Consider the following 243,793-nt stretch of genomic DNA (forward strand, 5'->3'; position numbering starts at 1 on the left):
AGAATAAATATTGTAACTCTGAAGTGGCTTTCAGGGGTTGTGCAAGGTGGATTAGCACTAGTAGTTTGACGCGAAGTGTCAAAAAGATCTTTAGACATTTGTGATGCTGTTTGGAAAATATCGTTGAAAAAACCATCCGCTGTTTCTCTTATCTGGTGCAGAGTTCTTATTAATTCTTTGGCTCGGTTCATTGCTGATACAAAATCCATAGATTTTTCGTGGGAGTTGCACAGACAGTGGCAGCGTTAAGCTGAACAATTGCTCACAGACGAATAGACTAAGAAAAAATCGCTTTTCTCTACCACTGCTAAGAAGGCTGATGCTTTAGACGAAATGGACCATGTCTTACTCGAAATTTTTTCCAAACTTAGTACAATGAATTTGAAAAGCTCCACAAAGCTTATAATGCTTTCATGCCTTTCTATAAACCATGTTTCACAAAGGCGAACAAGTCGTCTTTTTTTGCTTTCTGTGCGTGCTTCTGTATAACGTCCCTGGAAAGTTGTGTTTGCATTTGAATGGTTTCTAAATAAATTTTCTATTTCATTGACAATACCAAGGCAGTTCCGTATTGAAGGTAATGACATAGTATTAGAAAGCGCAAGGTTCAATCGGTGACTAGCGCAATGAACACATCGTGCTTTTGGATACAGTTGTCTTATCCTGGTTTGCACTCCACTTAAATGCCCTGACATGTTTGCTGCTCCGTCATATCCCTGTCCAACCAACTTCGCCATATCAAGATGGAGATCTGTACGACGCTTAAGTATGACTTTCGATAAGTTTTCAGTCACCGTCTAGTGTAGTTGCGTACGACTGTTTATAGGTTTGAGCTGAGTTGTGTATAAGAGTTTCAAAAGATTCAGTCAGTGATAAATCTTTTTTATTTGCGATTTATTTAAAAAATTTCCTTATTTCGGGGACATAACGCGTGTGATTCGCCAGTTACGAATCGAAAATGATCGAACGAGTAATCGAAAATTGAACTCAACGGATGGACCGTCTGAGACGTTGCCGCGGCTAACAATTGAAAGAGATAATCCTCAAAAAATAAATGCCAAAGAATATTCTTTCAAATAATAATAAAATTTCGCCATTAAATTTCAAGTTTCTGTGTTATTTCTAAAAAAAAAGTCGGGAACCTCGAAATAGATCACCCCTTACAACTTTCGACCCTAAAAATTTTTTTTTAAATTTTCGGAGTAGCTCCACGGAACGTCTAATACTGACACCGGAAAACCCTAATCCAAGCAACCAAGGAAAGTGATTTATGTTTAACACAGTTTTCACATTTTCTAATCTTGGCCTTAGAACAGGATAATCCAAGAACAAAGTAACATAATAAAATTGAAAAGACTACATCGGGTCGAACGATACCAAGAAGAAATACTAGCTAACAAGAGTACACCTTGTAGTGCAGCAGAGTTCGTTGACAGATGTTCCTACGCATAAAATTTTAACTAAAGTTACTAGCCTCTTTTCATGTCATACAATATACTCAAAGCATTTGGGATCGAGTTCGATCTTTTAAAGAATTTTGCGAATATCTGCGTTTACAGTAGCTTTCTTTACCACTCGGCGGATGTGAGTTAAATATTTAGCATGAGTTCCATTATAACCGAAATATAACTGAAAAACTAATAGTGTTGTAATGCCATTATAAGAACAACCAAATAAAAATCATTTCGATAAGATTTTGAAAATCGCTTGGAACTCATTATAGGGACCTTGCAGATACAAATCAGTACTCCCTCACTTCCTTTCCCTCGTTTTCTTGGCACTTATAAAACACCCTCTTTAATTTCAATCCGTTCCCACGACAATCGGGTCTAAGTAACCGAACTAAATTCGGATTTTTTCCAACTTGTCAACCTGGGTAAACTGTCAACACCGCTCCATTCCAGGAAATTATTTCAGGCATTCAATTTTCTGCAGCTAGAACAACAGCATTGATTTCATTTCAGAACATTTCAGTGAACGCACAACAAAAACCAACGGTATGTAAAATTAACCGTTACAATAAAACTCCAACGTTGTCACACAGTGAAAAAACCAATAACAACAACAAATAATACGAGCATTTTGAATACAACGCCGACCAAAGTAAAAGCAAAATCGAAATCAAAATTCTACCAACCAAAGAGCGACAACCACTGTAAAGAAAATCTAAAAACCCAAAATTTCTATACTTTTTTCCAAAATAATAATGCCAATTGTTTTTATTTTTGTGCTTTTGTTTACTATCAACTTCAAAAAAGTCCAGTTTTATTTACATATTTCTTGCATTGTTTTTGCATTTTCACAAATCATTTTCATATTTTTGCTTTTTCTCCTACAAATTAAGTAAAATTTTGTACATACAACTAGAATTCAAATAGAAAAAAATATTAGATAAAAAGCGCTTTAATAGCTAACTACAAACAAGTACAAAAGAAATTAATTATATATTTAAAAAAATAATAATAATAATGTATGTATGTATGTAGATAGTTCGAACGTAGTAGATTTATAGCAATAGATAACTAATAATAATAATAATAGTAATAATAATAAAAAAACGTTTCACATGTCGTTTTTAGCAATAAAAAATATATATAGCATTATTTTGAAAATAAAATTAAAGTCCATCATTGTATATACCACAAACTGAGCGAGTTTTTTGAACACAAGTATTTGAATTTGTAGTTTGTAGGTCAGTCGCGCAACGCAATCACGAAAAAATGGCGACAAAATGCATAAAATTAAACAAATTTTCAAACAAAATTAATTGATTTTGTCGTGTTGATAAATTGCTGCTTAGCTGAATTTAGAGAGTTTGCGTATACGCGCCGCCGTAACCAAATTGTATAATGTATGCACTGTGAGAAATGAAAAAGTTACAATTTATTGTTATATATTTTTTTTTTTGTTTTTGTCTTTGCGTTTTGCAAACTAATAGTAAAAATATATATGCACAAGCATTTTATTGTCAAATTGTTTAGGTTTTATTGCATTTTCAATTTTACTGTACTTTTTTCAATATTTCATATATGGTTTATTTCATGTAGCGAAATTTCAGCAAAGTATACAACTAAAATGCCTAACAAACAGTGTTGTAATTGCAATGTACAGTTAATTTTTGAATTATTTGATTTTGTATATTTTTGCTTTTGCTTGACTATTACAAATTGTATATTTTCAACTTATGTCGTTTTCAAAATATTCACTAGCGCAAATTGCTTTATATGTTTTTTGTTGTTTTTCTGCATGTTTTTGCTTTTATTTTTATTTTTGAATTTTTGCTTTTATTTTCTTTATTTTTTTTTTAATTTTCTGTTTGCTTGTGTCAACAATTTCGTTTACTCTTTTTTTTTTGTTTTTTTTTTTCAGTTACTTTTATTATTTTTTACAGTGTATTTATATATTGTTTATTTGCTGTTTGTATTGTATATAGTTAAAAAAAAAAATAAAAACTAAACTTTTCAGGTGTGTAAAAAAATATGAAAAGTTTATGCGAGGATTTCAGATTTTGCTTGCTCTCCCTTCTGCCATTTATAACCGTAAATTAATGCAAATCATTACAAGTGTTTGATTTCACGTAAAATTTTGCTGATTTGTGTTTAGTTGCTTTTCGATTACTGTTATCTTAGTTACATACATATTTAGATTAGTTAATGGTTGGCTAACTACAAGTATGCGTATATCTCTAAGTATGCATGTAGGTGTGTGTGTTGGTGTGGGTATGAGCTGGCTTATTTCATTTGCCGTTATTTGCTTTGTAAATATTTCACAGTTTGCGTTTTTTTTTAATTTTTTTAATTTGAAATTAAATATATTTAAATTATAATATATTTAAAAATGTATATTGTAATTATAATTTAATAAAAAAAAAATAACAAAAAAAACGTAAAATAAAAAATATTTTTTTTATAATTTTTTTTTTATAAAAAATTGTAAATATGTCGGTATATATGCATGTACAAACTTCATTACGTTTCGTTACATTTGATTTTCATTAATTTTATTATTTTGCATTTTGCGAAAAAAAATTTGCTATTGTTCTTAGTTTAGTAGAAAAATACAATTTCGTTTTCAATTTGCTATGTGTATATATGTATGTGTGTGTTGGTGTGTGTAGTCTACATTTTTGCGTGTGTATGTGTTTATATTTTACTTTTTTTTAACTATTTCTATATCTATGTCTATTGGTTTGTATATAAAAAAGGGTATTTTGCTTGTTGTACCGGAAGTTACTGTTGTTTTTTTTTTCGTTTTTGCTTTGCTTTTCGTTCATTGTAAGAGATTTCTTGTTTTTATTTTATTTTTTGCTACTTTTACGCATTTGCGCTGCTTTCTTGTTCTAAATTGTGGCAAATGCATGCTTTGTTGTTGCATTTGCTGTGAGCATAAAAATAGTTACGCATTTATTTACTTCAAAATTTCATATATTTCATATTAGTGGATATTTACATGCCTTTTATTTGTTATTTTGCAATTATTTATTTGTTTATGTGTGTGTGTATATGTATATATTTAGAAAAACTTCATATTTTGTGGACTTTAAATTCACAATCCAAAAGCCTGCAGTGTGAAAGCAACAGTAGCGTGTGGCAACAACGTTTTAACAGTTAGTTGAAGAAATCAGTGAGGAAGAATATTAAGGAAAAAATATGGCAAAGTGAGAAAAAAATTAAAAAAAAAATACAAAAATAAAAAAGTGGTACATTAAAATAAAAAAAAAAATTAAAATAAAAAAAGTAAAAAAAAAATAATAAAAAAGAAAAAAAAAAAGTAAAAAAAAAATCAAAAAAACAATAAAAAAAATTAAAAATTTAGAAAAAATAAAAATTAAAAAAGTGAAAAAATATTAATTTAAAAAATATATTAAAAAAATAATTTTTCTGGGTATAGTTAATATTTTAAATCGAACAAATCAACTAAATTAAAAAAAAAATAAAAAAAAAATACAAAAGTGAAAAAATTTAAAAAATGTATTAAGTGCAATCAAAATAAAAAAATATATTTTTTTTGAGTTATTGTCAATAGTTAATATTTTAAATTAATCAAAACTACTAAATTAAAAAAAAAGAAACAAATGTAAAAAAGGAGAAAAAAACTAAGGATTCAAAAAATTCAAAATTAAAAAGAAAATACATAAGTAAACAAAATTGAAAATTAAAAAAAACGAAAAAGAATAAAAAAAATATAATTAAAAAAAATAAAAATACAGAAGTAAAAAAAAATTGTAAATATATAAAAGTGAGAAAAAAAAACAAAATTAAAAAAAAATAAAAAATGCGAAAGTGAAAAAAACAAATTAAGTGCAACAAAAAAAAAATTTTTTTTTGTTTGATTTGTCAATATTAATATATTTTGTTGTTGCTGTCAATAGTCAATATTTTTTTTTCCTCCAACAAAAGTATTTTATGCGCCATAACTTTCGTAAATATAAAAAACGCGATAGCTTTGCACACTTAACTATTTACCGTTGCCACACTGCCTGCGCTAACGTTTCTATGCTTTCCACCGCATGTATGTATGTATGTGTGTGTATAATTAGTAATTTTAATATCATATTCAAACAAGCTATACATATGGTAACGCGCTATATATAGATATTTCATAGTTATTATTATATAGTACATATGTATTTATGTATATACCATATATAAGTATTAATATATATATAGTTATATTTAAAATATATTTATATATGTATGCATTTATGTGCAGTAAATAAATCTTATTAGTAAAAATTAAATCGACAGTTAAACAGTTGAGAACAGGTAACTAACACCCAACCCAACCAATTAGCGGCGGCGCTGCTGAACAGCTGTTTAGTGACTGCACCGTAAACCCTACTCTCTACTCTCATACTTGAAACCCCACAACAAAAATGTATGTAAAATAAACAAAACGCCTGCGAACCGCCTGCCTCAACTTGTATTTGTAAATATGTATATATATTTATGTATATATATATTTTTTTATATATAGTTTCGTTATTCATATATATTTATATATATATATTGTATATATATGCATATTTATGTACATAAGTAGCATAGTAGCTTTTATTTTAAGGTTAAATGTATGTAGTTTTTTATTATATATGTATGTAGTAATAATAAAAAAAATATATTAATGCTGAAAAGCTTAAAACTTAGGCGTAATTAAGAAACAATTGCAATAAAATAAAGAAAAAAAATGTGAACTCACTTTTAGGCAAATAATTCATATAACCGCCAACTGCTTAAATTATAGCAACTACGTGACTACAAAAAAAAAGTATAAATATATATTTTGTTTTCTTGCAAACATATATATATATATTCTTGTATAATATATATATATTATATTTAATATAAGTGTCTGCATTAGTGCCTGTGTTGGTGGTGGGGATTTTGCGTAAAATCACCAAATCAAAGGAAAGATTTGTTTTCATCAATTGATTTAACATTAAAAAAGGTAGCTAATTAATGCGCTTTATTCATATTTAATTCTTTTGCTAACTTGCTAAGTGTATGTAGTAGTTTAACAATGTTCGTTCTAGTTTGTATGTGTAGGTATGTATGTATATTGAAAAAAAAAATTATTTATATATATATATATAGTTATTCATAAAAAGTATGCATGTAGTTTAGGAAATTTGTGTTTAGCATAAATTTCAACATTTTTTGTTTTTGTAATATTTAATTTTTGTTTTTGTAATTTTTAACATTATATACCTTTACAGCCAATTGAAGCCTAAATCAAATGAAATTAATGTAAACAAAAGACTAATTATTTTTACTTGCAACATCGGCGCATATGCATGCTACATATGCCGTTATGCTGCAGAGACACACACAGATGCATTTTTTTGCATTATTTTTGCCTGTTTATATGCATGCGTGCGTGTGTGTGTTTACAATTTACTTTAATAAGAAGTCAAATTGCATTGTTACCTTAGTTGTAACTGCAAATTTCATTGCTTCATTATTAAGTTAGTGAAATTGTTTTTGCGCGTGCGACTGGGCTAACAACCGCGCTGGAGTCGTTGCTCGCTAGCGCCGCTGCCCCATTTCTAGTGCCGCCGCTGTATTCGTTCTTTGCTAATTGTTAAATGTACGCTTTGTTTTTTGTTTTTGTTGTTGTTGTTGTTGCCGTTTTGTTACGCTCATCAAACGCTTATCGTGCTTCATTCAAATACATAGTTCTTCATTTTTGTTTTTGTTTTTTTTTTCTTCTTTTTTTTGCTTTCCAGTCGCATTCGTTGCAATTCTGGGTTTCTTAGTTATATAAGCATTTAGTTTTTATGTATGCTTCCTTGTATTCACGTGCTTTTGCGTGAATTTCGTTTTGTCCAGTTAATAATTTCTTTGCTTCATGCTCAAGAGTTCATCATGTCATTAGTTGGTTGTTTTTGTTTTTTTTTTCTACTAACTTTAAGTTTTGTTTGTTGTTGTTGTTGTTTTTGTTTTTCGTTTTGGTTAAGAAAAATGATATCACAAAAATTTAAAATGTATATAAATGTAAGTAAATATGTATGTGTGTATGTATATATATACATATTATATCATATATACATAGTAATTGTAATAAAGAGTAATTATGTAATTATCTTAAAAAAAAACACTATACACTAAGCATTGCAATGGAAGCAAACTTAATTATTAAAACTATATGCAACGCTTTAAGCCGCTTACAGAGCAGAGCATCGAGCGTTATTTCGAAAAGAGCACGGGCGCTTTCTGAATTTGATTTTTTTCTTTCGAATAAACTCAAAGCTTGAGCACAGAGATGCGCTTTTTTTCAATACAATCATCGCTCTCTCTCTCTCTCTCTCTTGCTCCTGCTAGATCCTTGCATTTTTTATCAAAGTAAACCGTAGTTTTTTATCAATTTTGTTTAGTTACGTATATATATAAGTATGTACATATAGTATATAAGAAAACAAATCAATTTAAGTTATTACAAGCTTTACAAGGGTTGTAGTTGTTGTTATTATTATATACAAGTAGCTAAGATGCTAAAAACCCTGCATTAGCAAATTGTTTTTGTTACTGAGTTCATCAATGTTTCAAATTTATTTCAACTTATCGTCTACGCTTCAACAAAAACCAAGTAGCAATCAATATTAATTAGTTATAATTAATTTTAATAATTATAATTTTTAGTAAATATTAATAGTAAAGGTCTGTGTGTATTATTATTACTAATCATCAAAAGTTTTATACATTTTAAAATAGAAAAAAAAAATAGTATTAACTATATCAACTTTCTAAAAAAAAAAACAGCGCGCTCATAACTCTCTCTGTATTGACCTGCGCGCGCAAACTATGCTGCCGCGGCGCGCTTGTCTACACACGCCTGCATGTCTGTATCATATAACTACCATATGCAAAACAGTTATTTTACAAAAAAAAAAAATATTTTTTTTACAATGTTTCACGCTTACTTATGCCAGCGCGCTGCACGCGCACATTTTAACATTTATAGTTTGCTTGATTATTTACATTTTTACAAATTTTTTTACCACTGCTCCTCCATACACTGTACGACAGACGACTTGCGCCTGACGCTGTGCGCTCCGTGGCGCTCTCGTTGCAGCTTTCGCACACATATTTCAACTACCGCGCCAACCACACCGCCAGCCGCGCTCGCAATATCTTGACCGTCGTCCTTCTTAGCTTTCACACCGCCACCGCACGCCGCTTGCGCCACGCGCGGCCGCACACGCCATAACGGCTATCAATCGCGCATCAAGTTGCGTAAGCGCGCCAAATGCTCTTGACGCTTATGCATTTGCTCCCTGAGCAATTCTTTCGTATCGCAGAGCTGCTGATTTTCGCGTGTCAGCGACTCGCACAACTTGGCCGCCTCACGCAATATATTCACCTTGGGTGCGCGCTCCTTATCCTTAATGCTGGGTATTTGTTTCTTCAGCTCTTCGAATAGATTCTTGAGACCGATGCGCCGTTGACGCTCCATATCGTTATGCAAATTACGCTTTTCAATTGTGTCGGCGCTCTCGTCGAGACTGAAGTGACGACGCAACGCGTCACTACCGCTAGCGTTATGCACTGCGCTGTGATGACCACCAGCATGCTTGGAGGACGACGACGACGACTTCTTGCCGCGATGCTTCTTACTGGGCGGCAATGTGTAATCCAGGTCGCGCGTCAATTCACTGCTGCCGTGCACAGTGAGGCGTTTACGCGATTTATCGCCAGCGATAATGCGGTTTTCACCGGAAATTATGTTACCTTGTTGTTGCAAATATTTATTGGCATAGGTAGCGGTGTGATAGGGTGTGCCCGATGGTGAGGGATAACGTGAGGTGGCGACGGACTTCACGGGACTACTGCTGGCCGGCGAGCAGGGTAGCGTGTAGGCGCCGTGACGACGTGGCGGTATGGTGCGTATGCCGTTGGGGTTCTTGACGATGCGCGCGGTGGAGAAACGAAAGCCGACTTTGTGTTCGATGGCGCGGCGATCACGATCTGAAGGATTTGTGGGCAACTTCTTATCGCTAACGGATACAACGTCGATTTCTTCATCTGCAATGAAAGAGAAGTAAAACAAATCGTTAGACAAATGTCTTTCAAAGAAAGTAGAGAAAGTTATAAATGAATATATGACACAAAGTGCTTATAAAAGCACCACTTTTGCTACCAACGCGGTTTAATTAATAGCTGCTGAAGTATATATCGTACATATAGCAATATATCGCTGCCAACGCGTTCACGCTACCAGCTTATGCGTATCAGCGGTAGAGTATTGTCTTGCCGCAATTTATCAAAATATACGATAGCATCATACAAATCATATAATAAATTGCTTTTAAAAGCGGGGTGATGCCACCCCGCGCTTGCGAAAACACCCTACACATTCAAGTGAGTTTAATTTGATGGCGAGAGAAAACAGCGCAAACTTAGAAAACACATATATCGAACAACACGTTCCCATAAATCAATAACAGACGTTTTACGCCACCCTTTGTACAGCGCCAAGCATAGCGCTTAGAATTTATGTGTAAATACACGTTGGCATTGTGAAAGGAAGACGTTGAAATTTATATGGAAACATGCTTACAAAACGATTGAATAACCACGACGAAATGGAGCAATATGTTAGAGGTTTAGAAAAACTGTGCGGAAGCACAAATCAGCATAGAGACAGCAGTCCAGTAGCCAACGCGCCAAACGGCCACCCACTCAACACACGCAAGCAATGTGAGTGCTCGCATAAAAACTATTTCAGCGTTAGAAGAATACTAATAGAAGATATACAACTAACATACAGACAACGTTGGGTTACACGCGTGTTGAGCATTAAATGTAAAATGTCAATGGCTTTAGGGGCCAACATGTCGCTTTACATATTGAACAGCAGCGTAGCGTTGGGTGCTGAGAGGCAGACGTCAAAGCATAAACCGTGGAGCCACCCGTACGACATTTACCGACGTCAACAAGCACAGTATGATGTCACTAAGCGCCAAATGCGCTAGCGCTAGCAAACACCCACCCACCTACCATTGAACGCCAAGGTGGCAGCCAAGTTAAGTCAAGCCGTCAGCTGTCAATGCATGCAGATAAAACAGATTGTACGCCTACTCCGCCCATACGACTTATTTCCAATGACTCGGCGAAAGAGGGTTACCCATATGCCTAAATACGTGCACATTACAGCATTTGTACGCATGTAAAGACGCTTTACTATAAGCTTTGAGTAGTGAGTAGAGAGTAGGTGAAAGGTATCAGAATTCAGGAAGCAAATGACACTGGCCAACGTCGTGGTTCGTATGCTGACGCAGGTGGGCGTGTGATTAGCATATGTAAAGCGCATGCTGCTGCCGTCAGTGAGCCCAACATCCCTCTAGATATCTAGAGAATCTAAAAATAATTGTGCGCTTAGCTATTTTCGGCGCTGTCACAATGTGTGAAATTTGAACTCGCGCGAACTTTGGCCGTTTCACTGGCCTTTTGCGACGAGATTAGCGGCGAAAAAAGCAAACGGCCCAGAAAAGCTTTTTATAGCGAAAAATTGTAGCAAAAGCGGCGAGGAGTTGAAGACAAAATTTATGTGATGAAAATGTTTGGCTGACGACATAATAGTGGCGCCACACTTAACGCTTGGCCTAGCAACAAAATTTGGTAGTAGCGCTGTTACGAAAATTGTATGTAGGAAAAAGTAGTGCTACAAAAACAAAGTTTGTTTTTACAGTTGCATTTATGAAGTTGTAGCGCGCGATTTTTGCTCGTGGAATAGTGTCATCAAAGCAGTTACAGTTGCAGTGCGGCGTGTGTGACCCCGCAAAATTGAGTAACGGAAAGTTACAACATCAAGTGCCTGCCTAGAGCTAATAAAAAGCCTTACTAAATTAGATTTGACATAGCATAAAGAAAAGTCAAAAATCAAAGCCGCAAAAGAGCAACGCAGCCAAAGTGTATGGGGGGCCTGAGGCCAAGTCGCGGCAAGTGGGTTAATGGATATGACATTTTCCCTTCGCTAAAATAGCAATTAGAGTATTTTAGGGCAAATAATTTTATTGCCTAACAGGCAGGTCAATAAACAGTTTCAATGTGATTTTTGAAAAAGAAAAAAATTTTATAAAAAGCAAGACAAAAAATATAAATAAATAATATGAAAAAAGAAAAAATAATAAAAAATTCATAAAAGGTAAATAATTAAATAATAAAAAAAAATAAAAGTAATATATTAATAAAAAATATAAAAAAATTAAAATTACAAAAGTTAAAAAGAAATAAAAAGTAAATAAAAAAATTAAAAAAAAAAATAAAGAAATAAAGAAAAAAATTAAAAAAAAAAAATAAAAAAAAATAAAAGTAAAATTAAAAAAAAACTATAAAAAAAATTATAAAAAATTTTAAAAAAAAAAATTTTTAAATAAAAAAAAAATTAAAAAAAAAATTAAAAAAAAAAACTTAAAAAAAATAAAAAAGAAATAAAGAAAAAAATGAAAAAAAAAACATGAAAAAACATTATAGTTAAAATAAACAACAAGAAATATTTATAAATTAATATAAATAAAAAACAAAAATAATTAAAAAATTATAATAAAGAAATAATCAATAAAAATACATATATATAAAAACTTAAAAATAATTTGTAAAAAAAAAGTAAAAATTTAAAATATTTTAGTCTCAAAAAATTTCCAAAATTTCTTTAAAAGCGCATGGACAACTGAGAGATATCTAAAATTATTGTAACCGCAAATGAATGCACCCACCACACAGTAGAAAGACCACAAATTACTAAACAAAATTTTAATTTAAAGAAAAAAATAATAAAAAATGATTTCCTAAAAATACAACAAAGCTACGGCAACACACACCCCGTTTTTCACAGACGCAATTGCCACATTGCGTGGGGTAACGTTAACCAAAACCAAAAAAAAAAATCACCAAAAACTGCGCCAACAGAAATACAACAACAATACACAAATACAACAACAACACCCATACACATATCGCCACCGCAGCTGATGCTCATGACAAAAACGCTCGGTGGAGCCAGGCGCTGCGTGTGTGGTGCAAAGCGTGGCGGGCGGGCGGTACGCAGCTGATATGGCAAGAGGCGGCGGCGACGATGCTATGCGAAGAGCGAGCGAGCGCCAGCGCGCACAAAGCAAATAGACGCACATTCGCACGCAAAACACAAACGCACACACACATTTGCGCGCGCACTGCCGAAATTTTTATTGGCAACAACAACCACAACAAGAACAACAGCAATAAGCATGATATTATTAATGTACCGTCGACAACGAGCGACACACTTAAGTCTTTTCCGCATAGCAACAGCAATTTTTCGCTTTTCCTTTTACGCTGTGTACGTACGCAAAAAGAAAAGAAATTCTTTTGTAGGCCTCCTCTTCCCATAGTATATGTACATTTGTATATGGTATGTAGCCAGCGCGACCGGGTAGGCACAGTTAGTCGCTGCTCTAAGTTCAATTTGACTCTGCTGCGGCTTTGGCAATTTGGCGAAATGGCATATAACGGCATAATGGGCTGACGCTAAGTGACTGCCAGCATTGGGGTTGGCGAAAAGTTGGCGATGGCGGTGGTGGGGTAGGCAGTGCGAGCACACAGACTAGCTTGTGGGTATGAGTAACCTGTGTGTAGAAATGTGAATTGTTAGTGAACAGGCTGTTGGCAAACGCGTGAGCAGCAAGTCATGTGCTGTAGCGAAATGTAATCAATGAGTGAAATGAATAAAGAAAAAATTGTGCAATAAAATTCTTGTACGTTGGCGTGTTATATGTGTGTTTTTAGGTAGTTGTACATTTAATGTTGGGTAAACTTTCAGTAATGTTTATTTTTCAAGTTTTATGTTTCAATTTCGACGCTTGTGCTTATTTTGCTTGCTTTCGACATATAACAGAAATAAACGATAGATTTTTATTTTTTTGCTTTGTTCATGTGTTCTTATTTTTTTTGGACTATCATAATTTTTTTCGCTGATTTCATTCTTTTTATTATCATAATTTTTTTTATTTCATGTATATTTGTGTAGTTTATGTGTAGTTTTTTGATAAATTTAATTTATTTTTTTTTGTTTTTTTTTTTTTTTTTAATTTTTTTATGATAAATAATTTTTTTTTCAACTAAATTAATAATTTTAATAAATATTTGTTGATTATTTTTAAATTTCTTCAAATTCTTCATTTCAAGAATATTAATATGTATTACTTTTACCAATTTGTTTTAATTTTTTTTGTGATAAATATTTTTTTTTATAATTCTTTCATAATAATATTTTTTTTTTAATTTTTTTATGATAAATATTATTTTTTTAAATCTTTTTGCGATAAATTATTTTTTTGTCATTTTTAAATATAAATATTTGTTGATTATTTTTAAATTTCTTCAAATTCTTCATTTCAAGAATATTATTATTTTTTTTTTTTTATAAATTTTCGATATTTTAATAAACAAAAAAAATTATTTTTTAAATAATCAAGAAATATTTAATATTAAAAATACAAAAAAAAAAATTTTTAAATATCAGAAAAAGTAATAAACATATTTTATTTTATTTTTTTTTTCAATTTTATTAAAATAAAATTTTTAATCACCAATGAAAATCAAATTTTATATATTTTATGATAACAAAAACCACAACTCACGCTCGTATGTATGTAAGTATGTAACTACAAAAATTTATTAATGGACATTATATTAACGCATAGAGCGCCGGCTGTTATCACTGTGCCTGCGTGCGCAAATGAAGCGCTAATCACATCGCTTGTTGGCGCTACGTGCTAATTTGCTTAATAAGAGATTATTGTATACATTCGGAACCAGGTCGTAATGACTTACGCACATATTACGCAAAAACGTCATGCAAACGAGCAAGCTGCTGTATGTTGTATACACAAAGCCTTCTAAACGCGCTGGCTGGCCGCTCACCGCTCGCCGCATAACGCAGTTGCGATAAGAATTTTCGAAATTATGTTGCGGCGTGTTGTCAAGCGCGTCGGAGATACACGCACATATGTACATATGTATGTACGTATGTGGTTATAGCGATAGCTGCGTGGCCGGCTGGCACCGCCACTGCAACACCTCCGCAAAGTCAACGCCTGATGATGAGTAAATCCACACAAAGTAATATGCTGCGCGAAATTATCTAACAGCAATGTGCAGAAAATAAATTTTATGGCCTGAATTTTTCGAAACACTCATCTTTTAGTTAAAACAAAAGCGCGCTGTGTTGTTGCTAGTTTGTCTTGCCAAAACGCTTATTAGCATTTGAGCATACAAATCTACATATTTGCTAATTTAATTACTGCAAAAAAATAGCATAAGCATTTAGTGAGCTTGTATGGCCGAGCAAACGTCGGGCGTATGAGTGACATCAGCATACAGTTAGCTACAAGAGTGCAGCTACACAAGCACATATCTATTTAAGCATATAAATATGAATAGTACATACTGTTAAAGGATGATAGGTCGCAGTTGTATTAAGAGTAATATAGATCAAAAATTACTAGTATTGTATTATTGCATATACAACCAGTTACAATATTAACTAAAAATAACTAGTAATGTAATACTGCAATATGGATCAAAAAATTTTTTTATTATGTAAATAAGTTTATAAACAACAATTTACCATATGGTCCAAAAGTAACTAGTTACAATTATGGACCAAAAATTACCAGTCTGCAATATGGATTCAAAATATTGTATATTATGAAAATATGCTTATAAACAACTTTTTAGAATATGGTCCTAAAATAATACACTAGTTCAAGCAGTTACAACATGAACCAAAATAAATTAATTTTAAACACAAACCGTTATGAAAAAATATCTCTAAACAATTTTCATAAAATTTTTAGTCTACATAAGTACAACCACTCGCAAACTAGTTGTGAACACACCACCTGGTACTAATTTACAATCAAAAATACTTTAATGATGTTTAAATACACGCATTTCAAAACAATTTATGTGCAACACAGTAATATTTTAAAATAAATTACAGAAAACATCAAAGTAACTACAAACACCCTGAGAACTGCTGCGCGACCTTCAAAGCGATTTGCAATGCCAAAAGTGTGTATAATGCATGTAAACACACAGGCATAAATCAGAACGCAGCTTCCATTAATAAACAGCATTGACGTCCCTACTCAAGTGCGCACACGCACTCTCATTAGGGAAAATTGACAATAACAAAAATCACGGCAAATTGCTGAGGTCCAAATCAATTGCAAACGACAGGAGGCACAAGAGAAAAATCGATTACAGTTCAAAGCATAAGGGGAACGAGGGCGATTATGACGCATGTACGCAACAAAAAAAACTAAAGCTACAAAAAAAAAAAATACAAACAAAGCATAAAATTCACAAACACACATATACATACATACATATGTACATATGTATATAGGGAAAAAGTAACTAAAGTAGGCGGCAGCGCGCAAACTGCTGCCAAACAATTACCCTCCTACCGACCCAGCTACCCGGCAATTAGACACACACACTGCCGCCACCGTCATGAAGCATGAAATGCAACAACAACAAACAACAGCAACGCATAGAAGATTAATTGAAATTTCGATCAATTATTGTATTTCGGCTACAGCAGCCAACACTACTCCCCTCCTGCAGTTTCACATTTTATATACATATGTATGTATGTAATACAACAACAACAATGGCAAGCGTAACAAACCGAAATTAGAGCAATAAAAAGCCAGCGGTGGTAGGTGGTGGTGGCCCAAGCAACGTCATGCCAACACTCAATAGTGCCGAGCTACATAGCCTAGCTGGCTAGCTACCTACCGAGCGTTTGATGCATGATTTTATTACGGAAAGTACAAAAATAACACATTTTTGCGGTCACATGATTAATAGCTAGTGTAATGCCACACAAACGGCGGACACGGATTTGTAATATGAAAGCATTTCTCTTTTTTACTAAGCCATTGGCGTTCGACGAAAATGTTATTGACCGTTAATGCTATTTGTACACATACAGACAAATTTGTAGCGATATGTTGTAGATAAATTGTAGTTGTTGTTGCATTGACATATGGAAAAGTATGTAACTGCTTTTTCGCGCACACTGTACTTAAGTAATTGTCTGACGACAAGCTTAAGTCCAACTGAATTGCTGTGAGCGGTAAAATTTTCACATTTTTTTCTACTCCCGCTTTTCGTGCCAAAACGCTTTACTTTGTCACATTTTCATATTTATTATTTTTTTTTTTTGAATTTCAAAGCCATTATATTTACACAGTTGTTACTGTACTGATTACTTTTTGCACTACTTATTAGTTTTTCTAGTAATCATAATCGCCAGGGGAATTCGCAAGCTGTCAACAGCCGCCAGCCTGCGCGATGAATGTGGGGAAAAACCACGACATACATATGTACACATTGTCGAATGTAAGGCCTACAAATATAATACATACATACATAAGTATGTTTAGTAAATACAAAAGCATAAAAGCTGTCGGCTAGGCTAGCCAGCTAGTTGCTAAATGACTTAATTCACTTAATGCATTATCGAATAAGCGTAAAAATATGCGTGCGTCGTAGTATCCGGCGTGAAATATACGCGCTTCTGGCGCTATTTTCACAGCAGGCATTGGAGACGTTGTTGTTGTTGTTGCACAAAGCCACTACAAATGCACATAATTATGTAAGTAGGTCTAATGTCGTGTAATTACATTAATTATGATGTGCAAATGGCTTAACATGCATTTGGCGATAATTACGGCGGATTTTCCAAGCCATAGCAGGCCAGCAGGAAAATTTTTAGACCTCAAAGTAGATCTTAAATATAAAATTTAGTGTAGAATATTTCATGAAATGGTTCAAAATAGCTTATAGACACGACAAAAATATAAGAATTTAATATTATGCTCACTAATATGAATTTTCCTGCAGGGTAGTATATTGTCACTTAAAGTTCAAAATAAAATAATAGTACTTTTCATAAGTTGACAGGCGAAGGAAAAACGAGTGATAATAGAAATAACTCTTATTCCAAAAAAAGTTTGAGTTTTGGTTATAAAATGGTTATATATTGGTTATCATTTAGTTATAAAATGGTTATATATGGGTTATCATTTAGTTATAAAATGGTTATATATGGGTTATCATTTAGTTATAAAATGGTTATATATTGGTTATCATTTAGTTATAAAATGGTTATATATTGGTTATCATTTAGTTATAAAATGGTTATATATTGGTTATCATTTAGTTATAAAATGGTTATATGTTGGTTATCATTTAGTTATAAAATGGTTATATGTTGATTATATTTGACAGTTGTTTTGCTAAAAGTTTATAACATACTAGAACAACTATTGCTAACAAATCTAACAACTAATTAAGCACACTTTAGCAATAGCGTCAATCGGTAGCACGAATGCGAATTGTATTTAAATGTCGATTACTGCGATTACCATAATACTTTGTGTAATTAAACAATTGTTATCGGAAAAAACGTGTTGAGCATAAATTAAGGGTCTCGAAACAACAAAAAAACAAACAGACTAAAGGGAAGCAGTTACAAAGTTCGTGCTGAGGGCTAAAGAGAGCTGACTTGTGAAATCAAAAGCTATAATTCTCAAGTCATTTAAATTAAGCACGACTACTCAACTGAAAATATAGAACTGGCGCCACTTTCAACAGCAGAGAAATCTAGAATTACTACTGTTACCAAGTCAGCGACGAGTTGCGGCTGTTACGCTAGCGAGCATGACGCTGTAAAGGGAAGCGTGTAAGTTATGAGTAGCGAGCGAACGAGCAAGCGAAAGAGGTGAAGAGGGAAAATTCATAACAGTTAATAAAAAATTTATAAATTTAAATAAAATGCGGCTTATAATTAAAATCAAAGACAGCTACAAAGCCGCATTTAATGGGTGAAACCTGCTGCGACTGGAAACGCTATGAGATACAAATTAATATGTAAATAAAATACATTTACTAAATGCGACGCTAAAGTGATTTCTCTGAAAACAACAACAACAATAACAATAAAAACTAAAAGCTAACTAAAATTTCAAACGAAATGACGAGAAAGTTTCAGCCAACACGGCGTGATAAAGCGGCGACGCAAACTCGCCCGCAATACCAATCAATTAAAAGGGTCTCTCTCTCGCGGTATTGTATAGCCAACAATTATAGAAAAGGAGAAGGCAAAAAAAAAACGGCAGATATGGCTGAACAAGGTAATCGAAAAGTCATTAACTCGTAATGAAAAGTATGCAACAAGCGTAAGCAACAGGCCACCTTTATGGGCAGCAGGTAAGACGCTGTGACAAGTGGAATGTCGGACTGAAGCAGGCATGGGCGCACAAAAACTCAAGAATGATTTAAGAAAAAAAAAAAAAAAAACTAGTAGAATGGAGTGTTGCCACGCTTGTAACGCAGGCAGGTTTGTCGACGTGGCAACAAAAGTCGCATGATACGTAGCACTGCGCGGATCGACGACAAAGGATGCTGTAAAAGGCGACGCCGCCGGCATAGCAACACGAGATGTCGTCATCATCGGCCGGAGATGGGTATCAACAGGAAAAGGTGAGATAAACGAGTCCCCCCCTGGACGCGCCGAGATTACTGCTGGGCTATCGAACTTTGCTATATATGACGACAACGGCGGTGATGCGGCTTGCTGCATGCTGACTGTTGGCGGCACAACACTGTCAAACTCATTAACATATGAGCGCCGCCGAGAGGTGAAGAAGGCAGTGTGTTGTGAAGTGGTGTACTAAACAGCTAAGAAGCAATAAACAAACAAAAAATATGCAGCCTAAAAAATAAGGGAATATTTATGGTTGTGTGGCATGTGCGCTTGCTAGGAAGCTGCCACAGCGGCCTTTTTATTTTGTTTTTTTTTTTTTTATTTTTGTTTTAGTGGAAAATAAACATCTTTAAGCAGTTGCTGTTAAGCGGATGATGCAGCAACTTTTGCAAACGGATACAGACGTGCAGGCAACGTTTGTATATGTGTGTGTGTGCCTGCAACGAAAAGCTGCTTAGCGGCATTCCAAGGAAATACGCGGCGGCTGGCTGTGCGGCATTGTCATTTTTTGCGCCACTTAACATTTCACATTATACATCATCAGCGCATACCACTTTAGCATGTTGCATGTACACCACACACATGCCACACACCACACACTACATGCATGTGCTTCTTTGTGGAATGTGTGCATGACAACACAAAAGTCAGCTTAGAAACTTCAAAGCCGCAGCAACGGCAAAGTGAATGTTGCTCAGCGCTCACTCACAGCCTGTCTGGCTGCTGCTGCTGTGTCTATCTGCGATATTACGCTGATTACTTGCCAGACAACTCAAACAAGCAGAAATGAATGGCACTTAGCAACCGTATAAAGCCAACAAAAAAAGACCCAACAACAACAAACAACAATAATAAAACCAACACACAAGCATAGACAATAGTCAGCGACGAAGCAGCGCTCTCAAACGCAACGGCATGCAACTTGCAACATGTCTACAAGTTCGAGCTGCAGCAGCAGCATGTAATCTAAAAATCTCAATTCGTTGACCCAAATTCCATGGGTCTGGGGTAAGTAAGCTGCGACAGCAATTCGCGCAAACGACCTCCAAAAATATGTTGCTTGGCCCACCCGACAGCCGACAACAGCGCGGGCGCCCCAACGCGCCGCGCACACCGCCGCCGCCAAACACGACACAAAGTGAGTGTAATGTAGCAAAGTTGTAGCGGTTAGTTGCAGCGACTAGACTCATGCCGTAGTGCTGGCGGCATTCACCAGTGCCAGTTACAAAAACAAAAACCAAAAAAATACAACAAAAACAAGCCATAGTTGCAATGCTGCAGTGCGCGCCTCAGTTTTCGCTTGCCTCCATCCACACTGGTTTAGCGACTCTCTATGCTATAGCTTGGCTTGTCAAGCATGTCGTTTTGGCAGCAGATAAAAGCTTGTTTCCAACGCTTACGTCTCTCGCCTGCCGCGCAACAATAGAACGTTGCGAGTGCAAAAAGCAGACAAGGTATCTGTTACGGAACTACTTTTATGCACAAAATACATACACAAGCGCACACAGACACACAATATAAGAACGGCAGTTGAGTTTGCTGGCGTGCGCATTTGTTGCTGGAAACAATGTTGCTGAGTTGGTGATGCTACACCGCAGGAATGCAACAAGAATGAGCTGACTGGTTGAAAAAAAAGTGCACGTCAGACACACACACATACATGTACAACGTTATGGCTTCTTGTTATAGAAATAAAATAGTTTAAGTGCAATGCAATTATAATTTGGACATTTTAGGGCGCTAATAAAAGGCCGCTTTCTTCTATTTGATTTTCTTTTTCTTTTGGTAATATTTTATTTAATTTTTTAGCGAGCGCGGCACATTTCACTGGCAACAACGCTGAAATACTGAAATATGCAATTAGCGATACGAGCTTCTGCCAAGCCAGTGCCAATTTCACTTAATTTATGGCTTGTGGCGCAGCAATGTATGAATGAACTAATGATTGTCTGAGTGATTTATGCTGAAAGTGGCTTGAAAGCGCTTTCAAATAACAATTTGCAATCTTTGCAATCAATGGAGTAACAGAAATGAACGGTAATGGGATTTTTAATGCAATGGAAAATACAGCTTCACAAATAATTAGTTGAATTTTTTTATGGAAATATGCATTTATGTATATTTTTTTGAAATTTAAAAAATTGGAAGAGGGCTCTTTTTAGAAATATGTATATTTCTAATTTTTTTTTTAAATATTTTTGATATATTTTATTTTTATTTTTTTTTGTATTTATTAATATTTTTTTTTTTTGTATTTATTAAATATTTTTTTTTTTTTTTAAATTTTTTTTTTTGTAAATTATTTAAAATATTTTGTTTTTAATATCAACATTTTTATATTTAAGTTATTAATTTTTTATTACTTTTAGTTGATTGTTTAATATTATTTTTTAATTTATTATTATTTTTTTTAATTTTTTTATTCAAAAATATTTAATTTCTAATATTTTTTAATTTAATTTTTTATTTTCATTTTTAATTGATTTAATTTCCTTTTTAAATTATTTTTAATGTTTTTTAATGCAAAAACATTTTTTAATTCAATTTTTTTTTAAATTATTTTAATTCAAAATTTTTTCTTTACAATACATTTTAGAAAGCCTTTGTAATTTCCACCACTTAAATTTTTATCACCTTGTTTGTTGCAATATTTTATAGTCAATTACCAAGAAAAAGGTGTGCACAAAAATCACCGCATTCGCAGAAGTTTCGTGAGTTAACTGTTTTTAAATGTGCAAGTTGGCAACGACGAAAGCATTCATTCATTTATTGCCAGCTGAATGCAAAAAGATTATATGCAAATCAAAATTCATTAGTATGCAAAGGAAATGTGCAAGATTTGTTGAGGCTTTTATTTGCTTTATACGCAAATATAATAAAAAAAAAAACAAAAATACAAGTAAAAAAATTAAAAAAAAAATCAAAAATTTAAAATTATTATTTATATAAATAAAAATATAAAAAAAAAGAATTGGAAAAAATAAAAGAAAAATAAAAATTATTAAAAAAAAATTAAAAAAATAAAAAAATATTAAAAAAATATCAAAAAAATAATCAAAAAATATGAAAAAATGAATTACAATCAAATGCAAATAAAAAAATTTTAAATAGCAAAAAAATTTCTTTGATAATGCGGTGAATGTATTGAGTAAGTGCCCAATAAATGTGGAGTCAGCGAAAAAAATTATAAAAAATTCAAATGCAAATTTAAATGATTAATAAGAAATATACACACAAACACAAACAAGCATGTATATGATTACTACAACACTTTTGTGCGCATTTGAAACGAATTAAGACAGTAAAATGAAACGCAAATACAAATAAAAAGCGCACAAGAAAATATTGCCAGCCTTCAAGCAAACAATAGGAACGAAGAGAAGTTAAATAAAAGTAATAATAAAAATAAAAAAAAAAAACACTGGAGTCTGCAAAACTAGTTTCTTCATTGATTTGCCATAAAGCAGCACATTTTTAAGCCGGTTGCTGAGCGCATGCAAGCGACTGGAGCGAGCGCGACTGATTTGCTCACGCTTTACTACACCTCTACTATGAGTACGGCGAGCTGTCGCGCTGTCTGGGCGTGTATTTCAATTTCCAACGGTTGTTGTGCACACAATAGCAACAATAGCAACAACAACAATCAACAAAAACAAAAAAAAAATATTTACGATTGTCGTTTTTGTTGCGAATACCAGCTTGCTTGTTGCTAAGCCGCGACAAAAGTTGAGCAAAAAATTAAGCCAAGATCAATAGCAATAAAACGGTCTGTATTGGGTGAATGAGTGTAGGTGTGTGTTGCGGTGTTTAGCAACAAGATTAAAGCTGTGCATACATTTTAATGCCGACAGACTCAGCTGTAGAGGTGAGAGGTGGCTTGCATTAGTTCATGCTTGCGCGTCGAAATTATTGCGCGCTGCAGCAGTCAATGAAAGCACGGGAAAAAAGGAACGGCAAGGCAATATGCTTGCTGGTAAATACATTCATATGTATCTAATATTATTTATGTATGTATATAAGTTTGCATGTTATATACAGGAGGCGGCGTGCTGACGTCGTTGAACCTGAACTACAACCTCCAGCACCTTACGAGTCACGCGCCGATTGCAGGTAACATTGTCAGACAACAGAATGCACTTGACAAAAGTTTTCACGACAAAATTTGGTGTTTAAACAGTAATAAACTGTATTGGTGAAGGCAGTAGATGATTTTAAATATTTTAATGAAATATTTTAAATTTTCATTAAAAATGAAGAAAAAGCAAAATAAAAAAAATTTCAAAGCAAGATAATGAAAGAAAATCATAAAATTTCGTTGCAACGATAAAAATGTAATAAAAACAAATGCAAATCGGCTGCGACGCTGAGTAAGTTTTTTAATTGAAATTAAAGTTTGGTGGCATAAAGGGGGCAAAGAAACTGATTGTGAGCAGTGATAAGCCCTTAGCACAAGCTAAATGACTGAAAATTAAAATCCATTGAAAGTAAACAAATAAAAAAAGACAAAAATCAAAAATAAATAAAACTCTAATAAAAAATTAAAAAAAGTTAAAATGAAAAAATATTAAAAATTAAAAAAAAAATATTAGAAATGAAAAAAAAATTATTAAAAATAATAAATAAAGATAAATAAAAAAACTAAAAATTAAAAAATTTTAATTTAAAAATTAAAAACAATAATATAAAATTAAAAATTAAACATAAACAAAATAAGAAAAATAATTAAATTTAAAATATATGTAAATAAAAATATGTATTTATAAAATTATTAAAAAAAACATCGAGAAATTAAAACAACGAGCAAACGCTAAAAGGTTTACAAAAAGAGCGTTTTTAAAATCAAAACTTGGTTTTTGGGTATTTTCGTTTTTTAGAAACCACTAACAGCGGTATATCCAGTTGCTGCTGATATATGTATGCCAGATTACGCACGCTAGTTGGCTTGTTTTCTTTACGACTTTAGAAAGGCCATAAAAACAGAAGCGCCTACTTTGTCAATATGTATGGATGTATGTTTGTATGTAAGCAAGCACAGCCACTTCGATTGTCGATAGTTTGCCGGCAGATCACTGCTGATCACCAAACAACGATAAGAACAAACACACAAATATACCTGCACACATGCAGCGCCGCAATTGTGTGGTGGGAAAGTATCAAATCAACTGAAAATGCTGAATAATGGATAAAAAGACCTTCACAACTATAAAATACATGCTTAAAATGTATGTCACAGCGGCGTCGTTCGATTTTTTTCCATTTTCAATTTATTTTAATTTCCATTTGATATGTATGGTATGCTGCTGGCTAGTGGTGCTGTTGTTGTTGCCAGCGCAAAAGAATACAATATTAGTAGGTGAGAAGTCAGCTGAATGTGCCGCACGACACACAAAGGTGAATGGCACACAGCGCAGCGGCGAGCAAACGACGGACAGACAAGCAATGCGAATGAAGACACAGAAAAAAAAGTTAAAATTAAAAATAAAGAAAAAAAATTAATAAAAATACAAAGCTAAGAATAAATAATAAGAGTAGAAATAGTAAAAAAAAATCGGTGCATGGCATGAATATGTGATTAAACAAAAGGTGAAATCTGATTGCTGTGGGCGAAAGAAATTCGAATGCCAATTCAATAAAACAGGAAATCAATACAAATAACTGAAGCAAAACAAAAAAAAGTAAGAAAAAAGTGAGCAGTTAAAGGAAATTATGAGGAAAAATATTTAACAAGGTGTGCACAATTGAGGGAAAAAAGTAAGAAATTTTAAGAAAACATTTGTTTGTGTAGCAAATAAAGGAAATCGAAAGTCAACCTGTTTGGCACTGGCAACTATTAGATTTATAAATAACAGGAAATAGCAGGAAATGAGCATACTAATAAGCATGACAGCTAAAAAAAATAAAAAAGAAATTATTGGGAATGCAGTGTGCATAGTTAATTTTAACTGACACTTGAAGTAATCGGAATAATTTTGTGGTAAGAGGGAAGTCGAGACAATTTTTTAGAGTAAATCGAAGGAGAGAAGGAACAAACGAATTTTTTTTGGGAAAAAGCTAAGAAAAAAGGCACAAAAACTTGGAAAAATTGTTTTAAAAATAAAAAAAAAAAAATATTTTCTAAAATTACTTTGAAATTAAAAAAAAAAGTTTTGAAAACTTATTTTCGAAAATATTTTTGAAATAAAAACAAAAATAGTTTTGAAAATTTATTTTCGAAAATTATTTTGAACTAAAAAAAGTTTTGAAAATTTATTATCGAAAATTACTTTGTAATTAAAAAAAAAAAAGTTTTGAAAACTCATTTTCGAAAATATTTTTGAAATAAAAACAAAAATAGTTTTGAAATTTTATTTGCGAAAATTATTTCGAAATAAAAAAGTTTTGAAAATTTATTTTCGAAATCAAAAAAGTTTTGAAATTTTATTTTCGAAAATTATTTTGAACGAAAAAAGTTTTAAATATTATTCTCGAAAATAAATGATTTGAGATGATTTCGAAAACAAAATTGAAAACTCGAAAAAAAAAAGATTTTGAAAATTTATTTTCGAAATTTGCTGTCTAATTTTACTTTAATGTATCAGCGTAGCAAGAAAATTGCAATAAATTTAAAGCAATACAGAAGGAAATTTATATTGGCATCAAATGCGCACAATTGGGTCAATAAACTAATTTGGTAGCGCACAAAAATAGCTCGAGAAATATTATCTCTGCTATTTGCAATACCGTTATTGCAGTTAAGACAGTTTTTCTCTCTCTCTCTCACTTTCAAACATGCACTTGCGATGACAGCAGCCAAGCATAACAAAAGAAAAGAAAAAACTAAAAATAAAAAAACAAAAATTTTAAACAAACTATGCCACATATTACCACAAAAATAGCAACTACAGTTGACACATGCATTGCAAATTAAAACGCAAAATTAGTGGACTGCTTGTGACCGTTTGGCATATGACAACATCAATGAGTCAGAGCGCGTTAGCTAGAAATGACGTCAAAATTTTTCTAGCGTTTTCGTGCAAGAAAACTTGAAAATGATGCAATTTTTCCAAAACGCAGCCAAAGTGAATATAAATTGATTATAAATAAAAGCGCTTGGGTGTGAGCAGAGTAAGCGTTTGGTATTACATAAGTAAATTTATGTGCAGTAGGGAGGTGCTGATGAGGCAGTGAGATACTTTTTGAGCAAAGAAATATATACTATATTAATTATTTCTTGTACAACAAATTTGAAAAATGAAAGTATTTAATACAAAAAAAATCTAAAAAAAATTTTAAATTAAAAAAAATTAATAAAATTTTACAAATTAAAAAAATAAAAGTTAAAAATAAAAATTAAAAAAAAAATAAAAATTAAAAAAATTAAAAAAAATTTTTTTAATTAAAAAATTTTTTTTTTAACAAAAAAAATGCAAATTTGCTTGTAAAAAAAAATAAAAAAAATTAATTAAAATACAAAATAAAACGCGACATTTGACACCATTTGATACAGCAACAAATACCGAAAAATGGCGCGCATTTTAAAAGAACAAAAATATTTTCGATTTCATATAATTTGCATTACAAGTAAAACCGATATTTAACGAAATGCAATAACAAATTGCATTGCTAAGCAATTCCACACATGTATACATTGCAACGCCAACTGCAGGCCGTTTTGCCTGCCAAAAGCCACTCAAACTGCTCATATTGCATCAATCATGCGACACTGGCGTCATTTTGCAGAAAAATTCGCTACACACCGACACCCCTGCGGCCCGCTGACTTCCTTGCACACACACGTTTTATGGCTGTCGACTTGTCGCACACACACTACTGTATATTTTCGGCTTATGCTGCATGTAAAGCTGCTGTCAGTCAGACAGTCAATCAAGTTTTTGTTATTGTTTTTGCTTTTTTTGCAAATGTGCAGTTCTTTGTTTTGAACATTTGCTTTGATTTTTTTGTTAGTGTTGTTGTTATTTTTTTTGCGAAATTTGCTCGCGCAACATGTTTATCCGGTGTCGGTTAACTTTTAAAGAAATACGCTGCACAAACGAAACGCGCGGCAATGTATGTGTCACATGTATGCATGCGTGTCACATGCATGTATGTGTGTGTGTAGATGTACGCGCTACACGCAAATGCCATTCAAATTGCGCGAAAGACAGTTGAGGCCGGACGCGCGGCGGCAGCAACGCACAGACACATGTTGCCAGCGAACCGGCTGAGCCGCTGCATTCGCGATTTTTCGCACGTTTTGCAGAAATTTCTTGCATAGACCGGCGCGGAAGAAAGGCAAACAACAATAAAAACAAAAATAACAATAATGTGAAATTAAAATAAAGTGAAAAAGAATATTAAAAAGAATCAGCGGAAAAGCGGCAGCGGATGCGCCACGAATGCAATTTGAATGCATTAAATGGCAAAGTGGGAATGCGGCGCGCCTTTGGCGGTTGCTTGAGTCTACGTGTGTGTGTGTGTCAATGACACTTGAAGAAAAGCGCGCACACAAGGCAGCTGCCGAAAACAATAAAACTGTTGCGCAAAACGACGTTGCCGCCATAAGCGCTGCTGCTGCAGAGACAAGGCAGAAAAAATTAATAAAAAAAAATAAATAAAAAATAAAATTTAAAAAATAAATCAGAAAAAATTATTCTGCTTTAATAAATGGCAGAATTGCGCATTTTTATGAAATCTCAGCAAACTCACAAGTAATTGCAATTAATTTTTGGAAATACAACTGACGCGCATTAGCCGTGCGACAGCGCGTTGCTGCCGGAGCCGAACTAATTCTAACACCAAAAGCAAGTCACGGTCTGCGCAATGGCGGGCGCACAAGCAGTGGAAGTACAAAAAAAATACAAAATTACAAAAACTGCAATAAAAACGCGAGAGCCAGCCAAGGCGCTGGTGGCAAAGTCTAGTCTATGCGGTGCAACAATTACAATTGCCTGTTGCGGAAGCGCTTAAATGAGTTGCAAAATTAATACTAAAAAACACAAAAAACAAAAAACAAAGAAAAACACACATTACAACAAGCGCAGCAAAAACAACAATAAAGTTGTAATTGCAGCAAAAAGGCAACAATAGCAATACAAGAATCCCAACGGAGACACGCGAATGCTATATAGCGGTGAAAAGTTGCAGCAACAGGCAGGCAGACAGGCAGTCAGGCAGTCATTGCACCAGCAAACCGCAGAAGCAGCAACAAGCAGCAAAAGCAACGAAAAAGTAAGAGTCGCAATGGTGCAAAGCGCGCCTGTGCGGCGGTGGCGGCGCGCTTGGTTGACTGCGCCAGCGCATTACCAACGACTGGACTCGCCTTGGCACTAACTAAAGCACTGGAGCAAGGCGCGACAATTACCAGATGCTGACGGCGAATGAGTTAGCTGGCGGCGGTGAGACAAACTGGCAGTTGATTATACACAGAGCTTGCCTGCTTGCACCGCTGTCTTGCGGTTCAATGTTGTGGCACTGTCGGTTTTTCGTTTTTTTTTGCTTTTCTTTTGCTGCTGCAGATCATTAACACTGCATTGCTTTGCGTTTGAATTAATTTCGCTGCTGCGCTTTGTCTTATTAGCAGCGCTGCTCTGCTTGTGTTGCTTTAGTTGCTACCATTTTTTTTTGTTATTATTTTTTCGCTTGACTTTGCGCGCTTCCTCAGTCGCCGCCTTAACCAACATAACACTTGCATTTTTCTTCATTCAAGCGCAAACGAATTTCATTCATTCAGAAAACCGCAACAGCGACGCGCAGACAGTGAGACAGACAATTGACTCATGCGAAAGGCGCTGCAAGGCGGTTTTGAGGGGGAGGGGCAGAGAGCGCGGCGATGCGCTTGTTGTACGTTGTAACCTCGGCACTTGCACTTTGGAACCGCTGGCAGGCAAATTGCCACTGTGGGAGCGCATGGAAGAGCGACACAGACAAGCGCACAGAGATTAAGCTGACGCGTTGTGCAGCTTTCTTGTTGTTTTTGTATACATAATTTATCTTATGTTCATAATTTTGCTGCACAAAGTGCCGTTGAAGCTGTGTGAAAAAGTGCGAATTCCATATAAATTAACAGGCATGTCAAATGTCAGCGTTGTTGTTGTTGTTTTTGTTGTAATTTTGCAGTTTCGCAAATCACACGCCCTAGTGAAGCAGAAATTTCCCCCACACACATGTTGACAGTAAGACGATGAGATGATGTCTGTCCAAAGAGGCGCCGCAGATTTTGTGCCTGTTGCTGCTGGAGCGCAAATAAGAACAAACAAACATACAAACGCGGCGACTTACATATGTGCGAGAGACAGACACAAGACGTCGTGGGAAAATTTGCGCAACTTTTTAAATTGTGCGAGTGTGTATGTTCGCCACCGCCCAAAGGGTGTAAAAGTTCGCAGGAAGTTTGCGGGCGCAACACATGCAAGCACAAGCAGAAGCAGCAAAGGTGACGAGAGGAAGAAAAGTATAAATAAAAATGAAGTAAGAAAATGCCAAAGCAGTAAAAAAAAGTGCGCGCTTAGACGCTGTGTAGACGTGCTGGGTGTGTCCGCCGCACACACACATACGCGCGCAAACGACAACTTAGTTAACTTCGAAAGAGGCGAGACCGCGCAACATTGGCGCTAATGAATTATGAAATTGAGTAAAAGCGCTACACACACTCATATCATACACAAGTACATAAAAATACAAAAAATACACGCAGACGCGCGGGGCGCGCAACAGCGCGCTAGTAAACAAAAGAAAATACACGTTAGCGTCAAAGTGTAAACAATAAACATAACGCGGCGACGGCGAATAGGCACACAGCGCGCGCACACAAAACAGCTGGCAAAATAAAGACAACACAACAGAATGCAATACAATCAAATGAAATAATAAAAAAAATAATAATAATAACAATTCAATCACTTGTAGGCTGACTCAAGCACGAAAGCATTACATCATCGCAAGCGGCGCGACAAGATCACTCAATGCGCGCCCAGACTGATTTACGGCAAATGATGCAGAAGACAGCAAGCAGTTTCATGAGTGTGTATGAGTAGCGTTGCATGTGTGTGGGCGGTGGAGCAAACGTGTCGCAAAACTGGTTACGGCGACAAGTGTATGCCGCCGCGTGTGGACAATGCCGTTTGAGGTGGGGTTAACGCGCGCGCGCGGTACAATGAAACGGAGGCGCACAGCGGCCGCGCGCTGCACAGTAACAAAAGGCAGATTAAACTGGTTTCTATTAAGATAAATGTTGAAATTAGAATTTATACAAATAAATGGAGCTTGGAATTTGAGCTGAACGCACACACACACATGCCAAGCGCGCAAATTTACAAAGTGACATTACTAAGCGTATGAGTAACATCAATTACAGACAAGACAGCGTAATTTATGCGCAAAAATCAGAATTGAGAGTGAAGAAGAAATTGCCGCGCACACATGTAAATGCATATGTATGTGTGCGCGCTGTTAAGGGCGCGCATTAAAAATCACAGTCGCGACGCATTTCGATGATTAATCGCGCTGCAGATAACTATTTGCAGGCATAATTTGTAAGCAAAAATGCGCTATGCGCCGTTATGCGCTATTAATTCATATGTAAAATGTGAAGAATAAGAGTTTTGGGGGCAACCGCCACAACCGCACAATTACATGCGCGTCAAATTTCATAAATTATGTATAATAATGGCGTGGCGCCTAAGTGTATGCTGCGAAAATTGAGTGCAGCGCAGAAAAAAAGGAAATTATAAAAGAATAATGACATGCAGCTACATGAAATTAGCTAGGATGTGGCAGGCTGCAAAAAAAAATTAAAAAAAAATAAAAAAAAAACAAAAAAAAAAATATATAAAAAAAAATATAAAAAAAAAAAAATACATTTGAAAAAATAACAAAAACAAATAAAAAAAATTTAAAAAATAACAAAAAAAAAATTAAAAAAATAGAAGTACCTCAAAAAAAAAACAATATTACAAAAAAAATACATTTGAGTGCTTGAAAAGTTTTCTCCCTTATTTTCGCTGCCCATAAGGATTTAATGTACCCCAAGGCACATGCATAGCAGACAATAACATAAGTACGACACAACGCAATAGTCTGGCAATATTTTACGAGGACAAATAAAATTGAGTGCGGCGAACCCGACACACAGACAACAAAATGCTCGCCGCGGTACACACAAAGGATGCTGGCTGCTGCTGGCGGCTGGAGATGTGCGCAAATACGCCACGATAGAATGACGCATGCAATAAAAATGATGTATTATGTTGCAGTAAAATGGCAGCAGTGTGGCCGTATGGCAAAAAAACGCCCATTTCGAGAAGTATGGAACACACAATTGCGCCTGCCGATGTAAAGTAACGGCAGTGGCGTGCCATAACGGCAACAATAACAATGCAAAGCACTCAAGAACCGCAGAGATGAGGAGGAAAATGTGCGTTGTCATAGAGTGGGATGTACAAATAAATTGAAAGAAAATAAAAAAAAAATACTTTCAAGTGCTTGAAAATTTCGGAAAATTATTTATTTAGGCAGTTAGGGGTAGGTTAAGTGATTTAAACTAGCTCTGAGCGCATTAGTATTAAAATTCCAAAAACAAAATCGCACAACACGCAATCACGCAACGCCAAATTAATTAGAAATATATTAGAAAATTTGTGTCAACACAAATGCTGCATGTTGCAACATCAACGCTTTAATTAAAACAACACAGAAAATTAATTAAATTTCCGGGAAGCTGGCGAGAGTGACTATGTGCTTGCTTGCTGTCTTCTTTGTATCAACAGTTTTACGCAAATTCACGACGCAAAATGTTGCAAGTACATATGTACAAATAGTGACCATATAATGAATGCAAATACGCCAACACTACAACAAATTAGAGCCAGCCGTTAGGGCATCATGCTGTTGCTAGTCATCAGTGATTACATGAGAAAAGCCACTGCAGACACCGCAGGAATGAGCGCCATTAGGGACTTATACTATATGTACAGAGTTGGCGTGGCTTAGGATACACACGCCAAGCAAGCAATGCGCAGTTAGCGTCCAAGGCACCGGAGACGCTGTCGGCTGTCGGTGTAAGGCACGAGGCAGACACACCATGCAACATGCGTTTAATGGCAGTAGTGGCAATGACAACAACAAAACCACGTTTGAAAGAAGTGGCAATGACAGCAACAAAGCCAAACCGCCAAACCAAAAGTCAATCACAAACAATGTGGCAGCATCAGCAGGATGTGGAGTGCGTCGGTAACTTTTAGCAGACATATAAAAATTTGCAGCAACAAATTGGAGGCGAAAACTGCGCGTTATGAGGCAAATGTTGTTGTTATGAATATAGTAATTGCGCTTGAAAATACAGTGTTGGTTTTTGTTGTTGCTGCCACAATATTTACTGTGGGTTTTGGGACAAAATGTTGTTGTTGTAAAAAAATTTTATTGTTGTTAAAAAAAAATGTTGTTGTAAAAAAATTTTATTGTTGTTAAAAAAAATGTTGTTGCAACAAATTTTTGTTGTTGTTGTTGTTGCAACACATTGTTATTGTTGTTGTTGTTACGAGCTCACTTGTTGTTGTTTTAGTGATTCTGGTGCCAATGACACCATTGAGCTGGCAATGAAGTGATAATAAAAATATAAGCACATACTAACAAATGTTGCAGCAACATGCTGCTTGCAAAGGATAACAACAAACACAACAAATAACATAGCGTCATTTATTGCAGCATGGCTTTACATATTTATGGCCACAAATGTATTGCTAAACTTGCAACATATACCGAAATGCCGGCAATGTTGCGAAAGAAAAGCGCGCGCCTGTATACATAGGCGCACAGGCGTGGCCGAATATGTTGCAACAAAAGACGAAAAAAGTAATATGCCTACATGTACATAGTTAAAATATATAATATCTAACTATATATGCACATAAACTACCACTTATATATGTATTTGGGTGTGTCAGCAACACTGGAGTCGCCAAATCCCACAGCGCCTAGTAGAAAGGTAATGCACAGCAACATTACGCGCTAGCACACAAAAAAGAAGCACTCGCTTAAAAAATTTCCACAATATGTCATATATCTTGAGTGTGTAAATATATATAGCAGTGCGCTTGATAAGCGCGCCAAGTCAAATATACGCCACGCCAGCAAAAACAAAAAACGCTGAATGGCTAGTAACAGACTGAAATTCATCGCACTAAACTACTACGCGGCACTACAAGTGCATTAACTAGTGCATAAATACTACGAGTTGTACGAGTATCAGGTTGTAAACTCGCTTAGTATATATAGTATATAAGAACACATACATACACACACACATAGAGCTTTCGTGTAAACTGAGAGCTTCGAACGAAATATGCCGACTAGGCGAGAGAACAGCATGCGAGCATGCGAAAAGGTGAGCGTGGCGAAGAAAATGCGTAGTATTTTAATACTACAGGCAGAAATATACAAAAAAAATATGAAAGTGAGAAAAGTAGGTAAGCGCTTGAAAGGCGCTGGCATTTTAATATAAAAAAGAGTGAGCTGTTATACGCAAAAAAGAGCTTTTGCGCGCCTGGGTCTATGCATACATATAGATGCCAAAATCTCTATACTTGGAAGGGAAGTAAGCGCACATACAGGTAAACGAAGCATACAGCTTGAGCGGCAGCGCGCGCGCGACGATGGTTGCTAGAAGCTGTTGGTGGCGTCGTGAGCGCCTGCTGTCGCCGATAAATTGTTGCTGACGCGACAACATACAGACATGCGTATACATACGACAAAGGCGCGCGGTAAAGACGCAAGATGAGGCGTTAGGTCTACACACAATGTCTTACAAGTACATATTTACCGCAATAAAAGCTTTTGCGCGCTGTATATTCGCAAGCGTTCTGTGAGAAATTCACAATGTCGACGTTCACGCCATCGCAAGCCAAAGCGCTATCAGCGTCGCTATGCGCAAAAATATATGAATATGCAGCGACTTATGTGTGTATATATAACTAGAAATGTTTAACGACCGACTATATACCAAAATTTATGTATGCGCGCTTAGTATCCAGACAGCGCTCATGTTGCTGGGCAGCTAGCTGACTGGCTGGCTAGCTAACAAAAGCTGTGACTATCGCATCGCGCGCCGGTTGCTAGCTAGATACTTGCTGTTGCTGCTGCTCCGCGCGTCACCAACAGCGTTCGGCGCTCGGTGTGCTGGCATTTTGCTTGCTGCTTGCTGTTGTGGCTAGCTATTATCGCACGACCTTGAAGTAGAAATTTATTGCTACACGTGTGCAAGTAAAATACGTTCGGTGGCGTCGTGTGAACGACGGAACGGAAATGTGTGTGGGGAGTGAGTCTACGTTGGGCGTTATGTGTGTATACACAATGTTATCTATATTTAAGTATGTATGTATGGTAGGTGGTGGGAAGCAAAAATGACTGGCGTAAAGTGCAAAATTTGGAAATTTTTAAACGAATTTGTAAATTTTAAATAAATTTGTAAATTAGGCGCATTTAATAAAACAACAACAATAATATTATTAATCAACATAGCATTTGCTGCCTGCAACAATGTTGCTAGGCGTAATTTCAGCCAGCAAGTGTAGCGTGGCGTGTTTTTCGGCATTGCTTATGTACGTGTGTGTGTATTAAATTTACTATAAATTTTTTTTATAGTGTAACAAGTTCATTAATGCTTTTCGTAGCATGCAACGGCTTGCGTGTGCACAAGTAAATGCTTGTTTTCATGTTTATGTTTGCTGCAAATAGTTTTTACGATTCACGTGGCGATGTCACTGCTAAGCGAGCAGCTATTTAAACAATCGAAATTTCCGCAGTAAAACGCTTTATGACCAAAAACATTTATGCTGACGCTTGGCTTTTGTTATTGTTGTTGTTGTTAACCTTACATTAAGCGCACGAAAATGCATATTTTTATGACATTCTTTTTACTTTATTATTATTTTTTTTGTTTAGAGTTTATGCTCATCATCGCACGCAATTGCGTGTGAGCACCCAAGAAAAGTCATAAAAAAATGCTTAGGAAATTAAAAAAAATATTTATGTTTATATATACGCAGATGTAGGTATATATTGTACATATAAAACTGGGTAGATGGAAGGGGAGATTAATACTTTTATTCATTCTTAGCGTGTCATTGTTTTTTTTTTTATTTTTTTAATTACATTTTGTTATTATTTTATTTTTATTATTTTTCCTCTGCTTTATTGTTATTTTAAATTTTATATTTTTTTTGTATATTTATTTTTTTACATTTTTAATATTTTTTTTTTATTTTATACTCGTATTTACAAATTTTTTTAGCTTTTATTTATTTTTATTTTTATATTTTTATTTCTTTTTATATTTAATTTTTTACTTTTTTAATGTTTAATCTTTTTATATTATATATTTTTAACTTTTATTTATTTTTATATTTTTTTGCTTTATTTTAAGAAATATTTTTTTAATTTTAATAATTTTTTTAATCTTTTATTTGTTTGGTTTTAAGTTTTTTACTTCATTTTTTGTTTTATTAAAATTTTTTTTATATTTTTTTATATTTAATTTTTTCCTATTTTTAATTTTTTATTTTTTTTTTATATTTATACATATATATTTCTAAGTTTTATTTATTTTTATATTTTTATTTATTATTGTTTTTTTTTATTTTTTGTTTTTATTTTCTTTTCTTTGCATTTATTTATTTTTTTTAATTTTTGTGTTCTTTATTTTGTTAGATTGTGCCTTCCAAAAACTTCACATCTACAAAAACAATACAATGCACTGCAAACGAGCGCTCATATTTTATACGTTTCTTTGCCTGTGCCTCCCTACACTTAAACGCGTATTTATTTTCACCTTCAACCAAGTTCGATTCCAATTTAAAAATGATTTAATACAAGTTCCTGGCATTCATAATTAATTGAAGCCATTTCCTTACATTGTTACATTATTATTATTGTTTGCTTTTGTTATCATATCTTTTTGCGTTCTAGCCGCATACTACGCAAGAGTAGCTCTCACCTAAGCCTAATACTGCTGTTAATAATATTTATTAGATTTTTTTGTTGTTGTTATCGCTGTTATTATGCGTGTGGTTAAACGTGAGCGTGCGTATGTTAATTGCCACGCCTTTTGCGTGCTGACCTTGAACGAGTTCATTCCCATCACAACGCACACGAAACCATCAGCGAAATGAATACAAACAATAAATAACTAATATATAGTATATGTGTGTATGTGTGTAATAACGAAATAGTTAGAATGGCAGTAGAAATGTAGAAATCTAGTTGGCGTAGCAAACAAAAATACATACATACACTTTTCCGGACTTTATTCACACAAAGTGAGGCACGAAAAGTAAAAGTCAGCGTTATTTGGCGGGCTTGTGCGCATTTGGGGCGGCTGGGACTTACAAGCACACACCATAAGAAAAAAAAAATAAAACAAAAAAAAAACTATTTAATACTCATATATTATTTAGCGAGTTTTTTCTGAAACAAAACAGGCGCTATTTATATATGGAGCAGAGATACACGTGCGGAAATGCGCACGCAACGCTTACGTTCAGCTTTTTACTGCGTTTTTTTATATTTTTGTTTTACTTTTTCTTTCACTTTTATGTAATTACTTTTTTTAAAGTAATTTTTTTAAACTTTTTTTATTTGTATATAATTATTTATTTATATTTATATAAATTAATAAGTTAATTGCCTTGCATTTAGTACAAAGTTCGTACAATTTTACGAGTCCACAAAAAATTCACGCAAATCGGCGCTAAAAAAGTGAAGTGCGCAACAGTAATTAGAAAAACATAATTAAAAGTGAAACAGAAGAAAAAAATGTATTTTATTATTTTCAAACTTTGGAATATACAATATTTATACTGACGCTTTTGTTAAGCCTGCCATCTAAGCTAGCTGAAGGCAGCCAGGGCACTTGAGTTCTCAAGAGGCTTTGCTTGATAAGCGCATGGCGCCGAGCATACAGATGGCTAACAAAAATTGTAAATCAAATGATAAGTGACACATGTGTGTGTACATATAAGCACTGAGATAACAATGTGAGTTACAAAAAAATTCCTAAAGATTTATATGAAGTTTTGTTTTTTTTTTTTCAAAAAATTTTCAAAATTTTTTTTGCAAATAAATTTTTAGTTTTCTTGTGTTTTGTTCAAAAAATTTGTTATAAAAAGAATTTTAATTTTTATACAAAATTTTTTTAATTCTTATACAAAAAATTTTTTTTTTTTTAATTTTTAAAAATTATATACAAAGAAATTTTTAATATTTTTGTTTTTTTTTTTCAAAAAATGTTATGTAAAAAAATTTTAATTTTTATACAAAATTTTTTTTAATTTTTAATTTTTTTCCAAAAAATTATATACGAAGAAATTTTTAATATTATTTTTTTTTGTGTTTTTTTCAAAAAACTTTATACAAATAAATGTTTAATTTTAATTTTTTTTCTACTTAAAAGTCACCTATCTACATTTTTTCTAACATTTCTTTGTTATTCTGTCACAAAACTGTTTCAATTATCTTGAATGTTGCAGGCATGTTGCTAAGCGCTTTGAAATTCAGCTGCCGTTATAAAAAGTCGCCATATACTGGCAAATGAATCATTAACGGCACTTAAAGCGTTCTAGGCACCTGATATGTGTTAATTACAAATGCCACGTACAAATGACTTTTCATGAAGTCACCTTTGCTATTTCTAAGAGTTTGAATCATACGATTATTCAGCAATGGCAGTAAAGTGTGATATTAAAAAGCTTTAAAAGCTGACAAAAAAGCTTTTTGAAAGAAAAAAATGTAAAATAAAAAAAATAATAATAAAAAAATAATAAAAAAAATAATAAAAAAATTAAGAAAAATTAAAAAAAAATTACATTTAAGAAAAATTAAAAAAAAAATTAAATTTAAGGAAATTCAAATTATTAAAATTAAAAAAAAATTAAAAAAATTAAAAAAAAATTAACAAAGATTAAAAAAAAAAATTAACAAAAATTAAAAAAAAAAATTTAATAAAAATTAAAAAAAAAAATAATTTGAGAAAAATTAAAAAAAATTAACAAAAATTAAAAAAAATTTTAAATTTTAGCGATGACAACGAAATTCATTATTAAACATAACATAACATATCACGGTATAACATACCACTGTTTAACAGCACAGTACAGTATTGCTTAACATTAATGTAAGACAAAATATTATTGCATGGCCTAACATGGTTGCTTAGCAGAGTAAGACATAACATAGCTTAGCTTAATATGAAATAACATAGAATAGCAAAATATGACATAGCATAGCATAAGATGACATAATTTCATATAATAAATTGTATACTAAAAATGAATTTTGACTTAAAACACGAAACTTGAAAGCATTTCGAATATCAATTTTTACTAAAATAAGCAAGCTTATTGAGACAAAATCGAAATCACGTCAAATTTAATACACATATCACATATTTTATGTTTAAGTAATTAAGTTGTATGCGAATTTCGCTATTTCCATTTATTACGAATTAGAATAAATAGAAACGCAAATATACCAGTTTCACTTTTGAAAAAGGAAAAAAAATCTTCTTTTCGTGATTATTGGCAAATATTAGGCAAAATATTAAAATTAAACAGCAGACGAGTTTGAAATCGGCAATACGTTGCACACATTAAATACACCCACAAAATTCTGTGGCGACACATACATACAAACACATACAAATGCAAACAGCATCCGCCAAAAGATTGAATTTCATATGAAAATCGTGCAGACTACAAGCGGACGACTTAGTGATTTACTTATTTACATAAACATATGTACGTATGTATAATTATACATACATACAAGCGCATGTCTGCCAAGCATATAGTCCACATAAACCCACACATCCCGCGTTCCTGCTCGATATGGCATTTTATCACTTTTTCGGCGAATTGGACTTGAAGAATCTCTGAGTCAGAAACAGACAACAGCAAAACCGCGCAGTTGAGCAATGAAAAATTCCCATAATTAACATTAATAAAAGAAGCGCGCACACACACGCACAAGAACGAACTGATACAAACACATGCCAATTTTGTTTATTTTTTTTATAGATTTTTTTCGAATCTCAGCCGTTGTGTGAATGGGCAAATGTGCAAATTGTACAAATTTACAAATGTTCTAAATGTTCGCTGTGCATGTGAGCGTGCGTTTGTACGCTGTTCAGTGCGATATGTGGGGCGTATACACGGCCGCGCTAATTAGCGCAGCATACAGCCGCCGTCAATTGAGTGCGCCACATACAAATTTGTTCATATATGTATATGTATGTATGTGCACGTTTTGCTTTATTTGGTTTATTTCCATCATTTTTTTGCGGAAATCGCCAACTTAATCAATGAGATCGTCATCAGCAGACGGCGCAGGCGGCGGCGCAATGCCAGGCTGTGCAGCGCGTTGGCAACATTTTGAATTTGGAAACTGCGGCAAGCGCGACGCCAACGCGCTGTCGTGACTACCATAAAAAAAATACATAAAAACATATGGATATATACTTTTTAATGATTTTTTCGGTTTTATGCTATGCGCTGTGTGTTCTTTATTGCTTGTATGTGCTGGTTTTTGCTTTGCTTTTTATTGCGCGTTGCGGTCAGCATAGAATGCGGCGCCTAGCAACACAGCGCCGAAGCGGTGCGAGCGCGCGTGCAACTATATAATATATATAAGCGCATTGCGCACAGAAAAATGCAACTAATTAAAAATAGAAATTAAATGAAAAATAAAAAACTTTAATTTACTTATGTTTCTATGCATGTATGCCACCTAGCGGCCACTCACGCAGTTGTTGCGCTCGTTTTTACTAGTAAAACACCCTATGCCATTCACAGACCAAAGCGCTACTGCATATACAAGCATAGCATACTCGTATATAACCCACAACAAACGCCTCGCCTGGCCTACAACAAACTATCTGCAATTACCCGTTTTGCATGCAGTCATATCAGACGCGCGCGCTTATCTGTATGCGTGGCACTATGCATCAGCGCATACTACTACTATGCGCCCACACAAACAACAACAAGCGCCATCATGCCGTGCCACAAACATTTCAAGTTTTACGTTCGCAAATTCTGTGAATGATTTTTCGCGCCAATTTCTGTACGTGCCCAGCGCGCTGCGAAACCCCACCAACGCCCTTACAGTGCGCGCCAACTATTGCACGCACACTACTAACTACTATACACAAAAAACATGCACATAGTGTGTGTGTTTGTGTGTTTACGTATGCAAAAAGTCTGCGCGCGCGAGCGAGTGAGCGGCAACAAAGCACACAAAGCCAGAAGTCACACAGCTTCCGCTGCAGTAGTAGGCGCCGCCACCGCGCCGCACCCCCAATGCGCGCTTCTACGCAAAACGCGACAGACTGCAATTTAATTTTCATGTTTTCTTCTTTTGCACCGTGTTTCCTTTATATTATTGGTCTGTCTGTCTGGTACGAACCGGTAGCGCTTGTGTGTTTGCTTTGCGTATATATGCGCGCGCGAGTACATAGCTCACACTACTGCACCGAATTGCAATCGTTTAGGCGAGTGCGCTTCGCGTGTGTGGGAGCGCGTTTGTGTTGTAGTTCGCGCGATGATGGTGAGGAGGTATTTTAGCAGCGTGCGTGCGGGAGCGCCGGCCGGTAGTGCGCATGTACCGACAGAAAACCACGAATGCAGATGTACATACAAAAAACGATGTTCGGTTTTCACATAGAGTTTTTTTTTTGTTTTGTTTCTGCATTATACTACTGACAAACTGACTGTTGCTCTGAGCACATTTTACAATGTAGGCGTAGTCGCTGCGGACGTTAACGCCAACGTGGGCGCCGCCGGCATGATGATAACGCGTGCAGACAGACAGCCACTCGTAGCTTGCACTGGATGTTTTACATGCATACATACGAGTATATATGTATATGGTTACACGCAGCTTAGTGCTTTTGTGATGCGCCTGTCCAAGCGCGCTCTCATGCCAGTTTGTCGGCATGTGCAGCGCTTGTGCTTTTTCTGAGTATCTGATAAGCGCTAAGTGCGCGCAATTTCAATTTTGCCGTTATTTGGGCGCGACAGCGGGCGGGTGTGAGTTACATACTTTAAAAAATATTGATGTAGGTTGATAAAAGTGATGTGTGTGTGTGTGAGCTGCCGGCTAGACGAAATACTATACACACTCTATGGAAGGTAAGTTTTTATAAGAAGTTTTTTTGTATAATCAGTTAAATAAAAAAAAAACAATTATTTCAAAAATGTATAAAAAAAAGTATATGAAAAAATTAAAAAAAAATTGAAAAAAAAATTGAAAAAAAAAATTAAAATTAATTAAAAAATTAAAAATAAATAAAAAAAATAAAAATTAAAAATAAGTGAAAAAAACAAATTTACAAATACTTAAAACAAAATTATAAAAAATAAAATAAAATAAGAAAATATAAAATGCTAAATAAGAAAAATACTTAACAAAAAATTAATTAAAGGAAATTTTTAAAATATTGAAAGCAATAAAATATAAAAATAAAACTGAAAAAAAGAAATAAAAAATTGTATAAAAAATTTTAAATATTATTATTTTTTAATTTATAATAAAAATGTTATTTTTGAAATCAATATTTACTTAAACTGAACTCAACAGTATTCTAGCATCACCATGAAATTACAATCTATATCTAAGACTCTATGAGCATATACCTTTTACAGAACTTCAACACTTCAAAATACTTAAAAAAATCATCATCAAATGTTGTTATTGTTGTAAAACTTAATTTTAATGTTACATAATTTTATGAATTGTATAATTTTCTAGTTAACCGAAACAAGCAGCGCATTATTTTGCCAGCCACAACTCGTGTTGCATGCAACATTTTGCACTTAAAAGCAGAGGAGGAGGAGTACATATGCCGCACAAACAGGTGCAGTCAACAGCACTGCGCATAAAAGCCAAACGACCCGCTTCAGCCAGGCAGCAGTCAGTCAGTCAGCAAGTGCAATGCACTTGGCACGTCTACCGCCAAGCACTTATACACACACGCACACACAGGCGCACACTTGCAACACACTAACCGCCACTATTTGCAACATTACCTACTTCCTACAGCTAAAGCCACTATATGGCGTTGATATTTGTATGGGCTGCTCCATATACTACTTGCCACATAGTGTAGACTTGCAACATAATGGAAGAGAATTTCAAGTGGGTACATTACGGATTTACTACGTACGCCCAGATAGCAAATAAATTGTGAAGTATTGCGAAAAAAGTTATACAGACAGATAGAATCACAGACAAGCGAAGGGGGGCGGGGTACTACACTAGCGACCACCATTATCAGGCAGTGTCAGTCGTCATGGTAAATGGTCAGCCCGTAGTGTACTTGCAACGCCTGAAGTGTTGTCGTTTAAGCCGGGCGCTGGTGGAGCTGGCTAAAGCTGGCGTGTCGCGTAAAAATGCACGCCAAATGCGCTTCAGCCAGCTGAGGTGCATACACGTGATTAGAGTTGAAGTGTTGAGGAGAGTAATTATGAAAAACTGGAAATTTATGATTAGAAGTTAGAGAAAAGTGAAAGAATGCTTTTTTATTTAATTTAATTAATTTTTTTTTTTTAATTTAATTTAATTTTTTAAATAAATTAATTTTTTTTTAATTAATTTAATTTTTTTTTAATTTAATTAATTTTTTTAATTTTAATTTAATTTTTTTTAAATTAAATATTTTTTGTAATTTAATTAAATAATTAATAGTTTTAATTCAGTTAAATTTTTTTAATTATAATAATTTAATTTAGTTAAACTTTTTTTATTTTATTAATTTTTTTTTTCAATTTAATTTAATTTATTTTTTCGATTCAACTTTTTTAATTAAGATTTAATTAAATTTTTACTCAATTTTTATTTAATTTTTTTTTATAGTTTTTTATTTATGTAAGTTGAATAATAGCAATCATAAGCATTTTAAATAAATACTAATTTTAAAGGCTTTAAAGTTGCTTTAAAAGTAGCGCCAGCAGTCAAAAAAGGGTGTAGCCACTATGAGTTATTTTTTGCTTGCAACACAAAATGTGGTGTTACTCATCACTGCCGCACAGAGCAAACGCCGAAATTTCTACAACCGAAAATATATGTATGTATGTATACAGAATACTATATATTTTTGCATAAATAAAATTAGTATGTACTTATTTGACGCGCATCAGCACTGCGCAAGCTCCATTTGCGCGCCAAGTGAACACACCCAGTAGAGAAGAGCGCTCATACGCGCATTGTAGGCAGGAGAGCAGCGGCCCACCATGTACATAGTACTTTGACATAGGGCCAAATAAGGAAAATTCTCGAAACAAAAGCATAACAAGCAAAAATAACAAAAACAAAACGGTGAAAATCGCACGCAATAATTCAAAGGATATGATAATGACGGCGAAGAGCGCGCGCTGATAGCCTTATATGGCAGGAAAAATATGTATATATGAGAAAAAAAAATCTTCCAAATGCTGCACAGCGGCGTAAAAGTGGGCGCGAAAAAGAAGCCTACAAAATGCGCAACAACAACAACTGACTTTTCAAATTTTTTTTTTGTGCCTAGAAACTATTTACGTGTTAGCAAGTACATACTGATATAACGTAAAAACTATTTACATGCAGCAAACTGTAGTTGTATGAGCGGCCTTGTGGCGCAAGCCATTGCCTCGGCTACACGCATACATACGAACATACACATGTGAGTGAGTGTGGGTGTTTTACGACAGTTGGCCAACATTTTAATAGTATTTTGGTATTGATTTTTCCAGTTACATGCACATATACATACATACATACATGTGTAAATATGTATGTGCATGCAACGTGCTGTGGCGCCAACTTTCTCAACTAGCGAGCAACTGCCAAGTGGCAATTGCTGCCGTCACTTGATAGTAAACTGGGCGGCACAAAGTGGGCGGCGGTAAGCTGATTGTTTCCAACTGATATTTTAGCACAGATACACACATACATCTATATAGAAATGTATATGTATATGCATGTGTATGTATGTGTGTGTAGACACACTTGAGCGCGGAAGTGCAAAACTTGAGTAGCGTGGAAATGAAATCGCAGTTAGCTGCAATTGCGGCAGCACAGTGTGAACTACTTTGGCGAGTTCAAAAAACTGTTAAATGACTGCGCGCAAAGTGCAAAAAAAATATATAAAAATAAAAAAAACATACACTATACTAAATATATGAAGTACTGGTACATGAAACAATATTATATAGGCTTTGAAGTATTCGATTACGAGCTACAACCTGTTTTATGGCGCTCGGGTTCAAACAAAGCGCCGAGTCACGTGGGCGCCAACTACAAACGTCATTTCACATTGTGGTGAAATTATGACAAAACACTGTGTTTACAATTAGATGGGTCAGCTGATAGCAAGCGCTTGCCAACTTTTCGCATTTTCATTACAAATTTACAAATAAACTCAGCTGCTTTACTAATACACACTAATTCGATAAAAATGATTGCTTTGCGCTGTGAACTTACCGGAATCGGAGGGTGTAAACGCTGAGCTTGATAGATCGTCCATGCCTTCTTTGCAGCGTGTGTAACTGTGATCGCTGTGACAGTGTGCTTGTGTGGCGTGCAGGTGGTTCATACTCGTTTGGCTGGAGGCTTGACTCGGTACCGGCGATGTGCGTCCGTATGACAGGTCACCGTCGAGCAATGACGACGCTGAACCATAACCGGAATTGGCGGTGCTCTCTTCATCCTCATCCGACTCACAATCGGAGGAGGTGGCCATTTTATTCGAGTACATAACGGATTTGTGTTCATCGCGCATGATAACATCGAGCACTTCGTGTATGTCGGGATGATCGGAGGTGAGACGTGTATTGATTTTATCCTTGCTCGTGTCCTGTAATTCTTTGCTAATGTTGTCGATAATGCCGGCATTCAGAGAGATATTATTGCTGCCCATCATGCAGGCGCGCAAATCAATGTTGGTCGGTTTGAATTCGGTGGCTTCGTCATCGAGGGATGGTGGAGTTTCTGGCAGCTCATAGGCCATGGTGTCGAAGGCTGTTACAACACCGCTGTTGTTGTTGTTGAGTGTGGTCGATTTGTTGTTGGTAGTTGTGGCGCTGCCCGACAAATGCAATGTGGAGAGTTTATGTTGCAATTGTTGATGTTTTTGCAATTTGCGCTGCTGTTGTTGCAGCTGTTGTTGCGACACATTGGATTTACGCAGCAGCGATGTGCCAGGCGGTATATGTTGCATACTTTGTGCCGACGACGTCTGCTGTTGTGACGTTGTTGTGGCATTGCGTACATTCGGTATGCTATGTTGTTGCAATTGATTCTCGTAATCATCGCTCGGCTCCATTTTGATTTCACGCTTTACCTCAACATATTGCTGTTGCTGTGCTGGCTTTTGTGCGGCCTGCATTTTATGTTTATTATTGTTGGCAACAACAACAGTTGGTGCTGGCTTGGCGGTGACGGCCGATAACGGTACAGCGCGTGTCACTTGCAAGTCGCTACCTGTCGAGGTAGCCGAGGTGCTCAACTCGGTCTGTGATTGGCCGGACCACATACAGTCGCCGTTGCGTATCTCATTCTTGATTGAACAGTAATCGGGTATGCCGCTGATGGGCAAATCATTACCGTTATCCATTTTCTGTATGTCACCCCAAATGCTATTGCCCCAAAGGGGTATTAGATCCTCGAATAATTCACTGGGATCGGGACGTATGATTGAGTAGTCCTCCGACTGTTCGCCCAGGTAAAGACCACCTAAAAGTGGTGAGGTGCCAAATGTGTTGCAAATTTTGGCCATTTTTGATTCGTTTTCAAACGGGTCAAAATCAAAAATGGTGTCGAAAATATCTGGTTCTTGTACTCGTTGCGGTAGAATTTTACTGCTTGTCGAATACACTTTGGAGGTAGAAAATGTTGACTTACGATTTGTAGAGCAAGTAAGCGAGCTGAAAAGAGAGAAGGAAAATATCAGTTTTCTGTGTTCAACAGTCCTACAAACATTTTTAATTAATAAATATAAAAATAATAACATTTTAATATAAGCAAAAGTGCTTATCATATTAGAAACTGCCATGAAAATTTCATTATGCGTTGAGCTTTCACTGGAAGCTTTCTCATATGTAAAGAATTATCTTTAACATACAATCTAGGCTGAGCTTTCACTATAAAATATGTTGAGCTTTCACTGGAAGCTTTTTCAAATGCAAAGAAATATATTTTACATACAATATAGGCTGAGTTTTCACTACAAAATATGTTGAGCTTTCACTGAAAGCTTTCGCATATACAAACAAATATCTTTAACATACAATCTAGGCTGATCTTTCGCTACTAAATATGAAGCTTTCACTGAAAGCTTACATATTTTTAAAGGAAAAACTTTTACAAACATTATTCGCTGAGCTTTTATTATTAGTCTTCACAATTATAAGGAAAATTCTCGATTGGAGCAGTTTTCTACAAGTTTACATTTCGAATTGTAACTCCCAGCTATCGATCACTATTTGTTTTCATATTTTCCTTATCTGAGCTATGTGAGAATATTGATACAGGTTATTAAACCAACATTAGATAGTGACAATTTAGTGTGAATCAGCTTTGAAATTCCACGAAATAAGCGAATATAAATAAAATCCCCTATTGGGTATATTACGTAAACAACGGCGTACATTTTATGCCAAATGAAGGTGTGTTGGAAAAGTGTGACTTGGTAATTATAGCAATCACGACTGTGTGCATGTGAGTGCGAGATAAAGCCAATGAATGTGGCACTAGTAAATAATGGTAAGCCTTAAAGCCGGTAGGCAAATACCCCGCAGGAAATAACAGTGCAGTAATTTGAACATTTTTTGAACAGAAAACATGAAATGAAACTGTTAGTTAAAAATATACAAGTAACACTTAACCCCACAACCACTTTTTAGGTGCTTAAAAACTTTAGATTTTATATTATTACCTGACGGGTTGTAACAACATTGTACAGTTTTTTTGCAACACTATCTCAACTTGGCAATAAGATTGGGAAAAAACCCAAACTATCTTGAAATACCTAACAAGTGATTAGTTTCAGTGGCGGGAAGTGTGTTCAACGTATCAGTCATACTTTTTCAAGTGGCGCCACACAAACCAGTTACTATGTGCCAAACTGCGAAACGGTAATCAAATCGTCATTTAATAAACGCCATCAATCAGCGAACAAGCAGCAAAGCGCCTCAAATTACATACAAACATACTATAAATCATACAATTATACGAACTTGTGAATATGTATTGCAAAATAAGTGGTGCACATTTCTTAAAATCAATGAGTGCGCAATTTATGGTCATTATAAATAGATAAAATGCCGTAAATAGTTGTAGTATATTAAACGCTTTTATTATTGTTTTTGCAATAGCCAAAAAAGTTTGCGACAACTGCGCGCCACTAAATGAGCGCCGCCGCCACCACAAGCACATCAACACTAATTGGTCAGCTAGCTAACTAACTGGTGATTAAATCAGATCGCAACGAGTGCCGGGTGGCGAACTGACACGGTTGCTTATACCAAAATCAAGAAGTGCAATTATTTCGACTAGTTTTCCTTTTCAGCATTCTTCAACACGTCTGTCTGTACACATAAGTCTATCTAGTACTCGTTTTATTTTCATTTTCATTGTGTGTTATTTATAACACTTGCTGCAACTGGCAAGCGCACCGCCATATTTTCTCTGCCGTTTGTTTTGATCGCACACAATTCAGAACAAAATCCTATTTGTGTCGTAAGCGACAAACGCGGCGGCGTGTGAGTATGATTTGGCGAAATGCGCGATAAATCGATAAGTGCAACAACAAAATGTTGTCTACAAGTATTGCATTAGCAAATACATACAACAATAAAGAATCAGGCAGATTAAATATTTTTTTGTTAATGTTTATGACTTGCAGGTGCTCGCTCCACTTTGTTTATTTGCAGCGCAAGAGAACAAGTGACAAATGCAATGTAAATTACAGCAACAAAAACTAGTCCAATGGGCTTATTATGATTGACGATTTTATGAATGAACCGTTCGTCGTTATCAACAACCAGGAAGTCGGTAAGGTTGAGTAATAAACAAAAAAATTATATAGAAAACTTTGTATAAGCATGCGTGCACAACGATTAGGCGCACAGAAATCAGCAGCCAGCAAATACACGATATAAAATGTAGGCAAGTGAGCACCGAAACTTGAAGGCAATTGATGCATGCGAAAAGTATGACATATTTTTTTCTTTTATTTTATTTCTTTTGCACATAAACACAACCGGCACTCGACGTTCACTGAAATGTTGATTTCATGTTTGGCGTAAAAAATGAGCGCTAATCAGCCGGGTTGCCGGTCGGTAGAGGTAGACTATTTTGACACTTGCGTGGCATGTGCAAAGTGCAAAAGCAAGCAGCGCCAGTGTTGCTTGGAATAATTATATGAAAATTGCTTATAAGGAAAGGTTGCCTTTATAGCTAAAATTATATATTTCAAAGAAATTCATACAGGTAATATTAAATGGTAATAATTAAGTAATAGAATTATTTAGAGAAAAATTATAATTAATTGAAGCCACAAATAATGTAAGTCAGATAAAAATCTAATTATTCAAAGGAAATGATAATGGACGAATAAAGTTGAAAATTGTGTTTTTTATATTTAAATATTTATATAAAACAAAAATAAGTTAAAAAGTATTACTTTTTATATTTAAATATTTATATAAAACAAAAATAAGTTAAAAATTATTACTTTTTATATTTAATTATTTTTATAAAAAAAATAAAATTAATAAATAAAATTTTATTCAATTGTTCTTCGACTTTTTTTTATTTTATATAAAAAAATTACTATCGTCTTATTTTTTACTATTTTTTTTTAATATTTGATTTTTTCATTTCATATTAAAATGCAAACTGTACCCTACAGTTACTACTTAATACAAAATATGTAAATACATAAAAAATCTAACAGAAATTGCATAACACGTTAATTGCATTCTATGCGCAAATCATAAATAACCATGAAAAATGAAAGTCTGGCACTACCCTGTAAGCTGATAACTGTGCAATTAAATTGTAAATAAATGCACAGCTGTAGTGAATGTTGCGGCGACTCGTAAAAAGTGCTAAATTATTTTTACAAATGCGCCATTTATGCGAAACATTCACCAAGACTGCGTTTTATATAATACATTATAATATACAAAAGTTTTTTTTTTTGCTTAAGAAATACAAATTTGCTAAAATCACCTCGCCTAATTGATATTCAAGCGCTAATAATGAAAGTTCTAATGCAAAATAGCCACACACAGAGATATTTGAAAATTGATGACAAATTGCGAAATTCCGAGAATATACCGCAGGAGTCTATGTATGTAAATATGTATGTAGAATAAGCTTGTAGACAAACAACATTTGTGTATGCGCTGCGCAAAAGAACAACATTTCGCTCGTACATACAAAACTTGAGATATCAACAATATTAGCAAACGCTATAAATTTATTGCGCAGCATTTTAAAAGTTTTTTAAATGATATTTTAACGTTATGCAGAAATAAATCCAGTTGTTAAATTACTCATTCATAGCTTATTTAAACTATGGCGATTTCCAAGAAAAAATAAAATTGCAACGCTGCGTCATCAAGATAAACAAATGCAAGCAAATCTATGCACCTAAGTCCACTTCCCGCTCTTGGAGCAAAAAAACTGATGCCACAGCTGTAACTGTAAGTTCACAGAAATTGTAATTGGAACGCAGCGGCACCCAGAGAGTAGCGTCTTATTGTGCAATTACGCCTACAACACTATAGCCACCCAAAGCGAAATTGCAAATTGACAGCCCACGTCATCGGCGATGTTTTCATTGTTATTGTTGCTTGCTGTTCATACAAATTTGCAAGTGGCTGTAAGCTGGCGGTTTAATGATAGGTTTTTATCATTATACATATTGTATTAAACGTAGTAGCAACAAATGAAAGGAATGCGCAAAATAACAGTAACATTCTATATGTATTTATCTGTGCATGTATATAGGTAAATAAATAATGAAAATTATTGCTGATGCCATACTACGTATAAAAAAAATTGGTTGTGAGTTTTAGATGACAGTTATATGACATTACTGTAAAAAAATTATAATTAATAAAAATAGAATTAATAATTAATAGAATTAATTACAAAAAATAATAATATTTAATTAAAAAAATCTATAATTATAAATAAATTTTCTACGCAATTAAAAAAATAATTATAGATTAATTAATTAAAATATTATAATTAATTAAACGATTTATAATTATATATACAATTTTTAATATTGATTTAATTTTTTTTATAATTATAAATAATTTTTTTGATTAACTATAATTTTTAATTAATCTAATCATAATTATTTTTTTAATTGCATAGGAAATTATTTATATCTTATATTCGAATAAAAATTTTATACTAAATTTACTTTTTTCTTTAAATTATATAAAATAATCAAATTTTGTAAAAATTTAACCAATTAAAATTTATTTAAATAAAAAAACCCACTTTTTGCTAGCAATTATTCAATGATTACATTTACAAAGGGACAAAGGAAAAAATAAACTTAAAATAGCACCGTTATTTATTACTAGTCATTTGACTTATCGAAGATGTCATACTTATATGGGCAAGGACAGGTGAGAAGGAGCAATAAAGCAAAAATTGTACCGGTAACTTTAACAGAACAATGGCCAGACAACGCATTTACTGGAGCAAGCAACAGAGATGTTAAAAATTGCTTCCAAAGACAACTTGAAAATAATAAAACCGCAACAAATTGACTAATTTTGTACAATTAATTTTTAATGAAGCAAAATTTCAATGAAATTTTAACACAAAAAATATTTCATTCAAATTTCAACACAAAAAATAATTTGCAAATTTTCATTGAAGTTTGACTCTAAAATTAATTTACAAAAATTGCGCTTAAACTATTTATAAATCTAAAATTTAAAAAAATTTGTATAGATTTTTAAAATTTTTTAATATTTCCAGTTTAAAAGAAAATCGAAAGATGGATTTTTTATAAATAAAAATTCACTTTACCTCTGCTCAATTGTTGTAAAAATCCTTTTTTTTTTGTAGTAAAAAAAAGTAATTAGTAGTGGAGGACAGGTAAGTTTTTTGCAACTTGGAACGTCCTTTCAACTGTTGTCCACCTTGTCAAAAGGTTATTAAATTTAATTGTACACTTTTCAAATTTATCAACCAAATAGGCGTAAGTTATTATATTTTTTTACTATTTAGTCAATACACTTATTTCGAAACGAAATGTTTTTCGCGCCTTTTGCACTCGTCAGGGATAACAATTAAAAAAATAGTACGCGCTGCTTGGACGACAGGAAGCGATTAAACACTCTATTCCCGTTTACTGTCACTTTGACCTTTGCTGGCGTAGTGTTGTCTGACCGAGCGTTTGCCTACCCCGCACAATCTTGGAAGGTAGTAGGTTCGCGTTGCTATTTTTCCTTCTAGAATTTGGCTTTTGCTTAGCCTCTGCCTTTTGTGCTTGTGTTGTTAGCTCACCACAAATGGCTCTACTGGAATTTGCGTTGAATTGTTTTGGATGAAGAGGAGGACGACTTCGGCTTAATTGTAGCGGTTCTTCCCTCTTTTTTTCCTCTATTCAACTATTTTTCGTAGTTTTATATTCCAAGCTATTTTGCTGTTAGTTAAATACCTTTCAAGGTCTCACTCTATGCGCAAAGCAGGTAAAACAACAATATTTAAGTCGATTTTCGTAAATAGACTTGTTGCCGTAAATATTCTTGTGAGTTGTTTTTTGGAATTAAAATTGTCGTACGCGTCGTTTATTGTTTTCAATATTTGTTTTTTATTCACATTTAGACTTTGCCCACAAAAACTGTTACACAAATTGTGTAATAAGAGTATATTTGCACTGAGTTTCTTCTTTTGTTTATTGTTTGCAAAGTTCCGAATTTTCGTGATTTTTAATGATTTCGTATTGTTTTCAACTCTATGCATGACAACAATTGCTCACAGCTTTTTGTATTTTTTGCTGTGACTTCGCCGGCTAAATTAGCTGGTGTTGTCGTTCAGAAATTATTATATAGGTAAATCACGTTTCAAATATATTTAGTTGTGCACGAAATTTAATTGCTTGCGTTGTAAAAGCTATTCACTGAATTTCTGCACTTTAAACAATTTCACGATATTTTTTAGTTGATGAGTTCTGGCAATTAGTCGAAAGTATTTTTATTTCGACTATTGCGCTTTTTCTTTTTTTTTTGGTATTTGCAGAGAAAAACAAATCTTGCACAATTTAATTAATCGAGTCCACTTCCAGTTCCAGTTGAGAAAGTACACAATATCGCTGAGGATATATTTTCATTATTTAATGATGTTTTCAGGAAAAGCACGAAATTATTGACTCCGCTTTAGTTGGCTGCTGCTATTGTTTGTTCGTTGTTGAACAAAACGATCCAAAAAAAAGTAAATTTCACGTTTATTTTCAAATTTCTTAACACACGCAATTTCTTGCTATTTTATTGTTCAAAAAAATTAGTAATTATTAACTGGCTTAGAAACGCAAAAAAGGACAAAAACTTTGTATTAATTATTTCACGATTTCCGATTTTGATTTGATTTGAGCGCAATATATTCTTTGCGTTGCAGGTTGTGTGGTGGAATGATGTTGACTGTGTATGCCAACGTTGGTTTTAAAATATTTCTGTTGTAGTTGTTGTTATATAATGGTGGTATATTAGCATAACCGCCTCAAAAAAATTCTCTTATGAATTTTTATAATTTTCACAAACACCACTCGGGTATATACTATATATCTGGCTATAGTTGTAGGTAGTTTGATTGACGAACGTTTCTTGGCAAATTTTGCTACAAGAATTTTTTGACCATCGTCTTTCGCTTTCAAAATGAAATTGAAGTCAGAACGACGTAAAACAAATACCCACGGGTAGAGCGATGATAGCGGTGACAGCTGTTACAGCAACGGCTAAACCACACGACGCATAAACGCGGCGAACAGGCTCAAAGCGTACGAACGAATGAAGAACGTTCATAGAGTGTTTTGTGTCTTTATTACCCCGCCTGAACACAGAAAATCGGGAAATGAGTAAATGAGAGAGTAGTGATACTTTTTGGTGAGCGCTTTTCGGCGCGAGTATGATATCTTGAACGAGCGCTGTAATGTACTCAAGTAAATACATTTATGTATGTATGTATAAGTATGCTGCAGACTTTTAGTGATTATTCGGTATGCTACTCTCGTTTAAAAATCACTCTTTAAACAAAAATTGAACAACTTAAAAAATTAGCTTTATTCAATATAAAATATTTTTTGTTTTATACTCAATGGCAGGGTGGCAATGCCATTAAGCTGCTGCTGTTGAAGAAATTGAAATATTATGTTCGTGTAATAGAAACTATCTGCTATAGAACTCATTAATGATGACTGCTGAGTGTTTAAATAATTAATTATATATTATTAACTAAAAAATATATTTTATATATGAGGCATGATAGTTTAAATACCTGTACAAAATTTTTATATGGATGCAGAAATACTCAAAAATATCACTGATAAGTTGAGCTGAATGAGTGAAAAGCAAGGTAGTAAGGTAAAATTGATAGAAAAAACAAGGCGGGCTTATTGTTGTTATCCCTGATCCCTTGAGTATTTGTTACATTAGTATGCTGAATATACATATATTTATGTAATAAAAAAAAAATATTGACGAATATAATTTTCTAACATTAGCGATTTTTCAAAATGTGGCGGCAAAAGTAGCAACTACCCTACACCTTTTAATATAAGTATATAAACAATAAGCCATAGTAAATAAAAACAAAAAAACTATATTAGCAAAATTTAGACAAGAAAATTACGTCTTTTAACAGAATATTCTCAATATGTAAGTATATCAGGTTTGAGCAAAATTTGATTATATATTATCAAAAAGAATGCTTTTTCTCCTGCCAGCCTTAGCAGTACTACTCCCATTCAAGTAAATCAAATTTATAAATTTGAGTACGAGTATAAAAAAAATAAACAAAGAGCGAATTTTCAGTATGCTCAACTAATTTTCACTCAATTTTCGCGCTCAAAAACTCTTCTACGCGCGGCCGTTTCAACTCATATCGCGCTCTTTAGGTAAATCGCTCAGCAAATGCCGTTTTTATCAGGGTTTCGAAGTGCTTGTTCTCGCTGCAGCTTTGCCGGCAAACACCAACAAGTTTGGCTTATTACCGTTTTGTTTTGATTTGCATTTTCCTCTACACAAAGAAACAAAACAAATTTAATTGTTTATCTGCAAATGCGCTTTTGAAGTCTGTAGTATTTTTTTTTTGCAATTTGTGTTTTGACTTGCACTATTATGAGTTTTATTTGTAAACAAACCTATTTCTCACGCTGCTTCGGCCGTAGTGAATGTGCATAGCCAAATGCATAATAGTCAGAGACAGAGCACTTGTGCACAATTTACAAAGCCCAGCAGGAAAATCCAACACTTGTGGGACGGACATTATTTCAATCCTAACTTTGTCAGTTTGTGATACATTTAAGGGATATAAACGTTTGTGCGTTGATTTTTAAGTATTTTGTCGTTAAAGCGCATGTATTGCCTCCGTTTTCTCAAAACGGTATTATGGTTACACGACTTAATGTACGAACCACCTTAAGTTATCTTAGCAAAACTTGGTTTTTATATTGCTTGTCACTTTGCTATGGTCTATAAATCTAAAAACATAGGTATGAAACATGCCCTATAACGGTATTGTTAATCTAGTAAAAGTGCGACTCCCGAGCGTATTATTTTTGAAAAGTTGAGGAGGTGAAGAGAACAATACGTACTAATTTTACAGATGGATCACCTAAAAATGGTTCTGATCCGTAGCCAACTTTTAAGTTAAATTTTTATGCCTAACGCAATTTGAAAATGCTGGAAATCAGATCAAAAAGACATCTACTATCGATTTTTAAACGGTGTTTTCATACAACAACATTTTTCGAATTTTCTGTAGTGATAGCTCGAAAACAAACGATCCGGTCATCACGAAAATTTTTTCTACCTGTTTTTTATACATATACACAATTCTACCTACAAAGACCCATCAGTTTTTTTGACCTGATTAAAAATCGTACTTGGCAGGCCAGAAGCAACAAACATTTTGGGTAAAATTCAATTTTTTTAAACGTTCATTTTGACAATGTTTGATTTTTTATCGTAGGTCATTGTTTGGAGAAAAATTTGGGTTACCTTCAGTTCCTTCAGCGAATTTTGTTTTAAGACTAAGTTCCTCCAAACAATGAAACAATGAAAAAATCGAAATTTTTTCATAAATTGCTACTGTATACTCGTAGAAATTGTATGGAATTAGTCCCGAAGGTCAGCGAGACCAAGAAGCAAGTATAAAAGAGTGAGGAGCGCTGCGGGAAATCCGGCCGTGTGCCTTTGGTTTAAACTGATTTTTCTCCGAACCACGTTTTTTCGCATGGATGACACTCTCATTTCAAAACTATTGCACTTATCGATATGAACCAAACGGCATTTTACTCTTTAGATGTCTGGCTATGGCCTCAAGCAGAACCAGAAATATTCATTATTATTTAAAAAAGTTATAAACAATTAAAAGTGAAAAAAGGGTTAAAAAAAATTCAAAAGTCCGCCATTTTTTTTTCATTGAAAATGTTTCATTCTGCTTGAAGCCATAGCTAATTCGATACAGAACATGAACCCGTTTTGTTTTTTGCTTTCAGATAATTATTTTCCAAGAAATGATGTCTACCATCTACGAATCGGATGAGTTTCAGCAGCCATTTTCAGGACCGACATTTTGAAAAAAAAAAATAAATAAATAAAAATAAAAATTTTTCAAGTAATTTCAATATACATATGTACTTTCATATGTAAAAAAAATTGATTACTCAACATGTTTAGTAATAAAAATAAAATGTATTGAAAAAAATTACGATTTTTAAAGAAACCTGGCCTTAACTCTTCTATCGACTGAAAATGGGTTCCACGGAGCGGCAATTTCAGTTTGGGAAACAAGAAAAAATTACACGCAGCCAAGTCTGGTAAATACGGTGTTTGACCGATTATATTCATTGCGTTATTGACTTTAAATTCGGTCACTATCGTGGCTTGATGTGATGGTGCATTGTCATCGTTGAAAATCCATGAATTGTTCTTCCACAATTGCGGCAACAAACAACGAATATCGAAACAAAACAATGAGCTTCATTTTTAACGGTTTTGGCGTGGGTTTTTTGGTTTCAGCTCGTCTTCCCCCCTTCAATCCTATGAATTTGACTTGTTTGCATGTCAATCTCATAAACGATGGATGTCTTATCGACAGTTATAATGCTCTCCATGAATGTGAGATCGGAATTCGCACGATCAAGTGTGTCCAAATTCAGCTTTAATTAAATTGGTTTAATTTTTTGAACTTTAGTTGGTATTTAGACTATTTTAATCCACCGGGGTGTCTAAGTAATCTAAGGTTTCGACTAAAATCTATAATCTAGGATGTCTTCGATTTGCAATTTCTCTGTTCGCTTTCACTCTCTTGTTAAAATATGTAAAATCATCGAGATGTATTAATGCAAGAGACTATGTGGATACCACATGAATGTGGTAGAACCATTATCTTCGGATCCACCAAGTTTTGTTAGGCAAAATTGAGATCAATTTTACTATTGTGAATTGCTCAAATGATAAAAGAAAAGAAAATTTCTATTCCGAATACCACTCTTAGAGAGTAAATACTTTCGAATCTGTAGGTGACGCTATTTTAAGGCTAACACCAACGGGCTTACCCTACATCAGAAGAAACGCGCACCGATTGTATTTGCAAAGAGCGTCATATTATTGTAATAATAAAAAAAAAATGTACTATAAATTTTTATGATTATTATACCAAAATTAGCTTTAACTCACCGAGTATGGAATAATGAAAAATTCACTTAAATTCACTTTCCTACTCACATTCGTTGGAAATACTACACAAATACAAATTTATATGATTTTTAATGATTGTTGACATGCTATATTAGTTTATCAGTTAACGTTAAACGTAGTATATTTATTTCGATGAAACCTTACAATCTATTATTTGTACGCTTGACAGAGAAAGTAAACAAAAACAGTTACTCATATTCATCTGCTGACATGTTACGTCTGCATTTGTGCGTGTTGTGTATATTCGAAATAATTGTTGTGCAATTTGTGGCGAAATACTCAGTGCAATACAAGACAAAGTGCATTTTATTCATTCATATTTATAATTCCAGAATACAAGTCTATATGTATTACATATGTATGTATGTATATGTTCTCAGTGATAATTTCACTTATTTACAAAGCTTTGCTATTGTGAAATCGCCACTTGCACCTCATCATGCAATAGCAATGACATATTGTGAGGAAATTGATGTTTGATAGGCGAATATGCAAAATTAAATTTTAAGCTTAAAGAAAGCCGTATTCGATCTAAAGAGCTTTGAGGCGTAGCGAATCAAAGCAATAACTGGTATAAATCAAGAGAAAAATTTAAATGAAATAGGGGTAGCGAATCGAACAAATAACTGGTATAAATAAAACATGTATAAAAAATATAGATAAAAAATGAGCAGTTAAGCAAATATAGAACTGGTATAAAAATAGCTGGTATAAAGCATACTGAAATTTTTATACTAGTTATATGTATATAAGATGTACAGGATATTTTATACCAGTTTTTATCTTTATTTTTCTATATTTTTTTATTTATACCAGTTTTATTAGAAAAACAACTGGTTTAATTCGAACAAATTATAGGAAATAAAAAATGTATAGAAAAATATAGATAAAATAGAAGCAGTGAATCAAATATAGAACTGGTATAAAAATATGCTGGTATAAAGCATACTGAAATTTTTATACTAGTTATATGTAAGATGTACAGGATATTTTATACCAGTTTTTATCTTTATTTTTCTATAATTTTTTTTATTTATACCAGTTTTAGTAGAAAAACAACTGGTACAATTCGAACAAATTATAGGAAAATAAAAATAAAATAAGAAAATTTCCGAACAAAAAACCTTTATAAATAAAAAAATATGTAGAAAATAGAGATAAAATATGAGAAGTAGCGAATCAAATAAAATAGAAGTAGAGAATTTTACAAATAAGTGGTATAAAAAATTTAGGAAAATAGAGGTAATATATACCGAATCGAACTGTTATAAATCACAACAAATTATTTAAGAAACAGAGATAGAATAGCAAGAGGTTATACCTAATAAGGCAGCCGCATAGTCCTTGGCATTGAATTGTATAGGATAAAACCAGAATAAAACAGTCTTTACTTACCATGCAAATTATACCACTTTAGTAAAAATCAATAACATTAAAAGCAGTTCTTGTCTTGAATAGCTTTAGGTAACATTTGGTCGAAGTGAAAGCTTTATAAGCCCCCAAGTTTTTTGCGTCATAGAATGCGAACGAATGTGTAAAATATCATGAAACTGTTTCATAATAATTGCGTATACGTACATGATATATGAAAATTACAAGCGAATCGGCAAATTAGCACTTCGCACTTTAAAATACATTGTAATTTTTTAAAAGCAATGCGGAACATAAATCGGTCGCAAGGCGCAAATGGTTTTCAAATGCATAAATATATGTGCCATGAGTATTTTGTACTTTGGCAAAGCGTGTGTATTGACATAATGCTATTTTTGTTGTTCGTGGAATTGAAAATTACTAATCAGAAAACGCGCTCAAAGGCTGACAGCCTGACAAAATTATCAACGGCAACTTTGTAGACAGAATATCTGTGAATGAACGTCAGGCGACAGGCGTTGCAATTTGCAAATATTATTCATTAAGTCAAAATATATTAACTGATAATCATTTACATAATAAGTACTTAGGGCAGCGGAACTCTTTTATAAATACACAACAATGGAAACCAACGGCACTATCGAAGTTAAGACACGCTACTTTTGGTTTCAATACTGAATTTCAACTTAACTTCATAATATACTTTTTTGGAAGAAAACTATACATACAAGTATGTATACCAATCATAAGTAAATAATATTCTTTGGCGGAATAAAAAAGGTGGAAGGTGAGAAATTTATTGGAATATTTGGATGTTACCCGGAAGAATTAATGTCTGGTTTAGCGATTCGCCTTAAAAAGTAACGAATAGAACACATTAAATCAACTGTTATAAGCAACTGGCGGCACTTTGAAAGAACTGTCAGCACTAAACTCTTCAACAGTTTAGAGAATAAAATAACGAAACTTGTCGTTATACGAGTATTGAATTACAACCAGAAAAGCTAATTTTTATAATAAATATTTTAAGATTTATATTATAGTGTAATAACAAATTTTCTGAAAATTGGTCTAAACATGCATACTAAACTGGTATAAATATTGTGCGGTAATGGCTTGATGATCTCAAAGCAGTTATTTCAATAAAATGAAAAAGCCAAAAAACTGGTCTAAACCTATATAGTAGAACTGGTATAAATACGTGCACATGTATGTATATGTTTAGAAAAATTTTGTAGTGATGACTTGACGATCACGACGCAATTATGTCAATAGACTGCAATAGCACAGAAAACTGGTCTAAATAATTATAGTAAAACTAGTCTCAATGTATATATGTACATACGTAAGTATGTGTAGCAAAATTTTATAGTGATGATTTGATGATCTCAAAGAAACTCTTTCAGAAACTGTAATAGCAAACAACTGGTCTAAACATGTACATATGTATATGCAAAGCAAAATTATGTAGTAGAGTGCATAAAAAACCCCAAAAAAATTTTTCAAGAGACTGCAATAGCCAAAAAACTGGTTTAAATACGTATTGTAAAACTGGTCTAAATATGTTTGTACATACATACATATGTATATGTTTATCTTGTAGTGATGACTTAATGATGCTTAAGTATTATGTCAAAAGACTCTGTAAGAAAACTGATCTGTATATAAATACGTACAACTGGTATAAACTAAATATGCTGGCATAAATTTAATTGTATGAATTGTAGGAGATTACTTCACATTAATGAGTTATCGTTATACTCTCTTTAATTAAACTCAATGAGTTAATGTGGGTGTTGCCTTCATATCTAACTTTAACGACAAGGGAGCAAAGCTCAACCACACAAAAAGGTGGCGAATCGAAGACGGCTCAAAAATAATTTTATGCGTATAAAATTCCAAGATAATTTCCAATATTTTTCAATGACAAAATAACGATTATTTAAACCAATTGCATTTATTTCAAATAGAAATAGCAAACTTCCGACTTTTCTATAAACACACATGAAAATGCAACGCTCAACCCAATCGACCACATGCCATCTTGAAAGCTTTTCTTTTAGCGCTTCCATCACAATTTGTATATCAACAAATGGTGAATTGTAAACAAAACTAAAGTTTAGCATGTTTACACAAGAGACTGAAGAAATGGAATAAGTAATATATAAGCAAGAAGGAAAATATTGCAATGGCCAATGCAAAAATAGTATAAATTCACGTGGCAATTGTACAACAACGAAAGCTTTCAATGCTACAACTGAAAAGTTTTCATTTGTGTTGGCACGTTGCGAATATAAAGTTATGAATAATAAATAAATTGCATTGCACAATAACAAAAACAATATGGTAGGTATGTGTTCTATTGATAATCAAACAAGAATAGCAAAATGTAAACAAACCGAGTATCAACGAGTGCATGGGCAAGGATACATACATACATACACACATACATTCGTACATAAATAGTATAATCATTTTGAAAAGCGCAATGCCATTTGTGTGTACTTTTAATGAACATACTTATAAACGAACATACATCCATATGTATGTATGTATGTATGTATACTACTAATATGTAGAGTGACACTGATAATAGCGCCATTACTTAGTAGTGCATAAATATGGCAGAGAAGTGAGAGTAATGTAAATAGAGACAAATAATGTTTGACCAATATCTTCGAATTACAAAAATTAAGTCATATGCAGGTAGCTTATATTTTTATACTCTTGCAACAACGGAAGAATGAGCAAATCCAAAGTGAAAACGATGCTCATTGTTTTTTTACATCAAAGGCATCGTAAACCATGAATTTGTTCGTCCTGGACAAACCGTCAACGCCAAGTTTTACGTGGAAGTTATCAAGATACTCAAACGAAGGGTCAATCGGGTCCGACAAGACATCGTAGCCGCGCAGCCGATTGGAAGTTGCACCACGACAACGCACCGGCTCACACCACCTTTCTTGTGAACAGCTATCTAACCAAGACCGGCATCCCAACGCTTCCGTAATCGCTCTACAGCTCAGATACACTACCCTACAAGTCACTCATTATCCCTGTCCTGCTATATGGAGTAGAGGCATAGACACTCTGCAGAATATTATTTTGACTTGCCTATTACGATAGGAGAAATCGAACAACAAGAAGGCCTACTTCTGATAAACTAAAATATTTTTTTGTTCCTAATCAATCTTTCAGTTTATAGAATGTAAATCAAGAACTAATAAAGTTATGGTAATAAACCAAATAGGAATACGTGCGGGATGGGATAGATATCGAGCGCTGATGAGGGACGCGAGATGCAGACCAAAAAAGAGAAAGGCGAAAATGCGTAAGTATATACAAAGAGCTTAATCAGCTGGCCCACAGGGGTAACTCTCGAAAATTCTACGAAAAGCTGCGACGACTAACAGAAGGTTTTAAGACCGCAGCACACTCTTGTAGAACTCGCAGAGGTGATCTAGTGACCGATGCCAAGAACATGCTAAAATTATGGAGTGATGGAGCAGACATTCCGTTGTCCGACCATGAAGAAGTTCGAATAGGAATTACCCGTTTGAAGAACAACAAATCGGCGGGGACCGATGGATTGGCAGCCGAGTTATTGAAATACTGCGGCGAAGAACTGATAAGGAGCATGCAACAGCTTCTTTGTGGAATATGCTCGGACGAAAGCATGCCCGATGATTGGAATTTAAGTGTGGCTTTAGACCTGGAAAATCTAAAATCGATCAAATTTTCACCATGCGCCAAGTCTTGGAAAAAAATCCGTGAAAGGAAGATCGACACATCTCTCCTCTTAGTCGATTTTAAAGCCGCCTGCAACAGCACGAAAAGGAACTGCCTCTATGCCGCTATGTCTGAACTTGGTATCCTCGTAGAGTTAATACGATTGTGTAAGCTGTGAAGCAACAACATAAGCTCCGTCAGGAACGAGCCGTTCGATACAAATCGAGGCTTCAGACAAGGGTACTCCCTATCGAGTGTGTGTGTGTGTATTTATTCGGAGAATAATTTCATAACTTAATGAAAATGGCGTCTCTGGTCACTTGGTTAAGATCCTTGTCTGACCAAGCCTGAGTTCTGAGACTCTGGGTAAAGTAGAATTCAATTTCAGTGAGTGTAGTTTTGATTATAATCATTTTCAAAATACTTGAGTGATATGTGGAACCGGAATTTATAAAGTGCCCAAGGATCCTGATCAAGGACCGCACTGATTAATTGTTATCATAATGACAAACGGCTTTTAAGCTTTCTTCAACGTTATCTTATGGGGAAACGAAAAAATGGCAAATGCAGTTAGTTCAAGTAAAGCACATTTAAGCCGCATACTTATATACAATACATTTCTATATACATACAAATATACTATGTAGAAAGGTGATAAAAATGTAAACAAACATTGACTGCGACACTTCAAGTGTGAATGCACACAAACTTAAGTGCTCATATACACACATACTTACATACAAGTACATATGTAATACTCGCACACACTCGAACAGCTAAATTGAGTTGTTGTACAAGTAAGTATAATAAAAAATGCATTCTTACGGGCATGACAATTAAAATTTGCAATGGTTTCACTGTAGGTTAGGTTTGCTGTCATTAGTGAATGCGTAAAGCGCTGACAAGGAGGGAGTGGCGCGCATAAATATATGTATATACATATATAGTAGATATATAACGTAGGTGGTCGCTAATTGCGGAAGCACACCGTCAATGGCGGACTGAAATTCCGGAAGACCTTTGCCGGGGCATGATTAAGCGTAAGTAAGTTGGAGTCATAAATATAATAAGTTCGGTAAACAAGGAGTTTGTATATCAATTATCGATTTGTGCAAAGTAAATATATTTAATTTTTTAACGACCACTTACCTTTGGCTTTGGTGGACATGATTTCGAATAGCTGCAGTTGGTGCACTCGGAGAATGATGGAATACTGACTTTAACACTTATGGAATATGATTGCTTTGTACTATAGATTTGAACACACATTTCGTTGGACCTGAGATTCTTAGCCGCAGAACGGCTTTCGAAATTAATTTCAACTTAAAAATTAATTCATTTAGACTTTTTTAAATGATTATAAACTAGGAGAATTCGAATTCTCTACTATCACTAAAGCACATTGAAGATATGACTGACATGTAAGGTATGAGATCTGAAATGAAGAAAAAAATGAAAATAATTAACTAAATAAAAAATTATAATTAATAATATAAAAAATAATAATAATAATAAAAATACGTTAATACTGGTTGCACTGTTATAATACACTTCACAGTTGCAATCCTAATACATAGCATAAAAAGGCATAAAAACTTCTTAATTTTGATTCAAATCGGCCAGTTTGTATGGCAGCTATTTGATCTAGTAATCCGATCTCTACTATTTGTTCGGAGATCATAGCGCTGGCTTGGATAATAATCTATGTAAAATTTTGTGAAGATATCTTGTTAAATAAAAAGGTTTTTCATACAAGGACTTCACTTTTATCAGTTAGTTCGTATGACAGTTATACGCTATAATGATCCGATCGGAATAATATGTTCGGAGCTTGTAGCATTGCCATACTAAATTTCATGAAAATATCTTGCAAACAAAAAAAATGCACACAAAGTCTTGATTTTGATAGATCGAGAGAAATTGACATACGCAAAAGATCGATATCATTAAAACTGTGGGATTCTTTCTTATTGGGGTAGACAGCGCTTACGTGGTTATAGCCGAGTTAACAACAGCGTTCTTGTCGTTCCTCCCTTTCGCTGTTTGGCGCCAATTGGATTTTCCATGTGTAGTCAGGCCCTTCTCCACCTGGGCTTTCCAACGAAGTGGAGGTATTCCTCTATCTCTGCTTCTATCGGTGGGTATTACGTCGAATACTTTCAGAGCTGGAGTGTTTTCATCCATTCGGACGACATTACCCAGCCAGAGTAGCCGCTGTCTCTTAATTTCCTGAACTAGTTATGTCACTTTCGTCGTATATTTTGTACAGCTCATCACTCCATCGACTGCCGTATTCGACGTTGCCAATGCACAAAGGACCATAAATCTTCCCCAGAACCTTTCTCTCGAAAACTCATAAGGTCTACTCGTCAGATGTTGTTATAGTCTATGCTTCTGCATGAACGTGGATGAAGAGTGACTTATAGAATTTGGCTTTGGTTCGTCGAGAGAGCCCTTTACGTCTCAATTGCCTACTCAGTCCGAAGTAGCACCTGTTGGCATGAGTTATTCTGTGTTTAATTTCGAGACTGACGTTGTTGTTTGTGTTATTGCTGGTTCGGGGGGTGAATATCTGTTTATTTGTTACTTTCCAGGCCTAAAGCCATACTGATAAGGTCCAATATGCGAAGTTGAAGAGGTTTTTCCCACGGTAGTTGGCCCAGGATGTGGGGTTTCCCCCTTTGGGAAGTCCGTCGGCCCCCAGGTGATTGCTTTTCGAACTTCTGCATGGTCGGGCAATGGAACGTCTGTTTCACCATCATCGATTGGGGAATCGGGTTCACCATTTCCAGGTGTTATGTTTGTACTGCCATTAAGCAGACTGGATAAGGGTTCCCACCTCTCGGGGTTCTACAAGAGTTCTGGTTACGTAGACTTGACTAATTCGGGATAAAAAAAAGTCTCAGTCTTTGCTAGTTTATTCAGTTCAATTATAGCATCACTATAACGGTAAATCTGAAAAATGCCGAAAATACCACGCCTTTGCTTCTCATGAGTCGAGAAAGGCACATTCCTTTCAATTACATATGCACAGGGGGAGCATGAAAAGGAGTTAATTCATAATTGTAAGGAATACTTAGGGACTAATGATCGTAAGCTTGTTTCAGACCGAGATTTTTTTCGTAATGTGACTTTTTGATAGGACGATGGAGAAAACGGTCTGACAGAACACTTAAAAGTCTAAATGAGGCATTAACTATATGAGGCATTAATCCTCTTGATTTGTTTAAGTGAAGGGAATGCTACCACTGGGTAGGAAACTCAGATATACATACATAAGAGGTCCCTTGATGAACAAAAAGAACATACTGCAAATTTTGAAAATTGGGAACAAATGATACGGGTTGCGCGGTAAAAATTTGCTTAGGGAAACTTAAAGACGGCTATGTTTTGACAATGGCAATAATGAACAATTTTTAGATGAGGTCTCTAACCTCAAGAAGATATGTAAATACAAAAATGATCTTACGTGACCATATCAACCAATTTCAACCCGCGGTCCTTTGGACGTAGTGATATAATTGAAGTTATGCAATGTATACAGAGGCTATATAGTTTTTCCCTACAGTTCTCTTAGGGTTCTAAAGAGACACCGAGGAAAATTATTTCTGGAGCAATATTGGTTTATCTTTTACCAGCCTTGCAGGTATACATATAACGCGTTGTCCAAACAGACGGAGTCTCCGTATTTTGTAGTAAAGCGTAAAAAAGTAGTGACAAGCGAGCGAAAGAGAATTTCGGACCTCAACAGAACCAAATAAACTCGTTTTGAAATAAATATTTGTATGTTTGAAAGTCTGCTTGCTCACCAAGTACAGTCGCTGGCGAAAAACAACAAAATTTTCATAAAAATTAAAACGTATGTCAAAAAGCGACCGCAACAACAAAAACAATAGCAGCGTAAAAAGCTCTCGTTTCGCTCACTTTTGCGAAAGAGACATAAAAGCATGCTCAAAAGCGAGCAGCGCAAAGTGAATAGAGAAAGAAGAAGCAAAAAAACTTGAAATATGCCGGCCGGTTTTCATTGACGTGTCGTACTACCAAATGAGTTACTATTTCTGTAGTAATTGTGGTAGTCGTGGTAGTAGCCGTAGTAGCAGTAGCAGCAGTTCGTATGTGGCAGAATCAAGTGCACTGCGTACCGAACCGATTGTTGTATTGTATTTGGGAAAAGGATACGGGGGGTAGTCGCATGATACAAATATTTCACAATTTTGCAGAAATTACGAGAGAGTATCTGCTGACCGAGCGAACAAGAATTTCACAACAGAATGAAAGTACCAGGTATATAAGTATGTATGTGTGTATATATATACATATATCGTTGTATATATGTACATATACATATATCACATTTATTATATGTATATAAGCATATGTACATATTTATATACAAATATACACACAGTAGTGGCAAAATGTCTGTTCGTATATCACTTTCGCTAGATCCCCCCAAAATAGCACTGCCTCTCCAGGTGATTAAAACAACGTAAAGACTACTATTGTAGTGGACTTGTGGCCTACACACACCACAACTGTACGAGTATACATACATATGTATGTACGAATCGTTCTAAGCACTTTGAAATTTCAAGTTGTGCGGCTTTCAGGCATTTAGTAAAAATTCCTATAGAAAATATAAGAGCACAAAATATATACTAGGTAGCATTGGTAGCAAAGGAGAAAAAATATTCAGAACCTGTGAAGGAAAATGTCACTCAGTGAGCGCCTAGTTGCTGGTGCCTCTCAAAATAAAGCGAACGGAAATTCCGCTCAATATTAGAAAGACAAGAGAGACAAATCCGCTGATGGCTCAAAGCTGACAAGAGAAATTAAAGCGGTAATGAGGTAATATGCGCAGTGTTGATATTCTGGTACTATTGTAGTATATCTGCTACACTTTTTTATATGGAGAAATTTACTACTATTTTAAAAAGTATTTACTACAATTTGCAATTTTCAAGCTATTCAAGAGTGATGGAAAGGAATAGAACGAGATAACGACAGTTTGATCCCGCTACCTTTTTTTTTGGGAAACGCTTGACAACAAAAGCTCGTTTCGTCAGTTTCTCGTGAAAATTGATTTTTTGACACCCAAGCCCCCTTTTCGTAGATCAGGTCACATAAACGTTTATTCTGGGTTCGTTTCATATATTCTAATAAAGGGTGATCTATTTCGAGGTTTCGTACTTTTTAAAGAAAAATCACAGAAACTCCAAATTTAATGGAGAATGTTTATTATCATTCGCAGGAAAATTCTTTGGCATTTGAGATTATATTTTCTCAAACGTCGACCACGGCTACATCTCAGATGGTCCACTCGTTGGGTCCAATTTCCATAACTCGTTCAAGCATTTCGACTGGTAACTGGTGAATGACAGCTTGTGGTTTTGCTCCAAGGCCTGAATTGAAGCGGGATGATCCGCATAGATTTTTCATATCCTCACAGGCGAAATCTAACGGTATAATATCAAACGATCTTGAAGGCAAAACGCCCGGCTCAAAACGTGAAATTATCTGCTCACTAAAATGTTTACTGCCAAAAAAAGTTTTTTGAAAAAAATACTTTTACTTGGATCACCCGCTATTTAAGGCATGCGTCAGTACAACTTATGTAAATTCCTGTTATTTTTTCTTTGTTATAACAATATGTTTTAGAAATAAAAACTATTATATAATTTAATTTTTTTTCAATTAAGTAAACATTCTCAATTAAGCAACGAGTAATTATTAGTTTAGCCAATTTTTGTTATTTTTGCAAATACTTAAAAATATTTCAATGAAATTATAGTGTAAACAAACCTTAACATTGTGTGTCTACGTACATACGTATGTATGTGCATGTGTATATATATGTGTGTAAAAAAAAAATAATTTTTTGTTAACAAATTAAACAACAAAGTTTGTTTGCGCATAAAAAACTCAATAAATAGTGTATGTATGCACATTAGGGTGCAACCATACACATACTAATTTGGGTAAAAAAAATGTTAAAACAAAGGAATAATAATCAATTGAAAATTTTTCGGAACATTTTTCATTTCCTTTATTTGATCATCAGTTGATGTTGACAGCCGTCCTGGACTCCCGACAAACAATTACGAGGTATGACAATTAAGTAATGAGACTGATTCCACAAAAACCGTATATTTGAAAATTACTCTACAACTCTGCCTTCAAAGTAGTCCCCTTGGGCAGCTATACAGCGATTCCAGCGCGTTTTCCATGCTTCGTAACATTTCTGGAATGCTTCGACTGGGATGTCCGCGAGTACCCTCGTCACGGCCGCCTGGATGTCCGTAATCGACTCAAAATGGGTTCCTTTGACCACCGATTTTGTTTTAGGAAACAAAAAAAAGTCACAGGGTGACATGTCGGGCGAATAAGGCGGCTGTTGCAACACGGCGATCCCTTTAGAGGCCAAATACTGGGACACGCTGAGGGTGGTGTGGCATGGCGCGTTGTCGTGATGAAGGATCCAGTTACGAGCGATGTCTGGGCGCACCCTGTTGACTCGTTTTCGCAATCTTTCGAGTACTTGGTAGAACGAATTCTTTGTGGACGATTCCACGGCTATCAAAAAAGGCATAATCATCGTTTTCACCTTCGACTTGCTCATGGGAGCTTTTTTCGGGCGGTGGGCGCGCGTAGATAACCATTGTGAGCCTGGGCACGACTAAGAGCATTATCACCATACACTCTTATAATTTTAGCGTACGTTTCCGAAGCTGTTTCGGCCAATCTAGCGCAAAATTTTATCCCGACGCGTTGCTCTTGATTTCGTTTATCCATTTTCGTGACGAGCACTACAAACACACGTGTACTCAACTTGACGCAACAGCGAATTAAACAGGCTAGAGCGATGGTACATATGTATATCAATGGAGAGGGAGGGATGCCGGAAAAAGAGAAAGGGGATTCAAGGTCACAGGTTTACCACAAGCGCGGCAATAAAATCAGTCTCATTACTTAATTGTCAAACCTCGTATCACCAGAGGCCTTTTCCACATATTCTGAACGTTTCGGCACAAGAAATTTGATTCCGCATACAAAATTTAATGAAACTGTTGAATAATTCCACTCATCGTAAAAATCGACGAATGCACTTTATGCACTTCAGAAAGACAAGTGTATACTAAACACTTATGATTATATGTGACATTTGACACATGTCATATCAACTTAGAAAAATACATATTTCGACAGTCATTATACAAAATCAGTCGGATGTTTGAAAACCTTGGTAATGGTTATATGGGGGCTAGATCAAGTTTTCGCCCAAGTGTATCCATTTTAGACACAATGATATACTGTTATGAGTAAAATACGTTCTGAAATTTTCATTGAGATAAATCAAGTATTGGCTGATATATCCAGCATAAAGTCAACAGGAAGTTCGAATATCTTTATATTAGGTATATGGTGGCTCAGGGAAGTATTGACCCGATTCCACTCATTTTGAATACACAGAATTACTACTGCAGGAAAAGGATTCTGTCTTAATTTCTATTGCATATCTCACACATTGACCGTTATTTTCGAACAAAAGTCAACTATAGGTACCGGGGTCCACATTTTCGATACCCAGGGTGTTGAACAGTAAGGCTTTCATGGTAAAAAAAATACATTTTTTGCAAATTTATTTCTTAAATATGGATTGAGGGATTTTATTCGGACCTTTTGTGCATTATAGAGCATACTTTTCACAACCTAGGGTAAAGTATTACAGTAACTGCCATAAAATTACTACAATGTCTGTCTACTACATATACATACTAAAGAATGGCTAATTCTCTCTCTTCTTTTAGTAGTTGCACACTAATGCAAATATATAAATGAATTCAGAGGCATATACTACATACATATATACATATGTATATATTAATAGAGCTACTATGCAAATAAATGTATACAGTTGTGCGAAACTGAAGCAGAAATTCAGACAATTGAACAACTGCAAAAAAATACTCAGATATTAAATATGTACAGATGTATGTATGTACGGATACTTCTATACACAGATAGCTAGTTACATATGTGTATATCTATAACAAATAGGCTTATACATATTTAATTTATATTTATAATTAGATATTTTCGGCAAATGCCAAAAAGTACTTTGAGCTGTTCAATATCTTCAATATATACCCTCGTACAAGGGTATTATAGATTTCAAATTATTAGCATAAAGTTGTTGATGACGAAAAACTGATTGTGCAATGTCTGTAGAAACAAGATAAATCTGTATTAATAGCCGTGGAATCGTCCACAAAGAATTCGTTCCACCGGGGAAAACTGTGAATCAAGTTTACTATTTCCAAGTCCCCGAAAGATTGCGAAAACGAGTAACCAGGGTGCGCCCAGACATCGCTCGTAACTGGATCCTTCATCACGACAACGCGCCGTGCCACACCGCCCTCAGCGTGTCCTAGTATTTGGCCTCTAAAGGGATCGCCGTGTTGCAACAGCCGCCTTATTCGCCCGACATGTCACCCTGTGACTTTTTTGTTTCCTAAAACAAAATCGGTGGTCAAAGGAACCCATTTTGAGTCGATTACGGACATCCAGGCGGCCGTGACGAGGGTACTCGCGGACATCCCAGTCGAAGCGTTCCAGAAATGTTACGAAGCATGGAAAACGCGCTGGAATCGCTGTATAGCTGCCCAAGAGGACTACTTTGAAGGGGATGGCAGAGTTGTAGAATAATTTTCAAATATACGGTTTTTATGGAATCAGTCTCATTACTTAATTGTCATACCTCGTATGTATGTAAATCATCATACGAAATTTAATTACGCATTTTTCTTAAAGGGTGACGGTCACACCTTCATATGTCAATTAAAGAAATTTAAATATTTCACATTTTCGATTTTACTCGACAATAAATCGTGAAAATTTCAATAAATAAATAAATCTAAGGAATGGCCTTAAAAGTGATTTTGATATTTGGTGGATCAGTATGGTCTGTTTTACTTATAGATATGCGGCTGTGGTCAAAGAAATAAGTACACTTTTACTCTTTGCTTCGTTAGGTCCATTTTCTCATTGTCTGGTTAGCAGCCAACTGTCAGTTAAGTTCTGATTAACTTAACCAAGACTCCTACTTTCGACAAAAAACCTTTTTTTTAATGAGAATTTAAATGACAGTTGGCTGCTAATCAGGCATTGAAAAAAACAGAATTTAATTAATTTGTCGCTCAATTTCGAATAGTTTTATTAACGGAAAATGTTTCGAAGAAATGAGAAATGGTTGTCATCGATTTCTCAACTTCTTTGAACGATATTAAAGTACAAATTGTGACCCTGTTTTCAAGCTAACCAGACCAAAAAAAGTTTCCAAAAATTCTCCTGTCTAAACGAGAGGTTTTTTGTGAATCAGTAACAATTTACAGACTTCGAATATATTTTATAGTTTTGTTAAAATCGTGCCAAAAAATCTCTACTTTAGGAAAAGCTGACAGAACGACGTGAAAAGTCTGCACGGCGCCAGATTTGAGGCCCGATACCTCGTAGACCAACATGCTTTCGATCGAATCCTGTATATGAGACTACATTAAAAATATGCAAAAATTCCATATTTCTTCTAATCCCAGAAGCTAGACAACCCACTTAATATTACACACGTAATAATATAGCAATTTTTTTGAAAAGTTGTTTGTGTGCGTAAATTTGTAATTGATTGGCAGCAATAAGCCACAAATAGCGTGTGTATATTATTTTGGCCATGTGTGTATTGAATTTGAAATAGTGCGGCGCTAATTTCATGCTGCTACAACAATAATAAAAACAACTTACAAATATACACAAACAAATTTTGATTTGCGATTACAATGGATTTAAAAGGCCGAACACGAATTTTCGGGTTTCGTTCAAAATACTTCGCATTTTACAGCCTTTCAACTTAGTATACCCTGAACAGATTTAGATTTGTTTTTTTTTAGATAAAGTTTTCTACGATGTTTATCAAAGCCAAAAGAATACGTCGAAAGCCCTTTAAAGCATATACATACATACGTATCTACATATGTATGTAAATGATCACCATCATCCGTTGAGTAAATTTAGCCATGTCCGTTGGTCCGCCTTTACATACTCCAAGTAGTTCTTTAGTTTTTGAAATATCGAACTGAAAATTTTCATACGTCTTTTTTTCACCAAGAAGCTGCTTATGTGTGGGAACCGTCGATATCGGACAACTATAGCGTATAGCTGCCATACAAACTAACCGATTCAACTCAAGTCCTTGTATGGAAAACTTTTTTATTTGGCGAGTTATCTTCACGAAATTCGGTATAGATTATTATCTAAGACATTGCTACAATAAACTAAGAAATTGTTCAGATCGGACTATTATAGCAGATAGCTGTCATACAAACTAACCGATCAAACTCAAGTCCTTGTATGGAAAACTTTTTTATTTGAAAAGGTATCTTCACGAAATTCGGTATAGATTATTATCTAAGACAATGCTATAATCTCCGAACATATTATTCAAATCGGACCACTATAGCATATAGCTGTAATACAAAACGACCTATCAAACTCAAGTCGTTGTATGGAAAACTTTTTTATTTGAAAAGGGATCTTCACAAAATTTGGCACAGATTATTATCTAGGGCATCGTTATAATTTCCGAACATATTATTCTTATCGGTCTATTATAACATATAGCTGTCATACAAAACGACCTACCAAACTCAAGTCCTTCTATGGAAAATTCTTTTATTTGAAAAGGAATCTTCACAAAATTTGGCACAGATTATTATCAAAGACATGGCAATAATCACCAAAGAAATTTTTCAGATCGGACTACTTTAACAGATAGCTGCCATACAAACTGACTGATCCAACCGAAGTCCTAGTATGGAAAACTTTTTTATTTGAAAAGGAATCTGCACAAAACTTGGCATAGATTATTATCTAAAGCATTGCTATGACCATCAAAGAAATTGTTCAAATCGGACCACTATAGCATATAGCTGCCATACAAATCGATCGATCAAACTCTCGAAAACAGACTTTTTATACCACTTTATGACATAAAAAAGCACCTGTGAATGGTATTAAAATTTCATAGTTTTTTCTTGCTTTTATTGTTGTTCTTGTTTTACATTTTACAACTTGTGAAAAATTAAATTACACAACAATTGTGTGGCGCATACTCCATTAGGGCATAAATTGCGTGGCAGCGGCACTTTAACGCATTACATTTCTTTAGCTGGTAATTGTATCTTTTATCAGTTTTCCGCTAGAAAAACGGCGCGCGAATTGTACTCTACGCCAATTATAAATAATAAAACACAAAATTTTCTATGCATATGTACCTATGTTGATGATGATGTACATACGTATGTATGTATGTATGTGGCGCAATCATTTCTAAGAGCACAGTTGCCAAAGTATTTGAACTCAAGAACTACAAACATAGATAGATAGCAGATACCTATGTATGTATGTATGTACATAAATAAATACAAATGTATGTATAACTGAGCTTTCACAAGCGCCGCGCTTTCGCCACACACGCACATACGCACCGCTGCCTGCCATACACGCAGTGGAACAAGGCGTACAACAATTGCAGATACAACATTCGAATTTTTACCCTTATTTCGAAAACTTGCGCTGAGTTCGATGACCTTTGCATTGTCTGCGCAGCAAGTTTTTGTTGGTTGAAGGTCATCGGCGACGCAAAAAAGCGGTGCCACCTGCCGCCACCCACTTTCGATTGTGCGTAGCGTAAATGCGCATAAGAGCACAGAGGGTGGGTGGGCGTGTACATAAGTACGAGAGGATGTGGTCAAATTGAGAGCGAATGAAATTGCCATTATGGAGAGAGGATTTTAACTTTCTCGAAAGAGTTTGGAATAGCATAAAATTAGAATTAAGCGTAGCGAAGCGATTATCAATAAGTTTGAGTGAAAGTGAGTTTATGTAAAAATAACTGCAATAAGGTTAAGGGGTAACTATTAGCCCTAATTAAAAGTTTGAAATGCCAGCAAAGTGGAGTGAAGTTCTGAAAGATAATGTAGCATTGAGAGGATAGTACTTGTAGAATAATCATTATATAGAGACTGTGTAGCAATAGAGTCAGTAACCTTAATGGGTTACATGAGTTTACGGCTTTAAAAAAATCTAATTTTTTATTTATTATATTCTACAACACGTCTAGAATGTTTTCCTAACTTTTCAAGTTGATTCGAGTAATAGTTTTGGAGATACAGTTTTGAGAACTTGTGCGCTCTAGGCTAGCTAGGCTAAGTGCGCCGTCTTTAAACACGTTTTTCTCGAAACTGTGTATCTGAAGTTGGTTGGCAAGATTTCTCAAGAACTACTCAACTGATCTTCATGAAATTTGACACAGGTTTTTGACTTGGACAAAGGATTGTTTTTTTCGTTTACAACTATTTTAAAAAATGTCTGCCAAAAATCCAATTTTCAGTTTTTTTTTCCTTCGTCCAAGTTCTAAGCTAAGGTTTTAACTAAAACACGTATTTTTTCGCATTATATGATCCTGTAAGGATTTTTTTTGCATTTTTTTCGAGGGGTCTCCGGAAATGGCGTCGCAATGGCTGAATTTCATTTCCAAAAAATTTTTTATTTTCTTTATGAGAAACAATTTGCTGAAAAAAGTCCGAGGAAACCCATGAAACCCCTTAATATATTTATTTTTCATCTTATTTTGATTTTGAATGCAAACAAGATACAAAAGAAAATGAAATGCCTCGAACTATTTGTGAAGCACCGCTTTTCAATTATCCCCCGGCTAAAATCCTTTCACCACACCACTGTGCACACGCAATACAATTTGGCTGATTTCAGTGCCACATACGTAATTGAATTGAAATTTTTTAATTACTTTTCAATCAAATTAAATCAAAATTTTCAATAGTTTCCAACAAAAGTGAAAAATAAACAGAGACCCAAATGCAACTTGAACTTGCTGTGTAAAATTGTATTTTCTACAAATTTATGTGACATATATATATATATACATATATAGATATATACGTATGCCATACATACATATACATATGTACATATACATACATACCGACGTGTGTTCATGCGTATTTGATTATGCAAATTTCTGGCAAATACTCAATTTGCTGTTTATATTTATTCCTCACTTCATTACAATGTATTACAATTTGTTTAGATTCTCATTCGCAGATACTAGAAATACGCACGCAAACAGGAAAATATATTATGTTAATATGTATTCCTGCGCATAAAAGCTGTAGTAAAATTATATGACTTGAGCTTAGTGCGGAAGCGTTAAATTTGGAAGTGATTTCGGATCACCGCTAACCTGTAAGAATTTTTAATAAATTTTGGATGTTTTTTCTTGAAATTTTATTTGTAATAACTGATTTAATACGATTTTTCCACATACTATATAATTGATCAAACATTTTTTTCTTAAATTGTACTGGTACAAGCTGTTTTATGTTGTAAAGGTCGGGAAGTCATCGAAAACTTGTCTCATCCGGACATCCACCTTCGCGAATGACGATAATATCGACAAAAATAAAGAAACAATGCTTCAAAATTGTCGTATTGGCTGTTTTACGGATCTACTTAAGACTTCTCATATTCGATTCTCCTCTTCTCGCATTGCTATGTGAGAGCTTCACTCCCAGAAAAAATGTCGAATTAAACATCCACTTTTCTAAAACTCACCACTTAGGATTTGAAGCAGCTGCATGATACTGACATTTTGTTGATATCGTCTGATTATTCCTTTATATTTCAATGCATATGAAAGTTACAGCAAAGTAAAAAGGTAAAGGATATGTTTTTAGAAAATCATCAAATAAGTTAGAGAGATGGCAAGAGAGCTCAACATCTCTCGCGAGTCCGTTCGAATAATTTTGGTGGATATTTTGGGTATGAAACGCGTTCTTTCTCGAGTCGTCCATTTTTTCAAAAAGAGTACCGTAACGAAGTCTCTTTAAGCAAGCTTGATCCTGTGAATTCCGATCCCAAATCGCGACTGCATTATAACTGCCGATGAGACATGGGTCTATGAATTTGGCATGCAAAAAAATCAACAATCATAGGAATGGAGGGAACACAAGAGCCGAAACCAAAAAAAAACACACTCCACAGCCGCTCAAACATGAAGGTGATGGTCATTGTTTTGGTACATCATGAATTGGTTCTAGAAGGACAGACGGTCAGTAAGGAGTTCTATTTGGCCGTATTGAACCATTTCCGTGAGAACATCCGTCGAAAACGGCCGGCATTGTGGAAGAAAAATTCATGGACTTGATGATAACATACCATCGCATCGATCCACGATTGTGACCAAATTTAAAACCAAAAATTCCTTGAATACTATCGATCTATCAACGTATTCAAAAGATTTGGGTCCGTGTGATTTTCTCTTGTTCCCCAAACTTGAAATTGTTACTCAGTGAAACCCGTTTTCAGTCGATCGAAGAGAAATAGAAAGAGAAATAGTGAAGCAGAAAGCTTTTGAACCGCAAACAGCTTAAACTGACCTTTTATTGTATTCCTATACGAGTAACTATATATGTATGAAAATATCGATCATTTTAGTATACAAATTGTTCTTCCACATAAATTTTTTAAAAACCTACTTGCTACTGAATTAAATTACAATTTAAATTTTGTTAATAGTCGACTATTTATTAAAAAGCTATTAAAAGCTCTTCACTGAGGACTAAAAGCTTGTTAAAAGCTCTTCACTTGAGAACTTTTTAAAAGAAAAATCGACAAGAAATAAATTTTGGAAGAAAATTCATAAATGGGAATAAAGTATCACTAAGAATATCTCAATAAATTGCTTTCACTAATGACTAAAGGACCTCTTAAAGTTTTTTTCTTTTAAATACAAACTCACATTTCCAAATCCAGTTTTCTTAAAACATTATTACTAGAAAAATATACTGGAATTTCGATTTTGTTAATGCATAGTTATTTGTTAAAAGCTCCGAAAAAGCTCTACGTTGAATTCCATTTGGATAAGTAGGTCTCAATAAATGGAAAAAGTCTACAAATATGAAAAGTGATATTTTCTTAGACATACATATGTACATAAGTATAATATGTCCTTTTCTTTTCCTCACCTAACTCAAACCATTTGTGATAATGATTGAGGTTGATTGAAGGGAAAGTAGAGTTAACGAGTACAATTGAGGCCCCATCTAGAATCATCTTTGTTCAAAGCTCCAACCTAGTATTCTACCAGACAAATTTTTGAAGTTTATACAACAAATTTACACATAGTAATTATGCAACACATACATATGTATGTAGCATACACATATAAACCATTACAACATTACACTTACTATGCCCTAATACTCGACAAAGCAAAGAATCGGCACGAAAACGACAATTGTGAGAAGCATTAAGTTTCCCAAATAGAAAATGAAATCAAAACAAAAGTTTCACAGGCGATTACACATACATATGTTTGCATGTATACATATATTGATGTGTGTATGCTACGCATATGTATTATGCATTAGCTTTTAGCTGACCCTCAAATTGATATTAACATTTTGCGTAAAACTCAATTCCGAACGGTTTTCGCTAATTTACCATATTCAAGGCTCACAGCCTTGCTGCTTCGAAATTTTGTGAGTTTTTCGTTTTCACGAAAAAAGGCAGCGCATTTGAAAAACGACCTTGAATTGTAAATTTTTGAGCGCTGGAATTTCTTAAGTACGCGGTACAAGTATGTATGTATATCTGTGTGTGTTTATTTGAATTTGAAATTAAAAAAACTAATTTTATGACTGATTAGAGGCGCTGGCTGGCGTTGAGCAAAAGCGAAAAGTTTTTTATTGCTTCCCAAATGAGAATATTTATATCCTGACAAAAAAGTACTTGGAAATTGTGATTAAATTCCTAGGGTAATTGATATTTCAAAAATAAAAGTTCGTAGGATTGTCCTTAGGTAACTATGCCAAACATGAGCGTGATCTCTCAACCAGTTTGTTTACAGCTGCTGATTAAGTCGGTATATCTCAGTAGTGCTTTGCGATTTTTACTGGATAAAAATATCGAACAAAGAATTTGTCTCAAATTTTGTATTTGTAACTAAATTTCGTGTGTGGAATGCGATGATTCAGTTTTACCAAAAACACAAGACGATCGAGAGAAATTGATGAAAATATTAAGAAAGTGAAGGAAATGATACTTGAAAATCGTCAGACAAGTGTTAGAGAAGTGGCAAGAGGTTCGACGTCTCTCGCGAGTCCGCTCGAATGATTTTGGCGGATGAAACGTGTTCTCGCTCGACTCGTCTCGATAAAACTAAATTTTTTTCAAAAAGGGTACCATCAACAGGTCTTTTTGGACACGCTCTATCGATCGAATTCTGATCCCATATTTATAGAGAGTATTATAACTGCCGATGAGACACGCAAACAAGTCAACAATCATCGGAATGGAACTCGTTTTCAGTAGAAAAAAGGTGGTAAGAGGCTCTTCGCTGAAGGCCGTCTTAAAAAGTCCTTATAAAAAGTGTTTCGAGGACTAGAAAATTCTTTGGATAAGGCGACAAAATAAATATTGAAGAACAATTTAATATTTTGTTTTATTTACGATTTTCGGGGTACTTTTTTGTCACAATGTATATATGGAAATGGAACTACGTAGTGTTATGTTGGAAGGTGGTAACGCTGATAATGCAATCGCGCAAACAAGCAGGGTTATCTCAATGAATCGCGAGCAGTCACAAAAGCTCTTATGATCTCAACATAATTGAGTAGACGGAAGTAGTTTTCGAGATGTTGACAAATTGTGGTATGTATTTGATTGAAAAAGGTATTTATTTTATGGCAACACTGAGTTGTATTTTAAATATTGAAGATTATTCTCGATTTGCAATCAACTGTTTCAGTTGAAATACATTTTTTAAGATATGGCAAAGCCCATATGAATATGAATCTATCAAGTTGGACATTGACATGTTAGGGTCTGTATCTTCTCTACATAACATGTTAGTTTTCATTAAGTCATTAAGAAGTTTGCGCGCGCTTGAAGAATTCGTCCAGGCCTTTATCAAAACCAGTTGAGATTTACATTTAGAATTTTATTGTTGGGGTTCTCAAGACCTCTAAAATTATCCCTATATTAGAAGAGGAGAGAATAGAAATAAATTGAGGCATGTACGGCAACCTATAGAAAAGAAACAAGAAAGTGGGCGAACTGCACAGTTTAGGTCCTTAAAAAGACTATCTGAGTATACATATATTACATGAACTCCTCAAGCGTTGCAACACCAGCTACAGAGGTCATATACCTACAACAAAGTTAATGTGGATGGTGGATAAACCCCAAGGTTTCTACTTTTCGGAAAATGTGATTGGTTAATACGGTGGTATGTTCAGAAAAGTTTGCAAATTTTCACTGGTCACTCTCGAAATGCTCGAAGTGTGGAAAATTGGAACACAGCCCTGCGGTTTTGCTTCTTTTAACCTTTACATGATACCTAAACCCGAATAGTTAGTAATACATAAGGCCACAAGTGGCAAATCTGAAATCCTATAAGTTCATCATTCCAGAAGCTGATAACCCGTCGAGGGATTTAGGCTGATGTACCAATGAATGCGAAAGTGTAAAGAATTCCACTCTCAATGAAAAGAGGGTTAAAGAACTATCTAATCGATCGTCATTGCACAAAAAGTCTTCAAAACGTTAGATTCTTAGACAGGAGGTTATGCTTATGATATCAACTACCTCTTGACATATCCACTTCTCATCAATGCACCGATGGTTCTATGGTGGATTGACTCAACAATCTATTTCTTCAACAAAGGTTTGCGAAATTGCCACGACAAGGCTAAGGAGTTTGCCAGATGAGATATTATCCAAACCGCATGCTGTTTTCCTCTTAGATTATTTATGTTTCTTGCAGGGACGATTTCATTGAAACATCTTAAGTTAGGGATCAACTTAATCTTACCACAGGAAATGAAGGCCTTATGTGCTGAAACACCACTCGCTCTTCTCCAGATAGACAGCATTACAAATGCCACCACGCTTGAGGTCAACGGTTAAGCCGGGAATGAACTGACTCACGAGCTTACCCGCTCTGCAGCTGGCGTCATTATGGTAAGACCGGAACCCTGCCTTCAAAGACACTGTACGAGGTTTGACAATTAAGTAATGAGACTGATTTTATTGCCGCGCTTGTGGTAAACCTGTGACCTTGAAATTTCTTTTCTCTTTTTCCAGCATCCCTTCCCTCTCTTTTGATATATAGTATGTACCATCGCTCTAGTTTGTTTAGTTCGCCTGCTGCGTCAAGTTGAGTAGACGTGTGTTTGTAGTACTCATCACGAAAATGGAAAAACGAAATCAAGAGCAACGCGTCGCGATAAAATTTTGCGCCAGATTGGGCGAAACAGCTTCGGAAACGTACGCTAAAATTGTAAGAGTGTATGGTGATAGTGCTCTTAGTCGTGCCCAGGTGTTTCGATGGCACAAAGAGTTTAAGGAGGGGCGTGAAAGCGTGGAAGACGAGGCGCGGAGTGGGAGACCAGTCGAGGTGCGGAGAATCGACCACAAAGAATTCGTTCCACCGGGGAAAACTGTGAATCAAGTCTACTATTGCCAAGTACTCGAAAGATTGTGAAAACGAGTCAACAGGGTGCGCCCAGACATCGCTCGTAACTGGATCCTTCATCACGACAATGTGCCCTCAGCGTGTTCCAGTATTTGAGCTCTAAAGGGATCGCCGTGTTGCAACAGCCGCCTTATTCGCCCGACATGACACTCTGTGACTTTTTTTTGTTTCCTAAAACAAAATCGGTGGTCAAAGAAACACATTTTGAGTCGATTACAGACATCCAGGCGGCCGTGACGTGGGTACTCGCTTACATCCTAGTCGAAGCGTTCCAGAAATGTTACGAAGCATGGAAAACGCACTGGAATCGCTGTATAACTGCCCAAGGAGACTACTTTGAAGGGGATGGCAGGTTGTAGAATAATTTTCAAATATACGGTTTTTATGGAATCAGTCTACTTAATTGTCATACTTCGTAAAGTAGGGAAGGTATTTGTGATGAAATATCACTTGCTCTCCTGCCGGGAGATAACCTTATCAAAAGATTAAGGTTCACAAGGAAGTTTAAAGTTTCCCTCAATTGTCAGACTGAGTGGAATTATACAACGCTTGAGGTCATAAGGGTAAACCTGGGAATGAGACACGAGCTTACCCGCTCTGCAGCTGGCGTCATTATGGTAAGACCGGAATCAACCGCTGCGGGCATCGTACCATAAAGAAGCAAGGAGGAGAGAATGTGCAGGAGAAATTATTGACAACAATTCACAGACACTATAGGCTCAATAAATACCTTATTTAACATGGATGTAGCCTCTTACTCAAACTCAAAGTTCTTGGACATGGAGACTCCCGAGTATCTGATCTGTAGACGACACTGGTTAAAAGCCCTTGAATATATGTATTCGAATAGAGAACACCTCGCCTTAACAGTACCAAGCAGGATACCTCAATTTATCAATGTGCTGAGCATATTTGATGACTGGTTAACCAAAGATATTTAATGAGCTTGCCATTTAAAGTCTATTCAGTTAGACTTCGTTTTGACGAATCGCTTATTTTCGAAACTATATGGTAACCCTGTTAAAATTATTTAAAAAATTAGCTTCATTTGATTTATGAATTCAACACAATATAATTTTATTTATTTTCCGTCAACACTTGCTATCAAAACCTGCTCTCGTTATCAGAGTCTCACATTTTTGAGAACTACCTTGTAAACAAAAATAAAGTTACAGAAAATAAACGCCATTCAGCAAAGATATGTATGCACCCAAAAGCAAACAAAAATATCACGGTGTTAACGATTCATTCATTATTAAAGCAAAAACAAAAACAAGAAACTGTAACACAAACAAAACGAATTAAATGTTTGATCGGTTACACCCAAAATACCGAGTTCATCAAAGCAACACACCTGATTGAAAATGTGGACACCCGGGACTGCAAGCATTACCTTGTAACGCAGGCTAAGTTTATTGGCTTGCCTTATAAAAGTGTGGGTTGGTGAGAAAGCACAATTTCTCTTGCAGTCTTGAAGTATGGCAGCCGTTGAGAGAAGTTGTTGACATTGAAATTGCGTGACAACGTGCGGCAATACATTTTTTATTCAAATAAAAAGGTGCTTGGGAACTGCAGAAGGACACACCTAAATGCCAAGCTAAGCACAAACATACTAACACACATACATATAACTAGTACTATCTTCAAGAGTACGCCCTATCAGCCAGCAATCGCCTGTCGAATTGTAACATTTAGTGGGTACAGTTTTATTGGACATTAACCTGCTTGAAGTTGAGCACACTTTAACCTCTCTCACACTGCCACTTGCGGCGTATTTTGTATGTATGTAAAGTTGTATACGAACATCTACAGTGCATGCAATATATTTGTGTACGCATTTAACTCTCGGTACAGCTAGAGTTCAAACAAAGTTTGTTCGCCGTTGTTGTGCTGCTTTGTCTCTGCGGTTGTCTCTGGTGTTGTTCTTAAGTTTTTGTTGTTTTTACCAACGATTCAATTGTGGCTACGACCTCGTGCATGAGAGATTTAATATTTGTATATATGTATGTATGTAAGTGTATTTTTGTTACGCATCAAAGGTGGCAACAATGCCAGGCACTTTCCACTTCGAAGGAGGTGGTTATTCTTTGTTCACATTATGGAAATTCTTTGTTTGCAACGCTTCTCTGTGGATGCATTGGACACAAAGAGTACGCCAGCATAGCGTGCAGATGAAAATTGAGTTAATATCGAACCAGATATTTCTTCATGCTCGGTGCAAAACGAAAATAATTAAAAATGAGAACCTGTAGGTCTACGAACACTTATGGACATGTATTGTGTTTAAATTTCAATTATTTTTTAAATTTAATGTACGAAGGACCTTGACCTACGCTTTTTTGCCAATATATTTGTTTATCTTAAGGATAAAATTCAATATACTTCCTATTTACTATTATTTACTTGTAGAGTAGAGCAGAGTAGAGTCAAACGATAGCACAGGTTTCTTTAAGCAACCAATTACTTAAAAGAACGAAACATGAATTCCCAACAACACAAAATTGCTAAGACCTCCTCGATTTTGTGAAGAAGATGGGGAAGAGTTTCATAAAAAATTATGAGAATCCCTCTACTATGATTAGCGCTGTAGTTTCCTATCACAGCTTTAGAACCCAAACCTTCGAACATCAATCTAAAAGACGTTTGCATGACTTTTTTGATCAAACAATGATCAGAGTGGCTTGTGTACGTTCTCACACAATCCCATATGCGCCATAGAACCAAGTAAGCCTAGGTTAGGTTAAGGTTAGGTTCTACCGACAGCGATCCTAGTTTGCCTTTCCTTTCTAGCTTATTAGCTTTGAAATTTCGTCAGCGAGGTAAGGCACTACTCAGCCAACCCTGAACACACTGTAAATGAGCTTGAGGCTACTTGTGAAGGAGGCTGCACTCCGAAGCAGCAGGTCTACTACTACTTTAACCTTAACTAACCTTCTCGGCTTCTTAACACCCACACCTCCCTCATCGGTATATGGGCAGAGGAGAAACCTTTTGGCGACTCCATGATGCTGATGAACACCACCGTAAGCCTAACTTAGAGCGAGACCTCTATCGTTGACTTGAACTTAGTATTGGTTTACAAATAAATATATATATATACAAGAAATCTAAATAATGATGTAATATTGGACCAAAACATCGATTTACATATAGCCAGAACGACAACTTCTCTTAGAGTACCAAGCCTAGCCAAGCTAAACAAACTAATTATTATAATAATTTAAGAATAGACAACTCTTATGTAGTGCTATTGGTTGGAGATCCTTCGGTGGAAGGGAGATAATTTCCAAACTAATATTAACGGAGTTGTTAATCGTCTAAGAGTAATATTTATTTGTCGAAGTCCTCGGAGGGCATTCTCAACTAATATCAAACTCTTCATAAGTCGAAATATAGACACCTTTAGTTACACAAACGAGAAATCTACGAGTAAATTATAAGAAAATCTGTAGTCGTTCTCAAAATACACTGTAATTATTGCTTGGAACTCAGGTCATTCAAAATATTTTCCAATCAGTACTTTAAAGTATATGATTTGAAATTGATAGCCAATCCATTCCGAACGACTAAATCCGAGAAAGCTTGCATTCAAAACAGGTTATTGCGTCGACAATTTTTAACATTATAATTATATTTCTTACCGATATGCAGATAGAAGATAAACTCGTATCCAAGCATTTTGTCCACAACCTCAGACAATGCTGATACGCGAGTATGGAGTATTGTAGTATTTTTAAGAAGTTCTCAGAATAAAGCTTACCTGAAAATAAAGGAAAAAAAAAATTTAGAAAATAAACTTTTTGAGCTTTTCAATAAATAACAAAAAATATTTTATAGTGTTGCCACTAGTTTTAAACAAAAATTCTTTGAATATTAAACGATTGAAATTGTAGTTTAATTTTATAAGGAAAAACTAAAAAAAAAATTGTAAGCAGAGTTGCCACCTATTTTTAACGAATTCATGTATTTCAATTATTAAACTAATAACGTATTTATTTTATTTGCTAAAAACAATTTGAGCTTTTCAAAGAATAACAAAAGACTATTTTATGGAGTTGCCACTAGTTTGAAATAAAAATTCTCTGAAAATTAATCAATTGAAATTGTAGTTTAATTCTATAAGGAAAACTTAAAAAAAAAAAATGTATATAGAGTTGCCACCTATTTTCAACGAATTCAAGTATATTTTAAAGAGTTACCGCTAGTTTCAAACAAAAATTATTTGAAAATTAATGAAGTGAAATTGTAATTTAACGATATAAGGAAAAACTTAAAAAATGTTCATATAGAGTTGCCACCTATTTTGAACGAATTCGTGTATTTTAATTATAGACTAATAATGTATTTAAGCACCGTAAAAAAATATAAAAAATATTTTTATGGAGCTGCCACCTGTTAAAAAAAATATCGAAAATCGAACATTTAAAATTCGAAATAAAACTGGTTTGAAACAAAAATTATTTGAAAATTAATCAATTGAAATTGTAGTTTAACTTTGTATGAAAAAACCAAAAAATTTTATATAGAGTTGCCACGTATTTTGAACGAATTCATGTATTTGAATATTAGACTAATAACGCATTTAAGCTCTGTATAAAAAACATAAAAAAAATTTATGGAGTTGCCACCTGTTTTTAAACAAAATAATAGTTTTAAAATTAAACAACTACATAGAACATTGACAAGTCGTAATAAAACGTTTGTCTAAAAATGAATTTAAATGCACAAGTTTCTGTAAAAGTTGGCAGCATAACACTGTCCCCGCTACCGAATTTCAAAAATTTATAAAAAAAAAAAAAATTACATATAAAAAAAATATATAGGGTTATTGCTATTTTCAGTAGCATTTTTACAAAAATCATTACAAATCAAAATAAAAAATATATTTATAAAATTTTATAATTATTTTGCGCCACTGTGCTTATAAGCCGATTTATGTATTCAATCATATGAATATTTTCGCCGCTATTATTTGTTTTCCCCTGACTAACTTGTCATTTCGAATCAAAATTTTACACTATTATTATAAATCGACAGCGCTTGAGGCCATATATCAGCAGCAGCAGCAGCAAAATATTCGACACAAATCAATCGACACCAGCCCGGGGCCGCCTTCACCTCCACACTTCCAACTGCTACATGACAAATCGCAACTTCCCAAGCTTTCGGCCGCAAAAGTTTGGCTTAGGTTGCTCACATCAGTTGCGCGAGCTGCAAATGTTAGTTCCCAAGACCAATTCTATAATGTTTAACACTCCGGGAGTTTAATTGCCTACATAGATTTTGCGATTTATTTGATGCATAAATTTTCTAAGCCAACCATAGCCAAGCTACGGTGCGTCGAGAAATGCTAATAAGAAATTTGATTTTTTTTTTAATTTTTACCGAAAAGATGCTGACAATGAAATTGAATTATGATTAATAGAGAGGCAGGCAGTATTTCATTCGCTTCGCATTGGTAATAAAAACATCAAGGGTGTTCGGTGCGTAGCGAAATCTACACAAATTAGACAAGAATGGAGATTCTATTTTAGTTTTTTTCTTTCTTTTTTTTAATTTTTTGTCTAAAATATTCAGTCATCTTTAGTCTGAGTCGTCAGTTTTTTGTTCTTCTAAAAATATTCTTAAAGTGTACGTGTGTGTATGTATATGAGAGTATGGTTGGGCACTTGTCCGCAGAAATAAGTTTCAAAAAGTGATTAAGTACTTACCGAGAACTACGGATACATAACTAAGAACAAAAAAAAGCAAACACAAACCCATATGTTGTATTGGAAATTCATTTTTAGTAACGTTTCATAAATTTAGTGCCTGCCGCTTTAGAAAAAAAGGTCTACTTCGTGCATAGTTGATAGCTAGCATACTAGCACTTACTGTGTGTCAATAGTAGGGTGAGTGAGTTTTTGCTTATACATGCCGTTTTTTGAATATTGTGAGGAATAGGATAGAATTGAAAAAATAAATAATACTAAAAATCAGAATATTTTATAGGGCGAATCCAATTCAATATTACCAAACAAAAAAGGGCTCAAGTATGTCAAGTCTTGAACTAAGGACTTATTAAATTGCTCTTTTCTCACTTGAATTCCCAATCGACTTCAAAACTGTTGCCCGCTTACCCTAGTATGCGACACTGCGTGAGATAGCAATAAGAATAGAAACACTTATCGCTGTTATGTACCTAATGATTCTCCTGCGATAACCTCAACTCTTCGTGTCGTGTATGCGTGTAAGTGACGCTGTCAGCGAAGCGCAACAAGTGAAAGGCCTAACATATGATGAAACGTTAAGGCAAAGGAATCTAAAGCAGCAACACTTCAAGTGGGTCGCTTTTCCACTTTATGTACACACTAATACATACCTACATATGTACATACATTTGAGTAAGTGTAATGAATGTTGATAAGCAATTCAATATTGGAGAATAGTTTTGAGTGGAAAATTCTTAGATTGATACTAAAAGATACAAAATATGTCATAAATGTCGAATTTTAGATTTTTTTTTTTAAATTTAATTGCACTGATAACAGTATGTACTAATAAATATTATATTTAATGAAGACATAAACTAAATTTTTATGGAGTCTCAAAGGAAAAGAGTTCATGCTGGTTAGATTGGGTTACAAGTGACGGAAACTGTTAGAGAATGCACATCAACTCGTGTTGTTTAGTATTAACATTAAGGTGCCAATTGAACTTCCTCGTAGTTCTAGATGAATTTAGATTGGATGAGCCGTCCCCAGAAGGCTTACAACAAGCTTTGAAGTAAACTTTATAGTCACTACAGCTTCTTTCAACTATAGGAAGTGATTGTTAATTTAGAGCGAGAGCGATTTCAGCCGAAAGCTTTTCCTAATAACCAACCAATCTTCAATTGATTTTGTGAAGTTCCCGCCACACCGGCAGCTGTTTCTGGGACCAAAGATAGATTTCTCCTCTATATTATTCGGGTATATCACAATTTGAACGCCAACGTATTTGTATTTAGACTTCTCATATATACATATTGCCAGTATAGCAACATTAGCTGGCTGATCAACTTCGCCGAGACCCGAAATATAGTTATCTGTAGTACCAGAATTCAACATAGAAAAATTTATCAAGCTACCTGGTTGTCTCTGTACTGAAAAGCCACCGGAGCCAAACCGATCATGTTGTGATAGACGGAAGACAGTGTTTTAGACGTGTGTACGCTCCGAGCTCCTAACATTGACTCGGACGCCTCTGTGCAACAAAAAACGCACATCAAGTATCAAGAGCGAACGACTTTTAGAAGGTTCTATCGAGCGTATTGTATAAAAGATTAAAGCCCACTGTCACCAAACTGATTGGACCTTATCAGTATGGCTTTAGTCCTGGAAAATCAACAACTGACCAGACATTCAACATGCGCCAAATCTTTGAAAAGACCCGTGAAAAGAGAATCGGTACACACCACCTCTTCGTCGACTTTAAAGCTGCTTTTAACAGCACGAAAAGGAGCTACCTTTATGTCGCTATGTCTAAATTTGGTATCCCAGCAAAATATTAATTTTAATTTTTTTCAGCAGTGTAAACTGACTTTGAGCGATACCAAAAGCTTTATCAGGATTGGGAAAGACCTCTCCGAACCGTTCAATACCAAACGAGGTTTTAGACAAGGAGACTCTCTATGTTGCGGCTTCGTTTATCTACTCCAGGAGATAATAATTCGCTGCAGAGCTGAATAGAGAAGGTACCATATTCTATATGAGTGTACAGCTGTTGGTGTACGCCAAAGGTATTGATATTATTGGCCTCAGCAACCGCGCCGTTAGCTCTGCTGATAAGGAAGCGAATCGCATGAGTTTAGTTGAGAACTAAGACAAGACGAAATATCTCCTGTCATCAACCAAAAAGTCGTCGCACTACCGACTTGGCTCCCACGTCACTTTTGACGGTCATAATCTCGAAGTCGCAGATAATTTCGTTTATCTTGGAGCCGGTATTAGCAATGTCAGCCTCGAAGTACAACGTAGAGTAACTCTTGCCAACAGGCGCTACTTCGAACTGAATAGGCAATTGAGAAACAAGGCCCTCTCTCGCTGAACAAAGACCAAACTCTACAAGTCCCGCTATAAGCTGCAGAGAAATGGACGATGACAACTTCTGAAGAGTCGACGTTACGAATTTTCGAGAGAAAGGTTCTGCGGAAGATTTAACGTCCGTTGCGCATTGGCAATGGCGAATACCGCAGTTGATTCAACGAGTTATACGACGACATTGACATACATATATAGTTCAGCAAATCGGCTACTGTGGTTAGGTTATGTCGTCCGAATGGAGGAAAACATTCCAGCCCTAAGAGTATTCGACGCAATACCCGCAGGGGGGAAAGAGGAATAACTCCATTCCGTTGGAAAGACCAAGTGGAGAAGAACCTGGATCCACTTGAAATCTCCAATTGGCGCCAAGCAGCGAAAAGAAAGAACGACTGTCGCGCTGTTTGAAACTCGGCTATAACCGCGTAAGCGGGGTCTACGTCAATAAATAAGAAGATAAATGAAATTATGCCATAAGCTCAACAGGTCTTGTAAGCAACTTGAGAAGACACCTCACAAACTGTCGCATACATTCCTCGAATTAGAATTTTAAATACATACATATATTTAAGCACCTCTTTAACATGCAACAAATCTCGGTTAATTTACCGCTGACGAACGTGGTGACGTAATCCCAGCGATCTGCAAGCGTTTTCGTTATTTTTCTTGCGTCGCAAGGAAACAAATAAAGACGACTATGATCGTTTCCCGCAAGAAGTACAAAGTGCCATGCTGCATAGTCGAGATGCTGCATATCGAGTCAAACAAAACCGCTTCTTGTTTCAACCTGATGAATATTGCATGAAATGGACGGATAAATATGACAGTAGCGGTAAAAAAAAACAGCGATGGTAATCACAAATGTCATATCCTCATGAAAACTAAGTTTGTAGGTAAATGTATGGATGTGATAAGTCTGCCGGAACAAACTACTCAGACAGACAGACATTTGTATACATTTGAATGATAATCATTTGCGGAAGTGCAAATACAGACTGTTGGGAAAAAAGTACAAATTTACATAGGAACATATTTGTATGTATACACTTATGTAGTTGAATAAATGGCATAAGCGACTGATCGATCGGCAAGCTGCAAAAGAACTGTGCTGCAGACAGACAGAGCACCACAATTGTCGACTCGAAGACGGTACACTCCCAAACATACAATATGAAGACAACGCGGCGAAAGAATAAAAAGTGAATCGTAACAGATGATAAGAGTAGGTATGTCGGTATGAGAAAGTAAAGAGTAGGCAGTGGTGGAGATAGTACAAACTTACATATTAATAAAACAACGGAGGAAAAGAGTATATGTAAGTAAGTAGTTTTTTGAAGCGTTTCATCGAGGAAACAAGGTCAATTATTTTGATGAGTCTTGAGTGTTGATAGGGCGCAAGAACAATGACCGACTGGCTCTTTACGATGCTGATGGCGACCGCGACAGTGACGACAAGGAGATGTGGTTGAAGATTTTGTTCACGACAAAACGGTCGCTGACGCAACCATGCACCTACAAACATTTGCAGTTGGTCGCAATGTGCAATGCACTGCCTCTTAAGACACGACTTTTATGTACCGCGTATACTTACAGACATCTCTATATACAACTAGAAGTTGTGGAGTAAAGTTGATTGCTGCAATCGAATACCAAGTGCAACATGTAGAGCACTTATGCATTTAGCTGCCTTGCCACATTACCATACTCATTACATTCAGGAAGGAAGTGCTGAGGTACAAGCATAAGTACATACCTTCATATGTACGCATGGATGTAGACACTTCTTTTTATGGAATCCGGAAATATGTAAAATAAAAACGGAAAAAATCAATTAGGTTGGAGGGAATAAATAATTAATTCGCAACCTTCATTCTGATTGCATGAAGGTACAAGCCTTTTATAAAAAGTGCCGTTATTTTATAAATAAATCTTTTCCATACAATCCATTGATTTCGATCGGGCAGTTTGTACGGCAGCTATATGCTATGGAGATCCGATACTGGTGGTTCTGACAAATGAGCAGCTTCTTGGAGAGAAACGGACGAGTGCAAAATTCCAGATCGAAGAACTGAGGGACTTGTTCGTGTATACATAGTACACACAGACCCTGTTCAGGGTATAATAAATTAAAAATAAATAAGACCTATAGTGTATAACTCAGGTTTTCCTTAGTCCAGATATTACTCATTATGTTAAAGAAAGATACCGTCGAAAAGGAACCAAGAGCTTGAATTGGTGGTGGTGGCATGTGAAATATAGAAGAGGATCTTTACATCACCTATGGATCGACTCAACACATTTTGGTTAATGATTCGATTATGAAGCGTGACAATGTTGGACTTGTACCAAAAATCCTCAATTTTTTCTAAAACAACGTCGAGTAGAGGCCTCAAAAGAGTGCTTCACGACGGAGCTAAGGAGCCTACATATATTAAAACCATTATTACTGGTAATAAGACGTGGGTTTATGAATATGACGTCCCAACAATCTAGCCAATTGGGATCAAAAAATTTGCCAAAACTAAAAAAAAAAAACATAACACGCTTAATGCACTGAGGATCATCCCCGCCGAGGCTTATAACATGGAACTCAGAAGAAACCTATTTTAAGGGCGATAATAAAGATTTGGAGGATGGGGTCATGTGTAGAAGTTCACAAAGTGAGGAAAGTTCTCTGAGCGCCATTCATTTGGGAGCTCAAGCAGCTCACGACTTCCGGTCTTAGACCAAGTATCCTCTGAGTAGCCAAAAAACATCCGTTTGAAGGCGAACCATCCATCCCCAGAGTTGGGTTTTGTTTTTGGGACTCGCCACGTAAAAAGGTCGGACGAAAGCATGCCTGACGATTGGAATTTAAGTGTGCTTTGTCCAATCTATAAAAAGGGAGAGCCCACAATCTAGGCCAGCTACCGTGAGATAAGCCTCTTCCACAACGCATATAAGGTTCTATCAAACGCACTGTGTGAAAGATTAAAGCCCACCACAAGCTGACTGAAACTTATCAGTGTTGCTTCAGATCTGGAAAATCCACAACTGACTAGATATTTACCAAGCGTCAAATTTTGGAAAAGACCAATTAAAAATAGGGTCGATTTTTAAACTGCTTTTGACAGCACAATAAGGAGCTGCCTTTAAGCCCCTATCTTAATTTGGTTTCTTCGCAAAACAAATACGGCTGTGTAAAAAATGTTGGCCAAAAGCTCCGTCAAGATCGGAAAGGTTCTCCCCGATCCGTTCGATACAAAACGAGGTTTCCCTTCTATCGACCGACTTCTTTAATCTACTCTTGGAGAAAATAATTCTGCAGAGCTGAATAGAGAAGGTACAATTTTCTATAAGATATTGATATCATTGGCCTCAACAACCGCGCCCTTAGGTCTGCTTTCTCCAGAGTGGATAAGAAAACCATTTGCTTCTGGTTGTGAACAAGGGCAAGACGAAATATCTCCTGTCATCAAACAAACAGTCGTCACTAATTTCGATTGATATCTAAGATGATGTAGTCTTGCGAAAGCTGAACAAACCAGAAATGTTGCTAAAGGCACATAAAAATCATCTCTTCGTTTATTTATTGCGTATTAATGACCCCGTGAATATAACCTAATTAGAGAGGATGAAAAATATTAAGAATCTTAAAAAGAAATATTAGGAAAAAAACGAGCGATTAACAATGAAGGGTAAAATATTGTTATGTATGTATGTATATAGCCAGATCTAAGTTCCCAAAAAGTACACCGGCATATATTTATCTGCTTAATGTAAAAATTTAGCGCTGCCACTACTTTTACTAATTAGCTTTTGCAAAAACAATGAGATGAATTATGTTGAAAAGAAGTAAGAAATCGAAAAATAAAAAAGAAACAAACCTATTATTTAGACAGTTTAAGCCGAATTAGTAGCTCATTAGCAAGTCACCGGCCGGTGAATAAAATAAAGGAATAGAGTAATCGAAGCCACTATTAGGCAAGCAAGGAACCGGGTAACCTGTCTTCAAGCAACCGCAGATGGTCAAGATTAATGAATTGAAAAGGCACTAATGCTAATATCTATATTCAAATTATTCGCGAAATATGATTTTTGGTCAAAACTCAGCTGAACAAAAGCAAACAAAAAACAATAACAACAAAAAACTTTTTGTACCCAAATATGTAATTTTTTTATTGTTTTTGCGTGGAGAAGTTTTCAAACAAATAAAGACAAAATAGAAGCAGAGAATGGTATACTCTAAGAAATCGACAATTTACTAAAAAGAATTGCAGTTGTCTGATGATTCCAGGAATTATTAAATTTGAAAGGGAACTCCATACCCTTTCTAAAATTGCTCTACATATAGCCTTCCAAAAATGTTATTGACCTTGGAAAGACCAGATGTAAATGTTGCAGACGTTGAAGAGTTTCTATCAGAAGAAAAACTTAAAGAGATCAGTGGGAGGATCTTCATTATAATTAGCGGTCATTTTGCAACAAAAATCGGTTTAATATAGTAACAGTATGCGAAGTAAGCATCAACTAGAAACTGATTTACGGGAGGCCCAATTTTCAACCATATTTCGCAGTAATTGGAGCCGCTTGAATATTATTTTCCAAGACGTCAGTCGTCTTGAGTTTATCTACGCAGACAATTGACTTCATATAATTCCAAAAAGTAGTTCAAAGGTTTTTAAATCTCACACAATATTGTAGGTCAGCCAACAAACCCAGGACATGAGGTAATGCAGTTACCAAAAGTTCCCTTAATAAATTGCTTCTGTTGGAACCAAAGGTTCTCCATGTCAGCATTCTCCAATTCAGACACGAAAAAGTCATTACTCATGCCTTTATTGTGTCCTCCTTTGACTATAACTTTATGACCGGCTTCATTTATGAAGAAATATTGTCTAATGATTCTCGTTGCCCATTCAGCGATTTTTGAGAATGTAGCGATGTTTTAGCAATAGCTTATGGATTATGATCCTTTCAAATTTATTAAGATACCAATTCAATCATCGTTAAACAAAATTTTCTTGAGAAATCGGGACCGATGATCTTCTCTTTTTTATTCGTTCAACGTGCGACGGGCACGATGGTCGTTCGGCTTCAATTTTGCACGAGTTTTGTGCGATGGCAGAGGGATTCATTCGGGTCTTCGCTAATGCCATACCAATCCAGGGCTGCTCGAATTATCGACTCTGGTCGATTCGAAAATTGATTGCAGAGCGCATTGCGAACGTAACCATTAATTTGGTAACAAATTTGACGATTTGCAAACGTTGTCCCGAACTAAGTCTGTTCTTCTTGAAATGGTAAACCAAACTGAGTATAAATCCTCCGGACAAAGTATGGCCTCATTGAAAACCACAAGAGCTGTGCTCTTTTCTCGGAACGGCCGATATCAGACCTCTATAGCATTTAGCTTGCATAAAAACTGGACGATCGGAAGTGCTTGTATGGAAAGCTTTTTCATTGGACGAGATATCGCCACGAAATATGGCATGGATTATTATCTTAGGCATGAGTGCAATCTCCGAACAACGTGTTAAAATCGAACCACTATATTCAAACTAACCGATCAAAATCGACTTCTTGCATAAAAAACTTGTTTAATGTACTACTTCGGTGCGACGCCAGCTCACTTTTTTCAGTTGGTGAGAGATTTGATTTGTGAAATCTTCTTTTTGTATGCATTAGAAGTACGGAGAAAATATTCGTTGGGAATTAGAAAATCGATCCTAAGAAAATAGGATGTCTTTTTATAACAAAAAAATAGTGGATTTTAGTAAAAAGTTAGGTATTTTAAAGGGTTACATGGGCTTAGGGATTTCAAACAATCTAATTTATTGTCTTATTAAATTTTGAAACACCTCAAGAATATTTTCAAGTTGATCCGAGTAATAGTTTCGGAGATACAGCCTTGAGAATTTGTGCGCTCGAGGCTAGTTAGGCTAAGTGCGTCGTCTTTAAACGAGTTTTTCTCGAAACTTCAAAATGGTTGGCAAGATTTCTCGAAAACTACTCAACTGATTTTCTTAAAATTTCACACAGCTCTTTGAGATAAAATTCTTACCTTTACGAAGGATTTTTTTTCGATTTTAACAATAATTTAAAAAAAATGTCCCGAAATTTTCACAGAAATTTTCATTTTTATGTAAAAATTTCTGCCAAAAATCCTCAGTTTTTTTCCTTCGTATAAGTTGTAAGTCAAGGTTTTAACTTAAAAACATATATTTTTTGACTTTAGATGATCCTGTAAGGGTCATCTGCCTACCTACGGACGAATCTTTTTTCCGAGAGGTCACCGGAAATGCCATCGCAATGACCGAGTTTAAAATACGTTTTTTCCAAACATTTCAGAATTTTTTTGTTAATGGTCTATGCTTGTAACAATAAAAAATTTTAATAAAATATTCCATTTTTTATATGAGAAATTTTTTTTTTCAAAAAATGCTGTTTTTTATCCGAGGAAACACATGTAACCACTTAAGACCATTTATATAAATTTCTAAATAAAAAAAATTCACAATTTAAAATGTATTATATACATATGTACATATCGCTCATTTGCTGCAAGACCGGCATAAGTAAAAACAAATCGATTCTCCAGAAAACGCGTTTAAAGTTTTCAACTGACTACAACCTTACACGGTGACTCCAACCTTACACCTCTTCTCAAGCGGAGCATATAAGAGGTATTCATACGAATTTTTCACTCAACATGAAGAATGATATAACGAACAATTCTGCAGCATTAACTCAAAAATCACGTTTTTTTGATTTATGCCGGTCTTGCAGCAAATAAGCGATATGTACTTGTATTATTATTATATACTGTTTTGCTTTTCTACAAATTAATTGCTCCGCACGTTTAACCCCAGCCAGTAAAAGGTTAGTAGTAATTAAGAATTCTTGCCGAAGAAGACTAAAATTAAGTTTACAAAAATACACGCATAAATACATAAAAATCAATAAGACCAAAACTTAAGTTGAAAAGTAACCAAAAAAGCCACACCGGAACAAAAACGCCAAGATGCGGCCAAAGAGAAGAAAGACAAAATGCTGCTTTTTCTCATTTTGCATGTGTGAGAATCTAATTTAAAAGCGTAGTAAAACGCCAAAATACCAAACCATGTCAAATACAATTGTATTGGTTTCGGCAATTGACGGCGAATAAAGCAATCAAAATAAAAGAGATCGTAAAACATTACATTGCTGACCCTGAACTTTGAGAAGTCAGCAAATGACTTGCGGCAGATCGCAACAGCTTTATCGCCTCAAGACAGCATGCATGTGTGTATATGTACATATGTGTGTGTGTGTGTACCATATATGAATGTATGTGTGTGTATATAGCTGTACAAGGTTCGTGCGCTTAAAATCTCACATTTCATTATATTACATTTATTTATTTATTTTTTGAATATTCTTAAATATTTTATAAACTCTCGCACTTATTCATTCACACATTCGTTTCGGCGCTCACACGCTTGCTGCCCGAAGACAAATGTAAACTTTTTTCATAATGATTTTTATTATTGTTATTGTTGTTGTTTGCTGCTTAGCTTACAGCATTCCTTTCTACTTAACACATTCACCTCAAAAATACGATCGCATCTAGAAGATGACTGTGTAGTGACTTTACAAATTAATACCATATGTGAGTGTGTATCATACTGTAAGCATGTTGCCGAAGTCTGCCGACAATACATACTACATGCATGTGTGTGAATGAAATAATAATTTTTGCATAGAGTGCAGAGTAATAAATCCATTCACAGCATTTCTGTAGCAGATTGCCCACTGACCTCAACGATCATGCCGCGTTCGATCAATTTATCGATTGTTGACGCATGAAACAATGGGTTTGGGGTGGCCACCACGAACGAACGCCGGCAACACCACAAGCTGTGTTGACCCGCTCTTGGGCGCGCTGCTCCACGATTTCACACACCAAGTGAACCCACGCCCATCGGCATACATCGTCCATATGTTAGCCACCATTGTGACCACATGTAAGCATCTACAATCGGAGCATGGAGTTCCATGCTCTCAAACAATCACATTTCTTTGGAATAAAATCTAGTGCTAATACTTTTTGTGTTCGTCATGTTGGTGACTCAACGGTATTCGATTTGCCTAAATTAAAATTCATTTGTCATTGTGATAATAAATGAAGAAATGTGCGCGAGAGGAAAGCATGCAAAATTCGAAACTTTGTTGGTGGTTGAAAGAAAGCTTTTGTGTTGATTTATTAAGTTTCAAATGTGGCTTGAACCATCGTTATTGTTTTTTTTTTGCAAATTTTACAATTAATAAAGCTGTAGGAGTGATTATAAGGCAACTAAAATAATATCACATTTTATATGCTAAAATAAAAGAGAGGTTCAAAAGGCTCTGCTTTACTTTTCGTTTAGATGCCATATCCCGGAAGGACTCAGCCAAATTTGATTATCTAGATTTTCCTCTGTTACGATAGACGGAATTAGACAACAACCACGCAAAGTTTTAATATATTACAACTTTTTATTCCATATGAGTCTTTCAGTCTATAGAATAAAAGCTTGCAAAAAATCTCGCTAAGGTTTGCAATTTCAAGACTAAACTTTTGCAGAGATTATGTTATTACCTAAAGCAGTAATCGATGTCAAATTTCGTGAAGATTCCACGTCAAATGGAAAGTTTTCATACAAACCCTTGATTCCGATCGTTTTATATGACAGCTATATTTAGTTAACTTTCAACAATTTTTTTAATAATCTATACCAAATTTCGTGAATATATCTTGACAAATGTGAAAGTTTTCCATACAAGAACTTGATTCCGATCGTTCGGTTTGTATGGCAGCTATATGATAGAGCAGCTTCTTGAAAAGTTTGCAAAATTTCAAGACTAAAAAAGTCGTAATCGAACCATCATTTTTCAAGCCTCAGATATCAATAATAACTGATGATCAGCATATCAATAAAATAAATGCATCGGTGCTTAAGAATGGGCGATTAACAAACAGAGATTTTACTGGCATCGTCAGAAAATCGGAAGGATCAGGGAAAATCATTCCGAAAAATCATTTGAGCCTAAGGAAAGTGAAGGCAGGATCGGTTCCAAAATCATTCAATTATTTTTGAAAGAAAGCGGTGCGTTAGGGTCCGTGAAACAATACTTTCCGACTATCAGGGTGTCATGAAACGCATTATTACTGGCGATGAGTCTTGGATCTATACTTACGACGCGAAAACAGACGAACATTCGGCCGCATATCGTAACAAAGACCGAAAACATCACCTCAAAGCAGGTCTTTTCTTCGATTATCTGAATTTTTTCCGACCGAACTGTTAACAAGGAATAATATTTCAGTGTTATGCGTCTTATGCAAAGCTATTCGTAGAAAGAGGCCGGAATTATGGTCCGACAATTCATGGTTTTAGCAACACGATAATGCACCTTCGCATACTGCATTGATTCTTCGTGAGTTTTTCGCAAAATTTTCAACCAATATCATGCCACAACCAACGTATTCGCCTGATTTAGTTGCGTCTGACTTCTGGTAAACCCAAACGACCGATCCATGGAAACCGTTTTGAGTCAATTTTAAAAACTGTTTCGAGGATTGAAAACGTTCGCGCATGTGTATTGTAACTAAGAAGGATAACTTTGAAGGAGACGACTTAGATTTTGAAGAATAATTTAAGAATTTTAAAAATATGAAGAAAGTCTTACTATTTTTTCTGATTAGTAAAATATAGTGACTTAAAAAATTTTAAACTCGTTTTACTCGAAACTGTATTTTCAAGACGGTTATTAAGATTTCTCACAACTACTCAACTGATCATAATGAAATTTTACAGTGCTTCGAGATATAATTTACAAGGTCATTAACGAAAGATTTTTTTCACTTATAATTCTTTTGCAAAAAAAAAAATCATCGAGAAATTTTTACCAATATTTGTATTTTTTTCGTAAAAACTTCTACCAAGAATGCAAACTTTACTTTTTTCTTTCCTTTAATCAATACCAAGTTTATGAGCTTAACTAAAACATGTATTTTTTCTACTATCAACGCGTATGCACTTTTTTTCCGAAGATCTGCCGGAAATGACTACTCAAGGGATCGTTTCTGTGTGAGGTTTTCAAAAAATCCATTTTTTTTTTTTTATTATCGTATAATATGCATTTATACATTTTCTCAAAGTTTGAAATCGAAATTCAAAATAGTCGCTACAGCGTTTCTTGTAGAAAGGTAACAGAATCGGGAACGGAGCGACTCCAATCTTTAAACGCGTTTTTCTCAGAATGGTGTTTTCTAAAACGGTATCCACTCTCAAAGGAAGAGTTTTGAATATACTTATCTAGTTCCAGTTTGGAGAGAACATTTTTAACGTCATTCACTATCGTGCTATGGAAGCTTTTTTTTTAAATGTTCCTAATTGTTTCTACGAAAAACTGTCGAAAAAAGGGCCAAATTCGGTACTTTTTGTTCGAACCGTCAACATTTTGTCAAATTTCCTACGGATTTATAATAATTTTGGAATTTTTGTTTTAGACTAAATTTGCGGCCGCAATCATGAACATCATACCGGACCTTTTTTCTACGTGTTATTTCAACAATTTATTTAACTGCTATTCACCCAATTAATAAATATAAACATAATAATTTGTATCCCTCAGGAAGGTATTTATTTATTAAAAAAAAACGAAAGATTAGTTAATTTCAATATAAAAAAATCGCGAAAATCGGTGATTTTTCGAAGGGTCACACTGAGACGATCCCTTAATACAATATGTATTTTTGGAATAATAAAAAGTTTGAATAAAATATTTAATTTTTTATGTGAAAAACAATCTTTTGGAAAAAACCGTTGTTTTTTGCTCGAGGAAACGCATGTTTCTCCAGGGGAAGTAAATTTTTGATGGTAAAAAAAAATTTATTCTCTTCAGGTCATAAAAATTGCTCAGTTTTCCAAATCTAAGTGAAGGCGCTATGAGATAATTTAAGAAAACTATGGTTTCATATGAATCTCACTAATTAAGGACTTGGAGGCAAATTTAAAATATGGAAATGACGAACAATTGACGCGACAGATATATGTACATATGTATATAGAAATTTGAGTGATTTAGCTTTCAATTTTTTGAAAATATAACAGTATGATTATTTTCATTATTCAATATCATTTATTTAAAAAACGTTGCCGATACGAAGACTGAGACACAATTTTAAGCAGATTTATGGTTTAGTCGACGAAAATAGAACTTATCTAACTCTAACGATGGAAAATTTATATTTAAAACATTTTTTTTATTTCTTTCATTTTGTTAAATTTCGAATTCCAAACGCTGATAATAAGATATTTAAATTATTTTTTTGAACAAAGAAAAAAAATTTAATTTATTTTAATATATTACGACTTAAAGAGCGGCCAATCAACTTACAACACCACAAAAATGCAGCAACCACAAGAATTTTTGAATACTTCATTAATAAACCAAATACAATATTTATTATCACACTTACATATACATACATACAATTATTTGTAAGTATACATCGTATAATCGGTATATGAACACTAACATTAAATGCTTCTTGCAACAAAGAAGCGCTTTCTCACCACAAAATCGCGCTAAATACAAATAACGTATAAATATGCTAAGCAAGTGTGTGTGGTTATTGCCAAAAACCGCTGCATATGTATCAAAGAATGTGCCGTTAATTTGCACAGCTATGTGTGTGTAGTTGTGTGCGTTGCATCAAAACAATTTTAGCCGGCCGGCAAGTGACCGCCGGGCACAGCAGCGCACACTGTGGCCGATTTATTTTGGTGCAGCTAATTTCTAAGCACCTTCACCGGCCCCCACACCACACCTGCGCTCGCTCTTTTGGCGCTCAACAAGCTTTTTAGCGCTCGCCGCACAGCAAAGCGCAGAAAAAAACTAAAAAGAAAAAAATATTTAATGCATACGAATTTAAAATAACCGAATTTCGGCGCGAAGCAATGCAAAAATAAATCAAAATTGTAAATATTGGCAATTTACCAGCCGCCAAGTCCAACACCAACGACGCCGTGCACGAATTTTGCACTTCGTTTTATTTTACTCAATTTTTGTATTTTTCGCTCGTTTTTGCGTTTTTTTGGTTTTTGTTGTATTCAGCGAATTTTTAGCGCGAAATTAGTTCAGCGAAAAAAAGAATCAGAAAATAAAAAAAAAAATGTTTGCGCACATTAAAACAATTTTGTTGGTGAAGGGTTGCACGGGATGTGGTTGAATAACAGGGGGTAGCGCACAAAAAAGTGCTAAAATTAAGTAAAATGTAAAATAAATAAACAATAGGTTTAGTATGACTAAAATTCGCTGAGTTTGTATTAAAATTTTTTACGCAGTAGATTTATACAACAAAGTACATTTCGACTGAAGCAAGCAAGAAACCTGGGAATGGTCAATAATTTCAAACTCTGAGGGAACGGGGTAACATATGCACTCTCAGACATAAGTACATATTACATACATACATATGTAAGTATGTATATGTATGTGCCCGCTAAGTTTAAAGTATGCTTTAATATTATATTGAGTATATAACTGTTATCACACCAACACCGCATATTTTAAAATTAAAATGTACAAGGAATTATGCCGCATAAGCAAAGTTGTAAGCAGAAGTTTTGTTGATATTTTATTGTGGTTTTAATTTCGTAAGAAAATACATATATTTTGTATAACAATGGATATGTATGTATAATATTGTTGCTCCTTTGGTAGCAGTCCATATTGGTGGCTTGTAATAGTCATGTTTATAAATAAATCGCTGAATTCCGTCGAGTACTGTCTGATAAAACTATCAACCTTATTTTCTTGTAAATTCGAAACAATAGAACCATCGGCAGAATTATCGTTTTAGTTAAAGAATTTTTTAATGTTTTCAACAAACAAATTCAAAAAACTCGCGAGCTGTCAAACTCTCTTAGCATATCTTTAGCACTCGCCGGACGATTTTTAAGCACCATATCATTTACTTTTTTAATATTTGTATTAGCTGAAGACGTCGATGGTCGTCCAACACGTGGCATGTCTTCAACGATTTCTCGATTGTCCTTGAAGGCTTTGTACAACCTGTAGGATTTTATTTTTGATAAAACTGAATCACCGTAAGTCTTTTCCAACATTCGCAATGATTCCGCACAATAAATTTGGTTAGAAATACAAAATTTGAGATAAATTCTTTTTTCGATATTTTCATCCATTGTAGAAATCCCATTGGCATTGTAATTAAGGAAGACATATCAACTTAGCCAAATAAATTTTTTTAAAATATCATTTACCCGGGAGATTTTATTACAATTTCCGGTTGCTTTTTTCTACCAATAAAAAGATGTATATCTTTTTTATCTTGCTTTGTATGGCAGCTATATGCTATAGAGGCCGTAACTGCCCAATTTCTTTGGGGCTTGAGTTGGATCGGTCAGTTTGCATGGCAGCTTTAGTTGTCCGATTTGAACAATTTCTGTGGAGATTGTAACAATACCATGGCTAAAGATTTATCAATATTTGACGAAGATACCTTGTAAAATAAAAAAAAAAGTTTTCCATAAAGAATTAGACTTCGATCGGTCAGTTTGGTTAGCACTAAATAACTAAGACAGCAGCATATGAGGACGACAGTGCCATCTTAAAAACGGGTAAGTGTCTACAGACCATTAGCAGTATTATGACTACCACACCACACAATATAGTACAGAATTGGGCATCGCAGGCGGGTTTGGGGTTGAACCCGGAGAAAACGGATCTGCTTGTGTTCACAAGAAAGCACAAAATTCCTCTATGGAGGTTCCCTTCGATAAATGGGACACAACTCTCTATCAAGGACCGCACCAAGTACCTTGGGATAGTTTTGAACAGCAAACTGCTGTGGAAGCACAACGTGAAAGAAAGAGTGAGAAAAGCTTGCAATGCTTTATATGCGTGTAGAAGATGCTGGACACAATCTGTGGACTATCTCCGACTCTCATGCAATGGTACTATACAGCTATTGTAAGACCAATTCTACTCTACGGTGGAGTAGTATTGAGGACAGGCGAACGGAAATCAACCTACCGGAAGTCAATGGAAAGGGTTCAGAAAAGGATGGTTGGCGTTCACTTCTACTGAGTGCCAGGCCACAAAGGCAACGAGAGCAATGAAGTAGTGGACGAGATTGCCAAGCATGGTGTACGGCTAACACCCGAAAACGTGATCAATGTTGGGAAACCCATGCATTGTCTATACGATAATCTGAACACAAGCATGGTAAAGAATATGACAACCTTATGAACGAGCTACAGTGGATAAAAAACTGCAAAAGTTATGTGCGAAACGGTAGATCGGAAGTACACAAAATTTCTATTGGCACTCGATAAAAATACGTGTAGGAAGATGATCGGAATACTAACTGGTCAATGTCTGGTGACAAAACAGGCCCGCAGAATGGGGCTAACAGATAGAGAACACTGCAGGAAATGTCTAGAGCAATACACCAGGGAAACAATGGAGTATCTCTTGTACACTTGTCCCGCATTGGCAAGACTACGCAGTAAGCATCTAGGGTCCCCACGATATGATACACTAGAGGAGGTATCGATAGTGCGGCCGCAATTTGTGTCAAACGCAGGCATCCTAAAGGATGACTACTCCTATGCGTGGCTCATTGACCTATCAGATTAACTTAATCTTACCTAACCTGCTATGGCATAAGTTTTTTACTGAGGAAAAGACGTGTGAAAATTATAGATGGATATTTCAAAACCTGAGGGATGAGGGATCGCGTATATACATACGGACATGGTTATAGAATTAAATCTCATCGCTAACGTATTAAAAATCTGTTTTGGGTTGAGATTGTCATCAAAACATCTTAAGTTATATCAACGAAACACGAAATTGTGAGAAGTTTGAAGAAGAAAATCCCTGGTTTGTGTTTTTTTCAAACAGTATTCTTAGCCTTGCTTCCTCTAAGGAGTAGTATACGTTTCGACTGACTGATAGTGGTAAAAAAAGACTTGGAATTTATAAAAAATACCACTGTACATTAGTGGTTTCCTAAAACGCAAAAACTTAGAAACTCAAAAGAAAAGAGCAAAAAAAAAATTTGGCGATAAGTAAAAATAAAAATTAACGGCCTTGAGTTTGGCAATTCCACATTAGTATTTCATAAGCAAATTATTACCGATTTCTACCAACACAAACAGAGATAAGAATATTTTTCTTTTTATATTTCCTTGAATACAAAACGACAAAGAACGCGCTCTAATCTAGTATAATTAAATAAAAGTAGTAAAAAACGCAAAAAAAAAAACAAACGTTAGAGGAAAGAAATTATGAAATTATAACGAACTACTGATGAGGAAGAGATAGCGATTTTTTTGAAATAAAAATAAAAGAAAAAAATATGTTGAAAAGATTTGCATTTGGTTAATAAATTTTGTTAATTATTGAATTAAATAGCGTTTTGGTCTCACTAAAAAAATTTATTACGCACACCGCGTAGATAATTTCTCTCATTCAATTTTTTTTTTCAATTTGTGGAAAATTTAGAAATTCAAATATAACACCATACGTTTCGCTCGTAATCGGCGCTAAATTAAGACGAGCCATAAAACTATAGATACACATAGTATGTACATACATACATATACGCGTTATAAGGCCCACTATTTCCTATTTTATGCGTGTGATTATGTGGCGAAAATTTATTTGGCTTGTCATGCTATAAATTTGATTTGACAGGAAATAGTTAATAGGTAATGAAAATTTATAGTTTTTTTTTTGAATAAAAATGTAACATGTCGCATTTAAAAGTGAGAATAACGATTTTATTCAGAAAAGGACAACCACCAAGGCGAAGGTATATGTTCATTGTGACAAAAAAGTACACGGAAATTGAAAAAACAAATTTTCACAATGTATATTGACTCACAAAACCTGAGCCACTGTCATCTATATATATTTATCACAATTATGATTCTCGAAAGATTTATGTTTCCAGATGAAATCACTCAGATGAAAATTAGTGGGATCAAGGATCAACTTCACTGTCTTATACTGTAATTAATTCAAAATAAAAATATAAATACTCGCTTGTGTACACAAAACTTTTTACAAGACTGTCGAACACATACAGCGGGCTGGAGAGAGGATATTCACGATTCTCTCTTACTATGTACATAATAGGCTACTAAATTTTCACATAAGTATAACTAAGTGTTTGCTGTTTACAAAGCTTACAGTGGTGGTCTAATAATTCGTAACGACTACACCATTTATTATTAGCTTTTTATATTAACGGATGATCTACGAAGAGACACCTTTTTCAATAGCTTTTTTTTTGACAGATCACGCATGAGTCGTGTCAAGCTGTCATGCTATTTTTGTTTGGTATTGTTTGGCATTTTATCATGGAAAAACTTACACCTGAAGAACGTTTACAAATCGTTCAACTTTTTGACGAAAAGTCACGTTCTGTAAAGAATGTGCTTCACGCGCTTCACTCAACACAATCGGCCCATTGAGCGTACTATTAGCAACACCATCACCCATCTTGTGACCTAGCATTCATTATTGGATAATATTCGTACGAAAAGCCCACGTGTTGATAACCACCTACAATATTTAATACCTGAAATGGAAGCTTGTGATCTCGGCGACATTTGAATTCAACAAGACGACGCCACTTCCCACACATCGAATGAATCAATGGATTTATTGAGAGAACACTTCAGTGAGCAGATAGTTTCACGTTTTAAGCCGGTCAATTTGCGCTCAAGATGTCATGTCACACATTTAGACTATTTGCTATGGGGATATGTAAAGTCTAACGTCTATGCGGACATTTCTGCTTCGATTCAGGCCTTGGAGCAAAACATCATTAGTCGAAATGCTCGAACGAGTCATCGAAAATTGGACTCGACGGATGGACTATTGGAGACGAGGCCGCGGCCTATATTCGAAAGATATAATGTTCTAAAAATAAATGTCAAAGAATGTTCTTTCGAATGATAATAAACAATCTCCATTAAATTTGAAGTTTCTGTGTTTTTTCTTCAACAAAGTAAGGAACCTGGAAATGGATCACCCTATATATTTTCCAGTATGACAAAAGAAAAGAACGGCCCTATTATATTTTAAAAAATATTTTTATATTGAAAATGGAATATTATTGACTGTATTGTTGCAAAAGCTCCACGGACCATGATAGATTCGAGGTCATGTTTCACCGTTTTCACAGCGTACTAGGGTCTAAAGCCTACTTTGGTGGACGGCGCATATATGTTTTTCAACCAGATTGAAACAAATCAAGCTTAGATTCGTCATTTCAAAAAATCTTTTTTAGTAACGTTGATTTCCTTGGCAAACTCCAACAAATTGTACATTATCTTTTCTCCCCTGTGTTCCTGATTAAAAGACCGCCAATGTATATAATTTGTATATGCATAGGCACATGTATACGAGTATTTATTACTTTTCAGACGTCTATCATTTTTGAGCGTTATGGCTGCAAGATTTTTGATTTTTTGAGACTCGCTTTTGTTTACTTTCGGTTGGAATTTTTTCGTTTATTCATCAAACACATGCAAAAGGAGATCGCCGGCGAGTGTTTGCCGTAGGTCTTATCGTAATCGTAGACTTTAAAATACATATTTGCTCACACACATGTATGTTTGTGTGCATTTAATAGTGCAGTGCAGTACGGCACACTGTGTACAGGTGCAGTCGACGCTAATGAAGAATGATGGATATCGTCTAACTAGGCTATGTTGGTGCTGTGCGATAGTTGGATTTTATCTGCTTTACTTTTTTCGCCTCACTGCTCATTTGAACAAACATATGTATGTATGTAAATTGGTACCATAAACCGAAACGAAGTAGATCACTCTAATTCCTTAACTAAATTTCGATGTTTGAGCAAAAAAAAATGTTAGATCAAATATTTAAGGTGTAAATTTAAACAAGTTATTTACTTTATTTAAATATTTATTTTTCAGCTCTTTTTTTTAAGGAAAAAATGTTAACCAAATTTCTTGCTGTGTAAGCCAAAGTATACGGCAACATATGGACCACATAGTGTTTGCGTGGCGACGATCTTGAATGATAGTTGCTCAAAATGTTGACAGTCTGTTAATTTCATAAGCATACTGCGTTAGTAGCAACAGCAAATGTAAAGAGAGCTGGCACGCGTGGATTGAAAATTATAAGAAACGCATTTAACACCAGCGAAAGTGCAATTAAATGAAAAAAAGAAATATACATACATAGGTATACGAGGAAGAATTGGACTCAACATAAAATTACAATTTATGAGAGCTGAATTCCTATTAAACATTAGGAGCCACACTATTGTTGTCAATAAAACCTGTTAACTGAACATAATGGCCAGAACAAAAAAGTTTTTCACACTAAAAGTTCTCGCCTTTTATGTAGAGCACCTTTTTCATTTATTCCGCCTCAACAAATCGGCCGCAAGCTCATAGCGCCTTGTCGAATTGTGAGGGTCTTTATGAAGAATACCTGGAAATTTTGTGCTTTTAATGGAATCACGGCTAAAAAGTAATTGAACATGTTGCAGCGGTGTTTTGGAGAGTCTACTTGATCCCGAACAACAGTTTTTGAGTGTCGCAAAGCATTCGGTAAAGGTCGTGAAGTCAACGAAAACTTGTCTCAGTGACCATAAATTTCTGCTAATGACGATCTAAAGTCTAAAATGTTAAAGAAAGAGCGTCTGAAAATCGTCACTGAGGACCCTAAATTCATGGAACGCCTCATTACTGGTGACGAAACGTGGGTTTATGAATATGCCGTCGAAGCTGTACAACAATCTAGCGACTGGTCCTAAAAAAATAATCTGATTTTGAAAAAACCAAAATTGGCTGAAGGCCATCGCAGTGTTCGGAAGATATTTTGGCTCAAAAGGAGCCTGCTCGATCTTTCCATGCGACATCGATCCGCTCTAAGGGCTCTTGAAAAGTTTCAAGAATATCCGACGTTTTCTAGCCAAACTTTGTTCAACGATAAGGGACATTGGGTATGTAAACAAGCAAAATTGCCGCATTTGGGACGAAGAACGACCTGAAGAGACTTACGAGGTTTGACAATTAAGTAATGAGACTGATTTTATTGCCGCGCTTTGAAATTCCCTTTCTATTTTTCTCGCCGTGTTGCAACAGCCGCCTTATTCGCCCGACATGTCACCCTGTGGTTTTTTTTGTTTCCTACAACAAAATCGGTGGTCAAAGGAAGCCATTTTGAGACGATTACGGGTATCCAGGCGGCCGTGACGTGACGTCGCGGACATCCCAGTCGAAGCGTTCCAGAAATGTTACGAAGCATGGAAAACGCGCTGGAATCGCTGTATAGCTGCCCAACGGGACTACTTTGAAGGCAGAGTTGTAGAATAATTTTCAAATATACGGTTTTTATGGAATCAGTCTCATTACTTAATTGTCATACCTCGTACTCTGCAAAACATTTCAAAAAATGCTCTGTATGCGCTCACAACAAAAACACTTTTATATGAACGAATCTGTGAAATTTTATTACAATGGCTATGGATACGCTCTGAATTAGTAACAACCATGCCAACTATACTTACACGCAAGTATGTACACTAGTATGAGTATATACATAGGTTTGTTGGTGGCATATAAGAAAGATTATGAAACGTTGAAAAAGTTTAACATTTACCTTATTTATTTGCATTAGACAAGTAAATATTTAATTTAATAGTTATTGTATTAAAAGCATGATTGCACAAGCGTGTGTTTTTATTTACGATCATGCGTGTTGTGTACACATACAGATATAAGTTGGGCATAACTTGCGAGGGCTGAGTTAAGAAAATACTTTATATTTTATTGTCGAATTAACAGGCGCGAGATCAATGGCCTTAGCAACAAGCAAACCATCGTCATTTGAATTCATTATGAAGGCATACGCGTATAGTACGCGTAAGACCCTAATGAGAAATGAGTTACAGTTATAAATGGAAAAATTTCGTATGAAGTTTTTCACTTTCACATTGCGTTGATCGATCGTTTTATAAGCTTAGGTCGCCAGAGAAACAAATTCGCTGCAAAATAATGCGTAAGAAAATAGGAGTAATTGATCGCTTGATAGCATAAATATTATAGAAAAAATCTTAATTAATTTAGAAATATTTATAATGTATAATTTTTTCGGAAACATTACTCATTCACCTTGTACACCCGGAGCTACACATTTCTCAAGACTTAAGCACACTTGAGTAGCTGTTAAGTCTCCAGACATACAAACCACGGTTGAAGAAATAAGGAGAGTTAAACGGTTGATGCGTATAGCCATGTATTTTTATTTTCTGTAACTATCGTGGATTCATGAAGATCGAATAAATATGCGCTAGAGGGGGTCGATGGATAGAGCCATGTGTAGAAGTTCACGGAAATGAGAAAAGTTCTCTGAACGCTATTTACTGAGGAGTGGCCAGAAACGATTCTTTTACATATGTATGGCGCAAGTAGCTCACGACTTCCGGTCTTAGACCAAGTATCCTCTGGGTAGCCAAAAAACATCCGTTTAAAGGCGAGCTAAAGTAAGAAGACGAATCATTCCTCCCCAGGGTTGCCACGGAAAAAACACTCTCCATGAAAGGATCAAAACAGCTTCGGATGAGAGACCCCCCTTTTGATGATGACCCCTGCCAACGTGTTAAGGATAACGATTTAAGGGCACGCACCTGCAATATCTGGTCCCTTAATTGGAAAGGTGCCACTGCACAGCTGGTTGATGCCCTCGTCAGAGTAAAGGCTGACATCACCGCCCTCCAAGAAGTGCGATGAACAGGATAAGGACTGAAACCAGTAATTCTTATGGCATTTACTACATTGCCCGTTCGAAGGAGCGCAAGTTCGGTTTGGAAGTCATGGTGGGAAAGAGATTCCGTCGCCGAGTTCTGGCATTCACCCCGGTATTCCAGCCACAATCCTCATCAAGCCCAAGTTCTTCAACATATCGCTGCTTTGCGCTTACGCCCCGACGGAAGAGAAAGACGATGATATCTTCTATGAGCGCTCGGAGCGCACTTATAAGAGCTGGCCCCGCCAAGATGTCAAAATCGTGCTTGATGACTTTAACGCATGGGAGGGCAAAGAAGGTATCTGGAGCACAACGATCGCTAAAATATGGTTATTTTTAGTAATAGATTCGAGGTTCGACGTCGAGAATCACATCAGACAGCTGAACGATTTTCTACTCGACTTGCATCCCTGCTCATCAGTTTTTGAAAGATCTTAAAGATCGCTGGCTCAAAACCGATTTTAGACTTATAGTTTCTTAAGCAAAGTTGTCCGGAATGATTCGTAGAACATTGCCCGCTTATGAAAAAAAACGTCTGCTCTAATATATGTACATATACTTCCAACATTTCCTTCTGGATCTTACAAATTTCGTGGCAAACCTAGTATAACATTTTCAGGGCATAACAAGCAGTTTTAAAAAGAAATATATGAAAATATTTCTAATAAATGAAAAATTAAGTTGCAAAGTTTTATCTTATGAGAAATCAGCTTAAATAAGCAGAAGGTTTACATTAGTGGATTATAGCATTGCAAATAGATTTTAATGCTGTCAGTAAATTGAACATGGAAAAGCAGTTCGATAAGAATTAAGAGCCTATGTGCAAACGTTACAGAAGTAGGTATCAGGGCTCCACCTCGAAACTAGGCGAACAAACATAAATACTTTTAGCAGAGCTACACTATGATCCGATGAAAGAAAAGTTGTGCGCAGAGTTGTTATGGCTTAGCTGGGATTTGACCGCCTGAAATAAGTACAAGATATTATTTCGCTAATCTTTTAACCATGATAAGCCTTGAAAAAAAACCATATTGCCGATAAGACAGAAATATTTCATCACAAGGGAAAACAAACCCATAATGTGACGATAATTCCAGAAAAAAAACCAAAACGTCGAGAAAGTTGACACACATTTTATGGCTGTTTTAAGTGGTTTAATATTTTGTTGTAATTTTTTAGCATTAATTTACTTATAACGATTAAATTTAAAGGCTGATTTTTATTTAAGCTGATAGCGGACCTTAGCAAGTGTTTTTTAAACGGATGCTTGTGGTTTCCAAACCAAAACCAAATACGTAAACGATAGCATATCATAATCATAACGAGTAAAAAATTCCCTCTTAAGACTTGTACATACTTATATATTTACTTTATATATTTTATGTTGCTTGTATTTTATATATCAAGATTAGAGAACAAAACCAAGTATTAATCATCGAAAATGGCATTATGTTTTCCAAAATATTCTCCAGATCTATAAACTTTTGCATGCGTTTGAATCAATTCTCAAATCACTTTTGTCACTCTGATTCATGTATCCCCAAAAAAATGCGTTCTGAACGCATCAACAAACTCTCGATGTGTCGAAAAACATTGATCTCTTAGTTTACTTTTTTACGAACAGGATTAAAGAGATGTCATTATTTGCCAAGTTCGAACTACACGGAGGATAACGTCCCCAAATCGATGCTTTCAGTGCTCAAAAAAGCAGTTGTTTCAGTCTCTGTGTGAGATCGGCGTTTGGTTCTCCTGATTTCTCGAAAGACCATTGACAAACAAATTGGTGTATACTACTCAGAATTTACTGTTCTGTATTGCTCTAGTGGTATGGTTGCGATATTTAAAGATTTCCAAAAAATAGGCAACAACTTTTGTGGGACTCGGTTCATTTTGAAACACCCATACAGCCGACTACTGTTTACTTTTGGAATCATACCCGTTAGTCGACAATTCATTACATCTCGTCATGTCTTATACGCGTTTCGAAACACCGCTATCGGATTTTTAAATAGTTCTCGATTAATCTTACTAGTTTTTTTTATACCATTGTGTGGAATCCAAAGTGAACAAGTTTTTTACACTCCAACGTTTATGCAATAATGATAGTGGTCCTACTAATAACTATAGTTGCCGCTATCTCATGATAGGTCACTTGCTGATCTTGCAATATCTATGTGCGCACACCATCAATAGTTTCCGGAATAACAACTAATTTTGGACGACTTTCACGAAATCTGCCGTGATCTACAAGTCGATTGAATTCGCCATACCATCGATAAACACTAGAGCTTGATGGAGCTTCCTCGCTAGAAACTAAATAAATTTCACCGATTCATCGTGAAAAATTTAATTAAGTTCACCGATATACTGTTGCTGAGTTAATCCCCGTCGAAAGTTGTAAAAACAAATCACTCGAAAATATTGGCGATTTAATTACATTTTTTTGTTGAGATGAATATTTTAAGTTACTGTAAACAACACAAGTAGCGGTCATATGTCAAAACGTGCTGACCATCAAATGTGTCAAACTTTGGGATAAAGTTATGAGTTGCCAGATTGCAACACTAAGGTTGCCATATCCCGAAATATGAAAGACAATCTACATAATACAGCGTCTGACCGAGAAGAGTTTGCTGTCAGTGGTCAATGGCATTAGAACAAAAAATTTCCAATAAAAAAAATCGATAAAATCTCCGAACATGGTGTTCACATCGAACAACTAAAGTATAATGCTACAATGTACTAAATATGTAATTAAATTCGTGGATTAAAATTCACAATTGGAATCCGTAGTGGGCGATGAAAGTTTTTTGTTCTCCAATTTGGAAAAACGAGTATAACTTCTAAGAAAAGGCAGCACATAGTAGAGACTATTCATTAATTTCACATTTAACCCCCTTTCATACCAATTTTCCTTCCCACTAAATATATCTGCAATACATGTTATTATTATATAGTATTACAATGAAACTAAATTACTACAATGTATATCAGAAAAGAACGCGTATACCTCAATAAATATTTTCCTCATTATCATTAACAGTTTAAAGTACTGTTATGCTCTCCTTCTAATAAATTTGTCACTTCATTAGTAGCAATAAAAAAATCTTAACCTTGGATTCAAGTGGGTATGTGTTTATACCTTGCGAGTAGTAAAAGGTAAATAAACGCCTTTTTTGTTCGCTAATTTCAGGCGCCAATTTTATAAAACTTAAAACGTAAAAGCCCTGTGAAAAGTGGCGAGTAACGCAGAAATAAATTCATAAAAATTATAACAAGTCGCGTCACCTACAGATATCATCATCAAGAAATATAGTACATAGTATAGCATACTACGTTAGCTCGTAAAAAAAATCACACATATGTACCAAATTTCCTCTACGATAAGATAACAGTGTGTACTACCCGCAGAAAAAGAGCACTACATGTAATATATTTATTCAAGCAACTTTTTAAGCTTGTTTCTACATCCAAGTGTAAAATGTTGCGGAGAGATGATATGTATTTGTCAAAGATTTGAGAGCATTCATTTTGGATAATATTCGACTGAATAGCACACAGTGAAGAAAATACAGCAGCCGTAGCTGAGAGTGTACACGAAGACTGTGGAGAGTCGATTTGGAGCCGTTCGCACAACTCGGATTGCCGTATGGAACGACTTGACGCATTTTACGTCGAGATCTTAAATTGAAAGCATATAAAATAAAGCTTGTGCAAGATCTGAAACCGCTCGACCTTCCCAAGCGATATTTCTTCGCTCTATGGGCTCTTAAAAAGTTCCAAGAACATGTTTTCGAGTCAAATTTTGTTCAGTGATGAGGACCATTTCTGGCTCAATGGGTATGTAAACAAGCAAAATTACCGCATTTGGGGTGAAAAGCAACCTGAAAAGATTCAAGAGCTGCTATTTCATACAGAAAAAAAATGGTTTGTGTGTAGTTTTGGGCAGGTGGAGGTATCGGTCCATATTTCTTCAAAAAATTATGCCGATGAAAACGTAACCGTCAATGGCAACCGTTATCGCGTCAAGATAACCGCCTATTTGCTGGCCGAAATTGAAGATCCTGATCTCGACGACATTTGGTTTCAACAAGACGGCGCCTCTTCCCAAGCATCGCAACAATTATACAATTTATAGAGAGAACACTTCGAGCAGATAGTTTTACGTTTTGGGCCGGCCGATTGGCCACCAAGATCGTGTGATATCACACCATTCGACTTTTTCCTGTGGGGATATGTAAAGGGAACCTCAAAGTCTATGCGGAAAATCTAGCTTCGAACCAGTCTTTTGAGCAAAACATCACGAGTGTCATTTGCCAGTTATCAGTGGCAATGCTTGAACGAATTATCGAAAATTGGACTCAAGGGATGAACCATCTGAGACGTAGCCGCGGCCAACATTTGAAAGAAATAATCTTCAAAAAAATAAATATCAAAGTATGTTCTTTCGAACTATAATAAACATTCCCCATTCAATTTGGAGTTCCTGTGTTTTTTCTTTAAAAAAGTAGGAAACCTCGAAATAGATCTCCACTTATTATCTGCCAAGAAGAACACGTCAGTGGGTGCAAATTATAAGAAAGTGCTTCTGCGCTGAAATTCGATGAAGAAACCTTTTTCTAAATTTTTACTACTTACGACCTTTAAAACCTACACACGGTGTACAAAAATGCGGTTGTACAGAACTTTATGCGCCCTTACATTTTTCATATCACTTGTACTTTCGTGGCGGTATACTTCGCTTGTATTACTTAACATCCAAACAAGGAAGTTATTTCATGTGTTTTATGACCAAAGAATTTTCGCACTTTCTACCTAACGGTGGCCTACTTACATATATACATAGGTATTCATAGGAATTCTTAGATAACTGTTAACAGGGAAAAAATAACGTACATACATTCATACATAGTACTTATGTATATGCATTACGTAGTCAATAATTATAGAATGAATTGGCAATTATGATTGACATTGGAGGTATGCTTTGTAATTGGTGGAAATGCTGCTGTTTTTGCAAACTGATTACAACAATGTATATTTATGTTTACATTAAGTAGTAGATAGTTAAATATATTGTTTCAATTACCTTTGTTTAAATCAAGTTCATAATTAAGTACATATGTATGCTTTGCAAAAATATTTGAGTAAGTTCTCAACAAACCTGAAAAGAGAGGAAACAGAAATTAGTAAAGTAATTATTAAAAGCTTGCGGGTAATGATAAGTAATTAAAATGTAATATGGTAAATAAGTAAAGGAAGTATTAGTCAAATTTTACAATATACTCGTACACAGCGAAAGGCTTCTCTCGAAAACTAATCAGACATTCGGAGGTAGACTAAATTTTGAAGAAATAAACAAAAATAAAATTTTTCTCTACATTCAGCCAAGTTTTAATTAACAAATATATGTTCGAGGTTTGCTCACAAAGCATCGTGAGCTTTGTATTTCTTATGAAAGTTTTTATTTATTCATGAATATTTTTCCCCTTCTGTCAGCGTTTTTTCCAATCCTCAAAGCACTTAAAAAAGTATAAAGTATAAAAGCCAATTTTTTCTTCCACAAAACCGGCCGTTTTTGGAGGATTGCTTTGCGCGAATTGCACATAACTTTCTTCGACAAGAACTCATGTTGTAGGACGTCTCCAAAACGGAAGAAAACTCTTAACAAAATCTTCGCATTCGACCTAACTTTCCACGCTTTTTTCGATCTTGGCTTATACGGCAGCTTCCATTGTTATAATTGAGCTTTGGTTTCTACTCCATAACCATAAACTCAAGATTCGTCACCACTTATAACCTTCTACACTAAATCTGCGACATCGTGGAAGAGTCAAACATCTCCTGACGCTGTTTTTGGTGTAAAGGGAGCAATTTTACCAGGAAATCCAAGATGAACCAAAACTCGTTCAAGTAAAACAGCTGTCAAAAAACCTCGTATTTGCTATACTCTAGTTAGGTAAGTAAGAGCGCAGCATCATCGGACTCACTTAACGTTAGATGTGCCGTTTTGATACACTAACGTTTCATTGTTGTGTTCAAATCATTTGGTGCCCTGAATGGAACTAGTTATCTCCCTTATGTTTTTTGTAGAAAGACATTCAAGGTTTGATATATGATCGATTCCAAGAGTTCGATGTCTGGTTTGCGATGGAGCTGGGCACTTACAGACGAAGTGTTGAACCGTTTACTCCCTTCGAGTTTACAGCTTTATAAGGCATTCCCATTTTTAGCGCGTGCTCTACAAATAGCCAATACCTCGTTATGTTAGCTGTAGGACTGTATATACTATACTTTTCCTGGACATATGAAATAGGTCTTTAGTTTTTGTCTTGTCTATCCTTCATTTGGTTATATATTTCCATCTACTCTGAGCTGTTTGTTCAAATTGTATATTAAACTACCTCAGGCCGCTCCTAGTGAACATGGTATTATGTCTGCGTTGGTAGAAAGGCTCCTGACTTGATCAACTCGTCTACGTTTCCATAGCTGAAAACGTTCCAAATTATGGACGAGTCGAGTTGAACTGCCAGTGAATCTTCCTACATTTCTTTACTATGCTTGAATTGACGAGCACAAAGCTAGTAGTGCCACTTGGCTGTCTGTGTAAATGGTTGCTTTCTACATCCTCCGGAAATTGTTTAGCAGAACTTCACAGGCTCCTGCTGAGTATTGTCTAGCAAGTGCAATACGCCATATAAACGTTCCTAATATTTTTCTCAATAATTATTTTCCAGTGCAGTTTGGTATCTATTTTATCCCCAGATATTTTGCTATGTGGGACAGCGAGATTTTGTACCACCGAGGAACTTGAAATCGAAGTAGTTTGGTTTTATTTGTGAATAGCATCAGTTGCGTCTTGTATACTGTAAATATTTGAGTTTTTAGGTATACAATTTTAAGCTTCTGGAATCATCTGGCTTCACAAACTACAATTAAAAAGCTATCATGTCAGCGGGATAAGAAAAAACCTTTCGGAAAGCTTTAGGCTTTATTTCATCTTTCTTTCTTGTTGCTTTCGTAATAATCTAAAATTTCGGTTTTCTGTTACCCTATCGCTTTTGCGGACAATAGTCTGAAACAGCTCACTCACCGCAGCATGGGAAAATAATAACTTGATCATCATTTAGAAATATTTTTTAATAAAAAAGCGTAGGGCTTCAACTTCGGTTGCGTCACTACATTTATAAACTAATAGCAAATCTACACTACACATTACACTCTTTACAGGGTGACCTCATTAATTGCATAGCTTATCATAATTTACTATTACACATTAGTAAATGTTATGGGAAATAAAAACTTAATGACGCATTCTCGACTATATAGCTTCGGGGTGTACGAGTATAACTATATGCACACGTTTTTATAATTTTCGCATGCAGCTCACACCTAATCAAATCAATATTTATGGGGTAAAATAGCAAAAACTACTGCAAATTTTGTAAACAAATCTGTGTAAACATTTGCTTGGATCAAGGTGAGCCGAGGCTACTTGTGGCATAAACACTATTTACAGTTGAAATATGTATATCGATACTAATAAAATGAAAACCAAATAATCAGCGCTTCCTGGCGAAAGCAAATGAAAAGTTTTTGCTTTTTGTTTAAAAGTCACATTTTGAATATCAAGTTGAGAGAAATTAGCGTAAAAATAGTTCTACGTATAATAACTGTAAACTTTGAATAAAGAATATTGTAGTTCTGAAGTTGAAAATCTGAAAAATATAGAATTATTGATTAGTCAGCAATTGAGATATAGAACTTGTAGTTATTTCCTCCAAAAAATATTATATCTTCCAAAGAATTTGATATCGATAGGAAGAAAAGTTCGGTCTCGCGACTGTTTTGCAAAATAAAAGCCGAGTCGATTTAGCCATGTGCGTCTGCCCACCCGTCAGTCTATAAAACTGCGAACTAGTCCTTCAGCTTTTGAAATATCTATCAGAAATTTTGCACACGTCCTTTTTCTCTCCAAAAAGCTGTTGTCGGCTGTCGGAACCGCCGATATCGGACCATTGTAACATATAGCCACAGAGCTTGTCGACAGTGGTAATGCTCGAAAATTATACGAAAGGATGCGGCGACTAACAGAAGGTTTCAAGACCGAAGCAAACTCTCGAGACTGATGCCCAGGACATACTGAAATTATGGAGGGAACACTTCCCCAAGCTGCTGAATGGCAGTGAAAGCGTAACACCAGGAGATGGTGAACCCAATTCCCCAATCGATGACGATGGAACAGGTGTTCCATTGCCTGACCATGAAGAAGTTTCCGACTCAAACAACAATGCGGCGGAGGCCGATGGATTGCCGCCGAGCTATTCAAACACGGCGGCAAAGAACTGATAAGAAGCATGCATCAGCTTCTTTATAGAATATGGTCGAACAAAAGCACGCCTGATGATTGGAATTTAAGTCTGCTCTGCCGAATCCACAAAAAGGGAGACCCCAAAGTTTGTGCCAACTATCGTGGGATAAGCTTCTTCAACATAGCATATAAGGTTCTATCGAGCGTACTGTGTGAAATACTGAAGCCCACCGCCAACAAACTGTGTGGACCTTATCAGTGTGGCTTTAGGCCTGGAAAATCAACAACTGACCAGATATTCCCCATGCGCCAAATATTGGAAAAGACCCGCGAAAAGAGAATCGACACACATCACCCCTTCGTTCATTTCAAAGCTGCTTTCATCAGCACGAAAAAGAGCTGCATTTATGCCACTTTGTCTGAATTTGGTATTCCCCGCAAAAGTAATACGACTGCGTAAACTGACCTTGAGCAGTACCAAAAGCTCCGTCAGGATCGGAAAGGACCTCTTCGAGTCGTTCGATTCCAAACGAGGTTTCAGACAAGGCGACGCCTTATCGTGCGACTTTTTCTATATACTATATTCTATATACTCCTGGAGAAAATAAGTGAAGCTGCAGATCTGGAACCAGCATTAACACCAACAACAACGTGAACCTCGAAATCCAAAGCAGAATAACTCTTGCCAACAGGTGCTACTTTGGACTGAGTAGGCAATTAAGAAGTAAAGTCCTCTCTCGACGAACAAAGACCAAACTCAAAAAGTCACGCTTCATCCCGTCTGGTATATGGTGCAGAGGCATGGACGATGACACCATTTGATGAGTCGACGTTACGAGTTTTCGAGAGGAATGTTCTGCGGAAGATTTATGGTCCTCTGCGCGCTGCCAACGTCGAATACCGCAGTCGATGGAACGATGAGCTGTACGAGATATATGACGACATTGACATAGTTCAACGAATTAAGAGACAGCGGCTACGTTATCTAGGTCATGTCCTCCGAATGGACGAAAACATTCCAGCTCTGAAAATATTCGACGCAGTACCCGCCGGGGGAAGCAGAGGAAGAGCAAGAGGTTTGCTCCGTTGGAAAGATCAGGTGGAGAAGAACCTGGCTACATTGGAATCTCCAATTCGCACCAATCAGGAAAAGGAAGAAGGACTGGCGCGCTGTTGTAAACTACAGCCACGTAAGTAGCATCTACGCCAATAAAAAAGAAGAAGCAGAATTATCTAAATCATCGCTACAATCTCCGAAGAAATTGTTTAGATCGGACCTCAATGCACAATACAGTTACGTTTTGATTTCGAGGACGATTTTTTTCTTCGGTAAATTAAAGGCTTCTTCAAATTTGTCTAATATGCAACGTAAAGTCCACTGCAATCAATGCTAATTGTTCTATGTACATAGATCAATGTCAGTACATACATATGTACACTTATGAACATACATTAGATATATATTTGTATATTTCTATGTAAACAAATATTACTGTGTTACAAAGAAGGTCGATTCTAATGCCAAATTAATTAGCGAATTCATTTTATCGCCATATCAGTTAACATAATATACATATGTACATATGTAAGTATGTTTGTGTCAATGATTTGGCGGTTGATTTATGTATTTACATTGTAAATATTGCAGTAGCAATCATAAAACGCCAACAGTTCCTGGTATTGCGAATATTTACGAGAGGATTTACAGATAATTGTTTACAATAAATTGTGTATGTGTGCGTGTGTGCGTTACTACAAGGTAAGAGCCAACGTTTGGAACATTGTAGCTTAACAATAAATCGATTGAGGTTAAGCTAATAGTGGAAATCAGGAGGAAAATGCATGCGTGCACTGTCTATGCATACAAACATAAACATACATATGTATGTATGTACATATAGATAATTCAGAGCATAGACGCGCAGTTAAGTACGATATACCTAGAATTTACAAGTAAATGTAGAATCTTAACAACGATCAGTAAAACGTATGAAACAAATGGAAAATTTTACAGAAATAAAATCAACATTTCCAATACTCAACTCATTAGTGGATCAATAAGAACTAGTTTCACTACGCAACTGATTAAATAATATGTGTATATGTAACTAATGCCGAAAGTAAAGAAAATTAAAACACACACACACCCATACATACAAACACAAGTGTAACGAATGCCATGGTGTCATAGTTGAAAAAACAAAACCTACAAATACAACACTGTGCGTCCACTTGTTAAATGCTACTAATGTGAGATTTATTCAAATTAACTATAAAAGTACCTGTTACGCTGCCAATAACATCGATGCGAAGGAATGGCAGGGCAAACGAAGCATGAGATAAAGGGTAAAAAGTCCAATCACTTTTTTATGAGCTTAAGTAGTAGAGGCACACACATATACGCACATACATATGTAGAGGTGCGGAGAGAGCTCCAGCGTTAGGCAGCTTCTTCAGCAGTCATAATAAGAAAATATATATGAACACCTGTATGTGTGAATGTGCCCAAATGAGCTGAACAGCGCACAGGCTCCATTAATAGGCAAACGAACGACCGAAATTTTTAAATTATGCATAAATATAAGTTTTTAACTGAGTATGTATGTGTATATGTATTTATATTTGTACGTATGTATGTTTAATATGTCTGTATGTATGGTAAATATGTACGGATATGCTAATGTACGTAATGAAAACAACGAAAAGCGATCACAATCGCAATATTTACCTGCGCATTTATAGAAATCACTTCAAAATATGCCGACAGTGGTCCTAAATGTACGCATAGACATAGCTATTAACATAACTACATGAAAACATACACACCTATATAAACATTGCCCATGTATAAAAACATATAAATGTATATAGCACCGAATCCAAAATGCTTAGCGTTAAGTATCTCCGGTTTTACACCAAGAGCCAGCGCCGCCAAGCCATAGTTTCTGGCCATAAGTATATACATACAGACATACATATGTACATTAATATGTAAATAAATAAGTTGAAAGATATATCAGCATAACAAAATAATGAATGAGTTGCCTAATACATTTTTAAGAAATATTTAAATATATTATTAATCACGAGTATGGCTACAGTAAACACTGGTTAAGTGCTACACAAGAGCCAAATATGCGTATTTGAAGGAATGGTGTGACAACATGCTAATTAAAACTAACAAAAACAACAAAACACATTAATTGCGGATGCGACGAAGCTATAATACCCTTCACAGTTCAATTTTTTATATCATAAAAGGGTATAAAAAGATCTTTGTCTGAATTTTGATCAGACAGTACCAGGTATGAATGGCAGCTAAATGCTAACGTGGTCCGATCTGAACAATATGTTAGAATAATGTAGCGATATCTTAGATAACAATACATTGAAGACAAATTTTGTGAAGAAATAGAGGATGGGGCCATGTATGTATAGAAGTCAACGCCAGTGAGGAAAGTTCTCTGAGCGCCATTTATTTGGGAGTGGCCAGAAAGGATTCTTTTGCTCAAACAGCCCACGATTTACGTAGACCAAGTATCCTCTGGGTAGCCAGAAGACATCGGTTAGAAAGCAAACTAAAGTGAGACGGCGAAACAGCCCTACCCAGGATTGTGCGATATGTTTGGGATCCGCCACAACAAAACACACCCAACGAAAAGAAGAAAACAGCCTCGGATGAGAGATCCCCCTTTTGATGACGAACTCTGCAAACGCATTACGATGTCAAAAAGAGAGAAGCCGAAATACGTCAGTAAGAAGAGCTTGACAAGCTGGCCGGAAGGAGTTATGCCCGAAAATTCAATGAAAAGATGCGGCGACTAACAGCAGGTTTCAAGACCGTAGCATACTCTTGTAGAACCCTCAGAAGTGATCTAGTGACTAATGCCCAGAGTATACTGAAATTATGGAGGAAACACTTCTCCAACCTGCTGAATGGCAGAGAAAACATAAGACTAGAAGTTGGTGCACCCGATTCTTCAATCGATGACGATGGAGAGGACGTTCCATTGACCGACAATGAAGAAATTTGAAAGCAATTAGTCGTCTAATGAATAAGAAAGCGGCAGGCCGAGCAACTCAAACACGGCGGCGAAGATCATTCTTTATTGAATGGTTCTCAATTTATAGAGTAGTTAGCATTGAGGTGAAAGTATATTGATAAGTAGTCTTTAAACAAAATCAAAAGAAATTGAAGATCATATTGAATCTTAATATCTTTGATCTATACGAGGTGAGAATATCATCACCACGATAAGCATTAACATTCACTACTTATATATCGATGTAACACTGTCTATATTTGAAATATTTAAAATAATCATAATGAAGTTAAAACAAAAAAATGTGCGGGCATTGAACTGTATCAATTAGTAACAACTCTTTCAATAATTTAAAAATTCATTCTAATATCACTGAATATACACACATACATACATACATACATGCGTGTCGGTAAAGTTTATTTAATATTCATTCAGTTAAGTTGAAGTTTATTATAGTAGTATGCATATAACTACAAACATTTTGACAGGTGAAAAAGTTTTTAATTGCCATTCCAAACCGGTGAGCAGAAGAATTTTTAAAATGTAGTTAAAATGATCGGATGCCAAAATATTGAGTTGGAGAAAGAAGAAAGAATTTTATAAATATTTGCGTAGTAAGCAACCGGATAGTTGCGGTTTGCTCCAATAAAAAAGGTTTGGAAATAATTTTAAAAAAAGGAAAAGAGACATCATCTCACAGAAGATTTTTAAAACCGTGGAAAGTCATTATATAATGGAAAAAGGGCTTGGCAAACTGGAGTTCAGAATATGCCTGAATTATGAAGGTACCATTAAACTTAAGATCTGATTTGTGATATGTATATGGAGAAGAATCTTCTATTCAGTGGCAAAAACACATCTCGAAAACAACAATATTCCCGATGCCGATCTAAACAAGATGGCTAAAGTACTAAAAAGAAGTTAGCGAGCAGCTAATAATATTCACTTTTTGTGAAAAATATCGGATTAATCTCACCATGATAACCGACTATTAGATGCCTAAAATTGAAGCTCAGCGACATTTGGTTTCAACAAGACTGTGCTAATTCCCAAACATCGCATCAATCAATGGATTTATTGAGAGAACACTTCAGTGAGCAGATAATTTCACGTTTTGAACCGGTCGATTGGTCGTGTGATATCACAACCTTAGACTTTTTCCTGTGGGAATATGTGAAGTCTAAAGTCTATGCGGACAATCTCACTTCGATTCAGGCCTTTGAGCAAAACATAACGTGTGTTATTCACCAGTTATTAATCAAAATGCTCGAACGAGTCATCGAAAATTAGGCTCAACTGATGGACCATCTCAGACGTAGCCGCAGCCAGCATTTGAAAGAGATAATCTCTAATTAAAAGTAAGATATGCTTCAATTTCCTTGACTGGTAAAGCCATAGACATTCGTAATAATAAATTAAGCAAGCGCTTGCTTGAGTGCATTGGAGAAACTCAATGAAAGTTCCTCAGTTTCATTAATTGTTAAATTTATGAGAAGATCCATGAGTGAATAATCCAACATTAGGAAATTATTAAAGACATATAGATATGTATTTATAAAGGTTAAGCCCTCTGTAACTGCTGACATCTGCATAATTTTAATTGTAATAGCTTAATTTATGCTTTATGCCACGTTCTTGTTACTCATTCATATAGAGCTGCTATGAGAATTATATACATAAGTTATGGCCTAAGAGATATTTACAAACTAAATGACTGGATCAATAACACAAAATATTAGGAAAATAGCAGGCAGGAAAGAAAGGTATAGATAGACTCAAACTTAATGAAATACAGTGCCGTATTTATAGCTGGAAATATTGAGCTAACAATGAAGGGATATTTTACTACGGATGATGGTAAAACTTCATGAATTATTCCCAGTATATTTCTACGTTCTCTGACTTCAAAAGAATGTTTGATGGAAATAAATCCAAACACACTAAAAATTACCTTTTACCGAAGCTTATACACATTTTTAAGAAAAAGACTAATCTCACTACCAAAGGTGTATCGATTAGTTGAAAGATTGCTGTAATCCGTGCATTGACAATCGATAGCAACTAAGTAAATATGTTGATTATGAAGAACAAATTTCACAAGAAAATAGTGTTTTCTTTGGAAATTATACTTAATTTTTAATAACCGGCGATTCATTTGGAAAATTTTAGTTTCCCTTGGTCTTGTAGATAAACTCTAGGAGGATCGGTTCTGAAAACAGCGTTTCGAAAAAACACGTTGATATTTAAGGCCCGATTAAAAAAACTCTTACAAATCCGCTCATGTCCTCAAAACTAACTAACTGTCTAAGCCGAGCTCTAGATAAGGCCGGATGGAAGTAGAGAAGGTGTTCTAGCGTCTCACTTATGTCCACTTCCCTGCCATTTCTCAATGTGTCACCGTTAATGAAGCCCTAGGCTCGCAAGAGATACCGGTAAGTTATAACCTAGGCCAACAACCGTCTGCAGAAATGTTCCCTCATAATTTTAGTACGTACGACAGTCATCGCATTCGCGACTTAGCTCCCACGTCACTGTTAACAGTCATAACTTCGAAGTCGTAGATAATATCGACTATCTTGGAACCAGCATTAACACCAACAATAACGTCAGCCATGAAATCCAACGCAGAATAACTCTTGCCAACAGGTGCTACTTCGGACTGAGTAGGCAATTGAGAAGTAAAGTCCTCTCTCGACGAACAAAGACCAAACTCTATAAGTCACTCATCATCTCTATCCTGCTATTTGGTGCAGAGGCATGGACGATGACAACATCTGATGAGTCGGCATTACGAGTTTTCGAGAGAAAGGTTCTGCGGAAGATTTATGGTTCTTTGCGCATTGGCAATGGTGAATATCGCATTCGATGGAACGATGAGCTGTACGAGTTATACTACGAAATTGACATAACTCAACGACTGCGATTTTAGCGACTTTCGTCGTTACTGAACGGAGTCAGTCCTCAAGCGAATGGGACTTTAAGCAATCTCTTCGGCTATTTTCGTTTCCCGTGATGCCTTTGTAGTCTGTAGCCCAGTATATACGCAACCGCCGATATTCGATTACCGTAATACAGCGACTGCTGAACGATTGTGTGTTGATTCGGGTTTTATCTGATCTTTTTGATTACAGCCAAGCCTCTATTGGTTTTGCTGATATAAAAATTGGGAATCTTAAAATCGGAATGATAGTCTGAAGGTGACTGAAACCATTCATTTTAGTCAAACAAGAAGCTGCAGTCGACATTAAGTGAACTTCTAAGCTTTCACACAATATAAAGTACGCAAATACACCACTTTGTGACGCGTGTTTCACGTAACTTGCAAGCATTATATGAATATTAACATATACTAGTTAATTTCTATATATACACATGTATGTATATACTTGTAGTTGTACATATGTACAAGTCATATATCACTTGCGTGAATTACACTTTGAGCATTTTCTAAAAGTTATAGGCGCTACGCAGCTAAGATAGAAATTTTGACACGTCTTTGCTTTTGTTGTTGTGCTATTTTACATTTCGGCTACTGTGGCTCTACTTTTTGACGCCGTAACGCCATGCCATACTATTCTCAGCGCTCAGGTAAAACTATATTTTTATAATCGAAGCAGGTACAATGGCAAATTGATTAAGTGTTGGCGCACAGGTGGAGCAGAAGCGTGTTGCGGTGCGAACAAGCGCGCAAATTGACGCACTCTTATCAAAAGCGTTTATGTGGCCATAGATACGCACTGCGGCGACACGAAGCACTACATACACGCCATGTGTATGAACATATCTATATGTACTGTAACTGTATGTATGGGCAAGCAAAACTAATGAGCGCCGAAAAAGGCGCTGTCAACGCTTTAATATTTGGACAGGTAACATACACTTACTCGCACTTACGTTACATATGTACTTAAGCCTACAAAGTATCTACATATATACATATGTATATACAAATTTAGGTATTATATATGTACATATATATTTATATGAAATTTCGTAGTGTCAACGACGCTTGTGAACCGCCGAAAAATACCTTGACACTTGGCTCGTTGGGCAGGGTGGGCAGCGCCGATGAGCAGGTTGGCACGCATACGAATTAGCTGCGCCATAAGAATTGAAAACAGATTTAAAGTTTGAATAGTAATTGAAATTGAAATTGGTATAGGCCTAATTTAATTACTTGTTGTATGTACATATGTGGCTATGTGTGTGTGCATACCTAAGCATATTTATGGTAACAGCGCCAATGTATGAAGATACACATACATGCTTGTGTGTGTACATTGTATCGCGCGTGATCGGACCCGTGCTAAATTTTAACGCAAGACTTTCGTCTGCTGCTCGGGCATTGTTGCTATGTCATAAATAACCACTTCACGACATATTTCGGAAATTTGCAATCTAATTTTTTAACGCACTTACGTGTATGCGTGCTCAAATGTACAAGTGTATAGCAAATACTCTGTTATAAGGAAGTATCATATATACATACATACATGTATGTAAGTAAGTATGACTACACAATTTTTGCTGACAAGCTCGTTTTTTTCTTCTTTTTTGCTCATCGCGCGCCTATTCAGCCTATTGGGCTTTCGAAATACATTTGGGAGGCAATGACGTGGACATACATACATACATACATAAACTAATTTATTCAATAAGCATATATACATATGTATGTAGGCATTTAAATTTGTCTGGTAATTTATAAGCAAAATTAATTGAATTCATTTTAATGAACTTGACTAAGCCTGCTGATTCGAGAATTTTACGTTTTTTATTGCTCGTTCGCACTAATATTACCGATGTACTTCCTTGATTCCCTTGACCAAAAATCGATTTTGGATACTGGCGAGAATTTTCATACTCATGGTGCTACTAAGCGAGATAGATATAGGGTTATATAAATATAAATGATCAAGATGACGAGACTAGTTGAAATCCGGGTGACTGTTTCCTTGTCCGTCCGTCTGTGCAAACTGTTACTTGTGTAAAAATTGAGATTTCTTGATGAAACTTGATATGTGCGTTTCTTGGTAAAAAAAAGTACGACTTCGTAGATGGTCGTAATCGGACCACTGCCACGCACACAAAACGCCATTAACCGAAAACCTATAAATTGCCATAACTAAGCACTAAATTGAGATATAAAACTCTAATTTGGTCCAGGGGATCGCAGTAGTAAGTGGGGCATTGGCCTGCCCTCTAATAAGTTTGATGTACATATCATTTAAATCACTTAAGCTACAAGAACTAAATTCACATAACGAAAATATTATAAGAACTCCTATCGACAACATGAAAATGGATGAAATCGAAAGATAACCCCGCTCACTCCCCATAGAAGGATACTGTTAAAAACTATTAAAAACGCGATAAATCAATAATTAAATACGCCAGAGGCATTAAATTTTACCGCCGTAATGATATGAGAAGACTTTATACGAGCGTGGACTGGAACCACGCCTACTTCCCATATAACACAATTTTAAATTACATCTATGTCAGGATAAAACTTCGCACGAAAAGTGCATTGGAGGTGAGCTATCTTAAGACTAAAAATTGTGTAAATCGGACCAAAGCAGTTCAAGCCACTAGGTACCGAATAATTGAACCCTAGTACCTATAGTTGACTTTTTTACGCAAATATCAGCCAATGTGTGAGATATATAACATAAATGCAGAGAAAATCCTTTCCTGAAGATGGCATGTCTGTGCATCCCATATACCTGACACAACGAATTTCGAACTTCTAGGTGATTCTGTCATTCAAATTGTGAGTACAAAATTTCAAATCGATATCTCCAAAAATTAGGGACTAATTTGTGTATATGCAGACAGGCGGACACGGCTAAATCGACTTAGCAAGCTTAGTATATAGAGTTTGCCTGGAAAGTAATAGGTCTGATTTTCTTCCGCCGCGACTGTACTTTCTAGCTAACGAACGAGCGGCTGGTCAGTTGTCTGGAGCCTCAGAACTAACATTTTCGCGCGACGTGTTTCTGTGACTGGAGGTATGCGATCAAATTCGATGTGAAACTCGGTAAATCTGCAACAGAGACGTTTGATAAGATCAAGCAGGCTTACCCAGATGTTGCTTTAGTAAGAAATGGTATATTTCGGTGGCACCAGGCCTTTTTGGAGCGTCGGTAAGAGGTCGCTGATGCAGACCGTGCTGGGAGACGTGCTACTTTGACAAACACTGTAAATGTGACTCGTGTGCGCAAAGTTTTGAACTCAGACCGTCGGCTAAGTACAGGTTTAATTGCCATGTTACATGTATCAAAAAGGGTCACCGCCAAGGTATCACAGCCGATTGGAAGTTGAACCACAACAATGCACCGGCTCACACCGTATTTCTTGTGAACAGCTACCTAACCAAGCCGGTATTCCAACGCTTCCGCAGCCGCCCTACAGTCCAGATGTGGCCCCTCAGACTTTTTTGTTTCCTTGACTGAAAAGGCCGATGAAAGGCAAGCATATTGAGACGACAGAGGAGATCCAAGCAGCATCCACCTCTCAAGGCTCTTCCGGAGAATGCCTTCCGTGTCGATTGCTTCAATACATTTTTTTAAATCGACTCAGGGTATAAAAAAAATATATATCGAAACACAGTGAAATTCCTCATAACTAACCGGACAGCCGCCGTCGCAGTATTTTTGTCCGGCTAAGAGTGCTGTGGATATTTGTACATACGTATGGGGACATGGCAAAAATGATTGTTTAAAATTTATACTTAGAGTCAGAAGCTGCAACTGCGAACATGTAGTTCTATTGAACTATTAAAAGAAAGCTAATGGCAGACAGAAGTGAATGAATGAATGAAAGAACTATAAATTGTACACAAATTTCTTGACCAATATTACGAAATTTTGTCCATTTAACAGAGATAAAATTGAAAAATATATTACTAAAACGGTGTTCGGTCATTGGTACGTACTCATATTGGTTTATTCGAATTACTTTTGTATGAAAATAATAAAGCAAACTTCGTGTTCATGAAATTTGCCCGGTTATGGGAGATGTCCGGCTAGGAGAACTGTGCGTAATGTGGAATTTCATTATATAATATTGCAGTGTGGGTAACAAACTCAGTAGTTCTTGAAAATAATTGCGTAGTTGTATATAATCAATTAAAATAATAATATATTTTAATTATTTATTATATTCATAGAAATATTTTAATATCTTAACAAATTAATTGTAAAATATTTCTCATAGCCATATTTATTTCCATTGAATTGAGAGAAGTTTCTCGGTTTACGCAATGTTATCGTTGTTAAAAAAAATAATTATATGCGTAGAATTCTGCGTAGCCGAACAATTTTTTTTTACAACGATAACATTGCATGTTACAAACAAATTTGTCAAAAATACAAATATACGCATATAAGTATGTAGAATGATTTTTTTTTTTTGACCATGACTTGCGATATTTGTAAAATGCGTTTTGAATTAAATAAATTATGAGAAAAGAATTTAAAGTACTATATAGAGGTATGTATGTATGTATAGAATGCGTTAGTTTTAATTTTTGCTAGCTTGATTATTTTAAACTTGAAATTAATACTCTTATCAACACAATTTTTTTTTGGTTTCGCAGAACCTATTAATATGTATTCAAATATGTGAGAGTTAGCTTTTGTGTTTGTGGTCACTTCAGCTGTTTTGAGATAAAACTCGCTGTTTTCACATGAAAATATTTAAAGTTTCACTGATTGTGCCTCACACTAAGCAGCGTCTGCTCAATTGCGCTGCTGCCTTTAATCGTTTTTGCGCACACCCTTTTGCGTAACCCTGACTTCCTCTTTCAATTCACCAACAAACAGCGGCAGCACTACACATCCGTTCAACGAACAATCATAAAAAAATTTCAAATTAAACAAAAAACAGTATTAACCCGTGTAAGTATGCACAAAAGAGTCACTTGTCGTGTTTATGGACTTCGCGCAAGGCTCGCAAAAAAAAGTAGAAACACATAAAAGCCTTTTAATGGGAGGAAGGGCCGCAATTATGCCTAGCAACAGCCATGGAATTGAAAAGCACATAGCGAACGTTGGCTTGACCAGTCGACTCTTGCACGCCGGCAATCTGCCAATGGTTAATTGCGCAAATTACATGCATACATACATATGTATGTATATAGTATCACTCCTTCTGGTATGTGTGTGTGTGTGTGTGTGCATGATAATCCCGCAATCCACGGGCAGTTTATTAATTAATCGTCCATATTTGACTACACAAATTGACTGGCAGCAGGCACGTTTGATCGCTTAAAGGAAATATATCTACATACACACATGCACTACACCATATGTATGTAGATATGTATATGCAATGGTGAACTGCAGTATACCAAGGTGAGGCAGACACTTGTGTAAATGTAAGCACATGTGTACACTTATCAATTTGTAGGCTCACATTTGCTAAGTAGACACCTACATACATACATACATACATACAAATACATATATAATATATTTGTATATTTGTACATGTGCCTATATGTACGTATGTAAGCATGTAAATACATTTACAATACGATACATATTTATGCACCTACATATTATTTGCATTTCTGCATTGCAATGTCGAAGACCCGGCGTATTTGCGCCGGGTTCGACTGAAGAAAGCTTAATAAAAAATTATTTAACACGGTCAAGTGGCAATGCCCGCCATGGAAATTAACCGTACATATGTACATGTGATTGTTATAAGAAATGAAAAAATGAAAAAATGGAAAATAACAGTGCAACAAGTTCACAAAGTACAATGCATAAGAAGGTGGATGATGTCATCAGATGGGGAAAGCCGTATTGAACTTAACGAGAGTGTAAAGAAGTTGTTCATAATCTTGGCATTTATGTAGACATTCAAACGGCTAGCTTCTAGTGTTAGTTTGAAACATAATATTGGGTAGTCGAAAAAGTCTTTTCGTATTTCTAATCAAACTTTAACTCTTTTATATTTTTAATGAACTTGAACGTGGTAGTCTGGTAACTTGGGTTCACAAAATCGATTTTTTTTGCTTAATTTGAAAGTACATTTCTTGAAAAGATACTGTGAAAATTTCAGACAGAAATTCGAAATATTTCGGGAGTTATAACGAGTTTCCTACAGCGCCTCGGAGTCCTCTCTCTTGGAGTTGTTGAACTTTAAACGCGTTTTTCTCAAAACATTCGTTTTTCTGGTCGGGCCGGGTCCTAACTTTTGTCTACAGAACCATTGCTTTCAAATTTTTATAGTTCCCTTCGGTACTAACGAGAATTTTTTTCACCCCTAATATTTTATTTTACAACCCTTTTTTTGCTAAAATAAAAGGACTTTGTTTTCAAAGTCCGCTTTTTTGTTATTTACCTTTGAAGTTTAACTTCAGTAGTTCCGACCAGAATGACATGTCTATAGATTAAGAATAATTAAGAATATTTGATTTCAGATAACATCAAGAGCCAAAATAACCCACGTGCATTTCTTTGAGGTTCCAACTTCGAGTAACAATAATAATAGTAATGACAATAATAATAGTAATTTTTTCAATTATTTTTTTTTTCAATACGTAAATAAAAACTCTCTAAATATTCAAGATAATTCATTTGTATTTTCCTATAAAAAACACCCTCCAAAAAAGTCATGAAAATAGGCTTGAATTGCCAGACTACTACCTTAATGAACCAAATATGTACCATTTTTGTAATTTTCCGCTAGAGACACTATTCCAACAGTGTAAAACTTTTCTGGTTTCTCGGCGAAAAACTGCGACAAGTAATTTTCACAGGCTTCTCTTGAAGCCAACTTTACTCCATTAAGGGAGTTCCGCATTGACCGAAACAAATAGTAGTCCGATGGTGCAAGGTCAGCGCTATATGGTGGATGCATCAAAATTTTCCAGCCAAGCTCTTCCAGTTTTTGCCGAGTCATCAAAGATGTGTGTGGTCTAGCGTTGTCCTGATGGAAGACGAAGCCCTTTCTGTTGATCAGTTCTGGCCGTTTTTTTCGATAGCTTACTTCAATCTCATCAGTTGTTGGATGTAAAATCAATCGTTCGACCAGACTGGAGCAGCTCATAGTAATGATTCTTTTCAAATCCAATCAAACACTCAGTATTACCTTTCGAGGCGTCAATCTTGGCTTTGTGACCATTCGTAGAGCTTTACCACGCTTGGTACGATGATCTTTTCCGCACATTATTGTCGTATATGATCCACTTTTCGTCTCCTGTTACCACTCGCTTCAGAAATGCTTCGATTTCATTCCGTTTCAGCAAAGAATCGCAGATGTTAATTCGGACCATTAAATTTTTCACAGACAAATCATGTGGTCCATAAACATCGAGTTCCTTCCTGTTAAGTTCCTTAGCGATGGCATGGTTGCTTATGTAACGGTCCTGGTTAATCTTTTCCATAATTTAATTGACTTTTTGAACGATAGGTCGACCAGAGCGGGGTAAACCTTTCACATCAAAATTTCCAGAACGGAAGCGAGCGAGCTGGTTGTGCTACACGAACTGTTACAGCATCGTCACCGTAAACTTAACAAATTTCAAACTTCTCGATGCAAAAATTATTTCCCCTATTCAACTAAGTTTGAATAACTTGAAAATATCGTAAAAGTTTTCGATCAATAGGAGCCGACGACATTGTGGTCGGATAAATATTAAACACTTAAAGAAGTAGAGGAGCCGATAAAGTATACAGTGAAATTCCTCATTACCGGACACCCACCGTGGCAGTATCCTTGTCCGGCTAGGGGATCTGTCCATATATTGGGGCGTTGCAGAAACGAGTATTTAAAATGTTTTCTTATAGTCAGAAGCTGCAATTCAGAACTGTATTTCCGTTGAACTAACTTCAGCCAGGAGTGAATGAATGATAATTAACCCATTAGTTTCCGTTGAAAAAACCGCGAACCAGATAGCGCCAGCGCAAGACAATTTGTTAGTCGTTTTAGGTATTTTTTAACAAAATATTACCAAAATAGTCTACGTGTCTAGTCATTAGAACGTACTGTTGTCCGGTTATAGGAATTAGTTTTGTATGAAAATAATAATTAAAATATAGTCTTCATGAAATTAGTCCAGTTATAGAAGATAACCGGCTATGAGGACTGTCCGTAATGTGGAGTTTCACTGTATTTACTATCAATTTACACAGCAGTTACCATTTGTACTAATGACTAAAAACTATTGTACAGTACAAGTGATTGTTAACAACTTTAAGCATAACCATAAATAGTGGTTTATCAAAAACATACATATCTAAATCTATAAACTCGGCGAATGATTGCAGAAAGGCCCTGCTAGTATTAAAAGCAGAAATATGATTATTTTCCTGCTGCTCTTCGAGATATACCTAGATAAGTTTTATATACAGAAGACATTAAAAAGTGGGCGATAAAATGCCCTTATCACATAATAAAATTTTATGTTGCTATGTTGGTGTCTAAACATCTCCCAAATACTGGATGGGTATGTTATGTCAATAGTCTACAACACTTAAAGTTACAAGCAACTGTTAAGACATATTTTTATCATATTTCATTAGTTTTTTGGTGATAATTGTATTGGGGGCACACATAGTGGACAGCTAAAGTCTAAGTACAAGAATATTAATTTTATCTCCGGTGTTGTAAAGAAAGAAAATTTATATTTTTTTATTTGTGCTCTAACTAAAACTATAAGAAAGTTCTATTAAAATAGTTTTGGTATAGATTCAAAAAAGTAGTAGTAGCCCATTTCTTGATAAAGGTTAATCCGTTTCGAGGTTCCGTCGAACGGCATCGAATATATTTTCTTCACTGCGTGCTGGACGTGGTCTATTCGGTCGAATATTATCCAGTGCGAGTGAATGCTGGGTCTGAAGGTGGGTGATGGTGTTGCAAATAGAACGCTGTGTACGCCGATTATGTTGATCATAAGTTAAGGGAAGCGCGCGAAAGGCTTGGATCTAACGGCTGGGCCATCTGAGACGTAGCCGCTGCCAACATTTGAAATGGATAATCTTCAAAAAATAAAAGCCAAAGAATGTTTTTTCAAATGCTCATAAATATTCCCCATTAAAATTGAATTTTCTAAGTTTTTTCATTAAAAAAGTTGAAAACCTCGAAATGGATCACCCTTTACATACAACTATTACTAATTTCATATCGTCTTCAGAGTGCTTAAATTAAAAAGTTTAGTTTTTTAGTTTTTCTACATACATATAAGTATATTTGTAAATATATATGTATTTATCAATTCGAGTGTTTTATGGCAGCATTTTTTATGAACTACATACATAGTAGGAGCTCAACTTGCAGGCCATGAATGATACACATAAATGCTTTATTTTGTTTTATTATGTTCAGAGTAGTTTGTATCAATATTGATTAGGCTTTATCTTCAAACTAATTTATTACCGGACAGTTTTTAATAAATTCGACATATCAGCAGTCAAAGAAATCTATTCAACATTTTTGTGTAGTTCACTTGACAAGAATATCGCTGGGATCTAACGATAACTTTCGTAATCCACGATTTCCTTAGAATATATTTATTTGAAGAGTAAGATACGTACATATGTTCGTGTATTACACAACAGAACATAATTAGTCTTTTCAATTGAGTGGTTTTCGGTATATGTTATGAAGTGAAGTTGAAATCTAATAAAAAAGGAAATCTCTAGCCTGATTGTATTTCATAGACTGATAAGATTTAATTGTTCATATATTAAGTTGTTAAAGAAATATCAAGTCATGCTAAGATATTAAAGTTTACAAAACTAAGAAACAGTTTGGCACCCGAATCATATACATATATGTATGTAGTCATATGTAAAAACAATTTTCGAAATGTGATTTCAAAAAAACATTATGAAACAAACAATATTTAGGATAAGCTCAAAGATATTTGTAAGGTCTTACATTATTATATTTGTTAGGTAGCCTTACAGGTTAATTTGACTGGGCTCTCTCAAGTATTGCTCGAAAGGATGAGGAAAATGAAGTATGTCTCAATAATGTGAAAGCACGCTTATTTACAACCTTAATAAAACTCTCGGCAGGTAAAAACACTAGGTTTGGCCAGACACATATGATGTATAATCTGTAACTATCCTGTAATCCATGATGGCATTGCTGTAAAAATAGCTTTTATCAAGGCTGAACCGATTATCTAAAAACGTGGGTTTTAAAGAGCCATATATTGCTACGTAAAAATAAATAGCACATAGATTTTATTCGCCTTTGAGACAATTCCAAAGCATCATTTCATTCATCATTGTTCCTTTAGCAGAAAATATTCTGGATTTGAAGATGTTTTACAATTTTCGTAATAATCAAGGCGGAGAGATGTTTCAAGAGGTTACATGGGTTTACGGGTTTCAAAAAATATACTTTTTATTGTCTTATTGAATTCTACAACACTTCTAGAATATTGTCCAAAATTTTCAAGTTGGTCCGAGTAATAGTTTCGGAGATGCAACCTTAAGAACTTCTGCGGTCGAGGCTAGCTAGGCTAAGTGCACCGTCTTTAAACGCGAAACTGTGTTTTTTAAGTCGGTTGGCAAGATTTCTCGTGAACTATTTAACCGACCTTCATGAAATTTTACATAGGTCTTTGAGATACAATTTTTAAAGACTTGGAAGAAGAATTTTTTTCTATTACAACTATTAAAAAATATCACGAAATTTTAATTTTTTTTTTTTGTAAAAATGTCTACCAAAAATCCAATTTTCATTTTTTTTACTTCATCCAAGTTCTAAGTTAAGATTTTAACTAAAACACATTTTATTTCACTTTAGATGGTCCTGTAAGGAGTTATCATGCCAACGGGAGCGCATCTTTTTTCCGAGGGGTCTCCAAAAATGACTTCGCAATGGCCTTTTTCAAATTTTTTTTCCCAAAAGTTTCAGAATTTCATTGTTAATAGTGTATGTTTGTAACAATAAAAAATTCTAATAAAATATTTCTTTTTTTTTATGAGAAAAAAATTGCTGAAAAACGCGGTTTTCTAACCGAGGAAGCCCATGTAATCCCTTAAGCAATCTAAAAATTGTATTAAGCTTTTGAAATTTTGGTGAAATCTACTCGGAAAAGTAATAATATAATAGAGTGAGTAATGCTACCAAATCGAGTATTCTTCGAATGCAATATTTGATTGACTTTTTTTATTAAAAAACTTAATGAATGAAAAATATATTAATTCCATCTAGACCATTTAAACCAAACAGCAAAAATATTTGACCATTTTTCCATCCCATAACGACACATCTTTTTATTACGAGCGAGACTATGAAACAATTAAAATTTGCCACCGCAATGAAAATGCTGATAAATAAACATAAAGAAATTAACATAGATATGCATGAAATGTATTTTATTTTTGAAAAATTAAGAAATAATAGCGTACATAATTTATTAGTATTAGGCGCCCTACAACAAATTGAAATAAAATGGTATGGTTAATGTGGATAAATGCGTTATTACTACTAATGGCATTGCATGCAACATGAAAGCAATTTAGCCACTCCAACAACTGACAGACATTCGTCTACTTAAAGCAAATTTATGCAATTTTTTCGGCTCAAACGCCGATAAAGTACAATGAAACAGCCACTGCAACCCTCGCGCGAAAAGTGAATAAATATTTGAAAGTCCCACAGCGAGGCATATGAAACACGATAAGTCAATAAAATAGAATTTGGATAGAGCAACAGCGCTTTAGAAGCGAGTGTGCGGGCATTTAAAAATCGATTTCAACACAAATGGCGTGAAAGCAAGAGCGCATCCCTCCCTTAATGCCAATAATTTTTAATTATTTTTCCTTACTTTCACACTTTCTTTGCGGGTGTCACAATGAAACACACAATTATGGTACAAACATGTACAGTGGCGATGGAATTTTCGGCAACATTCTAGAAAAATTTTTCATTTAAATTTTCAACACATTTTCGGGGTATTTTAGTGGGAACTGCTGATTGATGGTAATGCTCGAAAATTCTATGAAAAGATGCGGCGACTAACAGAAGGTTTCATGACCGTAGCATACTCTTGTAGAACTCCCTGAAGTGATCTAGTGACTGATACCCGAAGCATACTGAAATTATGAAGGGAACCGCCAACATGCTTAATGACAGTGAAAGCATAACACCAGGAGATGGTGAACCCGATTCTCAATTCGATAACGATGAAGCACACGTTCCATTGTTAGACCGAGAAGATATTTGAATAGAAATAACCCGTCTGAAAAACAACAAAGCGGATGGGGCCGATGGATTGCCGGCCGAGCTATTCAAATACGGTGGCGAAGGACCGATAAGGAGCATGCATCAGCTTCTTTGTAAAATATGGTCGGACAAACCATGCACGACGAAAGGTAGACCCCACAATCTGCGCTTAATATCATGGGATAAGCCTCCTCATCATCATATATAAGGTTCTATCGAGCGCATTGTGTGAAAGATTGAAGTCCACTGAATGGGGCCAAAATTGTGTGGCTATGGGGCAAAATAGAGTACCCTAAACGAATTCCTAAAGTGCGGAAAGTCTGAAAAAAATTGGAACAGCTGTAAATTTGCTTAACATATACATATATGCTTAATTTCTGCCCAATACTGTAGGTATGCATATACGAGAACCGAAGCGAGTGCTGCGTATGCGTGAGCCACAAAAACTCGATGATATATCACCAACTAGTGTCAGTTGGAAGAGTTTTACTGCAATTGTGGTTGATTGTTTCGACTGTTCGTACAACGATGCGTATAGAAAAAATGCAATTATTAATGACTTACGGTGTTGACGAAGCCGTCGACACTACAAACGCGATTTGAATAGCTGATGTGTTCTGCGCAAACACTCAGGCATGCAGATTCGGCGACACGCACGCGGGTCGCTCAGCAAATATGCCGTACAATTTGTGTGTTGATCCTGCCAAAAGATATCCTTATCCCAACTCAGTAATCTTGTGGCAGCTGGAAGTGTTCGAAAGCAATATAGTATAGCATACATATTAAATTCCAAAGGGATTCGGGTTTTCTGTCGTTATTTATTTAGCCATTTTTGGCGTGACCCGTATAGGAGAGTCATTTATTTTAGCAAGCGGCCGGTTTGGCATTTAGAACCACTGTTGTTTTTATTTGCGTAAACCGGCACGAACAACGGTAAATTCAATATACAGCTAGGAAAAATACACCGAAAATAAAAAACGCGAAATTAAGTGAAATAATGCCCCGTTTTCTTTGCCCTTACCTTTCAAAAGAGAAATCAGCATTTACAGGAAAAAAATTGTCGAATCAAAAGCTTTAAAGCCTAAACTGCCATCTCTCCAACGAGGTCAAACAAACAAATGTCGCAGATGTCATATGTACGTAACTAGACGAGCTCATCAACTAGCTTTAACAGCCCACTTTCGTCACATGGAAAGGCAACTGAGTTCAAGCTGAACATAAAATGTCTTAAGAAAGTCCTAGCTTTTTCTATTTTTAACTTACAATCCACGAATACATATAGAAAATATTGCTAACTGTCACCTAACCTCTCAGTTTAAATTATACATTCAATCTTTTACATATGTAGGTTTTTCAAACCCAATTTATTGCGACTGGTTCTTGATAACATTAACCATTAAGTGGTTTCAAAATGAAGTCCTTAACTTTAAGAATATAAATTCTTAGGTTGACGATTTTATATTAACTAGGATTTGTTCTCGGCGTGGGCCGATGGATTGCCGGCGAAGCTACTCAAATACGGTGGCGAAGAACTGATAAGGAACATGTATCAGCTTCTTTGTAGAATACGTTGTAGAATACGGTCGGACGAAGGCAAGCCCAGCGATTGGAATTTAAGTGTACTCTGCGCAATCCACGAAAAGGGAGACCCCACAATCTGCGCCAAATACCGTGGGAAAAACCTACTCAACATCGCATATAAGGTTCTATCGAGGGTACTATGTGTAAGACTGAAGCCTGTCGTCAACAAACTGATTGGGCCTTATCAGTTTTGCGCTAGACCTGCAAATTCTAGAATCAATTGATTTTTACTAAGTGCCAAATCTTGAAAGAGACCCGTGAAAGGAAGATCGACATACACCACCAGGAACCAGGAACCAGGATTAAGACCAACAACAACATTAATCTTGAAATCCAAGGCAGAATAGCTCTTGCTAACAGGTACTACTTCGGACTGAGTAGGCAATTGAGAAGTAAAGTCCTCTCTCGGCGAACAAAAACCAAATTCTACAAGTCACTCATCATCTCTATCCTGCTATATGGTGCAGAGGCATGGACGATGACAACATCTGATGAGGCGGCGTATTGCGTATTGACAGTGGCCAATGAAACGATGAATTGTACGAGATATACAACGGCCCTCACATAGTTCAGGGAATACCCGAAAACGACTATCACAGAAAACAACATGACAAAAATCAACGATCTCGTATTGACAAACTGTCGTTTAAACATTCACGAGGCATCCGAGACCAAACGAAAGCTGTCGGCGCAGATAAGAAACGCGTCAGTGACGGCAGAATTGGACGCTTCTTAAGCCGAATCCGAAGGAGTTATTGCTCCGTTTGGAAACATGGATCCACTAACACAAATGAGAGGTGATATTGTGAACTTCACATGACAAACCTGCTCCAAAGAGGGCGAATATTATTCTATTTGCCAGAAAGGAGATGGCCACCATCTTGTTTGAATAATATGGCGTATTCTACATCAACTGACGTAAGAAATCCGTTAGCAACTGCACTATACTGGGTACAATTATTGGACCGATTCGTATCCGAGGTGCAGAATATAGCTAGTTCACATCTCGCAGTGAGGTTAAGATTTTGGAAAGCCAAATATAAATTTGTATGTGGTGAAACTTCTTTTTTTTATCTTAGCGTTGGCATCTTAAGCAGCAGAGATACGCTGAACTTTATGACTGACATAAACCATTTACATATACATACATACTTACATATATGTGTGTACACATTACTCCAACTAAAGCTCTCCCTTTAAGCAAGTATGAATGTACAAGTATCTATATGCATCTATGAATGTGTGTGTGTGTGTGTAAGTATGTAGCACTTTTTCCCTACCACTTGTCAATTTATCACAATTTTTTTAAATTAATTATCATCAACCCAAAACTGTCGCCAACCAACAAAGCGAGCAAAAGACCTTAGCGAAGCAGCTGACTCAGGCGGGTGATGTGGCACCGCGTCTAGCTATGTGTGAGCAAGTGATGGCTTTGTGTTTGTTGTTACGCTGATTGAAATCGACGTGTGACACTTCTTTCCACTGTCGGTGCAAGGGTAAATATTATATGCTTTGAATGTTCTTTCTTCTAAGGTGGGGGCTGATTAGACGTTCGCTTTCGCCACGTCGTTGCGAGTCAATGAACTCTGGCGAGCGCTGGCGAGCCGTGAGGAAAGACACAATTCGTTAATTGTTTTATTTTCACTTACTAAACTTATCGCTGGCCAAGAACAATTGGAAAAAAGCCCCTTACGTGGCGTAAACTTGTACAAACAGAGAAAAACTTGTACAATTTGAGACATTTTTAAAATAATTTTCATAAATTTGTCGGGTTCACTAACTTGTACGAACACTAAAAGGGAGATTTTCTGTATAATTTGCGGTTAGATTTACTTTCACTTGAAATGTATAAAGGTTTGTTGGCATTTGTCTCGTGCCAATTTATTTAATTTTAGCACAAAACACAAATATTTGAAAGGGTGCCTAAAGCGGTGGTAGCTAATGTGCGGTTAAAAATATATTAAATAAAGGCATTCTACTACTATTATATTTTAAAAAAAGAAATATTAAAGTAGTAAAAAACCTCTACAGGGTCTGGTTTTTTTAGAGTTTCCGTTAATATATATATATTTTAATAATTTTCGCCACTGAAGTAAGATTAGCGATCTTCAACTTCCAAAAAAAACTACTCATAGCATTCAACGGCCGTTCAGAGGTTCGGAGATTGTAGCGTTGATTTAATTGATACTCTATGCCAAATTTCGTGAAGATCATTTCTCAAATAATAGAGGGCACAAGGACTTGATCTTGACTGATCTGTTTCTTAGAGGCTTTTGTTGTTGTTGTTGTAGTGGCAAAATTTTGCTGAGTTGACAGTCCTTAGCCGCATAAAAATCCGGGTCCGTTCCGGTTACGTAGACCCAACTGTCGTGGGAACGCTATAACAGATTTTTCAATGGGAACGCTACAAAAGTAGACCGATATGGAGAGCAAACGATACTATATTTCTCTTTTCACATTTCTCATTTCATCATGGAAAAATATACGATCCAGCGGCAAGAAATTACTAAAATTTACTACCGAAATTCGGAGTCAGTGGCCTCAACTTTAAGAGCGTCCAATTGATGGTCGTCATAATCGTCCTGTCAGATCAACAATTGAGCGTCTAGTGGAAAAATTTGAATCCACAGGCACAATACAAAATGTTCCCGTGCCAGTGAGACAAAGAAGTGTTCGTAGTGTCGAGAATATTGCTGCCGCTAGCGCATCAATTGAGGAAGACCCAAATCAGTCTCTCACACGTCGTTCTCAAGCGTTGGGCATTTCTGTGATGTCGTTGTGGCGAATTTCGCGAAAAGATCTTGGCCAACATCCTTACAAGATTGACGCAAGAACTGAAGTCGCTTGACCACCAGAATCGTCGTTTGTTTGTGAATTGGGCTGAGCAACAACTTGAAAATGATCCGGATTTTCATCGAAAAATCATCTTCAGCGATGAGGCTCATTTCTGGCTGAATGGCTTCGTCAATAAGCAAAATATGCATTATTAGTCAGACAGCAGTCAATATGTTCTCCAGAGTCACCATTGCATCCCGAAAAAATTACGGTTTGGTGCGGTTTATGGGCCGGCGGCGTCATTGGACCGTACTTCTTCCGTGATGATCAAGACCGGCACGTTACTGTGAATGGGAATCGCTACCGCTCAATGATAACCGAATATTTTTGGCCCGAATTGGATGATATGGACTTGGACAATATGTGGTTCCAACAGGACGGCGCCACAAGCCACACAGCGAATGTCACAATCGATTTATTGAAAACCAAGTTTGGTGAACGTGTTATCTCACGAAATGGTCCAGTCAATTGGCCTTCTCGTTCGTGTGATTTGATGACATTAGACTATTTCCGGTAAGGCTACGTCAAATCTATGGTCTATGCCAACAAGCCAGCAATGATTGATGAACTTTGTACGAATATGAATATGTAAAATTTCATCAGTATCGGCCAATTTATGTTTTGAAAACCGTTGAAAGTTGGGTTCAGCGTCTGGATGGACATGGCTAAGGCCCCTTTACAGGGTATACGACGTAATATACACTGTACAGAGTATCACAAATCGTGCAGAGGTCGTTAAATGGAAGCTTGTCAACGAAACAGAAACTAAAATCATCACTTGTCTTTCTTCCCCTATTTGGTGCCATGCGATTCTCTACCTGTAATTCAAATATCTGCTCTGAAGTAAGTGTTTTATGCGTTTTAAGAACATTACAAAACAATTATTGGGATCTACAACAAATCTATTAAAGCCAAACTATCAAATTTGAGCAATTTATTCCAAATGTAAATCAGTTGGGAAGATTTCGTACTAAATAACTTGTAATTTCAGGGTGTAAAAGAGTGCATACATAAACTCCTTACCCACAATTGTAAATGCTTGTTGTTGTTGATGACTAAACGCGGTGCATTGTAAATTCATTTCTTAATATTGTTGCAGGTAATACCATAAACAAATTGTTTTTTTTTTCGAAATAAATGTCCAAAGAATAAATTACAACTTGAGGTATTTATTTACATATGGTAGGAACATACATACATACATATGTCCGTCTGTAAGCAATTTGCGTGGGTTGGAGTCAACGCACTGGTGGACAGCAGTTTAATTTTTAGTTGTGTCAAATTGACGACAATGTTTCAGCAATACGCAGACACGAGCGAGCGGTAATAGCGTGATATATTTGTCAAAATGCCAAATTAACGGAGGGATTATGTAGGTAGCAGATATATAGACATGAACATATGTACAATGTGGGGAAAGTGTAAAATTAGATAGATGTTGATTTTTTTTTAACAAAAGATTACAAAATTTTCCGAGTTTTACGGCCAGTTGTTAAGGAATTTGTGAAATAGTCCATTGACTACGCACACGCCTACCGCATAGCAACAGTCTCTGAATTTATAGCTTTTACATGAAAAATTTAAAAGACAGCTAGGCAGGCATTTAATTTAGTTAGTTATCACTTGAGCAAACGATTTTGGCGAATAAGCAAATATTTGATGTTTTTGACACATTTAGTTCGTAACTAGCGCCTGGACGAACGGTCTAATGCTTCAGTTCGTGACCGACGTACCGCCCTTCTGTAGTGAGAACGTAGTTGTTGTTGGTCTCTCTTGAACACATTTGAGCCAAGTTGAAAGAGGCTGCAACTAATATAAAAGATCTTGTAAAAAGAAAAATTACTTTTGTAATAAATTGAAGGTTTTATTTAGCATTTGTCCGATAGCTTGTTGCCATTTTGAAGGTAATTTCATAATGTCACTCTCATAGAAACCCCCGTCCGTATTGGAGAAAGTGAGACAGCCGCTTTTCAGAAACTTCTCTTTAAGCGAATTTTTGACCAGCAAAAACTTTCGTCATACATAGGAACTCGTAGTAATTATTTGGTACCGAGTCATGACTATACGTAAGGTGAATGCATAAAAACCTCCCATACAGGTTTCCGAAGATTCTGGCGATTACCTGTCGAGGTGTGTTGTCTACCCTATTGGTCAAAGTTGGCTATATCTGGGGGATTGATTACATCAGGCGGCCCAATCGTTGACAGTACATGTTCCAGTTAGGAGTTTGAGGATAGGAAACAGTTCATAGTAGAAGATTACTTCTTTTAATCCCACCAAGCATATTGCAAAAACACCCAGTCCATTTATCCTGGACCGGCCATCGTTTGCGACGACTTACTGCGATTCGCCCTCGACCGTATCGGCTTGACATTGCCGTAAGGGATATACTTTTCACCACCAGTAACCATCTGCTTCAGAAAAACTCAGAAATTAGGAAGAAAGAACTGTATGAGACCCAGCATTCATTACAAGATAATATTCGACCGAATAGACGACCTCCACCACGCAGTGATGAAAATATAGCAAGCGTAGCTGAGAGTGTGCACGTGGAGAGTCGATTCGGTGCCGTTATCATCAACTCTTGGCGCATTTTACTTCGAGGTCTTAAATTGAAAATGTGCAAAAAACAGCTTGTTCAAGAATTAAAGCCCCTCGACCTTCCCAAGTGCCAGTGCTTCGCGCTATGTGCTCTTGAAAAGTTTCAAGAAGCCAAATTTTGTTCAGCCATGAGGCCCATTTCTGGCTCGATGGGACGAAGAGCAACATAAAAAGTCTCAAGAGCTGTCAATTCATTCAGAAATAACAACAACGGTTTGGTATGGTTTGGGAGCCGATGGAATCATCAGCCCATATTTCTTCCAAAATGATACCGATGAGAACGTAACCGTCAATGACAACCAATACCGCGCCGATAACCGACAATTTGGCGCCTGAAATTGAAGGTCGTGATCTCCGCTATATTTGGTTTCAACAAGCCGGCCCTACTTCCCACACATCGCATCAATCAATGGATTTATTCAGAAAACACTTCGGTGAGCAAATAATTTCAAGTTTTGGGCCGGTCGATTGACCACCAAGATCGCGTGATATCACACCGTTGGACTTTTTCCTGTGAGGATATGTAAAGTGTAAAGTCTATGCGGACAATCCCGATACGATTCAGGCCTTGAATCAAAACATCACTCGTTACTAGTCGATTTGCACAAACGAGTCATCGAAAATTGGACTCAACGAATGGACTTAACCGCGGCCAACATTTGAAAGACAGAAATGTGAAAGAAAGTCCTTGTGTCTTTTCTATAAGAAAAAAGTAGGGGACATGAAAATGGATCACAAAACTATTGGCAGATGCCAAAGCACAGCTGTGTTATGAACCCATATTTATGTTATTATGCTATTTCTTAGCAGAGGGCTTGACTTTGGAAATGTTAATACCTCTGTGCTAGCAAATGTCGCATATTTCACACATCCATCATGACAAATTCTTTAATTTGAGTTAAAAAAAATTGAACTCGCAAAGATTGTAGGACAAACATCTTATAATCTAAACGTGTACATTTAGATAAAAGTATTATAAGTAAATATCAAGCAAATAAACGCTGTTTGTCGTTGTCAAGAATGGTTACACCACATGAGCCGTGTTAGTGGCTGCGATCGGTACACACTTCGGCATAGACCGCTGTCAATCAATCATCAGCGAAATTAAACAAACAAAATTGGCACGGAGAAATGATGAACCGAAAAGAAGAGGGTTGAATTTACCAACTCGAAGGCGGAAACATAAAAGCAATAAAGGGAAAAGGATGTGCTAAGGTGGCCCAGGATTAAAAAAAAGACAACAAATTAATCACTTTCGACTGGGTGAAAGAGCGTTATACACTAAAACACATGATACATATGTACACTTCTGTAACGAATATTCAGGCGACGATTTTCTCAGTTTGTCCAGCAACAATGTCGCTTTCTTTTTATTGACTCAAATACAGCTTGCAGCAAAAAGGTGCAACTCAAAGGCTGTACGCTTGTGGCATACTTTCATGTACAACCAACAGTTAAGCAAATAGCCAAGTAATTAGTCCGTATTATGTAAGCAGCCTGTGACACGCAACAGCGAGGGAAAACTCTGTCAACGAATTGGAAAATATTTTAAGAATTTTCTTGAAAGTTCTCAAACCACTTACGAATACATGTACGCGCTAACAGCAGGCAAACAATTTTCTAGAAAATATTGCGAATTAACTGTAGTTTTGAGACAACAGCCCTACTGCCTTTACATTTATGCATCCACAACATACAATTTCCCTCACACCGCTGAACACAAACACAAGCAAATCAGATTAACTAGCCGGATTTATGCCCAACAATGATAATAACAAATGCTACAGATATTGAAATGGGTATGTGCAATGTGTCACGAGGATTCCTTGCGATCTTAAGACGGAACAGACATGGCATAAATACCCAAATATAAATGTGTTTGTAGGATTTACCTATAACAAAACGGAGGAAGGTAAGCCAAAAAGGTAAAGGTAAGGAAGTGAAATTCTTCGACATTTCTAAGCTGTGAAATTGTTTTCTTTATTTATGTTTATCAATAGCATCTCCTCCGTTGGCGCATATGAAAAAGAGGCGCACACACGCGCCATAGGTGGTAAATGGTTATAAAACAAGCGTGCATAATTTTTTTTTTTCGGTCTAATAGTTTTGCTGGCAAAAGAGGATTTAAATAGTGTGACATTATTCACAACTAATTAGAAATGACAATAATGGTAGGAAGTGAGAGAACTCGTGTGTATTTGCATAAAAAATATCTATAATATATAGAATAAGCATCACAGGTATATCAACCAAAGACTACTCTAGTTACTAGGGATCTGTAAATACTTTAAGTTGGCTCTTTTGAATACTGAGTTGTTGCCGTAAAATAGTTCAAACTATCTACAAATTTTTTGAGTTTACCGTTCAACTGATTCGCAGAAAAACGTTAATCGTTTCATAAGCACTTTTTGGGATAGCTCCTTTGAGCTCCTTCAGTGAATTTTGTTTTCTCTCTTCGATCGACTGAAAACGGGTTCCACTCCAATGATTGTTAATTGCATGTCAAACTAATAAACTCATGTCTCATCGGCAGTTATAATGCTCTCTATGAATGTGGGATCGGAATTCGCACGATCAAGCATGTCCAAAGAGACCTGTTTGCGATAGTCTAATTGCAAAAAATTCAGCTTTATCGGGACGAGTCAAGCAAGAACGCGTTTCATACCTAAAATATCCACCAAACTCATTCGAACGGACTCGCGAAAAATGTCGAGCTCTTTCGCCATCTCTCTAATACTTGCCAGATGATTTTCAAGCACCATATCCTTCACTTGTTTAATATTTTCATCAGTTGAAGAGGTCGAAGGTTGTCCAGAACGAGACATGTCTTCAACGATCTCTCGACCGTATTTCAAGGCTTTGTTCTACCCGAATTAAGGACAGTTCTACCAACTTAGCAAAATACATTTTCTTAAAGAATGATTTACCCGGGTAATTTACTTACAACTTATAGCATAAAATATATACAGTGGCGGACTCAAGCTCATTAGAAAACATATACGACAGTATATCAACAGTGAATCAATCACATTTCAACAGACCTAAAACTACATGGGACTCGGAAAGAACTAATGAACAAGAGTGTAAAAGCGTAAACGGCTAGAATTCTTGACTGGAATGAAAAGAATGAACTACATACTTCAAGCTGCATTCTGCAAGAAGATTTGTTTTAACTGCGGTAAAAAGTAATTTTCTTAGGCTCATGTTTGCCAAAAGTTTTTTTTCTCAGACAAGACACACCAATGAGAAAGATGATCATGAAAACAGTTTAATGCGAATTTTTCAAACAGCAATTCAATAATGAATCAAAGCAATATCACGGCAAAAAGCATAATATTTCACGAAACAGCTATCAAATCGAGAATAATAGTTGCGCAAAAGAAAAAAGCGAAAGTAAGAGCGTTGATATCGCTTTGAAAGTTTCAAGTTGAATTTGATAAGAAAAAGAAACACTATAAATTGAAAACGTTTAAGAAAGCCAATTATACAATTCCTAGAATACGATAATCGAAATAACGAGGCAATTTCATTTTCAATATTTAAAAAATTAATATAAAGAAACTCTCAAACTTGAAAACTTTTAAGTAAGCCAATCACACAATTCCTAGAATTGTAATCAGATAAACCTACAACCACCATTAGTAATTCTTTCCATACCAAGGCCATATTATTCGCATACGATTTTCACTATGCCCTTCCCCATTTAGTTCTAAGAATCACAGAGCATTCAAATTTTTTTTTTTTTTTATTCAAAAGTTTACTTAGTCAATAGTTTACTGGATTCCTGAAAAGCCGACTTCATACAAAATACAAAATCTAACATCGCAAATAAGCAGTACATATTGACCTTACAACAATATTTCTGATCTTTGGCAACATTCAATAATAATTTGTTGGATATTGACATATTAAAACTTTTTGGGTAGCACAGTTCGAGGCCCACGACATGGATAAGTATCACATTCAAAGTGTAATATTGTACATAGCGTTAGAGTCCTGATGCTATTATATAAGATTGTGTGACTAGAGAACGTGTTTAAGTTAGGTTAGATCGTTTAGTTGATCCAAAATCGATGAATATCACATTGACATTTTTTGACAGATCACGCGTGTTCCGTGTTAAGCTATCATGCCATTTTTGCTTTGGAATTTCATTATGGAAACACTTAGGCCTCGTCGTTTACAAATCGTTCAACTTTACTACGAAAATTTACATCCAGTAAACACTGTGTTCGACACGCTTCGCTCAACTTATGGTCAACATAATTCGCCTACTGATCGTATTATTCGCAATATCATCACTCATCTTGAGACCAAGCATTCGATATTGCATAATATTCGACCGAGCGGCCGTAGCTGAGAGCGTACACGAATACCGTGGAGAGTCGATTCGGTGCCATTCGCAGCAATTCGGACTGAAGTATGGAATGACTGGGCGCATTTTACGTCAAGATATTAAATTGAAAGCGTACAAAATACAGCTTGTACAAGTACTGAAGCCGTTCATTCTTCCTAAGCGACATCGCTTCGCTTTATGGGCTCTTCAAAAGTTCCAAGAATATCCGACGTTTTCGAGGCAAATTTTGTTCAACGATGAGGGCCACTTCTGGCTCATTGGGTATGTAAACAAGCAAAAACCCTGAAGAGATTCAGGAGCTGGATTTCATCCAGAAAAAAACAACGGTTTGGTGTGGTTTTTGGGCCATATTTCTTCAAAAATGATGCCGGGGAAAACGTAACTGTCAATGGTAACCTTTAACACGCCATGATAACCGACTATTTGATTTCTGAATTTGAAGCTCGTGATCTTGACAACATTTGGTTTCAACAAGACGACACCACTTCCCATACATCGCATCAATCAACCGATTTATTGAAAGAACACTTCGGTGAATAGATAATTTCACATTTTGGGCCGGTCGATTTGCCATCAAGATCTTTTGATATCACACGGTTACACTTTTTTCTTTGGAGCCGCTTCGGTTCAGGCCTTGGATCAAAACATCACGCCTGTTGCCAGTCTTAATACACGAACGAGTCATCGAAAATTGGACTCAACAAATGAACCATATTCAATTTCCAAAAATTAAGTGCCAAAGCAAAGTTCTTCGAATGATAATAAACCTTTTCCATCATAATTTGAAGTTTCTCTGTTTTTTTCTTTAAAAAAGTAGGGAACATTATAATAGATCACCCTTTACAATCCAATTATGGTCAAGTCAAGTCAGCACTTGGTACATTTGTTGTATTAAATCAAAAGAAGTGCACAAAGCATAGTTGAAGATTTAATAGAGAAATCGCTGATCTTTAACTTAGATAGTATCAACCTGTCTTTGTCACTTTACTTTAGTTACAACTGAGGACCTTTGACACCTCACCTGTCAAACCAAAGCAGCACCACACACCTAAAATCTTAGAAAGCTAAATTTCATCTTATCAAGCAACAGATAATTGTAATTTATAATATTATGACAATAATTGCGGTATCAAAAGTCGTGCGCATGCGCATACAAATTCAATTAAGACGTAAAAGAGTACAACTTTATCCACTTTGAGAATCTTCATACCGAATGACAGCCACTTCCGCAGAGACGCTCGCTGACATTAAAACATGAAATTAAACAAAGAACAGTGTAATTTCAGAACATTTCAGCTGAAATAACTACAATCAAAAAGGTAATGAGTGAAATGTGCTATGTTGCAAGCTGCAACAACATAAAATGACTTATTGGCCCGTCGGCCTGTTGCCCTAACCGCACATCTACTTGACTGACGAAATTTTAAAACAAATTTTTAGAATTTTTATTTTTATTGCTTTTTCATTGCATTATCACTATCATTTTTGCCCAACTTACTTCCTTTTTTCGTATTTATTAAAGTAAATAATGACGCAGGCAAAGCTGAGAAGAGACCAGCAAGCTGACGCAAGTCATGGAGGTACAGTTGGTGCAAGTGGCAAATTGCCAAAACCAAGCCTCTTAAACGAGATGACTCAGTCAAAGAAATTAAAAGCAACTGGTCAAGGTTCAGACGTTTGTATGTTTGTTTTTGCATTTATAAGGAAAGCATGGAACCCAAAGGAATACACAAGCTGGCGGGTGCAGAGATCGGGAACCAAAACAAAATGCATAAAAGTACTAAAAATAAGTATAAGAAAAATATTAAAAACCTATGTACATATGTATACATATACTTATGTGTGTACATACACATTTTTGTCTACCAGCCCAATCAGCGCAAAGGAGATTGAGGCACGACATTTTGGCGCAAGTTAGGGACACACCGCTTTGGCATATGGAAGATGGATTTGCATCCTAAGGAACTGCTAAAAATCGACTAAAATGGATTTCAGGACATAAACACATATACACACATGCATAAACATCCATCCACAAACATAAATACATACATACCAACAATGACTAAGGCAATGACACACAACAAACAAGGATTGCAGGAGCAACAGGGTACAGCCTTAAATGCTTACGCTCACGAAGCGACAACCGTACCCTGGTCTACGAGACATATGCATGTGCAAAAATAAATATATATGTACATACGTCGAAAATAAGACGCAAAAGCAAAACAAGTCAGCGAAACAAAGGCGTCTGGAATTGAGAAGGATCAATGCAATCAGACACGAAGTAGACATGTGCAAAAATTACAAGCACATTATGTATGTATGTATGTACTTATGTGTGCCATATATCGCTCTTGAAGACGGGATAGCAGTGCTGGAAGAGGAAAATTGAAAGCTGCAAAAATGTTGTTATTACTTTTGAGGAAAACAATAACTCCACACTGGCGGCAGAGCAACGTTTACGCTAAGGTAGACTTAAAATACAACAAAAAAACAAAGACATGTTTGAGGATGTATGATACGAGAACGATTCGATAAATACTTAGACTACGAGAGAAAAATTAATTTTTTTTTAAATTGCGATATACTCGTATTTCTCAATATAGTCCCTTTTAGCACTTGGCCCAACGACAAGCCTCTTTAATTCGTCCGAAAAATATATTTTATGGAGGCAATCGATTTTTTTTTTTAAACCTAGTAAAATCTGGAGAATTTAAAGAATAAGCCAGTACTTCGTAGTCGAAACCGATCAATTTTTCCGTGTCGACAATGGAGTTGAAAATAGGTTGTAGGTTTTTCATGGTAGAAACCCATTTTTATTGTCATATTCGGTGATTTTTGTGCGATTTGGCGTTGATGGGTCCTACCATTCGGCATAGTTGAACCCTGTGAACGTTTCGTCCTCATCCAGGTAATTTAAAAAAATAGCACCTTGCCAATCTTTCCTTTTCTTCGGGTAAAACTCGCTGACTGTCGGTTAGTCTCTAGTGTCTACCAACGGATTTATGTTTCGGCGAATTCCAGAAATCGGTGGTCATCACCTCTCCTTTACTCATCATGTTCACCGGATAGAGCCCACTTTTTCGACTGTTTTTTAGTCTCTAGTGTCTACCAACGGATCTATATTTCGCCGAATTCGGTGACCATCGCCTTTACTTTACAGAGCATATTCACCACGTAAACCCTATTGTTTCGACCGTACATTAGTCTCTTGGATTTATCAATTGATCCAGATGCCATTGACGGCCAGGTAACGATGCAGAAAATTATTCGGATTACGTTTAAACTATACATACTAGAAAATGGTCTCATGGTCTCACGTAATATAGTGCCAGAAGTGGCCGCCATTTTCGGTATATCTAGGCTTGCTACCACGTTAAAACTTAGTAAACTAATTTTTAACAGTCACCATCGAAGAAAATGAGTCGCCCTGTGAGAAAACGATCTTCGTAGCGTTGGACTTATCAAAAGCCTTTGACACAGTCAACCACACGACGCTACTGCAGGACTTATATATAAAAAACTACGCTTCCTCCAGGGTTAAAGAGGTGGCCGATGAACTATCTGAGCGGTCGTCAGTCATCCGTACTATTTCGAGGTGAAACATCCAAACTGAGAAGAATTAAACAGAGGGTTCCGCAGGGTGGTGTCCTCTCCCCGCTACTGTTTAACTTCTATATCTCGAAACTCCCACCACCAGAGGGGGTTTCCATAACCTCGTACGCAGATGACTGCACGTCGGGCAATGGAATCGATGGCATGTGTTCGAAGGTTCCTCACTGCACGGAACCTCATTTTACCCCACCAAATCCACAGCGACCATATTTACAAACTGGACGAAGGAGTATAGACTTAAACTTAATATTGCAGTCGATGGCGTCAAAATTCCGACTGTCAATAACCCTAAGATTTTGAACTCCTCTCCAGGCAGTTCCTGCTGGGATGTTTCCGTAGGAATCACCCTTGCAGCCATCTGCTTGGAGCGGAACCGCCTCCTAGGAGCATCAAAAGGTCTTTCCTCGACTACGTCGACGACATCGGACAGTACGCCGACCGGATTTCGGAGGCAACCGACTTTCGACAGGTACTGACCGCCATTCACAGTGGAGCCATCAACACCTTCACCAACTCCCTTCCCGTGAATCGTGTTCTTGGAGTCAAATCACCACCTATCGCAGACGAAGAGCTCCAGTTGCCGCGAGAAACGCGAGTGACCCTAGCGCAACTTCGTTCTGGATATTGTAGCAGGTTAAACTCCTACCTATCCAGAATCGACCCTGACATACCCAATGTATGTCCTGCATGCAACGAGTCTCCGCATGACACTGGCCACCTCTTTGCATGCCCCACAAACCCCACTCATCTAACAACCTCCTCCCTTTGGTCCGACACCGTCGAAACAGCACGTTTCTTGGGCCTCCCGTTAGATGACCTCGACGACAACGCAAACGACCCTTACCATCCTAACGGGGATTAGCTAAGCCGTTAAAACAACAACAACAACAGCCGCCAAAAAACATTCAAGCGCTCACTGTTTTCTCTTGCCGATTTCCCTTGCTGTGTTTTTGGAAATCTAACCCCATTTTAGTACAATCACATCTATTTCCACATGTAGTACTATTACAGGACACCACAAATATTTCGCTTCCAATGCCCATTCGAGCAGTGATACTAAGTACTTAACGGACCGTCCTCGTACATAAGTATATTCTTGATTCCTATTTTACGAGTTACTATGCGCTTGCGCATACCAATACATACATACATACATATGTGTATAACGTCAATACAGAGGAATGGCTAACTTAGGGAACTTACTGGTTCCTTACCACCACGACCTCACTACTAGGTACATACTCGTACACATGGCAAAGCAACAAGCATTCTACTACAATTGCGCTAGCAGTTTTGCTTTTGCTACAAATTACCACGTTCCCGCCTCAAACCCCCCCCTACAGTGTGATTGCAAATTACTCCACTTTATGAAATACCCATGGCATGGCAGTGACCGAGCGTCTTTCGGTGAACATCTGTCGCATTAAGTGGCAGCCGCTGTGACTACAACTGTTACTGGTCGGTCTGGCCTCCACAATAGCCGCATCTTGTCTGGCGTTGTCTTCGTTCGTGGTGGTGGTTGTGGTTGTTTTGTCGAAGAATTTGCAAGCAACAGCTTCTTTTGTGCAACAGTTTCTTTCTACAGCTGCGTCTCATTTAAGTGTGGCACGGCATGACATCGCATGCTGAAACACGTTTCCCGTTAGCACGTTTGTATATGCCGCAAACACCACTCCACCAGCAGGATCGACCACCAGACCAGATACCGAGATCGGTAGCAAAATCGCCCAAAGGCGATTGTGTAAGACTTGGTGATGCGGCCAGCCCCCCTCTATGTTTTCTTAATTTCTATGTTGGTTGTGTGTATGCCTGTGCTTGCGTTTGTGTATCATTCATATTCATTAAATACCCGAAGTGCCATCGTAAGTATGTATGTATAGGATGTGCACCCTAATAGTGTATGCCATGTAACTGGTTAACAGTTCATTGGCGCAATCAAAATGTGTTTGTTTGCGAATTATTATTGCTCATTTGCCACGTGTTGCATGTGCTCAGCATGCAAACATGCCTACAGCAAGCTCTTGTGGGTATTCACATTGCGAGGGAAACGAGATCGCGGCCGGCGTAAAATAAGTCGAAAATGATCCTTAACTTCGTAGATAAGTAAGTTTGTATATTGCGCATTGTAACGTGAATTTCAAGATCCTGTGAGTGGCGTAAATGGGAGTGATATTACAGATGGACCATAACCTACCCCTCAATATTTAGCTGAAGAAGTCTTACTTTCCAAAATGCGACATAATCTGGGTTATCATAGTTGAGCCCAACAATCTTCGCGAGCTTATCTAAGTAGACAAGCGACTTCACAAAATCCAACCAAAAATAGTTCAGTGGTGTTAAATCGCACGATCTTATTACCTTTGCGTCCTCTCCGCGCACCTTGGAAACGTTAGTAACCCTTGGGTAAGATGCGCTGGCTAACCCGTATAGAGCCTAACTAAAAGAGAGGAACCTTCAGCGGAGCCACTCCGACATATTCGATTTGAGGGTTCACCAAAGGTGCTGCTGCAAGCGGGCGTCGGTCTTAAAACAAGGGACTCGCTATATACTATACATAAGTACATAAATATATAAATATATGCAAATAAAAGCTTTATACTACTCGCCTAATGAGGTTGTGGGCTAGGTTTGGGACTCGCCACGTAGAAAGCACTCCAATGAAAAGGAAACCGTTCGCACGGCAGTCGGCTCTACGTAACCGGAACGGACCCGGATTTTTATCCGGCCTAGAACGTTCAATAATTCTGCCGCTAAAACAACAACAACAACAACGAAAGGAAACAACAGCCTCGGATATGACTTCTTCAATCTATTGCTGGTGAAAATAATACGAGCTGCAGAGCTAAATAGAGAATGTTGGATCTATAAGAGTGTACAGCTGCCGGTGTACGTTGATGATGTTGATACCATTGGCCTCAACAACCGCGCTGAGGAGTGGACTACTCTCCACTCCGTTGAAGAGATCGAGTGGAGAAGGACCTGGCTGCACTTTGTATCTCAAATTGCGAAACGAAGCTATAACCGCGCGACACGCTGGTACTGAAGAAGAAGAGCATATACATTCAACAGAAAGTCAGCTTCATCGCTGAACAAAATTTTCTGATGCACGAGTTGAAATTTATAAGGGCGCAATCCAAGATAATCCGCAAAATCTTCCATAAAGTGGCTGGGCACAACTCTTTCTTGGATACTTTGCACCACAGCAGCAATATCGTCTTCGGGATTCTGTACGATGTCTCTGAGTAGAGTAAACTTCGTAATAAACCGAACCTTGGTAGCTCGAATTACCGCCTTTGCTGGGCGATTATGTCGACCGAATATTGGACGAAGCGCGCAATGCGTCGCGCAAACAGAACCGTTACTTTGGTAATATACATATGTATGTATAAATTTTCGAGATTCGCAAACGTTGTCCAGCGTAGGTTTGTTCATTATAAGATGGCAAACCAAACTAAGTATAAACCATGTAACAGCTCTTAGAAGACCAACTCTAAAAAGAGTATTTAAATTTTTGGAAACGAAAAAAATGTCGTAGACTTTCAAATTTGATGGATTTATGTACTATACAAATAAGTCATCGTGAGTGCCGCTCAGTAAACACTTACAATAATTCGTTGCCAAGAATCTGTACTCCGACATTTTTTCGATTCATAAGCTCAGGAACCACTACATCCTAAAACCTAAAACTCGCCAATCCAAATCCGTTAGATCGTCGAGATGTCGGCACTTGGATGGTTAAAATCCGGATGTCTTGGGAATTGACCTATACAACCTGTACTGGTGCCTTTTTTTGCACACAATTCCCAGCTCTTTTGTAGATGTTACTTAACCGAACGGAGTCTAGTAAAACAAGTCAACACTCTCACTAAATTCTGAGCTCAAATACTTGTCACTAACACTCGTCCAGTACTTCCTTTGGAAAAAGTATATAATAAAGCCAACTATTAGAAAAGCGTTATAGTTGTAACTGCGAGCTTTCTTTCATAGTTTACCGGCACCAAAATTGACCTCAGCTTATGTAGTCAAATCGCTATTAGTAAAAGAGTTTATAGGAAAACTGCGCCGCCTATCAATTTGCAGCCGTGTATACCTAATCTGAGTGCCGGGGCATAAAGGGGTAGCCAGCAATGAGCTGGCCGATGAACTAGCCCGCTCTGCGGCAGTTTCCTGGGTGATGGGGCCAGAACCATGCATTGCGTTGGGACCCAACACCATAATGGAGTGAGAGCGACACTGCCAACAGGCAGCCACGACAAGCTGCGTGGGAGGTTACAACCTTGCAAGGTTTAGAGATGTGATGAAACTCCCGCGAGACAACTTCCGTCTCCTTCTCGCGCTCTTTGCAGGGTACTGCAGGTCCAGGAAGCCTATCCTCTTGCGAAAACTGCCAGTTTTGCCACTGGAACAGGAAACTGCAGAACTCCTGAATCTAGATTTCTCAGCAATTTGTAGAAGCTGGCTGAAGGCCCTAGGTTTCAAATATGTGGCTAAGGATCATATCACCTCAATCGCATCCAGCAGGCTCCAGTGCTGGGCTTTTGTGACCATATGTGAGATAGGAGAAAGCATAAAAAACCACAGGTAAGAGTACAAAACCTCAATTATTTTCTATCTAACTGTCGCCGGAATAAAATTCCGCGTCCATTCCATTTAGGTAGACCTGACTGTCGTGGGAGCCCGAAATGGTCGTGTTAATTGGTTGTTGTTTTTATTCTTATTTTATTACTACATTTTCTCAAATGCAAGGATCAAACTGTCATGATCACGTTCACTAGCAATATATTTTTTAAAGAAATGCTAGAAGTTACTGTGTTTTCACGAGAAGAGACTGCCCTAGCTCAGCAAAAAATAACTCGATTTCTACAACAGTTGCCAGCACAATTCTATAAGTAAGTACCTTAAAGAAGTACCTTCTAAAAAAAACTTGCTTCGATGGCTGGTCAAAAATTATCGGTTAGCAATATGTTTGTCAAAACTGTTCATCTCGAGGATTGCTCCTAAATAAATCACTACCAGCCTTACTATAAGAAAATATGTTTTCATGACATGAATGGTATATCCAATGCGAATAGAGAAACACTTTTTAAGATTATAATTTCCACCATATGGCATTGCCATAGAATAGATAGGTGGATGATCCGATAATTACAAAAAACACTCTGGCGCAGTTCAACATTGTTGCAATTAAATGGATTAATAGCAAGACAAACACGCTAACAACAACCACAGCAGGGCTCAAAATATTGTTGCAAAACACGAAACAAAGCAAACTATTGCGAAAAGCGAATAAAAACTTTGCAATAAAAAACGAACATGAACAATCGTACGGAATAATGCAATAATTAGACAGCGAAGCAACGAACAGGGCTAAGCAAAAGAAAGCGAGTCATGAAAACTTGCAAGCTGGAGAGAAAAACTACACAAATATACAAATGTACATACATACTTATGTATATTTTATATAATAAGTGGTTCATAAATAGCTATTATGTGGAAATAAACGATACATTGTGATGGGCAAATTGTTTGTAGCTTCAAAGAGCAATTAAAATCAATATGAACAAACAGAAAAAGCTATGAAAGAATTTTGAATTTTATGTCGATAATTAGCTACCACTGAAATGGAGGAAACACATACAGAGGTACTCATACATATGTATGTATGTTGGTACGCACATTTAATAAATTCACCACTAATAACCAAACTATACCAAAAATATTTGACAATTAATGGTTTTTAAGTCCACAAAGGCGCACACACTATGTATGCATAGGCACACATATATAGTATCAGTTGTGAGTAAATTTATTACAACAGTTTTCTCATAAATGCCTAATTAATATGTCATTGCTAAATGAAGTGTAACAGTTTGTGTATTGTCGCATGAAGAAAAGGACCACTAACTGTGCCGTATGACTCTGTCGACTAGGCGCTTTGCCGTTTTTTAAGTAGCTTGTTAGATATGACGAGTATTTTCAAAAGGTTTTTTAAGAACATTTTCGTTGAAACCTTGGAATTAGTTATAAGTGTTACTTAACAACGGTTTTAATAACGGTTCTCACACCTGGGAAAGGTATAAACAACAAAAACGCTAATTTGCATTCACCGTATGAAACTTAATTTCAAAAATTCTTGTAACTTGTAATTAACAAAACTAGAAATATACTTATAGATGCCGCTGAAATGTCACACTCGGCCTCCACGCCTCGCTAAAACACATGGAAGACAAGGAAAAAAAGAAAAAGGGGGATGAACGCAGTAATCACAAACATATTGTGGCCATTCACTTCCTTCGAGAATCAATGAGTTCGATCGTTTTCGGCTGCCTGCGCTGGTGCTGCCTATGAATTTCACTTTTCCACTTACAATTCTGGACTATCTCTACATGCAGCTCTGTATGGATGTATTTATTTTTTTTATATCAAATACCACTTAAAACAACTCGTGCATGTTAAGTATGTTTTTACTCTGTGTATTCTCGAAATGTAAAGAACGACCCCCTACTGATGAGAGATTTACAGCAAAACACAAACAAAGTGGCCGTACACAGGAGAGGTCGCAACATGTGACAATTTGAGAAAATCCCTAACACAACAAAGTAATGTGAAAGCAACAAGCGGATTTGTCACTTTAAAATGACAATCAAAAAATTAAAAAAAAAATGTAAAACGATATTGATAAATCGTTCCTTTTAAATAAAAAATGATTTTAGCGACAAATCTGCGAGTGAATGAAGTAGAAAAAAATTAAAAATAACATTACTGTATGGACAACTATTTAGAAAAATATAGGCCTGAATGTTGTTTTTGTTGTTGTAGCACAAAAAATCCCAAAATAAGATATACTGTTTGCTTCACAGGTCCTGACTGTATGAAAATACGGGTATTCCTACTTATCCAGAATCGACCCGGACATACCAAATATATGTATTTTCAGCATCTAACGAATCCCCACATGACTCTAAACCACAGCTTTGCATACCCAGGTAATCCTTAATCTCTGACACTCTTCTCCCTGTGGTCTGACGCCATCGAAACAGCATGTTTCCTGGGTCTACCGTTTGATGACCTAGATGACAACTTATCTGAACCTTACCACCCTAACGGGACTATATAACCGTTACAACAACGAGTCCGTGCATCTGACAAATATTCTGACCCGATAGTGAAATTCGAAAAAACTTAAGAATTATCAAGTTGTCGCCAACAACTATTGTGATTCCGAAAAAACTACATATAATCATACATCTTAGCCATACATTACTTGAATGTATCCATGCCTACCGAGAAAAGTAAACGCATTGTGGACAAAAGACAATAAAGTATATAATTAACGGCAATAGGAAATGTCTATTCAAGTGACTAAACGAGGGAGCCAATTGTAAATTATAACCTTCTTTTGCCTGCTTACCTTGCACATTCCATGTTTACGAACTCAAACGTGGAGCGAATGCTAACCACATTCGTTGAAATTCATCTTCGAAATGTTCCAACAACACTTTATTAGAACTGATTACAATATTCTCCCAATTGCCACCAAAACCCTGAAAAATCATTAAAAAATAAAGAGTCAATTATACTGTCTTTCAATAACCTTATATTATATTCACCTGCATGGTCCAATTGAGTGAGCCGGACATAAGAACCCCTTTTACATTACGCAAATCATCTGTTTTGCCGACATTGCCCAAAACCGAACGCGCACGTTTCGGTCCGTCTAGCAGGCAAAATTTATGATGCATGAGCATTGTGGTCATTGGACAACGAACCGCCACGCCTAAAAGTAGATTAATATGAAATATTAAATAAAATTAGACTAAATAATTTTAAAGGCATATAAGGTGTCAACAGATTAATTTTTGAAAACATATTTATATATAAAATTAGACACAACTTTCCACGTTATTAAATTTTCGAAATACCATATATTCTACATGTTACATAATCCACTCCTGAGAAAAGTATTGTCAAATTAAAAGTCGCCAAATTAAAATAATTCTTATTTAGTGTGTCGCACTTTCTTATCGACATACGAAGCTAATAGAACTAAAACTGAGCTAACACAGTTTCCGCTTCCTATATACACCCTAAAAGTATGCAATGTTTTTCGATTTTACTTTTGCAGAGTTGGCAAAGCAGTGCTAAATGCTAAACTGCCACCGATTCCATCAAAGAAACAAAACCAATTTTACTGTTTTATACAAATTTAAAAATTTTTAATTTTCATTTACAAAATATAAAACATTTTTCCAATTAGAAGTCACTATCACTAACTCAAATGTCTCCACTTGCGCGAACAAGCACCTGTTACTTGTAATAAGAGCAGGTAAGTTGCGGTTGCACAATAGGATTTCTGCACTTGGCAACAAGGCATTGCCGCAATATTGCAAAAATCTTCTTGAAAGCACAAAATTAATAAATTTGTATAAATTAGCAATTTACAAAAGCGACAAATGAAATGCAGTAAAGCATGAAAACGTGGCTGCTTTATGTGAGCGAAAATTTTACCACGAAATGCACGTGGTTCAATCGTTTGCATAAAGAAATAAGACCACAACGTCCGTACCTACGACGCAACTGAGATGCCTCAAAGAACATCAATACGTTTGCGCGAATCCATAGCATTTGTTATTGTACTTGTCGTGCCGTTTGCCAGATAGCAAGTGCAAACTTATATTTGATGGGGAGAGAGAAAATGTGATTAATTGCATGGATACAGAAAGTTTCCACAATGAAGGGATACGAAATACCTGTAAAAACATGCGAGTTAAATCCACACAAATACGCTGTGGACATTCATAAAAAATCCAATTAAAGTCTAGAACCATTTCAAAGTATACATACATATGCATATGTACAAATGTACGTATATTTCGATAAAATAGTTCGAAATGTGTATTCGTGTAAGCCGCAGCGTACATACGATTGCATTCGTACAAATGCACACACATATATGACATCATCAGCTGATTTGCAATTTTGCACGTCCATAACTAATATGTAGAAATATAAAGCATATGACGATTTAAAGGTATATGTACATTACTAGAAATACACTTTACTAACCTGCCTTCGTTAGCGTTATAATCTGTGATCCACTGGAGTATACCATTTCTTTGTCACTTATTATGCGCACTGAAACTCCTCGACGAATGGCACGCATAAAAGCTTGAGATAGATCATAGGATGTAAACGTATACATTGCTAGATCAATGGTATATTTTGATTTATCAATTAATGCTATTAAACGACCGACATTATTGGCAGCACAATACCGATTCTGACATGAAGGACTCACATTAGGAGTAGGTAATTTCGTAACATGTCCATTTTCAACCATTCCCTTCGATGGACTGTCGTATGTGGGGCTCTTACGTTCTGCTGATGATTTTAATATGTGACCACCAGCACAGCTTTGTGTCAGCTCATTCGTCCAGATGACTTCGGCTATTTCGTCATCAGATGCATCGCGACGCCACAAACGTTCGCGCACGTACAAAAAGCCACGATAAAAGATTTCTGACAACAACACTACCGAAATGCCCGTAGTCAGACTATAAAAAGTGTAGCGCAACACCCGATTCTCCAACATTTTTTTAATAAACCAATATCGAAGATATTTCACTTGCACAATATATTATCAATTTTATTTATTAAATGCACTTTTCACTTAATATTTTTCAATAAAACTCTCACATACACAATATGAAATGACAGAAATGAATTGCTCTGCTTTTGTTGGATTTTGTTGCGCTACAAAAGGGAGGGGTGGGGATATTTGATTACCTACAAATTTGTTGTATGCAAAACTGAAGTAACACACAAATTATAAATTGACCGAAAATATCACTAATTTAGCTTTGCTTGCTTTCAGCAATGGTTTGCATTTTGAAAACGAATAACCACTTGTAATATAACTCGATGAATTTCAACATTTAAAATTGGCCAATTGCAAACCGAAGCAATCAACATGCATGCACTAGCCGGTGTCAGTCGAACAGTGCAAAAGATTTTGTTTCAAATGATTAACACCACTTTTTAGTATATTTATTGTAGTTTATAACACATTTTAATAAATTTATTTATTGTTATCTTCAAAAACTTACAATTGCAGCTAAACGGAAATGATGTCAGTTGCAAAAAAATATAGGTTCGCGAGATGCAGCGGTCAAAAATGCACGTGTCGTGAAGGCAAATTGCTGACAGGCAAATCAGCTGTGTTAAGGTGAGTAGTGTTGCCAACTTCTATATTTATATTGATTTATTATTCGCACAATTGGTACAAGGTCGCAACCAATTCTTATTGGAAATTGATTGTAATTGTTGTTGTAATCATTAAAGATGCAGGGACACTAATTATAACAATATTTCGAACTTTACAGGCGAATGCTGTTTTGGCTATGATTTATATTCCAGGGCTTATCTTAATATATTCAACAAAACATACGAAGAAAAAAGTTTATCTTGAGTAGATAAATTGCACATTACGGTGATTGTGAAATTGTTTATTTATTTAAATTAAACAAATCATATACTGTATTAGATAATTATCTATGTTTATATTGAAAGTAGTAAATCAAACTTATAAGCGTAAGCAAAACTTTAATTCATTTTGATAATCAATTCTTCATCTGTTATCTCTTTCTACTATTATTTATGCATATCGTTCGAATCGTCCTTTCTTCGTTTCTAGAGATTCATTATTAAGTTCTCTACCGTAACTGATTATAACGAACTTCACCTGTCTTGCGGTTTGAGAAAAAGTTACGCAGAATTAAAATTTGACCAAAGCCAATGACTAAAACAATACACGTCTCAAGGCCGGACCACATCATCACAGCTTCATTTAAATCTTCCGCCCTTTTGCGTCCCTTCGATTCACTTAAACGATGATGTGTTTGAGCATCAAGTATATCATTGAGGCTTTTGTGTATCGACTGTGAGGATGTTTCCATTTGAGTAAGGACAGTGGCATGTTCATCAATACCAGGCAATGCTGGCTCGTCTCCCACTTGGAAGTCAACATACACAATTTTATGTGAAAATGATGAAAATTGATTGCTGAAACAGACTTTGTAGACACCAGTTGCATCAGCGGTAAACTGATGACTATCGAACGTCGCACGCTGTTGCTCGTATACTACTTTGCCATGAGGATTTGTCAAAGTTACATCGACATCCAACTGACCTCCAGCAGATACTTGAAACTCAAGATAACAGGTGGTATTGCGACGCACCTCTTCGAAGAAGCAATCTTCAGAATTGTCCGCTAAATCAAATGTAAATTCCACCGCCTCTCCTGTACGGCACGCAATACAGAGCATAAGTGCCAAATAAGCAATGACATATCTACATTTTATCGTTGGTGATAGCATTTTTTTGTAAAAGCTGTTACTCTGAAGCGTTAGCGCAAAAGTTTTGATAAATACGATGATTTCAATGCGGTGCCACGCAATGTGTCAGGAGAAAGAGCTGCACCTAAAATATCAGAAGAAACTTCAATTTGTAAGAATTATAAAAATTACTATACTTGTCTTACTGGTAGAAGAAACAACAAAAATTGGAATTAAAGTACTATCTTTGGTTTATTATAAACTAAAATCGAATAATAAGATTTGTTTGCTTTTACGTTTAACTTTTCTAGTTGTACAAACGATAGAAAATTCTGCTTAAATTGACAGCTGACAACTGACGTGTCAGAATTATTCACAGCGTTACCAGGCAAGTAGAGATTCAAAATGAAAATATTTTTCGTTATTAAGTACAGACTACACATTTTTTCTTAGCAAACAATTCGAATAAAAAATTATTTATATATACACACATATATACATATGTATGTGCGGTTTAAGTATTTTCTAATGAAATTTAATTTTTTTGAACAACTTCTAAACATGCTTCCTTCGCTGTGGGATACTTAAATTTAAAACCACTTTCCAGAGTTCTTTTCGGTTGAACCTTAGCGCCGGATAGAAGTAATGCAGAACGGTCTTTGCCAAACAGCGCTTGTACTACAAACTCTGGTACTGCGAATAGACAAGGACGTCGTAAAGCGGAAGCAAAGGCCTAAGGACATGATGGAAATATGTTAATTTTTTAATTATATAAATATAAAATTATGAAATCTCACTATTGCAAAATATCTTTAAGCATTAATTTTTTTTTGTTTATATACTTATTATTTTTAAACGAAATAATTTAGTTTCAATTTACCTTTGAAAATTGGCCATTAGTTACAATTTCCGGTGCCACACCGTTCATTACACCCTCTATTTTATCATTTTCGATACTGCTTTGTACTAGTTGGCATAAATCATATAAATGAATCCAAGGCAGAATTTGTTTTCCACTGCCTAGAGGACCGCCTAAACCCAATTGGAAAGGAAGCCAGATATTCTGAATCATTCCACCTGTTCGTCCTATTACAACCCCAGTACGTATTTTAACCTACAAATATTACATAAATTTTTAATTGAACTGTTTATGCATAGCATTAAGTCGTTTACTTGAAATATAATTATTATTAATAATACTCACGCCCCTACAGTGCTTAACATTCCCTGGTAATGTTGCTGCTTTCTCCCACTCTAAGCATAACTTCGACATAAAATCAAATCCTTCTACTGGATCGCTCTCAGTATAAATATGCTTATCATCAGGTTTATAGTGACTTACTCCTGATACATTCACAAAAGCTTTCACTTGAGGTGCATCTGCAATGGCTTTCACTAATGCTGCACTTGTGTTAACACGAGAAGTCCACACATTTTGTTTAAAACCATCTGTCCAGCGTCGACTTGGATCTAAGACATTTTGTCCAGCCAAATTGACAACAGCTGTAATACCATTTGGAATTCCGTTCCGCTCCAGTTCCAACCAGGTTATGCGCTTTAGCCCAGGCATTCGGGATATTACAGTGACATCATAACCATTTTTGATCAAATGTTTGTTTAAACCTTTACCAATAAATCCCGTTCCTCCGCCTAAATAATGTGTCCTTAGTTATAAACTGAAAATCTAAAATTTTTTGTTTCTACAAACCGATTAATGCGTGTCGCGACATAATTTACTCTATTTCGATTTTATTCTATAATTTACGTAAATATACGAAATTCACACGAGACTGAAAATTTCAGTGCCGTAAGCGAATGTTGTGAGCAAAACAAAACGGCCAATAATTGCACTGAATGCATTTCGCCAAAAATACGGCAATTCCCTATATGGAGGCCACACGGAACATTTTTTATAGCTTCATGATTATATGCTGTTTAAAGCATTGAACTGTTGTTGTATTTTATTGATGTACTTAATATCTTTCAAAGCAAATCATATATAGTCATTTTATGTTATTAACAGATACTAAATTTTATAATTCTCAATGAAATTTGTTTTGCATGCTAATATATTACATACGGCAACCATGAGTAATGAATACCATCCGGCAACTAACCCACTAAGCTGTCAAATATTTTTGCATTTGCTTTATTTCTTAATTCGGCGCAAACATATCTCATATTATTTTCTAAAAGTCAAATTACAATTTCGTGATCTAAATCTTAATTTTCTTCTTATATTAAATTGCTAAAAACTTTGTTCCTGTTGTGAAATGTCTGCTCCACTAGAAAATCTTGAAACTCAGTTGGAGATGTTTATTGAAAATGTCCGCCAGATACGGATTATTGTAAGCGACTTCCAGCCACAGGTACGTCAAAGATTACAAACTACTGTCTACCGTATACACTATATTCAACAATTTTTACTTTTGTTATGTAGGGTCAGAATGTGCTCAACCAAAAGATGTAAGTTAGTTTGATTGATATTACGATCTATTGTATGTAAACGTTTTTTCTTTGTTTTCTATAGTCAAGGTTTAGTGACTGGTCTGCAGGAAATCGATAAGCTCAAAAATCAAGTGCAAGATGTTTTCGTTCCATTCGAAGTATTCGATTATATTGACCAAGACAAAAATCCTCAATTATATACAAAAGATTGCGTTGAAAAGGCGTTGGCCAAGAACGAGGAGGTTAAAGGCAAAATTGATGCTTACCGCAAATTTAAGGCCAATATGCTATTAGAGTTATTCAAAACGTTTCCAAATGAAATGAATATGTATCGTGCATACCGCCCGGATTCTATTTAAGTGAATTAAATGCATATGAAGACGTTATCTTCGTACGACTTTGTAATTTTTGTATAAGTTTAACAAAAAATGTGTGTACATTTAGATATAGTATTTTAATAAATCTTAGCATACAAATCCGAGGCTGTCGTTACCTTTCCATTCAGGGCGTTTTTTACGTGGCGGGTCACAAATCCAGCGCATAGCCCTAGAGAGGGACGGTTCGCCTTCTAACTTTAGCTCGTCTTCAAACCGATTTGCTTTGGATACCCAGAGGCTACTTGGTCTAAGATTAAAGGTCACGAGCTGATTGAGCCATATGTAAAAGCATCGTTTGTGGCCACTTCCAAGTGAATGGCGTTCAGATAGGTGTCACATAAATTGATCGATGAAAATACAGCTCTTGTATGGAATATTTTGTTTGTGAAGGGTATTACAGCTTCGAGGCAACCGAAACTAACGTTTTTTCATTTGTTCTTTGCTGTCTTTCTTGTTTCACTTTTCGTATGATCTTAGGCTACCCAGAGGATACTTGGTCTAAGTCGTGAGCTGCTTGAGCCATATATAAAAGCATCATTTGTAACCACTTCCACGGATCCGAAGTTCACGTTTTTTTTTGTTTGCTGTTTCTCTTGTTTTACGAAGATCCGACTTTCGTGGGAACGCTAATCGAACCGTAATTAGAGATTTTTTGTTACGTTTGATATACAACAAAAATCACTTTTTTTTCATTCAAGAATGAAACATGCTTATTTTGGCTGGTTTGTGATAACGTTTAATAAGATTTATACTTTTGATTTGTTGTTACAGTTTTTGGTTTTTAGTTTTCATAATACCTGTTTAAAATTTTCTTCTCTTCAAAAGAACTAAAGCACGATGTGATTTGAATTCGGTTTCGAATAATAATAAAATACATCTGTCAGATTGTTTGTTGTAATCAGGAATAATTTCACTGTTTTCTGTTTTTTTAATATTTGCAATAATTAATCATGTAGGTAAAGCTTAAATGCATTATTAAGTATGTAATTAAATAGCTTATAATAGGAGATTTTGTAAATATATAAATAATCGTTTCTACATTGGCTTTGAATAATCATTTCTAAAAATTTCCAGTGCTCACAAACAGTTACAGTTTTAGTTATTTTTTTCACAACATACGTATTTCAAAGAGAGGAGATACAATAACATTGAACATAAATCCACTTTGAATAAGTCAAAAAATTGCATATATTTTTATTTGTGGATTAATCAACAATCTCAAAACAGTAAATTTTACACCCGGCCATACATACGCTATATGGTTGCACATAGTTTATTACGGTTTTTTTGTTTTATTTAGATATCAAATAAAATTTATTTATTTATTAGCCATAAGGCTTTCGGTTAAATCAATTACTTTCAAAAGTTTTTCAACTATTTTTTTGTTTCATTAATTATGTATATATTTTTTTAAGTATAACAAAAAACATTCAATTTGCAGCATCGACGATGGGTAAAAAAGTTTCGTCATCATCATAAACCTATAGCATCATATTTCTTTTACTTATACGCATTTAATAAAAAAATTTACTGCTGATCACATTGCCCAATTATAGTTTGCGCCTGCGCATTGGGTGGTCATTTATTCTCGCAGCAGCCATTCATTGCCAACTGCTTCTGCAGTGCGGGCGGCAGCGAATCTTTCGTTTTGGAATGATTGCCTTTACCGAGTAATGTGGGTTCGATCACTTTGCCCTCCTGAATGTCCTTGATTCGCTTGAGCAAATCGTAGTTGATGCGATCGCTTACAACAGAGTCTTGTCTGCAAGAGGAAAATACATATTTAGACGGAAATTGATAATAATGTTTTTATGGGAGTTTATTGTGATGTGTTTTTTTTTTTTAATTTGACTAAAGAGAAAACTACAATCACAAAGTCTTCTATTGCAAGTTTAAATTTACTTAAAATGGAAATTATATACTCACTTATAATCTGGATGATTTAGCACTTGCTCGCGCATCCAAGTAGCAGTTGTGACCAGCTCACCAGAAGCACGCTTCTCTATAAAGCGTAAATACTGCTCAATTGTGCAATGAGTGTCAGGATCAACTTCCATTGACTGCAAATAGCTGCGAATGAGCGGCACGAGACCAGGGAAAGTGTCAGCCTGCAACAAGATATATGTATAATTTAAATTAATTTATTGCTGTTGTACGTTAGTGCACAATTTCAGCTTACCTTGCCATTGAAAATTTCGCCAACTGTCAACAATTCGTATTCCTCATGATTGGTTTCGCCATTCTCCTTAGTACCGTTGTGTACGCCATTAACGCCGTTGCCATTTATGTAGCAACTCTTTTTAGAAGTTTTGCGGAACCAGAATTTTTCTTTGCGACAAGCGTCACGCTTCTGAGCAGTTTGCATGTTTTCATCAACCTGAAAACAATTGATATTTACGTTTAGTTTAATCACAATTCATTACAAACATGTTATTTCTTCCATTATATACATACATACATATGTATGTGCATACATATATTATTATCGCTCGCTCACCTTACTAATGGGGATCAGGAAATTTAACTGATACGATAGTATCACTCGTGTCAGCAGCACGACAAAGCAAACAATGGCAGCATTTTCAAAGTCACTTATCTGCGCCTCGCATGGCCGGAACTCCACGCGCCAGCCGATCGATGAATTCGGCGGTGGCGGCTTGAAGCGCATTGTCTGCCAATTGGTGGATTGTATATTCTCAAAGTGATCCGTGTCCTCTTCGTCATTTTGATCGATTTTCTCACTAAACAATGAAACCGTATCGCGTATGAACAAGTGTGCTACATGCTGCGCCAATAGCGGATCAATGCCACCATCGCGTAGACGCTTGTAATCTTGTTCGTCGTATGTGAGCGGTACGTCGTTGTATGCGGCACCCTCTGGTGATAGATATGAATCGATCGAATCATATCTCGATTTTGCAATACGGAACTTATTTTCACTTAGTGGCCGTAGACCACGCTCCTCCTCGGTGCGGCAGTCTACTGAGGAGCTTATCACATTCCAACGACAGTCGGATTCGGTTAAATAGCCACGATATATAGGCGATGCTGCTGTAAGTGCTAACATAATGGGGCACAATGGCGCCAATTGATCATACAATTTGCGTGCCTCATTGATGTTACAGGCCTGGAATGTAAGTTGCAGACAACAACAGCCCATACCGAAGCCCATGGCGTCGAGTGCAACGACATCGGGTTCACCCTTGGGTGCACCCTCTACGGGTAGTTTGGTGTTTATATCTTTGAAAACTTTTAATTTGATGGCGACTTTCTCGCCACGTCGTTTACGTACATTACGTGTTACCGTTTTGAAGCGTGGATGTGCTGGAAATATGGCTTCATCTGGGAAATATAGCGATTTATCCGAGCTATTCGGATCGTCCGGATTTGGATAGTAGATGGGATGTGTGAATTCTGGTGCGCCCAAACGTGGAAAATTCGTTATGGACATGACACACTCATCTTTGTCCAGTATTTCTGTGACCTCTTCACGTCGGTAACGCATATTCGCCTCCACGAGGTTGAAGTGTGCCATCAGGCCACCAAACGGCCTACCTGGTGTACCCTCGATCATGTAAGCACCATATTCGGGGCGCCACAACGATTTGACGCCCTTGGGATCGGCTAACTCTTTTTCATTAAGGTAATTTAGCAGCTCTGGCGCTTTCAGTGAGACACGTGCAACGCGATTCTCATCGTCAAACTTGACGATTATATATTCAACCTCATCACCCCACTTGAGTATGTCGCCAGTGCGATCCTTTAGCCTGTGATAGAGATTTATAAACTGCGTGATGCCATGTTCACGCACATGATTGGCTAATTTTTTGGTTTCCTCCCATGAGAGTGGACTGCCTTCGCTGAGTAAACCCATTTTAGATGTGAATAACTGCAAGAAACGTTAAAATACATTATAGTTATTAGAATTTGTTATATGCAGGCATATATACTACATGTACATATATGTGTGTATGTATGCATAAATCTAGCTAAGACTCTACATGGATGTTTGCAAAAATGCACACTCAGCTCAGAGCTCAGTTTGCTATTAAGGAAATTTGCAACAGTGGCGCAGGAATAGGAAAACAAGAATGTGATATCTACAATTCCGTGAAGCTGCTACTGCGGCAAGTGTATAAACACATATTTTGTTTACATATACAATTATATGGTACAATATACTATAAACAATCACATGCTCTATACTTTTATTTGATAGAAGAAAATTAGAAACTAGTTTCCGCTCGGACATATGGAAAAACCAGCGACCAAAACAGCGATCATTTACACTAAAGCACTCGCTTTTATGCACACAAATACATCTCGCATACATACATATGTACCTAAATATGTACATATGTACTATAATTGATTTAATTGCAGAAAAATTGCACGCGAGCCGCTTGCAAAATTCCATTGTTACATTAGAAAAGGCGATGGAGTTAGCAGCGTTAGCGATTATTGTTATACAGACGAACTCTTATTTATAGTCAACACCAAAACTGCCTCAAAGTCAATGCGGCTCAACTGGTGCGTGTAAAGTGCATAACGCCATATGCATACATACAAAGCTCTTGGTGTGCATGGAAGTTAAGTTTCAGCATCGGAAGAGCTTGGCGTATTCATGAGAACTAAACAAATAAATAAATACCGATTACGTTTTAAGCGGAACAATAAATACATCATTGACAACGACTACGTTTGCTTATGTATGCCCATACGTATGAGTAACACTGCGAGTGCGTTTTAGTGTAAATCCATGCCCGGCATATAATTTATGAAGTGTATTTTCGTTGAAAGCGGTTAGTAAGGGCTTATTATTTCACTTGCAAAAAAAACGTGTTATATATATATATATATTTATATATGATTCAAGAAGCAGCGAAATTTTTAAATATAAAATGATGGAGCTGTTATGGTAAAACAGAGGACTCTCAGTCAAAAACTATTTGAGACATCGATTTGAAAAAAACAAAAACATAAAAAACATTTACATTAAAATTATAGTCAAACTAACAATTGTTTGGCTTCGCACTTTGTCACTAGCGTCACAAAAAAGGAAGAAACAAACATAAAAATTAGCAAATATTTATTTATTTTTTAATAACTTTAATTTTGAAGTAAACAACAAAACAATTGTTGATATCCGTTACGTATTTGAATAAGTGTATTTACTTTCTTTATGACATGCGACAAATGTATACATATGTACTACATATGTATGTATCTGGTGTTTTTCTATAAAATTATTTGTTACTAAAAGAAAATACGAAAGAGGTATCTTTACTACGTTTTAATTATTAACTATAACATAATTTTAAATTTGGCTGATTTGAGCGGCCTTATTGAGTTGAAATATTTTGCAAGTCATAAATATGTATGTATGTATGTTTTGACATATGTTTGTACTATGTATGTATGTACATACATATGTAAGTAGTTAGTGGTGCTTAATATCACATCAGTTAGGGTTTTGAAAGGTCGATTAGATCTGCAATTAACGGTTAATACTACGCACATGCCCAAAGCCAACCAGTTTTGGCGCTAATGGAACAAGTATTTAATCAATTCAAAATTGTTAGGTTCAATTATAGGGTGACTATTATTATCTGCATACATACACATATGCGCATGACCTTGAATAGCATGCATACACATACATATGTATGTAGATATATTTAGAAATATGTATGCACACTATTGCTTTGTATGATTGATGTGTTTCAGTATGATAAGAATTACAAGTACAACACATGCAGCAAACGTTAATTAGTCAATTTTGTTTTATTTGCATAAAGAACAATTTACTGTTGAGAAATAAATTATTTGATAATATCATTTGAACATTGTAAAATGATAATTTTAAATCAGCCGAGCGTCAAATACAATTAATGACATGTGATTTGCTGTTGTAGCTGTCTATATTGGTGAAATAGAAATGACAGATTTTGTGCAGTTGCCGCCGTAAATAAAACAGACGTTTAAAAAAAACTTGCGATTACGGCACAATTCCCGCCACATTGCGAAAAATTGTTACTACATAATTATAAAATATTGTTACAAAAAGTAGTATTAAGTTTTATTTGTATTGCTATATGCATCCCTGATTATGAACAATAGCTGTAGGTATATGGAATAGCATTTGTCTTGTTGTAGACATCTGGCGCCGCACTGTCTGCTTGTATAGGTAAACAATTGCTGAGTCTGGCGCCGCGACTGTCTGCTTACGTCTGGCGCCGTATAGCCGTATGTTCTGGTAATTTCCAGACGCGATATTCTAGAAGGACACGTCGGCATCAGCGAGAAGTGCGTGGCTATATAAGCCGTGGCAGCGCCAACGTAATCAATCAGTGCTAAGAGTAAACTGCTATAGTGTAGACGAGTTGTGAAATAAAGAGTTGTTGAATTAAATTAAACAGTGTTGATTTTATTTGTCAATCCAGAGATACGAACCTAACAAAGTAAACTAGCAAGAGTAAATTCGTAACAATATATATGTATGTACATGTATATATTAGCATATTCTTCCGCAATAATTAATGTTCCGGAACAACAATATACTGCCAGATTCCATAAGAGAATACTAAAAATGTGTACATACATACATATGCACACATTCTTATTAAATTTACATACATACGTGTGTACATAGTTCAATTAATTTGCTGAAATAGCGACTCAACGAATCGACAATATCGAAAAGAAAATTGTCTAATTGTATGCGACATACATACAAAAATACAAATGTACACTCATATGCAGCTGGCATGAGGTTCAAGCAGACTGATAGTACAGTCTTGAGTATAAGGCGAACACAATCACTGAGGTTCCATGCAGCGTATTTAAGACCTAAATAGAATATTTTAAAATTGTCGCGATTTTAACACGCAGAGCGAAACGTCGGACAGCCTATAAAATATACATATGTATAAGCATAACGAGCAGAGTCGATTTAGTTATGACCATATACATATCTGTCCGTCTGTATATACGCGAACTTATCTCCCGGTTTTTGAGATATCTGTCTGAAGTTTTGCACACCTTATCTCCTCAAGAAGCTACATATACATTCGTCAAAAATGATATCGGCGATAACTAAAGCATATAGCGGTTTTTGAGATATCAGTCTTAAGTTTGCACACCTTATCTTGCCAAGAAGCTACACATTTGTCAAAAATGATATCGACGATATCTATAGCTTATAGCTGCCATAAAACTCAACGAACGAAATACAGTTCTTGGGAATCATTTTTATTTGTGCGGGATATTATAGCTTCAGTGCAACCGAACTTTACATTTATTCTTGTTTTTAATTTAGGTATTTGACATACGACCGTAAATATTTACTTATACTACTAAAGTATAATTAACCGTCTTTTCTGTTCCTTAACGATCGAATTTATGATAAGAAAACACGTCTCATTGACCTCTATAAATAAATGCATTTATATAAGTACATTAGAGCGGGTCAATTTTTTTTTAGAAAATCGCGTATGCGGGAAATGTTGTACGGATCTTTTTGACCAACTTTGGCTAAGAGCCTATGAGTCTAAAACCACTTTCGAGCCAGCGATTTTTAAGGCAAAGTTTAAAAAATCTGAATAATCTGTTGTACACAAGATAAGTGATATTGTTCTCCGATCTGGCTGATTCCGATCAATGATCAACAGAATATCAAAATGCACTGTATGTATTAAATTTCGTACGGTATCTTAAAAGCTGACGAAAAAATTTGTATAACCTCGAAAAAATTTCGCGTTCTATCAAATAAGTACATATCTCACAAATTGACCTATATTTTCAATAAAAAGTTCGAAATAGGAACTGTAGTTGTTGTAGCGGCAGAATTCTACCGAGTCAAGAGTCCTTGGTCGGATCAAAATCAGGGTCCGTTCCGGTTACGTAGACTCGACTGTCGTGGGAACGGATAGGAACTGGTGTCCATATATTAGGTACCTGAGGCTTTCAACAGTTTTGACCCGATGTGGATGTTGAGTTTATATACTTCAAAGACACTTGTCGTACAAAGTTGTATCTCGTTATTTCTAACGGTGCTTAAATTGAGTACTGGAATCAGTTGGAATTTAAAATTTTGTTTTGATGCTTAGTTGTATTCCGATTCTCTCAATTTTACACTGAAAAATAGAAATGTGAAGATGAAGCTATTTGTCGAATTTGCTAGAAATCAGTCCAGCGGGTTCCGAGATATAGCTTTTAACATAAATGTGGGCAGTGCAACGCCTATCTTTAAATTTTGACAGCGGCTCGTATAAAAACCGGTCCTATGATCTCGAGTGCAAACTTTTATGTTTTTGACAATTTCATTTATTGATTGATTGCGCTTTTAGCTGTTTTTAATAGAACCGTGGGTGGGTGGGGCTATCAACCGAGTTCATCTATTTTTACAATGTTGGTAGGTGTGTTTACTGAACGAAAAGCCATCAATGAAATTTGTGAAGTTTACGGAGACGATGCTGTATCAGTTCGTGTAGCACAACAATGGTTTGCTCGCTTCCGTTCTGGAAATTTTGAAATTTCGATTTACAGTGATGGAATAATGTCGCTAGCGGAAAAATAGCAAACAGTGGTGGATCAAAATGATACATATTTTTGTATTTATTTATTAGCATAAATACAAAAAAGAGTTGAAGTTTGATAAGAAATACGCAAAGACTTTTTCGACTACTCAATATATTCAAATAAAATATATTTGATTGAATAATAAAGCATAAAATTTGCACAACAAAAAAATATTTGTATAATCTCATCGCTGATTAGGATACTTAGCAACGTTGCTATATAAAATGTTTGAAATAAATTTGACTTGCAAAATTTATTATAGAATTTTTAATAAAACTCAAAAATTTCTCCACATCCGTACCCACAACAGTTGAGCTTGGCGTTAGAACAATAGCAACTTCCAGATATCAATTACTAATGCAATTCCAGAAGAAAAAACCCAAAATTACTCAATAATTGAAAAAAAATGGTACGGAATTTTCAGCAAAACTTCTTGATAAGAAACATAAATAAATGTGAGGTTAGAGAGTTATGAGTTTGGGCACAATTCCGATTTCTTTGGCGCCGCGATTTAAAGGTACCGTTGGAAAGAGGATCCGCAAACGCTTAGTTTAGGAGATATTCGGTCTTAAAGTTCAAAAATTCGCAAAATTGGACCATTTCAAGGAGCTATTTCACCACATTAAACACACTTTTTTCACATTTTTCACATCAAATTAATTAAATTGCACTATAATCTTTTAAAAAAACTTATATTTTACTCTTTTAGTACGTTTTTTACCCAAAAAATCTTTATTTTAAAAATCACATTTTACACTTGTGTGAACCTCATTTGTTTACCAAAAATTGCGACGAAATGGAGCGCTGCCATGTGATGATAAGGCAATTCGCTGAAATTCCTATTTTTGGCAAAAATTCCTCTATTCATGCATATGAATATTTTCTTTTTTAAATTTATTGAGCTAATATGTAATATTGCATACATGTATTAGTAATATTATACAATAATATTATATAATAATATTACGTAATAAAGTGTGAAGTATAAAGTACAGTACGAAAACTCTAATTTTATTTCAATATGTGTGCATGATAACCAAAAAATATAACCACTTCATACCCAAAACTCATATTTTAAATATAATAATATATATATCGTCGCCTAAAATACAAACCAATGTATCATCAAAAATACAGGAGTGTAGAGAACGGCTAAACAGCCTAGCGGAATTGAATCAGGTGCACCTAGTTTGGGTACCTGGTCATAGAGGCATAGCCGGAAATGAACTGGCTGACGAGCTCGCCCGCTCAGCAGCCTCCACAAGTATGGTAGGGCCCGAACCATTTACCGGGGTGGGCCCCCATACGATAAAGGAGCTGCTCCGCAAAGAGGAAAGAGAGGGCAGAGAAGGTCATTGGCAACGGGCGCATGGCATGCGGCATGCAAAGCTGCTGATAGGGGGGTACAACCTCAAAAGGTTTAAATCAATAATCAACCTCCCAAGGATCAAGCTCAGGCTCCTGGTCGCATTCTACACCGGCCACTGCAAGTTGAAAAGGCATATGTACAACTTAGGACTTGCCTCTTGCTCTAACTGCCGGTTCTGCGACAGGGTACCTGAAACCCCGGAGCACCTGCTGATCGATTGCATTGCAGTCTGCAGACGCAGGTCTAAGGCCCTTGGAACTACATTTCCGGATAGGGATCACATCGACTCACTAGCTCCCAGTAAAATGCTAAAATTCATCGAATTGTTGGGGCTTGGTGAGTTGCAGTGAGTCAGGAGAGGGCACAATAGACCCAAGGTCGCAGTGCTTACCTCAATTTATTCTATTGTCTCTATCCTATCATCAAAAATAAATGGAAATCGCTGACTGATATAATAATCAAAATTTATCCATTTTGTAACGAAAACTCAAATTTTATTTCAATATGAGTGCATAATAACCAAAAAATATAACCACTTTATATCCAATATTGAAATAAAATTTAAGTTTTCGTTATGAAATGGATAAATTTTGATTATTATATCAGTCAGCGATTTCCATTTATTTTTGATGATACATTGGTTTGTATTTTAAGCGACGATATATATATTATTATATTTAAAATATGAGTTTTGGGTATGAAGTGGTTATATTTTTTGGTTATCATGCACACATATTGAAATAAAATTAGAGTTTTCGTACTGTACTGTACACTTCACACTTTATTACGTAATATTATTATATAATATTATTGTATAATATTACTAATACATGTATGCAATATTACTTATTTGCTCAATAAATTTAAAAAAGAAAATATTCATATGCATGAATAGAGGAATTTTTGCCAAAAATAGGAATTTCAGCGAATTGCCTTATCATCACATGGCAGCGCTCCATTTCGTCGTAATTTTTGGTAAACAAATGAGGTTCACACAAGTGTAAAATGTGATTTTTAAAATAAAGATTTTTTGGGTAAAAAACGTGCTAAAAGAGTAAAATATAAGTTTTTTTAAAAGATTATAGTGCAATTTAATTAATTTGATGTGAAAAATGTGAAAAAAGTGTGTTTAATGTGGTGAAATAGCTCCTTGAAATGGTCCAATTTTGCGAATTTTTGAACTTTAAGACCGAATATCTCCTGTCAGTCGAACAGTGCAAAAGCTTTTGTTTCAAATGATTAACACCACTTTTTAGTATATTTATTGTAGTTTATAACACATTTTAATAAATTAATTTATTGTTATCTTCAAAAACTTACAATTGCAGCTAAACGGAAATGATGTCAGTTGCAAAAAAATATAGGTTCGCGAGACGCAGCGGTCAAAAATGCACGTGTCGTGAAGGCAAATTGCTGACAGGCAAATCAGCTGTGTTAAGGCAAGAATGATAGAAACAAGATTGCGCAATGACGAGTTCAAATTTTGTTCGTTCTGCGCATCTACGTCACACGGCTCATAAATTTCGTGAAATAGCTTGAGTAGCAAGTAAACATTGCTTGTTAACAAGAATGTTAGAGTAGTATAGTTTATAGCTGTCAAATTTTTTACTGCGCCGTGTGACGTCAGAATTGTATGTTTAGAATAACGGACCTGCGCAATGCGTAATCTCTTTTCTATCATTCTTGGATAGAGCGTAAGCGTACGTGTGAAGTTAGTTTGCACAATTGTGCTAAGAAATGCCGACCACTGATTTATATTGATTTATTATTCGCACAATTGGCAGAGAACGTATAATATAGAGAAGGTTCACCGCGTTGCCAAACTTACGATATTTCATTTTTTGGAGGGGTACTCTTTTCTATTAGTGGATTTCACCTCAAAATCAGGGGTACTATTTTCTATTAGTGGACTTCACCAATATTTAACAGGAGCGTCGAAAATAGCAGAATTGAGCATTTTCAGTGATAAATGAGAAAAATGATGCTAATTTCAATGTACGCTTACTGATTCGCATATTTACATTGCGCAACCGACTCTGCATACAAGAATGATAGAAAAGTGATTACGCATTGCGCAGGTCCGTTATTCTAAACATACAATTCTGACGTCACACGGCGCAGTAAAAAATTTGACAGCTATAAACTATACTACTCTAACATTCTTGTTAACAAGCAATGTTTACTTGCTACTCAAGCTATTTCACGAAATTTATGAGCCGTGTGACGTAGATGCGCAGAACGAACAAAATTTGAACTCGTCATTGCGCAATCTTGTTTCTATCATTCTTGCTCTGCATACAATATGTACATATCTATATTATACGTTCTCTGGTACAAACGATAGAAAATTCTGCTTAAATTGACAGCTGACAACTGACGTGTCAGAATTATTCACAGCGTTACCAGGCAAGTAGAGATTCAAAATGAAAATATTTTTCGTTATTAAGTACAGACTACACATTTTTCCTTAGCAAACAATTCGAATAAAAAATTATATATATATACATATGTACATATGTATGTGTGGTTTAAGTATTTTCTAATGAAATTTAATTTTTCTTAACAACTTCTAAACATGCTTCCTTCGCTGTGGGATACTAAAATTTAAAACCACTTTCCAGAGTTCTCTTCGGTTGAACCTTAGCGCCGGATAGAAGTAATGCAGAACGGTCTTTGCCAAACAGCGCTTGTACTACAAACTCTGGTACTGCGAATAGACAAGGACGTCGTAAAGCGGAAGCAAAGGCCTAAAGATATGATGGAAATATGTTAATTTTTTAATTATATAATTATAAAAATAAAATATGATGTATTTTTAAGCATTAATTTTTGTTTTTGTTTTATATACTTACTACTTTTAAACGAAATAGTTTATGGTTCAATTTACCTTTGAAAATTGGCCATTAGTTACAATTTCCGGTGCCACACCGTTCATTACACCCTCTATTTTATCATTTTCAATACTGCTTTGTACTAGTTGGCATAAATCAGGGATGGGCACATGAGCCCTCAGTGGCATTTTGCCCGTGCGGGCACGAGTGCACATTTTGAGGGCTAGGTGAGGGGATCATCGCGGGCAAACATGAAGAGGGAAGTGAGAGCAACGTTTTACCACTCCATATTTACAAATGAGAGCAACGTATTTTCCACCACCATTGACTGATCTATCACATGTACAGTGGTGTGAACAAAAGAAACAACCATAAGGTGTTGTGAAGTTTTAAAATATGCTGTTTTCTTATTAAATAAAATTGTTTTTAGATACATAACATAACATATATATATTTTTTCCTAACAGTGATTAAAATTTCCCACCATGCAAAGCTAAATAAAAACAAATTTTAATGCGAAACTCTAAACTCTGCAAATTATGTTTACCCCTTTTTGTTCACACAACTGTACAATTCCGATATGAAGTAAACTTCCACCCTTAAATTTGTGTACAATGTCAGTATTGCCGCAACCACTCTGCCAGAGATAAAGAGATCCCCAACTCTCCTGTCACTGGAAATGTGAGAGCCGCTCACCTACCGAACTTTGACAGTTGACTGGATTGGGTAGGTGTTGACGTTTTGCAATTGGAATGACTGGAACGGCCAGATTGAAATTATACCAAAAATATATGTGAACGGAGGAATTTGTTGCCGCCGTTCAAGATCGCTAATAAAAATTTTAAACAATGAAAATCAAAGAAAATGCGAAATTTAAATATATTTCATGAAACGTTTTGTAATTTAATGCATAATATAATTAATTTTCTATTACAAATGATTAAAAACATTTATTAATTGAGAACTAATAGGCTTAATTCGCCTTATTAAGTATTAAAGATCGAAAATCAGTTATTTTAATATACCATAAAATCATAAAAAAGGAATTCAGTAGTTTCGCCATATATTAAAAGTCCAATATATAATAATTTGCAATCGTAATAAATGTTGGGTATTTTAATTTAAATGCCCAAAAATTATTATTTTGTTCAATCTGGCCATAATGGAAAATGTTATAAAAAACGCTTATTTTGAGGCGCTCTCACACTGGAATAAGTTGGGCATCCCATTATCCAGAGATAAAGAGATGTTTAACTCCTCTCTCACTGGAAGTGAGAGAACAATTTCTAAACGTCAAAACCTACTGAAATTTGACAGCTAATCGAGTTCAGTAGGTTTTGACGTTTATCAATTGGAAATGAGCGATGGCCAGATTGAAATCTTACCAAAAAAATATGTAAACGGAGGGATTTGTTGCATCGTTTAAGGCCACTTATAAAAGTGAAAAACAATGAAAATTAAAAAAATTTGTGAATTTTAAAGTTATTTGATGAAAGGTTTTGTCATTTGAAGCATCATAGTATTGTTTTCAATGGAAAATGATTAAAAACATTTAATGATTGAGAGCTAACAAGATTAAATCCTTTTATTGGGCATTGAAAGATCAAAATTCAGTTCTTCTAATATACTTTAAAAAGATTTAAATAGTTTCTCCATATATTAAATAACCACTACATAGTAATTTTTATTCGTACTAAATGTTGGGTGTTTTAATTTAAAATGCCCAAGAATTCTTATTTTGTTCGATCTGGCCATAATGGAAAATGTTATAAAAAACGCTTATTTTGAGGCGCTCTCACACTGGAATAAGTTTAACAACCCTTTATCCCTGCCATTATCCCTGACTCTGCGATGAACATCAAGTTACGGAGGAATGTAATTCATTTTTTTCGCAATTTTTCTCAACTTGTTATGCCCTTCTCTCCGTAAGCTGATATTCCCCTCATCTAGCCCCCGTGCGCACTTTGCTAACTTTGCGGGCTAAAAATGTGCCCATCCCTGGCGTAAATCATATAAATGAATCCAAGGCAGAATTTGTTTTCCACTGCCTAGAGGACCGCCTAAACCCAATTGGAAAGGAAGCCAGATATTCTGAATCATTCCACCTGTTCGTCCTATTACAACCCCAGTACGTATTTTAACCTACAAATATTACATAAATTTTTAATTGAAATATTTATGCATAATATTAAGTTAATTCCTTGAAATATTATTATTATTAATAATACTCACGCCCCTACAGTGCTTAACATTCCCTGGTAATGTTGCTGCTTTCTCCCACTCTAAGCATAACTTCGACATAAAATCAAATCCTTCTACTGGATCGCTCTCAGTATAAATATGCTTATCATCAGGTTTATAGTGACTTACTCCTGATACATTCACAAAAGCTTTCACTTGAGGTGCATCTGCAATGGCTTTCACTAATGCTGCACTTGTGTTAACACGAGAAGTCCACACATTTTGTTTAAAACCATCTGTCCAGCGTCGACTTGGATCTAAGACATTTTGTCCTGCCAAATTCACAACAGCTGTAATACCATTTGGTATACCGTTCCGCTCCAATTCCAACCAGGTTATGCGCTTCAGCCCAGGCATTCGGGATATTACAGTGACATCATAACCATTTTTGATCAAATGTTTGTTTAAACCTTTACCAATGAATCCCGTTCCTCCGCCTAAATAATGTGTCCTTAGTTATAAACTGAAAATCTAACATTTTTTGTTACTACAAACCGATTAATGCGTGTCGCGACATAATTTAATTTATTTCGATTTGGTTCTACAATTTACGTAAATTTACGAAATTCACACGAGACTGAAAATTTCAGTGCCGTAAGCGAATGTTGTGAGCAAAACAAAACGCCCAATAATTGCACTGAATGCATTTCGCGAAAAATACGTCAATTCCCTATATGGAGGCCACAGGGAACATTTTTCATAGCTTCATGATTATATGCTGTTTAAAGCATTGAAATGTTGTTGTATTTTATTGGTGTACTTAATATCTTTCAATGCAAATTATATATAGTTATTTTATTTGTAAAGGTTCAGGAGAGCGGCTTTTCCGAAAACGTACACCAATTTTCACGGGAAATGTCTTAAAAAATTCGTTTTTAATTCCGATTCACGAATATGTATGGCGCGTTATCTAATTTTATGTTTTTTTGCAATAAAAACAATAAACAATTTTACGATTTTGCACAATATCTACGCTGTAAATGGCATCACTGTTCGAAATTCAATTGAGAATTAGTGATGCAAACAGTGATCGGGTTCGAAATATCGATACTCTCGATATTCGAGACTAAACAAGAATTGTCAAAAATGAAAGATATTGTTACGAATTTACTGCTTGCTAGTTTACTTTGTTAGGTTCGTATCTCTGGATTGACAAATAAAATCAACACTGTTTAATTTAATTCAACAACTCTTTATTTCACAACTCGTCTACACTATAGCAGTTTACTCTTAGCACTGATTGATTACGTTGGCGCTGCCACGGCTTATATAGCCACGCACTTCTCGCTAGATGTCGATGTGTCCTTCTAGAATATTGCGTCTAGAAACCACCAGAACATACTGCTATACGGCGCCAGATGTCGCTAGATGCCGGTGTGTCCTTCTAGAATATTGCGTCTAGAAACCACCAGAACATACTGCTATACGGCGCCAGATGTAGCTATTGCTTCGACAAACAAACAGCCGCGGCGCCAGATGTAGCTATTGCTTCGACAAACAAACAGCCGCGGCGCCAGATGTCTACAATAAGACAAATGCTATTCCATATACCTACAGCTATTGTTCATAATAATGGATGCATATAGCAATACAAATACAACTTAATACTACTTTTGTAACACTGCCCTCCACTAAAGCCTAATCGTCCCGATTAGGCACAAATCCTCTTGAACCAAATGGGGCGAGCCTCTCCAAATGTACTACTTTCATTTTACATCGTGCTTTTCCATTCCTTTGTATGCGGTATACCACGTCATTAAGTCGTTTTATCACCATATAGGGTCCTTCCCAGGCTGACTGCAGTTTCGGGGACAAGCCTTTCTTTCGAAGTGGATTGTACAATAGGACCAGATCACCTTCTTCAAAACCTTTTGAATTTGCCGCTTGATCGAACCGGTCCTTCATCTTATTGCTCATCAGATGCGTATGCTGTCTTACCATTAGGTGCAATTCATTCATTTCTTCCTTTAAGGCAGAACAATAATCTCCATCATTTCTTACAGCTGTAGGATTCGTTCCAAACTTAAGATCAGCGGGGAGTCGCAGATCAGATCCGAAAATAATCTTTGCTGGCGTGTAACCAGTTGTCTCGTGCTTCGCTGAACGATACGCCAGCAGGAACATCTGGATGCACTTGTCCCAATTCCGTTGATCTTTATCAACGATTTTCCGCAGATGTTCTTCGAGCGTTCGGTTGAATCTCTCCACCATTCCATCTGATTGTGGATGTAACGCTGTCGTCCGTGTCTTGTGGATGCCCAATAATGTACAGACTTCTTGGAAAATGGAAGATTCGAAATTCCTGCCTTGATCTGAGTGTAATTCGACGGGCACTCCGAACCTTGTTATCCAATTTTCTACAAACGCTTCGGCTACTGTCTTCGCTTCCTGGTTTGGTAAGGCATATACTTCTGGCCATTTACTGAAATAGTCCATGACAACCAGTAGATATTTGTTTCCGGCCGTACTGGTTGGGAACGGACCTGCAACATCCATTGCGACTCTTTCAAATGGTGACCCCACGTTGTACTGTTGTAGCCTACCGCGACTTTTGGCTTTAGGACCTTTAGCTGCCATGCACTCTACGCAATTACTTATCCATTCTGCTATGGAATCTCGACAACCGATCCAGTAGAACCGTTGTTTAATCTTCTCTATAGTTTTTGTAATTCCAAGGTGCCCTCCACTAGGTCCATTGTGATATTCTTTCAATACTTTTGGGATCATGGACTTCGGTACTATGATCAGCAGACGAGACTGTTTGCCATCTTCGCTTTCCCAGGTACGATGAAGGTATCCATTAACGAGGTTTATGCTGTTCCATTGGGCCCAATATGCTTTTGCAGTTGGACTCTCGCTACTTATTTGTTCCTTTGGTGGTCGTACCCCATTTTCTTTGGCCATTATCAGCTTTGCAAGATCAGGGTCCTCCAGCTGATTGATTCTGATGCGGTGAGGAGTCCAATCATCTTCAGGTTCTATATTCAGTAATCGCACGTCGATTATACCTTCTTTTCCCTCTGATTTGGAGCAATGTTTACATTCCAGTGGACAAGGGCGACGTGATAATGCATCCGCATTTTTGTGGTGAATCCCCTTTCGGTGTTCTGTTTCGAAGTCGTAATTCTGTAATCTTTCGATCCATCGTGCAATTTGGCCTTCCGGATTCTTAAACTGTAATAACCATTTTAATGCTGCATGATCAGTCCTCAGCAAGAATCGTTGTCCATACAAATACTTGTGGAAATGTTTTACACATTCCACCACAGCTAGTAGTTCTTTTCGCGTCACACAGTAGTTTTTCTCTGGTTTCCCGAGCACTCTGCTGTAATACCCAATTACTCTTTCTTGTCCGTCGATGAGCTGAGACAGGACACCTCCAATTCCATAAGCGCTCGCATCTGTATCCAGGATGAATTTCTTTCCAGGTATTGGATAAGCCAACATCGGCGCCGTACAAAGTAGTTCTTTAAGCTGCTCAAACGCTTTTTCTTGTTCCAACTGCCATACAAACGGGCGATTCTTCTTTGTTAAATCATGTAAACTTCTAGCCACGTTCGCAAATCCAGGTACAAAACGGCGGTAATACGTGCATAAACCGAGGAAGCTGCGGAGTTCATGTATGTTGGTGGGTCGAGGCCAATCTTTAACTGCATTTATTTTTCCTTCCTCGGTGTGAATCCCCTCAGTTGACACTTTATGTCCGAGATATGTGACCTGCTTCTTCCATAATGAGCACTTTTTGGGATTCAAGCGTAATCCGGCTGATGCTATTCGCTGAAAGACTTCCTCTAGATTTTTCAGATGATCATCAAAACTTTTTCCCATGATGATAATGTCATCAAGATACACCAAACATGTCTTCCAGTTGAGTCCTTTTAACACATGTTCCATCAGTCGCTCGAACGTTGCAGGCGCATTACATAACCCAAATGGCATCACAGAGAATTCCCATAACCCGTCGCCCATACTGAAAGCGGTCTTTTCGCGGTCACGTTCATCAATCTCGACTTGCCAATATCCACTTTGTAGATCTAATGTAGAAAACCATTTCGCTCCAGACAAGGTGTCTAATGTATCGTCGATTCTCGGTAGAGGATAACTGTCTTTCTTTGTGACATCATTCAACTTCCTATAATCTACGCAGAAACGGGTGCTACCATCTTTCTTTTTAACTAAGACGATAGGTGAGCTCCATGGACTTATTGAAGGTTCGATTACACCGTTTTTGTGCATGTCTTCAATAATTTTGTTAGCATCTTCACGTTTTGCTAGTGGAACCCTACGCGGAGCTTGTCGGATTGGTTTAGCGTCTCCAGTATTTATGCGATGTTTGACAATGCCGGTTCTTCCTGTGTTTCCTTCGTTTGCAAATATGGATGCGTATTTTTCTAATAGTTTTTCTGCTTTTAATTTTTCATTTCCATGCAGTTCGTTCAGCAAATTATTTAGGAGTGTAGGACTTATCTGCTGTGGCTCAATAGTAGGCTTCTGTTGTGACCGTTCGCATCGTGCTATTGCACTTATATTCTGGCACTGTCCAATTACTGCTCCTTTCTTCAGACTTATAGGCGTGTTGAATTCATTCACTACTCTGACCGGAATGGTGGCGTCTTCTCTAGTTTTCACAAGCGTTCTTCCTACCAATATGGGTGTATCTATTTTTGTTGGTTCCACAATCCACAACTCTTCAGTCCCACCTCCTCCATTCACTTTAGCCCATACAATCGCCTCAGATTTTGGTGGAATACTCTGATTATCATCAACAATCACCCTCTTACTTTCAACGTTGGTCACATATCCGGTGTTTATAGGCATCTCCATGTCCTGGCAAAACAGCATTTGCTTGTTTAAATCCAAAGTAACCCCGTGATCAATCATGAAATCTACTCCCATTATAATTTCATCCGTGATTTCTGCTACGATGAAGGTGTGATTAACTTCCAGGGTACCAATCATCACTTCGCAAAACACTTTTCCCGCGACAGCTGCTTCCTCTCCGGTGGCCGTTCGAAGCTTGCAACCGACTAATGGTTCAACCGTTCCTCTTACCACATCCGGTCGGATAATTGAATGTGTGGCACCAGTATCCAAAGTAAGCATTGACCGTCGTCCATTTACGATACCGTTGATAGTAAGATTGTTGTCATGGCGACCTATTTGTGATATCGAGATGGCGGGGCAAATAGTTGTGGGAACCAGCTCACGCCCCTTTGAACTGTTCCGTTTTAGTTTAACGACTTGTGAGATGTGGATGCTCCGTCCTCGTTATCTGTTGGATGTTTCCGTTTTGATGGGTTTACTTTTATATTGCAATTTCGGGCAAAGTGACCCGCTTTTCCACAGTTGAAACATCTGCCTGTTGTATTTACTCGCGGTGCAGCAATTGTCTTCAGAGTCTTCAATATTTCCTCCATCAGCGCTGGTTGTTCCATTTCAACCCTTTGTACTTTGTGTGCTGGTTTACTTAGTAGGGAAGCTGTTTCCTGTGTGAGGGCGTGCGAAACCGTTTCAGCAAACGTTCTTTTTGGCAATGCATATGTGGCGCGTTTGGTGTCCACATCACGAATTCCATTTATGAAACATTGAATTTTTACCCTCTCAATGTATTCCACAGGTGCATCTGCATTTGCCAAATGAGCCAGTCGTTCTATTTCAGTTGCGAACTCTTGCAATGACTCGTTCATCTTCTGACCCCTATTTTGCAGTTCGATCTGGTATATTTGTTTCCGGTGCTCACTACCATATCGTCTTTCTATCGCACTCATCAATGCCTCATAGTTGTCCCGTTCACAGTCTGGAATAGTCTGAAGGATTTCTGCCGCAGGTCCTTTCAATGATACAAACAAGGACGCCACTTTGTCCGCTTCATTCCAGTTATTGGCCATTGCTGTCTTTTCAAACTGAAGTTTGAAAATTTGAAATGGAATACTTCCATCGAATGTGGGTGCCTTCAATCTTGGATTATTTGTTGATGGTGCAGGGCCATGCAGTTGCAGTTCTCGCATCCGATTACTCAAATGAAGAACTTCTGATTTCAAATTTTCTTCGTCATTTTTTAACGTGCTTAATTCGTCTTCCAATTTTGAAACTTTCTGTTGCACTTGTGTATTACTTTCTGTAATCTGTTGTACCAAACGCTTTTCTAACTGCGTATTATTTTCAGTTATTTGTTGTGTAAGGCGAGACTCTAACTGTGATGTATTTTCAGCTATTTGCGTTATTTGCTGTGCCAGACGATTTTCTGCCTGCACTGCATTTTCGGCCAGACGATTTTCTGTTTGCACTACATTTTCTGCCATTTGCTTAATAGCCACTAACAACGTGTTCATGTCTACACTTGATGATGTTCGTTGTTCTTCTACTTTCTCTTCTACCTTTGTAGAAGTTTCTGGCCCAACAAATTCGAACTCGTCCACATTAATTCCATCCGCTTCCATTGCTTCACGTAATCGTGCCTGCAGATCCGCCTTTTGCCCGCTTATCGGCAAATTACGCTCCTCCAGTTCCTTTTTTAATTGCTGAATTCTCAATTCTCCGAATTTAACCATCTTGAATTTGGATTATTTGACAATCCCACTTCTGACACCAATTGTTACGAATTTACTGCTTGCTAGTTTACTTTGTTAGGTTCGTATCTCTGGATTGACAAATAAAATCAACACTGTTTAATTTAATTCAACAACTCTTTATTTCACAACTCGTCTACACTATAGCAGTTTACTCTTAGCACTGATTGATTACGTTGGCGCTGCCACGGCTTATATAGCCACGCACTTCTCGCTAGATGTCGATGTGTCCTTCTAGAATATTGCGTCTAGAAACCACCAGAACATACTGCTATACGGCGCCAGATGTCGCTAGATGCCGGTGTGTCCTTCTAGAATATTGCGTCTAGAAACCACCAGAACATACTGCTATACGGCGCCAGATGTAGCTATTGCTTCGACAAACAAACAGCCGCGGCGCCAGATGTAGCTATTGCTTCGACAAACAAACAGCCGCGGCGCCAGATGTCTACAATAAGACAAATGCTATTCCATATACCTACAGCTATTGTTCATAATAATGGATGCATATAGCAATACAAATACAACTTAATACTACTTTTGTAACAATATATAAAAGAAAAATATTATTAATTGGAAAAATAAAAAGAAATTAAAATATCGATATTCTCAATATTCGAGTCTGAAAGAAAATTGGTAAAAATGAGAAATACATAATATAAAAATAATAATAATTGGAAAAATATAAATAAATTAAAATATCGATATTCTCAATATACGAGTCTGATTGAGAATTGGTAAAAATGAGAAATACATAATAGGAAAATTTATAATTCATTAGGGGTATTCTCTTGCTCTTGCAAAACCCGGTGCACGGTGCAAGCATTGCAAATTTACAACGGCACAACAACAAACACACGCAGAAAAATATTTGCAAGGGCTGTGAAATATGTCAGACCAAAACCCATGTATATTAGCGTGCAATGTCACGCAAAAATAAAATTGCAACCGTGTTGTAGTTGCCATTTTACATAAAGACATATTACGTCGTTAAACTGTTGAGAAAGGTAAATTTTAATTAGATTTTATAATTTCTATTTAAATTATAAAGTTTTGTTACAGTTTTTTTGTTAAAAATGCATGCAGAAGGTGCGCCAATTCACAATAGACATGCACAATAGTCATTTACAATAAATTGACTGAATCAGTCGCTCATATATCACTAGATTCTGCAATGGGTGCTCTCGTGCCCTTGTATATTTCGGTGTAGTATTTTTGCAATCTGCAATCTTGCAAGAGCAAGAGAATACCCCTATTATTATTGCAGAAAGAAGAAGAATTTACCAATTTTTACCAATTCTTGATCAGCCTCGAATATTGAGAGTATCGATAATTCGAAAACGATCATGAATCAATAGTGGCCATTCGAATTTACAACAGCTGTGCCATTATTTCGAACATACCTTGCCATTTTCGTTGAAGTGAAGTGATTGTAAAGTTTTTCATATTTTAATAAAATAATATATAACAAAAAAAAACAATTTCTCTTATTGAAAAAGTAAACAACATCAATAATTACGTGTATATAACTTATAGAAAGTATAATTTTAACATCTAAAGACGTGTAAAGCGCAAAAGTGAATTTTTGATTTCGGGAAATACGATGTTTTTTGATAAAAACAAAGAAAATACTGATTTTAAAGGCACGCGCCTAACATATTCGTAAATTAGAACTAAAAACGAGTATTTTAAGACCTTTCCCGTGAAAATTGGTGTACGTTTTCGGAAAAGCCGCTCTCCTGAACCTTTACCCTTTTGTTATGTAGGGTCAGAATGTGCTGAACCAAAAGATGTAAGTTATTTTTATTGATCTTACCATCTATTGTATGTAAACGTTTTTTCTTTTTCTATAGTCAAGGTTTAGTGACCGGCCTGCAGGAAATCGATAAGCTCAAAAATCAAGTGCAAGATGTCTTCGTTCCATTCGAAGTATTCGATTACATTGACCAAGACAAGAATCCTCAATTATATACAAAAGATTGCGTTGAAAAGGCGTTGGCCAAGAACGAGGAGATTAAAGGCAAAATTGATGCTTACCGCAAATTTAAGGCCAATATGCTATTAGAGTTATTCAAAACGTTTCCGAATGAAATGAATATGTATCGAGCATACCGCCCGGATTCTATTTAAGTGTATTAAATGCATATGAAGACGTTATCTTCGTACGACTTTGTAATTTTTGTATAAGTTAAACAAAAAATGTGTGTACATTTAGATATAGTATTTTAATAAATCTTAGCATACAAATCCGAGGCTGTTATCTCTTCATTGGGGGCGTTTTTTGTTACGTGGTGGGTGCCAAATTTAGCACACAACCCTCGAGGGGGGTGATTCGCCTTCTCCCTTTAGCTCGCTTTCAAACGGATTTGCTTTGGATACCCAGAGGATACTTGGTCTAAGATTGGAGGTCACGAGCTGTCATACAATTTGATCGATGAAAATACAGTTATTGTATGGGATATTTTGTTTCTAAAGGGTATTATAGCTTCGAGGCAACCGAAAGTAACGTTTTTTTTTTCATTTGTTCTTTGCTGTCTTTCTTGTTTCACTTTACGTATGATCTTAGGCTACCCAGAGGATACTTGGTCTAAGTCGTGAGTACTTGGTCTAAAAGCATCATTTGTAACCACTTCCACGGATCCGAAGTTCACGTTTTTTTTTGTTTGCTGTTTCTCTTGTTTTACGAAGATCCGACTTTCGTGGGAACGCTAATCGAACCGTAATTAGAGATTTTTTGTTACGTTTGATATACAACAAAAATCACTTTTTTTTCATTCAAGAATGAAACATGCTTATTTTGGCTGGTTTGTGATAACGTTTAATAAGATTTATACTTTTGATTTGTTGTTACAGTTTTTGGTTTTTAGTTTTCATAATACCTGTTTAAAATTTTCTTCTCTTCAAAAGAACTAAAGCACGATGTGATTTGAATTCGGTTTCGAATAATAATAAAATACATATGTCAGATTGTTTGTTGTAATCAGGAATAATTTCAGTTTTTTTTAATATTGCAATAATTAATCATGTAGGTAAAGCTTAAATGCATTATTAAGTATGTAATTAAATAGCTTATAATAGGAGATTTTGTAAATATATAAATAATCGTTTCTACATAGGCTTTGAATAATCATTCCTAAAAATTTCCAGTGCTCACAAACAGTTACAGTTTTAGTTATTTTTTTCACAACATACGTATTTCAAAGAGAGGAGATACAATAACATTGAACATAAATCCACTTTGAATAAGTCAAAAAATTGCATATATTTTTATTTGTGGATTAATCAACAATCTCAAAACAGTAAATTTTACACCCGGCCATACATACGCTATATGGTTGCACATAGTATATTACGGTTTTTTTTTGTTTTATTTAGATATCAAATAAAATTTATTTATTTATTAGCCATAAGGCTTTCGGTTAAATCAATTACTTTCAAAAGTTTTTCAACTATTTTTTGCTTCATTAATTATATATATATTTTTTTTTTTATAACAAAAAACATTCAATTTGCAGCATCGACGATGGGTAAAAAAGTTTCGTCATCATCATAAACCTATAGCATCACATTTCTTTTACTTATACGCATTTAATAAAAAAATTTACTGCTGATCACATTGCCCAATTATAGTTTGCGCCTGCGCATTGGGTGGTCATTTATTCTCGCAGCAGCCATTCAATGCCAACTGCTTCTGCAGTGCAGGCGGCAGCGAATCTTTCGTTTTGGAATGATTGCCTTTACCGAGTAATGTGGGTTCGATCACTTTGCCCTCCTGGATATCCTTGATTCGCTTGAGCAAATCGTAGTTGATGCGATCGCTTACAACGGAGTCTTGTCTGCAAGAGGAAAATTGATATTTATTCAAAAATTAATATGAATGTTTTTTATGGGAGTTTATTGTGGTGCGTTTTTTTTTTAATTTAACTAAAGAGAAAACTATAATTACAAAGTCTATAAACGCAAGTCTAAATTTACTTAAAATGGAAACTATTTACTTACTTATAATCTGGATGATTTAACACTTGCTCGCGCATCCAAGTAGCAGTTGTGATCAGCTCACCAGAAGCACGCTTCTCTATAAAGCGTAAATACTGCTCAATTGTGCAATGAGTGTCAGGATCAACTTCCATTGACTGCAAATAGCTGCGAATGAGCGGCACGAGACCAGGGAAAGTGTCAGCCTACAACAAGATATATGTATAATTTAAATTAATTTATTGCTGTTGTACGTTAGTGCACAATTTCAGCTTACCTTGCCATTGAAAATTTCGCCAACTGTCAACAATTCGTATTCCTCATGATTGGTTTCGCCATTCTCCTTAGTACCGTTGTGTACGCCATTAACGCCGTTGCCATTTATGTAGCAGCTCTTTTTAGAAGTTTTGCGGAACCAGAATTTCTCTTTGCGACAAGCGTCACGCTTCTGAGCAGTTTGCATGTTTTCATCAACCTGAAAACAATTGATATTTACGTTTAGTTTAAACACAATTCATTACAAACATGTTATTTGTTCCAATATATACATACATACATACATACATATGTATGTATGTACATACATACATATATTATTATCACTCGCTCACCTTACTAATGGGGATCAGGAAATTTAACTGATACGATAGTATCACTCGTGTCAGCAGCACGACAAAGCAGACAATGGCAGCATTTTCAAAGTCACTTATCTGCGCCTCGCATGGCCGGAACTCCACGCGCCAGCCGATCGATGAATTCGGCGGTGGCGGCTTGAAGCGCATTGTCTGCCAATTGGTGGATTGTATATTCTCAAAGTGATCCGTGTCCTCTTCGTCATTTTGATCGATTTTCTCACTAAACAATGAAACCGTATCGCGTATGAACAAGTGTGCTACATGTTGCGCCAATAGCGGATCAATGCCACCATCACGTAGACGCTTGTAATCTTGTTCGTCGTATGTGAGCGGTACGTCATTGTATGCGGCACCCTCTGGTGATAGATATGAATCGATCGAATCATATCTTGATTTTGCGATACGGAACTTATTTTCACTTAGTGGCCGTAGACCACGCTCCTCCTCGGTGCGGCAGTCTACTGAGGAGCTTATCACATTCCAACGACAGTCGGATTCGGTTAAATAACCACGATATATGGGCGATGCTGCTGTAAGTGCTAACATAATGGGGCACAATGGCGCCAATTGATCATACAATTTGCGTGCCTCATTGATGTTACAGGCCTGGAATGTAAGTTGCAGACAACAACAGCCCATACCGAAGCCCATGGCGTCGAGTGCAACGACATCGGGTTCACCCTTGGGTGCCCCCTCTACGGGTAGTTTGGTGTTTATATCTTTGAAAACTTTTAATTTGATGGCGACTTTCTCGCCACGTCGCTTACGTATATTACGTGTTAACGTCTTGAAGCGTGGATGTGCTGGAAATATGGCTTCATCTGGGAAATATAGCGATTTAGCCGAGCTATTCGGATCGTCCGGATTTGGATAGTAGATGGGATGTGTGAATTCTGGTGCGCCCAAACGTGGAAAATTCGTTATGGACATGACACACTCATCTTTGTCCAGTATTTCTGTGACCTCTTCACGCCGATAACGCATATTCGCCTCCACTAGATTGAAGTGTGCCATCAGGCCACCAAACGGCCTACCTGGTGTACCCTCGATCATGTAAGCACCATATTCGGGGCGCCACAACGATTTGACGCCCTTGGGATCGGCTAACTCTTTTTCATTAAGGTAATTTAGCAATTCTGGCGCTTTCAATGAGACACGTGCAACGCGATTCTCATCGTCAAACTTGACGATTATATATTCAACCTCATCACCCCACTTGAGTATGTCGCCAGTGCGATCCTTTAGCCTGTGATAGAGATTTATAAACTGCGTGATGCCATGTTCACGCACATGATTGGCTAATTTTTTGGTTTCCTCCCATGAGAGTGGACTGCCTTCGCTGAGTAAACCCATTTTAGATGTGAATAACTGCAAGAAACGATAAAATATGTACATTCATATTATTAGAATTTGTTATATGCCGGCATATACATATGTATGTATATGTATATGTGTGTATGTATGTATAAATCTAGCTAAGACTCTACATGGATGTTTGCAAAAATGCACACTCAGCTCAGAGCTCAGTTTGCTATTAAGGAAATTTGCAACAGTGGCGCAGGAATAGGAAAACAAGAATGTGATATCTACAATTCCGTGAAGCTGCTACTGCGGCAAGTGTATAAACACATATTTTGTTTTGTTTACATATACAATTATATATTATATACAATATACTATAAAGAATCACATGCTCTATACTTTTATTTTATAGAAGAAAATTAGAAACTAGTTTCCGCTCGGACATATGGAAAAACCAGCGACCAAAACAGCGATCATTTACACTAAAGCACTTACTTTTATGCACATAAATACATCTCGCATACATACATACATATGTACATACATATACTATAATTGATTTAATTGCAGAAAAATTGCACGCGAGCCGCTTGCAAAATTCCATTGTTGCATTAGAAAAGGCGATGGAGTTAGCAGCGTTAGCGATTATTGTTATACAGATGAACTTATATTTATAGTCAACACCAAAACTGCCTCAAAGTCAATGCGACTCAACTGGTGCGTGTAAAGTGTATACCGCCACATGTATACATACAAAGCTATTGGTGTGCATGGAAGTTAAGTTTCAGCATCGGAAGAACTTGGCGTATTCGTGAGAACTAAACAAATAAATAAATATCGATTACGTTTTAAGCGGAACAATAAATACATCATTGACAACGACTACGTTTGCATATGTATGCCCATATGTATGAGTAACACTGCGAGTGCGTTTTAGTGTAAATCCATGCCCGGCATATAATTCATGAAGTGTATTTTGGTTGAAAGGGGTTAGTAAGGGCTTATTATTTCAATTGCAAAAAAAACACGTTTTATTTTATGTATTTATACATGTTTCAAGACTACAGAGTGAAATTTCTGAAAGAAAAATTATTTTTTCAGTTATACGAGATCTCCGACGTCTCTAAAAAGCAGCTGCAGTAATTAAGCTCTTATACCCTCGATCATCATCTAAAAAAGTATACCTAAACAGGTCTTGCGGAAATATCAAGTTCGTCGGTCCAACAGTTTCCCAGTAATTTTCCTCATTTTTGAAACACTATTAAGGATTACACTAAATTAATATTTGACACATATACCATACACTCTTATTAGGAAACTATTTGTTGAGCGATAATGGCTATAAAGCGAATTTGTAAATCTTTTTCCATATTTAGCTGAACTTATCATACACTTAAAGCTGAGAAATATTTTTCTAGAACGCTTTATGAATTTTAGAACCCGTTGATCGAAGAGATTTCTGACAGAATGCATTAACAGACCAACCAGTCCTTATGACAGTCAAGGTGTGCAAAACTGAAACGAGCATGCTCTCTCCAACCAAAGTCAGTCAGTTCAGCGATATTCTTAAAATTACGAATTAGAAAATGACCTTCTACGTTAGAAAGAAGCATTCAAAATTCGTTAATTTCTTTCAAAAATTATATTGCTTGGAAGATTAAAAGTCCTGCCAAAAGCACAGTTTTATTTATTGTTAAAAAAAACACAAAAAACAAAACAGTTCGATTTACATTAAAATTATAGTCAAACTAACAATTGTTTGGCTTCGCACTTTGTCACTAGCGTCACAAAAATGGAAGAAACAAACATAAAAATTAGCAAATATTTATTTATTTTTTAATAACTTTAATTTTGAAGTAAACAACAAAACAATTGCTAATAATCCATTGCGTATTTGAATGAATGTATTTACTTTCTTTATGACATGCGACAAATGTATACATACATACATAGTACATACATAAGTACATATCTGGTGTTTTTCTATGAAATTATTTTTTACTAAAAGTAAATACGAAAGGAGTAGCTTTACTTACTACGTTTTAATTATTAACTACATATGTACATACTTATGTATATCACAATTATCCGATAAAAATTTTAAAATGTAGCTGATTTTAATTATTAACTACATTACATACATATATCACAATTATCCGATTTGAGCGGCCTTACTGAGTTGAAAAAATTTTGCAAGTCATAAATATGCTTTGACATATGTATGTATGTTTGTACTACGTATGTATGTAAGAAAGTAGTTAGTGGTGCTTAATTTCACATCAGTTAGGGTTTTGAAAGGTCGATTAGGTCTGCAATTAACGGTTAATACTACGCACATGCCCAAAGCCAACCAGTTTAGGCGCTAATGGAACGAGTATTTAATCAATTCAAAATTGTTAGGTTCAATTATAGGGTGACTATTATTATCTGCATACATACACATATGCGCATGACCTTGAATAGCATGCATACACATACATATGTAGATATATTTAGAAATATGCACACTATTGCTTTGTATGATTGATGTGTTTCAGTATGATAAGAATTACAAGTACAACACATGCATCAAACGTTAATTAGTCAATTTTGTTTTATTTGCATAAAGAATAATTCACTGTTGAGAAATAAATTATTTGATAATATCATTTGAACATTGTAAAATGATAATTTTAAATCAGCCGAGCGTCAAATACAATTAATGACATGTGATTTGTGATTTGCTGTTGTAGCTGTCTATATTGGTGAAATAGAAATGACAGATTTTTTGCAGTTGCCACCGTAAATAAAACAGACGTTTAAAAAAAAACTTGCGATTACGGCACAATTCCCGCCACATTGCGAAAAATTGTTACTACATAATTATAAAATATATATGTACATGTATATATTAGCATATTCTTCCGCAATGATTAATGTTCCGGAACAACAATATACTGCCAGATTCCATAAGAGAATACTAAAAATGTGTACATACATACATATGTACACATTCTCATTAAATTTATATACATACGTATGTACATAGTTCAATTAATTTGCTGAAATAGCGACTCAACGAATCGACAATATCGAGAAGAAAATTGTCTAATTGTATGCGACATACAGACATACAAATATAAACTCATATGCAGCTGGCATGAGGTTCAAGCAGACTGATAGTACAGTGTTGAGTATAAGGCGAACACAATCACTGAGGTTCCATGCATTCTAAACTCACGAAGACAACGTATTTAAGACCTAAATAGAATATTTTAAGATTGTCGCGATTTTAACACGCAGAGCGAAACGTCAGACAGCCTATAAAATATACATACATGTGTATGTATGTATAAGCATAACGAGCAGAGTCGATTTAGTTATGACCGTATATCTGTCTGTCTGTATATACGCGAACTTATCTCCCGGTTTTTGAGATATCTGTCTGAAGTTTTGCACACCTTATCTCCTCAAGAAGCTACACATTTGTCAAAAATGATATCGGCGATAACTAAAGCATATAACGGTTTTTGAGATATCAGTCTGAAGTTTTGCACACCTTATCTCGCCAAGAAGCTACACATTTGTCAAAAATGATATCGACGATAGCTATAGCTTATAGCTGCCATACAAACTCAACGAACGAAATACAGTTCTTGGGAATCATTTTTATTTGTGCGGGATATTATAGCTTCAGTGCAACCGAACTTTACATTTTTTCTTGTTTTTAATATATTTGACATACATAAATATGTATATACACTCAGTCCTTTTTTTACGCGATCTCTTTTTACGCTATTTCACTTTAACGCGGTTATTTTTGCAGCGCAAATTCCTTTTTTTACGCGAAATTCTCACTTTAACGCGATTGCTTGTTTTCGTTTTTTGCTTGTTTACATATTTTTACGCGTAATAATTTTTGAATATGTCGGCGCACCCTAATAGTGTGTGGATATTGGATATTGACACCGAGATAGACGATCATCCAATTAAAGCAGAGACGATTAAGCAAGGTTTTAAACTTGCAGCAGAATAGGAAAATTATTTTGTAGCAAATGATACTGATGCCGAACGTGCACGAATTTTTCAAAAAGAATTGAGTCTCTGTATTTTAAGATATAAAGAACTACATCGGAATTTATTGGGTCCAAAAAGAAGCATTCAAACAAAATTAACTGAATTGCACCATAAATTCAGTTAATTTTGTCAGTCGGAGATGCTTAGTCAATCAGAACATCAATCCATAGTTCACACTATTCATATATCAGCGCCGGCCATCAAAATAAGCGGCTAAGAATAATTTCCACTACGGATAATGACAGTGATTGAACAGCATTCAACGGTTTTTTTTTTCAATAAATCTACCTATTTTCTATTTCCTTCTCTTTTATATATGGTTTTTGTTTTGTATTTTTTATTTTGTTATGAATGAATAAATCATATGTATGAAATTTGAAACTGATTGTATTGTTTTTGAATATTTTTTTGCGCGCATATTTTGTTATACGCGATATTTTTTATATTCGGAACCAATTCGTCAGTTAATATAGGAAAACTAACCATTTTTACGCGATTTTTTTTTACGCGATTAGTGGCAGAACCAATAATCGCGTAAAAAAAGGACTGAGTGTACTATACTTCTGATACTAAGGTATAATTAACCGTCTTTTCTATTCCTTAACGATCGAATTTATGATAAGAACACACATCTCATTGACCTCTAAAAATAAATGCATACATACTTATATGTATGTGCATTAGAGCGGGTCCATTTTTTTTTAGAAAATCGCGTTGTACGGATCTTTCTGACCAACTTTGCCTAAGAGACTATGGGTCTAAAACCGGTTTCGAGCCAGCGATTTTTAAGGCAAAGTTTAAAAAATCTGAATAATCTGTTGTATACAAGATAAGTGATATTGTTCTCCGATCTGGCAGCTTCCGACCAATGATCAACAGAATATCAAAATGCACTGTATGTATTAAATTTCGTACGGTATCTTAAAAGCTGACGAAAAAATTTGTATAACCTCGAAAAAATTTCGCCTTCTATCAAATAAGTATCTCACAAATTGACCTACATATATTTTCAATAAAAAGTTCGAAATAGGTACTGGACTTGTTGTTGTAGCGGCAGAATTCTACCGAGTTAACAGTCCTTGGTCGCATCAAAATCCGGGTCCGTTCCGGTTACATAGACTCGACTGTCGTGGGAACGGATAGGAACTGGTGTCCATATATTAGGTACCATTTTGACCCGATGTGGATATTGAGTTTATATACTTCAAAGACACTTGTCGTACAAAGTTGTATCTCGTTATTTCTAATGGTGCTTAAATTGAGTACTGGAATCAGTTGGAATTTAAAATTGTATTTTGAGGTTTGGTTGTACTCCGATTTTTTCAATATTACACTGAAAAATAGAAATGTGAAGATGGAGCTATTTGTCGAATTGAACGATAAAGCATAGAATTTACACAATAAAAAAATATAATTGTATAATCTTACTGTTGATTAGGATGCTTAGCAACACTGCTATATAAAATGTTTGAAATAAATTTAACTTGCTTTTTGCAAGTTTTAATATAGAATTTTTAATCAAACTCAACAACTTCTACATATCCATACCCACAACAGTTGCGCTTGGCGTTACAACAACAGCAACTTCCAGATATCAATTACTAATGCAATTCCAGAAGAAAAAACCCAAAATTACTCAATAATTGAAAAAAATGTTACGGAATTTTAAGCAAAACTTCTTGATAAGTAACATAAATAAATACATATGAGGTTAGAGAGTTATGAGTTTGCATCTTAATTTTATACTTGACAATTATTAAATGTGTCATATTCATAATTTTATTAGCAGAAATAGTAAAGGGTGATTTTTTAAGAGCTTGATAACTTTTTTTTAAAAAAAAACGCATAAAATTTGCAAAATCTCATCGGTTCTTTATTTGAAACGTTAGATTGGTTCATGACATTTACTTTTTGAAGATAATTTCATTTAAATGTTGACCGCGGCTGCGTCTTAGGTGGTCCATTCGGAAAGTCCAATTTTGGGCAACTTTTTCGAGCATTTCGGCCGGAATAGCCCGAATTTCTTCGGAAATGTTGTCTTCCAAAGCTGGAATAGTTGCTGGCTTATTTCTGTAGACTTTAGACTTGACGTAGCCCCACAAAAAATAGTCTAAAGGCGTTAAATCGCATGATCTTGGTGGCCAACTTACGGGTCCATTTCTTGAGATGAATTGTTGTCCGAAGTTTTCCCTCAAAATGGCCATAGAATCGCGAGCTGTGTGGCATGTAGCGCCATCTTGTTGAAACCACATGTCAACCAAGTTCAGTTCTTCCATTTTTGGCAACAAAAAGTTTGTTAGCATCGAACGATAGCGATCGCCATTCACCGTAACGTTGCGTCCAACAGCATCTTTGAAAAAATACGGTCCAATGATTCCACCAGCGTACAAACCGCACCAAACAGTGCATTTTTCGGGATGCATGGGCAGTTCTTGAACGGCTTCTGGTTGCTCTTCACCCCAAATGCGGCAATTTTGCTTATTTACGTAGCCATTCAACCAGAAATGAGCCTCATCGCTGAACAAAACACGCGCGCGAAACACATTTCGAACCGAACACTGATTTTGGTAATAAAATTCAATGATTTGCAAGCGTTGCTCGTTAGTAAGTCTATTCATGATGAAATGTCAAAGCATACTGAGCATCTTTCTCTTTGACACCATGTCTGAAATCCCACGTGATCTGTCAAATACTAATGCATGAAAATCCTAACCTCAAAAAAATCACCCGTTATTTCTATTGAACGCGAGCGGATTTAGCCCCTCCATATTATCTAGAACCACAAAAAAAAGTATCACACTCAATACACAACAATTTTATTTATCGCGGCTGTAATGAAACACAAGTTGAGTACCGAAATACATTACAAACACACTGTCCCAGTATTTAAGTGAGTACTTATGTACATACAAATGTACATGCGCTGTTAATGGACATATAAACCTAATCTTGCGACTGCTGCAGTCGGAATGTTTTTAATTTTTTGCGCAGTTACAATTAAGCGAACTTTGCGCAATTTTAAATACAAACATACATATGTATGTACGTACATACGTAATGACGAAGTGAACGTCTAGTCAATTATTTAATTAATCATAAATTTTTAAGCTTGCCAGTAACGTTGGACAAATTATTCTTAATTAAAATCCATTTTCATATTGGGCCCTTAATGAAGGGAATTGAACGAGAATTATAGTGTAGAAATGTATTACAACACTAAAATTGCATAATTGCACGGAAGCTATAATAAATACCACTCACAGGTATGAAAGATGGCACGTGTGTGCTATAGTGTCTCGTTCTTAGCAATTTCTTCGGAGATTATACCGTTTTTGTGAATAATAATTAATGTCAAATCTATTGAAGATATTACATCACATGATTCCGGTCGTTCAGTTTGTATGGTAGCTACTTATATGGTACCTGAACAATTTCTTCGGATATTGCTTTAGGCAATAACTCATGTCAAATTTCGTCAAGATATCTTGTCAAATAAAAAAGTTGTCAATATAGAGACTACAGCTTGATAGATCAGTTTGTATGGTAGCTACATGCTATATTGGTCCGTTATCGGCGATTCCGACAAATGAGCAGCTTCTTGGGAAGAAAATAACGTGTTCGAAATTTCAGATCGATATCTCAAAAACTGCAGGACTAGTTCGAGTGTATACAAACGAACCAAGCAAAATTGACTCAGATCCATTGTTGTTGTTGTGATAGCGGCAGAAAACCTTCCTGTGCCGAGTTGACAGTCCTTGGTCGGATAAAAATCTGGGTTCGTTCCAGTTGCTTAAATTCGAGTCTCGTGGAAAAGGTGGCTCAACTCGTTATGCCGATCTTATAGGGTCCCCGATTTTTCTCAGCAGTAGCATACTTCGTGGTAAATACTATATACCCTGTTGAGGGTATAAACCTGCGAATACAGCTGCATAGATATGTATATGTACATATGTACATACATATGTACATATATACATATGAACCAATGTAAGCATTTCTGACGTCCAAACCAACTTATTTAAAGCTTTCGCGTTAAATATGGAACATCATTTATCTTATAGATAGGTGAGTATACAACACATGTGGTACACATACTATCCTCACCTAAAATGCAAAATAGCATTGCATCACTTTTCCAAAGTTTAGAAGAGAAGCACAACGCGTTATAAAATAGAAACCACAAATATTAAAACACAATTTTTTTGGTTGTAACGTGGTTATATCCGATAACAGAAGCTTAAAATTATGTACATTAATTATTATGATATGGTGAATCGTTATCAATAAATAATTGAATTTCGAATTTTTTGAAGATACGTCGTTTTACATTTTAGGTAACGATATGCCCGTGTAAATTTATATGTACATAACTAGTATCTGATAAAATTTTTTGTTGAAGTGTTTTGTCACATGATTTAACAAAATTTCAAGTAAGGCAGCGCTAAATACGACTACAATCGAGTACTAAGTAATCATCAATCAAATTTCGAAAGAATAATAAGCTATTTGATGCCGAAAAGTGGTTTTGACAAACAAGTAAGTGCAAGTTTTGTGTACATATCGATGAGAAAATAGAAGTTTAAACAGAAATAAGACGTCTCAGAACACAGTTCAACACAGTGAAGGAGCATTGAACCAAAAACAATTAATTTTCAAAAACTATCTTTAATGAGTGAAATCACCGAAAACTTGCTTCATATTAGTACATCGAAAAGGTAAAAAACAGTGCTTGAAAATATCGTGTTGGCCTCACAGAGAAGCAGAGGATCTCTACAGCACTTATGGATCGACTCAACACATTTTGGTTGAAGTCTTGGGTATGAAGCGTGGCATTGCTAGACTCGTACCAAAAATCATCAATCCTTTACAAAAAAAAGAAGTCTAGTAAAAGTCGCAAAGGAGATGCTTGATAATGTAGCTGAGAACCCTTCATTCATCACTAACTTACCGATCAGGGTGCGGGTTTATGAATATGTGGTCGAAACTATCTAAAAATCTGACGAATGGAGCTCCAAAAATGTGCACTGAAAGCCATTCAAGCCTGGGTTTATAACAAGTATAAGAACAAGTAAGGTGGAGCAAGGTTTGGCTATAACCGAACACTTCATACGCTTGTAACTTTAATGATTAAAGCCAGGGAAATATCTTCAAGTACATAAGGCCTGTTAGTTATATGGAGTCTAGGGCGATTTTTCACCCGATTTTATTCATACAATTCGCTCTCTCAATAACTCACATATTGGCTGATGTATGCGGTATAAAATAACCGGAAGGAAAATCTTTATATTTGGTATATAGGGGCAAAAGGAAGTATTAACCCTATTCAACGCATTTGTAGCACACAGGCATAAAACTATTAGGAAATAATGCTCTCTCAATTGCATTTGTAAATCTGACATATTGACCAATATTTTTGGTCAAAAGTCAACTCTAAATACTGGGGTCCAAATATTCGGTACCTAAGGACCTGAACAGTTTTTGTTACATTTGGCCAATTTTTCGTAATATTTTTTTGCCAAGAAACGCACATAGTTTCATTAAGACGTCTCATTTTTCAGTCAAGCTACAGGTTGCATGGACGGACGGCGGAGACAGACAGTCAACCGGGATTCAACTCGTCTCGTCATCCTGATCATTTATATACATACATTCAAGTTTACATACATATATAATATAACTCTATAACTATCTCGATTAGTTTTAGGAGATACATACAATCGTTAAGTGAAAACATGTAAGGAAGGGTTAACTTCGAGTGTTACCGAACATTTTATACTCTCGCATGATAAAATGATAATCGAGATTTCATTATTCGTCATTTACATATTTTTTATTTTGCTGTAAAATTAATTAGAATTAAATTCTGAGAGATTTACCGATATTTTCGGTGAAAAATTAGGTTAGGTTAGGTTGGGCACTGAGTTCTTCGTGTTCGATATCAGGGACCTTGAAAAGTTATAGTCCGATCACAACAATTTTTCCACAAGGGATACCTCAGCTCAAATACCGTATTTGTGTAAAGTTTTATTCCGCTATCATCATTGGTTCCTAATGTATATATTATACAGAGAAGGCATCAGATGGAATTCAAAATAGCGTTATATTGGAAGAAGGCGTGGTTGTGAACCGATTTCACCCATATTTCGTACATGTCATCAGGGTGTTAAGAAAATATTATATACTGAATTTCATTGAAATCGGTTGAGTAGTTCCTGAGATATGGTTTTTGGTCCATAAGTGGGCGACGCCACGCCCATTTTCAATTTAAAAAAAACCTGGGTGCAGCTTCCTTCTGCCATTTCTTCCGTAAAATTTTGTGTTTCTGACGTTTTTTGTTAGTCGGTTAACGCACTTTTAGTGATTTTCAACATAACCTTTGTATGGGAGGTGGGCGTGGTTATTATCCGATTTCTTCCATTTTTGAACTGTATATGGAAATGCCTGAAGAAATCGAATATATAGAGTTTGGTTGGCACAGCTATAGTAGTTTCCGAGATATGTACAAAAAACTTAGTAGGGAGCGGGGCCACGCCCACTTTTCCAAAAAATTACTTCCAAATATGCTCCTCCCTAATGCGATCCTTTGTGCCAAATTTCACTTTAATATCTTTATTTATGGCTTAGTTATGACACTTTATAGGTTTTCGGTTTCCGCCATTTTGTGGGCGTGGCAGTGGGCCGATTTTGCCCTTCTTATGGAGCCAAGAAATACGTGTACTAAGTTTCATCATGATATCTCAATTTTTACTCAAGTTACAGCTTGCACGGACGGACGGACAGACAGACATCCGGATTTCAACTCTACTCGTCACCCTGAATTCTTTGGTATATGTATATAACCCTAACTCTAACTCTTTTAGTTTTAGGACTTACAAACAACCGTTATGTGAACAAAACTATAATACTCTCTTAAGCAACTTTGTTGCGAGAGTATAAAAATTATGATACACAGTACCCGCATGTTGTAAGAGTATAAAAATTTAAATATGAAAATGTTTTTTTTTGCAGTCCAGGTGAATTTTGATCAAATGAGGTATAGTTGGAACTCAAGTATATTATTTTATTATCGTTTCGTAGGATAAAAAGTGGTAATATGGAGGTATGGTGTGTGTGTTTGAGAAAATCTATAGTGCTAGCCTTTAAGGCCACCCAATTGAAAACATGTAATAATCGTAAAAGCCAAATTAACTAATTTTCGTTACATACTGTACATACACACATATACTATTTGCGTTCAGCAAATGTAAATACATACATACATACATATAAATTCTTCAATAAATCAATTTCTCATACGTAGTATATTTACCGTGTGGATTGTGGGAGTCGGAATTTTTCCTAAAACTTGCGTTGAAAACGTCAACTAATTAATCTAGCAATGAGTGTTTCTAGTTCATATACTAACACTTGTAGATATCACAATGTAATATAATGCAAAAGCAGTATATTAACTGCGTATAAGTACATAAGTATGTATATGCATATGTAGATAGTATATTAAATACATTACGTCAGATTGAAAGAGCGCAATTGAAAGATAATGGGGGCTACAAACATACATACATATCGTCACCTGAAATGCAAAATAACGTAACAACATTTTCAGAAATTTACAGTGGCGTAAATGAAACACGAAATAAAATTGAACATGAGTGAAACAAAATATTAATATTGGTTAAAACTGGTTTATATATGACCGCAGAACCAGAAAATGTTGAACATATGTAATATTATGTATATAATTTGAAGTAGTGAAGCGTAATCAATAAGACACTCAATTTCGAATTTTTTGATGATACGTTATTTTGCATTTCAGGTGACGATATATAACATACATACATACTATTTCAAAGGCATGTGCGTCTATATATTTAAAATATTATCTTATTTAATAACACTTCATAGTTAAGAAAAGCTGTTAGTTAATCTCTTCTCTCAAAACCCTCATAAAAAGATTATTAAATTCTTATAACAGTTAGACAAACTTTAAGTGTAGATTTGACACTATCAGACCTTCTCTATTGCAATCTTTTTATCTTTAGTTTAGGTAAATATTAATTTTTAGCTCAAATACTACATACATATGTATGTATTTTTTTTAATTTTTCTTGTTTTTTATAAGTACAATGTGTATAACTTGTAGTAGAAGGGTTATCCCGTTCTGATATGGTTCAGTTGACGAGTTTTATTGGATTTCCCCCAAAACTAACCAAGTCCATATAGTATTTATTATAATTTGAATTTCAGATTTATTGATCACAATCAGTTGTCGATACTATATTTATTAGATAACCGCTATAACAACAACAACAGCGATAGTATACTCAATTTCAATTAAATGCTAAAAATCGAACTTACTTGTCATACACTTTCACAGCGCAGACGACTCCAGAGCTCATTTACCGTTCAGAGTCTCATGATTCTCCTATATCCCCACTATTTCACTCACCAGTTGAGCTTTTTAATTATTTATGTTAAAAATATTTTGTGTCAGAGTATCACGTTACGAATAGCTAAATATAAACAATTTTCACTTATATGTATGTGTATGTGTAAGCATTTACGAAGGCACACGAGCAAAACTGAATTTGAAGACTTATGAAATACGTAATTGGAATCTTCACAACTTGATAAGACGCCGTTTTTATTAATTTTTTTATTAGCATTTTGTAAGTTTATGGGTACAATTGATATTTGTAGATAATATACTATTAATGAAGGTAATAAGTAAACCAACACATAAAAACACCTCCCTCCCTATCGGGCGATAACGACGCAACAAATTGTTCCTTGAACGACCCCCTTGAATGTGTTTTCCATGATAGTTATAGAAGCATTGAAGAATAGATTACAAAAACTAGATAAGCAAGGCTGATTTTGGAGGTAAAAAGGGGACCGGAAGAATTAGCTGGAATGCATACAAGTTGTATGGAAACGTCAGGGAAAGCTCTGGAAGACATGTGCATGAATATGTATAGATAACGAATTTCACATTTCATAATTGTTAATACAGATAATGCCAAAACCTTTCAAACGCGTGTTCCGTATAAAAAAAAGTTTAAAATAAAATTGCTAGTCATTCCAAACCACATAAAATTAAAAGGACTACTCAAAACACGCACGATTTTGATGACAAATCGGTCGGAAACAAATGCAGATTTATTTCGCTTATAATTGAAATTAAGCTATCGTTTTTCACATGTGATTTAATGACTCTTTCAGGTGCATTCTTTGGAGATCCAGTCATGATCACAATGGAAATTTACAAATGTTTATTGAATCCGTTAAATAAATACTTTTTAATTGATTCCTTATCACTGGCACCTTCCGAGAACAAATCATATTTAAAAATGCTTATGAGAATGTGTTGGAATTTCTTTGGCATACACAAGTAGACCAAGCACGTTTAAAAGTGGTGACTGTGCTCGTCTTATTCTGTAGCCTGTTATCGTGTTGAATGCGAAAAGCAACATGTGAATGAATTGAAAAGTAAAAATAAAACTTAAAAAGTGTCAGTAGGTGAGAGAGTAGCAACCACTGCCGGCGCTAAACGAATTGATTCACTCAAGTACGAATCGGGTACACGCAACTGTATAGACATGTACAGTGTGTGGGATAAATTTGCAACTTATAGCAACATACATATTTATTATCAGATAAAAAATACATTTAAATATGTAAAAATAAATTAAATTTTGTATTAAATACATAATAAGTATGTGGATAAATTATTAATGTTATATAAAAAAATTACGACTTTGACTTAAATAAATATATTAATTAAATATGTATGTAGTTATATAAATTTATTTGAATATTTTTATCAATTTAATTTATTTAATTTTTTTTATTTATTTAAATTTTTTTTAAATTTATTTTAATTTTTTTTTTATTTATTTAAATTTTTTAAATTTATTTAAATAATTTATATACATTATTGGATATACATAAATATTTGTGCGAGTTTATTAACTCAGCATTTTTGGATTAAAAATTCGATTTTTAATTTTTAATTAGAATTTTGGGATACAAAATTAAATTTTCAACTATTGCCAAATAAAAGTTAAAAATTGAAAATTTCCAAAACCAGAATTAAAAATGTAATTTTAAACATCTTGTATAAAAAATTGAGAAAAATTTTTTTTACTTAAAAATGGGAGGAACAAATAAAAAAATTATTTAAATTAAAAGCTAAAATGAAAAGGAATAAAAAAGGGAAAGATTTATAAATGAATTGGGGTTTTTTGGAATTTTTTATTTTTTTATTTTTGGTATTAGCAGTTTTTTAGTTTTCAATATGGGAAAAGGGATACAAAAGGAAAATATTTTTCTAAAACTTTGTTTTTTTTGGATTTTGGGAACAATATTTATTTTATTTTCAATATGGGATTTATTTTTATTTGTCAATTCGGTATTTGGGATTAAAATTTAACTTCAGGATGCATTAAATTGTATTTTTTCTTTGAAGAAACTTTTTATATTTTTAATTTTTTTATAGTTAAGTTCCACTGCAATTTATTTTTTGAAATTTATAAAATTGTGAAGAAAATCAATTCGGTATTTATGATTCGCATAATGACGAATATTTATTGATTTTTATTTATTGTATTTGGTGACGAAATAGTTTGCTTTAAAGTAGTTAAAATTTCATCTTTAAAAATATATTTCATAAATTCTGCGCTTGTCGGTTCTCACGAAGTGTCTACAAACTTTGTGCGACAGTGTATACACACTTTATAGATACTCGTACGTAGGTAGCGTTCTTTTTTTGCGTGTTTATCAGACATTTAACACGGAACTTGCAAAAAGAAAATAAAACAGCTAAACAAATGAATGTACATATAAATTCATATCTCCTTTGGTATGTATGTTTATATGGATGTGCCTATAAACATATATTATTATGTGCATATGTATGTAGATAAATATACATGCACTGATATTAAATTAATTTCTTCAAACAATTATGCACATGATAAAATCACTACAGAGGGAAACAACAACAACAAGGTTTTCTATATAACCGTTATTTTGCACACGATGTGCAACAATATTTAGAAATGTGCTGTAACGATTTTAAATTATTAAAACACTTTTGAATCCCGAATGTATTTTGCGAAATTTCACAACAATCATTCAGGTCAAACTGATATAGACACATCGCATACATAAATGTGTGTATTTATGTATGGGCATGTGAAAAATGTAAGGACTTAAGTGGTCTAAACAAAAAACGTTTGTCAAGCTTTTTTAGCAAAATGCACAGTCATGATGAGGTGACGACTAAGCAATTGCAGAGGCATACAAACAGGCAAACCTGTGATAATATACTATATTATATTTGCATATGTACATAAGTAATATGTATAACGAGAGAGGTTTGTTAATTTCACAAGACCAATTTGATGACGTCATGCAGGCAATGAATTTACAAATTAGTTTCGGTAGATACATACATACATACATTCATATACACATAATAAATTCAATGAGTGAAATGCCATGTGTTTGGGCAATACTTTTCTCCTTATAATTTTATGTTTGGAAATAAATGGTTTTTCGTTCAATTTCCATTGAATTTTCATTATTGATTAAAAATTATATATACATTTACAACTTAACTGCAAATTTGGTGCAGTTTAGAAAAATCGGTTTTCACGTTATTTGAATAATTTTAAGAGCTCTACCATAAATAGTCAAACTTCCCAAATCATAAATCAAATACAAACAAAATATATGACACTAAGCGTATTGACAACTTACAAACCTATACAAAATAGAACACACAATGCAAAATTGCAAATGAAATTCGCAAATTAGCAGTTTTTGTTAGCTACCTGCACAGGCAATAATTAAGAAAGTTAGAGCTAAAATCTTGTCAACTCTATTGGCGGATATTTTGCATTTTATCATTTACCTCATGTGACAATGACTAATGTAAATTAGTAAATATGTATGTAGAAAACTGTAAACTGTGTTTCTTCTCAGCAAATACGCATGAGTGGACTGAGTTGATAAATATTTACATAAAAGTTGATAAGGAAATGGTTTTTACAGACTCTCCAGACGTATTGGAGCGGACTGTATTGTTCTGTTGAATTCGAAATAGAAATGCGTACTTTAGTTTCTCAGAAATAATATGTATTCACTTTCCTTAGTTAATTAAAAATTTTGGTTTTGGCATTAGCAAATTTTGGGAAATTAATAATTGGTTCACTTTTAATTAAAACAAAATATGTTATAATTTTACATTAAAATAAATGTGGTATATCACTTTTTGCTACAAATATGGTATGAAAAGCAGTATAAAACAAGAAATTTATATTTAACTTTTATATCATTAATATCCGTTTTATTCAAACCGGTTTGGTTTATTAGTGAACTTCATAAATATTGTATACTTTTTGTTTTTTTTTCAACAATTAGTCACAACTTCTCTTATCGGGCAACGATTTGCGTCTATTTTTACTGACGTCTAGATATTTGTTAAAACAGCTGGTTTCATTTATAAACAAATTAATTTTAGCAATAACACCATTTTGTGAATCCCATGGTTAAAGGAAATAAAGTTCGTATTACATATGTTTCAATACTAAACTAATTGGATTCAAAGTTATGGTTTCACGATAACTAAGTTATAAAAGCAAATGAATTCCATGAAACACATGCAAAAGATAATTATGAAAGCCTAAATTTCAAACGCTAATTTAAGTTTCAACTACTTCTGACCTAAGCTCCTTGGCCTTAACACCTTATAATTGGAGCACAAAAGTAATTAGAAACAAAATACATTTGATATTGTTAAATTTTGTATAAATATCATTTCTATAAAAATAATGATTTTAACCTTGAAATTTTCATGTATCTATCTGCTCGTTTGGTAAAAATTCAGTTAGCATTTTATTTTACAGTCAATGTTAATATTATTTTTTAAAGATTGATTTATAAAAGTTTCTTTTTAATATTTGAAAGCAAAAAAAAATAACAAAGTTTTTAAAAGTGCTTTAAAACAACGATGGTACAAGAATAATTTGTAAATGTACGTATGAATAAAAACACTATTAAAAAGATTTTAGTAGTAAAGATATGTAAAGTTAGAACGGTATCTGTTTCATAAAATGAATTATATCTTCAAACTTTATTTGTCTGCAGACGCCTTGGTTTATTTAGTCGTATTTCATATACACTAATTATAAAGTTGCAGTATTAAATGAATTTCAAAATACACAAGACAAAAAGGTAAAATTAAGAGAAATCTGAATTGAAACTAATGTCAAGGTTAACTGAGTTATTATATACCGTTCTATTGTGATACTATAAGCGGCGGTGAATGTTCAATGGTATTTATTTTCAATTTTTGTTGTTAGATTGCTTATTAGAGTGTATACACAAAGGCATGTCTACTAATACGCATAACAGTAATTGCAAAGTAATTTAATAAAGGTAGATACATAGCAGGTATGAGATTATTCCCACGAATTGCCATCGATTTTTTAAACAATTAAAAGCTCTTACCAGCAAAAATATATATTCTACACCAATTTTTAATTAAACAAATAATTTTTAAACTTCATACAATATTTATAACATATATTTTTATACACTTACCTTTTAATAACTTTCTAACTGGTGAGTATGTATTTTGTTAAAAAATACTAAGGCCGCAATATGCACTTATTTCTTTGCACTTCAAACGACTAATGATATATCCAGTTTTCGTATAGCTACGGGCACGTGAAAGTGTAATCAAAAGTATTAAATTGTAGGTAATTATTGACACGAAGTCTCCAACTATACAAAATGTAGTTTTGTGTGCTTATTGTGTAATATTTTTTGCCGGTCAGAAATGCAATATTCGTGCCCTTTTCCTAAATTCGGTATGATGACGAAATACTATATCTTGCTAAAGGTTTTATGGATCTATTGTCAATCTCTTCTTCTAGATTATTATTTCGTCGTTTATTATTTACACAATTCTAATTTAGAATTTCTATCTTTTATATTCAATCGGCGCCCGACTATCGGTTCAATTTTTGTGTATACGATGTATAGAATCCTCACACTAGTTTCCTATATTGAAATTTATGTTTATAGATTTCCACTGAATGACCTCACTCACTCTTCTACACAGAGGCAAGAATTTTATATGGTTCTCACACAGCCGAGATTTTACTGTCGGCTCCGCAGGAAGGGTTTGTTCGTGGCAAATACAATAGACGATTGTCCACAACAAATCAAAAAGGTTGCTCAACCGCACGTTCACAAAATGAATTGACTGCGATGCTCCTCTGCTGATACACTTTTCAAAAAATTTTATATTACACTTGCTATAAAACGTTTACACAATTTTTCATTTACTTTTTAAACTGTTGCTCTTTTACTCCGGGCACAACTAAAACTATACACTTTCCGCACTTCCAAATTGTTTAATATTCTCAAGTTTGTGAAGCACGTTGTTCGATAGACTCGCTATTTATGCAATTCCGCGATAGCCACCGCAAAGGTTTATTTCCAATTCCACCGAATTCCACCGCATGCCCGTTGTCGTTGGTGCTTTTCCTACTGCTGCTTCTGCCAAAAGTCATAAAAAATTTCTGACATTTTGCTTTCTAGACATTCTTTTAGTGTTGCCATACTGTACACTTTGTTTTTAAGAATACACCCTGTATTTTTAAATATACCGTCTTCGAATTGTTAGCTTTTAGTTTTAAACCAATACAATATTGACTCACTCAAACTAAACTCAATGACCCAGTTATTAACTTATATGCGTAAAACTAAATTGAGTACAATTAAACATTTTAGACCCATATAAAATTTATTTTGCATTATAAACTATATATATTATATTACTTTAGTTAACTTAACTGCAAATGTAAAATACAACGTTCGGTAAGTATTGTTACTACATGTTCAGCAGTCGCTAATCCTAGCACTTCGCCAGCGTCTTCAAGTGTTATTAAATGCTGCTTGCCTATTTGAACTTGTGGACCATAACGGTTTCTTAATCCATCAGCTCCGTCGTAATTTGATTTGTAAAGAAAAACATGACGATGCGATTCACAAATAATTGCGTAGTTTAAGTCCGGTGAGCAATCAACGAACTTTCGTTGTTGTTTGGAAGCTTGGACATATCCAAATGCATGCAAGTTGCCCTCATGTCGAAGAGACCAATCTTCAGGTTTGGATGGATTATACTGTTGCAACCAAAGCCCAGCATCAACGTCTTGTCGTATCGCCAAAGCGTTAGGAAACCCGGGACGCAAAATAGTGGAAAATATCGGAGGCGTTGATCCAAACAAAACAGCGTGTGTAACCGACTTACTTGGCATATGATAGCGACCTTCAAATTACATACCATATATAATGTTATTTTAAAATGGTTTTAAATTTATGCTTACTCACCAATTTTGATTTCATCGTCGATAGTACCCATTGGAAAGTCACAATCTTCGATGGGTGTCTCTAAATTTGCTATAGGCTTTTGATCAATAGGCAAATCGGATTGTCTGTTGTCATCTAACGTTTCTTTAGGTCCAGCATTGTTCTTGAGGAGTGATAACCAGCTCGAAGATTGATTTTGTTTAATTAAAGTTATTTGTAGATAATTGTTTTCCTAAAAATTACAAAAATGAGTAAGGAATATTTACAATAAATATCATAAATAACATACGATAGTCCATGTCGTCAAATCTTGATCAATCTTATCGTATAGCTCATTATCAAGAAGCACTTCCTCGCCTACTTTTACCGTGAGTTTATTAGCGACGTATTTTATGTTATAATCTGATCTTTCTTTTCCTTCCTTAACGTCAAATTTGATTATGATGTCTTCGTCTGTTTGTGACCAAGTGAAACCCCCAATTTCATAATTTTCGTCGTGGAGCTCAGCTTTTTCAACATTAATTTCGCTAGTACCATACGTGTTTTTAGAACGAAAACTATATTCATGATTCGAACATATAATCAGGGATTCCGCACGAGGTTCAAAGGCACAGTAATACAAAGATCCTTTACCTTCAAGGGTATCAATTACCGAAAAATCCCAGTTTTCATTTTGTATCCATTTTCCCCAATGCAAGTGCATGAAATGACTTGATCCACCCGCAGTGACGTTGTCAATCCTCTTAATTCTACCAATTGCCATACTAATTTGTTTTTTCTCCTGCACAATATCCAAGCGACAATCGAATAGCATATAATTACGCTCTCCAAGCGCCTCATTGTTTAAGTTCGTTTCGGCAATCAAAATCCATTCGGTTGCCTTAAGACGATCTTTTGTGTCGAATAAATAAATGCCTTCAATACCATCGCATATAACACAGTACTTTTCAGATATAAAGCGCATGGAATAATTGTAATCTCCTTTCACACGTCTAGCGGGCGTATTTAGGCGGCAAACGATTTGCATTGATTCACCACGACCGGTTGATTCATTATAAGCAGTCCTTATAATTTCTCCAAGGCGACTAATATAATAGCAAATTGTACGAGACCAAGGATCCACATGAAGCAAATTTTGCATGGAGAAGAGTTCCGCGTGCAATAGAGAATACCTTAAGAATGTTTATATATATTAGAGTGCTATAAAACGGTTATATATATTTCCATACTGGTCTTCATTGGTCTCAGCTCTAAAAGGAAGGTAAGACAGCTCCTGGCGTAACAGTGGCACCGGATCTAACGACAACTTGTAACCATCGAAATTGTTTCGTATGAGATTACGATCAGGGCGCAATTCTACAATTTTAGACATTTCTAAATATTTATTTCAGCACACAAAGAAAAAAACGTTGAAAAATGTTATTTCGGCTATTTAATACATGACGTTTTCGTAAACAACAAATAAACACATGTTTAGGCTGTGTTTAGCACTTTTTGTATTTTGGAGATGCCACTTCCAGTTAATAAGAGTGATAAAATGGTTTCATTCACCAGGATTGATATGTCTACTATCTTATGACGTAAAATTTACAAACTGTATAAAAATTACAATTACTCTTGACGAATTGAAATATTTTTACACCTTTATTATCTATTAACCAAACTATGCGGTTACACTTAATTTGAATATAGCATTATTTTTCACTATCCTTTCTTATCAAACTCTGCCACTCTGGTAGAGCAGATCCAATTTGACATTTTATTTCATTTAGTTTTTCTTTATTTTGATTCCCGACTTTCATTACAGTATCCTTTTTATCCAGAACCTATAGGAAATGGGTGGGTAAATTTTCAGGCATTCTGTATGATTCTCTGTTTGCCTTCATATCATTTATATGTGGCATTTGGAAAAATTAGTTTGATTAGAAAATCTAAACGTATAATTTTAAACTTTGTGGAAAATTTGTGTTATTTGCTTTCAGTGAATGTAAATTTGAATAAGTTGTAAACAAAATTTGAAAAATTCGGAAAAAATTTGAAGCAAATAATAATATAAGTGTACATACATACATATATAAAAAGTTTTGGTTTAAAGGACTTTTTATTGCATCGCTTGTGTTGACGCCTAGCGTTCCCTATATTGTTACTTAAATAATATACACCGCGTCAATGTAAAAGAGAAATAAAAACAAGAAGTCCAAATTACGTCCTTGGCTAGAAAATGGGTAAGTTATAAGTAAATAAGGAAACGAAATGCATAAAAGCTTGGCTAATAAACGTGGTGCAGGATGTGTACAATTACTAAACTAAAAGACGTGTGTGTACGTTGATGAGGAATGGGGGTGGTGCTGGTGTGAGAATTGCATTATGAGCAAATTTGGCAATTTCACACCGTTGTCTTCTGCTTTCCGCATTCTGACTTGCCAAATCGGGCGAGTATTTGAAGCTTCGAATTGGAAACAAACGCGCTTAGTGCCTTGGGCCGCAGCTTCTGCTGCAGACGTGCTTTTGTTATTTCGATTGTGTTGTTTTTATTCACGTTTTACCTGTCATATTTGTCTCTTATGTATTTATCAATTTAACTAAATTTACTTATGCCTTTTAATAATATCCTGTTTTTTCTATTTTCGTTGCTTACATTTCTTGGAATATCTGTTGGGTTTCGTGTGCGTAGAAAGCATCGAAATGCTTAAAGCACTTTACGACTTCCAGGCGGTCTATCCCAAAACGATAAGCTTCGATGAAGGAGAATACTTCATACTATACCAGACTTCAGCACGTCAACGGAACTGGTGGCAAGTAGTTAGCATGAAAGGCAATATTGGTTTTGTGCCATCAAATTACGTAATGAAAATTAAGGTAAGTCTCTAATTTGATTGTCTGCCTCTACATTAAAAGTGGTCGGTTATTAATATTATACTTACAAAAATATGCGGAATATTAATTAATAGTAGTCGGCTATTGTGTAACTCAAATTTAGGGGTGTGGTCAGTACAATTCATTGCAATATTTACAAAGTTTAAGTTTGCCAACTCTATTCCTAGTGACGTAGGTCGGAATATTCACTTTATACAGTTAAATTTCAAGTGTGGAGGAAATAAATACTTAAAATGTTAAAACCAAGTCAGAAGTTGGTAATAAACTTCAGATATTGTGCGGTATTAATCATAAATCCTTAAATTTGGCATTTAATGAATAAATATTTTGTTTTCTTATTTATTATAGGTGTTTATAGTCCATAACTGATAAATCGTAATAGAATTAATCAGAGTGTATTGTTCATGCTCAATCTAAACCGCCGTAAAATGCATATGAGTAGAAACAAGATCGTTTATTTCGATATATTTAACAGAGTTTTAGTTATATAGTCTTTGATTTGATTTATTAAGCTTTTGAGAAAGCGATTATAGCTTATAGAGCTACTAATAAAACAACAATAACGGAAAATTTCTCTTTATGCTTGATTATGATGCATTTCAACGATTTCAAGCCACTAAGTTGTTTATTTATAGATCATACAGATTAGAATAAATAACAAATAGCTATGTTATTATTGAAATTTAAAATATTTTTCTTCTTACAAATCTTGAAGATTTTGTAACGATAAAATTTGTTAGCAACCTTTTGTAAAACAGCTGAGAAAGTAGTAAGATGCAGAAAAGCAATATTTGTATTTATTAATAATAAATATTTCACATCGTTACCAAATTGATGACAATATGTAATGAATTCATACATATGCTTATATCAGCTTGGAAGTTAGTATTTTATAAATTTTATTATTGAAATAATGAAATGGAAATGTCGTTCCACAATGCAAAATATGAATAAGTATATAAACAGTAAGGTACATGCATATATCTATATACAAGTATGCATCAACTTTATTCTAAGATTACATAAGGGCATTTAAAATTGGCAAGCAAATCCTTCCAAATTTGTCAGAAATCATTTTCTTATGCAACGAAGCAACACAACTGCTTTTAACGCTGCACTTCTGTTTAATTTCGTATTTCATATTTATATAGCAGGTATATTTATATAGGCAGGATCAATAGAAAAATTACTTTTAGATGTCTGTAGATTCAATTTTTGAAAATAATCTTAAAACTAAAACAATAGCCCCAAATTTCAGAATTAGTTATCAATTTAAATGCAAAGTTTAACTACCAAAACAAAAATAATCCCATGACATTACAACTTGAATCTCTAAATGCAGTAACATATCTAAAAATATCTTGCAAATTGTGTCCATTTTGCATTATATCCCTCTCGCTTCATATGCATAGTATATTGATTAATTCTTTAATTATACTAATATACTTTTCACTTTTACTTCGCCCTTTTTGCTGCTTCCCTTTGTACTTTAATGCTTGTCACTACACAGCATGGCCATTGAAGTATACGAGTAGCGTTTGTATGTGTGTACATACTCAACCTATAATTACCCATGAAGATTGCCTCTTTTTCGGATTTACTTGTCTCCCGGAGCTGCAGCTGTTGGTGATAGCATCAGTGAGTGGATAAAATGCAACTTGAGGGTTATTGACACCAATATTCGGGCAAATCCTCTTTGTAAAGCATTATGCAAGTAGAGTTACTCTATAGCGTTGACTATATTTATAATAGTGCTTAGATATGTATGTTTGAAGATATCTGCATATGTCTGCTTACACACTTTTACCTATAGCATTGATTGAAAATTTTTAATGTGTCAAAATTTGGTGCTTCTTTTGTTGCACTAAAGAATGCTTTGATTTCGTTTTAGTATATGATTTACAGTGCCGGACAGAGAAATCCGGAGAAAACTAAACATTAGTTTTTTTTTTTTATTAATTTTCATTGATCAATAATCAAATGATTTTGTTAGTTAATCGGAACAATTATTTCCAAGCTTTGAGTTTTTCTCCGTCAGGCTTTTTGAAAGGCATGGGTTTCTTCTTCGTTATTTTAAATATGAAAATATGATAAAGACTCTCCGATTGGGTTTAGACCAAAAATTTGCTTGGTCAGTCCTATCGAGTTTTTCTCACTTTATACAAATATTTTATTGTTGAAGAAGCTGTAGATACCTAAAAGTTTGGTTATCTTTCTTAAAATAATTAAAAAACAAATTAAAATAAGTTTTATTGTTTTGACAGCAGAATTTAAAGGATGACACTTGTCGGCTTAAAATTGTGTCACACTTCTCCCCGTTTGAGGTTCCATGAATTACTTTCCTATTTCAAACATCAAATAACTAAAGCACATATTCGGGATGTGGCTTGGTCACTCCTTCGCCATTAACCGGTCGAAACCGGTCGAAAAACTCTGTTTATTTAACATTCGTCTAAGTTAAGTAATATACTGAAAAGATTCTGGTATATGTATATTTTATACGGTATGATTAGATGATCTTTTCGAGCAACTAGTTGTCAACAAGAGCATTATTTACCCACGCCTTGTCCCATAAAAGCAAAAACATATACCATACATACATATGTACATATATATATACTATACACACATATATTTACTAGCTGCTATTCCCATTGCTGATGAATGTGAATTGACAGTAACAGCTGTAGTTTTTGGGTTTTCCGTCATTTAAATTTAGTCTGTTATGTCTGTGTAAATCTACTCTGTTCTGTTCTGTTTATTTACCTTTAATTTGCAAACAATATTTTCATCACAAAAAATTGCAATAAATTTTTATTGATTTACTTGTATACTAAAGAAGCGCTTTGCGAGCAACATAATATTCCTTAACTATTATAATTAGTACTTAGTACTTGCTTTGTTGTCACATGTGTGACCTTATTCAATTAACATACCCTTATACATACGTATGTATGTATGGATGTATGTGTGCTGCCATCAATCTAATTTGCAAAATCTACGCATATATTGTCATTGAGGGCGCCCGCGTCGTCGTTTTCATCCCCATCCCCATAGGAATGGTGAAACTCAAATTTAGTTTTCCAGATTGTAGAAAAGGACTTCGAATAATTACACCTAATACTTTTTAGGATTTTTGGTTAAAGAAAAAATATAGTCTCCCCCCTACATCTCCAAACTCCCTCAACCACCAGAGGGAATTTCAATCACCTTGTGCGATGATGATTGCACGATAATGACGTCGGGAAATGGAATTGATGGCATGTGTTCAAAAATAAACGGCTATCTCTCCGAGCTTTCTTGCTACACGTAACCTAACACTCTCCCTCACTAAATCCACAGCGACCAAATTCACTAACTGTATAAGGACTTGACTTTAATATTAGAGTCGAAGACGTTAAAACTCCCACTGTCAATAACCCTAAGACGTTAGGAGCTTGTGCTCCTTCAATCCTCACACGACCGCCATTATTGCCAAAGTACACAGCTGCAACAAAATCCTCAAGTCGCTAGCCGGCAGCACATTGGAAAAACATAAAGAAACGTTGTTGGCAACATACAAGACAATCAGCCGGTCGGTCCTCAACTATGCTGGACCAAATGGTCGCCTGGATGCAGAGAAACGCAGACGAGGAAGCTACAGGCATGTCAGAACACTGTACTCCGGACTGCAACGGGAGGTTTCTAGACGTCTCCCATTGAACATTTGTACAATGAGAACCGCACGCTCCCAGCTAAAGAGCATAATGAACCCTCTCCAAGCAGTTTTTGCTGGGGTGCTTTCGTAGAAATCATCCTTGCAGTCATCTGCTTGTAACGAAATCGCCCCCTAAAAGCATCAAAAGGTCTTTCCTCGACTACGCCGACGACGTCGTACAGTACGCAACTGACTTTCGACAGGTACTGACCGCTATTCACAGTGGAGCCATCAACACCTTCACCGACTCCCTTGCCGTAAATGGCGTTCTTGGAGTCAAATCACCACCTATCGCAGACGAAGAGCTATAGTTGCCACGAGAAACGCGAGTGACCCTAGCGCAACTTCGTTCTGGATATTATAGCAGGTTAAACTCCTACTAATCCAGAATAGACCCTGACATACCCAATCTATGTCCTACATGCAACGAGTTCCAGCACGATACTAATCCCCTCTTTGCATGCCCCATGAAGCCAACTCACTTAAACCTTTTCTCCCTTTGGTCCGACCCCGTCGAAACAGCGCGTTTCTTTTGCCTCCCGTAAGGTGACGTCGACGACAACGCAAATGACCCTTACCATCCTAACGGGGACTAGATAACCGTTAAAACAACAACAACAGCATCAAGAGAGCGCAGCTTACGCAGCTCCGTTCTGGATATTGTAGCAGGTTAAATTCCTATTAATACAGACTAGACCCTGACATATTCAACATATGTCCTGCGTGCAATGAGTCTCCGCATGACACCGGCCACCTCTTTGCATGACCCACCAATGCCACTCCTCTGACACTTTTTCCCTTTGGTACGACCCCTTCGAAACAGTACGTTTCCTTCCGTTAGATGACGTCGACGATAGCCTAGATAATCCTTAACATCTTAACGGGCATTAGATATCCGTTAGAACAACAACAACAACAGTATCAAGAGGTATTCTGCCGCTACAACAATAGCAACAGCATCATTAGGTACTTCCTCAGCTAAATCAACAACATAAACAAAACGCTGACCAGACTTCGGGGGCTACAAACTTTAGACATGCACTGATCGGTATATTCAGTGGAGTCATAAACACCTTCACCGACTCCCTCTCAGTGAATTACGTACTTCGAGGCAAATCACCAGCCATTACAGACGAAGAGCTTGAGTTGCCGCGAAAATCGAGAGTGGCCCTCGCACAGATTTGTTCTAGATATTGTAAGAGGTTAAACTCCTCGTTATCTCGGTATGACTATTAACACAAAGAACTTTATGTTTGGCGTCATTTGCGTATGGTGTACGTCCATCTAATGACACCAGGCTTGCAACTCCAGGATTTGTCAGCCAGTCGTGTTCTACCGCCGTACTTCATTCATATTCGAGCAAACAGTAATTTCCTACAAGGTTAGTGTTGTAACAAGGTCCTATGAAGAAGAAATTACATATATACATTATTGTTTTGATTGACGCTTTGGGATCTTACATGGATATGTAATGGAGTGTGCTGAATGCTTGACTGCCATTCTTGTCACATCTTCCATTTTATTTATTAGTAGATCTAAATATAAACTCTATTGAACTTGAACCTTAAGGAAAAGGGTGTTAGATGAATGGGTTTGAATGATCTTGAAAACAGATGGCTGCTGTCTTTGTTGTGGAAATGTTATTTGGATTCCACGACCCACCTCGAGCCCTTTGTTTCCAAAAGGTGTTGATTTGATTGCTAGAGTTAGGTTAGGTTAGATGGCTGATCTAGAGAGATCGCGCCATAGAAAATAAGAACTCCTGTGTTCGAACTTATATTTCCATTCCCGTCAGTTCGGTGGGATGGTCTCCCAAGTGTTTAAGTCTTGACCTCTGAAACGCAAGAACGTCAAGAAGGAAGTGTTGAGTTGCCTCCGACTCATCTTCCATACAGCTTCTGCAGATGGTGTTTGGTAAGAGCCAGTCTTACTGCGTAGACGCCAATAGGGCAATGGCCTGTTAAAAGCCACACATTTAGGAGGAGGCAAGCCTTCCTCAGGGTAAAGGGATCACTAGATCGCTGGCGGTCAAGGGCCAAAAGGCTTTTGCGACAGCACATGTACCGATGCTGGCCCAGCGAGGGCCAAGCTTCCGCGAAGCCCAGCTATCTTATCACAAAGACACTTGATACAATTGATAACCAGATTAGGCACTCTTTGACCAAGTCTGAACGCACTGTTAATACACTAATACGTTACTAAAAACTTTCTCCACGTCATTTTGAAGGTGGAACCGGATTTTCTCATCAGTTTCCTCAACTCCTCAATTGAGTCACTTGAAAAGTCGAAAGAAACGGAAATCAATGGAATTATGCCCAAAGAAGAACTATTGGAGCGGCTGCGCGAGAAGAAAATGGCCATGGAGAGAGTTTACTTGGTAAATTTAATATGAACCAAAAAAAGAGAATATATTACTTCATATATACATATGTATGTGTATTTGTATTGCAGGACTACTCAGAACGTGACTGCGACTCTTCCTTGTCTTTCTCGCAAAGTATTAGCGAGAAAAATTGCTCCAAATCGCATAGTAATCGTGCCACTTCCGCTTCAGCGCAGCCAACACCGCACAGTCCACTAAGTCCACCGCGTTCAAATCGCTTGGATAGCAATAAAAAATCGATGTCTAGCCCAGCTGTCGGTATTGTGTTGCCACAAATTATGCAAGAATCCAATAGCATGGGCACCATGCAGATACAGACACAGCAATCACAACAGCAACAACAGCAGCAGCAACAACAACAGTCACAGCAATCGCAAACACAAACGCAGAGCAGCAATAAAGCCAGTGATATCACACAGGACAACAGTGTCACATCAGAGCCTTCAGAGACTACCACAACTACAACGACAACAAGCGAAGATGTGGTGACCACATACAAAGAACCTAGTCAACGTGAATCGCCCGGCCAGAGCCAGAGCCATGCCAAACAGAATGGCAGTGAGCGAAAATGTGAGGCGGGCGACGCTAATGGCAGTGGCGGTGGCGGTAATAGCTGCAACGGTGCCGCTGTTACCGGCAATGGTATAACTGGCGGCACAAATACCTTAACTGATACCAGTGAGCATTTCAATGATGAGAAATTCGCTGAGAAATCCGAAGGCAGTGAACCGGCAAGCGATGGACGCGACGTTGCCACGTTGGCGAACGATGGACGTGGCGACTTTACCAATAGTGTTGAGAATAGCCAAGCGCTGGATAGTGAGGAATTAGCTGTGCAGCAGGCTTTGCCAGCAGGTGCTTCCGGTACTACTATAGTTACCACAAATACTGCGGCATATGGCGTGACACGCGCTGATTTGAAGGTGGAATCTTCTGATGTTTATCAAATTGTAGATATAATAAGGCGTAATACGAATTTAAGCTTCGATTTGTCATGCGAAGCTTTACGCGTCGTCCTCACTAGTCTAGAGCAATTATATAACGGTGCCATAAATCCATATTTAGAGGCTGTGGCGATACATGTAACCGACAAAGTGGAAACACCAAAAGCATTGTTGGGCATGACGCATGACTCTAAACGTCTACAGTACATATTCTCGCAGTTGGCGGATTGTAAAAACGATACGGAGCAACGTTCGTGGATGCTGTACGAAGATGAGGATGATATAATACAATTTCTGGAGGAACTAGTGGAAATTTTGGTAATTATGTTGAAAATTTACAGAAAATCAAATATCTTTAAAAATCATTTTTTTTTAGAATAATGCCGATGAAAATATTAGTTGTTATGAAATGTCGTGCGACCAGTACCAGGTGCTTATTAATCTAGTGCAGTATTATCAAATGGAAACGCGTTGGCCTATTAAACAGCTATTGCTGAAGACTTTTACCGCTGCTTGCCATTTGGACCATATTATAGTCGATATTTTACTCACATCTGTATTGCCATTAGAAATTGTGAGTTCGAGTAATTTTTACTTTTGTATAAATTTTCATGCTAATTACACACAAATTTCACAAATTTACTGTATTTCAGGTAGAAGATATGAAAACCAATTTTGCCAACTTAGATAAATTTAAGAAACTTGTCAAAATGTTAACAATCATCTTTTCATTAGGTCAACCAATGCCAGTGAATCATCAAGGTGCGTACAATGTCAGTTATGCTTGAAATCCCCGATTTGAAAATCACAAAATTTGCATTCGTCCGCCAAAAAAATAACCCAGGCCGATCCAACAGCGAGGTATCATCAGTTCTTACCTTACGAACTGTTTTTTGTAGTGGCGGCCTTCGGTTGCGTTTTAAAAAATAGTCCAGGCTGTTGTAGCAGCAGAATTCTGCCGAGTTGACAGTTCTTGGACGGATAAAAATCCGGGTCCGTTGCGGTTACGTAAACCCTACTGCCGTGGGAACGGAGTCCTGGCCGACCCAACACCGGGGAGACATCAGTTCTCACGCTACAAACTCGTTTTTGTAGTGGCGGACTTCGGTTGTGTTTAAAAAAACAGTCCTGGGTAATTGTTGTTGTTGTACCGGCAGAATACTGCCGAGTTGACAGTCCTTGGACGGATAAAAATTCGGGTCCGCTCCGCTTACGTAGACCCGATTGCAGTGGGAACGGAGTCCTGGCCTACCCAACACCGGGGAGACATCAGTTCTCACGCTACAAACTCGTTTTTGTAGTGGCGGACTTCGGTTGTGTTTTAAAAAACAGTCCTGGGTGATTGTTGTTGTTGTACCGGCAGAATACTGCCAAGTTGACAGTCCTCGGACGGATAAAAATCCGGGACCGTTCCGATTACGTAAACCCGACTGTCGTGGGAACGGAGTCCTGGCCGATTCAACACCGAAGTGAAATCAGTACGCTAAGAACTCCTTGTAGTGGCGGCCTTTGGCTGGGCTTCAAAAAATACCTCTGGCGAACCAACACTGGGGTGTTCTGTTGTTGTAAAGATTATGCAGGGGAAAGGGGACGGCAATAAGTTACTATTGTTGTTGTGATATGTTAGCTGCCATCGAGGTCACTTAGCAGGAGGCCCAGTAAACGAGCAGTTTCGACGGGTTCGGACCAAAGGAAGAAAAGGTTTAAGTGAGTTGGCTTCATGGGGCATGCAAATAGGTGATTGGTGTTGAGCGGGGACCCCGTTGCATGTAGGACTTAAGTTGGGTTTGTCAGGGACTATTCTAGATAGGTGGGAGTTTAACCTTCTATAGTACCTAGAATGAAGCTACGCTAGGGTAAAAAAAAAAGCTAACTGTCATCGAAGTCGCCTATCGGTACGTCCAGAAGCGTTATGTTTCAACGAGTTCGGACCAAAGAAAGAGGGGAGTTAAGTGATTTGTTTTCATGTAGTGTGTTTCTAATCCGGGCTGTCTCCAGTTCTTTATATTAGAACTCCTTTTGGGGAATGTAAATTTGTGGATTTCGAGTTGGGGGATTTTAATTTGGGAACTGAATTTTTGGGGATTTCAAGCCCCTCCCTGAAAAAATGTAAAAACTTTTATTAAAAATGAATGTTAATAACTACAAATTATTGCTTTCAGATTACCTTGGTGTGCACTTTGCGAGTTTCCTTTTAGAAATCGTTGAAGGAAACAATCCGGAAACTCTAGTCGATATGGTTATATCCTTAATATTGGCTTTCAATCTGCAATTCACCGACTTTTCGCAAAACGTTGTCGTTGAAGCCATGCAAAGCTTGCCCAGCGCTAAAATATTCACTGAGAAAATACTGTTATTATTAAATAGAGAAGGTAACTATAACATTTTCTTTCATATATCCATATTAACTCGTAAATTTTACGCGCTTTGCAGAAGATCCAATCAAGTTGTTGAAACACTCAACGGATACCATGAATTCAGTGCTCAAAATGTTTATCGATATCTTCAGCAACCCCGATACGGCTGGCATGTTTTACACGAATGACAACAAAGTGCTCATTGATATTTTGGTGCGACAATTGTCCGATTTGTGTGCCGGTAATCCGGTAAGTTGCTAAAATTACGTTCTATATATTAGTAAAAAAAAGCTGGGTACACCTAACGGTTGTTCGCAAAACCTCGAGGTAGATATAAAGTTGGATATAATGCGATCAAATTTGACTCGGACTGTGCGCTCAAACCGAGTCGAGGTAAAGTTATTGAAAACTCAAGTTAAAAGAACAGTCGTCCTGTTGGCATCAGAGAGATATCAGAGGATGTCAACATCTCTTTTATGAACCGACTCAACCATTTTTGGTTAATAGTTTGGGTATGAATCGTGTCAATGCTAGATTCGTACCAAAAGGCCCATAAAACGACGTCAAGAACGTCGAAACTGTTAACCAACCAAAAACAATTCTGCAAATGGCGCTCCAAAAATTATCTGACATCCAAAAAAACCCAAAGTCACTGAAGGTACTGAGAGCCATCCCAGCCAAGGTTTATAACTATTACGGAGAACATTTGTTTAACCGTTTGTGTGCCTGTACTGGCTCATGACCCTATGACATAGTAAAATACGTGAATATGTAGATTTTTTCGCAATCCGTTTCAAATTTGATCAAAGCGATGAGACGAATTCATAGTAGAAAATTTCAAGTCAATCATATCTTCGAAACTATTTTCCGGATCTACTTTAAATTTTCGAAGAATATTTTCAAATATACAATATTCATTCGATAATATTAGCATACAACAACAAAATTGGGCTATCGGGAGAGGGATTTCATGCTATGGCATATATTTGATGTGTCAGGACCGATTAAGGATAAGTAGGAGTTTAACATGTTGCAGTATCTAGAACGGAGTTGCGCAAGGGTCACTCTCTATGCTCTTTAACTGGGAGCTTGCGGGTCTTACTGTGCAGATGCTCGAAGGGAGATATCAAGAGTCATGCCGTTGTGGTCCGATGTGCAGTGTTCTGACATGTCTGTAGCTTCCTCGTCTGCATTTCACTGCATCCTGGTGACCATATTGGTGCGGCGTAGTTAAGGACCGGCCGGCCGATTGCTTGTATGTTGCCAACAATGTTTCTTTGGCTTTTCCCCATGCGCTGCCGGCTAGCGACGTAAGGATTTTGTTGCGGCTTTGACTGTTGAACCACCTAAAATCTTAGGGTTATTGACTGTCGAAATGTTAATGCCATCGACTGTAATATTAAGGTCAAGTCTGTACTCCTTCATCCACTTAGTGAATATGGGTCAATTCCCACAACAGCCGATTCTACGTTACCGGAACTGACCCGGTTTTTATCCGGCCAAGGCTGAACTTTCGGAGATCTAACCTCGTTTGGATCGGTGAGTTTTAGATCTAACCCAAGTGCTGTCATCGTAGTCATCTAAGTGGTGCCACAGATATTTCGACGGATCATAAGAACTGGGTGTCTATGCAAATGCAATCTTTTTCAGTTATGGTTAAATCTTATTTGTACACATTACGAGAATATCTAGCGTTCGGTTATTGTAGAGTTTAGTCCTTACATATTGTAACTTCAGCTGTGGTTTCTTCTTACAGATGCGTCGTTGCTACTTGGAACTATGTCGACGCATTCTACGCAATACAAATTATGCTGAGCACCAGCATCGTAAGCAGGACTTTATGAAAATATTTACACGCATTTTTTGTGAAGAAACCGAGTGCAGCGCTTCGGATCAACAGTTAGTGCGCGAGATCGCTAATGAATTTCCACAATTATTCAAGGCCTAAAGGCTGGAACGGCATTTATGATAGGGTAGGTTTGGAGGAGAAGAAATGCATTTCGATGACTGAGCTAATTGTAGTAAATCCTTAGTATGACTATATTATTTACTAAAAAAACCATAACATAAATTTAACTTTTATTTTGTAAACAATGCTATTTTGTAATGGAAATTTTAATGCAGCTTTTACTTTAAGTGTGTTTGTCGCTTATTCATATTGTACATTTACTTTCGATAAATTCGAATTCTCATCTTATTGTTAATAATAACAATAAATTAACAAAAAAATTTATTTATTTATATAAAATTATTTATTTATATGAAATTATTTATTTATACAAATTTAATTATTAAATTCAAGCATTCATGCATTAGTATTAAAATCATACTTTATTAAGTACTTGGTTAAGTGCGAAATGTTCTAAATGGCAATGAAGCATATGCTCACACAGCTGGCAACGCCACACCAGCGCATAACAAACATTTGTTTGACATGTTGACGGCGCAACAAACAAAAAATAATATTAAACGTAAGCAATTAGTTAAGCAGAAATATTGAAACAGTTTGCAATATTTGAAATTATACCTGAAATATTATAAAAAAAAAAAATTATAAAAAAATAAGTATATTTAATATCGATGTAACATTGTATGAGCCCTCAGTGTGCACGCACTCATTCACAAGGCTACGTGGTTGTTCCAGGAACAAAGCATCTAATGAAATACTCAAAGATTTCTGTTTGTCAACAGGAAAGCGCGCAGCCAAGCACAAACTTCACAATAAACTGAAAGTTTTAAACGGTATTTTAAGCGCACCTCGTTAATTATTAATTATTTTCAAAATACTAACTTCTCAAAAAGATCTATATTAGCTTTTTAAAACAACAACAACTAGTCCGAAATACAAATATTACTTTAATTTTTGTTTTATTTATAACAAATTTACTTTAAGCACAAATATTTGAAAAAAAAAAATGTAATCGAATTGGCGTTTGCAGCGTGCAGCAGCGGCAGCAACACATTTTTACCTTCTAAAAACAATTCTAATGCAGAACAACGTAACGAATAAACGAAGTTAATAAATATATACAAATATAACAAAAAACAAAAAAAAAAACAATTTTAAACAATACAATGTTAAATTTGACTATATAATCTATATAATGAAATTAAATAATTGACCATATATTAAATATATATATACGGAATATGTTATAGCCAATACTGAGAAATACTGTGAAACTGCAAATTGACAAATTACATATGCATATGGTATAATAAAAAATACTATTTATTTAACTTAAAAAAATTTTCTAAACAGTTCTCGATCAGAAATATTAAAAAATATAAACAGTAAAAGTAGCCTAAAAAAAATTGAAAACATTTACAGTAAAACTGTACTTAACCACACTGTGTAAACATTTTTTAATGCATTCAAATCAAATACAACATTTATTAAAAAACCGTAAATTTTAAAATACTGGCATTCCAAATTTATGGCACTACAAATTTTTTTTTATTGGAATTAATCAAATCATTTTTGGTATTTTCGTAGAGTTGAAAAAGTTAAGCCTCAGCTGCCCTTGTCAAGATAGTATTTACCATATATATGTATGTAAAAATTATTGTTATCTATTGTATATATTAAGTTTGTTGTTATATGTACTATATGACTGTTTTTAAATCAATTCAAAAGACATCCAATGGCAAAATGTGTTCAATTCATTTTTGAAAAAGTCTACACATACACTAGCACATTTTAATTCGAGATTAAATCAAAAGTTTTAAGGTGAAAGTAATAAAAACTTGGTTTTATTTAATAACTCGTTGGAATTATTTCCAAATTCCTATTGTACACATATCCATACACATGACACGTTGGATTGGATACAATCCGGATAATATCCGTATATTATTTTTGTTATCCGTGTACTACAGATATCCGGTGTAATGTAGACATCGAATTTATATACTCAAAAGCGGTTAATATGGTTATCCGGCTAATTTTCACTTATCCGGATAGAACTATTTTTGTACTCGTTGTAATGTCGATGTCCGTGCATATCACTTTTTCGTATATCACTGCTTTTCTAAGCTGTGTATTAATTTATCTATCTACTATACATATTCGGTTAATATTTTTTAATCCGGATATTCGGTTCAAGTCATTACTACTATTTTTTTAATTTTTACAACTCGCTAATGCGGATAAAAAAGATATCCCGTTCATATTTTCTATTGCGGATAATGTAGATATGCGGTTAATATGATTATCCGGACAATTTTCACTTATCCGGATATAACTATTTTTGTGGATATCACTTTTCCGGATACTACTGCTTTTCTAAAAGCTCTTTGAAACTTCGAAATAATATCCGTGTATTAAGTTATCTATCTACTATACATATTCGGTTAATATTTTTTAATCCGGATATTCGGTTAGATCATTACTACTATTTTTTTAATTTTTACAACTCGCTAATGCGGATAAAAAAGATATCCCGTTCATATTTTCTATTGCGGATAATGTAGATATGCGGTTAATATGGATATCCGGCTAATTTTCACTTATCCGGATATAACTATTTTTGTAAATTTATACTAAAACTCCTTATAATGTCGATGTCCGTGGATATCACTTTTCCGGATACTACTGCTTTTCTAAAAGCTCTACAATCTCTTTGCAACTTTGAAACGTTGAATTGGGCATAATCCGAATAATATCCGTATATTATTTCTGTTATGAATCTACTACACATTACCGGATAATATTTTATTTATGCGGATATTCGGTTAGATCATTACCAATATTTTTTAAATATTTACAACTCGCTAATACGGATAAAAAAGATATATCGTTCATATTTTCTGATGCGGATAATGTGGATATGCGGTAAATATTCTCAAATGAGGTTAGTGTGGCTATCAGGCGCTTTTTCACTTATCCGGATATAACAACTTTTGTAAATTTATACTAAAACTCTTTTCAATAGAATTTATCGAACTTGCTCGCAGTCGATAGAATATGAGCTAGATATACGGCGACATTGACATAGTTCAGCGAATCAAAAGACAGCGGCTGCACTAGCTGGGGCATGTCATCGGATAGAAGAAAACACTCTAGCTTTTCGATTCAGTACCCGCTGGTGGAAGCTAAGGAAGAGGAAGACCTCCACTCTTTAGTCATGTTACCAAACTAGTCAAGTAATATATTACGAGCTCAAGACTAATATCCCTGCTATAGTTACCACTTTGAAGGAGGTTGCATTCCGGAGCAGTAGATCTATGGCAGCCACCTGCGCTTGAAAGACGCTGTAGTGGATTGTATTCACTAGAAGGCGTTGAAATAAAATACGGTTTTTTCTTTTGTTTTGTGTGTTTTCCAATTATCAAATTTGCACTTTTTTGTTTATTTCCAATGATTTGTTATAAAGCATAAGTACATCCAATACAAGCACTTTTAAAATCATAATAAAATGTTTTATAAATATACAGTTATTTACGCTTACGATTTCGATTTACAAAAAATTTTCACAGCTTTTTTTAACTTTGTTGGGAGACAATACATTTTTATTGCTTTCATTTAAATTTCCTTATTTTGTTTATTTAATTAATTTTTTTATATTATTAATTTATGGCGCATACATTGGTATGCATGAATATTCTGTTTGCTGGCGAAAAACATTAATTTTGAATTTTGAAATAAAATATCAAAATAATGACAACAAGTCGAAGTCTAAACTAATAAATGCAATTGACTCTGGTACTTAGCTCTTCCTGTTTTAAATCAATAACTTAGACGAATATTAACTATAAACGAATGCTTTTGCCAGTTGCAACAGACGCGTATACATACGTACATATGTATGTCTTTACTACATATACCTGAGAAGTTGCTACAAAAAAATCTCCTTCAGTATCTTCCTATAGCCACAAATTGGCACAGTAAACAAACACTTAATTTCTCAGCATACATTAGTGATGCACATATACACATATATATTTTATAGGTTTTTGTTGCGGAAAATATTCGAAAAAATATTGCCTATAACATTTCCTAAATTAAACTACATTACCTTACCCTAAACATGTAAAATAAATAATATTAGAAACTTAAAAAATTAATACGTAAATATGGATATGGAGTCTTTAAATTATGAAAGGACAAGCTCAGCGAGCTTATCCAGTATAGCTTTCTACCTTATACACGCTTAAACTAATAGTATGACTGCATAGATATATGCATGTATGTGTGTGTAGTGCACCAAAGTCGACACAAATTCAACGCTGACTTTGGCGCACCGTACGACCAAAACACAAATGCAATGTTTGGCTAGAAAACTTAAAAAAAGTGGAGCTTTGCCATTTCCCGTAAAAACATAAAGGTAATAGTGGATAAAATACCCGTTAGCGCTGCTTTTGTCCATACCATAAGCTAAGCGAATAATTAAATTATAGGTAAATAGTGATAGTAAAGCTATTTCTCTCAAAAAAAGAAAATTTAAAACTATTAATACACTTTCTTTTGCTAAGAATCCAACAGCAGATGTTGCAGGATTTCGAAGACGTAGCACGTGAGTGTGTACTATTAATCAATGACCACCGCCCATGGGTGATCTATTTTGCCATATTGAATGTCTGTTAGTGTTTCACGTATCCATTCGTGTATGGGCTTCTCCTGCTCCATGGTGGGTATGTAGAGATCGGTGCCCAAATAATTGATGCGATTAATGGGGCTGACCACACACGCTGTACCAGTGCCAAACAGTTCGAGCAGCTGTGCGTGAAAGAGTGAGAAATTTAGTCTCATGCATACAGCATATATTTTTGGTGGGTATACTTACTCTTCCTTGATTGAGCAGCTCGCAGACATGTGGCATGGTGATCACCTCTTCGCGCACCTCAAATTTACCCAATTGTCTGGCTAACGTGAGTATCGAGTCTCTGGTAATGCCGGGCAGAATGAGACCGCTGAGTGGTGGTGTGACGAGTACTTTCTCTGCAAAAAAAAATGTATGACGTCACGTTAGCGTATAGTAGTTAAAGCAACTTATTGTCATTGCTAAGCGAATTTTTTTGATATGCACTTGCGCTTCGGCTATAACCGCGTAAGCGGTTTCTACGCCAGTAAAGAAGAAGAAGACTTGTATTTACCTCCATTTTCGTTGACGTAGAACATGAAAATGTTCATTGTGCCGACTTCGGTGAGTTGATGATCCTCACCGTACAACCACAACACTTGTTGCAAGCCCTTTTGGGCAGCCTCTTTTTGTACGTTGATGGTGGGTGCATAGTTGGAGCCCATTTTGCGATTGCCAACACCGCCGGGCCACGCTCTGTAAGAACGAATATGTAAATGTATATTTAGTTTGCCTATACTTTTGGCGGGTTTTGAGCACACTCACCTTGTGTAGCGTGGATCTGCGAGCAGTGAGACTGCACCATCACTGTCAGACTTAAAGTAGCAACCCACGGGACTGAGTATTGTGTAGAGCAGGGCAGAGTCGGAGGAGGCAACACCGAGCGTCGGGTCGATACCGATCAATGTGGGGCGGATATATAAACTGGCAGCTTCACTATGTGGCACCCATTCGGAGTCGATGGATATGAGGCGGGACAGGCACTTGATGTATTCTTCACCTTCGAATGTGGGTAGGCCGGAACGTCTGGCTGTGAGATTCATACGATTCATATTCATGTTGGGGCGGAAAATGCGAATTTTGCCATCGACACCGCGATAAGCTTTCATGCCCTCAAAAAGCTGTAAAGAGGAGCGGAACATTTTTTTAAATTTAGTGTGAGTGTAAGAAGTTCAACTCTGGACGTGCTTCGTGTTTTGCAAACAGGGACAAAATAGCGAAGATCGTCCAGGGTTAAGCTGTGGTTGAGTTAATAAACGAGGGATTAACTCACTAAGGGCTAGGGACTAATTTTGATTAAGTAATTATTTAAGAAGAAAGTCGCCTCACCTCTACAGCGTAGTGCAACACTTTGGCCGCGGGATGCATAACGAGATTTTCGAGCGGGGTAATCTCCGGTCGCTGCCAACCGCCTAAACTCCGGTGGTAGTAGATTTTCAACATGTGATCGGTGAATACTTTGCCAAAACTTAAAGCGTCATCATTATCGGGTTTGGGTTGCAATTGTTGTGGCGAGGCCAGACGTACGGCCAATTGTACGGCAGCGAACTGTTGGCCAACATCCGCATCGTGTTTAATGGGTTCCGGCGCAGCTGTGTATGCGCTGGAGATCGATGTGGTGATCTGGAAGTCTGGCTCTGCCTGTTGTTTGGCGTGTTTCTGTGCGGTCTTCAATGACTGATTGCTGCACAAACGAATTGATTGCTCAATGAAACGTATTAGCCTATGCTGGTTGCGGAATATATCCTGAAAGGAATAAAAAAGAGTAAATATTAGTAAATAAAAAGTGTAGAAAAAGAGAATTTAAATAAAAATTAAAAAAAAAAAATTTAAAAAAATTAAAAAAATTAAAAATAATAAATTAAAAAAATCAAAAAAAAAAAATAAATAAAAAAAGATTAAAAAAAAATTAAAAATAATAAATTAAAAAAAAAAAATAATGTAAATCAAAATCGCAAGAAAAGAGAATTTTAAGACTAAACACAAAAATTAAAGAAAAATACTAAAAAAAAAATAAAAAATATTATAAAAAAAATTTAGAAAAAATTAAAAAAAAATTTTAATTTAAAAAAAATCAAAATCGCTGTTCTAGTTTTAAAACAATTTGCGTAACAAAATTAATTGCTAATTAACTAATTTAACTGTAATGTAATTCATATGAGGTGCCCACGGTTTGGCCCTTGTCATTTGCTGAAATCTACATATTGTGTATTTGCTTTGTATACACAAAGTTTTTTGTGTGCGTAATAGTGGTAATATTTTAAAACTTTATGTATGTACATAATTAATTTATACGCCGGGCATGATCGAGTGAAAGTCACTTGTTGGCGTTTTTTATTTCAAGTACTTGCTCCTTTTGGACCTTTTTGAATTTAAAACGCAGATGTATAAAGTTCAATGCTGCGGTAAATCGTGGCGTATTGCAAGTAAAATATGCCATTACATGCAAATATACATAAATATGTACATATGTATATACACGCGTGCAGTCGGCGGAATGAGAACCTATGTACATATAGAACCGAATTTAAAAGGCAAAAAGGTAAATGCCTCAATAAAAGGGTGAAATAGTGACGCGCCTGGGTTTTCGGGGAAATAAAAAATTAACATAATATTTCAATTGAGGAAATGAGTTTAAAATTGCGTCTCTAGAAATTGCATGTCAAAACTGCTGTGAGATTAAGGGGTTATAACCATACGTAAGTTCAAAAAACGCATTTTTCGTGAGTTTTTTTGGGATGGGATTTAATTAATAAAAAAAAATAAGTAAATAAAAGTAGTACACCTTAAAAAAATTGTACAATATTATTGCGCAAATTCACTTGCTCCAGAAAATCTGAAATTTAAAAAAATCGGAAATTTTGAAAAATCCGGAATTTTGAAAAAATTCGAAAATTGTATTAAACGGTGGGGACCATTTAGCCGACATTTTATTAAAATATATATGTATGTAAATTGAAAAAAATCATCTGCCTAACAAACAAAAAGAGAACCCATTTTCATCATTTGGGTGTTTCATTGTATTTTAACATCACGTCGTTGTTGTTCCTTTATTTGCCGGATAAACACAAAATTTTTGGAGAATATTTTCAAACATACTATACAAACTATATACATATATTCGAAAATAAGCAAAAAAAAACTAATTTTTTTAAATTCAACAAAAATGCCAAAAATACAATTTTCACTCTTTTCCTTCCTTCAAGTTCTAAGTTAAGGTTTTAACTCAAACACGTTTATTCTCACTTTAGATGGAGCATATTTTTTCCCGAGAGGTCACCGGAAATGGCGTCGCAATGGTCGAGTTTAAAATATATTTTTCCAAAAATTTCAAAATTATTTAAATATATGTACATACGTATATTTGTATATAAGCATATATTTACAAAAATATATTTTATACATTTTTTTTATTAGTCCACTTCTGCACGCAGTCGATAGCGTTGAATTTGCACATACTCCCCATTAATAAATTGCCATTTGATTAAAATTAGACTTAATCTTAATTGACTTTGTCAAATACCAGACAAATATTTCAAATAATTGATTTCAGTTCCATTTATAATTTATTTCTGAATATTATGATAATCTACATTTGCATGCTCATGTCCCAGTTAGGGCACGTCGTTGACCCAATGATAACCCAATTAAAATAAATTTATTTCGAGTAATAAATATAGGCATTTAACTAGTATTAATCCAGTTTGTTTGATTATTTGAATAAAAAAATTATATTTTGTTACCGAGCAAACAATTTTCAAAACATATTAATTTTTTTAAATATAAAGGTACGAGAATGAGTGATTAATTTTTTCTACATGAAATAATGTATAATTATAAACGATAAATAATTATTAAGCTGAAAGTTCGACAGATTTTTTCTAAAATTATCAGCAAATCGTGTTTTAGATACCCACAGCAAGAAAAATAGTTACGCCACTATTTATATATAAATAAGTATATACAATCATGAGAAAATATATGCAATCAGTCAAACAATCTGAACATCCGATTAATAATCAATAGCTAACTGTTTTCGCACAGCAAAATGTGTTTTCGCTTTAAAACAACAGTAAATTATTTATTTATATAAATATATTTCTAAAACAAAATTTCTTATCAACACGCTTGGCGTCTGAACGTTAGAAAATCACAAATAACCGAGTACGCAAAAAATATTGATAGGCTCGATTAACTGATGCAATATACTGGTTTTCAAAAGTCAACAATTTTCCCAAATATATTTGTTATTAAAAATATTGTGACTAATTTTAATATTTATTTGTGAATACCCTTGAAAATTGCTTTTGGTATTTTGCATCATCCAAACAAAAACTGATGTAACAACTTGTTTGTATGAGGAGAGAACGCTCGAAACGAATATTTCTAGCTTGACCGCGATCAGTGTTAATGATGAACTATTTTAAAACTAGACTTATATACAAATATACAAAGACAGGTAGTACTTTTGTATGTAAATTAAACACAAATAATATGATGCAATAATATTAATCAAACTTAAATTTTCCGTTTTTTTCGAGACATCTGTTGAATGTACATACATATATCAAGGGTCTTGGCTTGGTCTTCCGGATAAGACTTATTTTAAATACTAAAGAAAGTCTACTACAAGAATATCTCCGACTACTAATAAATATCTATTTGCACTTTTTGCAATCTATTTTATACATTTACACTGTAATTTGAAGCAAATTCATAAAAACAGCAATTGCACTGTATTTTTCCAACTGCTGCTTTCTAAGCTTTTTGCTATTACCTGCAGCATATTTTCAGTGATCTGATTAGAAAGTATTTAGAATTATACGAGTAAATATATTTTCATATTAAACTTATAGAAATATACAGATTAATTTCTAATTTTGCATAATTTTTAACATTTTTGCAAGGCGTTTTGTTTACATTTGCATTTATGCTATTTTGACACTTTGATTTTTTATTTTCTTCTATGTACTTTTGTTATACTCTTGCAACCTGTTGCTAGAGACTATAAAGAATAATAATTTTTAACACATACATACATTCATATATAATAAATTTCAATTATTTTGGCTACCACAAAATACATACATAATTCCATGAACAATTCGCGAATAAAGTCATCTCTTATACATTACGTCAAATTACAAAAAAAACGCAGCAATAAAATATGTTTGCTTGCTCTTTAAGTAAATATTCTCTTTGTCTAAATAACAAAGTCAAGTAAATTTATATTGTAGCATTCTCCTATGGCACAAGCGTGAAAAAAACAAAAGTCACAACTGTTTACAATCAAATGCAATAAAACAAATGAGAGCAGGAGAATGGTTCTCAGCGCGACCGTAGGCAATGCATGCAAATGCACTGAGTGCGCGCCGTTATTTGTGTGTTGTGCAGTTATGAACAAATTTCATTAAGAAAAATGTGCATATCATCGTTGGACAAAATTCTAAATTCATTAATAACTTAAAGAATTAAACAATTTTAGTGCGATTAGAAAGTGAAAAATTGTGCAAATAATTGGTGCGAATGCATGGAAATATTTGAATACTCAATGTGAAAAGAATTTAAATGGAAACAAAGGTTTGCACAAATGTGAATAGCAACAGGTTTTAAAAGTCCTATAAAATAGTGAAAAAAATGTAAAATGTGTAAAAGTGGAAAAGTATTAACTTTTGGATCAATATTTTAAGTTGCATGAGCATTTTGTTTGTGTGTGTGTGTTAAAAAATGTATTGTGGTGTAAAAATAATAATAGTGCAAATAGTGGGATTCATATTAGAAAGGTTTGCCGGGAAAAAGCTGCTGACTAAAAGGAACAACAAATGTAAAGGTGAGCCATTTACATGTTTAGTCTTGCTAAATCCTTGCAAATTATGAATTCAATGGAAAACAGAAAATAATAGTGCAGTAATATATGTATGTACATATGTGTGTATCTTTGCTTTTGTCTCTGTTTGCCGTGAAATGTTTTATGTACAGAAATAACTGATTCATTTTAATTTTTAAATGTATCGCCAGCGTTGCAAATTATGTTATTCAAATACTTTGAATTATGTTTAGGATAAAAAAATAATTTTTATTTAATAATAAAATTTGAAAAATTAATTTTAAATTTTTAATTCCAAAATCGGAATTAAAAATATTGTTTAGATAAAATAAATTTTAAATATTTCTTTTTAATATAAAAATTAGCGAAAGACATTCTATCTTTTTAAATTAAAAGCGTTAATAGAAAGTGATGAAAAAGCTAAATTTTTAACTGAACCACTATAATGAAAAGCAATTATTTTTAAATAAGAAATAAGGTTTAACCATTTGGAATATATACATACATTAAAATTGAATTAAAAACAGATTCCTTTAAAAAAATGGTTAAAAGCGGATTTTTTTTTTTAATTTTGTTTGGAATAACTTTTTTTTTTAATTTTTTGAGATAACACATTTACTTTTAATTTTGTTTTGTTTTGGATTTAATATTTTAGTTAATTTTTTAATCATTTTATTTGAGATTAAAAATTTTAATTATAATAATAATACATAAAATAAATAAATCTTTTTTTTGAAATTTTGTTTGAGATTGTAAATTTTTTTAATTTTTTATTTTTTGCAACTCTGCCGATCGTAATATTAATTATCAAATTATAAAAAAAAAATAATAAAAATAATTTTCGACATTCTATCTAATCTAATCTAGGACAGTTGTTGTAAAAGGATGACACTAACAAAAAATATGTGTTAAAAGCAACTAGTTTTGAGAAAACAAAATATTTATCATTAATAAGATGTTTATTTTGTTCTACTAAAGGATTGAAAAAGTACACTGGTCAACTGACACAATTATGTCCTTTAACTTTTCCTATCACTTAAGGCAACTATTTTATTTTTAATTACCAATTGTGTGTTATGTATTAATTAATAGCCCTCTCGGGCTTCCAAAAATTGCCGTAGTGGACGGTATTTCACGTCCCCCATGGCGGGGTATTGGTTAAAGTTTTCAACTAGCAATAATCGCACCTCAGTAGAACTTCATTGGTTACGATATCGCCTCTGCGCAAAGCTAAAGAATACTTCGCCAACATGGACTATTTAAATTCCTCCACATATGAGTTGGTTGAGAAGTGGTTGGTAATGACCAATTTGGAAAGTGTATGGCAGTGAAAAATAAAACAAGTTCAGCAAAAGAACGAAAAACACAAGACTACCTAAATTCTACCTTTCCTACATACCTACTCATATACGTACAAGAAGACAATCTAACGGCAATTTGTTTATTGTTGCAAGCAACAACACCGTGCTGCAATCTCGAAAGAGATGCCCATGAAAAGTGTGTGCAAAAACAACCCCACTGCGCCGAATTGACATTGATAATCTGGTTGTAGATAGGGTGAAGGCACACAAACATACACACACTCTTAACTGCATGCAGTTTGCATTTGCATGCGTGTGCCGGCTTATGCAATTGCAGTGCATTTGCTTTTGTTGGAGATGCAGTCGTTAGCAGCGCTGCACTTTTCATTTCAACTGTTGTAGTATAACAAGCAATCTCCTTACTTCCTAAATTTGCACTCTTCTTCTCTCGTATTTATTCATTTCTGCGTTGAGCATTTGTTTTTGTTGCATTTTGTAGCACCTATGCAAAGCAAAAGCTTCTAGCATGTGTTTAGTAATAAAAAGGCTTTCGATAACTGTTGATTGCGTTTGTTATTATTATATGTACCATGCACATACATACATACAATACATTGTGTATTTTATGAATGTTTACGAGCAGAAACAAATGATGACTCTAGTTAAAATTATGAATGAAGTATTTTACTATAAAAGCGTGTTTTTAAAGTAAACATATAAATTATACTAAAACTATCGTAAAGGTAAAATATAGTATGTAAGATAATACATACGTCATTTTGAGTCAATAAATATACACAGAAATATACACATTCATATGTAAAGGGTGAATGACATACATACATACATACTACACATATTCGTACATATGTATGTCGTTTCAAAAAGGTTAAAATGTGAGATCGAGACTATTACATACATATACAGACATATTTATATTATTTTATTAAGACTCCGAAGGTTTTGTGGAAAAGAAGTCACGATATACGATATCGTCCGAAATGAAGGAAATTATTTGTAATGAAAACTAAAAAAAAAATAAAAATATTTTAATAAGGATATTTATGAAGATCTCGTATGGAAAATATTGAAGAAGTATGGATATTATGCACGTGTACCACTAAGAAAACCTTTGAGAAAAAAACTGGCTGTAAAACATAGATGAGGTGGGGAAAGGATTGGTATTTACGGAAGTTGAAGAAGTTGTCAAGCAGATTTTGTGTAGTCAAAAATTAATCATATTGTTCTTTAAATATTTTGAAGAGTAATATGATCGAAATTGTTCAACAAATTTTTTTTTCTGCAAAATTTTATTTTTTAAGAAATAGTTGAGAAAATAACAATTGAAATCTTAATAATATAAATATTGCTTTAAATTTCCTGATTAAGTTTTTTTTTAGATATTTAGAATAATTTTATTTATTTTTTTCAAACAAGCCTAATCTTCCAATAAATTTTTTCTTTTTCATTTTTGAAATTTCCTCAAATAATATTTATTTTTTGTTAAACTACGCGGATGTTACCCCATTGAACTATTATAAAAAAAATTATTGCTTATTCATGATATAATGAAGTTCACAAGTCAGCGCAAACGTGTCATATTTATAGATATGAAGTGATAATGAAAAATGTTATCTCCGAAAATTAAAATTAATTAAGACAACGTTATATATTAAAATTAAAATGAAACGTATGACCAATATCAATTTGTTGCTACGTAAAAAAATTCTAAAAATGCCAAATTAAAATCACCAAAATGCGGGCTGATAACAAAAACTCATTTCTTTGCACGCTTCCAACGAAAATTGTTGCGAATCTAGCCGGACAAGAGCTCGAACAGGCTCAGAAAACTCTCGAGAAACAATAAATCTCAGCGAATGCTTGAAATAAGCGTAAGAAGTTGCCGAAAGTATGCGTATTTAACGATTTTATTACATATAAAATATGTATATATATATATGTATGTATGTACGTATATTTGTATGTATGTATGCATATACTACATAAATATGTATGGCTGTGTGTCATTAGGTGTGTAATACAGACTGTTTTACGCACACCTATCTACTATAAATACCTATTGGCATGGGCATATTTATCACGTTTATTTTGCAGCAACAAAATCTTAAGACACATGCACATAAGTATAGATTTCAATAAAGTGCGACCGCTAAAAAATTCAAATAGCGTCCGTAAACTTCAAAATCAGCGAGCAACAAAAAAATGCCGCATTAAATTTTTTTTTCTATTTTTGTTTTAAATTTATGCGAACGAGCAACACACTTAAATTCCATTTCGTTTATTCCTTGCTAGCAACAACGAAAAAAAACGAAAGAAATGTGTGCAAAAAAAGACTAAAGTAATAAAATTATACACAACGGCACCAAATATGTAAATAACCAGCCAGACTTGCGCTAGGTGGTAAACCGAGAAACCACATTTTAGTTGCTCGCATGCCTTTCGGTGAGTTTGCCTTAATTTTTGCATAATTAAAAATGATTTTTTTTTTTTTTGCGAGTTTAAAATGTGCTTAGCACTAGTTTTATGCAACTGTTTTATACAAGGTTTCAGGTTTTAAAGGTTGAAAATATTTTTTACTCAACTTTGATACTGTAAATTTTGACTAAATGATGGCACAGCTCCACATTTTCATGAGTATATTTCGATATCAGTGGTTCTTATTGTTCTCGAACCGCCTACACTAACTTTTAGTACCGCTTTACATCTAGTTTTTAGTACCTTTCTACAGCTCGCCACAAATAATTATTTGTTCGAATTTTGCAAATTAAGTTATACTTTCTTTTCTGTAAAAACTTATAATTTTGCTTTAAATTTCTTCTTGTCTCATACGCACCTTTGCATTAATCGCCATTTTGGTAGTCATCTTGATGGATCAATTATTATGAGATTCGCCAACAAGTTGATTATGTCAAAAAAAATATATATTTTCGTTTATTTATTCACACTGTCCCACACACTTGGCACAGTCAGTCCTTTGCGGTTTTGCTTCTATTGCAATCAGTAATCAAGTTCACAATTTTTACCGTTTTCTTCTAATTTATTTCATATACACGCATATATTTTATCACTATCCAGTTTAAAATCTACTGATCCTGTGATTCAATATTTGCTAGCACTTATATTCCACTTTTCCTTTACTTTGCGTTTATATTTTTCTTTTCCACCATAAAAACCAAACAAATTAATATTAACACTTCGAAGTTTCTGCAACAACTGAGTTTGCACCGCGCTGAGCACCTCTATCTATAGGCGCTCGCCAGCACCAACACCAATACAAGCAATGTACGTCCGCCTCCGCTCACCTAGCAAATATTAGATACAGTTGTGGACATATTATTAAAACATTTTCTCACATAACTGGAAACTTATTTCGTTTACAGCTAATTCAAGTTAACTTTTTTGAAGGTAGCAAGCTAGAATTTTTACACCATAAAATACTAAAGGTTATCACCACAATACCATAAAAATGTTATAGTAATATATAAAAGTAATAATAATGTAATACTATATTATATGAAAACAGTGTTTGTTTACATTAAAAATAAATGACGTTGCATACAATAAAATACCATGAAAAGCGATAAACTTAGTCGCGTTTTCTCAATGTTTGTTTAGCAGCCATAAAAGCAGTTAAATGTTTAACTTAACCAAGACTTCTTCTTTCGGTAAAATCCTTTTTTTAACAGGAAATTAACCGGCAAATAGCTGCTAACCAGTAATTGAGAAAACGGCCCTTAGTTATGTGTCCACAAGTGTATGCTAACGACTACTTGCCTATGTTCAAGTGTCCTCTCAGGAAATAAATAACATACAATGTTATGGTGCGTACTGTTATTGCTAGCGTATTCATATAAAAAAATATGTAGAAATTACTATTAGCATTATGAGAAATGTTTTTTTTTTATTTTTTATATGATATTTGTTGTGCGTATAGAGTCTTTTATTATTAATAAAAATGATGTACTAAATTTTCAAAATTTTATTAATATTATTAAATTGTCAAATGTGAAATTATTTTAAAATATTTCAAGATTATATTTAAAATAGATTTTTTAATACGCATATAATAAAATTCGCAGTAAAAAAGAAAAACTATCACAATTTACTGTAATAAAACTGTGACCATTTTGCAGTAAATTTCTTACAAAACTATGAGTTTTACGATTTATAATGTATAATGAATTCCCTCGAAATTAGGATTTATCCGATTTTTAATGATTTTTTTTCATCGCGTTATAAAATTCATTAGAAAAAAAAATATTTCCCCTAAAATAATCAAACCTTAACCGTCGCAGGAGATCTTCTTGTTGATTCATATTCTATTTTCTACAAAATCTATGAAACAACATATTTTTTCAAATAATTGGAAGCGAGATTTATATCGGTATTCTGCTTGAGACGATTGTCTCATTAGAGCCAGAATACCGATATTAAATTTGTTTAGTGAAAATAAGAAGAAAAAAATAAAACTTTAAGGCGGAGGACCATTCCTTTACAATTAATAGCTCATTTATGGAAAGATTTTCTCAGAGGTGTCTAAGAAGCTAGCTTACAGAGTACCAAGATATA

General features: G+C 35.3%; 11 protein-coding genes and 1 non-coding gene across 20 annotated transcripts; 2 read left to right on the forward strand and 10 right to left on the reverse strand.

Moving 5' to 3' along the window:
* Positions 1–7,234: 7,234 nt before the first annotated feature.
* Positions 7,235–63,525, reverse strand: LOC105222207 (myc protein). 2 transcript variants are annotated; one of them, XM_049455370.1, is made up of 3 exons: positions 63,243–63,525; positions 44,521–45,962; positions 7,235–9,521 (listed from the first exon to the last, which is right to left on the reverse strand). In XM_049455370.1, exons 2-3 carry the CDS (start codon positions 45,812–45,814, stop codon positions 8,713–8,715), a joined length of 2,103 nt encoding a protein of 700 aa, XP_049311327.1. In that variant the 5' UTR covers positions 45,815–45,962; positions 63,243–63,525; the 3' UTR covers positions 7,235–8,712. The 2 variants fall into 2 exon arrangements, with proteins under 2 accessions (XP_049311327.1, XP_011197734.2); XM_011199432.4 differs by lacking the exon at positions 63,243–63,525 and adding an exon at positions 51,100–53,096.
* Positions 63,526–113,298: 49,773 nt separating this feature from the next.
* Positions 113,299–162,313, reverse strand: LOC105222208 (mitochondrial cardiolipin hydrolase). The gene is made up of 4 exons (XM_049455375.1): positions 161,203–162,313; positions 159,747–159,913; positions 159,548–159,680; positions 113,299–114,753 (listed from the first exon to the last, which is right to left on the reverse strand). The coding sequence occupies exons 1-3, from the start codon at positions 161,726–161,728 to the stop codon at positions 159,564–159,566; spliced, it is 810 nt and encodes a 269-aa protein (XP_049311332.1). The 5' UTR covers positions 161,729–162,313; the 3' UTR covers positions 113,299–114,753; positions 159,548–159,563.
* A 355-nt stretch (positions 162,314–162,668) lies between these two features.
* Positions 162,669–163,832, reverse strand: LOC105222209 (transmembrane emp24 domain-containing protein 7). The gene is made up of 2 exons (XM_019988966.3): positions 163,676–163,832; positions 162,669–163,614 (listed from the first exon to the last, which is right to left on the reverse strand). The coding sequence occupies exon 2, from the start codon at positions 163,509–163,511 to the stop codon at positions 162,849–162,851; it is 663 nt and encodes a 220-aa protein (XP_019844525.1). The 5' UTR covers positions 163,512–163,614; positions 163,676–163,832; the 3' UTR covers positions 162,669–162,848.
* Positions 163,703–165,319, reverse strand: LOC105222210 (epimerase family protein SDR39U1). Its single transcript, XM_019988964.3, has 4 exons — positions 165,178–165,319; positions 164,674–165,119; positions 164,350–164,583; positions 163,703–164,202 (listed from the first exon to the last, which is right to left on the reverse strand). The coding sequence occupies exons 1-4, from the start codon at positions 165,197–165,199 to the stop codon at positions 164,005–164,007; spliced, it is 900 nt and encodes a 299-aa protein (XP_019844523.2). The 5' UTR covers positions 165,200–165,319; the 3' UTR covers positions 163,703–164,004.
* A 270-nt stretch (positions 165,320–165,589) lies between these two features.
* LOC105222211 (mediator of RNA polymerase II transcription subunit 10) lies at positions 165,590–190,136 on the forward strand. Of its 2 annotated transcripts, none has more exons than XM_049455376.1 (3): positions 165,590–165,838; positions 189,651–189,676; positions 189,738–190,136. In XM_049455376.1, exons 1-3 carry the CDS (start codon positions 165,743–165,745, stop codon positions 190,012–190,014), a joined length of 399 nt encoding a protein of 132 aa, XP_049311333.1. In that variant the 5' UTR covers positions 165,590–165,742; the 3' UTR covers positions 190,015–190,136. The 2 variants fall into 2 exon arrangements, with proteins under 2 accessions (XP_049311333.1, XP_011197739.1); XM_011199437.4 differs by lacking the exons at positions 189,651–189,676; positions 189,738–190,136 and adding exons at positions 165,910–165,935; positions 166,000–166,398 and having other exon boundaries at positions 165,609–165,838.
* Positions 167,690–211,742, reverse strand: LOC105222212 (glutamate--cysteine ligase). Of its 2 annotated transcripts, none has more exons than XR_007422638.1 (5): positions 192,471–193,862; positions 192,137–192,334; positions 191,884–192,065; positions 191,440–191,720; positions 167,690–167,775 (listed from the first exon to the last, which is right to left on the reverse strand). XR_007422638.1 is itself a non-coding variant. In XM_011199438.3 (5 exons), exons 2-5 carry the CDS (start codon positions 193,845–193,847, stop codon positions 191,537–191,539), a joined length of 1,941 nt encoding a protein of 646 aa, XP_011197740.2. In that variant the 5' UTR covers positions 193,848–193,862; positions 211,461–211,742; the 3' UTR covers positions 190,677–191,536. The 2 variants fall into 2 exon arrangements, 1 of the variants encoding a protein (XP_011197740.2); XM_011199438.3 differs by lacking the exon at positions 167,690–167,775 and adding an exon at positions 211,461–211,742 and having other exon boundaries at positions 190,677–191,720.
* Positions 167,690–211,742, reverse strand: LOC125778341 (glutamate--cysteine ligase-like). 4 transcript variants are annotated; one of them, XM_049455372.1, is made up of 5 exons: positions 211,461–211,742; positions 168,792–170,183; positions 168,474–168,671; positions 168,221–168,402; positions 167,690–168,056 (listed from the first exon to the last, which is right to left on the reverse strand). In XM_049455372.1, the coding sequence occupies exons 2-5, from the start codon at positions 170,166–170,168 to the stop codon at positions 167,873–167,875; spliced, it is 1,941 nt and encodes a 646-aa protein (XP_049311329.1). In that variant the 5' UTR covers positions 170,169–170,183; positions 211,461–211,742; the 3' UTR covers positions 167,690–167,872. The 4 variants fall into 4 exon arrangements, with proteins under 4 accessions (XP_049311329.1, XP_049311328.1, XP_049311330.1 ...); XM_049455371.1 differs by lacking the exon at positions 211,461–211,742 and adding an exon at positions 170,862–170,894; XM_049455373.1 differs by lacking the exon at positions 211,461–211,742 and adding an exon at positions 170,501–170,524.
* Positions 178,793–182,001, reverse strand: LOC125778198 (epimerase family protein SDR39U1-like). The gene is given in 5 exon segments (XM_049454781.1): positions 178,793–178,990; positions 179,131–179,233; positions 181,086–181,216; positions 181,307–181,752; positions 181,811–182,001. Coding segments are annotated over 5 exon segments (900 nt in total). The 5' UTR covers positions 181,833–182,001.
* A 909-nt stretch (positions 211,743–212,651) lies between the features above and the next one.
* LOC105222214 (nudC domain-containing protein 1) lies at positions 212,652–214,741 on the reverse strand. Its single transcript, XM_011199440.4, has 4 exons — positions 214,466–214,741; positions 213,526–214,408; positions 213,258–213,468; positions 212,652–213,195 (listed from the first exon to the last, which is right to left on the reverse strand). The coding sequence occupies exons 1-4, from the start codon at positions 214,606–214,608 to the stop codon at positions 212,711–212,713; spliced, it is 1,722 nt and encodes a 573-aa protein (XP_011197742.2). The 5' UTR covers positions 214,609–214,741; the 3' UTR covers positions 212,652–212,710.
* A 248-nt stretch (positions 214,742–214,989) lies between these two features.
* LOC105222213 (NCK-interacting protein with SH3 domain) lies at positions 214,990–228,555 on the forward strand. 3 transcript variants are annotated; one of them, XM_049454503.1, is made up of 9 exons: positions 214,990–215,075; positions 215,911–216,095; positions 222,038–222,187; positions 222,262–223,455; positions 223,514–223,711; positions 223,791–223,899; positions 225,300–225,509; positions 225,571–225,743; positions 227,251–228,555. In XM_049454503.1, exons 1-9 carry the CDS (start codon positions 215,072–215,074, stop codon positions 227,440–227,442), a joined length of 2,415 nt encoding a protein of 804 aa, XP_049310460.1. In that variant the 5' UTR covers positions 214,990–215,071; the 3' UTR covers positions 227,443–228,555. The 3 variants fall into 3 exon arrangements, with proteins under 3 accessions (XP_049310460.1, XP_049310459.1, XP_049310461.1); XM_049454502.1 differs by lacking the exon at positions 214,990–215,075 and adding an exon at positions 215,087–215,461; XM_049454504.1 differs by lacking the exon at positions 214,990–215,075 and adding an exon at positions 215,521–215,802.
* Positions 228,556–230,813: 2,258 nt separating this feature from the next.
* Positions 230,814–242,453, reverse strand: LOC105222215 (branched-chain-amino-acid aminotransferase, cytosolic). The gene is made up of 6 exons (XM_011199441.4): positions 242,058–242,453; positions 233,405–233,821; positions 232,841–233,196; positions 232,590–232,771; positions 232,280–232,434; positions 230,814–232,212 (listed from the first exon to the last, which is right to left on the reverse strand). The coding sequence occupies exons 1-6, from the start codon at positions 242,085–242,087 to the stop codon at positions 232,024–232,026; spliced, it is 1,329 nt and encodes a 442-aa protein (XP_011197743.1). The 5' UTR covers positions 242,088–242,453; the 3' UTR covers positions 230,814–232,023.
* Positions 238,994–239,134, reverse strand: LOC115065843 (U4 spliceosomal RNA). The gene has a single exon (XR_003845553.1). It is a non-coding gene; the product is annotated as a U4 spliceosomal RNA (small nuclear RNA).
* Positions 242,454–243,793: the final 1,340 nt, after the last annotated feature.

The sequence above is a fragment of the Bactrocera dorsalis genome, chromosome 4, assembly GCF_023373825.1.
Source record: "Bactrocera dorsalis isolate Fly_Bdor chromosome 4, ASM2337382v1, whole genome shotgun sequence".
Classification (NCBI taxonomy): domain Eukaryota; kingdom Metazoa; phylum Arthropoda; class Insecta; order Diptera; family Tephritidae; genus Bactrocera; species Bactrocera dorsalis.

Coding starts and splice junctions, on each gene's coding strand:
- LOC125778341 (XM_049455371.1), bottom strand. Junction 168,403..168,473: donor GCGAAATTTTCAATGGCAAG/GTAAGCTGAAAT, acceptor ATCTTGTTGCAG/GCTGACACTTTCCCTGGTCT. Junction 168,057..168,220: donor CTAAATCATCCAGATTATAA/GTGAGTATATAA, acceptor TTCCTCTTGCAG/ACAAGACTCTGTTGTAAGCG.
- LOC105222208 (XM_049455375.1), bottom strand. CDS start 161,728: ATGTTGGAGAATCGGGTGTTGCGCTACACTTTTTATAGTCTGACTACG. Junction 159,914..161,202: donor TATAACGCTAACGAAGGCAG/GTTAGTAAAGTG, acceptor ATCTACTTTTAG/GCGTGGCGGTTCGTTGTCCA. Junction 159,681..159,746: donor CACTCAATTGGACCATGCAG/GTGAATATAATA, acceptor ATGATTTTTCAG/GGTTTTGGTGGCAATTGGGA.
- LOC105222214 (XM_011199440.4), bottom strand. CDS start 214,608: ATGTCTAAAATTGTAGAATTGCGCCCTGATCGTAATCTCATACGAAAC. Junction 214,409..214,465: donor GCTGAGACCAATGAAGACCA/GTATGGAAATAT, acceptor AACATTCTTAAG/GTATTCTCTATTGCACGCGG. Junction 213,196..213,257: donor CGACGATGAAATCAAAATTG/GTGAGTAAGCAT, acceptor TGTAATTTGAAG/GTCGCTATCATATGCCAAGT.
- LOC105222213 (XM_049454503.1), top strand. Junction 223,712..223,790: donor CTGTATTGCCATTAGAAATT/GTGAGTTCGAGT, acceptor ACTGTATTTCAG/GTAGAAGATATGAAAACCAA. Junction 225,744..227,250: donor ATTTGTGTGCCGGTAATCCG/GTAAGTTGCTAA, acceptor TTCTTCTTACAG/ATGCGTCGTTGCTACTTGGA.
- LOC105222212 (XM_011199438.3), bottom strand. CDS start 193,847: ATGGGTTTACTCAGCGAAGGCAGTCCACTCTCATGGGAGGAAACCAAA. Junction 192,335..192,470: donor TCCTGATCCCCATTAGTAAG/GTGAGCGAGTGA, acceptor AATTGTTTTCAG/GTTGATGAAAACATGCAAAC. Junction 192,066..192,136: donor GCGAAATTTTCAATGGCAAG/GTAAGCTGAAAT, acceptor ATCTTGTTGTAG/GCTGACACTTTCCCTGGTCT.
- LOC105222207 (XM_049455370.1), bottom strand. CDS start 45,814: ATGGCCAAAATTTGCAACACATTTGGCACCTCACCACTTTTAGGTGGT. Junction 9,522..44,520: donor GTTTACACCCTCCGATTCCG/GTAAGTTCACAG, acceptor CTTTCATTGCAG/ATGAAGAAATCGACGTTGTA.
- LOC105222215 (XM_011199441.4), bottom strand. CDS start 242,087: ATGACTACCAAAATGGCGATTAATGCAAAG. Junction 233,197..233,404: donor TGTTGCACTACGCTGTAGAG/GTGAGGCGACTT, acceptor TCCTCTTTACAG/CTTTTTGAGGGCATGAAAGC. Junction 232,772..232,840: donor GCAGATCCACGCTACACAAG/GTGAGTGTGCTC, acceptor TCGTTCTTACAG/AGCGTGGCCCGGCGGTGTTG.
- LOC105222211 (XM_049455376.1), top strand. CDS start 165,743: ATGTCTGCTCCACTAGAAAATCTTGAAACTCAGTTGGAGATGTTTATT. Junction 165,839..189,650: donor TAAGCGACTTCCAGCCACAG/GTACGTCAAAGA, acceptor TTTGTTATGTAG/GGTCAGAATGTGCTGAACCA. Junction 189,677..189,737: donor AATGTGCTGAACCAAAAGAT/GTAAGTTATTTT, acceptor CTTTTTCTATAG/TCAAGGTTTAGTGACCGGCC.
- LOC105222210 (XM_019988964.3), bottom strand. CDS start 165,199: ATGTCGCGACACGCATTAATCG. Junction 165,120..165,177: donor GTCGCGACACGCATTAATCG/GTTTGTAGAAAC, acceptor CACATTATTTAG/GCGGAGGAACGGGATTTATT. Junction 164,203..164,349: donor CTAATGGCCAATTTTCAAAG/GTAAATTGAAAC, acceptor TCATGTCCTTAG/GCCTTTGCTTCCGCTTTACG.
- LOC105222209 (XM_019988966.3), bottom strand. CDS start 163,511: ATGCTATCACCAACGATAAAATGTAGATATGTCATTGCTTATTTGGCA.